Genomic DNA, 269,912 nt, shown 5'->3' on the forward strand with positions numbered 1-269,912 from the left:
AGTGCCCCAACACCCTAACCAGTGCCCCAACACACCAACCAGTGCCCCAACATCCCAACCAGTGCCCCAACACCCTAACCAGTGCCCCAACACACCAACCAGGGCCCCAACACCCCAACCAGTGCCCCAACACCCCAACTAGTGCCCCTACACCCCAACCTGTGCCCAATATCCCAACCAGTGTCCCAACATCCCAACCAGTGCCCCAAAACCCCAGCGAGTGCCCCAACACCCCAACCAGTGCCCCAACACCCTAACCAGTGCCCCATCACCCTAACCAGTGCCCCAACACCCCAACCAGTGCCCCAACACCCCAACCAGTGCCCCAACACCCTAACCCGTGCCCCATCACCCTAACCAGTGCCCCAACACCCCAACCAGTGCCCCAACACCCTAACCCGTGCCCCATCACCCTAACCAGTGCCCCAACACCCCAACCAGTGCCCCACCATCCCAACCAGTGCCCCAAAACCCCAACTAGTGCCCCTTCACCCCAACCTGTGCCCAATATCCCAACCAGTGTCCCAACATCCCAACCAGTGCCCCAAAACCCCAGCCAGTGCCCTAACACCCCAACCAGTGCCCAAACACCCTAACCAGTGTCCCAACATCCCAACCAGTGCCCCAACATCCCAACCAGTGTCCCAACACCCTAACCAGTGCCCCAACACCCCAACCAGTGCCCAAACACCCTAACCAGTGCCCAAACACCCTAACCAGTACCCCTAGACCCCAACCAGTGCCCCAACACCCCAACCAGTGCCAAACACCCTAACCAGTGCCCAAACACCCTAACCAGTGCCCCAAGACCCCAACCAGTGCCCCAACACCCCAACCAGTGCCCCAACACCCCAATCAGTGCCCCAACACCCCAACCAGTGCCAAACACCCTAACCAGTGCCCAAACACCCTAACCAGTGCCCCAAGACCCCAACCAGTGCCCCAACACCCCAACCAGTGCCCCAACACCCCAATCAGTACCCCAACACCCTAACCAGGGCCCAAACACCCTAACCAGTGCTCCAACACACCAACCAGGGCCCCAACACCCCAACCGGTGCCCCAACACCCTAACCGGTGCCCTACACCCCAACCGGTGCCCCTACACCCCAACCAGTGCCCCAAAACCCCAGCCAGTGCCCTAACACCCCAACCAGTGCCCCAACACCCTAACCAGTGCCCCAACACCCTAACCAGTGCCCCAACACCCCAACCAGTGCCCCAACACCCCAACCAGTGCCCCAACACCCTAACCCGTGCCCCATCACCCTAACCAGTGCCCCAACACCCCAACCAGTGCCCCAACACCCTAACCCATGCCCCATCACCCTAACCAGTGCCCCAACACCCCAACCAGTGCCCCACCATCCCAACCAGTGCCCCAAAACCCCAACTAGTGCCCCTAGACCCCAACCTGTGCCCAATATCCCAACCAGTTTCCCAACATCCCAACCAGTGCCCCAAAACCCCAGCCAGTGCCCTAACACCCCAACCAGTGCCCCAACACCCTAACCAGTGTCCCAACATCCCAACCAGTGCCCCAACATCCCAACCAGTGTCCCAACACCCTAACCAGTGCCCCAACATCCCGACCAGTGCCCCAACATCCCGACCAGTGCCCCAACACCCTAACCAGTGCCCCAACACACCAACCAGTGCCCCAACATCCCAACCAGTGCCCCAACACCCTAACCAGTGCCCCAACACACCAACCAGGGCCCCAACACCCCAACCAGTGCCCCAACACCCCAACTAGTGCCCCTACACCCCAACCTGTGCCCAATATCCCAACCAGTGTCCCAACATCCCAACCAGTGCCCCAACATCCCAACCAGTGCCCCAACACCCTAACCAGTGCCCCAACACACCAACCAGTGCCCCAACATCCCAACCAGTGCCCCAACACCCTAACCAGTGCCCCAACACACCAACCAGGGCCCCAACACCCCAACCAGTGCCCCAACACCCCAACTAGTGCCCCTACACCCCAACCTGTGCCCAATATCCCAACCAGTGTCCCAACATCCCAACCAGTGCCCCAAAACCCCAGCCAGTGCCCCAACACCCCAACCAGTGCCCCAACACCCTAACCAGTGCCCCATCACCCTAACCAGTGCCCCAACACCCCAACCAGTGCCCCAACACCCCAACCAGTGCCCCAACACCCTAACCCGTGCCCCATCACCCTAACCAGTGCCCCAATACACCAACCAGTGCCCCAACACCCTAACCCGTGCCCCATCACCCTAACCAGTGCCCCAACACCCCAACCAGTGCCCCACCATCCCAACCAGTGCCCCAAAACCCCAACTAGTGCCCCTTCACCCCAACCTGTGCCCAATATCCCAACCAGTGTCCCAACATCCCAACCAGTGCCCCAAAACCCCAGCCAGTGCCCTAACACTTCAACCAGTGCCCCAACACCCTAACCCATGCCCCATCACCCTAACCAGTGCCCCAACACCCCAACCAGTGCCCCACCATCCCAACCAGTGCCCCAAAACCCCAACTAGTGCCCCTAGACCCCAACCTGTGCCCAACATCCCAACCAGTGCCCCAAAACCCCAGCCAGTGCCCTAACACCCCAACCAGTGCCCCAACACCCTAACCAGTGTCCCAACATCCCAACCAGTGTCCCAACACCCTAACCAGTGCCCCAACATCCCAACCAGTGCCCCAACATCCCAACCAGTGCCCCAACACCCTAACCAGTGCCCCAACACACCAACCAGTGCCCCAACATCCCAACCAGTGCCCCAACACCCTAACCAGTGCCCCAACACACCAACCAGGGCCCCAACACCCCAACCAGGGCCCCAACACCCCAACCAGTGCCCCAACACCCCAACTAGTGCCCCTACACCCCAACCTGTGCCCAATATCCCAACCAGTGTCCCAACATCCCAACCAGTGCCCCAACATCCCAACCAGTGCCCCAACACCCTAACCAGTGCCCCAACACACCAACCAGTGCTCCAACATCCCAACCAGTGCCCCAACACCCTAACCAGTGCCCCAACACACCAACCAGGGCCCCAACACCCCAACCAGTGCCCCAACACCCCAACTAGTGCCCCTACACCCCAACCTGTGCCCAATATCCCAACCAGTGTCCCAACATCCCAACCAGTGCCCCAAAACCCCAGCCAGTGCCCCAACACCCCAACCAGTGCCCCAACACCCTAACCAGTGCCCCATCACCCTAACCAGTGCCCCAAAACCCCAACCAGTGCCCCAACACCCTAACCCGTGCCCCATCACCCTAACCAGTGCCCCAACACCCCAACCAGTGCCCCAACACCCTAACCCGTGCCCCATCACCCTAACCAGTGCCCCAACACCCCAAACAGTGCCCCACCATCCCAACCAGTGCCCCAAAACCCCAACTAGTGCCCCTTCACCCCAACCTGTGCCCAATATCCCAACCAGTGTCCCAACATCCCAACCAGTGCCCCAAAACCCCAGCCAGTGCCCTAACACCCCAACCAGTGCCCCAACACCCTAACCAGTGCCCAAACACCCTAACCAGTACCCCTAGACCTCAACCAGTGCCCCAACACCCCAACCAGTGCCAAACACCCTAACCAGTGCCCAAACACCCCAACCAGTGCCCCAAGACCCCAACCAGTGCCCCAACACCCCAACCAGTGCCCCAACACCCCAACCAGTGCCAAACACCCTAACCAGTGCCCAAACACCCTAACCAGTGCCCCAAGACCCCAACCAGTGCCCCAACACCCCAATCAGTGCCCCAACACCCTAACCAGGGCCCAAACACCCTAACCAGTGCTCCAACACACCAACCAGGGCCCCAACACCCCAACCGGTGCCCCAACACCCTAACCGGTGCCCTACACCCCAACCGGTGCCCCTACACCCCAACCAGTGCCCCAAAACCCCAGCCAGTGCCCTAACACCCCAACCATTGCCCCAACACCCTAACCAGTGCCCCAACACCCCAACCAGTGCCCCAACACCCTAACCCGTGCCCCATCACCCTAACCAGTGCCCCAACACCCCAACCAGTGCCCCAACACCCTAACCCATGCCCCATCACCCTAACCAGTGCCCCAACACCCCAACCAGTGCCCCACCATCCCAACCAGTGCCCCAAAACCCCAACTAGTGCCCCTACACCCCAACCTGTGCCCAATATCCCAACCAGTTTCCCAACATCCCAACCAGTGCCCCAAAACCCCAGCCAGTGGCCTAACACCCCAACCAGTGCCCCAACACCCTAACCAGTGTCCCAACATCCCAACCAGTGCCCCAACATCCCAACCAGTGTCCCAACACCCTAACCAGTGCCCCAACATCCCAACCAGTGCCCCAACATCCCAACCAGTGCCCCAACACCCTAACCAGTGCCCCAACACACCAACCAGTGCCCCAACATCCCAACCAGTGCCCCAACACCCTAACCAGTGCCCCAACACACCAACCAGGGCCCCAACACTCCAGCCAGTGCCCTAACACCCCAACCAGTGCCCCAACACCCTAACCAGTGCCCCAACACCCCAACCAGTGCCCCAACACCCTAACCCATGCCCCATCACCCTAACCAGTGCCCCAACACCCCAACCAGTGCCCCAACACCCTAACCCATGCCCCATCACCCTAACCAGTGCCCCAACACCCCAACCAGTGCCCCACCATCCCAACCAGTGCCCCAAAACCCCAACTAGTGCCCCTACACCCCAACCTGTGCCCAATATCCCAACCAGTTTCCCAACATCCCAACCAGTGCCCCAAAACCCCAGCCAGTGCCCTAACACCCCAACCAGTGCCGCAACACCCTAACCAGTGTCCCAACATCCCAACCAGTGCCCCAACATCCCAACCAGTGTCCCAACTCCCTAACCAGTGCCCCAACATCCCAACCAGTGCCCCAACATCCCAACCAGTGCCCCAACACCCTAACCAGTGCCCCAACACACCAACCAGTGCCCCAACATCCCAACCAGTGCCCCAACACCCTAACCAGTGCCCCAACACACCAACCAGGGCCCCAGCACCCCAACCAGGGCCCCAACACCCCAACTAGTGCCCCTACACCCCAACCTGTGCCCAATATCCCAACCAGTGTCCCAACATCCCAACCAGTGCCCCAACATCCCAACCAGTGCCCCAACACCCTAACCAGTGCCCCAACACACCAACCAGTGCCCCAACATCCCAACCAGTGCCCCAACACCCTAACCAGTGCCCCAACACACCAACCAGGGCCCCAACACCCCAACCAGTGCCCCAACACCCCAACTAGTGCCCCTACACCCCAACCTGTGCCCAATATCCCAACCAGTGTCCCAACATCCCAACCAGTGCCCCAAAACCCCAGCGAGTGCCCCAACACCCCAACCAGTGCCCCAACACCCTAACCAGTGCCCCATCACCCTAACCAGTGCCCCAACACCCCAACCAGTGCCCCAACACCCCAACCAGTGCCCCAACACCCTAACCCGTGCCCCATCACCCTAACCAGTGCCCCAACACCCCAACCAGTGCCCCAACACCCTAACCCGTGCCCCATCACCCTAACCAGTGCCCCAACACCCCAACCAGTGCCCCACCATCCCAACCAGTGCCCCAAAACCCCAACTAGTGCCCCTTCACCCCAACCTGTGCCCAATATCCCAACCAGTGTCCCAACATCCCAACCAGTGCCCCAAAACCCCAGCCAGTGCCCTAACACCCCAACCAGTGCCCAAACACCCTAACCAGTGTCCCAACATCCCAACCAGTGCCCCAACATCCCAACCAGTGTCCCAACACCCTAACCAGTGCCCCAACACCCCAACCAGTGCCCAAACACCCTAACCAGTGCCCAAACACCCTAACCAGTACCCCTAGACCCCAACCAGTGCCCCAACACCCCAACCAGTGCCAAACACCCTAACCAGTGCCCAAACACCCTAACCAGTGCCCCAAGACCCCAACCAGTGCCCCAACACCCCAACCAGTGCCAAACACCCTAACCAGTGCCCAAACACCCTAACCAGTGCCCCAAGACCCCAACCAGTGCCCCAACACCCCAACCAGTGCCCCAACACCCCAATCAGTACCCCAACACCCTAACCAGTGCCCAAACACCCTAACCAGTGCTCCAACACACCAACCAGGGCCCCAACACCCCAACCGGTGCCCCAACACCCTAACTGGTGCCCTACACCCCAACCGGTGCCCCTACACCCCAACCAGTGCCCCAAAACCCCAGCCAGTGCCCTAACACCCCAACCAGTGCCCCAACACCCTAACCAGTGCCCCAACACCCTAACCAGTGCCCCACCACCCCAACCAGTGCCCCAACACCCCAACCAGTGCCCCAACACCCTAACCCGTGCCCCATCACCCTAACCAGTGCCCCAACACCCCAACCAGTGCCCCAACACCCTAACCCATGCCCCATCACCCTAACCAGTGCCCCAACACCCCAATCAGTGCCCCACCATCCCAACCAGTGCCCCAAAACCCCAACTAGTGCCCCTAGACCCCAACCTGTGCCCAATATCCCAACCAGTTTCCCAACATCCCAACCAGTGCCCCAAAACCCCAGCCAGTGCCCTAACACCCCAACCAGTGCCCCAACACCCTAACCAGTGTCCCAACATCCCAACCAGTGCCCCAACATCCCAACCAGTGTCCCAACACCCTAACCAGTGCCCCAACATCCCGACCAGTGCCCCAACATCCCAACCAGTGCCCCAACACCCTAACCAGTGCCCCAACACACCAACCAGTGCCCTAACATCCCAACCAGTGCCCCAACACCCTAACCAGTGCCCCAACACACCAACCAGGGCCCCAACACCCCAACCAGTGCCCCAACACCCCAACTAGTGCCCCTACACCCCAACCTGTGCCCAATATCCCAACCAGTGTCCCAACATCCCAACCAGTGCCCCAACATCCCAACCAGTGCCCCAACACCCTAACCAGTGCCCCAACACACCAACCAGTGCCCCAACATCCCAACCAGTGCCCCAACACCCTAACCAGTGTCCCAACACACCAACCAGGGCCCCAACACCCCAACCAGTGCCCCAACACCCCAACTAGTGCCCCTACACCCCAACCTGTGCCCAATATCCCAACCAGTGTCCCAACATCCCAACCAGTGCCCCAAAACCCCAGCCAGTGCCCCAACACCCCAACCAGTGCCCCAACACCCTAACCAGTGCCCCATCACCCTAACCAGTGCCCCAACACCCCAACCAGTGCCCCAACACCCCAACCAGTGCCCCAACACCCTAACCCGTGCCCCATCACCCTAACCAGTGCCCCAACACACCAACCAGTGCCCCAACACCCTAACCCGTGCCCCATCACCCTAACCAGTGCCCCAACACCCCAACCAGTGCCCCACCATCCCAACCAGTGCCCCAAAACCCCAACTAGTGCCCCTTCACCCCAACCTGTGCCCAATATCCCAACCAGTGTCCCAACATCCCAACCAGTGCCCCAAAACCCCAGCCAGTGCCCTAACACCCCAACCAGTGCCCCAACACCCTAACCCATGCCCCATCACCCTAACCAGTGCCCCAACACCCCAACCAGTGCCCCACCATCCCAACCAGTGCCCCAAAACCCCAACTAGTGCCCCTAGACCCCAACCTGTGCCCAATATCCCAACCAGTTTCCCAACATCCCAACCAGTGCCCCAAAACCCCAGCCAGTGCCCTAACACCCCAACCAGTGCCCCAACACCCTAACCAGTGTCCCAACATCCCAACCAGTGCCCCAACATCCCAACCAGTGTCCCAACACCCTAACCAGTGCCCCAACATCCCAACCAGTGCCCCAACATCCCAACCAGTGCCCCAACACCCTAACCAGTGCCCCAACACACCAACCAGTGCCCCAACATCCCAACCAGTGCCCCAACACCCTAACCAGTGCCCCAACACACCAACCAGGGCCCCAACACCCCAACCAGGGCCCCAACACCCCAACCAGTGCCCCAACACCCCAACTAGTGCCCCTACACCCCAACCTGTGCCCAATATCCCAACCAGTGTCCCAACATCCCAACCAGTGCCCCAACATCCCAACCAGTGCCCCAACACCCTAACCAGTGCCCCAACACACCAACCAGTGCTCCAACATCCCAACCAGTGCCCCAACACCCTAACCAGTGCCCCAACACACCAACCAGGGCCCCAACACCCCAACCAGTGCCCCAACACCCCAACTAGTGCCCCTACACCCCAACCTGTGCCCAATATCCCAACCAGTGTCCCAACATCCCAACCAGTGCCCCAAAACCCCAGCCAGTGCCCCAACACCCCAACCAGTGCCCCAACACCCTAACCAGTGCCCCATCACCCTAACCAGTGCCCCAACACCCCAACCAGTGCCCCAACACCCTAACCCGTGCCCCATCACCCTAACCAGTGCCCCAACACCCCAACCAGTGCCCCAACACCCTAACCCGTGCCCCATCACCCTAACCAGTGCCCCAACACCCCAACCAGTGCCCCACCATCCCAACCAGTGCCCCAAAACCCCAACTAGTGCCCCTTCACCCCAACCTGTGCCCAATATCCCAACCAGTGTCCCAACATCCCAACCAGTGCCCCAAAACCCCAGCCAGTGCCCTAACACCCCAACCAGTGCCCCAACACCCTAACCAGTGTCCCAACATCCCAACCAGTGCCCTAACATCCCAACAAGTGTCCCAACACCCTAACCAGTGCCCCAACATCCCAACCAGTGCCCCAACATCCCAACCAGTGCCCCAACACCCTAACCAGTGCCCCAACACACCAACCAGTGCCCCACCATCCCAACCAGTGCCCCAACACCCTAACCAGTGCCCCAACACACCAACCAGGGCCCCAACACCCCAACCAGTGCCCCAACACCCCAACTAGTGCCCCTACACCCTAACCAGTGCCCCAACACACCAACCAGGGCCCCAACACCCCAACCAGTGCCCCAACTAGTGCCCCTACACCCTAACCTGTGCCCAATATCCCAACCAGTGTCCCAACATCCCAACCAGTGCCCCAGTAAACAACAAGTGAAGCAGCACTCCGTATGGGTAAAGTGAAGAAACTTTTTATTCCACCATGGATAAGGATGCAACGTTTCGTCTTGCTCTATGAAGACATTATCAAGCATAGTGAGTCAGTGATCAGCTGACTTAAATAGTCAGGTGAGATAATCACCGGCATATGTGACATCAGTTGTGTAAATACAAGATATACAAAAATACAAAAGATTTTAGTGCACCATAGTTACAATATTGTTTTGTCAAACATACATACAAGTGAACAGAATATATAAAATATTCAAAGCGTAGAATGTGTGCGTTACTATAGATACCGGCATGACGCTTAATTTAAAGGGAGGGCCGGGAACTTGTGTTAATGTCAACAAATATGTAACAATAAAGTGTCTTGTGCACCATCACCTTGTGCAACCCGTGCCCCATCACCCCAACCAGTGCCCCAACACCCCAACCAGTGCCCCAACACCCTAACCCGTGCCCCATCACCCTAACCAGTGCCCCAACACCCCAACCAGTGCCCCACCATCCCAACCAGTGCCCCAAAACCCCAACTAGTGCCCCTACACCCCAACTTGTGCCCAATATCCCAACCAGTTTCCCAACATCCCAACCAGTGCCCCAAAACCCCAGCCAGTGCCCTAACACCCCAACCAGTGCCCCAACACCCTAACCAGTGTCCCAACATCCCAACCAGTGCCCCAACATCCCAACCAGTGTCCCAACACCCTAACCAGTGCCCCAACATCCCAACCAGTGCCCCAACATCCCAACCAGTGCCCCAACACCCTAACCAGTGCCCCAACACACCAACCAGTGCCCCAACATCCCAACCAGTGCCCCAACACCCTAACCAGTGCCCCAACACACCAACCAGGGCCCCAACACCCCAACCAGTGCCCCAACACCCCAACTAGTGCCCCTACACCCCAACCTGTGCCCAATATCCCAACCAGTGTCCCAACATCCCAACCAGTGCCCCAAAACCCCAGCCAGTGCCCCAACACCCCAACCAGTGCCCCAACACCCTAACCAGTGCCCCATTACCCTAACCAGTGCCCCAACACCCCAACCAGTGCCCCAACACCCCAACCAGTGCCCCAACACCCTAACCCGTGCCCCATCACCCTAACCAGTGCCCCAACACCCCAACTAGTGCCCCTACACCCCAACCTGTGCCCAATATCCCAACCAGTGTCCCAACATCCCAACCAGTGCCCCAAAACCCCAGCCAGTGCCCCAACACCCCAACAATGCCCCAACACCCTAACCAGTGTCCCAACATCCAAACCAGTGCCCCAAAACACCAGCCAGTGCCCTAACACCCCAACCAGTGCCCTAAAACCCCAACCAGTGGTGACTTTGGAATGTTACGTTAGAAAATTTCTGTTAGGCCAAGTGTATGTGTAATCAGACCATTGTGTATGTTGTTAGTAGCAGCAGGACTGTGATATATGGATTTATATTCCAGGATTGTGTGTCCTCACACTGCTGTGCTCTGTGTTCCCTGCAATTAGCTGTTCCACAGATCTATTCACAACACAATGACATTGTGCAATCAAAGCCCCCCCGTACAGGGACAAAGTAACCAGTAACTAACCTACTTGCTGATGGTTTCCTTAAAAAAATAAATAAAACCTATAAGGCTGTAGCATCATGTCAGTAGAAATTGTCAGTAACTGAATTATTTTATATTTGGAGAAGGTGCTTTAGAGGTGCCCCCATCCCCGGGTGGTGAGTGATGGAGCGGAGTTATTACATCCTATGAAAATGAATGGGAAATTCTGTGAAAGGAGGGGGGGGGGGGGCGGAGGGGGTTCATGAATATTCATGGAGCAGCGGGATGGATCTCTCCGCCTGGATCTATATATAGCTGGATATTTATCAGTGTTACTGAGCCGAGTGCCACTGGATCATCCATCAACCTGTCCAGAACCGGAGCAGCCTCCATGTTAACATCTGTATCCGACATATTACCCGGAGATAACGAGTTACAGGGACAGCGCCATCAGGCTATGGGAAGAATCTTCTATCAGCTTCTGATCCAAATATACAATACATTAGACACCTCTTTACTTAAAGGGGCATTCTCAAAAGACAACATTTTAAAAATACTAATTTTGTATATTTTGGTTGTCCTTGGATACGACCATGAACTCAATCCAATGGTCGGACAGACCTTGTCTGGTCATATACCACTTCCTGGCCAGCAGCTACAGAGGAGATCAGCTTTACAGACAAGATAAACTCTTGATCTGATGGGAGGGGGGAAGAGCTGAGTGTTTGTTTGATTAGGTGAGGCAGCAGAGCTGAGTGTGCAAATGAATCTTATATTCTCATGACTCTGATCTGTCTCATCTCTCTATTTCTATGTGTCATATACTAGTAGAATCTTCAGAAGATAAATAAAAGTGTAGATAAACCCTGGACCCTGATAATCTAAGCACATTGTCAGCACACAGCATCTCATAGCACTAGAGGAATCATGAAGTGTCTGCTCAGCTAGTGCCGCCCACAGAACTCCACATCACAGAGTGATATGAGAAAAGCAGCAAAACAGAAAAAATTCCAAGTAAAATGTAAAAAATTATCTTTTCATGTTAACATCACTAGGGGAATAAGATCTGAGAACATTTTTTTCATGGGAAAACCCCTGTATAATACCTTCACACTTCCACTAGCCACAATATGGTGACAGCCATAGTACTGTACATCCTCATTATACATAATCATAGAGATGACCCCTGTCCTCTACACATTAGGGGTAACAACGGGGTCCGGTTTGGGGTCTGTATGTATTCCAAGGTGTTGTCTGTGGTAGGTATGTTATTATTTAGGAGCCTGGTCTGGGGTCTAAATTTATTTATGGAGTATATTGTGGGGCCTGATACATTTTAGCATAGAGAGTATGTTGTAGGGTCTGGGATCTGTTCTAGTGTCAGGTCTGATTTGTTTTAGGTTCTGGTCTGGGGTCTGATGCATCCTAGAATCTGTTTTGGGGTTATAATTTATTTAGAGGGTTTGTCTTGGGGTTTGACTTTATTTAGGGATCTGGACTGGAGACTGATTCATTTTAAAATCAGGTTTGGCGTCTGATTAATTTTAGGGGGGGGGGGTGAGTTTTGTTTAGGGGTCTGTCCTATGATCAGAATTTATTTAGGGGGTTGTTTTGGTATCTGATTAATTTTAAGATTTTGGTCTGGATTCTAAATTTCTTTAGGGGGTCTGGTATGTGGTTTCCTTTTATTGCCTTGACAGGGATATAAATATATTTTGAGGTTTGGTCAGGGGTCTAAATTTGGTCTGCGGCCTAGTCTAGGGTCTGATTAATTTGGGGGTATGGTCTGATGTCTGAATTTATATAGGGGTCCAATTTAACACAAGGGTTGATGTCATCTGCCATCTGAGAACGTCTACATCACGAGTGAGCAAAAGTTGGCATTTCAGCAAAAAGGTGTGACTAAGACTAATCTTCCTTCTCAGCTGTCCCTGCCTAATTGAACAGCCTCCCATAAACGGTAGGAGAAAACTGTTTGACGTTCCCTGCAACAAAGTGCAAACATGGACACAGATGGGACAATGCAAACACCAAAAAGAAGGAGACAATATACATGGGACAATAACCAAGAGGGCAATGTAGTTCTGAACAAAATAGATGGTCAAAAAGCAGGTAAAGGGTCAAAGAGTCCAAAATACAGAAGTCAAGATAAACCTCAGCAAGCTCCAAATAAGAGGGGAAACGGCAGGTAACCTTATATAAGATATCAGAGATACGGTCCAGAAGTCATCCATACAAGTCAGACCAGCAGGAGAGAAGTGTGAGTGGAGGAAGATTCTGTCTATCTCAGCTAACCGTTAGCAACCCAGAGCAGAATCCACAGGAGACAGTCAATTTAGGGGTCTGGTTGGAGGTTTGGCGTCTTATATGTTAATTTAAAGGGGTTCCAGTCAGGTGTTTGGATTTATATAAGTAATTGTGGGGTCTTGTACTTCCATGTGCTATTTTACCCCTATCCTCCTAAAGATGATGTCCTTGTAGCCCTCTGAGAGCAGATTCCCATAGGAACAAATGGAGAAGTGACTGCCAGGAATCCCTGGTTGTACATTGTGTTGTGATGAATTGTAACTCTCTCAGCTCTGCTACATCTGTATTACACCCTCTCCTTAGTGATCTCTCGCCCTGGGTAATGACTGTCTATAAAGGGACATTAACTCTATTAGTAGCGTCCTCCCCCGCAGGGATTAGATAACTGTGTGGCGGATTAACACTAGTGGCAGTAATGGGATGAGAGACGCCGCGTGACAGCTGCACCACATTATCCGTCAAGTCAATGAACTTATTAAACAACGGCTTTCTGGTGCAGTGTGTCAGTGCCAGAGGCTGAAGTGTGCAGACCCTTCACAAATGACATCATCAGGCTGAGGTGGTCACACGGCTGTCTATGTGGTCAGTGTATTCTCATCTCTGACATTAGGATGTACCAGGGACCCTTCATCCATGTGCGACCCACACAGAACGAGGAGGAGATGAGGACCAGAAATGTGAATGTTACCAAACAAATCATCCAAAATGAATTATATACACTGGATTATGTGGGGAACCAAAATCTGACCATACAGGGACACTAAGTAGATAGATAGGAAATAGATGATAGATATGTGTAATGGCCCGCAAGATGGTGCATTACGAACCAAACCAGTTCCAGTTGGCTCCCTGTCTAGTTAGCAGAGTGTGCACAGCTCTGTAGGCTAGGTCAGGTAATTTTAGCTATCGCCAATAGATGCATTCCTTAATCTAAGCTACCACCCAATGACAGCTGGTGTGTGATCTGCCTGTGTAAGAAGGGTTAATGTTCTCATTGTTGATGTTTAATGTAACATTATGTTATTCTTGCCTGCAACTGAGGCCAGTCATTGGTTGGTAAATCCAGTATGCCTTGCTAAAGTTTATATATGGAAGCCCCTTGCAAGGCTCTGGGTCTTTTCTGCTGAATCTCTCTATAAGTATGTATCCACAAGCCTGCAGAGACAACCTGCCTGTAGCTGCTGTCTCCCATCAGAGGGATACCCTCTGCCAGACCGGTGGCTCATGGTGCTACACTCCACAGAGCCTGCACCAGATTGCTGCCTAAGCTACTATACAGCCCCCAGCTACAGACCCAGGGCTATGATTTTTTTACCCAGACTTAAGATCCAGCCAACCAATACCTCATGGAAGACTGCAGGAAGGAACCTCTACCACAACCTGTTATCCACTGCTGTGTTTGGATTGTCTGCTGAATAAACTGTGAGTTTGTACATTATCCCTGTGTCCGCGTGTGATCCCAGGCTGCCACTAACATCACTGGCCTCCTTTTCACCATCTACTCTTGGATCCTACACTATAGGTTCGGTGGGGGTGCTGCAGGGAGAACTCTCCACTAGATTGCAGCCTCCCCAATCTTCTTGCTTCCTCTCATTGGTCCATCCCGGCTTAGAAGAGGACTGTTCATCTGGAGGAAGCCATCCATGACACGACATTATCTGCCCCCCACCCCGCCCCTAAGGTCAGACCCTGGCAGGTGGATGTTGCATATGCAATAGATAAATAGATGATAGATAATAGATATATGGATAACACAAAGTACAGTACAGAAGTAGTGAAATTACGGCGTTCCTCAAGTCAAGCCGAAACATTGCCTGCACAGCCTAACACTAGGGGGCAGCACCTGCTCATATCACATCTGCTGTCAGCGATCGCCCTCTTTGCACATTCTGTGTAATTCAGAATTGTATTTTTTGTCATTTTTTTATGACAGGTGAGGTGTGTGATTTTGGTAAAGATGTACATTATCAGTATTTAGTATACATTAAGCAACAAGGTGTAAGATGTTTGAAGTAAGTAAATTTCGGACCCCCTGACTCGCGGGGACCCTCCAGCGCACATTAGTTTCCCATCTTATTGTGTAAGGCAATGATGGGCGCTGGGCTGGAATGATATTTGTTAACATAACAAAACTTGTTGCACAGAAACTATAACATAACTAAACGTATTCGGCCAAGTTCACACTAACATTTTTGGTTATTTATAATGGCGCAGGCGGCAGCGCTATGTTCGCTATCACAAATAACAGATGTGGAACGGATGGGAGTCTTGTATACATGTAAGTCAGTGGGAACAGATGGGAACCTGAAGAGCTTCTGGGTAACGGAGTAGGAAACCACTAGCGGAGGTGTAACCTAAGTCATAAATGGGGACAATGCCAAAACCAATTTTTCTTACTACATAGATACAGCACTGGAACCAAGCTAAGTACCTAGATATGTTACCAGAACCAAGTCTTCTACATAAAAATCTTACGAGAGCCAATATCACTACATAGATACAGTACTGGAACCAAGCTTAGTACATAGATATGTAACCAGAACCAAGTCTTCTACATATAAATCTTACCAGAGCCAATATCACTACATAGATACAGCACTGGAACCAAGCTAAGTACATAGATATGTAACCAGAACCAAGTCTTCTACATAAAAATCTTACCAGAGCCAATATCACTACATAGATACAGCACTGGAACCAAGCTAAGTACCTAGATATGTTACCAGAACCAAGTCTTCTACATAAAAATCTTACCAGAGCCAATATCACTACATAGATACAGCACTGGAACCAAGCTAAGTACATAGATATGTTACCAGAACCAAGTCTAAAACATATGTTACCAGAGCCAACATTACTACATGGATAGAGAACTGGAATCATACTTAGTGTATGGATAAAAGACCAGAGCCAAGCAAAGCTACAGAGACAGCATCATCCTGCACCTGATTTATCAGCATGTTTGATGCTGGATGATAAATCTAATGTACAGTAAGTCGCCCTGATACAAGAAGATAACACAGCACAGGGGAGGTGCTGGTGATTTGTGAGCTCATGTGTAATTACAGAACTTACTGTAAATCTAATTACTCAAAGACGTCTTTGATCGGAGAAGTTTCTTTCATTTCCTTCTTCTGCCTTGCCGCCATGTCAGCTCCTTCCACCTATAACTTGTCTATGCAGATTTAGCAACACAAAAACTGCCTTCATCTCTTCCACCTTCTTATCAGAAACGTATTACTGTTCACTTGCTCCCTGAAAATCACTATTATATCACCGCATGAACCAATAAAATAATAGTACCCCCAAAGTAGGCAATATAGTAACATTGCACCTGCAGTAGACTACAGGGGGTGTAGAGGGTCTACAATGTAGAGAGCGGCCTGTACCACTGACTACAGGGGGTCTACAATGTAGAGAGCGGCCTGCACCACTGATTACAGGGGGTGTAGAGGGTCTACAATGTAGAGAGCGGCCTGTACCACTGATTACAGGGGGTCTACAATGTAGAGAGCGGCCTGTACCACTGATTACAGGGGGTGTAGAGGGTCTACAATGTAGAGAGCGGCCTGTACCACTGATTACAGGGGGTCTACAATGTAGAGAGCGGCCTGTACCACTGATTACAGGGGGTGTAGATGGTCTACAATGTAGAGAGTGGCCTGTACCACTGATTACAGGGGGTGTAGGGGGTCTACAATGTAGAGAGCGGCCTGTACCACTGACTACAGGGGGTGTAGAGGGTCTACAATGTAGAGAGCGGCCTGCACCACTGATTACAGGGGGTGTAGAGGGTCTACAATGTAGAGAGCGGCCTGTACCACTGATTACAGGGGGTCTACAATGTAGAGAGCGGCCTGTACCACTGATTACAGGGGGTGTAGAGTGTCTACAATGTAGAGAGCGGCCTGTACCACTGATTACAGGGGGTCTACAATGTAGAGAGCGGCCTGTACCACTGATTACAGGGGGTGTAGATGGTCTACAATGTAGAGAGTGGCCTGTACCACTGATTACAGGGGGTGTAGGGGGTCTACAATGTAGAGAGCGGCCTGTACCACTGACTACAGGGGGTGTAGAGGGTCTACAATGTAGAGAGCGGCCTGTACCACTGACTACAGGGGGTGTAGAGGGTCTACAATGTAGAGAGCGGCCTGTACCACTGACTACAGGGGGTGTAGAGGATCTACAATGTAGAGAGTGGCCTGTACTACTGATTACAGGGGGTGTATGGGGTCTACAATGTAGAGAGCGGCCTGTACCACCGACTACAGGGGGTGAAGGGGGTCTACAATGTAGAGAGCGGCCTGTACCACTGACTACAGGGGGTGTAGAGGGTCTACAATGTAGAGAGCGGCCTGTACCACTGACTACAGGGGGTGTAGAGGATCTACAATGTAGAGAGTGGCCTGTACTACTGATTACAGGGGGTGTATGGGGTCTACAATGTAGAGAGCGGCCTGTACCACCGACTACAGGGGGTGTAGAGGGTCTACAATGTAGAGAGCGGCCTGTACCACTGACTACAGGGGGTGAAGGGGGTCTACAATGTAGAGAGCGGCCTGTACCACTGATTACAGGGGGTGAAGGGGGTCTACAATGTAGAGAACGGCCTGTACCACTGATTACAAGGGGGTGAAGGGGGTCTACAATGTAGAGAGCGGCCGGTATCACTGACTACAGGGGGTGAAGGGGGTCTACAATGTAGAGAGCGACCTGTACCACTGATTACAGGGGGTGAAGGGGGTCTACAATGTAGAGAACGGTCTGTACCACTGATTACAAGGGGGTGAAGGGGGACTACAATGTAGAGAACGGCCTGTACCACTGATTACAAGGGGGTGAAGGGGGACTACAATGTAGAGAACGGCCTGTACCACTGATTACAAGGGGGTGAAGGGGGACTACAATGTAGAGAACGGCCTGTACCACTGATTACAAGGGGGTGAAGGGGGACTACAATGTAGAGTGACTACTCTGGGATTTTCTTGTATGAGCATAGTTTTCCTTTGCGGTGTTGCTGGATGACACAGATGGGGTCCGGGTGCCCCCCTTATATGTTGTACATTATTCAGCAGTAAACAGACGCCGGCCGGTCACCATTGATCTCTGCGGGGTCGGAGGAGCCGGTGTATTTATCGGCCTTTCTCAAATGTTAAGTAGAAGAAAGGAGCTTTACTGTGTAATGAGTCCATAGGAGGCCCTGGCTGCAGAGTAAAGGGATTCCTGCCCGGCGGGGCGCCCCCCTCTAGTGAATGGGATACATAAAGGCCACCACTTCATTCAGTCATTCTTAGAATTAACCCCATCACTGCTACAATTGATACTTGAATTATCAGCTCTGAGATTTCTTCCATGACCAGTGAGAAGGAGAGCGGGTGGAGTATGCAATCCTTAAAGGCATCTGTGCAGTCACAGCTCCTTAGGATAACATTAATAGTCAGGGGTGATCACATAGGGGGTCATTTACTAAGGGCCCGATTCGCGTTTTCCCGACGTGTTACCCGAATATTTCCGATTTGCGCCACTTGTACATGAATTGCCCCGGGTTTTTGGCGCACGCGATCGGATTGTGGCGCATCGGGGCCGGCATGCGCGCGACAGAAATCGGGGGGGCGTGGCCGAACGAAAACCCGACGTATTCGGAAAAACCGCCGCATTTAAAAACCGAAAATGTGTCGCTTGGGGAGCGCTCACCTTCACCTTCTATGGGATGGTGCATTCCGGGGCGTTAAGATTATTTTCGGCGCTGCAGCGCCACCTGGTGGACGGCGGAGGAACTACCATCTTAAATCCCAGCCGGACCCGAATCCTGTGCAGAGAACGCGCCGCTGGATCGCGAATGGGCCGGGTAAGTAAATGTGCCCCATAGTGTCTGCCTGCAGTCACCACTAGGGGGAGCTCAGCAGGTTACTGCAGACTGATCATACACTGGACTCAGTGATAACATAGCAGGCCCTAAGCTCCTGAGATTCATCCCAAAAATAGATTAATCATGTGATTTTGTCAGACAGTTGAACCACACACGACAATATCACGTCAATATTATTAGGTATTCTCCCTGAGCTGCGTATTATAACTTTGTATAAGTTTTAAGTAGCAGCAGGACTGTGAAATATGGATTCACATTCCAGGATTGTGCTGGGAACATGTCCTCACACAGTTGTATTCTGTGTTTTCAGTCAGTCAGTACTAGGTATTGTCTTTGGAGAGATGTTCAATTCTTCCTTTGTGTAAGTTGTTAGTAGCAGCAGAACTGTTAAATATGGATTCAAATTCCATAATTGTGCTGGGGACATGTCCTCACATAGCTGAACTCTGTGCTTTCCACAGTCAGTAATAGGTATTGTCTTTAGAGATACGTGTAATCATTCCTTTGTGTAGGTTGTTAGTAGCAGCAGAACTGTTAAATATGGATTCATATTCCAGGATTGTAGCTACTCCAAGTGGTCTCACACTTGCTCTTAGCTCTCTACTTTTAACTGCTAAATAGTCCCTACTCTATTTTCTGAGAAAAAGCTGTAGTAGATTTCTGGTGGATATTACAGCAGCCAATCAGAACAGAAGGAAAAGGGCTGGTGAACAGTACAGGGCAGAGAGCACAGCAGTGTGAGGAAATGGCCCCAGTGCACATGGAGAAGCTGTACTATAGAGTCATCTCTATAAGTCATCTCTATTATAAGTCATCTCTATAATAAGTCATCACTCTTCTAAGTCTATCACCCTCTCCACCCCCTCCCGCAGCACATCTCACCACCGCTGTATATGAGGCGGATGACACTTGATGGAGCGCTGTTGCTTACAGCAGGTGCTGCGTCTTCCCTGCGGAGTCACCCTGCAGATGTGATGCATGTGAGGACAGCTGCTCGGCTACCTGCTGCACATCGGTGATGGCTTCTGCAGGAGACAAAGAGGCAATTAAGAGACTCAGACAAATTACTGAGAGGGTCTCTGGGGGTCAGGTGGAGACCCTTCTTTATAAATGTGTATTCTTTATTGCTTCTCCTGGACAATATATGTTATTATCAGGGGTATTATTTGAACCCAATTTTTCATGTTATTTGGACACACAATATAAAAATGCTCCTACAAATTTATGTGACAATGGGCAGAGAAGAGTCAGTTTTTGCCTGAGGTGAGTCAAGTTTAAAGGCTGCTGGGGGAGAGTCATTTTAGACACCTCTATCTTCATTTCTATAGCAGCTGGTAACATACTTCTGGTGTTATGTTAAAGGTAAGAAAGATCTCCTCTTTAAAGGGAACCTACCACCACGAATCTACCTATAAAGGTAGATCGGGTGGTAGGTGGATGTAAGGGACGTGAGGATAGCTCTTTTTAGAGATAATCCTCACGTCCCCGCTAACTTTTGGGAAACTTTATTGACCTAATATGTAAATGTTGTTATGCGGCTACTGGGGCGTGGAGTAGCCGGCACGAGGCTACACAGCGCGGCTACTCCACGCCCCAGTAGCCACGTTACTCCTCCTACCCTGTTGCGTGCGGCGCGCAACTCCTCGTAGCTGCGCGCCCTCATCCGTCATGATGGCGTTCTGCGCATGCGCATGCAACAGGGTAGGAGGAGTAACGTGGCTACTGGGGCGTGGAGTAGTCGCACTGTGTAGCCTCGTGCCGGCTACTCCACGCCCCAGTAGCCGCATAACAAAATTTACATATTAGGTCAATAAAGTTTACCAAAAGTTAGCGGGGACGTGAGGATTAGCTCTAAAAAGAGCTATCCTCACGTCCCTTACATCCACCTACCACCCGATCTACCTTTATAGGTAGATTCGTGGTGGTAGGTTCTCTTTCAGACAACATAGCGTTGTGGTTCTGTGAGCTACAGAACTGAAGATACAGGATGGTAAATACATAGTGGGAAATGTGAGCTACAGATAAAGATCAGATCCCCACCTATTTCTTTAACTTACTTTTTTTCCAGCTCTGTAGCTTACAGAACCACTAGCATGTGATTTGAAAGATGAGATTCTTATCTTTAAAATGACATCGACAGGGCGTTTCTAGGTGCTACAGAACCAAAGAATGGATATCATGATTCTGGTATCAGGTTAAAGACAATAATCTAATTGTTCAAATCACATCATCTACAGAACAAGAGATACAGGCAACTAAACTAAAAGGCTTTGTAGGTTTACTTGCTGCTCACATTCCCAACTAAGATTGTACCTGTCCATATCTACCGTCCTGGAGCTCACAGAACCGAAAACCTGATGAAAAATTCTCCTCTTTAATTAGATACTAGAACCATTATTCTAGCTACTATTAAACATAAGACAGGGGCATCTGAAGTGAGCCTCTAAACTTGACTCATCTCAGGTAAAATATGACTCTTCTCTGCTCACTGTTAAGCGACATTATAGGAGGTTTTTTTCATAGATTTCAGAGGGAATTCTAGAAAGTACATTGTATTCCCTACACGACGGGGATGGTAGTAAGATCTTCTGACAGGTTCTCTTTACTTACTGTATCTTGGTATTATTTAGGCACTATATGATGCTATTTCTTGGGCTTATTGTGGAGGTATTTTTTAAGCACTGCATGGCACAGGCTGACCTTATTGTGTGTATTATTTCGGGATTAGATGGTGATATCATTGGGACACTATATGGAGGTATTAGCTGGTGACTGCATATATGGACATTCATTGCACACAATATTCATGATGCCATGTACTGTATATACAGTATTTTACATCAATGTGGCTGGTATATATGTGGCATCAGTTAGGGCCGCGCCCATGTAATTTCAGGACTTGGCTGGTCCCATGTAACACCCTCCTCATCCCTATCTGTTACTCCCAGGCAGCCTGTATGTAGCGGCTCCCCCTCCTCGGATCACTTTTAGCTGTGCTTGCAGCATGGAGCTGATATCATTATTACTGACATCTTCAGCCCAGTGCCAGATCCAGCTGTGAGAATAAGACGCTGTGACCACAGGACCCGCAGGCTGCCTCAAGGTATCTGTGCTTCATAGGGGGGATCACTGCTCATAACCTACAGGGCACTACATGCACCCTCTGTGAGTACAATATGGCACCATGGACAATGTATGGCACTAAGAGGGCACAAATAATAAGCCATCAGCAGTTGTGACATGCAGACTGCCTTTGTGTATGGTGTTAGTAGCAGCAGGACTGTGATATATAGATTTATTTTCCTGGATTGTACAGGGAGGGTATCCTCACACTGCTGCGCTCTGTGCTCTTTGCTGCTAGTGGTAGTTATGGTCCCTGGAAAGATGTGTAATCAGATCTTTGTGTATGTTGCTAGTGACAGCAGGAATGTGATATATGGATTTATAATCCTGGATTGTACTGGGAGGGTGCCCTCACACTGCTGTGCTCTCTGCAGCCACTGTCAGGTAATATCCCTGGAGAGATGTGTAATCATACCTCTGTTTATGTTGTTAGAAAGCTGGATTTATAATTCTGGATTGTGCACTGAGGGTGTGTCCTCACACTGCTGTGCTTTGTGCTCTCTGTAGCCAGTGTTGGGTATTGTCCCTGCAGATAGGTGTAATCATACCTTTTTGTATGTTGTTAGTAGCAGCAGGACTGCGATATATGGATTTATATTACTGGATTGTAATGAGGGTTGGCCTGACACTGCTGTGCTATGTGCTCTTTGCAGCCACTGTTAGGTAATATATCTGTAGAGATGTGTGATCAGACCTCTGTGTATGTTAGAAGCAGCAGGACTGTGATGTATGGATTTAGATTTATATTCCAGGATTGTAGCTTCTCCAAGTGCACTGGGAGGTGTCCTCACACTGCTGTGCTCTGTGCTCTCTGCAGCCAGTGTTAGGTATTCTCTATGGAGAGATGTGTAGCCATACCTTATGAATTTATATTCCAGGATTAAAGCTTCTCCAAGTATACTGGGCATGTGTCCTCACACTGCTGTGTTCTTAGTTCTCTGCACTGAGCAAATGCACAGCACTACATACACAGTGAGGGCTGTATTTAACCTGCAGCTTTTTCTCAGAGCAGAGGGGAGCAGCTCTTAGTCCTACAGGTACACCTTAGCAGCTGGTGACTGCTGTAGTGTTCCAACAGAAGCCTGCTAAAGCTCTTAGAGCAGAGGGGAGGGGCTCAGACATGATCAATGCAGAGAGTACAGAGCACAGCAGTGTGAGGATGAACCCGAGTACAAACCTGGAATATAAATCCATATATAACAATTCTGCTGCTACTAAGGTCTGTTTACATGTCTCTCCATGGACAATACCTAACACTGGTATAAAGAGCACAGCAGTGTGAGGACAAACCCCCCAAACAATTTTAAAATATAAATCCATATATCAGACTTCTGCTGCTTCTAACAACATACACAAAGGTCTGATTACACATCTCTCCAGGGAGAATACCTAACGCTGTCTGCGGAGAGCACAGAGCACAGCAGTGTGAGGAGAAGCTGTGTATATGAATACAGGTGCTGCCTGGTTCTCTCTGGGCGCTGCCAGGTGCCACATGGTGGTCACAGACTCCTGTGAAGGATACAAAGTATCAGTATTGTATGGATAATGACTAATAACCAGATAGGGGGTTGCCCTCATTTCGGGCCGTTCTCAGGATCCACATACAAAGGGCTGTCACTAATATCCGAGACACCTGGCACCTCTCACGCCATTGTGCATTCACACCGGGCGATGCCAATCTCGGAGGGTATAAGACGACCTCGCTCTCACTTCCTGCCAGGAGCCACTAAATTATTAACGGATAATTCCTGAATACAAAGGTCATTGTTCAGGATCGCGCCCGGGGTCACGGCGATGTTATTAGGTGTCATATAATCTCCTGCGATTGCTCATCCGCTCCGTCGCCCAGGCGGGAGGAACTCCGCAGAAAAAGCAACTTTCTGCTGTGATTAAAGATCTCAGACCTTGGATCTCATCTTCTCATATTGATCCTGGAAAGTGATACTGATACAGAGGTCACCCGAGGCCAAGGAAGGTCGTACAGGAGGCATCAGATTCAGGATGAATGCTACAGACAGTGCTGGTGCGGCACTATGGATGCCACTGTTATGGGGGCACTGTGTGGCTGGTATAGGAGCCCCATGGTTGTTATGGGGGCACTGTCTGGCTGGTATAGGAGCCCCATGGTTGTTATGGGGGCACTGTCTGGCTGGTATAGGAGCCACATGGTTGTTATGGGGGCACTGTCTGGCTGGTATAGGAGCCACATGGTTGTTATGGGGGCACTGTCTGGCTTGTATAGGAGCCCCTTGGTTGTTATGGGGGCACTGTCTGGCTTATATAGGAGCCCCATGGTTGTTATGGGGGCACTGTCTGGCTTGTATAGGAGCCCCTTGGTTGTTATGGGGGCACTGTCTGGCTTATATAGGAGCCACATGGTTGTTATGAGGGCACTGTCTGGCTTGTATAGGAGCCCCTTGGTTGTTATGGGGGCACTGTCTGGCTTATATAGGAGCCCCATGGTTGTTATGGGGGCACTGTCTGGCTTATATAGGAGCCCCATGGTTGTTATGGGGGCACTGTCTGGCTGTCTACAGTAATGGGGGAACTATGTCATTGCAATTGGGGCACTATGGATGTCATTTTATGGGAGTTATCTGGGTTATCTGGGAGTTATCGGGGCTCTATAGATGACTATTATGGGGGCACTATAGATTACTATCATGAGGGCGCTGTAGAGGACTTTAATATGGGGGCACTATAGATGACTTTATTATAGGGGCACTATAGATGACTGTTATGGAGACACTATAGATGACTATTATAGGAGCACTATACATGACTCTATTATGGGGGCACTATAGTTGACTCTATTATGGAGGCAGTATAGATGACTCTGTTATGAGGGCACTATAGATGACTTTATTATGGGGACACTATGGGGCAGATTTACTTACCCGGCCCATTCGCGATCCAGCGGCGCGTTCTCTGCACAGGATTCGGGTCCGGCTGGGATTTAAGAAGGTAGTTCCTCCGCCGTCCACCAGGTGGCGCTGCTGCGCTGAAAATAATCTTAACGCCCCGGAATGCACCATCCCATAGCAGGTGAAGGTGAGCGCTTCCCAAGCGACACATTTCGGTTTTTAAATGCGGCGGTTTTTCCGAATACGTCGGGTTTTCGTTCGGCCACGCCCCCCCGATTTCTGTCGCGCGCATACCGGCCCCGATGTGCCACAATCCGATCGCGTGCGCCAAAAACCCGGGGCAATTCATGTACAAGCGGCGCAAATCGGAAATATTCGGGTAACACGTCGGGAAAACGCGAATCGGGCCCTTAGTAAATGACCCCCTATATGTGATTCGATTATGGGGTGCTATAGGTGACTTTATGATGGGGCACTATACATGACTATTATGGTAGCACTATAGATGACTATTATGGGGGCACTACAGATGACTATTATGGGGCACAATCGATGACTGTTATGGGGCACTATAGATGACTATTATGGGGGCACTATAGATGACTATTATGGGGCACTATAGATGACTATTATGGGGGCACTGTAGATGACTATTATGGGGCACTGTAGATGACTATTATGGGGCACTATAGATGACTATTATGGGGGCACTATAGATGACTATTATGGGGGCACTATAGATGACTATTATAGGGCACTGTAGATGACTATTATAGGGCACTGTAGATGACTATTATGGGGGCACTATACATGACTATTATGGGGCACTATAGATGACTATTATAGGGCACTGTAGATGACTATTATAGGGCACTGTAGATTACTATTATGGGGGCACTATACATGACTATTATGGGGGCACTATAGATGACTATTATAGGGCACTGTAGATGACTATTATGGGGCACTATAGATGACTCTTATAGGGGCACTATAGATGACTATTATGGGGGCACTATACATGACTATTATGGGGCACTATAGATGACTATTATAGGGGACTGTAGATGACTATTATGGGGGCACTATAGATGACTCTTATAGGGGCACTATAGATGACTATTATGGGGGCACTATACATGACTATTATGGGGCACTATAGATGACTATTATAGGGCACTGTAGATGACTATTATGGGGCACTATAGATGACTCTTATAGGGGCACTATAGATGACTATTATGGGGGCACTATACATGACTATTATGGGGCACTATAGATGACTATTATAGGGCACTGTAGATGACTATTATGGGGGCACTATACATGACTATTATGGGGGCACTATAGATGACTATTATAGGGCACTGTAGATGACTATTATGGGGCACTATAGATGACTCTTATAGGGGCACTATAGATGACTATTATGGGGGCACTATACATGACTATTATGGGGCACTATAGATGACTATTATAGGGCACTGTAGATGACTATTATGGGGGCACTATAGATGACTCTTATAGGGGCACTATAGATGACTATTATGGGGGCACTATACATGACTATTATGGGGCACTATAGATGACTATTATAGGGCACTGTAGATGACTATTATGGGGGCACTATACATGACTATTATGGGGGCACTATAGATGACTATTATAGGGCACTGTAGATGACTATTATGGGGCACTATAGATGACTCTTATAGGGGCACTATAGATGACTATTATGGGGGCACTATACATGACTATTATGGGGCACTATAGATGACTATTATAGGGCACTGTAGATGACTATTATGGGGGCACTATAGATGACTCTTATAGGGGCACTATAGATGACTATTATGGGGGCACTATACATGACTATTATGGGGCACTATAGATGACTATTATGGGGGCACTATACATGACTATTATGGGGCACTATAGATGACTATTATAGGGCACTGTAGATTACTATTATGGGGCACTATAGATGACTATTATAGGGCACTGTAGATGACTATTATGGGGGCACTATAGATGACTATTATAGGGCACTGTAGATGACTATTATAGGGCACTGTAGATGACTATTATGGGGGCACTATAGATGATTATTATGGGGGCACTATACATGACTATTATGGGGCACTATAGATGACTATTATAGGGCACTATACATGACTATTATGGGGCACTATAGATGACTATTATAGGGCACTGTAGATGACTATTATGGGGCACTATAGATGACACTATTATTGGGCAATGTAAGTGACTCTCTTGGTATCAGACTGTCAGTGCTAGTGGTGAGATGGATTATTATAGGGGATGATTGTAGGATTTGTTACTGGGGCTGGTGAGATGCTCTGCAGGACCTCTGCTGCTCTGTGTCTATTTCCAGTCCTGCATTGTCTCTTCTTCCTTCCCGGTCCCTCCCGGCACTTATCCGGCCGGCTGATAGCATGATACCTTAATAGACGCTGTTGTTTGTGGTTATAACAGGAGGAGCGCAGCCAAAATCCTAATGATTAAACCAGGTCATCCATATTTAAGACCAGAGCAGCCTGAGGCAGATGATCGCTCTCGCCGCGCCTCTGCCGTCCTATTTATAGCGCGCTCTCCGCCAGCAGCGTTACATTGTGTCAGGCCTCTGCATCTGGGTTAATGCTTCTGGCCATGCATTAAAAAAACAGAGAAGGAATAAGCCAGGAATCGGATATTATGTATCAGGAGACGCCGGGGGGAACCTGCCTAATATTTATTATATTGAAGGGGTAAAGCATCTGAAATATTCATGGCAGATTCACAGAATATCATCAACCGGGGTCTCCAAATGCCGAGACTCATTCTAATATCTTCTACCGGAGATATTCCAGTTCCAAATATTCCAGTTCCAATATTCCGCAACCCCACAGGTCTGGCCGGGTGTAGAACTGCGCTATAGCTCATGGTGCAGGCTGTAGGTGGTGTAAGGTGGGAATGTAAGGCCTGGAATTGTGCCAGAGTCGTAACTACGAAAGACTGGGGCCCAATAGGAGACTTCTGAATGGGGCCCCCTTAAAGGAGTTGGCTATTCTTTTACATAAGTTGCCCTTCTGGATAATCCCTAAATATTCATCAAGTGATTCAGCACTACTTCTGTACTGTGTGCAGACCCTCCAAGCTTCTTTGTTTACATCTCTGAGCTCTGCTGAATGGGAGGAGATGTAGCAGGAGATTATGACTCACCTTGCTCCCTCCTCCTCCTCCCTTCTTTCTGTCTCTGTCAGTGAGGACGGACTATGAGAGGAGAGACACAGTGGGTGACACCATAACGACGTCCTGGAGCAATGATAGAGAGAATATGTATGCAGAGGGCAGCATGGTGAGAGCATAGAAAGGCTGAAGGAGGCAAAGACACACTGTACCTTAATGTGTACCATATGCCCTGGGCTGTACAAATATTATTTGGGGATTACACGGCTTGGACAGGTATTTAATAAGTGTGTGCGCTGGGATTGTGGCGCACGTGATCCTTTTGGCGGCGCAGGGGCGCCGACTTTCCTGCGACAAAGTTTAGGAGCGTGGACGTCAGATGATCCGACTGAGCGCGGGATTTAACATTCAAATTGTGTCACAAGACAATGCACTTACATGCACCAGGAAGAGGAAGGTGAACTCCAGCGCACCTGAGCGGGGAAGCGACACATGCAGGTTATCGGGCACACGATCTTAGTGAATCCCGGCACATCGCATTATACACGGACAATGGACTTTCTGTGAACTCCAGTGATCCTGTAAGTAAATGTGCCCCATTTTCTCTAGATCTCCCCAGCTTTTATCTTACTTGCACTGCAGCTCTTCTCATTCCAGGGGATCAGAAAAACAATTTGGATAAGAGACGGGCCCCCTGACACTGCTGGCCCCATAATAGCCGCTATGGCTGTTACTCCTGTACTGTACTCCTGTACTGTAACTACTAAAATACTGTTTCCTATGTACGGGAATATAACTACTATAATACTGCCCCCTATGTACAAGAATATAACTACTATAATACTGCCCCCTATGTACAAGAATATAACTACTATAATACTGCCCCCTATGTACAGGAATATAACTACTATAATATTGCCCCCTATGTACAAGAATATATCTACTATAATACTGCCCCCTATGTACAAGAATATAACTACTATAATACTGCCCCCTATGTACAGGAATATAACTACTATAATACTGCCACCTATGTACAAGAATATAACTACTATACTACTGCCCCCTATGTACAAGAATATAACTACTATAATACTGCCCCCTATGTACAAGAATATAACTACTATAATATTGCCCCCTATGTACAGGAATATGACTACTATAATACTGCCCCCTATGTACAAGAATATAACTACTATAATACTGCTTCAAATGTACAAGAATATAACTACTATAATACTGCCCCCTATGTACAAGAATATAACTACTATAATACTGCCCCCTATGTACAGGAATATAACTACTATAATACTGCCACCTATGTACAAGAATATAACTACTATACTACTGCCCCCTATGTACAAGAATATAACTACTATAATACTGCCCCCTATGTACAAGAATATAACTACTATAATATTGCCCCCTATGTACAGGAATATGACTACTATAATACTGCCCCCTATGTACAAGAATATAACTACTATAATACTGCTTCCTATGTACAAGAATATAACTACTATAATACTGCCCCCTATGTACAAGAATATAACTACTATAATACTGCCCCCTATGTACAAGAATATAACTACTATAATACTGCCCCCTATGTACAGGAATATAACTACTATACTACTGCCCCCTATGTACAAGAATATAACTACTATAATACAGCCCCCTATGTACAGGAATATAACTACTATAATACTGCCCCCTGTGTACAGGAATAAAACTACTATAATACTGCCCCCTATGTACAGGAATATAACTACTATAATACTGCCCCCTATGTACAAGAATATAACTACTATAATATTGTCCCCTATGTACAAGAATATAATTACTATAATACTGCCCCCTATGTACAGGAATATAACTACTGTAATACTGCTTCCTATGTACAAGAATATAACTACTATAATACTGCCCCCTATGTACAAGAATATAACTACTATAATACTGCTTCCTATGTACAAGAATATAACTACTATAATACTGCCCCCTATGTACAAGAATATAACTACTATAATACTGCTTCCTATGTACAAGAATATAACTACTATAATACTGCCCTCTATGTACAAGAATATAACTACTGTAATACTGCCCTCTATGTACAAGAATATAACTACTGTAATACTGCCCTCTATGTACAAGAATATAACTACTATAATACTGCCCCCTATGTACAAGAATATAACTACTATAATACTGCCCCCTATGTACAAGAATATAACTACTTTAATACTGCTTCCTATGTACAAGAATATAACTACTATAATACTGCTTCCTATGTACAAGAATATAACTACTATAATACTGCCCCCTATGTACAGGAATATAACTACTATAATACTGCCCCCTATGTACAAGAATATAACTACTATAATACTGCCCCCTATGTACAAGAATATAACTACTATAATACTGCCCCCTATGTACAGGAATATAACTACTATAATACTGCTACCTATGTACAGGAATATAACTACTATAATACTGCCCCCTATGTACAGGAATATAACTACTATAATACTGCCCCCTAGGTACAGGAATATAACTACTATAATACTGCCCCCTATGTACAAGAATATAACTACTATAATACTGCCCCCTATGTACAAGAATATAACTACTATAATACTGCCCCCTATGTACAAGAATATAACTACTATAATTCTGCTTCCTATGTACAAGAATATAACTACTATAATACTGCCCCCTATGTACAAGAATATAACTACTATAATACTGCCCCCTATGTACAAGAATATAACTACTATAATACTGCCCCCTATGTACAGGAATATAACTACTATAATACTGCCCCCTATGTACAAGAATATAATTACTATAATACTGCCCCCTATGTACAGGAATATAACTACTGTAATACTGCTTCCTATGTACAAGACTATAACTACTATAATACTGCCCCCTATGTACAAGAATATAACTACTGTAATATTGTCCCCTATGTACAAGAATATAATTACTATAATACTGCCCCCTATGTACAGGAATATAACTACTGTAATAATGCTTCCTATGTACAAGAATATAACTACTATAATACTGCCCCCTATGTACAAGAATATAACTACTATAATACTGCCCCCTATGTACAAGAATATAACTACTATAATACTACTTCCTATGTACAAGAATATAACTACTATAATACTGCCCCCTATGTACAAAAATATAACTACTATAATACTGCCCCCTATGTACAAGAATATAACTACTATAATACTGCTTCCTATGTACAAGAATATAACTACTATAATACTGCTTCCTATGTACAAGAAAATAACTACTATAATACTGCCCCCTATGTATAAGAATATAACTACTATAATACTGCTTCCTATGTACAAGAATATAACTACTATAATACTCCCCCCTATGTACAGGAATATAACTACTATAATACTCCCCCCTATGTACAAGAATATAACTACTATAATACTGCCCCCTATGTACAAGAATATAACTACTATAATACTGCTTCCTATGTACAAGAATATAACTACTATAATACTGCCCCTATGTACAGGAATATAACTACTATAATACTGCCCCCTATGTACAAGAATATAACTACTATAATACTACCCCCTATGTACAAGAATATAACTACTATAATACTGCCCCCTATGTACAGGAATATAACTACTATAATACTGCCCCCTATGTACAAGAATATAACTACTATAATACTGCCCCCTATGTACAAGAATATAACTACTATAATACTGCCCCCTATGTACAAGAATATAACTACTATAATACTGCCCCCTATGTACAGGAATATAACTACTATAATACTGCCCCCTATGTATAAGAATATAACTACCATAATACTGCCCCCTATGTACAAGAATATAACTACTATAATACTGCTTCCTATGTACAAGAATTTAACTACTATAATACTCCCCCCTATGTACAGGAATATAACTACTATAATACTGCTTCCTATGTACAAGAAAATAACTTTTATAATACTGCCCCCTATGTATAAGAATATAACTACTATAATACTGCCCCCTATGTACAAGAATATAACTACTATAATACTCCCCCCTATGTACAGGAATATAACTACTATAATACTGCCCCCTATGTACAAGAATATAACTACTATAATACTGCCCCCTATGTACAAGAATATAACTACTATAATACTCCCCCCTATGTACAAGAATATAACTACTATAATACTGCCCCCTATGTACAAGAATATAACTACTATAATACTGCCCCCTATGTACAAGAATATAACTACTATAATACTGCTTCCTATGTACAAGAATATAACTACTATAATACTGCCCCTATGTACAGGAATATAACTACTATAATACTGCCCCCTATGTACAAGAATATAACTACTATAATACTGCCCCCTATGTACAAGAATATAACTACTATAATACTGCCCCCTATGTACAGGAATATAACTACTATAATACTGCCCCCTATGTACAAGAATATAACTACTATAATACTGCTCCCTATGTACAAGAATATAACTACTATAATACTGCCCCCTATGTACAGGAATATAACTACTATAATACTGCCCCCTATGTACAGGAATATAACTACTATAATACTGCCCCCTATGTACAAGAATACAACTACTATAACACTGCCCCCTATGTACAAGAATATAACTACTATAATACTGCCCCCTATGTACAAGAATATAACTACTATAATACTGCCCCCTATGTACAGGAATATAACTACTATAATACTGCCCCCTATGTACAAGAATATAACTACTATAATACTGCTCCCTATGTACAAGAATATAACTACTATAATACTGCCCCCTATGTACAGGAATATAACTACTATAATACTTCCCTATTAGCACAGTCATTACATGCCACGTCCATGTGCGGTATTCCTGTAGTCGCGGCGCTGGTTGGCGGTATGTAGGTCATGATGCTCATCGTCTCCCACCACTTACTATTTCTATAATGTCTTGTTATGAAGCGTCTCGTTGTGCTGGGGGCTGTATGATGCTCCAGGCCTGTTCGTTATAGGGAGACTGATGTATAGGATTGGACTGTGTGGTAGGCGGAGGGCAGTATGGAGGCGATGGAAGATGACATTGTGCGGTATAAAGTGAAATGCTATAAATAAATATGTTGACAAGTTATTCCACGTCAATCACGGAGGCGTCACATGGACTTGCAATAATTTTTCAAAATTTCAAAATATAATCTCACTATCCATAATATTTCACATGTATAACTATGCTTTGTTTTCTCTAGTTACAACCAAAGCTGCGATCAAAAGTCTACAGTCACAATCAAAGCGGTATGTTCCTGAAATGAGTGTGCAGTTTGGCCCCATCCCTATATGACTGACTAGCTGGGCTCTGTAAGGGATCATAGGGCAGATTTTAGACTGAGGACTGTTGGCTCTTTGCTGCCCCCTATGGGCAGTGATATGGAACTGATGCTCTGTTATCTCTGGTCATGGTCATACTTTTACCAGTCTGATGGAGATGGAACGTGTTGTAGAAGATGTGGTTTTGTTGGGGTCAGGGATGATCTCTCCTCATCCGTACGGGATGACATAAGCCAGAACAATGGCGCGCACCCGGGCTAATGGGATTACTGTGCGGCCAGATGCTCCGCTAAATGAAATGAAAGAGCACTTCATTTCACTCATTCTGCCTCTGTGGCGGGAAGAGATACGTCCATTCCTCTGCAGTAAATCTCTCGCGCTTAAAAGCTTCACGGACCCCAGCGAAGACCGGAATAACCAGCCACCAGCTGATGTCTTGTCCTTAGCCGAGACCTCTGCCTTGAAGCCTGTCCTAAAACACAGTAGTTAAATCTCTGATACATTGCTCCAAACCCCCTGCAAAGTCATGGAATTAAATGATACAAATGTTGCTACCTTGTAATCACCACTAGGGGGAGCTCACAAGCTTAAGTTATACAAGTGTAGAAATCTACACAAACACACTGGGGCAGATTTATCAAAAGGGGTGAGAAGTTAGACAGTGAAGCAAAGTTGGGCTAGACCGTTGTATACTGCACCAGATTTATCACAGCGGGGAGGAAGAATCTGGCATAGATCAAGACTGTCTAGTCTCACGTTGAACTGTCTAATTTTTAGTGAATATGCCCCAAAGTGCCTGAAAACTTGAGCCTTAAGCCTGAAATGTGGCTTAACGTAGTTTTTTGGTGCAAAATACGTTAGGTTTCAGTCTTTAAAAGATGAATAGCTCAGCCCTAGTATGCAGAAGACTCCTGTGGTCCACCTAGTGGTGGTTACAGGTAACACAGTTTTTATCACTTCTCCAATTCGATCTGATAGTGTTGCACACTTACATAACAGTGTTATCTTCACGCGTTATGATTTTTTTAAAAAAAATTCCTAATGTTGTATATAATCGTTCATATTGCTATATATTCAATATTAAAGCATCAATTCCTCACGATTTTCTATATTTTTTTAGGAAGCTTCGTAGTTTACTACAAAGTGGTCATGTGATGTCACACGGGTGCACAGCTTGTTATATTCCTGGTCTTGTGATGGTAGAACAGGTGCACGGCTCGTTATATCCCTGGCCATGTGATGTCACACAGGTGCACATCTCGTTATATATCCCTGCTTATATGATGTCAAAATGGAGCGCGGCTATTTATATCCCTGGTCATGTGATGTCACACAGGTGCATGGCTAGTTATATCCTGGTCATGTAATGTCATACAGTTGCACAGCTTGTAATATTCCTGGTCATGTGATGTCATACAGGTGCATGGCTAGTTATATCCTGGTCATGGGATGTCATACATGTGCACAGCTTGTAATATTCCTGGTCATGTGATGTCATACAGGTGCACAGCTTGTAATATTCCTGGTCATGTGATGTCATACAGGTGCATGGCTAGTTATATCCTGGTCATGGGATGTCATACAGGTGCACAGCTTGTAATATTCCTTGTCATGTGATGTCACACAGGTGCATGGCTAGTTATATCCTGGTCATGGGATGTCATACAGGTGCACAGCTTGTAATATTCCTTGTCATGTGATGTCACACAGGTGCATGGCTAGTTATATCCTGGTCATGTGATGTCATACAGGTGCACAGCTTGTAATATCCCTGGTCATGTGATGTCATACAGGTGCACAGCTTGTAATATTCCTGGTCATGTGATGTCATACAGGTGCATGGCTAGTTATATCCCTTGTCATATTATTACATGTTATTAGGCGGGCGCTCTTGTGTTGCTTCAACAACTGTCTTTTCTTTGAAGAATTGTGACCGGGGCTTTAAATGCTATAGGGCGCAGGTACAATTCTTTGATTATGTATGTGCAGGGCGCCCCCCGAGACCCCCGACCAGCCTAAGATCAGTCATCCCACCGGGATTTGTCCTGATGGGTTACACGGCCAGTCCGCACCGTGATACATAGATGAGCTTGAGAAAAGCTCACTGTTTGGAGTCGAAACGTTGCTTTCGCTATAGAATAAAGTTCACCCAGTTATTTTTTCAGCTTGAATTACTGGTGTTCTGCTCATTTATTTGAATTTTTTAGATACGGTAGATAGAAAGAAAGATATGAGATATGAAATAGATAGATAGATAGATAGATAGATAGATATGAGATAGATAGATAGATAGATAGATAGATATGAGATAGATAGATAGATAGATAGATAGATAGATAGATAGATAGATTGGGGCAGATTTACTTACCCGGTCCGTTCGCGATCCAGCGGGGTGTTCTCTGCGCTGGATTCGGGTCCGGCCGGGATTCATCAAAGCAGTTCCTCCGACGTCCACCAGGTGGGTGGAATTTCGTGAAATTTTCGTGACACAATTTTTTTTTAAATGCAGAGGTTTTTCCGAATCCGTCGGGATTTCGTTCGGCCACGCCCCCCGATTTCCGTCGCGCGCATGCCGGTGCCGATGCACCACAATCCGATCGTGTGTGCCAAAAACCCGGAGCAATTCAGGTACAATCGGCGCAAGTCGGAAATATTCGGGTAACACGTCGGGAAAACGCGAATCGGGCCCTTAGTAAATGACCCCCATTGTTTCCATGTAGTCTCCTCAGAATATATATCTCTACCTCACATCTATCTTCAGGATGGATTTATTCAATGTACAGCGTTTCAGTTCACAAACTGGAACCGGAAAGCTTAAGAACGGTTCCAGTTACTGAACTGAATCGTAGCAGATGGAATAAATCCACCTTGTCTGTTTATTTTACTTCAGAGAACTGACAGTGTTACCTACTGGGGAGTGATAGAAAGAGATAGATAGATAGATAGATAGATAGATAGATAGATAGATAGATAGATAGATAGATATGAGATAGATAGATAGGAGATAGATAGATAGAAAGAAAGAGATAGATAGATTGAAAGAGATAGATAGATTTATAGATATGAGATAGATAGATAGATATGAGATAGATAGATAGATATGAGATAGATAGATAGATAGATAGATAGATAGATAGATAGGAGATAGATAGATAGAAAGAGATAGATAGATTGAAAGAGATAGATAGATAGATTTATAGATATGAGATAGATAGATAGATAGATAGATAGATAGATAGATAGATAGATAGATATGAGATAGATAGATAGATAGATAGATAGATATGAGATATATAGATAGATATGAGATAGATAGATAGATAGATAGATAGATAGATAGATATGAGATAGATATATAGATATATATGAGATAGATAGATAGATATGAGATAGAAACATAGATAGATAGATACATATGAGATAGATATGAGATAGATAGATAGATAGATAGATAGATACATATGAGATAGATAGATAGATAGATAGGAGATAGATATGAGATAGATAGATAGGAGATAGATAGATAGATAGATAGATAGATAGATAGATAGATAGATATGAGATAGATAGATACATATGAGATAGATAGATAGATAGATAGATAGGAGATAGATAGATAGATAGGAGATAGATATATATATATATATATATGAGATAGATAGATAGGAGATAGATAGATATATATATATATGAGATAGATAGATAGATAGATAGATATGAGATAGATAGATAGATAGATAGATAGGAGATAGATAGATAGATAGATAGATATGAGATAGATAGATAGATAGATACATATGAGATAGATAGATAGATAGATAGATAGATAGATAGATAGATATGAGATAGATAGATAGATACATATGAGATAGATAGATCTTCTCAGTTCAGCAGTGTAGAGAGGATATTTTGTTGCTCTTATATAAAGGGGTGTTCTCATTTCGGGAAATTAATGTTGTTGTTTGCATGATGAAAAATTATACATATTTCCAATATACTTTCTGTATCAATTCCTCACTGTTTTCTAGATCTGCTGTCTGCTATAGAGGCTGTCATTCTATAGAAAGCTTCTATGTTTACTTCCAGTGGACAGAAACCTGTGTGTGTGATGTCACACAGGTGCACGGCTCGTTATATCCCTGATTGTGTGATGTCACACAGGTGCACGGCTCGTTATATCCCTGATTGTGTGATGTCACACAGGTGCACGGCTCGTTATATCCCTGATTGTGTGATGTCACACAGGTGCACGGCTCGTTATATCCCTGATTGTGTGATGTCACACAGGTGCACGGCTCGTTATATCCCTGATTGTGTGATGTCACACAGGTGCACGGCTCGTTATATCCCTGATTGTATGATGTCACACAGGTGCACGGCTTGTTATATCCCTGATTGTATGATGTCACACAGGTGCACGGCTTGCTATATCCCTGATTGTATGATGTCACACAGGTGCACGGCTTGTTATATCCCAGGTTGTGTGATGTCACACAGGTGCACAGCTTGTTATATCCCAGGTTGTGTGATGTCATACAGGTGCACGGCTCGTTATATCCCTGATTGTGTGATGTCACACAGGTGCACGGCTTGTTATATCCCAGGTTGTGTGATGTCATACAGGTGCACGGCTCGTTATAGTGATGTCACACAGGTGCACGGCTTGTTATATCCCTGATTGTATGATGTCACACAGGTGCACGGCTTGCTATATCCCTGATTGTATGATGTCACACAGGTGCACGGCTTGTTATATCCCAGGTTGTGTGATGTCACACAGGTGCACAGCTTGTTATATCCCAGGTTGTGTGATGTCATACAGGTGCACGGCTCGTTATATCCCTGATTGTGTGATGTCACACAGGTGCACAGCTTGTTATATCCCAGGTTGTGTGATGTCATACAGGTGCACGGCTCGTTATATCCCTGATTGTGTGATGTCACACAGGTGCACAGCTTGTTAGTATCTCAGAGTAATCAGAGTAGTGTGTTATAACGAGCCGTGCAGTTGTGTCGCTATATTTGTCCACTGGAAATAAGCAATGAAGCTTTCTATAGATTGACAGCAAGCAGAGATCTAGAAAACTGTGAGGAATTGATGTATTGGAAAACTGTATAACTTTTCATTATACAAATGATAAAATTTATTTGCTGAAATGGGAATATCCCTTTAATGTTCTCAGTGTCTCGGAGTGGACGTCACTGATGGACAATTTCTACTCATCTGATGGATATTCGGAGCTGGATGTGATGCTGGCAGCCATGATATGACTGGAGGTCGGGGGGGACGCAGCATATTAATTAGTCTCCAGTATTAATGGTTCACAGAACACTGATTAATATAGAAGAGGTGTATCATAACTGGAGGATCAGACAGACAGCGGCTTCCTCCATTCTAACAACACATAGGGGGTCATTTACTAAGGGCCCGATTCGCGTTTTCCCGACGTGTTACCCGAATATTTCCGATTTGCGCCGATTGTACCTGAATTGCCCCGGGATTGTGGCGCACGCGATCGGATTGTGGCGCATCGGCGCCGGCATGCGCGCGACGGAAATCGGGGGCGTGGCCGAACGAAAACCCGACGGATTCGGAAAAACTGCCGCATTTAAAAACCGAAAAAGTGTCGCTTGCGAAGCGCTTACCTTCACCTGGTCCGAGGTGGTGCATTCCGGCGCGTTGAGATGACTTTCAGCGCAGCAGTGCCACCTGGTGGACGGCGGAGGAACTACATTCATAAATCCCGTCCGGACCCGAATCCTGTGCAGAGAACGCGCCGCTGGATCGCGAATGGACCGGGTAAGTAAATCTGCCCCATAATGCTCCTTTAAAGGGAACCTGTCAGTAGGTGCGACCATGGGACTCATTTAGCACCAGTTGCTGCCCTACACCTGCCCACTATTGCGTTATTGTACATCAGGTGCTGCCACTTGCCCGAATTTATCTGTTGGCTAAAGCCTCCTGATAGATCTGGCGGATACCGGGGGGCACAATCTCTTCATGTAATATATCGAATGATGGCTGCAGAGAGCACAGAGCACAGCAGTGTGAGGACACGTTCCTCAGTGCACTTGGAGAAGCTTCAATCCTGAACTATAAATCCATATATCACAGTCCTGCTGCTACTAACAACATACACAAAGGTCTGATTACAATTCTCACCAGGGACAATACCTGATACCTTTCCTTTAAAGGGATGATATCACCAGTAAAACTTATGTAATGAACAGACCTCAACCCCTGACTCCCCAATTTTGGCACAGCCTTTCCTTGAGATATCTTGACATTCTAGAACAAGCAGCATTTCTCATTTAGCTTCATCGTCCGATCTGTTTGTACACGTCCCCGTGCAGGTATGCAGATATTAGCATAAGGTATCATTAAAGGGGAATCCCAGAATTATAAACATAAAACACACTTTACTGACCTGCTTAAAGGGAACCTGCCCATTCCCTTAAACCATTAGCAATATGGTCCCTGAAAATAACATCACGTCCACATGAAACATCCTATCAAATATGGAGCATTTCAAACTGTCCATAAATAGATCTGCTGTATCTAAACTGCCAATTTAGAGGGATCCACCATATGTATCATTGAGCTGCTGTATCTAAGCTGCCAATCTAGAGATATTTAGCATTATATCTCTAGAAACCATTATAGAGCTATCTAAGAATATCTAAAAATTTTAGATATTTCTTCAATACATTGCTACTTATAGGGAAGAAGGTTATAAAGCATACTTCTTGGGATTTGAGCTCCCCCTAGTGGTGGTGTATAATCTGTATGTAGTGAGCTCCTTCTAGTGGTGGTGTATAATCTGTATGTAGTGAGCTCCTTCTAGTGGTGGTGTATAATATGTATGTAGTGAGCTCCCCCTAGTGGTGGTGTATAATCTGTATGTAGTGAGCTCCTCCTACGGGTGGCTGTATAATCTGTATGTAGTGAGCTCCTCCTAGTGGTGGCGTATAATCTGTATGTAGTGAGCTCCTCCTACGGGTGGCTGTATAATCTGTATGTAGTGAGCTCCCTCTAGTAGTGGCTGTATAATCTATATGTAGTGAGCTCTCCCTAGTGGTGGTGTATAATCTGTATGTAGTGAGCTCCCCCTAGTGGTGATGTATAATGTGCATGTAGTGAGCTCCCTCTAGTGGTGACTGTATAATCTGTATGTAGTGAGCTCCCCCTAGTGGTGGCTGTATAATCTGTATGTAGTGAGCTCCCCCTAGTGGTGGTGTATAATCTGTATGTAGTGAGCTCCCCCTAGTGGTGGTGTATAATCTGTATGTAGTGAGCTCCCTCTAGTGGTGACTGTATAATCTGTATGTAGTGAGCTCCTCCTAGTGGTAGCTGTATAATCTGTATGTAGTGTGCTCCTCCTAGTGGTGACTGTATAATCTGTATGTAGTGAGCTCCCCCTAGTGGTGGGTGTATAATCTGTATGTAGGGAGTTCCCCCTAGTGGTCGCTGTATAATCTGTATGTAGTGAGCTCCCTCTAGTAGTGGCTGTATAATCTGTATGTAGTGAGCTCCCTCTAGTAGTGGCTGTATAATCTGTATGGGAGGAGCAGCCCTAGTGTTGATTGTATAATCTGTATATAGAAAGCTCCCCCTAGTGGTGAATAAAGGTTGCAGATTATTTAATATTCTTACACCTTGGCTTCAAAGTAAGTGCTACATGAGTCGATGCCAGGTGGGAGGATGAGGATGTCTTTGCCATATTGATCATTGGTGATGGCACTTGAGTCACTTGTGGGGTCCATCACTTGCAGTGAATCAGTGCCTCCCCTATTATTGATTATATAATGCCCCTGTGATGGGCTCAGGGCCGCTATTCCCACTTGAATCAATGAATATAGACAATTTTCATCCATTAGTGAAGCTGAGTCACTCCAACAATGGATGTCACACATGAGATCAGCATTAGTGGTGCCGCACTGCAAGGTGTCGCGGGCTGATTAACAGAGCCGGGACTAAGGGGGGCGGCAAATAATCAGCAGCCGCCTTGGATGTGGGGGACACATGAGGCCATACACACTGTAAGAAGCAGTCACATTGTGCTTATAGGATCTCTGCCTAATCTACCATATAAGGTGTTTCCTACATGTGGATGGCAGCACAGAGGATTTTAGGAAAGGACTGCACCCCCGCAAAATACAACATCTTTTAGCATCTCTCCAAAGAGTGTTCACAGCAGCACAGAGGATTTTAGGAGTATTGAAGTTCACAAACTAGAGTTTATGTAGAATATTCAGAGTTGAATTGCGCAGCAGCACAGAGTATTTCAGGGGAGGGCAGTACATCTATTACAGGAGTACAGTGTATTTGTAGATGTCAGTGCTCACAGGGGCCTGGCTGCATATGCCTGGGAGGATGGTATGTAGTACACAGCAGCACAGAGTATTTCAGGGGAGGACACTACATCTATTACAGGAGTACAGTGTATTTGTGGATGTCAGTGCTCACAGGGCCCTGGCTGCATATGCCTGGGAGGATGGTATGTAGTGCACAGCAGCACAGAGTATTTCAGGGGAGGACACTACATCTATTACAGGAGTACAGTGTATTTGTGGATGTCAGTGCTCACAGGGCCCTGGCTGCATATGCCTGGGAGGATGGTATGTAGTACACAGCAGCACAGAGTATTTCAGGGGAGGGCAGTACATCTATTACAGGAGTACAGTGTATTTGTGGATGTCAGTGCTCACAGGGCCCTGGCTGCATATGCCTGGGAGGATGGTATGTAGTACACAGCAGCACAGAGTATTTCAGGGGAGGACACTACATCTATTACAGGAGTACAGTGTATTTGTAGATGTCAGTGCTCACAGGGCCCTGGCTGCATATGCCTGGGAGGATGGTATGTAGTACACAGCAGCACAGAGTATTTCAGGGGAGGGCAGTACATCTATTACAGGAGTACAGTGTATTTGTAGATGTCAGTGCTCACAGGGCCCTGGCTGCATATGCCTGGGAGGATGGTATGTAGTACTCAGCAGCACAGAGTATTTCAGGGGAGGGCAGTACATCTATTACAGGAGTTCAGTGTATTTGTGGATGTCAGTGCTCACAGGGCCCTGGCTGCATATGCCTGGGAGGATGGTATGTAGTACACAGCAGCACAGAGTATTTCAGGGGAGGACACTACATCTATTACAGGAGTACAGTGTATTTGTGGATGTCAGTGTTCACAGGGCCCTGGCTGCATATGCCTGGGAGGATGGTATGTAGTACACAGCAGCACAGAGTATTTCAGGGGAGGACACTACATCTATTACAGGAGTACAGTGTATTTGTAGATGTCAGTGCTCACAGGGCCCTGGCTGCATATGCCTGGGAGGATGGTATGTAGTACACAGCAGCACAGAGTATTTCAGGAGAAGACAGTGTAAAGATAGTTTACAGGCTGAGAGTTACATATGGAGAAAACAGGATCTTCAAGCAGCGCAGAGTATTTCAGGATGGGGTTTGTAGAGTATTTCTCCCCATGTTTTATCTATGTCTCCATTATTCATCTTCCAGCAGCGCAGAGTATTTCAGGATGGGGTTTGTAGAGTATTTCTCCCATGTTTTATCTATGTCTCCATTATTCATCTTCCAGCAGTGCAGAGTATTTCAAGAGTTGATTGTGCATTATTTCTCCCATGTTTTGTCTGTGTCTCCAGTATTCATCTTCCAGCAGCGCAGAGTATTTCAGGAGGGGGACGTGCAGTATTTCTCCTATGTTTTATCGGTGTCTCCAGTATTCATCTTCCAGCAGCGCAGAGTATTTCAGGAGGGGGTGTGCATTATTTCTCCCATGTTTTATCTATGTCTCCAGTACTCATCTTCCAGCAGCGCAGAGTATTTCAGGAGGGGGATGTGCAGTATTTCTCCCATGTTACATCCATGTCTCCAGTATCCATCTTCCAGCAGCGCAGAGTATTTCAGGAGATTAATGTTTTATCTATGTCTCCAGTTTTCATCTTCAGATTTGTCTTGCGGAGCGGTGTATTATGGGAGGATTGTCTTTGTGCTAGCGGGTACCATATGCCAGCGCACCCTCTCAGGAGACATTATGTGTGTAATGAGTTTACAATACAATGCTCCACTGGAAATAGTGCCGCCCCGAGCCATGGTCTCCGCACAGGGGCCCCTCATATATTGAGCTCATCAATCAGCGGGAGGTGTTTCATATCATTGAGCTTTATAATAACAAGCAATGGCGCCAATCTATAGGAGCGGGAGGCACTACAAGTACCAGAAAGCCCAATAATAAGGCTGGTCTGTACATACCTACTGTGTGCCCATGAGGGTAACATCTACGTATGGTTCTTTCTTGTAGGTTGGTTTTATTTAACGGATATCTACCACCAGGATAAAGGTTTGTAAACCAAGCATACTTACATGTTGGTGTGCGTCCCCTCTGGCAGGATCTGCTCTTCCTTTACCTTCTAATGCCCTTGTTTGCACAAGAAAATTCAAAAAATGTATGCAAACGAGCCAGTGGGGCTCCAAGCTACATAGCTGTTAATTAAGTCCGAACCCTCAGGCTCATTTGCATAATTTTGAAAAATCATGATTTTTGTAAAATCAAGGGCATAAGAAGCTAAAAGAAGAGCAGATCCTGCCAGAGGGGGCACACGCCAGTATGTAAGTGTGCTCAGTTTACAATCCTTCATCCTGCTGATAGCTTTCCTAATCTTTTTGTATTATCTTTGCACTGTATGTTGGCGTTATTAATAAGCACTACATAGTGGTATCATCTGAGCACTGTATGTTGTTATTATTTATAAGCACTACATAGTGGTATAATCTGAGCACTGTATGTTGTTATTATTTATAAGCACTACATAGTGGTATAATCTGAGCACTGTATGTTGTTATTATTTATAAGCACTACATAGTGGTATAATCTGAGCACTGTATGTTGTTATTATTTATAAGCACTACATAGTGGTATAATCTGAGTACTGTATGTTGTTATTATTTATAAGCACTACATAATGGTATAATCAGAGCACTGTATGTTGTTATTATTTATAAGCACTACATAGTGGTATAATCTGAGCACTGTATGTTGTTATTATTTATAAGCACTACATAGTGGTATAATCTGAGCACTGTATGTTGTTATTATTTATAAGCACTACATAGTGGTATATAATCTGAGCACTCTATGTTGTTATTATTTATAAGCACTACATAGTGGTATAATCTGAGCACTGTATGTTTTTATTATTTATAAGCACTACATAGTGGTATAATCTGAGCACTGTATGTTGTTATTATTTATAAGCACTACATAGTGGTATTATCTGAGCACTGTATGTTGATGTTATTTGAGCACTATACAGGTGTATTATTAATAAGCACTATATAGTGTTATTATCCGAGTACTGCATGCTGGTTGTATTAAGGTAATATATGTAATTTCAGTATCATTATATATGGTACTGTATAGAAGAATTATTTGGGAAATGCTGTATGAGAGACAATTGAGCTAATGATAGGTACCACACACAGCCCCACCCAGTATAAGACCAACCCTGGCGCTATTATGGCACTGCTATGGTGCTGTTCTAGCATGGTCATGGTGCAGTGGTTGGCATTATGTGGGCATAGGTTACATTGACATAACATTTTGACATTTTTGGCCTGCAAGTGATGGGCAGACAACGACTGTAGCAAATTTTTACCATTTTACAGATGTAAGGACTGATTTTTTATTTTCACGGTCTGCTTGCTGCAGGTGTGGATGAGGCAGCAGCCTTGATGTTAGTATCAGGTCACACACCTCCCGCATCAGTATCTGTGTCTGCGCAACAATGTTGGCGGTAAACGTTGCGTTCAGAACATTCACGTCACGATTGTTCCTCCGTTCGTAGGAAGGATCAGATTTCCCAGAAGACAATGGGGATTATATAGAACATTTTTGGCAGCTTGAAGTGAAAACACGGCCATTGTATCATCACGCCGCACTCCAAGGTCACCACATCAAGGTCACCATACACAGCGCCAGCCTGAGATCATCTATGCCATATTACCAGGGGTGTGATCATATATATGCAATCCTATTCATGTTAACCCTTTCCCTCGCTTCCTAGGACCAATCGCAATATATTTTTATACCTGTCCCTCATCATGACAATCGGTAGAGACCTTATAAGTCTATACTCAGTGGTGCAACTATAGGGGTCGCAGTGGTTGTAATTTTGATTGGGCCTATATACCAAAATCCTCCCCCCTGTTTTCCACATATGTCCCCCTCCCCTGTCTAGAGATCATTAACCTTTATACTTGTCACAATACTTTGGATTTGAGTAGCGGGATATTGGTTTGCTGTGTGCTCCGTGAAATTTTCAGGCCAAAACGCGCCCTTTCCGCCATTGCCCATGACATAGCCAAAACCCCTTTACCCGCAAAATGGAGATTTTACCCAATTCTCAGCACTACTTTTGCAGAAGAAGTCACTAGATGTAACTGGAGAGTAATTATGTCTCACTGTATACAAGTGACATCTATTTTATGCATATATATAGAGCTTAGCTGCTGTACATTGTGTATGTATTATACATAGAGCTGAGCTGCTGTATCTAAGCTGCCATTTAAAAGATATGTCCTATACATAGAACTGAAATGAAACTATACACATATCAACCATACACAGAGCTAATATGCTGTATCTAAGCTGCCATTATTGAGTTATCTACCATATATAGAGCTGAGCTGCCATTATAGATGTATGGGGCACTTTTATTATAGGCTAACGCTAATTGCGACAGTATATGACAGTGCCTCCGACCCAGCCGGCGGCAGCATGGTGACGAGGTGCACTTCTACGCCATGTCTAACCCGGTGTAGAATTGAGCAATAGACAGCAGTGGGCAGGTGAGTGGCAGGAATGCCCCATGCCACCCCAAACCACCACCAAACCGGCGTAGATGGTCCGGGAAATTGCTGGCGCCAGAAATTGAGATTAAATCACGGCTTGTACACCTGTTTTTATGCGCACAAGTTGGGATAAATTTTACCTTATCTGTGATATAAAGAGCTGAGCTGCTGTATCTAAGCTGCCATTATAGATGCAATTATCATGCATGCTGAGAGGCTGTATCTAAGCTCTCATTGTATAGAGGTATCAGCTATACGAAGCTGCTTTATCTAAGATACAGAAGTTACAGATACAGAAGTATCTATCATATATTGACCTGAACTACTGTATCTAAGCCCTCATATCTGTGATATAAAGATGTGAGTTTCTGTATCTAAGCTGCCATTATAGATGCAATTACAATACAGAGTGGCTGTATTTAAGCTGCCATGCAAGGAAACATCTCATATGTATGTTGTATGTATGTTATGGGAATACTGTAGAAGGTTTACTTGTCAAATTTAGGGACGGACACTGGTACCCCCTGACTTTTTTTGAGTGGCGTCCTTCTGTAAACCACACCCATTTTAGGGTGTATCACACCCTTTTCCTGACATGGGCACTCAACTTTTCGTGGACATTTTCAAACATTAATATTTAATGGCAAAATGGCAGCTGCTGGCGTCTTTCATTATGCTTTATTTGGATTGTGTACATTATAGGCCGAGATTAACTTTGTAGTCCATAGCGACCAATCAGAGGTCAGCTTTCATTTTGCCAGACTACTTTGAGCAGTGAAAGCTTCTCTGTGATTGGTTGCTATAAGCTACGGAGCCCATGTTACTGTTTTGATAAATTAAGCCCTGTAGACAAGTTCTCAATCCCATAAAGAACGCTACCAGAATCCTGAACAACAAAAATCTTTCAGTAATGCTGAATTTTCAGACGAGAGACATAAATTATAGTATAACTAGTCTGATTTATAACTCCCAAGTCATATGGCCGCCCTTACTTCTCCCATGTTGTCAACCAAATTTTCCAGAATCCATACTCTATGACTGGGGAGATTTGATATTTGGAAGTCTACAAAGTCCAGGAGGTGGAGCTTTTAAAGTCCAAGGGGTGGTGCTTTTAGAGTCATTCTGAATCAGTCTAACAGAATGCCTTGGCCTGCACCAAACTTATTTAAAGGTGTCCTGAGGTTGAAAACCATATCTGCTTTCTTCGAAAAACAGCGCCACACCCGACCATGGCTTGTGCCGGTATTCCGGCTCAGTTGTATAGAAATGAATAGAGCTTAGTTGGTGGAGTTTTCTGAATGTTTTTCAAGCTACAGACAATCCCTTTAAACATGGATGATCCAGGGATGGGCTCAGGTTATAAACATAAATGGAGGTTAAAGATGAACTTCTGGCCTTGCAAAATTAACATGCGTTTCCTGAATAAAGAAAAAGTTAACTTTTATGTAAATTAGCATTTTGGTGCACAGTGGGCGTGACCATGGGGTTCAGTGCACCCTCAGGAGAGGAGTGGCTAGCAGCTAGTTAATCATGGATGATTATGAGGTGCTGGGCATGGGTGGGTGCACTGCACCTCGTGGCCACGCCCATGTAACACCCATTTTTATCTGCATATTATTATGCTGGGAGTTGTAGTCTCACAGGTTGGAGACTAATGTAGTAGGAATGTTGGCAGGTGTGCCCGGTGCTGGATGCCCAGGCAGATAATGCTGGAGTATTTATATAGAGGGCCAGGGTAGAATAAGGATTTCATTTAAGGGCAGTGACAGTATCCAGAAAGGTGACTGTCCCTTTAATGAGCAGGCGTGTCTGTAACGGCGGTGAGTGCCCCTTTAAGAGCCGGGGAGGGGGCGTGTCTTCGGTGACTGAGTGACGGGGGCGGAGCCTGAGTGCTGAGTGCAAGGAGCGGATCACACGGGGCTCGGAGCTCTGCCCTCCGCACACACCCGGACACCCGGAGCGGGCACCACCGGCCGCTGGACCCCTGCACAGGTAAGTAGGAGCCCCCGCACCTGCATGGGGACACCTGGCAGTTCCTCTGGAGCACCACCCCAGTACACGGGATTACAGGTGCCGGCATGTCTCAGCTCATTCTGGGATTCCTGATACTTGTAGTTCACCAGGGATAGCACCCAGTGCAGGGAGACTACAAGTACCAGCACGTCTTATCTGATTCTAGGCTTCATAGTTCTTTTAGTTACCCAGGAGGTGCACCCAGTATAGGGACTACAAGTACCAGCATGTCTCTGCTCATTCTCTGATTTCTGATACTTGTAGTTCACCAGGAAGACCATCTCAGTACAGGGGACTACAAGTACCAGCATGCCTCTGCTCATTCTGGGATTCCCTGTACTTGTAGTTCACCAGGAAGACCATCTCAGTACTGGGGACTACAAGTACCAGCATGCCTCTGCTCATTCTGGGATTCCCTGTACTTGTAGTTCACCAGGAAGACCATCTCAGTACAGGGGACTACAAGTACCAGCATGCCTCTGCTCATTCTGGGATTCCCTGTACTTGTAGTTCACCAGGAAGACCATCTCAGTACAGGGGACTACAAGTACCAGCATGCCTCTGCTCATTCTAGGATTCCTTGTACTTGTAGTTCACCAGGAATAGCACTCAGTACAGGGACTACAAGTACCAGCATGTCTCTGCTCATTCTATGATTCCTTGTACTTGTAGTTCACCAGGAAGACCATCTCAGTACAGGGGACTACAAGTACCAGCATGCCTCTGCTCATTCTGGGATTCCCTGTACTTGTAGTTCACCTTGAAGACCATCTCAGTACAGGGGACTACAAGTACCAGCATGCCTCTGCTCATTCTGGGATTCCCTGTACTTGTAGTTCACCAGGAAGACCATCTCAGTACAGGGGACTACAAGTACCAGCATGTCTCTGCTCATTCTGGGATTCCCTGTACTTGTAGTTCACCTTGAAGACCATCTCAGTACAGGGGACTACAAGTACCAAAATGCCTCTGCTCATTCTAGGTTCCCTGTTACCTGTATTTTGCTACAAGGTTCATACAAGTCCCGTGATGTCTCATCAGATTCTAGGTTTCCTGTTCTTCAGGAGGAACAATCCCATTGGCAGGGGACTACAGATACCAGCATGCCTCACCTGATTCTAGGCTTCCTGTACTTGTAGTTCTATAGAGGGACTCTGGCAGTGAAGGGGGACTACACGCATCACAATGTATCATCTTATTCTAGGTGTCCTTGTTGTTCTCCAGGAGGATAATCTTTTAGCAGGGGGACTACAAATGCCAGCATGCCTCATCTGATTCTAGGCATCCCTGTACTTCATAAGGACTATACCAGTGCAGTGGGACTACTAGTACCAGCATGTCTAATTTTAATTCTGATCTTCTGGTACAAGTAGTTCTCCATGGATGGCTATCCCAGTGCACAGGAGGACCACAAGTACCAGCATGTCTCAACTCATTCTGTGCATCCTTGTACTTGTAGTTCTTCAGGAGGGCAATCCCTGTACGGTACGGCTATAAGTACCAGCATGTCTCATTCGGTTCTATAATTCTTTGTACTTGTTTTTCCGGGATGACCCAGTACAAGAGTACTACAAGTACCAGCATGGCTCATGTGACTCATGGCTTCCTGCTACCTGTAGTTTTTCACAAGGACTACTACTCCCAGTATGCTTCATTTGGCTATTTTGGCTTGTAGGTTAAGGATATGAACCAAAAGTGTCAGCAAGCCTCATAGCTGCCTGGGCATGCTGATACTTGTAGTCCCACCACTAGGTCAGTATTTTCTGGTACTTGTAGTATGGTGTTTTTAGGTTTTCCTTATAGAATGGCACAAGAGAAGTTGCCAGCCAGTTGGCATAGTGAAAGTCACCATAGGGCGCCAGTCAGATCAGAACACACAGGACCATCACTCTTATGGATTTTCTGGTACTTGTAGTTCTTCTGCAAAGCTTAAGTAGTGAGTACTTGGATTCTGGTACTTGTGGTTCTCCAGGGAGAGGGCACAGGGGGGTCACTGCTTGACATTATTCAGATTCAGGGCTGTAACTTGATTTTTTTGTTATAGTTGTTTACCTTTTAGTTTTATTTACCTCTGCTTGTTGTCAGTGAATATAAACATTGTTTACAATCAGTGAATACATTGTGACAAACCCTGAGCTGTGAAGTATATTACATCTAACTATTGATGTTTACATCAGGTAATGCCGTGCATTGTGCCCGGGCACGGAGGGTGGCGGCTCTGTCATCCTATAACTCGGATATCCACTGTCACCGCTGGGTATTTGGATCAGTGTTGTGTAATATGTTGAGAGATGCCAATGGTGATGTGCCAGTCCTGGAGCCTGCAGGCTTTGTTACCTGGCAGAGCTCCCTCCTCCTTAGTGCCAGGGCTGTGCCGAGGGCATATGGCGCCTTACGTTTATTTATAGCTTGCTGTGTGCATTTCATTCACCGGAGACCATTGTTTTGGGGATTGGCGATCCACGTGCGCTGCAGGATTATCTGTTTCTAAAAATGGAAACTGCCAGGGAGAATTTAAGGTGACGCTGCAGAGCTGTGTGCCAGGATGATGCCCGGAGCTTGCTTGTGCCTGCGGATGTTTGTTACTGTCCCTCATGGAGGGGATCCCTTTAATAATAACCCTATTAGGTTATACCTGATATCTGTCACTGAGAAAAGCAGCTATACCCTTACCCAGCTTACCCAGCATTACCCAGGGGGCAGTATGGTGGTGAATGTAAGTTGAATTGCAGTTCAGGAGCCTGGCAAAGCTTTGTGACCGTCTGTATGGCTACATCAAATTGTCACATATGTAATCCTATATGGAATGTCTATAGAAATGTGGAGTAGGGCAACGTATGTCAGCTGACTTGCCATTCAGGAGCATGAGAAAGCTGGGTCACAGTCTATGGCCAGACTTCCTAATGTATTATGCATGGTGGTTGGTGTACTGCACTGCTGAAGCATTTGGTGTTTGAATATAAGCTAATGTGCCATTCAGGAGCCTGGGAAAGCTTTCCTGGAATCCCATTTGCACACTCAACAGAAATGCAGAAGCTGATATTGTTAATAAGTTGTGTTGAAATTCTGGAGCTTGGGAAAGCTGTGTGGCATTCATTATGGCTGTATGTCTATATTAAGCATCCAGCCATGTGGTCTATATGGACTGTATGTAGCACTGTTGGAGCATTTGGTGTATGTGTATATAAAGTTGCCATTCAGCAGCCTGGGAGAGCTGTGTGGTAACCTGTATGGCTATTGCCCTATGGAGGAGCATGATTTATATGGCTGTATATGTAGGTTAACTTGCCATTCAGGAGCCTGGGGAAGATGTGTGATGAGCTATATCATAGCTCACTAGTTGTTACCCAGCTTTATGGACAGTTTGCAGCGATGTAGGAGCCATTGACATATGGCTGTGAATAAGGTGACTTGCCATTCAGGATGTTGGGAATGCTGGATGACAACCTGTATGTACATAGATCATAAATAAGTTATCACCCAGCTTTCCTAGAACACTTCCTATGGACAGGAAGGTTAAGAATCATATTATAACTTGTCACCCAACTTTCCAGAAGTCCAGAATAGCAATGTCTACAGGTGTAGAGAAAGTCTTACTGACTGATTCGCCTTTTAGGAATCTGGAAAAGCTGAGTGACGACTCTTATCATGATAATTAGCTTGGTTTCCCAGAAAGAAAGAAAACTAATGTAGGATTAAGGGTATAGACACCTATTCTGTCATGTGACTGCTTCTGACAAATCACAGGGAGGCACTGTATCCCGCTCTGACATAAGTAGGACATAGTGGTCGGTCTACGGTTTGCTGCTGGCGCAGGTAATTAAAGGGCATGTCCATTCATAGGGACCTGATTTTGTCCTCCACAGAGTCAATGACTAAGCCCTGTAGTCAGAAGGTGGGGTGCACTGAATTTCCCCTGCAGGGGTGCATATTCCCCTTTAAGTGGATTCCTTTTGGGTGTAAATGTCACCTTGGGGGCGTGTATTTTTAAAGGTACAGTCCCTACGTGCGCCTTTTAAAGGCTGCAAATTCCAGACCATAGCGCACTGGGGTGAGGTGCTCGGGGCAATGATATCATCTTTTTGGAAGGAGCCATAGCTGGGGAGAAGAGAATATCCTGACATCTTCCTGTAGAGGTGTCAGTCTTTACCGCACCTCGGGAATTCTATTCACAATTTAGGAATGGACCCAGTAAGGAATGATATGATACATTGTATAACATAATCCATGTGATCAGCGACAAAGATGCGGCTGTACTGGAGCTTTAAAGCTGCCTAATATCCCGCTCTTCCTCTTGGAATTTTTCCTTAATATTGAGGCGCTCCGCCACTTCAGCAGCCGCAGGAGGAGGACGAGGAGGAGGTGTGAAATCTGGCGAAAAATAAAAACAGAATTGCGCACGGAATTTGGAATGTATTAAACATGTGACTTCTCCATCGGGGGAGAGCTTAGTGCAGCTACTAAAAGTGTGAAGCCGTGTGGGAGGGGGCGCTATTCCCCTCCCTCCTTCCCCTGGGAATGGTCTGCCCCTTTAAATATAAGGAGCTCTTTTAAAGGGACAGATCCTAAGATATCCACTTAACCCCCTTCTGTATTGTCTTATTGGGAACTGCAGAGGGAGGGAAGTTGGGGTGACAACCAAATCCAGTATATTGCTATCACTCAGCTTTCCCAGGTACAGATAAACAGCAGAGTAGGAATATTTATTGCATCATGACACAATATCACCTGTAAATCTATGATGAAACTACCACTCCCATCGTGTTCTGACAGCCACATGGTGATCTACGTAGGGACACTTCTCCAGCTGCGCTGAGTCTGCCATGCTGGGAGTTGTAGTTTCACATCAGCCGGAGAACTCCCGCTATTGGAATCCGACATTGGAGCAGGGGAAGGAAAGTGTGATTCACAGGAGCCATGACAAAGTCTTCCAGGGAAACGATGAGTGTTGCTGCCTGAAAACATGAGATCATATAGTAGGCTTACTAGCAGTCCCATGTAAAAGATGCAGGGCAATTTAGATGAGACCCCCCCATCTTAGACCCCATTTAGATGAGACACCCCCCCCCCCCCCCCAGAACAGAATATAAGCAAACACTTAACCCCACCAGATCCGACGCCTAAACCCATCCACACCTCCAGACCGGACCTAAACTGATTCCGACCTCCGGGTCAGAGTTCAAATGTCACCAAAAGTCTTCATAATGAAATGTTTTAAATGTTCTTTTCTTTACACGTCAAGACCTGTGCTTGCTGTCAGTTCATAGTCTCCCTCTGTGTATTAGCCTTTCTATATTGAGGTCTGGGCTGGCTGAGGGTGGGTGTGTTTAGTGTTGGGGGTCCTGGCGGTCATGTTTGCGTTGCCTCTGTGTCATCTATTTGATTATCTCCTACGTATCCCTCGCCCGCTGTTTGTGTAACGCGGTGACACATGTAGGATGCGCAGCGGCTGTGGAGGCGTTTAACTCCTTTCTTCTGTCTGCAGTTGTGAAGGGGAAAGGTTTGCCCTGTAATGATAAGTATAACCCCCTGAGCAAACCCCTAACCAGATGAGACCCTTACCCTTGTTCTAATTCCCAGATGAGACCCCTAACTCAATTCTTACCCCCAGATCAGAGCCAAACTTCTGACCCCTCAATTTCCCCAACTTCAATTCCGACTCCAGCTCCACCAGAATGGTCACCGACTTTGGCTCCACAGTCCTGGAGTGCTGAAATAGATGCAGCCATACCTTCCCAGTGCCTTAGTCCTCTGATCTGAAGTGGACAAGGTTCATTACTGAGCATGTACATAAAGTGCAACTCACATTCATCCTAACTAAAAGACAAGAGGGTGCACAACCAGTGGTTGATCGGCCACATACAGCCTGTGAAGCCATGAGTGGGGTGAGTGCAGCTGAGAAGCCCTCACTGCTCCCATGTCCTCTCCTGACACTGGTTGTATGCATTGGACACTGAGCAGAGCTGCCCTATGAGCAGGAGAGGACGCAGGAGAGGTAAGTACTTGTCAACGGTACTGTACTGCTCCTGGGTCCCCTGAGTCCTGATTCTGCCGCATACAACCAGCGGGACACGGAGCAGAACAGCGCATGGAGGACAAGATCAGCCAGGAGAAGATTTATTAATTTTTTTAATCTGCTCTGGGGGACTCAAGTATTAATAGTTTTCCGCTCTGGGAGTCTTCAGTATTAGTCCACTTTGGGGTCTCTCCAATATTATTGTTATTTGCTTTATGGTCTCCAGTTTTGTCTGCTCTAAGGTCTCCAGTGTTATTACTGGCTGCTCTGAATGCACTATTTGGTTTCTGGGGTGGTATTAAGTGCTGTGCTGTAGGGTTGGTGCATCTTTGAAGTTGAGGTGTGTAGTCCGTCCACTCGCTGATTCTGACTCCACAGCCCGGATTCCAATGCTCAGAGCAGATCCCCAAACCACTTTTTGTAACCCAGGAGAGAACTCCCAAACCACATTTTGAGCTCCCATGTGATATTAGCCTCATGTGGATCCCCAAGTTTGACCCCTAACCTTATCAAGTCCTGCACTAAAATTTGTCAACTACTTTTTAACAGAAGTTGGGGAAAATGGGCATGGCTATGAAAAATTCCCCAAAATAGTGGCAGATCCCTTCAGAGCCCCCCACTGGAGTAAAAGAGCAGTACAATCTCATAAAGTCCAAAAGATGTGGCAGATCCCGTGTGCCGTGGCAATATGTGATAAAATCCTCTTGTTTTGGGCTTGTTGTGTAGTTGCATTTTTATTATTTTTATTTTTTTTAGCTTTTTTTTTTTTTGTATTTGCACATTTGGCAGCAGGTTCCTAATCGTCGTGTTGAGGATGGCAGGACCCGTGCCGCACTGCGTGTCGGTTTCCAGCCTGCGGGTTCGTGTTTGCGCGGCGGCTCGTGTACACAATCCCCCTGAGAGGCCCTTAATGAGGCGTCGCCCGGGTGTAATCTGCAGCTTAAGCTTTTCTAAAGAGCGCATCAATAAAAGTGTTTAGCGGGGATTGATCTGCATATCCCGTGGATACCCAAGATCACGCCGCCACCTCCGCACTCTCCTCAAGGTTGAAAAGTTCAGGGGAGCCACATCCTGACACCCCCAGACTCCTGCAGAGATTGTAATTGACTATCGCTTAATCACAGAAGCCTGGGGACCCCTGTATCACTTAAAGGATTGTTTCATCTTAAATATCTCTGTACACAGATGTCTTCACCATCACATTATTTACACAGAATCTGTAGCTTTTTGTGAAAATTTACCCAAAAACATGAATTATAGTGTAGTCAAATCCAAAACCATCCTGCTTTTCAGCAGATTGCTTCGTTCACACTGGGCGTGGCTTCTGAATAGTTTAGACCACTAAGAGGCGGGGCCAATCCTTGTATATAGATACAATTGTATCCATTCTAGACAATACTCTGTGAGCTCAACACAGATCTCTCTGCTAGTTTGCTACAATGTATCAGTCTACTGTTCAGGCTGTTCAGCTCATATAACGTTTTCTGCACTAGACTCTTGACCCCATAGATAGGAATGAATGATAAATCTTGCGCACCACAAACAGCTGAGGCTTTGTTACAGATGCATCCTACCTGTGATTGTATCCATCAGGACTCCAGACTGATACTTTTTATTCTGATGATCTGTTTAGCTCACCGAATACTGTCTGGACTTTATACAACTGTAACAAACCCTCAGCTGTGAGAAGTTTGAGGCATATAATTCCAGTAATGATTATTTGCTATATGATATTTGATGATTATCTGTGATCTCCATAAGCCGTGCTCCTTCATATCCTGTTCAGGGATCTGGCTGGGCGCTCTAACCACTCGTGATCCCCAGGTTACCCGGAAACTGCTGCTTGTAAAATGTGAGCTCTTTGGCCCGATGCCCGATCCCAGCTGTTTCCTTGGGAAATGCAGGAGACGAGGTGAACTCTGCTACAAGTCAGCGATTCCTGATTGTTTTAGCGTTTTTCTTGGCAGCAGGGTACAGTGGGAGTAGGGGGGAGGGGTAGGTAGATATATGACCTTATAATAGATGGTATTGTATGTGGGTCAGGGTTTGCGGAAAGCTGGGTGGTGACATCTGTAGGTGCTGTATTGCAAATTTTTAGGATTGTTCCAGATACTTTGAGCGGTGTAGATGTATATGTGATGATGATACTGGAGTAGGTGATTTGCAAGGTAAATATCAAGGTGTGAGGAGTAATGGCGGAGGTATGGAGGCGGCCTTGCCTGTCTGGTTTGCATATGGGATGTCATCGAGACGCTGGGATTTCCTACAGCTTACCAGTAGCGGATCATAGTGGAAGCAATTAGTGACATCACTGATTTAAAGGGTGACTCCAGATGCGGATCATATTTACCCAAATTATGGGAGAAACATCCCAAATTTAATCAATAGAGTAGTTTTTTTTTTTAAATGACATATTTGGCTGAATTTGTTTATTTTTCAGGAAAACTTCCCTGGAGCGGATATATAATATATCATTACACTGAGGGAGGGTCTCTCATGCTCTTACCAGGAGATTGTAATCTGCACCTACCCATCTTGCGTTTGAGGTTCTGCAGCAACTCTGCCGGTGTATTTATTGCAGGGATGTGTATGTATATACACATATATGCAGATTTCAATTTTTTTGGGAACGTGTCTTCTCTAGTCACATCTAAAGCTGGTATTTGGATTCTGCATTGTGGGATCTTAAAGGACAGAGTCCCATTTGATTGGTCGCTTATCTCACTAAGAAGTGAATGTCTATCACTATGGGAAGGAGAATTTTAAAGCAGCTTTGGGTGTGATTGGAGTTGTAGTGCAATACTGTGATGAAAATTACTTTTCTTCTCCATTCACATCTAAACCAGCATTTCAGAATTCCCTTAAAGTTCCATTTCCTAAGAGTTGGCAGGACATGAGTCTTATTTATGAAGTCCTCTTCTCCATTCACATCCAAAGCTGCAATGGACAGTTGTAAGAGTGTACCATCTATTGAAATATAATAGCAGAGAAACTGAGAAATTTGAAAGCAGCTTTGACTGTCATTGGAGTAGAAGCCACCAATATTATACAGAATTGGTACTGTGTCACAAATGATTACAAGTAAAAAAAATTAAGAATTTTTACAGTTTTTTGAAAGGGGAAATGGCTAGAAAATTTCCATTCCCTACAAGCTGGCAGGACATGAGTCTTGTTTATGAAGTCATCTTCTCCATTCACATCCAAAGCTGGAGTGGACAGTACATTAAGGAGTCTTGTAAGTGATCTATTGAAAATGGCGGGGTTAAGCATAGAAACTCAGAAAGATTTGAAAGCAGCTTTGGCTGTGATTGGAGTAGAAGCCCCAAATATTACACAGAATTGGTACTGTGTCACAAATGATTAAAAAAGAAATAAATAAAGATTTTACAGATCTTTGAAAGGAGAATTGGCTGGAAAAATCTTAAGAATAATATTGAAGTGGCAGATAGGGGCATACAGCTGCGAGCAGCGGCCCCAGGAGTCACATGACCTCCCCTCCTCTTAATCACTTCAGCAATGGCGCTTTCCTCTTCTGTAATTAGAGGCTTCAGACGCTTCCGCCTGGAACATTTCATTTTCTGTCAGATGATTATTCCGTCTCGCATTGTCCCGCGTAAGACGCGTTTCGTTCCTGCACAAAGACCCGGAATAATTGACTCTGGCGGAAGATAGCGCAGTTTGTTTTGAAGCAGCAGTCCATCATTGCTCGCCTCGGTTAATTACATTTTCCTCTAATGGCTTCCTATAAAGACAATGGAGGAGATTTACAGAAGTTAGTATCGGATAGCATGTTTTATAAAAATGAAAGCCACAATCTGGTTGCTATGCACATCTAGTGCACTTCTCCCATGTTTCCTTAGCAACCAATCACAGCACTGCTTAAATGATTGCAGACCAGTTGGAGATTTGAACGTTAAGCTGTGATTGGTTGATTTCACTTGAATAGAGATTGTATGAGGCCTAATGTGTGGTTTGGGAATTATCTGGGTTTGGAAAAGCTGGGTGGCTTCCAGTATGATGAGATTTATCAGTATGTTTTCCCAGTGGCCTTAATGGCACTTTTGCTCTGCTATGGAACAGTACATCATGACACTGTTACATCACTTAAAAATGGCCGTTTGGGAACTTGGAAAAGCTAGGTGACAAATATGTTATAGAAAATGATGGTCGTTATGTTGGTGGTTCAGCTTTCCAAGGGTCGTGATTGGCAAATTTTCCTGGCTATGCAATGCTTCATCCTCACACTGCTTACGTAATTGGGCATAATGGCTGTTCAGGAGCCTGGACAAGTTAGGTGAAATGGAGCTGATTTGGGAAAGTTGGTCCAGCTTTCTATGGCCACATTCACACATTCTGGTTGAATTGCATTTTGGAACAGGGAAGGGCTTGGCCCGATCCCATATAAGTTTTTAGTGAAACGCATGCGAATGGTAACAAACACAGCATATTTTGTATTGTTTACATGTGCTGCGTGTTATCAATCGCATGAATTTTACTTGAAACGCAAATGGAATCAGGCCAAGCTTCTCCCCGTTCCGGCTGGATTGCATTCAGAAATGCAATCCAGAACGTGTGACCGCAGCCTTAAACTGGCGTTTTGAATCCGTTTAAAAAACGCATGCACTTTTTGAAAACTCATGTGTTTTCGACCAGTTTTCCTAATTTCTTACGGTAATTTAAACCGATCACAAACAGATGCGTTTTCAAAAACGCATGCGTTTTTTGACGGACTGCTTCAAAACGGGCCAAGAACAGGTTCAAAACGCCACGTGTGACCGCCGCCTGAGGGGCTTGAAAAGCAAATCTGTTCTTGAATGGAACCTTAATCTAGTTTTAAGAAAGCTGGATGCAGAGTATTACAATCCAACATATTTATCATCTGGCTTTCCTGGGCACCTGAATGGAAAATCTGCCAAAATGCAGAGCACTAGGCTACTCCATGGGTAACTGTAGTGGATGGCCATATTTTCCCAGCTTTCCTGTGATTTATAGCATATTTGTTTAAGGACGTTTCTCTGAGAAATTTAGAAAAGTTCTGTCAGATACCAGCATTTAGGTTTCCTATTTGGTAGTCGGCATTGCTCTCCAAGTGTTGTGACACTACAACTACCAGCATGCCCTTAGTACCTCACATTAGCAGGGCATGGAGGTGAAGTGTTGCAGGTTAGTAACCAGAAGGAGGCAGATGTTAACTGGATATGAGTGGGTTAATAGACAGCAGCCGTGGCGTTATAAGAAGTGTCAGAGCGGTGGTGGCGGTAATGCTGCGGCATTAAGAAGCCATTATTAGTGTTGTTATTTGCGGGGCTGATGATGATGAGTGCTCGCCGGGGAATGGAAAATCTTATCTGTTCATGATAATTGAAAATAATATAATATATGAGAGTCTAAGGAGATGTTACACGCGACTTCTAAGAGAAGTGACTCCAGGTCAGCTGCATTGTCTGTAAGAATGTGAGATAATCGGATGATGAGAGTTCTGCTCTGGACTTGCTTGTGCTTTACACTGCAGCCCTGCTCTATTAAGACACACCTATAACATAGCTGTGATGTCTATTAGAGTCTACAGTAATCTCATTATTGGCTTATTTAGCTGTATCGTTCTGTCCACTGCAGCTGTGCTCTGTTCCGACTCCTCACACTGCTGTGTTCTGTGTTCTCTGAAGCCAGTGTTAGTCCCTGGAGAGATGTGTAATCGTATCTCTCTGTATTTTGCTAGTTGCAGATGAACCGTGATATATGGATTTATACTCGAGGATTGTAACTTCTCCAAGTGTACTGGGAGTGTGTCCTCACACTGCTGTGCTCTCTGCACTTTGAACAGAACTGCTCCACGGCACCCCTTCTGTCGTGAGTGACAGGTTTAGAAGGCCTGTGGATGAATACTATACCATTCACTCAGAAATTCTGGAATATAAATCCATATTTCACAGTCCTGCTTCTCAAGGACTTCACAAAGGTCTCATTACACATCTCTCCAGGCACAATACATCACACAGGCTTCAGAGAGAACTAAGCACAGCAGTGTGAGGACATGCCTTCATTAGAATATAAATCCACATGTCACAGTCCTGCTGCTACTAACAACACACACAGAGGTATATTTACATATCTCTCCAGGGATAATACCCAACATTGGTTAAACCGGCTGATAAATCAGGGGGTCACTATCTGTTTGTAGTATGCAGGTATATATATATTGCAGTCAGTAGTGTTTGCTCTCAGTGATGATGAGAAGACGCCGGGCACCGCTGCAGATCCTCTCTTCACCCTTTGGCGCAGCCTCTATGATAATATTTACTCTTTGGGTGCAGCCGGTCGTCTTGCCGGCCGCAGAGCTGATGTTTGTGGCGGCTGTGAGGACAGAGCATGTGACGCTGTGGAACGCAGTCGCTTCTGGATTTGTGGTGCAGCTGCTTGTGTAGTGAGTGGTGCGTATGTTCCCGGCCTGGGTGGTCCCCACCACTTCATGTAGTGGAAAAACCAGGCTCTTTTATTTCAGCACATTCCATGGAGGAGAACGTCTCCAGACGGAGAGCGACCTGCCGCCTGCACTCTGCTTACATACGATGTAACAATGAGCAGCTCATAACACAGCTAATCCCTGGTGCTCATCATCATAAACAGAGTACCCAGATTTCTCAGGCCCCTGAATGGCAAACCTGGTGAAATGGGAGCAGAGGATGTGTAGCGGGGTGGATCAGTAGAATCTTGGACCTCTCTCCAAATCTGGTGGTCACTGCTGACCCGCACTCTTGTTTCCAGATCGGTTGCCCCTCCCAAATAGGAGACCTCCCAAACTAATTAGACCTTCTTTGGACTACCCTCTTACAAATGTGGTGGATTTGAGCCCCCTTTCCAAATTTAGTGGGCAACATTGTCCCATGTTGGAAAATTGTATAACTTTTCATTATACAATCATTATTAATTATTTGCTGAAACATCATCCCCTTAAGGACTCCCCAGCTCCTCTCCCCACCCAAATTGATGGTTACTTATTTCCGGGTTCCCAATGGTCACAATATTATTTCTCTATTACTACCTGCTCTACAATCTCCCCCAATCCCGTGGTCTCTAGCTCACTGTTGTTCCCCTCTCCCTTTAATCCTGCGGCCACTGTTGTACCCCTCTCCCTTTAATCCCGCGGCCACTGTTGTACCCCTCTCCCTTTAATCCCGCGGCCATTGTTGTACCCCTCTCCCTTTAATCCCGCGGCCACTGTTGTACCCCTCTCCCTTTAATACTGCGGCCACTGTTGTACCCCTCTCCCTTTAATCCTGCGGCCACTGTTGTACCCCTCTCCCTTTAATCCTGCGGCCACTGTTGTACCCCTCTCCCTTTAATCCCGCGGCCACTGTTGTACCCCTCTCTCTTTAATCCCGCGGCCACTGTTGTACCGCTCTCCCTTTAATCCTGCGGCCACGGTTGTACCCCTCTCTCTTTAATCCCGCGGCCACTGTTGTAACGCTCTCCCTTTAATCTCGCGGCCACTGTTGTACCCCTCTCTCTTTAATCCCGCGGCCACTGTTGTACCGCTCTCCCTTTAATCCTGCGGCCACGGTTGTACCCCTCTCTCTTTAATCCCGCGGCCACTGTTGTACCCCACACCCTTTAATCCCGCGGCCACTGTTGTACCCCTCTCCCTTTAATCCCGCGGCCATTGTTGTACCCCTCTCCCTTTAATCTCGCGGCCACGGTTGTACCCCACACCCTTTAATCCCGCGGCCACTGTTGTACCCCTCTCCCTTTAATCCCGCGGCCATTGTTGTACCCCTCTCCCTTTAATCCCGCGGCCACTGTTGTACCCCTCTCCCTTTAATCCCGCGGCCACTGTTGTACCCCTCTCCCTTTAATCCTGCGGCCACTGTTGTACCCCTCTCCCTTTAATCCTGCAGCCACTGTTGTACCCCTCTCCCTTTAATCCCGCGGCCACTGTTGTACCCCTCTCTCTTTAATCCCGCGGCCACTGTTGTACCGCTCTCCCTTTAATCCTGCGGCCACGGTTGTACCCCACTCTCTTTAATCCCGCGGCCACTGTTGTAACGCTCTCCCTTTAATCTCGCGGCCACTGTTGTACCCCTCTCTCTTTAATCCCGCGGCCACTGTTGTACCGCTCTCCCTTTAATCCTGCGGCCACGGTTGTACCCCTCTCCCTTTAATCCCGCGGCCACTGTCGTACCGCTCTCCCTTTAATCCCGCGGCCACGGTTGTACCCCTCTCTCTTTAATCCCGCGGCCACTGTTGTAACGCTCTCCCTTTAATCTCGCGGCCACTGTTGTACCCCACACCCTTTAATCCCAGGGCTACTGTTGAACTGGTCTTTCTGTGGCCAATAAATGCGTTCATAGTCTTACTGGGATATCCTCCCCATGATGTACATTCCTGCCCTGACCCCAGTGGTGGTGTGGAGGGGGATCATCTTTTCCCTCTGCCCCCCAGTGTATGTATAAGTACATAGGGGGAGAAGATGGGATGCACCCATCCGCCTCCCGCCCCGGGAATCTATTCACCATCTGATTCAATCATCGGATGCATCCAGCACAAAGCTGCTGCGTAAGCTGCACGGGTCCGCGGCTGGGGCGAGCGAGGACGCGGGGGGAGGACAGTGATTGAAGGATAATTAGATTTGAAATTGCATTTGGAAATGGAATCTGTAAATAGCGGATATTGTGCGACCCTCCGACTGCACGGACACGTGGGAATATTACACAGGAAATGGAAATTCACAGATTTTTGTTTTATTTTTCGTCCTGACGGCGCATTGTCATGTAAATACCGGCGGCGGCAGAAGCTGAAATGGGTTTTTTTTTTTTTTTTTTTTAAAAAGGTAATTTCTGAAAGATCTGAGACTACAGCTGCACCCGATGTATGAGCCCTGGTGGAAACCATCAGTATGCTGCTACTAAACATAGAGGTAGCACTTGGGTGCTCTGCTGTGGGCGTCAGTGGCGCTAAAGTTTTATTGTACAAGTTTGACAAATCTTCCACCAATCACAAGATCAGATCCCTTGTACCTTCCTCTAAATAGAGGGAAACAAATTTCCTTGTTCTATAATTAGATGTTGCGCAATTTTCTAGTAGATTTTGTTGCAAGATCACTGCTTGCCTTCAGTGAATGAGAACACTTTTGTAACCCTATGCTCAGTTGAGAAGTGGAGACCATTGTATCAGTCTAGAAAATGCTCTGTGAGCTACACAGCCAGGACTCCACACTGATACATTGAAACAAACCAGCGGAAAGATTGTATCCACTTCTCAGCTGAGAGCAGGAGTACAGGTTTTGTTCCTGTGTTTCAGTCTGGAGTCCAGGCTGAGTAGCTCACAGAGCATTGTCTAGACCGGATACAATTCTATCCCTAGACTACAAACTCTGTACTTAACTAGTCATAGTCTCAGCTGAGAAGTGGAGACAATTGTATCCAGTCTAAACAATGTGGTGGCTTAGTGGTTAGTATTATAGCCTTGCAGTGCTGGGGACCTGGGTTCAAGTCCCAGGGTCAACATCATACAAAGAGTTTGTATGTTCTCTCCGGTTTCCTCCCACACTCCAAAACATACTAGTAGGTTGATTAGGTTGTGAGCCCCATTGGGGACAGGGTCCGATTTTGGCAAACTGTGCAGCACTGCATAATCTGTGTGCCCTATATAAATATTGGAGTTATTATTATTATTAGAAAATGCTCTGTGAGCTTAACAGAACAGCAGCTTTATAAATATTTTCTTTAGTTTGTTTCAGTTTGGAGTCCAGGCTGTGTAGCTCACAGAGCATTGTCTAGACTGTATACAATTGTCTCCACTTCTCAGCTGAGAGCAGGATTAGCTATGTGCTTGGTTTGCAACCTTTGGATATAATTGTATCCAGTCTAGATAATGCTCTGTGAGCTAAATACGACATCAGCAGCTGCAAACACCACTTTGCTACAATGTATCAGTCTGTAGTCAAGGCTGTGTAGCTCACAGAGTATTGTCTAGACTGGATACAGTCTGCAAACCATGTACTTATCTAGTCCTGCTCTCAGCTGAGAAGTGGAGACAATTGTATCCAGTCTAGACAATGCTCTGTGAGCTACACAGCCTGGACTCCACACTGATACATTGTAACAATGGCTGCACACTATAAACACTAAAGAAAAATGGGAATAAATCTAGTTTCTGAGCAGTTTACACCTCATTTTGTACATTTTGCACAGATTTTTCTCCCTCCCCTCCCCCTACTCTGCTCTTTTCATTGTACTGAATAAATTCCGCTGATTTTAGTTTTCCGGGAAAAACGTTATTAAAATGTACCCTTTTATTGATCTTGAGGTCAGAGCGACCTGCAGAGATTTTTTTCCCGTGTTCTCTCTCTGTTCCCGCGTACATACAGGAGACCCTATCACCTAAGCGCTCGACGCAAAATGTATTGTAAAACGTCGGCCGCGGTTCTGACATTTTGCTTTACTTTTTGCTTGGAGAATGTCTGAACAGCGATTAAAGGGAAGGAAATTTTCCGTACAATGGAAAGCGGCGGAGCGGGAATAATCAACGCTCGGCTGAGACGGCAGAACGAGGCTGGGAGCGACTCATTGGGTTCATGTGGACCCCCAGCCCTCCCCACATACAGTACTGTGCTCCCCGGCACATGGCTTTATGTTACATATTATCACATACATGAGCCTCTTAGTGGATCTGTCTGGTGCTTCCCTATGGAGATACATTGTGGTATTAGGTTTTGGTGGTTTTAATACCAAAACTATTGCTGCACTCTGGAAAATGTAACATGGGGTTCATGTGAACACAACTATTTCCCATTAGGGAACCTGTCAGCAGCCGTGACCATGCAGACTGCAGATATTGGGGCGTGCGCCCGATATCCTGCATGTGTCGCTTCCCCGCTCAGGTCCGCGGGGGTTTACCTTCTTCTTCCCAATGCATGTAAGCGCTTAGATTGCGACACAAAGTGAAATGTTAAATCCAGCGGTTTGTCTATATCCGTTGGATCGTCCGACGGACCGCCCACCGATTTCTGTCACATGAAAGCCGGCGCGATCCCAGAAAAGTCGGAAACCCGCCGAAAATGCGGCCGCGGGACCTGTAGTAAATAAGCCCCATTGTTTTGCATTGTCCCTAAAGAGGTGTGTATTCAGACCTTTGTGTGTGTTGTATATGGATTTGTATTCCAGGATTGTACTGGGGCGTGTCCTTACACTGCTGTGCTCTGTGCCTGCCAGCGTTATGTATTGTCCCTAGAGATGTGTGTAATCATACCTTTGTGTGTGTTGTTATTAGCAGCAGGACTGTGGTATATGGATTTATATTCCAGGATTGTCCTCACACTGCTGTGCTCTGTGCAGCCAGTGTTATGCATTGTCCTCGGAGAGATGGGTTTTTATAGATACCTTTATGTGTGTTGATGGTAGCAGCATGTTTGTACAGGGACATGTCCTCACACTGCTGTGCTCTGTGCTGTTTGCAGGCAGTGTAGTGAACTGTTCCTGGACAGTCCATGGAGAGATATGTAATCATACATGTGTTTATGTTGTTAGGAGCAACAGGACTGTGAAATATGGATTAGTATTCCAGGATTGTACTGGGGGCATGTCCTCACACTGCTGTGCTCTTTATGTTGAAATGCTCAATGGCCCCTCCCCACTCTCAGTAATTTGGGAAATAAAGCAGTCAGAACAGAGGAGGGTACAAGTGTGGTACAGTTAAATTCGGGTCACTAAGAGAATTAGGACAAGCACCCCTCTCCCTGATGCACTCGGATAGGCTAAGCGGGAGACCAAATCTGTCCTGCTATGGACTAGTAAAAGGGGCCGGGTCTTAAAGGGGTTGTTTATGTCTGTTAAAGAATTGGCTGGAGTAAAGATGCAATACCACACATTACCACAGACTGAAGGGGCGCTGTTTCTCTAAGAAAGCAGCCATGCTTGTCTTTTCTCATTCTGCAGCCGGGTCAGTAGTGATAGACTCTTCATACTATGCCCTGATGAGGTGTGAATGCTGGGAGTTGTAGTTAGATGCTGTTGGATGCTACAGGTGGAGCAGCTGCAGTATTTAATGCTTTAGGACAGGACTGGGATTGTGCAGTAGAGCGGCAGCGCTGCGCCTGTATGACATGCAGTAACCGTTCTCCGGGGACGCCGCTCCTCCACTTACATGACTGCGGACGGGATGACATACCGCCATTAGGCCGTGGATTAGTGACACATCCAACCACCAGGGAACGCCAGCGCAGATGGAGCGTACAAACGTGTTTTCCAGTTCACCTCCGTTCTCTGCGGCTGACTACCGGAGACACGGAGCAGGTCCCACTGCTTTCATTCCCCCTTTATATATGTCACCTATACCATAGGTGCTGATGTCATAGAGGTAATTTGATAATATTATAATATTGTCAGCGCCTTAAGGGAATATTAAGATTTTAAAGGGGTTGTCCAGGATTTGAAAAAAAGTGGCTGTTTTCTTCCATAAACAGCGCCACACCTGATCATGGGTAGTGAGTGGTATTGCAGTTCAGCTACATTTATTTCTATAGAGTGGACCTGCAATACCGCTCACTGCCCATTGTCAGGTGTGGCGCTGTTTAGGGAAGGAATTGGCCGTGATTTTCAGACGCCTGACAACCCCTTTTATTTGCATCGCTGTTGGATGGCTGAATGTAAAGTAGTGGCTGATCATGGGGCCCAGTCCTGACCTTTTGAATAGTGAAACCCCTGTTTAAAGGGGTTGTCCAGTCATATCTAGTGCCACATCAATTTTTTTTCCTGTCCACAGGATGGATTGATGGAGGATTTAGTGGTCGGACCGGCTGCCCCATTCGTTAAAGGGGCTCTTTGGAGGTTTAAAAACATGGTCGCTTTCTACAAAAAATAGCGCCATACCTGACTGTGGGTAGTGTGTGGTATTGCAGTAAAGCTTAATCTCTATACACATGAGCTGCAATACTGGTACAAACCAGGGTCAGGTGTGGCGCAGTTTTATGAAGTTAGCAGCCATGTTCAACCTCTGGACAACCCCTTTAAGACTGTGGAATTTAGAATTGTAACTACTTATTGTTGAACTAGAGTTGCGTTTACGTTCCGTCTTGATGTAAACATGGTAAATGCGATATAAATGTGATGTCGATGCAATTTTAACAGTGTTAACACTTTGTAAACACTATGTAAATACAATGGAAAGGGAAGGAGGAGGATTAACAATTCTAAATTCCACATGTGAACGCAGCCTTGTCCAGATATTAAAAAACATGTCTGCTTTGTTTTAAAAACAGCTCCACCACTGTCTATAGGTAGTGCGTGGTATTGCAACCAAGCTCCGTTCATCTATATACAGTTGAGTTGCAATACCCACACCAGCCACGGTCAGGTGTGGCGCTGTTTTTGGCAGAAAGCTGCCATTTTTTTTTTTTTTTTTTACTTTTTGTTAATTCAGGTCCAGCTATTATATCTCTCACTGGTCAGCGGGTTTTGGCTGGACAACCCCTTTAAGAGTCATGTAGGGGAGGCTGTACATCAGTGGGACTTGCTGTGATGGTGTCTCCCTTGGGTGCACGTCATGGTGCCATCAGGTCCCTTGTGTATCGGGGCACGTTGCAGCACGTCGCCCATGACACAATGTGATAATTGGGTGCAGGGCTCTTTAAGTTTTGTCCGTCTCCCCTGTGAGCGGCCATGTACAGTAAAATGAGATGCAAAACACGGGAATCAGGAAATATTTGTCCGGTTATGTATTACGCATAACAAGCGGCACCGCCTAAGGAGACGGCATGGAAAATGTACGGAAGAGAAACATGTGACACTGGGAAACCCTCCGCCCGCCCGGACCACGGAGCCGCTATAGATAATTCTATGGGGGAGATTAATCATCACGTTTCTGAGGTAAAAATGTTCTAGTTGCCCATGGAAACCAATCAGAGCTCAGCTTTCATTTTATAAACAGCTGTGGGAAAGTGAAAGCTGAGCTCTGGTTGGTCGCCATAGAGAGACCCATGATAAATCTCCCCCATGTGTGTATATGTGTGTGTTTGTGTATATACAAGCCCTGTATGAGTACTACAACTCCCAGCATGCATTAATGCCCTTAAAAAGCAGAGGACATCCATATACTTTGTCCATAATAATTAACCGTTTAGTATGGTCATTCACCATGCAGGTATGATGACCATACCAAACAAGAACTACAACTCCCAGCAGAGTTGTAGCTAGGGGTGCAACATTAAAACTGTTTTAAGTAGGCGCCGACCCAGGGTGACCTATATTGCCACAATACAGGGACCATCTAGTGGTATATACAGGCACTGTATAGGAAGGATTCGGTGACTAGGTCTCAGTGACTGTAGTTGGTCACATCCAGCACAGACCACTATGTCCCCCCCGATACCTCCCAAGATATACAGACAGTCCCCAGGTTACATACAAGGTTCTGCAGGTTTGTTCTTAAGTTGAATTTGTATGTAAGTTATAACTGTATATTTTATAATTATAGCTCCAGGCAACATTTTTTGGTCTCTGTGACTATTGGACTTTAAAAATGTTGGATTGTGATAAGAACCAGGATTAACAATAAATCTTCATTACAGACACCTGTGATAACTGTTATAGCTGATTATTGTAGCCTAGGGCTAAAGTACAGTAAATTACCAATATCCAGAGGGCCGTTTGTAACTAGGGGTCGTCTGTAAGTCGGGTGTTCTTAAGAAGGGGACTGCCTGTATCCCTAAAAGTAGAATTTCACCTGTTCCAACCACTCCTGAAATACAAACCTCAGAAGTAATTGAGGTGTGAACTGGACCTAACTCAGCTCCTCAGTAATTCCTCCTGGGAATGTGTAACAACAGGCTGTTACCATGAACTTTGTGACACCCATATTACCTGACAATCTGTCAAGTGATCTGGTAGGAGCTGCCTGAATAACATCTTTCTTACTGAACCTGTTTATTCTTTGGTAAAAATGACATGAATGTATAAATCTCCCCACTGATCCGGACTGAATTCCTCGTCGGTTTGTGTGCGGTCCGGATCGGATCCTTTTTGTCCTTTTCCTTTTTTTTTTTTTTTTCTTTTTTACTTACAATTTAGAAAGTAAATGGAAGCCCTTCTGTTTCCCCCAGCCTCCATACACTTTGCTGACATGAAAGGGTCTCCGTGCTTCCATTATATATAATGAAAAATTAACACGGCCGGCATTATATATTCTGTTCTATATAACGGAGACATGAGGGGAGCCTACCGTGCTAACAAAGTGTACAGGAGCTTCTATTTATTATCAATAATTATCCATGTTCTACAGAAACACTCATGCACATGCAGTATAGAGATCCTTATGTACATACAGTATACAGAAAAACTCATGCACATACAGTATACAGACCCTTATGTACATACAGTATACAGAAACACTCATGCACATACAGTATACAGACCCTTATGTACAAACAGTATACAGAAACACTTGTGCGTATACAGATCCTTATGTACATACAGTATACAGAAACACTTGTGCGTATACAGATCCTTATGTACATACAGTATACAGAAACACCTCTGTGTATACAGACCCTTATGTACATAGAGTATACAGAAACACTTCTGTGTATACAGACCCTTATGTACATACAGTATAGAGAAATACTCCTGCACATACAGTATACAGAAACACTCATGCATAAATATGCTTACACTCATGCACATCCAGTATACAGACCCTTTTGTACATACAGTATACAGAAACACTTGTGCGTATACAGACCCTTGTGTACATACAGTATACAGAAACACTGATGCATAAATATGCTTACACTCATGCACGTACAGTATACAGCCCCTTATGTACATGGAGTATACAGGAACACTCATGCACAAATATGCTTACTCATGCACATACAGTATACAGCCCCACATACAGTATACAGAAACACTCATGCACATACAGTATACAGACATTTTTTACATTGCATTTTAAAATGCTATGCAACAGCTGACATTTGCCTAATTACATTCATAGTATCATAGTATATAAGGCTGGAAGGAGACGCAAGTCCATCAAGTCCAACCTTTAAGAATTAAATAAATGTTTTATCCCCATAACCCGTGATATTTTTTCTCTCCAGAAAGTCATCCAGGCCTCTCTTGAACATGTACATAGAGTCCGCCATAACAACCTCCTGTGGCAGAGAGTTCCATAGTCTCACTGCTCTTACAGTAAAGAACCCTTGTCTATGGTGATGGTAGAACCTCCTCTCCTCTAGCTGTAGAGGATGCCCCCTGTCTATGGTGATGGTAGAACCTCTTCTCCTCTAGGTGTAGAGGATGCCCCCTGTCTATGGTGATGGTAAAATCGCCTCTCCTCTAGGTGTAGAGGATGCCCCCTGTCTATGGTGATGGTAGAACCTCCTCTCCTCTAGCTGTAGAGGATGCCCCCTGTCTATGATGATGGTAGAACCTCCTCTCCTCTAGGTGTAGAGGATGCCCCCTGTCTATGATGATGGTAGAGCCGCCTCTCCTCTAGGTGTAGAGGATGCCCCCTGTCTATGGTGATGGTAGAACTGCCTCTCCTCTAGGTGTAGAGGATGCCCCCTGTCTATGGTGATGGTAGAACCTCCTCTCCTCTAGGTGTAGAGGATGCCCCTGTCTATGGTGATGATAGAACCTCCTCTCCTCTAGGTGTAGAGGATGCCCCCTGTCTATGGTGATGGTAGAACCTCCTCTCCTCTAGGTGAAGAGGATGCCCCTGTCTATGGTGATGATAGAACCTCCTCTCCTCTAGGTGTAGAGGATGCCCCCTGTCTATGGTGATGGTAGAACCACCTCTCCTCTAGGTGTAGAGGATGCCCCCTGTCTATGGTGATGGTAGAACCTCCTCTCCTCTAGGTGTAGAGGATGCCCCCTGTCTATGGTGATGGTAGAACCTCCACTCCTCTAGGTGTAGAGGATGTCCCCTGTCTATGGTGATGGTAGAACCTCCTCTCCTCTAGCTGTAGAGGATGCCCCCTGTCTATGGTGATGGTAGAACCTCCTCTCTTCTAGGTGTAGAGGATGCCTCCTGTCTATGGTGATGATAGAACCTCCTCTCCTCTAGGTGTAGAGGATGCCCCCTGTCTATGGTGATGGTAGAACCTCCTCTCTTCTAGGTGTAGAGGATGCCTCCTGTCTATGGTGATGGTAGAACCTCCACTCCTCTAGGTGTAGAGGATGCCCCCTGTCTATGGTGATGGTAGAACCTCCTCTCTTCTAGGTGTAGAGGATGCCTCCTGTCTATGGTGATGATAGAACCTCCTCTCCTCTAGGTGTAGAGGATGCCCCCTGTCTATGGTGATGGTAGAACCTCCTCTCTTCTAGGTGTAGAGGATGCCCCTGTCTATGGTGATGGTAGAACCTCCTCTCCTCTAGGTGTAGAGGATGCCCCCTGTCTATGGTGATGGTAGAACCTCCTCTCTTCTAGGTGTAGAGGATGCCCCCTGTCTATGGTGATGGTAGAACCTCCTCTCCTCTAGGTGCAGAGGATGCCTCCTGTCTATGGTGATGGTAGAACCACCTCTCCTCTAGGTGTAGAGGATGCCCCCTGTCTATGGTGATGGTAGAACCCCCTCTCCTCTAGGTGTAGAGGATGCCTCCTGTCTATGGTGATGGTAGAACCCCCTCTCCTCTAGGTGTAGAGGATGCCCCTGTCTATGGTGATGGTAGAACCTCCTCTCCTCTAGGTGTAGAGGATGCCCCCTGTCTATGGTGATGGTAGAACCCCCTCTCCTCTAGGTGTAGAGGATGCCTCCTGTCTATGGTGATGGTAGAACCCCCTCTCCTCTAGGTGTAGAGGATGCCCCTGTCTATGGTGATGGTAGAACCTCCTCTCCTCTAGGTGTAGAGGATGCCCCCTGTCTATGGTGATGGTAGAACCTCCTCTCCTCTAGGTGTAGAGGATGCCCCTGTCTATGGTGATGATAGAACCTCCTCTCCTCTAGGTGTAGAGGATGCCCCCTGTCTATGATGATGGTAGAACCTCCTCTCCTCTAGGTGTAGAGGATGCCCCCTGTCTATGGTGATGGTAGAACCTCCTCTCCTCTAGGTGTAGAGGATGCCCCCTGTCTATGGTGATGGTAGAACCACCTCTCCTCTAGGTGTAGAGGATGCCCCCTGTCTATGGTGATGGTAGAACCACCTCTCCTCTAGGTGTAGAGGATGCCCCCTGTCTATGGTGATGGTAGAACCACCTCTCCTCTAGGTGTAGAGGATGCCTCCTGTCTATGGTGATGGTAGAACCCCCTCTCCTCTAGGTGTAGAGGATGCCCCTGTCTATGGTGATGGTAGAACCTCCTCTCCTCTAGGTGTAGAGGATGCCCCCTGTCTATGGTGATGGTAGAACCTCCTCTCCTCTAGGTGTAGAGGATGCCCCTGTCTATGGTGATGATAGAACCTCCTCTCCTCTAGGTGTAGAGGATGCCCCCTGTCTATGATGATGGTAGAACCTCCTCTCCTCTAGGTGTAGAGGATGCCCCCTGTCTATGGTGATGGTAGAACCTCCTCTCCTCTAGGTGTAGAGGATGCCCCCTGTCTATGGTGATGGTAGAACCACCTCTCCTCTAGGTGTAGAGGATGCCCCCTGTCTATGGTGATGGTAGAACCGCCTCTTCTCTAGGTGTAGAGGATGCCCCCTGTCTATGGTGATGGTAGAACCTCCTCTCCTCTAGGTGTAGAGGATGCCCCCTGTCTATGGTGATGGTAGAACCACCTCTCCTCTAGGTGTAGAGGATGCCCCCTGTCTATGGTGATGGTAGAACCACCTCTCCTCTAGGTGTAGAGGATGCCCCCTGTCTATGGTGATGGTAGAACCTCCTCTCCTCTAGGTGTAGAGGATGCCCCCTGTATATGGTGATGGTAGAACCTCCACTCCTCTAGGTGTAGAGGATGCCCCCTGTCTATGGTGATGGTAGAACCTCCTCTCTTCTAGGTGTAGAGGATGCCTCCTGTCTATGGTGATGATAGAACCTCCTCTCCTCTAGGTGTAGAGGATGCCTCCTGTCTATGGTGATGGTAGAACCTCCACTCCTCTAGGTGTAGAGGATGCCCCCTGTCTATGGTGATGGTAGAACCTCCTCTCTTCTAGGTGTAGAGGATGCCTCCTGTCTATGGTGATGATAGAACCTCCTCTCCTCTAGGTGTAGAGGATGCCCCCTGTCTATGGTGATGGTAGAACCTCCTCTCTTCTAGGTGTAGAGGATGCCCCCTGTCTATGGTGATGGTAGAACCTCCTCTCCTCTAGGTGTAGAGGATGCCTCCTGTCTATGGTGATGGTAGAACCTCCTCTCCTCTAGGTGTAGAGGATGCCTCCTGTCTATGGTGATGGTAGAATCGCCTCTCCTCTAGGTGCAGAGGATGCCTCCTGTCTATGGTGATGGTAGAACCCCCTCTCCTCTAGGTGTAGAGGATGCCCCCTGTATATGGTGATGGTAGAACCTCCTCTCCTCTAGGTGTAGAGGATGCCCCCTGTATATGGTGATGGTAGAACCTCCTCTCCTCTAGGTGTAGAGGATGCCCCCTGTCTATGGTGATGATGGAACCACCTCTCCTCTAGGTGTAGAGGATGCCTCCTGTCTATGGTGATGGTAGATCCTCCTCTCCTCTAGGTGTAGAGGATGCCCCCTGTCTATGGTGATGGTAGAACCTCCTCTCCTCTAGGTGTAGAGGATGCCCCCTGTCTATGGTGATGGTAGAACCACCTCTCCTCTAGGTGTAGAGGATGCCCCCTGTCTATGGTGGTGGTAGAACCTCCTCTCCTCTAGGCGCAGAGGATGCCCCCTTGTCCTGGTCACAGGCCTAGGTATAAAAAGATCTTTGGAGAGATCCTTGTACTGTCCGTTCAGGTATTTGTACATTGTAATGAGGTCTCCCCTCAGTCGTCTTTTTTCTAAACTGAATAATCCCAAATTTTTTAATCTGTCAGTGTATTCTAGTTCCCCCATTCCCCTAATAATCCTGGTTGCTCTCCTCTGCACCCGTTCCAGCTTTACTATATCCTTTTTATACACTGGTGCCCAAAACTGTACACAATATTCCATGTGTGGTCTGACCAGGGATTTGTATAAGGGCAGAACTATGTCTTTATCATGAGAATCTATTCCTCTCTTGATACATCCCATTATTTTATTTGCTTTAGCAGCAGCCGCCTGGCTCTGGTCACTAAAATTAAGTTTACCATCCACCAATACCCCCAAGTCCTTTTCAGCTCCAGTTTTACTAAGTAATTGACTGTTTAGAACATAATTATACTTTTTGTTTCCATGGCCCAAGTGCATAACTTTACATTTATCTACATTAAACCTCATCAACCATTTCTCTGCCCATCCCTCAAGCTTCCACAAATCCCTCTGTAATGCTAAACTATCGACCTCAGTATTTATTACTTTACACAGCTTAGTATCATCTGCAAATATTGAAACTTGACTGTGTAAACCCACTACAAGGTCATTAATAAAAATATTAAATAGAAGTGGCCCCAATACTGACCCCTGTGGCCTCCACTGGTAACATCAACCCAATCTGAGAATGTGCCATTAATGACCACCCTCTGTTTTCTATCACTAAGCCAATTACTTACCCAGATACACAGATTTTCTCTTATTCCCAGCAGTCTCATTTTATATACCAACCTTTTATGTGGCATTGCTGTTTACATTTCCATTGAAGTTTTGTTAACATTCTGTTAACAGTGCGTTTGCAAAGTAATTGCGCAAATCTCCTCTTCTCCTCTGTTCTACTGCGTTTCGGAACGTAATGTAAACGTCATGTGTGAACGCGGCCGGAGGGCTATCTGCCTGATTGTCGTGCGGAAAATACAAGTGCAAATCCTCAGCACTCGGTAGTTTCCACGTTGAAAATAACGCAGTTCCCCGTTCTGTCACACATGTGACTGTGAATATGTTAACCAGCACAAAATCTAAGTGGAAAATGTATCAATCTGTCTACAGCAGAATACTGGGTAATTTATATCTGAAATGCCGTGCGCCACATTTATTCCGAGTTTTTAGGCAATTTTTCTGCCCAGTCCAAAAAGAATCGCATTCATTGCTTAAAAAGCTGTGTGAAAGAAAATTTAATATTGTGGCGCAGCCAATTAGACCAACTAATATGAGGTCCAAAGTACAACTCCCCAGTCTGAGAGTGCGGTCACACGGTACGTTTTTCCTTTTTATCATACGCTTGGTTGGTTTGAATCCGTTTTTCTTAATTTCTGGAAGTGTAAGCAGCTGGGAAAAGGTTAACACCGCAGCTTACACTTCCAGGAAGGGAGGAAAACAGATTCAAACCAGCCAAATGCACGGCAGAGATGCAAAATCGCATGTGTTTTAAAACACGTTTATAAAAACGCACCATGTGGACCAGGTTGTTCATCCGGCATCAGACACCGGGATGAGGCCGAGGACATTTTCCTAATTTTATTGCTGTTAACATTTACGTATATATAAAACGTTAACATCATATTAACACTGCGCATTGTAAACTAAGATGTTTACATCAATGTAATTAGGCCAATCTACTCAGCTGTTGTGTTGCTCTTCAAAACGCAGTGTAAACGCCAGGTGTGAACGCAGCCTCAGGGGACGCATTTCGGATTGCGTCTTTAAACGGAGCGGTTCTTGGTCTGATCTAATATGCTGTTGCACTGAAACGCAGGCAGGGCATTACGAGTGCCATGGGTTGTACATGTTGCGCATTTCCGATTTTCAAGTGTTTGCGTTTAAACTCATCCTGCGTTTAGGAGAAGTTCCTCCTCAAATGTTATTGAAACACTGTGTGTGAACGCGGTCTAAGAGCTTACAAGACTTTAAAGGTTAACTAGGACTAAAGCGATCATCCCTCTGATAGGGGCCCATATTGGGCGTCACCCAGCTTTCCCAGAGCCAGAAGAGACTGCTGGATGCAGTGAGATCTCTATCCCTGATGGAACGACAAACCTGTTTCTCCTCTATTCCAGTCGGCGCTGTAAAGTACGAGTCACGTGCGTCTCAAGGACATCTCGGTGGCGGTCTCACGACAGAGCGCAGTATTGATTGAGAGGTTGTAGAGGGCACGAGAAGAAGCAGCGCGACACAGCATGGTCCTGGTCCTGTGTACGTTGCATATGTCTGCACACCCCGTGTACTAATAGGAAGGCAACACTCATCTGTTATACCTTATATTTCATATCAGACGTAAGACAGTCTCCCATAATGTAGCAGATTATGGGATTTGTGGTTTTTATATGGTTAAATAATTGCACTGATTGCAGTGTAAAGTATGAGGGACACACAGAGCAGTGATATGGACCATTCATGAGGATTTCTGACTGGCGCCCCCTATGGACATAGCAGCTAAGAGAGTCAGTAGGAGGAAGGTCAGAGGGCGGTCAGGGAGCTGGATAACTTTCTCCAGGGCCAATACATAACGCTGTCTGCAGAGAGCACAGAACACACCAGTGTGAGGAAACGACCCTAGTGCACTTGGAGAAGCTCTAATCCGGGAATAGAAGTGCATGCATCACAGCCCTGCTGCTACTAACAACATACACGAAGGTCTGATTTGCACATCTCTCCAGGGACAATAAATAGCACTGTATGCAGAGAGAAAAGAACACAGCAGTGTGAGGAAACCACCGCAGTGCACTTGGTGAAGCTGCAACCCAGGAATAGAAATCCATACATCACAGTCCTGCTGCTACTAACAAGATACACAAAGGTCTGATTTACACATCTCTCCAGGGACAATAAATAACACTATCTGCAGAGAGCACAGCAGTGTGAGGACATGCAACCACTACAATCCTGGTATATAAATCCATATTTCACAGTTCTGTTGCTACTAACAACATACCCAAAGGTCTGATTACAAATCTCTCCAGGGACAATAGTACTAACACATTCCTCCTAAGGTTCTGTGTGTTCCCCTCTTGCTATATACCTGTGTATTGCACAGTCCAGGCCCGGCACATACGTCACGGATAATACTGTGTGTATCACTGAGAGGCTTATCCCAATCATTGTAATTCCACTTATGTAACATAGAGACATAACACTGCTGTTATAGGGCGCTAAGGTGCGCTCACCCAGCTTTTCACACACCCTGAATGATTAATATATCTGCTGCAAATTCCCTGGGGGTGTTAAAGCTTTCACTTTCTAGTCCTGAACCAGGAAGCACAGGATGAACAGCAACATGGTGACCAGTATGTAAAGGGCCACTTGTGGTGGGTCTTAAAAGCCCTATTAGCCGCTGTCCTTGTAAGACGTCTCCCTGCAGACCCCCATATCCTGAATAGCTGCTTCTTATCTATTGATTTTAAATGTCTTGTGGGACTTTCAATCGGGTCTGATCAATACGAGAATCGCGTCGGCCCTAATGATGGAAACACAACTCTGTGATCAGGAAGTTCTGACATTTATTTAAAGTGTCATTAAGAATCCATTCATGTATTTACAGAGGGCGCAGGCTGGCCTTCTAATATCTCCCATAAAATATATATCATCTTCATTTATCCTGTATGTAATGCAGATTATCCCCGACCTCTCCAATGTATAGAGGTCACACAACTGGGTCACCAGCAGAGAGCAGAAGTGTTATAGGCTGATATCAGCCCCATGTGTCATAGGGCAGCGCCAGGAACATATTACCCACTATTACAATACTGTCCCCTATATAGAAAAATATTTATAATACTGCCCCCTATGTACAAGAATATATCTACTATAATACTGCCCCCTATGTACAGGAAAATAACTACTATAATACTGCCCCCTATGTACAAGAATATAACTACTATAATACTGCCCCCTATGTACAAGAATATAACTACTATAATACTGCCCCCTATGTACAAGAATATAACTACTATAATACTGCCCCCTATGTACAAGAATATAACTACTATAATACTGCCCCCTATGTACAAGAATATAACTACTATAATACTGCCCCCTATGTACAAGAATATAACTACTATAATACTGCCCCCAATGTACAAGAATATAACTACTATAATACTGCCCCCTATGTACAAGAATATAACTACTATAATACTGCCCCCTATGTACAAGAATATAACTACTATAATACTGCCCCCTATGTACAAGAATATAACTACTATAATACTGCCCCCTATGTACAAGAATATAACTACTATAATACTGCCCCCTATGTACAAGAATATAACTACTATAATACTGCCCCCTATGTACAAGAATATAACTACTATAATACTGCCCCCTATGTACAAGAATATAACTACTATAATACTGCCCCCTATGTACAAGAATATAACTACTATAATACTGCCCCCTATGTACAGGAATATAACTACTATAATACTGCCCCCTATGTACAAGAATATAACTACAGGCAGTCCCCGGGTTACGTACAAGATAGGGTCTGGAGGTTTGTTCTTAAGTTAAATTTGTATGTAAGTCGAAACTGTATATTTTATAATTATAGATCCAGACAAAAAAACCTTTGGCCCCAGTGACAATTGGAGTTTAAACATTTTTTGCTGTAATGGGACCGAGGATTATCAATAAAGCTTCATTACAGACACCTTACAGCTGATTTTTGCAATCTGACACTATAGTAAAGCATTCAGAAAGCTTCACCAGAGGTCAGAGGGGTCTGTCTGTAACCAAGGGTTGTCTGTAAGTCGGGTGTCCTTAAGTAGGGGACCGCCTGTACTATAATACTGCCCCCTATGTACAAGAATATAACTACTATAATACTGCCCCCTATGTACAAGAATATAACTACTATAATACTACCCCCTATGTACAAGAATATAACTACTATAATACTACCCCCTATGTGCAAGAATATAACTACTATAATACTACCCCCTATGTACAAGAATATAACTACTATAATACTGCCCCCTATGTACAAGAATATAACTACTATAATACTGCCCCCTATGTACAAGAATATAACTACTATAATACTACCCCCTATGTACAAGAATATAACTACTATAATACTACCCCCTATGTACAAGAATATAACTACTATAATACTGCCCCCTATGTACAAGAATATAACTACTATAATACTACCCCCTATGTACAAGAATATAACTACTATAATACTGCCCCTATGTACAAGAATATAACTACTATAATACTGCCCCTATGTACAAGAATATAACTACTATAATACTGCCCCCTATGTACAGGAATATAACTACTATAATACTGCCCCTTATGTACAAGAATATAACTACTATAATACTGCCCCCTATGTACAAGAATATAACTACTATAATACTGCCCCCTATGTACAAGAATATAACTACTATAATACTACCCCCTATGTACAAGAATATAACTACTATAATACTGCCCCTATGTACAAGAATATAACTACTATAATACTGCCCCTATGTACAAGAATATAACTACTATAATACTGCCCCCTATGTACAAGACTATAACTACTATAATACTGCTCCTATGTACAGGAATATAACTACTATAATACTGGAGTATAATCTTGGAGTAGATGTGCAGTGTTAGATGACTCTTGTGTTCCTTATACTCACTGATTTCTCAGTAAAATAATCACATCCTGGTATCTGCAGTTGCAATGAAGCCAATTAAATAAAAGTAAATGTGTTTGTGTTTTTGTGGAGGGAAAGGTCATTACATTGATGCAGAGTCATTAGGAAGACCCCCGACACACACAGGAACCCAATGAACAGGAGCTAAATCATGCTTTAATTATTTACATTAATCAATGAAGCGACACAAGAATCTCACCATCTCCTCACAGGTTTCTAAGGTCAAATCTCCTGAGACGCAAGAGGATGGAAGATTACACAAAGTATTATAATACATCCCATCATCCGGAGGAGAATTTACCTTGTATCACAATGTGATACAGGCAGTTATATTCTTGTACATAGGGGGCAGTATCATAGTAGTTATATTCTTGTACATAGGGGGCAGTATTATAGTAGTTATATCCCTGTACATAGGAGGCAGTATTATAGTAGTTATATTCTTGTACATAGGGGGCAGTATTATAGTAGTTATATTCTTGTACATAGGGGGCAGTATCATAGTAGTTATATTCTTGTACATAGGGGGCAGTATTATAGTAGTTATAGTCTTGTACATAGGGGGCAGTATTATAGTAGTTATAGTCTTGTACATAGGGGGCAGTATTATAGTAGTTATATTCTTGTACATAGGGGGCAGTATTATAGTAGTTATATTCTTGTACATAGGTGGCAGTATTATAGTAGTTATATTCTTGTACATAGGGGGCAGTATTATAGTAGTTATATTCTTGTACATAGGTGGCAGTATTATAGTAGTTATATTCTTGTACATAGGGGGCAGTATTATAGTAGTTATATTCTTGTACATAGGGGGCAGTATTATAGTAGTTATATTCTTGTACATAGGAGGCAGTATTATAGTAGTTATATTCTTGTACATAGGGGGCAGTATTATAGCAGTTATGTTCCTGTACATAGGGGCAGTATTATAGTAGTAATATTCCTGTACATAAGGGGCAGTATTATAGTAGTTATATTCTTGTACATAGGGGGGCAGTATTATAGTAGTTATATTCTTGTACATAGGGGGCAGTATTATAGTAGTTATATTCTTGTACATAGGGGGCAGTATTATAGTAGTTATATTCTTGTACATAGAGGGCAGTATTATAGCAGTTATGTTCTTGTACATAGGGGCAGTATTATAGTAGTAATATTCCTGTACATAGGGTGCAGTATTATAGTAGTTATATTCTTGTACATAGGGGGCAGTATTATAGTAGTTATATTCTTGTACATAAGGGGCAGTATTATAGTAGTTATATTCCTGTACATACGGGGCAGTATTATAGTAGTTATATTCTTGTACATAGGAGGCAGTATTATAGTAGTTATATTCTTGTACATAGGGGGCAGTATTATAGTAGTTATATTCTTGTACATAGGGACAGTATTATAGTAGTTATATTCTTGTACATAGGGGCAGTATTATAGTAGTTATATTCCTGTACATAGGGGGCAGTATTATAGTAGTTATATTCTTGTACATAGGGGGCAGTATTATAGTAGTTATATTCTTGTACATAGGGGGCAGTATTATAGTAGTTATATTCTTGTACATAGGGGGCAGTATTATAGTAGTTATATTCTTGTACATAGGGGGCAGTATTATAGTAGTTATATTCTTGTACAATGGTTACAGAGTTTTTTTTTATTGCAGTTCTTTTTAATTTCTGATCATTTGCTTTTATATTTGATGAATTCTATGTCCTCTGCTCTGTGTGTGATCAGGTTTCTGTATATATTGTAGTGATATATATATACATATATATATCTGTTGTGCTGTTATGTGACTATGTTGGGAGCATTGCTGGTATATGAGCTGCTGTGGATCTTTATATTATGGTGCTAGGTTCGTTTCTGTGATGCTGTTCCATATCTCATAGCACATTTTGGGTAATATCAGGATATTTTTCTTTTATGTGAACATTTGGATGGATGAACAGATTGAACTTAATGATGAGAAAAAAAATTAAAACGCGTTGAGCCAATTTGTCAGCAGATTAATTGGCACATTAGTCGTCGGCTTCCACGGCTGCTGACAGGCGCTTCTGGCGGAGCAGATTTCCTGCGGCTTAAAGGCGTCTGCGGCACCAATGTTTTCCTCTCTCAAATATCAGTTACACCCTTAATCCGGTATTCTCAGTATATCTTAAAGGGATGATCCACCTGCCATGGATAACTGGATCTGCATTGTTTTCTGGTTCTGTTCCTCAGTTATTCTTCTTGGGAATTTATTTTTTAAAATATCTGAGTTCTTCCAGGTTGAGATCTGTCACTTATCAGTCTTTGGTGTCAGTGCTGGATGGGACACGACTTTCTGCGAGTTTAATAGCAACACAATTGTGGTATATGTGTATTCCAGGAGGAATAAAAGAGGACCGGAAGAGAGATCCTACAATATTCCCCATTGTTATACAGACACATGAGGAAAGGTTGGATGTCTTCATCAAAGAAGAAAGCGGTTCCTTTAAGACGTTACTATGTAACCAGTTAACTTTCCCTGTCCCAGGTTGGATACAATGTTGCATTGTTTTCCTTTGTGTAATTTGCTGGGTCGAAACTGGACTCTCGATAGATTGGGTAACGCTGGTTCCTGGCCGAGTATCTCCTATATTGTGCAATGACATATCGGATTTCCATTGGGGGGGTGGATATAAGTGATAACACGCTGCATTCCAGGCAGGTTTATCAGGAAGCGATGGATGATGGGGGCAGTAGTCCTTGCCCTGGCATTCCTCGCCCTGCCTATGTTTGGCTATGTTATGTAATATCCCAGTCATGTTACTAAATGGCTGTAAATCCCACGCCTGCCCCCTCCCCCCATGCCCTTACATCTGCCAGGACCAGCTTGGTACAGATGATATAGTCTCATGGATTATGGGAGCGAACGGCTTCTCTTCTGAGTGGTTTTATCTTCTTGTGTAATGCCGGCAGCATGGAGCCACACAGGCCGGGAGGATAGAGGATGTGTCCCGGCTGCTAGCCCAACGCCAGTGAGTATGACCCTGGCCAGCGCTCAGCATGGCATTGTTATTATACCCTCATTATCACCGGCCTTTCTTCTATGCCGGCTTTTACCTAAAAGACTAATCTCATGTTGGTTTTGATTTCACAAAATTTGAAGAGTGACCCTAGTTATGACTCATAGTACCAACACCTCAGCTGTATTCATTACATACACAAGTATAGAAGCAGATATATGTTTGAAATGTCTTTCTCCAATTGTGGAATATGTGTCCTATGCACAAAAATAGTTAAAAATGTTAAACTACTGCCCCCCATGTACAATAATATAACTACTATAATACTACTGCCCCCCATGTACAAGAATATAACTACTATAATACTGCCCCCTATGTACAGGAATATAACTACTATAATACTGCCCCCTATGTACAAGAATATAACTACTATAATACTGCCCCCTATGTACAAGAATAGAACTACTATAATACTACCCCCTATGTACAGGAATATAACTACTATAATACTGCCCCCTATGTACAAGAATATAACTACTATAATACTGCCCACTATGTACAAGAATATAACTACTATAATACTGCCCCCCTATGTACAAGAATATAACTACTATAATACTGCCCCCTATGTACAGGAATAGAACTACTATAATACTACCCCCTATGTACAGGAATAGAACTACTATAATACTGCCCCCTATGTACAAGAATATAACTACTATAATACTGCCCACTATGTACAAGAATATAACTACTATAATACTGCCCCCCTATGTACAGGAATATAACTACTATAATACTGCCCCCCTATGTACAGGAATATAACTACTATAATACTGCTCCCTATGTACAAGAATATAACTACTATAATACTGCCCCCTATGTACAAGAATATAACTACTATAATACTGCCCCCCTATGTACAAGAATATAACTACTATAATACTGCCCCCCTATGTACAAGAATATAACTACTATAATACTGCCCCCTATGTACAAGAATAGAACTACTATAATACTGCCCCCTATGTACAAGAATATAACTACTATAATACTGCCCACTATGTACAAGAATATAACTACTGTAATACTGCCCCCTATGTACAGGAATATAACTACTATAATACTGCCCCCTATGTACAAGAATATAACTACTATAATACTACCCCCTATGTACAAGAATATAACTACTATAATACTGCCCCCTATGTACAAGAATAGAACTACTATAATACTACCCCCTATGTACAAGAATATAACTACTATAATACTGCCCCCTATGTACAAGAATATAACTACTATAATACTGCCCCCTATGTACAAGAATATAACTACTATAATACTGCCCCCTATGTACAAGAATATAACTACTATAATACTGCCCCCTATGTACAAGAATATAACTACTATAATACTGCCCCCTATGTACAAGAATATAACTACTATAATACTGCCCCCTATGTACAAGAATATAACTACTATAATACTGCCCCCTATGTACAAGAATATAACTACTATAATACTGCCCCCTATGTACAAGAATATAACTACTATAATACTGCCTCCTATGTACAAGAATATAACTACAGGCAGTCCCCGGGTTACATACAAGATAGGGTCTGGAGGTTTGTTCTTAAGTTGAATTTGTATGTAAGTCGAAACTGTATATTTTATAATGGAAGTTCTAGACAATTTTTTTTCTTTTGCCCCAGTGACAATTGGAGTTTCAAAATTTTTGGTGTAATTGGACCAAGAATTATCAATAAAGCTTCATTACAGACACCTTACAGCTGATCATTGCAATCTCGGACTATAGTAAAGCATCCAGAGAGCTTCACCAGAGGTCACATGGGGCAGAGGGGTCCGTCTGTAACTATGGGTTGTCTGTAAGTCGGGTGTCCTTAAGTAGGGGACCGCCTGTACTATAATACTGCCCCCTATGACATCAGTAGCTGATGTGTGTTGTATATAATTACATCACCACATTAGTTGTGGATCAGTAGATGTGATTAGATTACTTGGTATAACACGAGACAGTAGTCGTCTTCCTTCTCTGCACATACGACCTCATTTACCGTATATACTCGGGTATAAGCCGACCCGAGTATAAGCCGAGACCCCTAATTTTACCACAAAATACTGGGAAAACCTATTGACTCGAGTATAAGCCGAGGGTGGGAAATGCATTGGTCACAGCCTCCCCAGTATATAGCCAGCCAGCCCCTGCCCCAGTGTATATAGCCAGCCAGCCCCTGCCCCAGTGTATATAGCCAGCCAGCCCCTGCCCCAGTGTATATAGCCAGCCAGCCCCTGCCCCAGTGTATATAGCCAGCCAGCCCCTGCCCCAGTGTATATAGCCAGCCAGCCCTTGCCCCAGTGTATATAGCCTGCCGCCACTGCCGGACAGATCGCACAGAAGATATACAGGGGTCGCCGGAAAGGTGAGTTTAGATATATTTATTTTTTTTGACTCGAGTATAAGCCGAGTTTGGGTTTTTCAGCACATTTTTTGTGCTGAAAAACTAGGCTTATACTCGAGTATATAAGGTATATAGAAATAACTTTGTTTAAATAGGGGGAAAGGGTTCATACAGACCCTCACTGTAAAATCTACAATGAGAATATTCCGGATGTGTCCGTGTGATTGTATCCAGTGATCCCTTCATTGCTGTGTATTATGCTTGTATAGTAGCCATTGGGCGGTATTATCTGTCATTGCTGTGCATCAGTGGAGCTTCCCTGTGTCCATCACTTCTTCAGTTTTTTTTTTTTTTCACCCTTTTAAAGGGAATGTTTGATGTGAAGGTCTCGGAAGCCTTTAAATCTTTCTGGGTGTTTTGGTTTAGAGTAGGGTGAACGTTCTCATAGCAATGCGGTCAAGGAGATTGCAAATCTGACCTTGAATTCCAAAACTGCACAGAAGTGTCAGGACGCGCCCCCTATTTTACATGCACAATCCTGGAATATAAGTCCATATATCACAGTCCTGCTGCTACTAATAACAACATACACAAAGGTCTGATTACACATCTATCTAGGTAAATTATAGATAACGCTTGTGAGACACAGCAATGGTGCACTCCCCGGGGCTACAATCCCCGAATATAAATCAATATTCACAGCCCTGCTGCTACTACTAACATACCTGAAAGGTATAATTACACATTTCTTCAGGGAAAATACATTACACTGGCTGGAGAGGGGTTAGAGCACAGCAGTGTGAGGACACTTCCCTAGTGTAATCCTAGAATTTAAATCCATATATCACAGTCCTGCTGCTACTACTAACAACATGCCGAAAGGTATAATTACTCATTCCTCCAGGGACAATACATAACACTGGCTGCAGAGTGTTCAGAGCACAGCAGTGTGAGGACACTTCCCCCATTGCAATTGAAACAGCTTCAATCCTGGAATGTAAATCCATATATCACAGTCCTGCTGCTACTAACAACATACACAAAGGTCTGATTACACATCTCTCCAGGTACAATACATAACTCTGGCTGCAGTATGCGTGCTTACACCTGCTGACAGGTTCCCTTAATTGATTTGTGAATGTTTAGCAGATAATTCATTTCCTCTGAGCCCTTGGGCACCTCTGCCCCCACTCAGCTTTCCATAAACCGCCCTGTTTATGTGTCTTACTATATCCACAATAATGAGTAACAGTGGACGTGTAATTAGTAGTCTATTAACTGGTCAATAAATCTATGTGGCGCCCCCTCCCCCCTGTCATTACATGTAAGGAGAGAGGATGAGCAGCCATGATGGGGGGGGGGGGGGGGGATACTTGCTGCTCTCTCCGGGGAAGGAGGGGAAGGTCTTGCACAATTCCTATTGTCGGGGTGGTCACCGGTGGTCCGTATGAGGAAGTCAGGTCCTCAGGGCCTCGGCCGCCAGGAGAGGCGGTATCGGGGCCTCGGCCCGCCAGGAGAGGCGGTATCGGGGCCTCGGCCCGCCAGGAGAGGCGCTATCGGGGCCTCGCCCGCCAGGAGAGGCGGTATCGGGGCCTCGGCCCGCCAGGAGAGGCGGTATCGGGGCCTCGGCCCGCCAGGAGAGGCGGTATCGGGGCCTCGGCCCGCCAGGAGAGGCGGTATCGGGGCCTCGGCCCGCCAGGAGAGGCGGTATCGGGGCCTCGGCCGCCAGGAGGGGCAGTATCGGGGCCTCGGCCCGCCAGGAGGGGCGGTATCGGGGCCTCGGCCCGCCAGGAGGGGCGGTATCGGGGCCTCGGCCCGCCAGGAGAGGCGGTATCGGGGCCTCGGCCCGCCAGGAGAGGCGGTATCGGGGCCTCGGCCCGCCAGGAGGGGCGGTATCGGGGCCTCGGCCCGCCAGGAGAGGCGGTATCGGGGCCTCGGTCCGCCAGGAGAGGCGGTATCGGGGCCTCGGTCCGCCAGGAGGGGCGGTATCGGGGCCTCGGTCCGCCAGGAGGGGCGGTATCGGGGCCTCGGCCCGCCAGGAGGGGCGGTATCGGGGCCTCGGCCCGCCAGGAGGGGCGGTATCGGGGCCTCGCCGTGGGATATGGGTATTTCGTTACAGTGTAGCAGTTTTCATTCTTTGTGGAGATCTTTAGATTTGGAGAGCGGATGATTGATGTGCGCAGGGATCAGTATCACACCGCTCGCCCCTCACCTCTGGCCTGTAGTATTCCTGAGCCAGTACTGAAGTTCTGGCACCATCTATTGTGCTGCCGCTGGTGTCACTTCTCATCTTGTCACTTGGTATTTACAAAGCTTCTCTTATAACATTGTGCACGGCCTGGAGTGGTGCATTCCCAGAATTTGTTGGGAAATTCCAATCATCCTTAAAAGAAACCTGTCAGCAGGTGTGACCATACAGACTGCAGCTGTATTGTCCCTGGAAAGAGGCATAATCATATCTTTTTATGTATGTTGTTAGTAGCAGCAGGACTGTGAAAATATGGATTTATATTCCAGGATTATACTGGGGGATATCCTCACACTGCTGTGCTCTGTGCAGCCAGTGTTATGTATTGTCACAGAAGATGTGTAATCAGACCATTTTGTATGTTGTTAGTAGCAGCAGGACTGTGAAATCTGGATTTAAATTTCAGGATTGCAGCTTCTCTGTGTGCATCGGGGTTGTGTCCTCACACTGCTGTGCTTTCTGTAGCCAGCTACTCCACAGCCCTTCCTTCTGAGTGACAATTTTAAGGCATTTTTTAAAAAATTGTTTTTAGTTTTTCTTACTAGTCATGTGACTTCTCTTCTCATCACCAGGAGGAGCTGGCCCCGATGGACATTTAGTAGCCGCCTGCTGAACTGCTGGAGAGAGTATGGTAAAGCACCAGCCGCTGCAGTACTACGAGCCGCAGTTATGTTTGTCATGCCTGACCGGAATTTACGGCTGCCGATGGAAACGGTATCAGCGGTCACATGATGACACCACCAAGGTAAGGAGCAGCTATAGGAATATTTATTATTTCCTCCTCTTCTTCTGTGCACATCATTAGGTATTGTCCCTGGAGAGATGTGTTAAGTTTTTAGTAACAGCAGGACTGTGAAATAGCGATTAATATTCCAGGATTGTACTGGGGTCATGTGCTCACACTGCTGTGCTCTGTACTCTGTGCGGATAATAGGTATTGTCCCTGAGGAGCTGTGTAATCATACCTTCGTGAATGCTTTTAGTAACAGCAGGACTGTGATGTATAGAGTAATATTCCAGGATTGTACGGAGTCTATGTTCTCACACTGCTGTGCTCTGTACTCTCTGCAGATAAAGTTAGATTTTGTCCCTGAATAGATGTGTATTCATCAAAGCTATGCTGTTAGTAGCATCAGGACTATGAAATGTGGAATCGTATTCCAAAGCTGTGCTCTGAGTTCATTACAGGGAGATCAGAGCACAGCAGTGTGAGGACATGCCCCCCCCCCCCCCCCACACACACACTTGGAGAAGCTACAATCCTGAAAAATCCATATTTCACCATTTTGCTGCCACTAAAACATATAAAACATATATTCATATTCTCTTCAACACTGTCCGAAAAGAGCTGGGAGCACAGCAGTGTGAGGGCACCGCCCCACTTAACTTGAAGAAACTACCATCCTGGAATATAAATCCATATATCACAGTCCTGCTGCTACTACAACAACATACACACAAAGATATGATTACACATCTCTCCTGGGACAACTTTGGGTGCAGACGCCTGCTGACAGGTTCCCTTTAACATGGTTGTCCTGATATATTATACAGCACCATCCATTTATCGACACCCAGCTTTCCCAGACTCCTTATTGACATTATAAAGGTGTATATTGGTATGAGAACATAAGACCTGGCACTGTATAAATAGATAAGTGTGCTGTTCAGGGGTACGGAAAAGCGGGAACATCCCTGTAATAGAAGTCCCTATTGATCATTACCCAGCATTCTCGGGAGCGGCTGAATGGATCTTTTATGGACTCTTGGAGTTTTTTATTTACTGGTAGGTTTTATTGACTGATAGGCGGGGGGGGGGGGGCGCTGTGTATGGCATCTATCAGCGCAGCATATGGTACCCGCCTCCTATTGGCTGCACGCGCTGCTGAGCCCGGCTGTTCCCTCCAGCTGCTCCCTCCAGAAATCTCCATCTTCTTGTTTTATTTTTCATTTTTATTCCCTTTTTTTTTTTTTAAATATATTTTCCTTGTTTTTGTCTTGAGCTGTGAGCAGTTCTGTATCCGCGCTGCCCCATTGTCCATCCCCTCTGACCTCCGACCTTCTAGGAAGTTGTATCGTTACTTAGAGGTCGTCCTAGTTCTGTGTGTAGCGCTGTAATTCTCCATTCCACCACCTCCACAGGGGGGCGATGGTGATGTCACATGTCAGCCCCTAGTATATTCTACAGATTACTAACTAACCCGACAGATAATGGGGCTTATTTACCAAGGGTCCGCGGACGCACTTTCGTCAGATTTTTTGACGTTTTAGGGATTTGCGCGGCCGGGACAGGTATTTAATTGGGGATTGTGGAGCAGCTGCTCTGGCTTCCGTTCGACAGAAATCGGGGGGGGGGACCGCAGGACGATCCGATGGATTCGGACTGAGCGTGGGATTTAACTTTCAAATTGTGTCACAAGCCCAGCACTTACATGCACCAGGAAGAAGATGGTGAACTCCGGCGGACCTGAGCGGGGAAGCGACACATGCATGATATCGGGCGCAGGATCTTAGTGAATCGCGGCACAGCGCATGATCAGCGGACAGTGCACTTTCAGGGAACGCATCAGGATGGGTAAGTAACTGTGCCCCTGTGTGTTCAACAGCAAGATCTGTTCATAAACTCCTCACAGTCTCCGGAATCACTGAGTCTATTTCACTGAGCTCTGATACCTACATCTACAGATAACTTCCTGTACTATACTCCAGAGCTGCACTCACTATTCTGCTGCTGGTGCAGTTACTGTGTATATACATGACATTACTTATCCTGTACTGATCCTGAGTTACATCCTGTATTATACTCCAGAGCTGCACTCACTATTCTGCTGCTGGTGCAGTCACTGTGTATATACATGACACTACTTATCCTGTACTGATCCTGAGTTACATCCTGTATTATACCCCAGAGCTGCACTCACTATTCTGCTGCTGGTACAGTCACTGTGTACATACATGACATTACTTATCCTGTACTGATCCTGAGTTACATCCTGTATTATACTCCAGAGCTGCACTCACTATTCTGCTGCTGGTGCAGTCACTGTGTACATACATGACATTACTTATCCTGTACTGATCCTGAGTTACATCCTGTATTATACTCCAGAGCTGCACTCACTATTCTGCTGCTGGTGCAGTCACTGTGTACATACATGACATTACTTATCCTGTACTGATCCTGAGTTACATCCTGTATTATACCCCAGAGCTGCACTCACTATTCTGCTGCTGGTGCAGTCACTGTGTACATACATGACATTACTTATCCTGTACTGATCCTGACTTACATCCTGTATTATACACCAGAGCTGCACTCACTATTCTGCTGGTGGAGTCACTGTGTGTGTACATTCCCTGGAGATTGGATCTCACCTCCTGTTTATTCCTGTGAGTGAAACATAAGTAGATATAAAGTATCTGTAGGTAACCTGACCGTGTGTCGGCTCTGGGGTAGCTCTGGGTCTCGTGCTCTGGGTTGTGGCGGATGATTTCCCTGCGGGCGCTCGGGATAATGAACACATTACAATTCTGCAGGTTCATCACTTTTATGACATCTGATAGTCCTGTACAGACACGCTGCATCCCAGCATCGAGGAAAACCTGGCAGCTAAATATAGCCCCGGCGTCCTCCGTAGTCACCAGGCGGCAGTGCCACGCCATGCCGTGCATCACCTGATGAGCGGGTGCCGAGGATCTGGTTCCATCTCTAGGAAGCCGCTATCCTATTACCACTCAGGAGGGACTGCTATGGCTGCTCATTAACACAGGCTCTTACTGTAATTTACCCGCAGTAAATGCAGTTTCCATAAAGGGAACCTTTCAGCAGGTGTGACTATGTATACTGCAGTGTTAAATATTGGTCCTGGAGAGATGTGTAATCAGACCTTTTGTGTATCATGTTGTTAGTAGCAGCAGGACTGTGATATATGGATTTATATTGCGGGTGCTCTCTGCCGTCAGTGTTGGGTATTGTCCCTAGAGCAGGGGTGCACTTGCCATGAGGCAAGTTGAGAAACTCTCCTCAGGTGGCAGCGTCTCGCGGTGGACTATGGGGGCGGCATCATACAGGCTCGGCCTATTCATTTGTGACTGCCCTGACTGCTCCGTCCCCGGCTGCCAGGCCCGCCTCTACTGCCCATGGCTGCCTCTCCCTGGAGAGATATGTAATCAGACCTTTTGTGTATGTAGTAGTAGCAGCAGGACTGTGATAAATGGATTTATATTGTGGGATTGTCCAGTGGGAATGTCCTCAGACTGCTGTGCTTTCTGCCGTCAGTGTTGGGTATTGTCCCTGGAGAGATGTGTCATCAGACCTTTTGTGTGTGTTGTTAGTAGCAGCAGGACTGTGATATGTGGAGCGTGTCCTCACACATATTAGGTGATGGAGATGGGTTAAGTCCAGCTTACTCCTCCCTCTCTCTGCATGTAACATGCTCACTACACTCTCCCGCTTTATCACTTTCTCTTCGCCTCCAGATTAGCTTCATCTTCTTGATCTCATATGTTCGGGGGTCCGGAGCTCCTCCACTCTGCATTTATTAGGCCTCTGAGCACAATCCTTTTTTGAGCTTGGTGCTTCCTGTCCACATAATCCCCTCTGAGTGCCCGCTCTGTGCCCACAATCACTTTGGATCCCAGTCAATGCACACACGTTCCAGCAATCAGCATTTTAACCTTTAAACCTTTCTCCAGAGCTGTGAGATACAGGAACCCTTACTCACCTCCCCCTGATAGACAATTGTCTGACTCCTCAGGGGCGGCAATTTGCAGTAGGGAGGGGCTGTTAAGCAATGAGGTCCTAAAGCTGTATGCAAATGACCTGTGAAATGTCCAATGAAGCATTAGCATATTCAAGCTGTCCAGCTTATTGATGAGTGGGAGGTACAGCCACACCCCCAGTGCTTGACTGACCGCTGCTCCATGTAATGGCTGCTCCATGTGCTTGCTGGTGGCCACGCCTCCTGTAGCCAGTGTGTGTGTATAGGAGAGATACAGCAGCTCCAGGCAGCCATGTTACAGCAGAACATGTCAGATTCATGTGTAGCTGATGTCTGTGTCTCTCACCTGTATATTAGGAGGATGCAGCCTGTGTGTGTGTGTATAGGAGAGATACAGCAGCTCCAGGCAGCCATGTTACAGCAGAACATGTCAGATTCATGTGTAGCTGATGTCTGTGTCTCTCACCTGTATATTAGGATGCAGCATGTGTGTGCATGTGTGTGTGTATAGGAGAGATACAGCAGCTCCAGGCAGCCATGTTATAGCAGAACATGTCAGGTACTTGTGTAGCTGATGTCTGTGTCTCTCACCTGTATATTAGGAGGATGCAGCATGTCAGCAGATGCAGCACACACACTAGCCATGCTTTACTATACATTACACACAGACATGAGCAGGGGGAGGAGAGGGGAGGGGTAACAGCAGTGACATCACTGCCTCTGACCATGTGACCAGCCTCATTTACATGATAAAGAATATATGATTTTATAATGATTAATGTATGAAATAACTAGATAAAGGCTGGGATGGGATCCTTGTGAGCTGCTCCAACAGGTAGTAGTGACAGGACTAGTGACAGATACCTGATGACAGGTGTCCTTTAAGAGAAGAGTGGAGGAAGAATTCTGTTGCTGTAGATTGGACTGCATGTATATTATGTATTCCCTCCAAAGCTGCATTCACAATTCTGCTTTTTTACAGTTTAAGGCTACATGCACACTGCCGTGGCCCGCCGCACCGTAGCACGGCGGGCACACGGCAGCGCGGGGAGAGGAGGAGGTGAGCGCCGCTAACCCCTTCCCCTCTCCATAGAAACATATGGGCCAAGGCGCCGTAATACGGGAAAAGATAGGACATGTCCTATCTTTTCCCGGGCTACGGAGCGCTACGGTGCCGCTCCTGTACCATGCCGTGAGCTCATAAAGTGTATGGGGGAACGTATACCGGCCGTATATACGTCCCCCATACATGTGTGTGAATTAGACTACAGGACCCTTTATGACTCTATGGGGCAGATTTATCAAGCTGTCTGAAAGTCAGAATATTTCTAGTTGCCCATGGCAACCAATCACAGCTCAGCTTTCATTTCATTAGTGCTCATGAATATTTTAAAGGGATGCTGTCATTGGTTGCCATGGGCAACTAGAAATATTCTGACTTTCAGACAGCTTGATAAATCTGCCCCTATATGTTATCACCTTACAGAAGTCGCATGTCCTAAGCCTAGGAGTAGTAAAGAGACTTGCAGAGTTGTGAGCGCAGCTCTGGAATATAGAATACAGTGGGGATGGAAAGTATTCAGACCCCTTTACATTTTTCACTCTTTGATTGATTGCAGCCTATTGGTAAGATCAAAACTCTGCACCCAAAAAAATAAATAATGGAGATATTTTTGCTAATTTTCAAGTTTTTTACATCTGTTATTGGGGATCCTCTGCCTCTTCTTTTCAGATCTTCCCCAGTTTCTCAGGTTGAATGGTGGACGGATTTTCATGTCTCTCCAGGTGCTCAGTTTGGCACACTGTATGCGGCTTTCATATGTCTTGCAGTGAGGAGAGGCTTCCAGACTCTGCCATAAAGCCCCGACTACTAGAGGCTGCAGTGATAGGTGACTCCCATCTCCCTGCTGCACCTCTGGAGCTCAGCCACAAGGATGTTGGGGATCACCTTTACCTCTCACCAAGGCTCTTCTCCCATAATTACTTAGCTTGTCTGGACGGCCAGGTCGAGGAAGAGTTGTGGTCGTCCAAAACTTCTCTGAGCTCCTTGGGCAGTTCCTTAGACCTCATGATTCTCATGTGGTCTGACATGCACTGTGAGCTGTGAGGTCTTATATAGATAGATGTGTGCCTTTCCTAATCAAGTCCAATGAGTTTAATTAAACACAGCTGGACTCCAATGGCGGAGTAGAACCATCTCAAGGAGGATCAGAAGGAAATGGAATATAAGCATATAAGTTTTACATATGAGTGTCACAGCACTGAATACTTACGATCATGTGATATTTCAATATTTACTTAATAACTTGGCAAAAATATCTAGATTTTGTTTTTTTTCTCTCAAGATGGGGGCAGAGCGTATATTAATGATCGAATAAAAGAACGTTTTTGATCTCGCCCCAGTGAAAAATGTAAAGGGGTCTGAATACTTTCCGTACCCACTGTAGGATGACTTGTCTAAGGTCCTGACCTCCTGTCTGTAAAGCTCACGGTGCCTCTTTGTACTTAACGTGCCGTGGACTAACAGATTGTGCAGAGGTATTATCTGCAAATAAATCCCAGCGTTCTGCGGCCGGAGGAAAGGCTGTACATATTTATATACAAGGACACCTGTAATAGATGACGCATCTAACTGCACACAATTTATTATATTACCCCCCCCCCCCCCCTCCTTCCCAAACACGCGGCCTCCGAGGAGAGATTCACCGCTGCACTGAGGTTACTATGGAGCAGAATCGGCAACTTTCATTCCTGCAGTCTTATAAATCATAGATAACTGAATCCTAAAACCCACACACTGCGCCTCCGAGGTCTTCATGGTGCCAGGAGGGGAGATGCACAGTATGGAGAGGGGCTGATATTTCTCCTCTCTGTACTGGCTTATTAAAGGGAAACCATCAGCAGGTATGTTCATGCAGAGTATAGACAGCGTTATATATAGTCCCTGGAGAGACATGGAATCAGCCCTTTGTTTATGTTGTTAGTTGCAGCAGAACTATGAAATAGGGAGTCATATCCAGGAATGTGTCTTCTCCAAGTGCAGTGGGGCTGTCTCCTCACCCTGCTGTGCTCTGCTGTATCTGCAGCCTGTGATAAGTATTGTCCCTGGAGAGAGGTGTAATCATTCATTGTGTAATTGGTTAGTAGCAGCAGGACTGTAATATACAGAATTATATTTTAGGATTGTAGCTGGACATGTCCTATATTTTGCTATGTCATGGTGCCTGCCCTGCGCTCATCCCTCCGCCTCTCCAGCGCTCGCACACTGCGCCAAAACGAGGGGCTGGCCCGGGCAGTAAAAAAATTTAATAAACCGCGCTACCTCCTCCACTCAGTCGGGTAGTGGACCCCTGTGATGAAGTTGCGTCGCAGCACATGATAAATGCTGATGTGCTTGCGCAGCGCCATCACCTAGGCATTGGCTGTACTTACACCCCTGATGGCCACCCAAACCACCCACTATTTTCTATGTGCAAATGAGTTTATTAGGACCAGTAGGGCTTAGTGAGAGGTTACAGCGCCACCCCTTCTCTATTGACCGTGTCTGGTATTACAGTTTCAGTACCGTACACTACCTTGGACATTGTGTTGCCGTTTCTAATCTCACAACCCACTTTAAAGTAAAAGGGAACAGTCCTCGTCACATAATGTGACTCCAGAGGCGCGAGAGTTCACCTTTTAGACGTGGAGTCTTGTAAATGTCAGACCGATCCGCTGATTGTGCCCGGCTGTTATTTACAGCACCAGAGCTCATCACTTCACTGCAGATTAGATTGCGCGGCACAATTGGTTTCTCCTGCACTTGCCAAATGATCCTTCACAGGCGACGCGTTACCTGCATCTGCAAAATCCTGCATGTACCAGTAATAAACATTGATTAGAGCAAAGGTCGGGTCTGCCGGCAAGTGTTTTTTGGGAGGTCTGCCAGAGTCTGGAGGAGAACCTGACTGGCATCTGTATCTGGAGCTTAGTTCTCCTATATAATACTGCCCCCTATGTACAAGAATATAACTACTATAATACTGCCCCCTATGTACAGAATATAACTACTATAATACTGCCCCCTATGTACAAGAATATAACTACTATAATACTGCCTCCTATGTACAAGAATATAACTACTATAATACTGCCCCCTATGTACAAGAATATAACTACTATAATACTGCCCCCTATGTACAAGAATATAACTACTATAATACTGCCCCCTATGTACAAGAATATAACTACTATAATACTGACCCCTATGTACAAGAATATAACTACTATAATACTGCCCCCTATGTACAGGAATATAACTACTATAATACTGCCCCTATGTACAGGAATATAACTACTATAATACTGCCCCTATGTACAAGAATATAACTGTTATAATACTGCCCCCTATGTACAAGAATATAACTACTATAATACTGCCCCCTATGTACAGGAATATAACTACTATAATACTGCCACCTATGTACAAGAATATAACTACTATAATACTGCCACCTATGTACAGGAATATAACTACTATAATACTACCCCCTATGTACAAGAATATAACTGCTATAATACTGCCCCCTATGTACAGAAATATAACTACTATAATACTGCCCCCTATGTACAAGAATATAACTACTATAATACTGCCCCCTATGTACAAGAAAATAACTACTATAATACTGCCCCTATGTACAGGAATATAACTACTATAATACTGCCCCTATGTACAGGAATATAACTACTATAATACTGCCCCCTATGTACAGGAATATAACTACTATAATACAGCCCCCTATGTACAAGAATATAACTACTATAATACTGCCCCCTATGTACAAGAATATAACTACTATAATACTGCCCCCTATGTACAGGAATATAACTACTATAATACTGCCACCTATGTACAAGAATATAACTACTATAATACTGCCACCTATGTACAGGAATATAACTACTATAATACTACCCCCTATGTACAAGAATATAACTGCTATAATACTGCCCCCTATGTACAGAAATATAACTACTATAATACTGCCCCCTATGTACAAGAATATAACTACTATAATACTGCCCCCTATGTACAAGAAAATAACTACTATAATACTGCCCCTATGTACAGGAATATAACTACTATAATACTGCCCCTATGTACAGGAATATAACTACTATAATACTGCCCCCTATGTACAGGAATATAACTACTATAATACAGCCCCCTATGTACAAGAATATAACTACTATAATACTGCCCCCTATGTACAAGAATATAACTACTATAATACTGCCCCCTATGTACAGGAATATAACTACAATAATACTGCCCCCCTATGTACAAGAATATAACTACTATAATACTGCCCCCTATGTACAAGAATATAACTACTATAATACTGCTCCCTATGTACAGGAATATAACTACTATAATACTGCTCCCTATGTACAAGAATATAACTACTATAATACTGCCCCCTATGTACAAGAATATAACTACTATAATACTGCCCCCTATGTACAAGAATATAACTACTATAATACTGCCCCCTATGTACAAGAATATAACTACTATAATACTGCTCTCCATGTACAAGAATATAACTACTATAATACTGCCCCTATGTACAAGAATATAACTACTATAATACTGCCCCTATGTACAAGTATATAACTACTATAATACTGCTCTCCATGTACAAGCATATAACTACTATAATACTGCCCCTATGTACAAGAATATAACTACTATAATACTGCCCCCTATGTACAAGAATATAACTACTATAATCCTGCCTCCTATGTACAAGAATATAACTACTATAATACTGCCCCCTATGTACAAGAATATAACTACTATAATACTGCCCCCTATGTACAAGTATATAACTGCTATAATACTGCCCCCTATGTACAAGTATATAACTGCTATAATACTGCCCCCTATGTACAAGAATATAACTAGTATAATACTGCCCCCTATGTACAAGAATATAACTACTATAATACTGCCCCCCTATGTACAAGAATATAACTACTATAATACTGCCCCTATGTACAAGAATATAACTACTATAATACTGCCCCCTATGTACAGGAATATATCTACTATAATACTGCCCCCTATGTACAAGAATATAACTAGTATAATACTGCTCCCTATGTACAGGAATATAACTACTATAATACTGCTCCTCTACACCGTTGTAGAGTGATATATTGGGTTGCTTGTAGCGGTGTTATATATGATTGTGTGGTGACTTCTGGAGGTTTATACATCAGTCTGAGAGATTTCGTTGTCTCGTTTATCAGGAGATAACGTCAAATCCTCTTAGATTCCTCTCTGCAGTGGGGGTCAGTATTGGAGCTTCTCCGGCTGTCGCTCTCCTGGTAAATAGGGATTTCACATCCACCCGCTGCCATCTGTCATCATCCATATCATCCGCTTTGTGATAAATCTATAAATAATTGTACACGATTGTTCTTCGGGCATCTGAAGAATCTACCTGGAGAATGTGGCTCGTTCCTAATGTGTTGACATCAGATATTTTTTGGTAGGAATAAGAAAACCTCAGGTCCTGAGTATTTAGGCTCCTTGTCCTGTACAATGGTGGGTGATCTCTGGTGGTCTTTTACTATATTTGAACCCCAGGTCATGTTTCTACTCTGATACTACAAACCTGCTATTCTGTATTCTTACCACCATCATGTCTTGGATTGGCCTTGACCTCAGACTGTCCTAACCCACTCCCATTGGATTATCCCTCCTGCTGTCTGCCCTGACCCTGACCTGGGCAAGAGGTAGCGACCTTATTTCTCAATAATGATGTTCAGCCAGGTCCTTGCAAAGGGGTCAAAGGGTGAAAGCCGCCTTGGTAATTTGGGTAACCCCCTTGGGGACCACTTAAATGCTGAACCATCCTTATGTACATTCGGGGTGCATACAGGCAGTACACAGGATGGGTTAATAGAGTAAATGTAGATCTGAGTGATCTTGTGTTATGGAGGTCATCACATCGCACCCCCACAGCCGCCCAACACGTGAGGTGGAAGTCGATGGCGGGAGGTCCGACCTTCCTGGCCGCACTCTGCTGTGCTGTCTCCTCTCATGTGCTTTGATCACAGTGAGAAATATGAAGCCCCGAGCACAATAATAATCAGAGGATTTCCTGAGCCCAATCCAGAGGACGAGGGAACAGGAGAGGCACAGGAAGGAGGAAAAGTCTGGAATGTTATCACTGATGTACAATCTACCACAGAACATAGTGCATAGGGGGCAGTATTATAGTAGTTATATTCTTGTACATAGGGGGCAGTATTATAGTAGTTATATTCTTGTACATAGGGGGCAGTATTATAGTAGTTATATTCTTGTACATAGGGGGCAGTATTATAGTAGTTATATTCTTGTACATAGGGAGCAGTATTATAGTAGTTATATTCTTGTACATAGGGGGCAGTATTATAGTAGTTATATTCTTGTACATAGGGGGCAGTATTATAGTAGTTATATTCCTGTACATAGGGGGCAGTATTATAGTAGTTATATTCCTGTACATAGGGGGCAGTATTATAGTAGTTATATTCCTGTACATAGGGGCAGTATTATAGTAGTTATATTCTTGTACATAGGGGGCAGTATTATAGTAGTTATATTCTTGTACATAGGGGGCAGTATTATAGTAGTTATATTCTTGTACATAGGGGCAGTATTATAGCAGTTATATTCTTGTACATAGGGGGCAGTATTATAGTAGTTATATTCTTGTACATAGGGAGCAGTATTATAGTAGTTATATTCTTGTACATAGGGAGCAGTATTATAGTAGTTATATTCCTGTACATAAGGGCAGTATTATAGTAGTTATATTCTTGTACATAGGGGGCAGTATTATAGTAGTTATATTCTTGAACATAGGGGGTAGTATTATAGTAGTTACATTCTTGTACATAGGGGGGCAGTATTATAGTAGTTATATCCTTGTACATATGGGGGAGTATTATAGTAGTTATATTCTTGTACATAGGGGGCAGTATTATAGTAGTTATAGTCTTGTACATAGGGGGCAGTATTATAGTAGTTATATTCTTGTACATAGGGAGCAGTATTATAGTAGTTATATTCTTGTACATAGGGGGCAGTATTATAGTAGTTATATTCTTGTACATAGGGGCAGTATTATAGTAGTTATATTCTTGTACATAGGGGCAGTATTATAGTAGTTATATTCCTGTACATAGGGGGCAGTATTATAGTAGTTATATTCTTGTACATAGGGGGCAGTATTATAGTAGTTATATTCTTGTACATAGGGGGCAGTATTATAGTAGTTATATTCCTGTACATAGGGGGCAGTATTATAGTAGTTATTTTCTTGTACATAGGAGCAGTATTATAGTAGTTATATTCCTGTACATAGGGGGCAGTATTATAGTAGTTATTTTCTTGTACATAGGGGCAGTATTATAGTAGTTATATTCCTGTACATAGGGGGCAGTATTATAGTAGTAATATTCTTGTACATAGGGGGCAGTATTATAGTAGTTATATTCTTGTACATAGGGGCAGTATTATAGTAGTTATATTCCTGTACATAGGGGGCAGTATTATAGTAGTTATATTCCTGTACATAGGGGGCAGTATTATAGTAGTTATATTCTTGTACATAGGGGGCAGTATTATAGTAGTTATATTCTTGTACATAGGGGGCAGTATTATAGTAGTTATATTCTTGTACATAGGGGGCAGTATTATAGTAGTTATATTCTTGTACATAGGGGGCAGTATTATAGTAGTTATATTCTTGTACATAGGGGGCAGTATTATAGTAGTTATATTCTTGTACATAGGGGGCAGTATTATAGTAGTTATATTCTTGTACATAGGGGGCAGTATTATAGTAGTTATATTCCTGTACATAGGGGGCAGTATTATAGTAGTTATATTCTTGTACATAGGGAGCAGTATTATAGTAGTTATATTCTTGTACATAGGGGGTAGTATTATAGTAGTTATATTCTTGTACATAGGGGGCAGTATTATAGTAGTTATATTCTTGTACATAGGGAGCAGTATTATAGTAGTTATATTCTTGTACATAGGGGGCAGTATTATAGTAGTTATATTCTTGTACATAGGGGGCAGTATTATAGTAGTTATATTCTTGTACATGGGGGCAGTATTATAGTAGTTATATTCCTGTACATAGGGGGCAGCATTATAGTAGTTATATTCTTGTACATAGGGGGCAGTATTATAGTAGTTATATTCTTGTACATAGGGGGCAGTATTATAGTAGTTATATTCTTGTACATAGGGGGCAGCATTATAGTAGTTATATTCTTGTACATGGGGGCAGCATTATAGTAGTTATATTCCTGTACATAGGGGACAATATTATAGTAGTTATATTCTTGTACATAGGGGGCAGTATTATAGTAGTTATATCCTTGTACATAGGGGGCAGTATTATAGTAGTTATATTCTTGTACATGGGGGGCAGTATTATAGTAGTTATATTCTTGTACATAGGGGGCAGTATTATAGTAGTTATATTCTTGTACATGGGGGGCAGTATTATATTAGTTATATTCCTGTACATGGGGGGCAGTATTATAGTAGTTATATTCCTGTACATAGGGGACAATATTATAGTAGTTATATTCTTGTACATAGGGGCAGTATTATAGTAGTTATATCCTTGTACATAGTGGGCAGTATTATAGTAGTTATATTCTTGTACATAGGGGGCAGTATTATAGTAGTTATATTCTTGTACATAGGGGGCAGTATTATAGTAGTTATATTCCTGTACATAGGGGACAATATTATAGTAGTTATATTCTTGTACATAGGGGGCAGTATTATAGTAGTTATATCCTTGTACATAGTGGGCAGTATTATAGTAGTTATATTCCTGTACATAGGGGGCAGTATTATAGTAGTTATATTCTTGTACATAGGGGGCAGTATTATAGTAGTTATATTCTTGTACATAGGGGGCAGTATTATAGTAGTTATATTCTTGTACATAGGGGGCAGCATTATAGTAGTTATATTCTTGTACATGGGGGCAGCATTATAGTAGTTATATTCCTGTACATAGGGGACAATATTATAGTAGTTATATTCTTGTACATAGGGGGCAGTATTATAGTAGTTATATCCTTGTACATAGGGGGCAGTATTATAGTAGTTATATTCTTGTACATAGGGGGCAGTATTATAGTAGTTATATTCTTGTACATGGGGGGCAGTATTATAGTAGTTATATTCTTGTACATGGGGGGCAGTATTATAGTAGTTATATTCCTGTACATGGGGGGCAGTATTATAGTAGTTATATTCCTGTACATGGGGGGCAGTATTATAGTAGTTATATTCCTGTACATAGGGGACAGTATTATAGTAGTTATATTCTTGTACATAGGGGCAGTATTATAGTAGTTATATCCTTGTACATAGTGGGCAGTATTATAGTAGTTATATTCTTGTACATAGGGGGCAGTATTATAGTAGTTATATTCTTGTACATAGGGGGCAGTATTATAGTAGTTATATTCTTGTACATAGGGGGCAATATTATAGTAGTTATATTCTTGTACATAGGGGCAGTATTATAGTAGTTATATTCTTGTACATAGGGGGCAGTATTATAGTAGTTATATTCTTGTACATAGGGGGCAATATTATAGTAGTTATATTCTTGTACATAGGGGGCAGTATTATAGTAGTTATATTCTTGTACATCGGGGGCAGTATTATAGTAGTTATATTCTTGTACATAGGGGGCAGTATTATAGTAGTTATATTCCTGTACATAGGGAGCAGTGTTATAGTAGTTATATTCTTGTACATAGGGGGCAGTATTATAGTAGTTATATTCTTGTACATAGGGGGTAGCATTATAGTAGTTATATTCCTGTACATAGGGGGCAGTATTATAGTAGTTATATTCTTGTACATAGGGGGCAGTATTATAGTAGTTATATTCTTGTACATAGGGGGCAGTATTATAGTAGTTATATTCCTGTACATAGGGGACAATATTATAGTAGTTATATTCTTGTACATAGGGGGCAGTATTATAGTAGTTATATCCTTGTACATAGTGGGCACAACAGAACATAGGTGCAGTGATGGTGCAGTAAAGTTCCTTGATGCTTCAGTATCGGAGAAAAACACAGTATTTTAGGTCTGTGTAATGAATATTTATATTATATCCTATAACTTCCCTAATTTCAGATGTTCTTCCCCTCCTAGCTGAACCATAATCACAATGTTTTTCCCTTCTCCCTGTATGACGGGGGGGGGGGGGGGGGGCAGAGTATATAAAGCCTTATGTAGATATATTTAGTGGTCATGAATATGTATCCCTCTGTATAAATCCTTCTGTTCCTCCAGTGATTCTGTTTCCTCGGCCAATAAGAGATTTTCCATTAGGGAAATTCTGAGTCACATAATTGGTCTGTGAACAGCGGATTAACATGCGGTGACACATCAGAACATGACAAGTACTGAGCGCGTGCGGATCCGGGGGTTACCAGCCCCCGACACGTGAAGCCGCACACTCTACATTATCGCTGTGTTCTCCTCCCTCGCTCCTTCTCTCTGTCACTTTCATTCTCTTACTCTTTGCTTTTTTTTGTTTCCCAATTTGTTTTTCTCTTTTCTTCCCAATTCTCATTTTCCATACGGATTTTCTTTACTTCTTTTACTATCGTTTACCTTCCTTTCTTTCTTCTTTTCCTTCTTATATTCTTATGCCTTTTCTGCTTTTTTATCCTTTCCTCTTCCTTTCTTCTGCCTTTTTTCCTTCTTTTGTTTCATTCCATCCTTCTTTCCTTCTTTTTATTTCCCTTCATCTCTTTCAGTCCATTCTTTCGTCTCTAACTCTTTTTTTTCCCCCCAGTTTTCTTTTGATTTTTTTTTCTAATTTTCTTCTTTCATACCTTCACCTTTTTCATTACCTCTTATTTGTTTTCCTTTTTCCCATTTTCATCCTTCTGTATCTTTTTTCCCCTTCCTTTCTTCTTTTTTCTTTCACCTTTTCTTTCTTTTTTCCTTCCTTTCCTTTCCTTCTCTTTTTTCCTTTCCTTCTTTTCTCTTCTCTTGTTTCCTTCCCTTTCCTTCTCTTCTCTTCTCTTCTCTTGTTTCCTTCCCTTCCCTTCTCTTCTCTTGTTTCCTTCCCTTCCCTTCCCTTCTCTTGTTTCCTTCCCTTCCCTTCTCTTGTTTCCTTCTCTTCTCTTGTTTCCTTCCCTTCTCTTGTTTCCTTCCCTTCTCTTGTTTCCTTCCCTTCTCTTGTTTCCTTCCCTTCTCTTCTCTTGTTTCCTTCCCTTCTCTTCTCTTGTTTCCTTCCCTTCTCTTCTCTTGTTTCCTTTCATTCCCTTCTCTTGTTTCCTTCCCTTCTCTTGTTTCCTTCCCTTCTCTTCTTCCCTTCCCTTCTCTTCTCTTGTTTCCTTCCCTTCCCTTCTCTTCTCTTGTTTCCTTCCCTTCCCTTCTTTCCTTCCCTTCTCTTCTCTTGTTTCCTTTCCTTCCCTTCTCTTGTTTCCTTCCCTTCTCTTCTTCCCTTCCCTACCCTTCTCTTGTTTCCTTCCCTTCTCTTCTCTTGTTTCCTTTCCTTCCCTTCTCTTGTTTCCTTCCCTTCTCTTCTCTTGTTTCCTTCCCTTCCCTTCTCTTCTCTTGTTTCCTTCCCTTCCCTTCTTTCCTTCCCTTCTCTTCTCTTCTCTTGTTTCCTTTCCTTCCCTTCTCTTGTTTCCTTCCCTTCTCTTCTTCCCTTCCCTACCCTTCTCTTGTTTCCTTTCCTTTCCTTCCCTTCTCTTCTCTTGTTTCCTTTCCTTCCCTTCTCTTCTCTTGTTTCCTTTCCTTCCCTTCTCTTCTCTTGTTTCCTTTCCTTCCCTTCTCTTCTCTTGTTTCCTTTCCTTCCCTTCTCTTCTCTTGTTTCCTTCCCTTCTCTTGTTTCCTTCCCTTCCTCTTCGTCCTGTGCTTTTTCTCTGTCTCCTATTTTCATTTCATCCTTTTTCTCTTCCTTTCCCTTCCTTCTCTCTCCTTTTCTGCCTTTTCTCTCACTGTCCTCCTTTTTGTTCACCTCCATTTTTCTATTTCTCTTTCTTTCCCTTCTATCGCGTTACCTTTCCTTCCCACCTTGTATTGTGCATCTCTATTCAAAGTTGCATCCGTGCACTTCAGTGCGTGTCCCCAGGAGCTGGCAATCGACTTCCCCAATAACACTTACTGGGGGTCAATCTCATATCCGGTGCATGAACTTTGAGGAAAGATGGAGGGGTAAGATTGCAGTGATGGAGATTTACCCTGTGGACCCGGGTTGTTCCTGAAAGTGGCGCATATAATGCACAGAATCCTCATGCGTGGGACACGTGTAATGACCATAGTCTTCATCACTTCAGGATTCAGAAGAGAAAAGCTAAAATAAATAGTCACCAGTTTTTTGTCGTCCCCCTCCTGGCAGTTCTGCGCTTGTGAGGATTTTGCCTGGTGTTGGACGCCCTCCCGCTCCATCTTTCTGTGTAAACAGCGGCCGCACAATCTGATCTCGGGCCCAGTAATAATTAATTGGTTTTCCGTGTAACGCGTTACCAGATCCTCGCAGCGCCAGAGATACAGAGCGGCGATTAGCATTTCATTAGGGCCACACGTTCTTGTGTCATCTTCGTTGGGAATCACATTTGTGTCCTGAAGGGACATTTATAGTTATTTAACTTGTCAATCTACGGTACTCATCTTTTTCCCTTAAAGGAGAACTTCAGGGATCAGTGTATGATGAGGAGTATTACACCCTTCCCCTACTTCTTCACGTAACCTGGAGGAAGGGATTGTGCCCAAGCCATCCTTAAAGGAAATCTACAATCACATTATATCAAGATAAATCCTTAAAACTTACTCATAGATCCAGGCACCGTGACTGTGCTAATCTCCTTATATTTGTCATCCATGACCTCCTTCCTTCTAAAATCAACTTTATGATAATGATAATGAGTCTGGTGGCGTCACCATAGCCCCTCCATGCTGTAGATTCACTGGCCGTTACTTCCCTGATGTAATCTAACAGCAGCAGAGGGGGAGGGAGAGACAGTGTAATAGCCTTTGATGCTACAGCACTGAGGGGCTCTGGTAACACCCCCAGAACCTAAGTTTATTATTTGTTTCCAGAAGGAAAGAGGCCATGGATAACAAATATAAGAAGATTACCACAGTCATGTTGCCTGGAGTAAGTCCCTGGTTTACCATGCTTGAATTTCACTGTGCATTATAGAGGGATCAACCCAGGATGTCACCTTTCTTACTCTTACCTGACGTTGGTTGGGGACAGGGGTGTTAAAAAAAAATAAATTCTGCCACTTTTGAAGACTCTCCTATGGCTCTCCGGTAGTTGTCTGTGGATGACGCTTTCAACGTCTTGTTGCTGTCATGTTTCATCTCCTCCTTCTCAGTCCTGGATGTCCCAGCGGTCACTCGCACTTCTGCTGCAGTGATGCAACTTATTTTCAAGGCAATGAAGATCAATCTCCCAGTTCTTGTAATGTGATGGTTTGACCTCAGCTGCGAGGTGTCAGTGGCCAGGACTAGACTGTGTGATTAGTAGTCCTTGCCGTGAAACCTTGCTTCATCTTCAGTAATGGAGAACTGGTGGAACCATTGCGGGAGCCCCTGCGCCTCTGCTTTTGGTCACCCGCTCACCTGACGTTTCCTCCTTTTTCCGGTGTCGTCGCCCCCTTTCTTCTCCCTCCCCACCACCAGTCCCCTTCATTTTCCCGTTCCACCGCCGTTTCCCTTCATTTTCCTGCTCCGCCGCTGGCCCCCTTTCTTCTCCCGCTCCGCCGCCGGCCCCCTTTCGTCTCCCGCTCCTCCGCCGCCGGCCCCCTTTCTTCTCCCGCTCCGCCGCCCCCTCCCCTTTCTTCTCCCGCTCCGCCGCCCCCTCCCCTTTCTTCTCCCGCTCCGCCGCCCCCGCCCCTTTCTTCTCCCGCTCCGCCGCCCCCGCCCCTTTCGTCTCCCGCTCCTCCGCCGGTCCCCTTTCGTCTCCCGCTCCTGGTCCCCTTTCTTCTCCCGCTCCGCCGCCGGCCCCCTTTCTTCTCCCGCTCCGCCACCGACCCCCTTTCTTCTCCTGCTCCGCCGCCGGCCCCCTTTCTTCTCCCGCTCCGCCGCCGGCCCCCTTTCGTCTCCCGCTCCGCCGCCGGCCCCCTTTTGTCTCCCGCTCCTCCGCTGCTGGTCCCCTTTTGTCTCCCGCTCCTCCGCTGCTGGTCCCCTTTCGTCATTTTATGTTTTCTTCATCATTTTCCATATTATCGTTCTTTATTATGATCGTTATTTTCATCTATTTTTCATCACGTTCTTCCCCACCACCAGTCCCCTTCATTTTCCCGTTCCACCGCCGTTTCCCTTCATTTTCCTGCTCCGCCGCCCCCTCCCCTTTCTTCTCCCGCTCCTCCGCCGGTCCCCTTTCGTCTCCCGCTCCTCCGCTGCTGGTCCCCTTTCGTCTCCCGCTCCTCCGCTGCTGGTCCCCTTTCGTCTCCCGCTCCGCCGCCGGCCCCCTTTCTTCTCCCGCTCCGCCGCCCCCTCCCCTTTCTTCTCCCGCTCCACCGCCGTTTCCCTTAATTTTCCTGCTCCGCCGCCGGCCCCCTTTCTTCTCCCGCTCCGCCGCCGGCCCCCTTTCGTCTCCCGCTCCTCCGCCGCCGGCCCCCTTTCTTCTCCCGCTCCGCCGCCCCCTCCCCTTTCTTCTCCCGCTCCGCCGCCCCCTCCCCTTTCTTCTCCCGCTCCGCCGCCCCCTCCCCTTTCTTCTCCCGCTCCGCCGCCCCCGCCCCTTTCTTCTCCCGCTCCTCCGCCGGTCCCCTTTCGTCTCCCGCTCCTGGTCCCCTTTCTTCTCCCGCTCCGCCGCCGGCCCCCTTTCTTCTCCCGCTCCGCCGCCGACCCCCTTTCTTCTCCCGCTCCGCCGCCGGCCCCCTTTCGTCTCCCGCTCCGCCGCCGGCCCCCTTTCGTCTCCCGCTCCGCCGCCGGCCCCCTTTTGTCTCCCGCTCCTCCGCTGCTGGTCCCCTTTCGTCATTTTATGTTTTCTTCATCATTTTCCATATTGTCGTTCTTTATTATGATCGTTATTTTCATCTATTTTTCATCACGTTCTTCCCCACCACCAGTCCCCTTCATTTTCCCGTTCCACCGCCGTTTCCCTTCATTTTCCTGCTCCGCCGCCCCCTCCCCTTTCTTCTCCCGCTCCTCCGCCGGTCCCCTTTCGTCTCCCGCTCCTCCGCTGCTGGTCCCCTTTCGTCTCCCGCTCCTCCGCTGCTGGTCCCCTTTCGTCTCCCGCTCCGCCGCCCCCTCCCCTTTCTTCTCCCGCTCCGCCGCCCCCTCCCCTTTCTTCTCCCGCTCCTCCGCCGGTCCCCTTTTGTCTCCCGCTCCTCCGCTGCTGGTCCCCTTTCTTCTCCCGCTCCGCCGCCGGCCCCCTTTCTTCTCCCGCTCCGCCGCCCCCTCCCCTTTCTTCTCCCGCTCCGCCGCTCCCCTCCCCTTTCTTCTCCCGCTCCTCCGCCGGCCCCCTTTCGTCTCCCGCTCCTCCGCTGCTGGTCCCCTTTCGTCATTTTATGTTTTCTTCATCATTTTCCATATTATCGTTCTTTATTATGATCGTTATTTTCATCTATTTTTCATCACGTTCTTCCTTTTCATCTGCTATCCTTCATTTTTCAGTTCTTCCTTCTTCTCTCCGCAGTTTTTTTCTTTCCTTTCTCATCTCCAGTCTCTCATCCGCAGCGGCTGTAATTTTAAACAAACTTATTGAATGGATAATCATGGAAAAAGTTCTACATTCCATTTCCAGAGAAATTTTGAGCAGCCTGGTGACTAATGTATATACTCAGTACAGATATATGGCCGCCATCTGTTGTCGCACATTCGTAATGACAATTATGGATCATTTGCATTACACGTGAGTAGCGGAACACAGTTATAGCCTATAGATGAATCTTTCATCCGGCCTCCGTTCACTTCTCCCTTAAAAGAAAGCAATTTGCATTTGCAATTTCCAGCATCTCGTCAGCTAAATGACAGTTTTCGGCCTCCGGAGGTAGCGGCGGCGCTATGCATACGGTTGGCGCCACGTTGAGATTTGATGTGTTTTATTTACATATCACAATAACCAAAGTTGATAAGAATAATAATTATCACTAATCGCAATTATGGTTGTACACGGATCCTGGTGGGCTGGTGGTCGAACACTGGACGGGAAAACTTCAGTAAGCAGCCGGCATATATTATTCATAATAATAATGCTGGGAGTTGTAGTCACCTTTTTGTACCCCTCCAGAAGTCCATTGTTCATAATCTCTTGTTAAACGGCTTATAATGGCATCCTGGGTGTGCTGGGACTTGTAGTCCTCCTCTGATCACCTGCCATACAGTGCAGTGAACTGAGTTTTTCTAGTGACTAGTCATTAAATCCTAATCGATGTTTCCTGCCAGGTCATTATTGTAAAGAAACTTGCAGAATTTGCTCCATTTCCTTGGTAATGTATTATTGATTCCGCTGCGGCCCCCACTTTTCCTCTCTTCATAGCGAGAAGATCCTGTGACTGTAGAGTCTTCTATCACCACGATGGGAAGATAATGTTCCTCCATGTAGTAAGAAGTGTCCACATCTCATGTAACATCACAGACCCTACTGTCCACTACTACAAGGTTATGTCTCCTATTTCAGAGGCTTGCCCTAGATTTCTCCTTTAGACGACATAGAATATATCACTTTCACCTGTATTGTCATCATTTACTTCTTCCCGGAATGATACTGAAATAGTTTGTTTGTTTTTATGTATAATGACCAGCCCAAAATTAAAAGACATACAAGATAGTATAAAGAAATGCAGCCTCATCTACAATAATACTCCCCCCCCCCCCCTACAAGAATATAACTATAATCATACTGACCCTATGTACAAGAATATAACTATAATCATACTGACCCTATGTACAAGAATATAACTACTATAATACTGCCTCCTATGTACAGGAATATAACTACTATAATACTACCCCCTATGTACAAGAATATAACTACTATAATACTGCCTCCTATGTACAAGGATATAACTACAATAATACCGCCCCCTATGTACAGGAATATAACTACTATAATACCTCCCCCTATGTACAAGAATATAACTACTATAATACTGCCCCCTATGTACAAGAATATAACTACTATAATACTGCCCCCTATGTACAAGAATATAACTACAATAATACCGCCCCCTATGTACAAGAATATAACTACAATAATACCGCCCCCTATGTACAGGAATATAACTACTATAATACTGCCCCCTATGTACAAGAATATAACTACTATAATACTGCCCCCTATGTACAAGAATATAACTACTATAATACTGCTCCCTATGTACAAGAATATAACTACTATAATACAGCCCCCTATGTACAAGAATATAACTACTATAATACTGCTCCTATGTACAAGAATATACCTACTATAATACTGCCCCCTATGTACAAGAATATAACTACTATAATACTGCCCCCTATGTGCAAGAATATAACTACTATAATACTGACCCCTATGTACAAGAATATAACTACTATAATACTGACCCCTATGTACAAGAATATAACTACTATAATACTGTCCCCTATGTACAGGAGTATAGCTACTATAATACTGCCCCCTATGTACAGGAATATAACTACTATAATACTGCCCCCTATGTACAGGAGTATAACTACTATAATACTTCCCCCCTATGTACAGGAATATAACTACTATAATACTGCCCCCTATGTACAGGAGTATAACTACTATAATACTTCCCCCCTATGTACAAGAATATAACTACTATAATACTGCTCCCTATGTACAAGAATATAACTACTATAATACTGACCCCTATGTACAGGAATATAACTACTATAATACTGCTCCCTATGTACAAGAATATAACTACTATAATACTGCCCCCTATGTACAAGAATATAACTACTATAATACTGCCCCCTATGTACAAGAATATAACTACTATAATACTGCCCCCTATGTACAAGAATATAACTACTATAATACTGCCCCCTATGTACAAGAATATAACTACTATAATACTGCCCCCTGTGTACAAGAATATAACTACTATAATACTGCCCCCTATGTACAAGAATATCACTACTATAATACTGCCCCCTATGTACAAGAATATAACTACTATAATACTGCCCCCTATGTACAAGAATATCACTACTATAATACTGCCCCCTATGTACAAGACTATAACTACTATAATACTGCCCCCTATGTACAAGAATATAACTACTATAATACTGCCCCCTGTGTACAAGAATATAACTACTATAATACTTCCCCCCTATGTACAAGAATATAACTACTATAATACTGCCCCCTATGTACAAGAATATAACTACTATAATACTGCCCCCTATGTACAAGAATATAACTACTATAATACTGCCCCCTGTGTACAAGAATATAACTACTATAATACTGCCCCCTATGTAAAAGAATATAACTACTATAATACTGCCCCCTATGTACAAGAATATAACTACTATATTACTGCCCCCTATGTACAAGAATATAACTACTATAATACTGCCCCCTATGTACAAGAATATAACTACTATAATACTGCCCCCTATGTACAAGAATATAACTACTATAATACTGCCCCCTGTGTACAAGAATATAACTACTATAATACTGCCCCCTATGTAAAAGAATATAACTACTATAATACTGCCCCCTATGTACAAGAATATAACTACTATAATACTGCCCCCTATGTACAGGAATATAACTACTATAATACTGCCCCCTATGTACAGGAATATAACTACTATAATAATTTCACCCCTATGTACAAGAATATAACTACTATAATACTTCCCCCTATGTACAAGAATATAACTACTATAATACTGACCCCTATGTACAGGAATATAACTACTATAATACTGCCCCCTATGTACAAGAATATAACTACTATAATACTGCCCCCTATGTACAAGAATATAACTACTATAATACTGCCCCCTATGTACAAGAATATAACTACTATAATACTGCCCCCTATGTACAAGAATATAACTACTATAATACTGCCCCCTATGTACAAGAATATAACTACTATAATACTGCCCCCTATGTACAAGAATATAACTACTATAATACTTCCCCCCCTATGTACAAGAATATAACTACTATAATACTGCCCCCTATGTACAAGAATATAACTACTATAATACTGCCCCTTATGTACAAGAATATAACTACTATAATACTGACCCCTATGTACAAGAATATAACTACTATAATACTTCCCCCCTATGTACAAGAATATAACTACTATAATACTGCCCCCTATGTACAAGAATATAACTACTATAATACTGCCCCCTATGTACAAGAATATAACTACTATAATACTGCCCCCTATGTACAAGAATATAACTACTATAATACTGCCCCCTATGTACAAGAATATAACTACTATAATACTGCCCCCTATGTACAAGAATATAACTACTATAATACTGCCCCCTATGTACAAGAATATAACTACTATAATACTGCCCCTATGTACAAGAATATAACTACTATAATACTGCCCCCTATGTACAAGAATATAACTACTATAATACTACCCCCTATGTACAAGAATATAACTACTATAATAGTGCCCCCTATCTACAAGAATATAACTACTATAATATTGCCCCTATGTACAAGAATATAACTACTATAATACTGACCCTATGTACAAGAATATAACTACTATAATACTGCCCCCTATGTACAAGAATATAACTACTATAATACTGCCCCCTATGTACAAGAATATAACTACTATAATACTGCTCCCTATGTACAAGAATATAACTACTATAATACTGCCCCCTATGTACAAGAATATAACTACTATAATACTGCCCCCTATGTACAAGAATATAACTACTATAATAGTGCCCCCTATCTACAAGAATATAACTACTATAATACTGCTCCCTATGTACAAGAATATAACTACTATAATACTGCTCCCTATGTACAAGAATATAACTACTATAATACTGCCCCCTATGTACAAGAATATAACTACTATAATACTGCTCCCTATGTACAAGAATATAACTACTATAATACTGCTCCCTATGTACAAGAATATAACTACTATAATACTGCCCCCTATGTACAAGAATATAACTACTATAATACTGCTCCCTATGTACAAGAATATAACTACTATAATACTGCCCCCTATGTACAAGAATATAACTACTATAATACTGCTCCCTATGTACACGAATATAACTACTATAATACTGCCCCCTATGTACAAGAATATAACTACTATAATACTGCCCCTATGTACAAGAATATAACTACTATAATACTGCCCCCTATGTACAGGAATATAACTACTATAATACTGCCCCTATGTACAAGAATATAACTACTATAATACTGCTCCTATATACAGGAATATAACTACTATAATACTGCCCACTATGTACAAGAATATAACTACTATAATACTGCTCCTATATACAGGAATATAACTGCTATAATACTGCCCCCTATGTACAGGAATATAACTACTATAATACTGCCCCTTATGTACAGGAATATAACTACTATAATACTGCCTCCTATGTACAGGAATATAACTACTATAATACTGTCCCTATGTTCAAGAATATAACTACTATAATACTGCCCCCTATGTACAAGAATATAACTACTATAATACTGTCTCCTATGTACAAGAATATAACTACTATAATACTGCCCCCTATGTACAAGAATATAACTACTATAATACTGCCCCCTATGTACAAGAATATAACTACTATAATACTGCCCCCTATGTACAGGAATATAACTACTATAATACTGCCCCCTATGTACAAGAATATAACTACTATAATACTGCCCCCTATGTACAGGAATATAACTACTATAATACTGCCCCTATGTACAAGAATATAACTACTATAATACTGCTCCTATATACAGGAATATAACTACTATAATACTGCCCACTATGTACAAGAATATAACTACTATAATACTGCTCCTATATACAGGAATATAACTGCTATAATACTGCCTCCTATGTACAGGAATATAACTACTATAATACTGTCCCTATGTACAGGAATATAACTACTATAATACTGCCCCCTATGTTCAAGAATATAACTACTATAATACTGCCCCCTATGTACAAGAATATAACTACTATAATACTGCCCCCTATGTACAAGAATATAACTACTATAATACTGTCTCCTATGTACAAGAATATAACTACTATAATACTGCCCCCTATGTACAAGAATATAACTACTATAATACTGCCCCCTATGTACAAGAATATAACTACTATAATACTGCCCCCTATGTACAGGAATATAACTACTATAATACTGCCCCCTATGTACAAGAATATAACTACTATAATACTGCCCCCTATGTACAAGAATATAACTACTATAATACTGCCCCCTATGTACAAGAATATAACTACTATAATACTGCCCCCTATGTACAAGAATATAACTACTATAATACTGCTCCCTATGTATTTCCATTTCTCCGCAGCAGTATGTCTTGTAGTGCTATACTTTGTATATGTGGGGGGTAGTTAGATGTTGGGGTGCTCTCTATACGTTGTAGTGATTAGTTGATGCTCAGCATTTCTCCTCTGCAGTATTAGTGTAGCTGTTGTTCCCGGGATGTGTGTGGTTATAGCGCACACTGGGCTCTGCTATGCTCATTACCGGTGCAGGATAACAATCACCCGCTGCTTATTAAAAGGTCAGTAAATACTAAACACTTAGCGCCGGCTCGAAAAATGAGTATTTTGGTACTCGTATCCTTAACGACGCTGCTTACACTGACACCCGGATAGAAGCTGCTGTGTCATTACAGGGGTGGCCTACAATAAGAGAAACATGGCTGCTTATTCTGCAACAAACCGCGCCTCCCCTGCTAACAGGTTGCCTGAGGAATTGCAGCTTAGATTAGTTTAAAGTAAACTTTTATCAAAATCCATCATGATAAATTAGGGGACACTTATTATCCATGGCCTCCTTCCTAAAATTAACTGATTATGCTAATGTGTATGAAGGGCTCCTGGGGGGTGTTACCGTTAGCTTCACAGGCAGTTATACTGTGCAGGTGCACTTCCACCTTCCCAGTGGGTGAGATTACATCAGGCAAAGAGAGTAAGGGGAACAGTGTAACAGCCTGTGAAGCTACTGCATGGAGGGTCCCTGGTAACGCCTCCCTTATTAGCTTAATTTTAAAAGTTGATTTTAGATTGGAAGGAGGCCATGGATAACAAATATAAGAAGATTACCACAGTCACGGTTACTTGGATCTAAGAGGAATTAAATTAGTCATGTAGGTGGAGCTACCTAAAGACATGGGTAAGTTGATAACTTATACTATCATCTATTAGATTCCAATTCTTTCTTCCAGTAGCCACCACTAGAGGGAGCTGATCACCTACGGACTTGTATTAGCAGATTAGTTTGCTCCCCCTATTGGTCAGAGCAGGATTTCAGCACATGCAGGGAAGCTGGAGCTCAGGTGGAGCTGTCCCATGTCCTGAAGTTTCCCGATCCGTGCTCGTCGGCCATCTTTCCCTGGGATACGCTGTGGAGTTGAGCAGAAGTGACAGGCACATCTGTAATCTCTCCATGGGAAGCGCTGAGCGGGATAATTACCGGCATGTGCGGGTCTGTCGGAAGGATGACTATAATTCGGAGGGTTTTCCGCAGAGCTGCCGCTCGCTGGCTACATGTGCCGTGATTAGATATTCATTGGACTGCGGGGACTCGGCATCTGCTGTGGGATTGCGGGGAGGGGGTGACATTTAGTCATCTGGGCGCCCGCACTTGTCACCACGCGCTTCCGGAGATTGGCAAATGTTCCAAGTATTTTACTGTAAATCCCCGAGGATTATTCTAAGTGATGGGAGATCCTGCTGTGCAGAAACCTTCGGATACCGCTGCAAGATATCAGGTCGTAGCCTCTATATCACTGAAAGGGAAACTGTCAGCAGTCTGGACCATACAATACTAGAGATGGTGATGGGCAGATGATAGTAACCATATCATCCAGGGCCAGACCTGGCAGCCGGTGCCTTAGTGTAAGACATATTGTAGATGGACACTCTGCATGGCACTGTATAATATCCGCAACTGCCAGAGTACATGGAAACCGTCAGCAGGTGTGAGCGGACAGACTGCACCCTAGTGTATGATGCTGGTAGCAGCAGGACAGACTGCACCCTAGTGTATGATGTTGGTAGCAGCAGGACAGACTGCACCCTAGTGTATGATGTTGGTAGCAGCAGGACAGACTGCACCCTAGTGTATGATGCTGGTAGCAGCAGGACAGACTGCACCCTAGTGTATGATGCTGGTAGCAGCAGGACAGACTGCACCCTAGTGTATGATGTTGGTAGCAGCAGGACAGACTGCACCCTAGTGTATGATGTTGGTAGCAGCAGGACAGACTGCACCCTAGTGTATGATGTTGGTAGCAGCAGGACAGACTGCACCCTAGTGTATGATGTTGGTAGCAGCAGGACAGACTGCACCCTAGTGTATGATGTTGGTAGCAGCAGGACAGACTGCACCCTAGTGTATGATGTTGGTAGCAGCAGGACAGACTGCACCCTAGTGTATGATGTTGGTAGCAGCAGGACAGACTGCACCCTAGTGTATGATGTTGGTAGCAGCAGGACAGACTGCACCCTAGTGTATGATGTTGGTAGCAGCAGGACAGACTGCACCCTAGTGTATGATGTTGGTAGCAGCAGGACAGACTGCACCCTAGTGTATGATGTTGGTAGCAGCAGGACAGACTGCACCCTAGTGTATGATGTTGGTAGCAGCAGGACAGACTGCACCCTAGTGTATGATGTTGGTAGCAGCAGGACAGACTGCACCCTAGTGTATGATGTTGGTAGCAGCAGGACAGACTGCACCCTAGTGTATGATGTTGGTAGCAGCAGGACAGACTGCACCCTAGTGTATGATGTTGGTAGCAGCAGGACAGACTGCACCCTAGTGTATGATGTTGGTAGCAGCAGGACAGACTGCACCCTAGTGTATGATGTTGGTAGCAGCAGGACAGACTGCACCCTAGTGTATGATGTTGGTAGCAGCAGGACAGACTGCACCCTAGTGTATGATGTTGGTAGCAGCAGGACAGACTGCACCCTAGTGTATGATGTTGGTAGCAGCAGGACAGACTGCACCCTAGTGTATGATGTTGGTAGCAGCAGGACAGACTGCACCCTAGTGTATGATGTTGGTAGCAGCAGGACAGACTGCACCCTAGTGTATGATGTTGGTAGCAGCAGGACAGACTGCACCCTAGTGTATGATGCTGGTAGCAGCAGGACAGACTGCACCCTAGTGTATGATGCTGGTAGCAGCAGGACAGACTGCACCCTAGTGTATGATGCTGGTAGCAGCAGGACAGACTGCACCCTAGTGTATGATGCTGGTAGCAGCAGGACAGACTGCACCCTAGTGTATGATGTTGGTAGCAGCAGGACAGACTGCACCCTAGTGTATGATGCTGGTAGCAGCAGGACAGACTGCACCCTAGTGTATGATGTTGGTAGCAGCAGGACAGACTGCACCCTAGTGTATGATGTTGGTAGCAGCAGGACAGACTGCACCCTAGTGTATGATGTTGGTAGCAGCAGGACAGACTGCACCCTAGTGTATGATGCTGGTAGCAGCAGGACAGACTGCACCCTAGTGTATGATGCTGGTAGCAGCAGGACAGACTGCACCCTAGTGTATGATGCTGGTAGCAGCAGGACAGACTGCACCCTAGTGTTTGATGTTGGTAGCAGCAGGACAGACTGCACCCTAGTGTATGATGTTGGTAGCAGCAGGACAGACTGCACCCTAGTGTATGATGTTGGTAGCAGCAGGACTGTGATTTACATTCCAGAATTGTAATTTCTATCCGTATATCACAGTTCTGCTTCTACTAACAACATACACAAAGGTCTAATTACACATCTCTCCAGGGATAATACCTAACACTGGCTGCAGAGAGCACAGAGTACAGCAGAAATAACAATCCTGGAATTGAAATTCATATGAGTGGGGGAAGGGGTCCTCACACTGCTGTGCTCTGTGCTCTCTGCAGCCAGTTGTGGGTATTTCCCTGGAGAGGTTTGTAATCATACCTTTGTGTATGTTGTTGGTAGCAGCAGGACTGTGGATTTATAATCCAAGATTGTAACTTGTGGGTGTGGGTCCTCACACTGCTGTGCTCCCTGCAGCCAGTGTTATGTATTGTCCCTGGAGATGTGTAAGCATACCTTTTGAATATGTAGCAGCGGGACAGAGATAGATGAATGCATATAACAGGATTGTAACTTCGATGGGGGAGTGGGTCCTCACACTGCTGTGCTTTGTGATCTCTGCAGCTATTATTTGATATTGTCCCTGTAGGTGTGTAATCATTCCTTTGTGCATGCTGTTAGTAGCAGCAGGACTGTGATTTATAGATTTATAATTCAGGATCGTAACTTATGGGTGGTGTGGGTCCTCACACTGCTGTGCTCCCTGCAGCCTGAATGTATATTATAGGATTGTAACTTCGATGGGGGGAGGGGGTCCTCACACTGCTGTGCTTTGTGATCTCTGCAGCCACTGTTAGGTATTGTCCCTGTAGATGTGTTATCATTCCTTTGTGTATGCTGTTAGTAGCAGCAGGACTGTGACCACTTATATTCCTGGATTATAGTTTTTCCAGTGTGTCCTCACACATCTGTGCTCTGTGTATTGTTCTGAGCCTGTGCTTGGAGTATAATCCTTGTAGTAGACTCCTCTACCCCTAGTACCCACTACAGACCGTTCACACCTCTCTCCCAGTTCCCTGCATTACCACCCCCCGCCACTAGTTGGTGCATCCCATTTCCCCGGTTATTGCAGCAGGACCTTTTTCTTCTCAGTATTTAGTGCAGGACCTTTATAGTTTCTGATTAGTCAAGTGTTGATGCTACTAGTACTGGAAGCTCTTCTCAGTCACATCAAAGATACGTTACTAGTCACCTGCTTGACTCGGGTCGGATTACCCCACCAGTACCGTTACATTTGGACTTTGTCCACCCCTGTCATGTAACCGCCAGCGATCATCCTTCACCTTGACTGCAATCCTATACATCAGGCTGTAAGACGACTGGCAGGAGCAGGAGCTGCTTTGTCTTAATTGGAGAAGTATAAGCCACACCCCTTGAATAAGCCACGCCTTCTGTGGAAATAATAGTGTAACCCCAAGGACTATAGGCTCTTAGCTTCTTCTTGGCGGAGGAGGGAGTGTTACACAGAGCGATTACTTCCTCTAAGAAGCCTTGAAATCTTTGCAGCACTTACAAGTGTAATCCAAGTGAGCAGTCACAAAGCGGCTTTAGTCCTCCGGATCGGTGCCAGGAGCGTTCTGTCCAGCAGCTGGAGCCCGCAGGGGGCTGTGTGGTCTGGGCTGCGTCCCAACCCCAGGATCAGCGCCCACTTCTCACCCAGGAATCCTTCTCACAGCACAGGGTTTGTTACAATTGAATCCAGTCTTAATTGCTCTGCTCTGGGTCCTCCTCCGCTGCTATGTAGCTTTAGTGCTGATTAAAGGGGGGTAACCAGGGAGGTCTCTTAGACAGTTTGGTTATGTGAGGATAGAGATTGTCCTGACGGCACATGACCAGGGCAGATTTCAGATACTCGATATATTCACTGACAGCAAGCAGTTTTATTGTATACAAATTGTTAGAAAGTTGCAAAACTCCTCACACATTATAATAATGACTCATTTCTTTAATAAACCAAGAGCGCAGAGGATGAGGATCTTCACATGGGATTGTAGACGTCTCCCGGATCTGAGATAATTTTTCCTTCATTAGTGTAAAAGAACTTAAGAGACTCCAGCAGGAGGATGAGAGAACCCGAACACCCCCACCGCCTAATAACGTGACGTTACCTAATGAGCCCCTGAAGTATTTCCTACACAGACATGTCTGATTCCTAATGAGAGACGTGACCGGGATCTGCGCTGATATCATCGTCTGACACATCCAGGAGCTGCTAAGTGCAGGAGGCGGAAGGAGAGAGGGAACAAGTGATGGGAGAAGTCGTGTACTACAGTACCAGGGGGCGCTATAATAACAGAATCATGGATCAACTAGTATACAGGCGGTCCCCTACTTAAGGACACCCGACTTACAGACAACCCATAGTTACAGACGGACCCCTCTGCCCACTGTGACCTCTGATGAAGCTCTCTGGATGCTTTACTATAGTCCCAGACTGCAATGATCAGCTGTAGGGTGTCTGTAATGAAGCTTTATTGATAATTCTTGGTCCAATTACAGCAAAAATTTTGAAACTCCAATTGTCACTGGGGCAAAAGAAAAAAATTGTCTAGAACTTCAATTATAAAATATACAGTTTCGACTTGCATACAAATTCAACTTAAGAACAAACCTCTGGACCCTATCTTGTATGTAACCCCTGGACTACCTGTATATTGTGGTATTATACTGCCCCCTATGTACAGAAATATAGAACTACTATAATACTGGCCCCTATGTACAAGAATATAACTACTATAATACTGCCCCCTATGTACAAGAATATAACTACTATAATACTGCCCCTATGTACAAGAATATAACTACTATAATACTGCCCCCTATGTACAAGAATATAACTACTATAATACTGCCCCCCTATGTACAAGAATATAACTACTATAATACTGCCCCCTATGTACAAGAATATAACTACTATAATACTGCCCCCTATGTACAAAAATATAACTACTATAATACTGCCCCCTATGTACAAGAATATAACTACTATAATACTGTCCCCTATGTACAGGAATATAACTACTATAATACTGCCCCCTATGTACAAGAATATAACTACTATAATACTGCCCCCTATGTACAAGAATATAACTACTATAATACTGCCCCCTATGTACAGGAATATAACTACTATAATACTGCCCCCTATGCACAAGACTATAACTACTATAATACTGCCCCTATGCACAAGACTATAACTACTATAATACTGCCCCCTATGTACAGGAATATAACTACTATAATACTGCCCCCTATGTACAAGAATATAACTACTATAATACTGTCCCCTATGTACAGGAATATAACTACTATAATACTGTCCCCTATGTACAGGAATATAACTACTATAATACTGTCCAGTGGCGTAACTAGGAGAGGCTGGGCCCCATAGCAGATTTCTGCATGGGGCCCCCCCTTCCCCATAAAAAATATATATACATATCACATAAATATACGCACATTTATATACTAATACACACTTAAAGTACAACACTCATACACTCTTGTGCATATACACACACACACATATATACACTCATACATACATTAGATACGAACATGCACGTACAGTATAAGCACATCATATACACACACATTCTGTATAGCACATATACATTATAAACACAGATTTATCAGACGCTAGCGCTCTTGCACTATTTATCGGCCATGCATCCCTCCCCCTTGTCGTGCGGGATACATCAAGAGGCTTAGTCCTCTTGAATTATTCGGCGGGTGATGTGGCTTTTATGCCCCCTCCAAGCAATGTGGCATATTCACAATTTTAATCGCAAATTCTTGCACTGCGCAAGAATTTGTGATGTCACTGCTTTTATGCCAGAAAATTGGCATAGAAGCTGTGATAAATCTCCCCCATATAGTGTATATATATAATATATTATTATAATATATACTTATAATTCATATAAGATATGTAGTATATTCAAAGCATATATATATATACACTTGCATACAATAGAAACACACCATATACACACATACTGCATACACATACATATAGCACTGACATCATACACACACACATACATATAGTATATACACCCCATACATCATATATACACACAGATATACAGCATATACAGAAACATATACAGTGTATACACATCATACACACATACATATAGTATATACACGCCATGCATCATATAAACACACATATACAGCATATACAGAAACATATACAGTGTATACACATCATACACACATACATATAGTGTATATACACGCCATGCATCATATAAACACACATATACAGCATATACAGAAACATATACAGTGTATACACATCATACACACATACATATAGTATATACACACCATACATCATATATACACAGATATACAGCATATACAGAAACATATACAGTGTATACACATCATACACACATACATATAGTATATACACGCCATGCATCATATAAACACACATATACAGCATATACAGAAACATATACAGTGTATACACATCATACACACATACATATAGTATATACACGCCATGCATCATATAAACACACATATACAGCATATACAGAAACATATACAGTGTATACACATCATACACACATACATATAGTATATACACGCCATGCATCATATAAACACACATATACAGCGTATGAAGAAATACATACAGTATATACACATCATACACACATACATATAGTATATACACACTATACAGCATATACATAAACACACACATATATATACTTACCAGAAGATGTATCCTCGCTCCTTGTGCTCAGGATCTTTCTTCTCCTCGGGCCTAGTCCGTCTGCTCTTCAGTCCCCGGGATGGGCCTGTGCTGCACACTATGTGCCTGGGGCTTCTGCCATTCCCCCGAGGTCCCGGTGGCTCGCAGGCGCTGTATGCAGAACAGAAAGCGCGGCAGGGAGCAACCCAGACCTCACTGCTTCTGTGTGAACACTGGCCGGGGACATATCCGGCGGGTCCCGTACCCTGGGGAGGAGCGGCGGCTGTGTGAACTCCAGTGTACGGACCGCCGGACCTGTGTGCCTCCTCTGCTGCTCCCCGCTGTCAAATGTATGTGGCCCGAGAGGGGAACATCAGGCTAGAGGTGGCGCAAAACCCTAACCACACTACCTTCTCTTCTCTTCGGTGGAATCCCTGAAGTGAATTTGCGCTACAGTCGGCTCGGTAGCGCGGGCCCCCCTAGACCTCGTGGGCCCCGTAGCAGCTGCTACGGCTGTAGTTACGCCACTGATACTGCCCCCTATGTACAAGACTATAACTACTATAATACGGCTCTGCATAGGTAGTTATGTTACCACGTAGCTCGTGCTTTGGTCAGGATGTGATTAGTAGCCTCCTGTATTATGACTGGTTGTGTATACATGCGGTGAGTAGACTCCTGTGTATATCTCTAGTACTGAGGTGATGACTTGCATCTTGTCTCTACTGCATGTGCTGTCACCCAGCTTTCCCGCACTCTGATATCAGGCTGGATGGAGGCGGATATTCTATTTCTGGGATAATCAGAGGTTGTGGTAGTCGTGCGATCCGTTCAGTCTCTGGACGGCTCGGGAGGCGGCCGCTGCTGCGCTTCGCTGGTTTCTTGACAGCCTTCCCCGCGCAGCGTCTTCTCCAGCGTCAGCGCTGTCAAGGTGAACGTCCTCCATATAGACATTCATGCCTTTCCGGAAAGTAAGACACCTCGCCCTACAGCGAGAACTCGTCTATGAATACAGAGCAGCGTCGGCTACCCAGAATCCTCACCATATAGGCAGAATAGGACACGGCACCTATAACGTGCACATATTACCGCCATCTAGTGCTGATATAATACCACCGCTCTGTACCCCAATTAAACATTGCCTCTAAAATATCAGGTTATTTTATAGTGTAATATAACACAAAATATAGTGGCACACTAATACGGTGCTAGTCAGTATAAATAGTACCGCCATCCAGTGCTGTTATAATGTCAACAGTCATTACATAACATAGATTGGCTCAAAAATATAAAAAGTGCTAGAATAACAGAAAGGCATTTCTAGTACATATAGAGCCTACAACAGTGCTATACAGTGTAAATAATACTGCTATATAGTGTCACTATATAACACCAGTGCTATGGAAGTTGTAGAAAAATTGACCTAAACATGTCAGGTCACTAGTAGTGTCACCTAATAGCGGTGTCATGATAGCACTACAATATTTAATACTTTGTAAATAAAACCGCCATACTGTGCCGATATAATATCACCACTGGAAGAAGAACAAAAATATGACCCTATTGTTAGGGTCGCCTAATAGCCGTGTGTTATGACATTATCACCTTTTGTAGTACTCACAAAAGTACCGCCATACAGTGTCCATGTAATACCACCGCTAAGTATTTTATGGCTCATAAATATCAGGCTACTATTTATGCTACATAATAGCAATGCTGTGATATGTAGTGCCACTGCAGTGTAGATAGTACCGCCATACCGTGCCCTTAGTGGCAGCCAAAGTAAATTGGTTTAAAAATTTCTACTCACTAAATGCACCTAAAAAAGTGTAAATAACACCGTCATATGGTGCAGAGATAAAATCGCCAATCAGTGAAATACATACGGTATGAAAGGTAAGTATTTTCTATGGGTTTCTGTATAGAGGAGCACATGTCTTAGGTCTCCTATAGGTGACAGATGAGTTGATGTTACTCAATCCTTTTCCTTACCCGCGAAATGCGTCTACGACCTGATTTTATCCCGGTGAAATTTCCTGTTTCGCTATTTCTGGATCCGGTCATAAATCCTTGGTGGACGTTATTTTTCAGCTAAATTTTGACCTCCTAAAATTAGATGGGTTTGGGAGGGGCTGCAGGGTGACTCCATGATGTTATCTGCCATTGTGGAAGTGAATTTCTTCAGGAGTATTATTCAGAAAGTATTGAAATCTATTTATACTGCCAGTGGGACATGAGCTATGTTCTCTTATGTCTTATAGAAAACTTAGTCCCATCTGCTGCGGTAGCTGTAGTGCAGGCCATATGGAATGACAATCCTTGTTTCCCTGACTTCTGTATGGAAATGATCCTCTAGTTACACTACCATGGGGTAGTGGGACAATATCTCTCAATTTGGACTTTTATAGAAAACTTAGTCCCATCTGCTGCGGTAGCTGTAGTGCAGGCCATATGGAATGACAATCCTTGTTTCCCTGACTTCTGTATGGAAATGATCCTCTATTTACACTACCATGGGGTAGTGGGACAATATCTCTCAATTTGGACTTTTATAGAAAACTTAGTCAACACTGCTGTGAGAGCTGTTGCTTAGGCCATATTGGTTATCAACCCAGCTTTCTCAGACTGTGTGGAGATTATTTTCTAGTTGTATTGACATGAGGAATCAGGGGAATTGTCTCCTCTTATAGAAAACTTTATTATATCTGCTGCGGGAATTGTAGTGCAGGCCATATTGGTTATCTACTCTGCTTTACCAGGTCCTCTAAATATGCTGCCATTGGGGAAAAAGGACTATATTTCAAAATTAGGACCTTGATAGAAAATTACGTTACAACTGCTGCAGGAGCTGTAGCGGAGGCCATATGGGTTGTCAATCCAACGTTCCTAAACTCTATTGTGGGATTGATTCTCTTGTTTATAGCTCCCTGGGGAAACTGTGTCATAATCGGGACTTTTATAAAACACCTAGTGAGATCTGCTGCGGTACATGCAATGGGGACATTACACAGGCTTATTAGGATAATTTTGCGATTCAAAAGCATATTCGAAAACTTATATTTTTACAAAAATTGTAAAAAATTTTTTTTTTTTTAAAGAAGATGTGTTGGGGGTTCCTGTCACATCCTTCATGTTATGTCTTGTACCTCCTCTTCTTTTGCAGCTGCCATAAAGAATACTCTCCCTGCTGTCATTTTGACTCCTGTATTTTGCAGCAGGCATAAAGCACCCTCTTCTTGCTTTCATGTGACTCCTGTTCTTTGCAGCAGCCATAAAGCGCACCCCCTGCTGTCATTTGTAGCTGCCATAAAGTGCATAACCCTCCCTGCTGTCACATGACTCCTGTTCTTTGCAGCAGCCATAAAGCACCCACTCCTTGCTGTCACATGATTGCCATAAAGTGCCCTCTCTTTACTGCACTCATAACACAGTGAAGATTTTGTACACAAAGATATGGAATGGGTTCCCCTTTAAACGCTGTCATGTGACCCTGGAGGTCGGGGTTGCACACGGTTATTTAGAAGGCTCAGCCTTGGCTTCTTATCTAAATGGCTTCCCCGTCCAATCACAGATGAATATCTCCCATCACAGGACGGGGACAGAACGTGAAGTCCGGATCCCAGGAATATTCCACATTCCGCTCTCAGACTAATGGCGGATCACATGACCCTGATGTTACCAAAATATTTGGCTCTTACAACATGCGGAGCTGATAGAGCAGAGGAGCTCGTGACATTGTGTTAGTAGAAATGGGGAATAATTCAAGTGCAAAGTAAAGAAGACCAAGCCGTGCTCTTAATTGTTAAGTTTATTATGCTAATGAGTTGATGCAGACGGTCCCACTTGACTGTAAAGAACTTTAAAGGACACCTGTCATCAGGTCTGTGTCACTATTTCTGTCACCTCTACCTGTTGGCGCAGCTCCCAAGGATCCATCCCAGCCTTTATCTAGTTATTTCATACATTAATCATTGTAAAATCATCTATTCTTTATTATGTAAATGAGGCTGGTCACATGGTCAGAGGCAGTGATGTCACCCCTGTCACCCCTCCCCTCTCCTCCCCCTGCTCATGTCTGTGTGTAATGTATAGTAAAGCATTGCTAGTGTGAGTGCTGCATCTGCTGACATGCTGCATCCTCCTAATACACAGGTGAGAGACACAGACATCAGCTACACATGAATCTGACATGTTCTGCTGTAACATGGCTGCCTGGAGCTGCTGTATCTCTCCTATACACACACACTGGCTGCAGGAGGTGTGGCCACCAGCAAGCACATGGAGCAGCCATTACATGGAGCAGCTGTCAGTCAAGCACTGGGGGTGTGGCTGTGCCTCCCACTCATCAATAAGTTGGACAGCTTGAATATGCTAATGACTCATTGGACAATTCACAGGTCATTTGCATACAGCTTTAGGACCTCATTGCTTAGGTTTACAGGCATGTAGAGGGATAATGAAGGGATAGAGGCAATGCTCTCTAATGGCAGTTTATGAAAATCTATTTAGTTTAGGGGGTTATTTTGCCTGACGGGTTCTCTGGACATCCCCTTTAATGAACTTGTCCTCATCTCATGTGATTTCCTCTTTCTGTCCGCAGTGGGAGCTGCTATGGTTCATGATCCTCACCTTCACCTTCTTCCTCACACTTACCTGGTTTTATTTCTGGTGGGAAGTTCACAACGACTACAATGAGTTCAACTGGTGAGTATCTGCTGTGCGTCCTGCTCCCTCCACCCACTCATAGAGAAAGCTTGTGAGTCCTGCTCCCTCCACCCACTCATAGAAAAAGCCTGTGAGTCCTGCTTCCTCCACCCACTCATAGAAAAAGCCTGTGAGTCCTGCTACATCCACCCACTCATATAGAAAGCCTGTGAGTCCTGCTACATCCACCCACTCATATAGAAAGCCTGTGAGTCCCGCTACATCCGCCCACTCATATAGAAAGCTTGTGAGTCCTGCTACATCCACCCACTCATATAGAAAGCTTGTGAGACCTGCTTCCTCCACCCACTCATATAGAAAGCCTGTGAGTCCTGCTACATCCACCCACTCATATAGAAATCCTGTGAGTCCAGCTACATCCACCCACTCATATAGAAAGCCTGTGAGTCCCGCTACATCCGCCCACTCATATGGAAAACCTGTGAGTCCTGCTACATCTTGCCACACATATAGAAAGCCTGTGAGTCCTGCTACATCCACCCACTCATAGAGAAAGCCTATGAGTCCTGCTACATCCACCCACTCATAGAGAGAGCCTGGGAGTCCTGCTACATCCACCCACTCATATAGAGAGCCTGGGAGTCCCGCTACATCTGCCCACTCATATGGAAAACCTGTGAGTCCTGCTACATCTTGCCACACATATAGAAAGCCTATGAGTCCTGCTACATCCACCCACTCATAGAGAAAGCCTATGAGTCCTGCTACATCCACCCACTCATAGAGAGAGCCTGGGAGTCCTGCTCCCTCCACCCACTCATAGAGAAAGCCTGTGAGTCCTGCTCCCTCCACCCACTCATAGAGAAAGCCTGTGAGTCCTGCTGTAAGCATTGAGCAATGTGCATTGTTACAAATCCACTTAAAGGGTTAAAGTGAAGTGACAGAATGACTGGAATTAGACCAGGATACTGGGGGATCATCACTTTCCAGGTCTTTTCTGTCTTCACTTTGATCTATGGAGAAGTAGAGGGGTCAGAGTGCGGCCCTCGGACTAAATCCAGTGCAGCCGTAGTGACCTTCAGGGGATTTAAAGGGATTTCTCTCTGTGCTCTGTGTGTCTGAGCAGCAGGTATAACACTGCACATCATATCCAGGGGCTGAGCAGGTCTACAATTATAGTCTTTCATAGCTGGGGGCTCTGTTGTATTGCTGGCTGTGTAATACACGTAGACAGAAGTGGTGACATGTGGTACTGCACAGTGTTGTTTTTGTCTGCTGTGTGAACTCTGCCTTACCAGATAGGAGTTATTTTTAGGTCCTAGATATTTTTATTGCAGGCCACAGAGCACCTGATAACTGAGCCAGCTGCAGTGCCTATAGACCAGCGCCCCCTACAGGGTACAGAGCACCTGATAACTGAGCCACCTGCAGTGCCTATAGACCAGCGCCCCCTACAGGCCACAGAGCACCTGATAACTGAGCCACCTGCAGTGCCTATAGACCAGCGCCCCCTACAGGGTACAGAGCACCTGATAACTGAGCCACCTGCAGTGCCTATAGACCAGCGCCCCCTACAGGGCACAGAGCACCTGATAACTGAGCCAGCTGCAGTGCCTATAGACCAGCGCCCCCTACAGGGCACAGAGCAGATAACTGAGCCAGCTGCAGTGCCTATAGACCAGCGCCCCCTACAGGGTACAGAGCACCTGATAACTGAGCCAGCTGCAGTGCCTATAGACCAGCGCCCCCTACAGGGTACAGAGCACCTGATCACTGAGCCAGCTGCAGTGCCTATAGACCAGCGCCCCCTACAGGGCACAGAGCACCTGATAACTGAGCCAGCTGCAGTGCCTATAGACCAGCGCCCCCTACAGGGCACAGAGCACCTGATAACTGAGCCAGCTGCAGTGCCTATAGACCAGCGCCCCCTACAGGGCACAGAGCACCTGATAACTGAGCCAGCTGCAGTGCCTATAGATCAGCGCCCCCTACAGGGTACAGAGCACCTGATCACTGAGCCAGCTGCAGTGCCTATAGACCAGCGCCCCCTACAGGGCACAGAGCACCTGATCACTGAGCCAGCTGCAGTGCCTATAGACCAGCGCCCCCTACAGGGCACAGAGCACCTCATAACTGAGTCAGCTGCAGTGCCTATAGACCAGCGCCCCCTACAGGGCACAGAGCACCTGATAACTGAGCCAGCTGCAGTGCCTATAGACCAGCGCCCCCTACAGGGCACAGAGAACCTGATCACTGAGCCAGCTACAGTGCCTATAGACCAGCGCCCCCTACAGGGCACAGAGCACCTAATAACTGAGCCAGCTGCAGTGCCTATAGACCAGCGCCCCCTACAGGGCACAGAGCACCTGATAACTGAGCCAGCTGCAGTGCCTATAGACCAGCGCCCCCTACAGGGCACAGAGCACCTGATAACTGAGCCAGCTAAAGTGCCTATAGACCAGCGCCCCCTACAGGGTACAGAGCACCTGATAACTGAGCCACCTGCAGTGCCTATAGACCAGCGCCCCCTACAGGGCACAGAGCACCTGATAACTGAGCCACCTGCAGTGCCTATAGACCAGCGCCCCCTACAGGGTACAGAGCACCTGATAACTGAGCCAGCTGCAGTGCCTATAGACCAGCGCCCCCTACAGGGTACAGAGCACCTGATCACTGAGCCAGCTGCAGTGCCTATAGACCAGCGCCCCCTACAGGGCACAGAGCACCTGATAACTGAGCCAGCTGCAGTGCCTATAGACCAGCGCCCCCTACAGGGCACAGAGCACCTGATAACTGAGCCAGCTGCAGTGCCTATAGACCAGCGCCCCCTACAGGGCACAGAGCACCTGATAACTGAGCCAGCTGCAGTGCCTATAGATCAGCGCCCCCTACAGGGTACAGAGCACCTGATCACTGAGCCAGCTGCAGTGCCTATAGACCAGCGCCCCCTACAGGGCACAGAGCACCTGATCACTGAGCCAGCTGCAGTGCCTATAGACCAGCGCCCCCTACAGGGCACAGAGCACCTCATAACTGAGTCAGCTGCAGTGCCTATAGACCAGCGCCCCCTACAGGGCACAGAGCACCTGATAACTGAGCCAGCTGCAGTGCCTATAGACCAGCGCCCCCTACAGGGCACAGAGAACCTGATCACTGAGCCAGCTACAGTGCCTATAGACCAGCGCCCCCTACAGGGCACAGAGCACCTAATAACTGAGCCAGCTGCAGTGCCTATAGACCAGCGCCCCCTACAGGGCACAGAGCACCTGATAACTGAGCCAGCTGCAGTGCCTATAGACCAGCGCCCCCTACAGGGCACAGAGCACCTGTTAACTAAGCCAGCTAAAGTGCCTATAGACCAGCGCCCCCTACAGGGCACAGAGCACCTGATAACTGAGCCAGCTGCAGTGCCTATAGATCAGCGCCCCCTACAGGGTACAGAGCACCTGATCACTGAGCCAGCTGCAGTGCCTATAGACCAGCGCCCCCTACAGGTCACAGAGCACCTGATCACTGAGCCAGCTGCAGTGCCTATAGACCAGCGCCCCCTACAGGGCACAGAGCACCTAATAACTGAGCCAGCTGCAGTGCCTATAGACCAGCGCCCCCTACAGGGCACAGAGCACCTGATAACTGAGCCAGCTGCAGTGCCTATAGACCAGCGCCCCCTACAGGGCACAGAGCACCTGATAACTGAGCCAGCTGCAGTGCCTATAAACCAGCGCCCCCTACAGGGCACAGAGCACCTGATAACTGAGCCAGCTGCAGTGCCTATAGATCAGCGCCCCCTACAGGGTACAGAGCACCTGATCACTGAGCCAGCTGCAGTGCCTATAGACCAGCGCCCCCTACAGGGCACAGAGCACCTGATCACTGAGCCAGCTGCAGTGCCTATAGACCAGCGCCCCCTACAGGGCACAGAGCACCTGATAACTGAGCCAGCTGCAGTGCCTATAGACCAGCGCCCCCTACAGGGCACAGAGCACCTGATAACTGAGCCAGCTGCAGTGCCTATAGACCAGCGCCCCCTACAGGGCACAGAGCACCTGATAACTGAGCCAGCTGCAGTGCCTATAGATCAGCGCCCCCTACAGGGTACAGAGCACCTGATCACTGAGCCAGCTGCAGTGCCTATAGACCAGCGCCCCCTACAGGGCACAGAGCACCTGATCACTGAGCCAGCTGCAGTGCCTATAGACCAGCGCCCCCTACAGGGCACAGAGCACCTCATAACTGAGTCAGCTGCAGTGCCTATAGACCAGCGCCCCCTACAGGGCACAGAGCACCTGATAACTGAGCCAGCTGCAGTGCCTATAGACCAGCGCCCCCTACAGGGCACAGAGAACCTGATAACTGAGCCAGCTGCAGTGCCTATAGACCAGCGCCCCCTACAGGGCACAGAGAACCTGATCACTGAGCCAGCTGCAGTGCCTTTAGACCAGCGCCCCCTACAGGGTACAGAGCACCTGATAACTGAGCCAGCTGCAGTGCCTATAGACCAGCGCCCCTACAGGGCACAGAGCACCTGATAACTGAGCCAGCTGCAGTGCCTATAGACCAGCGCCCCCTACAAGGCACAGAGCACCTGATAACTGAGCCAGCTGCAGTGCCTATAGATCAGCGCCCCCTACAGGGTACAGAGCACCTGATAACTGAGCCAGCTGCAGTGCCTATAGACCAGCGCCCCCTACAGGGCACAGAGCACCTGATAACTGAGCCAGCTGCACTGCCTATAGACCAGCGCCCCCTACAGGGCACAGAGAACCTGATCACTGAGCCAGCTGCAGTGCCTATAGACCAGCGCCCCCTACAGGGCACAGAGCACCTGATAACTGAGCCAGCTGCAGTGCCTATAGACCAGCGCCCCCTACAGGGTACAGAGCACCTGATAACTGAGCCAGCTGCAGTGCCTATAGACCAGCGCCCCCTACAGGGCACAGAGCACCTGATAACTGAGCCAGCTGCAGTGCCTATAGACCAGCGCCCCCTACAGGGCACAGAGCACCTGATAACTGAGCCAGCTGCAGTGCCTATAGACCAGCGCCCCCTACAGGGCACAGAGCACCTGATAACTGAGCCAGCTGCAGTGCCTATAGATCAGCGCCCCCTACAGGGTACAGAGCACCTGATCACTGAGCCAGCTGCAGTGCCTATAGACCAGCGCCCCCTACAGGGCACAGAGCACCTGATCACTGAGCCAGCTGCAGTGCCTATAGACCAGCGCCCCCTACAGGGCACAGAGCACCTCATAACTGAGTCAGCTGCAGTGCCTATAGACCAGCGCCCCCTACAGGGCACAGAGCACCTGATAACTGAGCCAGCTGCAGTGCCTATAGACCAGCGCCCCCTACAGGGCACAGAGAACCTGATCACTGAGCCAGCTACAGTGCCTATAGACCACCGCCCCCTACAGGGCACAGAGCACCTAATAACTGAGCCAGCTGCAGTGCCTATAGACCAGCGCCCCCTACAGGGCACAGAGCACCTGATAACTGAGCCAGCTGCAGTGCCTATAGACCAGCGCCCCCTACAGGGCACAGAGCACCTGATAACTGAGCCAGCTAAAGTGCCTATAGACCAGCGCCCCCTACAGGGCACAGAGCACCTGATAACTGAGCCAGCTGCAGTGCCTATAGATCAGCGCCCCCTACAGGGTACAGAGCACCTGATCACTGAGCCAGCTGCAGTGCCTATAGACCAGCGCCCCCTACAGGGCACAGAGCACCTGATCACTGAGCCAGCTGCAGTGCCTATAGACCAGCGCCCCCTACAGGGCACAGAGCACCTAATAACTGAGCCAGCTGCAGTGCCTATAGACCAGCGCCCCCTACAGGGCACAGAGCACCTGATAACTGAGCCAGCTGCAGTGCCTATAGACCAGCGCCCCCTACAGGGCACAGAGCACCTGATAACTGAGCCAGCTGCAGTGCCTATAGACCAGCGCCCCCTACAGGGCACAGAGCACCTGATAACTGAGCCAGCTGCAGTGCCTATAGATCAGCGCCCCCTACAGGGTACAGAGCACCTGATCACTGAGCCAGCTGCAGTGCCTATAGACCAGCGCCCCCTACAGGGCACAGAGCACCTGATCACTGAGCCAGTTGCAGTGCCTATAGACCAGCGCCCCCTACAGGGCACAGAGCACCTGATAACTGAGCCAGCTGCAGTGCCTATAGACCAGCGCCCCCTACAGGGCACAGAGCACCTGATAACTGAGCCAGCTGCAGTGCCTATAGACCAGCGCCCCCTACAGGGCACAGAGCACCTGATAACTGAGCCAGCTGCAGTGCCTATAGATCAGCGCCCCCTACAGGGTACAGAGCACCTGATCACTGAGCCAGCTGCAGTGCCTATAGACCAGCGCCCCCTACAGGGCACAGAGCACCTGATCACTGAGCCAGCTGCAGTGCCTATAGACCAGCGCCCCCTACAGGGCACAGAGCACCTCATAACTGAGTCAGCTGCAGTGCCTATAGACCAGCGCCCCCTACAGGGCACAGAGCACCTGATAACTGAGCCAGCTGCAGTGCCTATAGACCAGCGCCCCCTACAGGGCACAGAGAACCTGATAACTGAGCCAGCTGCAGTGCCTATAGACCAGCGCCCCCTACAGGGCACAGAGAACCTGATCACTGAGCCAGCTACAGTGCCTTTAGACCAGCGCCCCCTACAGGGTACAGAGCACCTGATAACTGAGCCAGCTGCAGTGCCTATAGACCAGCGCCCCTACAGGGCACAGAGCACCTGATAACTGAGCCAGCTGCAGTGCCTATAGACCAGCGCCCCCTACAGGGCACAGGGCACCTGATAACTGAGCCAGCTGCAGTGCCTATAGATCAGCGCCCCCTACAGGGTACAGAGCACCTGATAACTGAGCCAGCTGCAGTGCCTATAGACCAGCGCCCCCTACAGGGCACAGAGCACCTGATAACTGAGCCAGCTGCACTGCCTATAGACCAGCGCCCCCTACAGGGCACAGAGAACCTGATCACTGAGCCAGCTGCACTGCCTATAGACCAGCGCCCCCTACAGGGCACAGAGCACCTGATAACTGAGCCAGCTGCAGTGCCTATAGACCAGCGCCCCCTACAGGGTACAGAGCACCTGATAACTGAGCCAACTGCAGTGCCTATAGACCAGCGCCCCCTACAGGGTACAGAGCACCTGATAACTGAGCCAGCTGCAGTGCCTATAGACCAGCGCCCCCTACAGGGCACAGAGCACCTGATAACTGAGCCAGCTGCAGTGCCTATAGACCAGCGCCCCCTACAGGGCACAGAGCACCTGATAACTGAGCCAGCTGCAGTGCCTATAGACCAGCGCCCCCTACAGGGCACAGAGCACCTGATAACTGAGCCAGCTGCAGTGCCTATAGACCAGCGCCCCCTACAGGGCACAGAGCACCTGATAACTGAGCCAGCTGCAGTGCCTATAGACCAGCGCCCCCTACAGGGCACAGAGCACCTGATCACTGAGCCAGCTGCAGTGCCTATAGACCAGCGCCCCCTACAGAGCACAGAGCACCTGATAACTGACCCAGCTGCAGTGCCTATAGACCAGCGCCCCCTACAGGGTACAGAGCACCTGATAACTGAGCCAGCTGCAGTGCCTATAGACCAGCGCCCCCTACAGGGCACAGAGCACCTGATCACTGAGCCAGCTGCAGTGCCTATAGACCAGCGCCCCCTACAGGGCACAGAGCACCTGATAACTGAGCCAGCTGCAGTGCCTATAGACCAGCGCCCCCTACAGGGCACAGAGCACCTGATAACTGAGCCAGCTGCAGTGCCTATAGACCAGCGCCCCCTACAGGGCACAGAGCACCTGATCACTGAGCCAGCTGCAGTGCCTATAGACCAGCGCCCCCTACAGGGCACAGAGCACCTGATAACTGAGCCACCTGCAGTGCCTATAGACCAGCGCCCCCTACAGGGCACAGAGCACCTGATAACTGAGCCAGCTGCAGTGCCTATAGACCAGCGCCCCCTACAGGGCACAGAGCACCTGATCACTGAGCCAGCTGCAGTGCCTATAGACCAGCGCCCCCTACAGGGCACAGAGCACCTGATAACTGAGCCAGCTGCAGTGCCTATAGACCAGCGCCCCCTACAGGGCACAGAGCACCTGATAACTGAGCCAGCTGCAGTGCCTATAGACCAGCGCCCCCTACAGGGCACAGAGCACCTGATAACTGAGCCAGCTGCAGTGCCTATAGACCAGCGCCCCCTACAGGGCACAGAGCACCTGATAACTGAGCCAGCTGCAGTGCCTATAGACCAGCGCCCCCTACAGGGCACAGAGCACCTGATCACTGAGCCAGCTGCAGTGCCTATAGACCAGCGCCCCCTACAGGGCACAGAGCACCTGATAACTGAGCCAGTTGCATTGCCTATAGACCAGCGCCCCCTACAGGGCACAGAGCACCTGATAACTGAGCCAGCTGCAGTGCCTATAGACCAGCGCCCCCTACAGGGCACAGAGCACCTGATCACTGAGCCAGCTGCAGTGCCTATAGACCAGCGCCCCCTACAGGGCACAGAGCACCTGATCACTGAGCCAGCTGCAGTGCCTATAGACCAGCGCCCCCTACAGGGCACAGAGCACCTCATAACTGAGCCAGCTGCAGTGCCTATAGACCAGCGCCCCCTACAGGGCACAGAGCACCTGATCACTGAGTCAGCTGCAGTGCCTATAGACCAGCGCCCCCTACAGGGCACTCGTCATTCACGTCTCACTTCCACAGACTGTGCAAATGGGTCACTAGAGGCAGAAGGAGGAATTACACAAATACAGAAGAGCGGACACATATACACGGGGAATGTGGCTGCAGTGTAGTGTAGGGGATAAGCTACAGGGAGGGCTTTATATTCTACTATTCACATTGCTTTTTAATATAAAAAAAGATCTTTAAAGGCAGCAAGAGAAAGCTTGTGAGTCCTGCTACATCCACCCACTCGTATAGAAAGCTTGTGAGTCCTGCTACATCCACCCACTCGTATAGAATGCCTGTGAGTCCCGCTACATCCACCCACTCATATAGAAAGCTTGTGAGTCCTGCTACATCCACCCACTCATATAGAAAGCTTGTGAGTCCTGCTTCCTCCACCCACTCATATAGAAAGCTTGTGAGTCCTGCTTCCTCCACCCACTCATATAGAAAGCTTGTGAGTCCTGCTACATCCACCCACTCGTATAGAAAGCCTGTGAGTCCTGCTACATCCACCCACTCATATAGAAAGCCTGTGAGTCCTGCTACATCCACCCACTCATATAGAAAGCTTGTGAGTCCTGCTTCCTCCACCCACTCATATAGAAAGCTTGTGAGTCCTGCTACATCCACCCACTCGTATAGAAAGCCTGTGAGTCCTGCTACATCCACCCACTCGTATAGAAAGCTTGTGAGTCCCGCTACATCCACTCACTCGTATAGAAAGCTTGTGAGTCCTGCTACATCCACCCACTTGTATAGAAAGCCTGTGAGTCCTGTTATATCCACCCACTCATAGAGAAAGCCTGTGAGTCCTGTTATATCCACCCACTCATATAGAAAGCCTGTGAGTCCTGCTACATCCACCCACTTGTATAGAAAGCCTGTGAGTCCTGCTACATCCACCCACTCATAGAGAAAGCCTGTGAGTCCTGTTACATCCACCCACTCATATAGAAAGCCTGTGAGTCCTGCTACATCCACCCACTCATATAGAAAGCCTGTGAGTCCTGCTACATCCACCCACTCATATAGAAAGCCTGTGGGTTCTGCTATCTCCTCCAACTCATAGAGAAAGCCTGTGATTCCTGCTACATCCACCCACTCATATAGAAAGCCTGTGGGTTCTGCTATCTCCTCCAACTCATAGAGAAAGCCTGTGATTCCTGCTACATCCACCCACTCATAGAGAAAGACTGTGAGTCCTACCTCCTCCTGGTCATCTGTATACAGTAGATGCGAGTGTATATATAGGTACCTGACTACTTCTCCATGTATTGCAGGTTTTTATATAACAGAACGGGACAATGGAGTGACTGGTCCATTCCAATCCTGGTCTCTACTGCTGCGGGGTTCACTTACATTACAGCACTCTTGGTAAGTTTTTTTGTCAAGGCTCAAGAGCTTGAATTTACTCCAGAGCTGCATTCACCATTCTGCTTGATCCTTGGTCACATGGGATGGCGTCACATGTAGTATTTCTGTGATAAATTAGATAAAAATACGGTTTAGAAGACACTACAATGCAGTCAATCGATACAATGCAATCATCTGATTTTTGAGTGAATAGAATCCTTAATGCAGCTTTGGATGTGACTGGAGTAAACACTATCCTTTTTAAGAGCTGCACTCCTCCTGCTGGGGTACTCCGGTACTACACTCCGGTAATTACTCTGTATTAGGCCATCACACGATTATTTCAGGGCGATCCATCAGATGTGATCATAAATATTCATCAGATAATGACTCCTCAGACGCGGCCACTTAGCGTCGCCCTCCAGGGTCACACGAAGGGCGAGATTTACAGAACATTACTAATACAACACAAGAGGTTCTACATAATGAGCTCCAGAGCAGGGGAGGGGGGTTGTGCTTCAAAGGTTGAGAGGAGAACAGCACTCCTATAGGTTGTATAGGGTATTACACACTATAGTGTCAAACACTGCCCCAGCAGGTAACAAGTGGTACTGCATCCTTCATAAGAAAACAGTGGAGTTCAAAACATTGTGGGTTTCAGGGGTCCCTGATGAAAATGAAGTAACAGAACCTAATGGAGACCTTTATTCCTCCAGCACTCCTAGTGGATAACCAGGGTACTACACTCTGTTCATTGAGCACAGTGCCCCCAGAGGTGACAGGATGGCATGCATTATTACATCCTCTAGAATTTCATAGATAACACAGCACACCTACAGGTAGTTCAGGGTACTACACTCTATTAGCACTGGTCCAATGCCATCACCTGGGGGTCTCCGTTGAAGGGGCCATTCACTATATAACAGCGGGTTGACGGTTGTAAATGTCGCGGAGCTGGAGACGCGTGACAATGTGTAATGATTATTGGGGCAGGAAGATTCTGTAATTCCTCCTGTGAGAGAATCCTGCAGTCAGTCTCTTCCTGGTCTGTTGTGGTTGATACCAGAGAGCAATAGATTGCATGCTGATGCCTTGGCTAACACTGCGTCTTGCCTTGCAGATACTGGCACTATGTCACATAGCTGTGGGACAGCAGCTGAACTTACACTGGCTTCACAAGGTACAGCATTGTATTCCCAAAATCTGCTGATGCTGCAGAAACAAAACCTTCATATATGATTGCTGGGGGGCTGAGAAGGGGCTGCAGGACTCATTGGTGCATCGTATACCATGCACAGCGCCATATATTTAGTAGTGGCTCTGCCTGGTACTACAGCTCAGACTTCAATGGAAATAAGCTGCAGAGCGTTGCACTACCAGACACCACCACTATAAGATGTATAAGGGCGGCACGGTGGCTGAGTGAGTAGCACTACTTCCTTGCAGCACTGGGGTCCTGGGTTCGAATCCCACCCAGGTCAACATCTGCAAAGAGTTTGTATGTTCTCTCCGTGTTTGCGTGGGTTTCCTCCGGGTACTCCGGTTTCCTCCCACACTTCAAAACATACTGTTAGGTTGTTTAGATTGTGAGCCCCTTGGGGACAGGGACCAATTTGATATGCTTGTGCAGCGCTGCGTAATCTGTGTGCGCTATATAAATAAAGAATTATTATATTATTATTATGGTGCTATGGACTCTCCAATCAGCTGGGACAATTCCTAAGGGAGACATTGATATCCTCTTAATCGGGGCAGATTTGAGGCTTCTATCCAAGATGCCAGTCTGTCTGTCCGTTGTTTGGGAAGAGTTAATAAAGTTACGTCATTTCAAAAACATGTTTCTCGTCCGTTTTTTCCATCGCGCAGGGATGTCTCGCCATTGTACTGATCGCCACGGTGGTAGCCATGACCTCCATAGAGCAAATGTGGGACGAAGAATGGGAAGTCCTAATAATCTCCTTCCAGGTAACTCCTCTTACTTACAGCCCCTTGTATAAAAAATTGTTACTTTTTATCTGTTTATTAATTGACAAGGGGGTGGAGCTACTCGTTCTCCATTACAAAAGTAGAATATAAGGCAAAAATAACTACTAACTACATGACTCCCATGGACAGATACATTGTCTCATTTGTGGTTTGTATCTTTATTGTATTTGTGGTCATTTTGTACCTCTTTTCTCTTCCGTTACCTTGTGTCTTGTAGGCGACCGCGCCATTCTTGCACATAGGGGCTCTGGTCGCCATCACTCTGCTCTCCTGGATCATTGCAGGACAGTTTGCAAGATCAGAAAAAGCCAGTGAGTCTCCCCTATATCAGATCGACTTGTAAAGTGATGATTTACTCCAGTCACACCCAAAGCTGCACCGACCCTTTACAGCCATGGTATCTCCTAATGCAATGCAACTGGTTTTAGATTATATTTTGTAATACTAATTATTACTGAACTCAGCAAGACAGAGCCCGCTCAGTACATATGAGATGTAATGAGCAATTTTTTTGCTTGAGTACTGCTTTGGATGTGACTGGAGTATACAGGAAATTTGCCATCAGAATCCATCATGATAAACCAGGGACATTACTCATAGATCCAGGCACCGGGACTGCATTAATCTTCTTACATTTGTTATCCACGGCCTCCGTCCTTCTAAAATCAACTTTTACAATTATGCTAATGAGTCAGCAATACCAGAGCCCATCCATGCTGCTACATTGTCTCCCACTTAACCCCTTCTCCCCCTGCCTGATGTAATCTCATTCAGAGGAAGGGGAAAGTGCTCCTTGCACAGTGTAACAGCCTTTGAAGCTACGTCACGGAGGGGGTGTGGTAACACCTCCAGGAGCTGCCCAGGCTCATTAGCATAATTTTAAAGGTAGATTTTAGAAATGAAGGAGGCCATGGATAACAAATAGAAGAAGAATACCACAGTCACGGTGCCTGGATCTAGAAGTGTCCCTGGTTTATTACAATGAATTTTGATGATAGATTTCTTTTAAGAGGGTTTTAGGCAAACTAAGGTCTTAAAGGGAAATCGGAAGTATTTTCCTGTATTTTTAACATCGCACTACTTAGGGGGAGCTCTTTCCTGACAGATTTTTACAACTCGTTAGTACATGTAGACATCCACATGCAGTGAGCTCCCCCTAGTGGTGGCACAGGAAGACATGATTCGGCTATCATTGGCTATGTGAGCAGTGGATTTGGAGCCGTGTGTGATCTTTAACCCCCGACTCTCTCCCCAGTTTTCCAGGTTTGCTTAATCCTGGCGTACCTGGCCGTAGTCATTGCACTGTACCTCGTCCCGATGACCATTTCCTCGCCTTGTATCATGGAGAGGGATCTGCTGGGACACAAACCATCCATCATTGGCCATCGAGGCGCACCTATGGTAAGACCATTAATAATAATAAATTATGAACACAAAGGGTTAATAGTAGCGAGACACAAGCAAGGAAGCAAAACTGATAATCCAGCACCAATAATAATGAGAGTTCTTGGTGATCCAGTGTTATGTTAGGTCTGGTTCCTTAGGGGTCCAGTCTTATCCCTGGTGGTCCAGTGTTGTGACACAAGACTTCATCTAGCCCAGGTATCATCCCTGGTGGTCTACTGGTGCAGTGACTAATCCACCCGTGGTCGTCCAGTGTTGTGGTCAAAGGTGTATTTCAGCCCTTGTCTCATCCCTGGTGGTCCAGTGTTGTAGCAAAGACTTGATCCAGGCCTGGTCTTTTCCCGGGTGGTCCAGTGGTGTGGTCAAAGGCCTGATCTTGCCCTGGTCTTCTCCCTGGTGGTCCAGGGGTGTATGATACAAGGCCTGATCCAACCCTGGTCTCATCCCTGGTGGTCCAGTGGTGTGGAACAAGACTTGATCCAATCCTGGTGGTCCAGTGTTGTGGTCAAAGGCCTTATTCAGCCCTTGTCTTATCCCTGGTGGTCCAGTGGTGTGTGTTACAAGGCCTGATCCAGCCCTGGTGTCATCCCTGGTGGGCAAGTGTTGTGGTCAAAGGCCTGATCCAGGTCCGGTCTTTTCCCTGGTGATCCAGTGTTGTGGCAACGACTTGATCCAGGCCTGGTCTTTTCCCTGGTGGTCCAGAAGTGTGGTACAAGACCCGATCTAATGCAGGGTGATTCCACGGTTGATATAATTGTGTGCCCCCTCCCTCTGTTCTGTCTTTCAGCTTGCCCCAGAAAACACTTTAATGTCTTTTAGAAAGGCGCTGGAGCAGCGGACGTCGGGGGTGCAGGCCGATGTCATGGTAAGGTAAGGACGGACACTTACTGCTACCTACCCCATACATCCACTTCATCCATTTATTCTCCTCTAGTCACCTCCAAATATGTATTCAAACACCTTAGTATCTACCAGCACCTCCTCCGCTCTGTGCCGATGCAGCAGTCATGATGGCGCCACCTCTCACATGTCATATTGTACCCACCACGTGCATCGCACCAGGTTCACTTCTACATAGACTGCCTCACCATTGTCAAGATCTCTGCTAGCTGTCAGTGATTGGAAACCCTCTTCTCACTGCAGTGACTTGCACACTTAGTGCAAAATCTGTATCAGTGCCCCCAGTACCCATATTACTGGGGTCCGGTGAGGGGCCCGAGCTGTCCATTAGACTCTATACCTTCTCCACATTCCTCTATTGTAATAGTGTCATGCTGCCCCCTGCTGGCCATAGCGGGTGACACAAAAAAAAATAGTTTCTCTTGACAATCCACCGGATTTTGTCCAATGAATGGAAGCCCAGAAGTGCTGCAGGGGATACCCGGTATCTTGCTGATGGATTGGATGATATTGTATCTACAGTTATGATGGAATTCCCTTCATCATGCACGATGACACGCTGAGGAGAACCACCAACATCCATCAGGTGTTCCCCGAGCTGTCCACACAACTGTCCACCATGTTCAACTGGACCGACCTCGAGAGGCTGAATGCTGGAGAGTGGTTTATCAAGGTAAATGATCCATAATATCCATCTATCTATCTATCTATCTATCTATCTATCTCATATCTATCTATCTCATATCTATCTATCTATCTATCCATCTATCTATCTATCTATCTATCTATCTATCTCATATCTATCTATCTCATATCTATCTATCTATCTCATATCTATCTATCTATCTCATATCTATCTATCTATCTGTCTATATCATATCTATCTATCTATCTATCTATCTCCTATCTATCTATCTCATATCTATCTATCTATCTCCTATCTATCTATCTATCTCCTATCTATCTATCTATCTCCTATCTATCTATCTCATATCTATCTATCTATCTCATATCTATCTATCTATCTCCTATCTATCTATCTCATATCTATCTATCTATCTATCTATCTCATATCTATCTATCTATCTATCTATCTATCTCCTATCTATCTATCTATCTATCTATCTATCTATCTATCTATCTCCTATCTATCTATCTATCTCCTATCTATCCATCTCATATCTATCTATCTATCTATCTATCTATCTCATATCTATCTATCTATCTCATATCTATCTCATATCTATCTATCTATCTATCTATCTATCTCCTATCTATCTATCTATCTATCTATCTATCTATCTATCTATCTATCTCCTATCTATCTATCTATCTATCTATCTTCTATCTATCTATCTATCTATCTCCTATCTATCTATCTATCTATCTATCTCCTATCTATCTATCTATCTATCTATCTCATATCTATCTATCTATATATCTCATATCTATCTATCTATCTTGTATCTATCTCCTATCTATCTATTTATCTTGTATCTATCTCCTATCTATCTATTTTCTTAGTAAATATGTGTGTGTTTGCTACTGACATGATATTCTCAGCAAATATCATTAACAACTCATGCAATCCACACGGGCCAAGTAAGCACCATAGAAGTCCATAAATTATGTATAATAATGAGATGTGACACACGATAAGTATTGAAAACGTGAAAAAAAGGGAAGTAAAATAGCCATGGGAAGTCATGACACCTGCTGAAAGCTGTCAGTAATTAGAAGGCAATTCTGATACCTAGTGATACATAATGGGGCTCATTTACGGTACTTACCCGGTCCCATTGTGATCCCGCTGCGCGGTGTCCGACGAGGATTCGGGTCTGCCAGGATTCACTAAGGTTGTGCGCCCGATATCCAGCCGGTGTCGCTGCTGCGCTGAGGTCCGCCGGAGTTCACCTCCTTGTTCCTGGTGCATGTAAGCGCTGATCTTGCGACACAAATTCTTTTTTTAAGTTCCACGGTTTTTCCGAATCCGTTTGGTTGTCCAACGACCACGCCTCCCAATTTCTGTCGCGTGAAAGCCGGCGCAGATGCGCCAAAATCCCTGCGCAAAACGGAAATATTCTGGGAAACCCGACGAAAGTGTGGCGTTCTGACCCTTAGTAAATCAGCCCCAATATCTGCTGGTGGAAGTGACGGCCTCTACCAAGGAGCCGCACAAGAAACCTCTGATGATGGGTAAAACATGTATCTGTCTCCCAACCTTCACTACCTTATTGTTACAACTTACTGATGGCGTTGGCTACGCAAGTGGTCAGCCACAAGTGGAAGGAACATTATTTCACCATAATCCGGCCACGACCTGGTGCTCTCTGCAGGATTGCACACACAGAAGTGAATGGAGGTATTAGAAGAGCCCAGGACCGGCTGTGGAGAGACCCAGAAGGACCTGGGATCAGCAGATATGCAATGTCCTCACCCTCCATGGCCTGTAGGCACAAGTATATATGGACTTCTATAATGTGATTTGCCAGGATGCATCGGAGGGTTGTTACTGACAATAGCTCCGCTACAAAGAGATTTACTTGTAGAACTACTGACATGCTCAATACGTACTACATCTGCTGTATATATCATCCAAGGATCTGCATATGACACCATCTTGTGGGGAGTTGTAGTCCTGCAAATTTCTTTTTCCACTTTTTTGATGACCTCTTCTATTACACTGCTCAGAAAAATATAGGGAACACAATGTAACCCCCAGTCTATCATCCTGTCCGGTTATTAATCATCACTGATTGCAAATTTAATTTCTCCTCCTGTTGTGCAAATGGAAAAGGCAACAGGTAGAGCTTACAGAGACAACTCCTATAAAGGAGCGGTTCTGTACGTGGTGACCACAGACCATTCCTCTGTTCTCCTCTTGAGCTTTAGTTTTGGTCACTTTTGCATTTTGTCACACTCTTCCCTAGAGGTAACGTGAGGCAGTGTCTAAAACCCAACAAAGTTGTTCTGGTAATGCTGCAAAGTTACAAAATCAATTTGTAAACTTACTTGATGTGAGTCCAATGATATTGAGTTCAACGAGGCCCTGAATATTCAGTGACAGGTCTCACTGCTAGGGCATGCTGCTGTATGGAACATGGAGAGAGAGCTCTGTTAAATCATTGGGTACTTAACGTCATGTGGAAGGATGACATCATCTAAGGTCCTGTTACATCTACAACGTCTACCTCATGTATGTATGTATGTATTGAAATCACAGCAGCCTCCATGGAGGATGGGGAGGAGTAGAACTCCATGGAGGCTGCAGTGATTTCATGTGATCAGATACATACATGGGGTACATGTGATGACATGTTACCTTTAATAAAAATCTTGAAGGAGATACCTCCTTAAAACATCAGGAGAATACTGGGCCTCATCAGGAGCATGCCCAGGTGTTGTAGGGAGGTCATACAGGCACATGGAGGCTGCACACAATACTGAGCCTCATCAGGAGCATGCCCAGGTGTTGTAGGGAGGTCATACAGGCACATGGAGGCTGCACACAATACTGAGCCTCATCAGGAGCATGCCCAGGTGTTGTAGGGAGGTCATACAGGCACATGGAGGCTGCACACAATACTGAGCCTCATCAGGAGCATGCCCAGGTGTTGTAGGGAGGTCATACAGGCACATGGAGGCTGCACACAATACTGAGCCTCATCAGGAGCATGCCCAGGTGTTGTAGGGAGGTCATACAGGCACATGGAGGCTGCACACAATACTGAGCCTCATCAGGAGCATGCCCAGGTATTGTAGGGAGGTCATACAGGCATGTGGAGGCCACACATACTGAGCCTCATCAGGAGCATGTTCGTGCATTGTAGGGAGGTCATACAGGCACATGGAGGCCACACACAATTCTGAGCCTCATCAGGAGCATGCCTGGGTGTTGTAGGGAGGTCATACAGGCACATGGAGGCTGCACACAATTCTGATCCTCATCGGGAGCATGCCCAGGTATTGTAGGGAGGTCATACAGGCACGGGGAGGATACACACAATACTGAGCCTCATCAGGAGCATGCCCAGGCATTGTAGGGAGGTCATACAGGCACGTGGAGGCTGCACACAATACTGATCCTCATCAGAAGAATGCACAGGTGTTGTAGGGAGGTCATACAGGCACGTGGAGGTTACTCACAATACTGATCCTCATCAGAAGAATGCACAGGTGTTGTAGGGAGGTCATACAGGCACGTGGAGGCTGCACACAATACTGGGCCTCATTCCCTTGTCTTGAGCCGTTTTCACTGAAGTTGGATCGGCAACTCTAAGATTTCATTCCTTGAGATGTAGGGTGTGGGATTCCTTTGATCAGTGTATATTGGATTGTGCCCTATGGTTCCATTAGTGACGGTGTCGACCCTTCTCTATCCCTGGAGATGTCCTCACAAGTGACTTCTCTGTGATTCTTCTCTCTGAGTGCAGACGGACCCTTTCTGGACGGTCGGCTCGCTCTCCCCTCAGGACATGACGGAGGCCGAGAACCAGTCCATATGTAAACTGAGCGACCTCCTGGAGGTGGTGAGAGATCACAACGCATCTGTTCTACTGAGAATCCATCGCCTTCCCACCCAGCATCCTCACTACGACAACTACATCAACATCACTGTCAACACCATTCTACAGTCAGGACTACCCCAGGAGCAGGTGAGTGCCCCGGCCACCTACCTCACACTCCTCTCATGGACCATATTATGCCAGGATAATGTCCTGCCTGTATGGAAGATACATCTACATATAAATGTCACTGTGTACATACAAGACTCATCCTGTACTAATACTACAGAGTTGCACTCACTATTCTGCTGCTGGTGCAGTCACTGTGTACATACATGACATTACTTATCCTGTACTGATCCTGAGTTACCTCCAGTATTATACCCCAGAGCTGCACTCACTATTCTGCTGCTGGTGCAGTCACTGTGTACATACATGACATTACTTATCCTGTACTGATCCTGAGTTACCTCCAGTATTATACCCCAGAGCTGCACTCACTATTCTGCTGCTGGTGCAGTCACTGTGTACATACATGACATTACTTATCCTGTACTGATCCTGAGTTACATCCTGTATTATACCCCAGAGCTGCACTCACTATTCTGCTGCTGGTGCAGTCACTGTGTACATACATGACATTACTTATCCTGTACTGATCCTGAGTTACATCCTGTATTATACCCCAGAGCTGCACTCACTATTCTGCTGCTGGTGCAATCACTGTGTACATACATGACATTACTTATCCTGTACTGATCCTGAGTTACCTCCAGTATTATACCCCAGAGCTGCACTCACTATTCTGCTGCTGGTGCAGTCACTGTGTACATACATGACATCACTAATCCTGTACTGATCCTGAGTTACATCCTGTATTATACCCCAGAGCTGCACTCACTATTCTGCTGCTGGTGCAGTCACTGTGTACATACATGACATTACTTATCCTGTACTGATCCTGAGTTACATCCTGTATTATACCCCAGAGCTGCACTCACTATTCTGCTGCTGGTGCAATCACTGTGTACATACATGACATTACTTATCCTGTACTGATCCTGAGTTACCTCCAGTATTATACCCCAGAGCTGCACTCACTATTCTGCTGCTGGTGCAGTCACTGTGTACATACATGACATTACTTATCCTGTACTGATCCTGAGTTACATCCTGTATTATACCCCAGAGCTGCACTCACTATTCTGCTGCTGGTGCAGTCACTGTGTACATACATGACATTACTTATCCTGTACTGATCCTGAGTTACATCCTGTATTATACCCCAGAGCTGCTCTCACTATTCTGCTGCTGGTGCAGTCACTGTGTACATACATGACATTACTTATCCTGTACTGATCCTGAGTTACATCCTGTATTATACTCCAGAGCTGCACTCACTATTCTGCTGCTGGTGCAGTCACTGTGTACATACATGACATTACTTATCCTGTACTGATCCTGAGTTACATCCTGTATTATACCCCAGAGCTGCACTCACTATTCTGCTGCTGGTGCAGTCACTGTGTACATACATGACATTACTTATCCTGTACTGATCCTGAGTTACATCCTGTATTATACTCCAGAGCTGCACTCACTATTCTGCTGCTGGTGCAGTCACTGTGTACATACATGACATTACTTATCCTGTACTGATCCTGAGTTACATCCTGTATTATACTCCAGAGCTGCACTCACTATTCTGCTGCTGGTGCAGTCACTGTGTACATACATGGCATTACTTATCCTGTACTGATCCTGAGTTACATCCTGTATTATACTCCAGAGCTGCACTCACTATTCTGCTGCTGGTGCAGTCACTGTGTACATACATGACATTACTTATCCTGTACTGATCCTGAGTTACATCCTGTATTATACTCCAGAGCTGCACTCACTATTCTGCTGCTGGTGCAGTCACTGTGTACATACATGACATTACTTATCCTGTACTGATCCTGAGTTACATCCTGTATTATACACCAGAGCTGCTCTCACTATTCTGCTGCTGGTGCAGTCACTGTGTACATACATGACATTACTTATCCTGTACTGATCCTGAGTTACATCCTGTATTATACTCCAGAGCTGCACTCACTATTCTGCTGCTGGTGCAGTCACTGTGTACATACATGGCATTACTTATCCTGTACTGATCCTGAGTTACATCCTGTATTATACTCCAGAGCTGCACTCACTATTCTGCTGGTGCAGTCACTGTGTACATACATGACATTACTTATCCTGTACTGATCCTGAGTTACATCCTGTATTATACTCCAGAGCTGCACTCACTATTCTGCTGCTGGTGCAGTCACTGTGTACATACATGGCATTACTTATCCTGTACTGATCCTGAGTTACATCCTATATTATACTCCAGAGCTGCACTTACTATTCTGCTGGTGCAGTCACTGTGTACATACATGACATTACTTATCCTGTACTGATCCTGAGTTACATCCTGTATTATACTCCAGAGCTGCACTCACTATTCTGCTGGTGCAGTCACTGTGTACATACATGACATTACTTATCCTGTACTGATCCTGAGTTACATCCTGTATTATACTCCAGAGCTGCACTCACTATTCTGCTGCTGGTGCAGTCACTGTGTACATACATGGCATTACTTATCCTGTACTGATCCTGAGTTACATCCTGTATTATACTCCAGAGCTGCACTCACTATTCTGCTGGTGCAGTCACTGTGTACATACATGACATTACTTATCCTGTACTGATCCTGAGTTACATCCTGTATTATACTCCAGAGCTGCACTCACTATTCTGCTGCTGGTGCAGTCACTGTGTACATACATGGCATTACTTATCCTGTACTGATCCTGAGTTACATCCTGTATTATACTCCAGAGCTGCACTCACTATTCTGCTGGTGCAGTCACTGTGTACATACATGACATTACTTATCCTGTACTGATCCTGAGTTACATCCTGTATTATACTCCAGAGCTGCACGCACTATTCTGCTGGTGCAGTCACTGTGTACATACATGACATTACTTATCCTGTACTGATCCTGAGTTACATCCTATATTATACCCCATAGCTGCACTCACTATTCTGCTGCTGGTGCAGTCACTGTGTACATACATGACATTACTTATCCTGTACTGATCCTGAGTTACATCCTGTATTATACCCCAGAGCTGCACTCACTATTCTGCTACTGGTGCAGTCACTGTGTACATACATGACATTACTTATCCTGTACTGATCCTGAGTTACATCCTGTATTATACCCCAGAGCTGCACTCACTATTCTGCTGCTGGTACAGTCACTGTGTACATACATGGCATTACTTATCCTGTACTGATCCTGAGTTACATCCTGTATTATACCCCAGAGCTGCACTCACTATTCTGCTGCTGGTGCAGTCACTGTGTACATACATGACATTACTCATCCTGTACTGATCCTGAGTTACATCCTGTATTATACTCCAGAGCTGCACTCACTATTCTGCTGGTGCAGTCACTGTGTACATACATGACATTACTTATCCTGTACTGATCCTGAGTTACATCCTGTATTATACTCCAGAGCTGCACTCACTATTCTGCTGCTGGTACAGTCACTGTGTACATACATGACATTACTTATCCTGTACTGATCCTGAGTTACATCCTGTATTATACCCCAGAGCTGCACTCACTATTCTGCTGCTGGTGCAGTCACTGTGTACATACATGACATTACTTATCCTGTACTGATCCTGAGTTACATCCTGTATTATACCCCAGAGCTGCACTCACTATTCTGCTGCTGGCGGTGCAGTCACTGTGTACATACATGAAATTACATACATTCTTTTCTATAGGTGATTTGGCTTTCGGATCATGAGAGATCCTTCGTGCGGCAGCTGGCTCCAGATTTTCGTCAGGCTTCCAACATCAAGCGAGACCCTAAAGTCCTGAAGGACAGAGACATCACCTTCATCAACCTGAGGTACACGGAGGTCAACCAGGAAGACATCAGGTAAGCGTCTGGGTGTATGAGTATAATGGATACATATAGTATTGTGTGTGTGTGTTACATTGTATCGGTCTGGTTTCCTCTCCGCAGGGAGTACAGTCACCAGAACCTGACCCTGAACACTTACACGGTGAATGAGCCCTGGTTGTTCTCGGTCCTGTGGTGCGCGGGCGTGGAGTCCGTCACATCTGACTCGTCACACATCCTCAGTAAGGTGCCTTTCCCCAGCTGGTTACTGGTAAGATCCTCAATATTCACTGGATTTATTGGACCCCCACCTTCCCCCTCTCACTGAGGTTCAGTCCCCTCTGGTCAGTCAGCTGCAGTGTAAAGCATGGGGGAGAGGATTACCTTACACTCCCATAGACAGAGCAGAGATGCAGTGTAAAGTATGGCGTAGAGGAGGGGGCTGCTATCCTGACCCCCGCTAAGCCCCCCTATTTCTGTGTATGTTTCAGCCTCCAGATGAATACTCGCTCATATGGATCACATCGGATATCATATCATTCACTGTAATTATAGGAGTGTTTGTCCTGCAGAAGTAAGTGACCCCTCGTTTCCTCATTGTTCTCTATGTACATGAGATTTCCGTATGTGGTTTAGAGACGATAAATCACTGAGATGAGTCATCTTAAAGGGGAACTCCAGGTGGAATTGATGATCAGTCCCAAGGAAGGAGGCGGAGCTTGATTGTGACGCTATTGTCATGCTCCTCCCCCTTGGCCATAACACTGACCATAAGTTTTATGTAGTGTGTCCCTATGACCACACAGAACTGCAGGCAGTATCAGAAGGGCTCCTGTCATCAGTAGGAATTTCTGACCATCCCTTTAAGAAGCGGCCCTGCAGAGATGTGCGATCTGACCTGTGTGTACTGCTGTGCTCTGTGCTCTCTGCAGCCAGTGTTTGGTATTATCCCTGCAGAGATGTGTAATCAGACCTTTATGTATGTTGTTAGTAGCAGCAGGACTGTGATATATGGATTTATATTCCAGGATGGAAGTTCCCTGGGGGCGGAGCTGCTGCATTGCCCCTCCTCTCAGCTCTGAGTGAATGCAGTAGCATCTTGGGTGAATCTTACTACAGCTTTTACACAAAGCTGCTCAATACGGAGAGCTCAGGGCACAGCAGTGTGAGGACACACTCTCAGTGTACTTGGAAAAGCTACAATCTTGTAATATAAATCCATATTTCACAGTCCTGCTGCTACTAACAACATACAATCTGTTACAATCTGATTACACATCCCTCCAGGGATAATAACTAACACTGGCTGCAGAGAGTACAGAGCACAGCAGTGTGAGGACACGCCCTCAGTGCACTTGTTGAAGCGACAATCCTAGAATATAAGTTTCTAGTAGGAAGTGTTTTGGCCCTTTGGAGGTCTTATCCTTCTATTTGCAGGAGGACCCGGTGGTCTCCACAGACTTTGGTGAAACCATTTTCTGGGATTTTTCAGTTTATCTAGTGGCTCCTTGTATCTTTAGGGATTGGTGTGGGGTAGGTGGGGGGTCTTGTTGCATGGCCCTGACAATGACCCCTTATATAATGGGGCCTATATATATCATATATATATATATGGTCAGACTCCACATGCGAATCTTTAGTTGTATTAGCTGGGGTGTGACAGCAGGGGGCGCTGTTAGTAGATGACTGGTTTCTGAGACAGAGGTTTGGGATGTTGAAGGAAATGGTGAGAGGCAGAGTCACTCCCCGCGCAGAGTGTACCCCCAAATCCAGAGTAATGACACCTCCTCCAGGGCGGGTTCTCACCGATCCTCCGGATAATTGTCCAATCACTGCAGACGGCTGGGAATAGCACTGTGGAACGCCGCCAATCTCCTCCCTACAAGACTCCTGTTATGTATTAAATCCAGGGCACGAGATAATTTTTAGGTAGGTTTTTTTTTTGCCCCAGGCTGTACCATTCATCACCACTGGGTGGCAGCAAACACCACTGTAACCGTGATTGCTTTTTTTTCCCCAGATCTTCTCTAGTCACACCCAGAGCTGCATACTGTTGCATCCCATGGCTGCACCCTGGTTGCTCTATTTATTTATTTTAGAATCCAAAATAAGGACAATGCTGAATGCAGCTTTGGATGTGAACGGAGAAGGAGACTATTGTGTCATTGTAGGAGATCAGGAGAACGGAGATGTTACTGGCATGTTCCTTATATAGAGAGCCTATAGTTTCTATACGTATAGGATGCAAGGAGGGGTTGACCTTCAGAACCAGCAATGGGCTCCGCTTGTTCTGGTTTTATCCTCACTCCCGGTATCCCCTGCTTGTTCAGTGTCTGCGCACATCCTGAGCTAGTTGCCGTCTTGGAAAGGCAGAAGCAGAGCGGTGTTATTATAGGAGCTCTAGTGAGTGCAGCTCATGGTGTGACTAGAGGAGAAGACACCGGGGCGAGTGCAAGGTATCTACCCGTAATGGGGTGTAATGTGGGCACCAAAAAACATAACAGTTGTCTGTTATTTGGTTTTATTGGAGATGAGCTGCAATACCAGACACGACCAGAGAGAAGAGGGGGGCGCTGTTTAAGGCAATATTAATATTGAGGGATATACATGTCACATGGAGCATTTACATTTAGTATCCAATATGGCTGCCATCCAGCGCCGAGTGTATATAGCGTGACCAGTTGACTCCTCCCCCTTTGCACTTCAGAACATCTATTGCAATGACTATTCTGATTTGTGTCCAGTGTGTGTACTTCTGATGATGGCCGCCCGCTCTTATGACTAACATTTGCTTTCTTGCCGTGTTTTACTTTCATAACTTCTCTGCATGTTCCTCTCTCTGCTGCATCCTGGCATCTCACAGCTATCACATAATCAGGTAACTGCCGCCCCGATCCTCAGTCCACCTCTGTCTGTCCCGCTCCGTCCTGGCGCAAGCGCGGGAAGCCCCTGGGCCGCTCTAACACGGATGTTCTAGATGCCGCCATGTAGTAACAGAGAATGTAGTGTTCTTAAAGGGAATGTGTCATGAGTCTGGGTGCTCCCTACAAACCTCACCCTGCGCTCACGGTATGAAAGTGCCGGCTCCTCTAGAACTATGGATATAAGAAAGTCATTCCATGGAATTTTATAGTCTGGATGGGTCCATCTTGAAACGCAGGGGGTTCACCATAAACCACAAAAACGAATCGTATATTTGGTGCCAATGTATCCATCTCCATATTGAGCATACTGGAGATCCTATCATATTGATATTTTCCTTATTTAATCGCTCTCTCTCTATAAAAGAATATTTTCGTACATGAAAAGCAAATTACCAAACCTTCTGCTTTTATAGAAGTGGTCACACCTGCTGATGATCAATGAATCAAGGGAATTTACTTACCGTAGCAGCACTGGGAGATGTGAGATTTGTTCTGTTCTGTCTATGACGCCCATTGCTGCCCATAATAAATTTTTTATTTTTTTTTTAAACACTTAAGTGAAATATTATATGTAACTTTCAGAGAATTCCAAAAAAGTCTTGTATCACTTGAGACAGGGGTGATCAAAATAGATATGGTGTCCTTAACCTGCTCCGGCTCCGAGTTCCCACGTGGTGGCAGAGTCCTAGGCACTGACTTGGGATCATGGCCACTGAGACTGCACTTCCTCTACATCACAAATAAGTGCCGTCACCTGAGGAGGCCTCTGATTGGCTGAAATCGGTACATTGGTTTTTTTTTTTACTTTGCGTTTTTCAATATTCCTGAATTAGGAAATGAAACGGGAGGGTAAGTAGCGGTAAGGAGCTGTTTATTCAAATTGATCATCGGTCAGTGTGACCACCTCTATAAAAACAGAAGTTTTAGTAGTTGTTTCTGTATAGAGATATGGAGAAAGATAAAAAAAAGGAACATAAGAGTAAAGATTTATCTACACCTCAATGTGTCTTTTAGGTGACAAGTTTTTTGTTTTTTCTATAACTTAACCCTTGTTGAGCTTTGCTTTTTCCCTCTGGCTCCGCCCTGCCAGCACATCCGTCGTCCTTTTTCTGTAAATTCATCCTCATGGCACAATCCCTTTAAATGAAATTTATGGGGTTTTTTGGCCCTTTCCTAATCGTTACAATATGGCGACCTGCAGCGAGTCCTATGAGATTCCCACTACTGCTACAAATTTTTGAGTCCACGTTTGGTAAATTTTTGCGACATGGTATATGTATGGACGGCTCCCCATACATTAGCCACACATGACGCAAATCTCGCTTTTTTAAAGGTTTTTAGCGACTTTTATACCGGATTTTATTTTTTGAGTGGAGACCCGTCCTTCATTAAACGCAGTGTAACGGCCTGGAGGAAGGTCTTTTGTTTTCAAGACATTTTTGAAACTTTTTGTTTTATAAACTTCCTGAAAAATTCTTGGCACCACATTAGAGTTTTTTTTTTTTTTTGGGGGGGGGGGCAGGTTTTTCTGTTTTCCACCCATTTTCTAAAATGCGTTGTCTCATTTCTGGACTTCAATCTTTTGGCTCTGTGTTATGACACCGCTCAAAAATCCATCACTACTGCTCCTCCGACCTGTCCGAATATCGCGTGTGTCATCGTGTGTTGTCCTGTATCTTCCTGTATATCGTAGCTTTAAGCTTTTCGTTAGACCATTAGGAACCCTTGCAGACACTAGAGATCCTGATGTTAGTAGAATGAGGACCAAAGGCTTCGTAGGGTGTTACCAGGGCCCTTCCATGCTGTAGCTTCACAGGCTGTTAAACTGCCTCCCCCTGCTCCCTCTGCACTTCCACCTTCCCTATGCCTGATGTAATCTCAGATAGTAGGAAGAGGGGAGTGCTTCTGCCTATTAAGCTACAACACAGAGAGACTCTGGTAATGCCCACCAGTAGCCCCTAAGGATTAAAAAGCATAATTATACAAGTTGATTTTTAGAAGCAAGGAGGCCATGCATAACAGATATAAAAAGGTCACTAAAGACAGGTTCCAGAAGCCCATCACACCTGCAGTGCAAATCTGCCTTTCTGCTTTCTCTAAGCGTACGCACTACAATATAATTGAGTGTTATAACTTTCTAGCGTTGCTACCTGACAGCATCCTCTGTGTAGTCCTTGGGGTTGGGCTTTGGTTTGGATGCATTTCAAAAAAACAACATGTGACTTGTGCTGCAGACTGCTCAGCTCTTGGCCCCCACCTTTGTGCTCCTGTACAGCTCCCCCCTCCCCCACTTATGTCATCTCAACAGGCTGTGAGCTCTGTGAAGGAACAGGAGGGTGGAGCTGCACAGGAGCACAAAGGTGGTGGCTGAGAGCTCAGGACAGATGGACAGATAGAGATCACATGATTTTTTGAACAGGAATGTCTGACTGATAAGGTAAAAAGCGGATCTGTTTTGAGAATGTGCCTTTTTATTTTTTACTGTGCAGTAATGACCTTTTGTAATGCTTAGTTTCCCCTGTGGGGGCGCTGCAGGTTCCCACAGATCATGAATGATCGCTGAAGGTCACACTGTGTGGCTATCTGGGTATAAAGAGACCCATCTAATGAGTAGGGATTGTCCACATTGGAGATACACGCGTGTCCCACTCTAATTGGGCTTCTTGGATGGTTTAGGACCCGGTGGTGATTACCCCCCTCCCACCCCCCTGAGAGGCCCAATATCCAGGATGAGTCCTTATCCCAGAGCTGTGATGATGTTTGGGTGCATGGCTTCCAGGCTGTCTCTTCTGTCTCTTGGCTTGGACCTGACCCCTCCGTAGTCCTCGGTATTGTGTGTAGGACCTTGTTCACACCCTGGTCATCAATATTTGGGTGAATTTCTGTCACATGGTGGTGCCGTGACGCCTGGCGGGGGGCTCCATGGCTCCTGCGTCATGTACACATCATATAACACACATGGCTCCTGTTCTGGATGTGACCTCAGGGTTGTGCACGTCACCTGGATGACCCCACCGCCACCCGGTCCCTCCATTCCCTTCACTTCCCCTCTGTTCCCCTCCCAATGTCCAGCCATACTCCTGCACCCCTCATGCACCTGGCATGTCCAGTCGTGATGCTCTATGGATGCAGATGATGCACCTGTGTGCTGTTCCTTTAAGCCCCCGTGTCCTTCCTGAAGGTGATGTGTGACTTTGGCCTCTGACCCCGAGACCCAGGTCCTTCTGCTTGTCGTGTAGTCTTCCCCTGTGTCATGGAGGTGGGAGCACTGGGTGACGGCTTCTCCTCTGTTGCAGGTGGCGACTGGGCAGCATCAGAACCTATAACCCGGAGCAGATAATGCTGAGCGCCGCAGTGCGGAGGACAAGCCGGGATGTCCGCATCATGAAGGAAAAACTCATATTTTCAGGTGAATTATGGGGGGAAAGACTCACAGGCTTTCTCTATGAGTGGGAGGAGGGAGCAGGACTCACAGGCTTTCTCTATAAGTTTGGGGCAGGACTCAGGCTTTCTCTATGAGTGGGAGGAGGAAACAGGACTCACATGCTTTTTCTATCAGTGGGTGGAGGGAGCAGGACTCACAGGCTTTCTCTATGAGTGGGTGGAGGGAGCAGGACTCACAGGCTTTCTCTATGAGTTGGAGGAGGGAGCAGGACTCACAGGCTTTCTCTGAGTGGGAGGAGGAAGCAGGACTCACAGGCTTTCTCTATGAGTATGGGGCAGGACTCACAGGCTTTCTCTATGAGTGGGAGGAGGGAGCAGGACTCACAGGCTTTCTCTATAAGTTTGGGGCAGGACTCAGGCTTTCTCTATGAGTGGGAGGAGGAAACAGGACTCACATGCTTTTTCTATCAGTGGGTGGAGGGAGCAGGACTCACAGGCTTTCTCTATGAGTTGGAGGAGGGAGCAGGACTCACAGGCTTTCTCTGAGTGGGAGGAGGAAGCAGGACTCACAGGCTTTCTCTATGAGTGTGGGGCAGGACTCACAGGCTTTCTCTATGAGTGGGTGGAGGGAGCAGGACTCACAGGGGGTCATTTACTAAGGGCCCGATTCGCGGTTTCCCAACGTGTTACCTGAATATTTCTGATTTCCCCTGTATTGCCCCGGGATTTTGGGGCACGCGATGGGATTGTGGCGCATCGGCGCTGGCATGCATGCGACGGAAATCGGGGGGCGTGGCCGAACGAAAACCCGACGGATTCAGAAAAACCGCCGCATTTAAAAAAAGAAATGTGTCGCTCGGGACGCGCTTACCTTCACTTGGTCCAGCTCGGTGTATTCCGGCGCGTTCAGATGCTTTTCGGCGCCACCTGGTGGACTGCGGAGGAACTACCTTGATGAATCCCGGCCGAACCCGAATCCAGCGCAGAGAACGCGCCGCTGGATCGCGAACGGACCAGGTAAGTAAATCTGCCCCACAGGCTTCTCTATGAGTGGGAGGAGGAAGCAGGACTCACAGGCTTCTCTATGAGTGGGAGGAGGGAAGCAGGACTCACAGGCTTCTCTATGAGTGGGTGGAGGGAGCAGGACTCACAGGCTTTCTCTATGAGTGGGTGGAGGAAGCAGGACTCACGGGCTTTCTCTATGAGTGGGAGGAGGAAGCAGGACTCACAGGCTTTCTCTATGAGTGGGTGGAGGAAGCAGGACTCACGGGCTTTCTCTATGAGTTGGTGGGGGGGGGGGGAGCAGGACTCAGAGTTCCCATCATCCTCACATATCTCTTTCCTCTCCCTCAGAGATTAATAACAGTATGGACACCCCTGAGGAGCTGTCGCTTTACTCTGAAAACCGCTACGATGGTTTCTCTAACGACGTCATTACGCCAACCACAGACTCGAAACCCAACAGCAGCCAGAGAATCGAGGAGACCTGACACAACGATCCCCGACTCATCCATCCATTTATACAGTGACATCCACAGAAGACCCTTCATCCTCCTCCTCCTCGTGTTACGGGACTACTTTATGCCAGGATATTGTTTATTTTTGCAGATATTTTTTTTTCTTTAGTTTTCGTTGTATAATCCGGACTGTGAGGTTGTAAATATGTAGAAAATAATTTCATTCCCTTTTTTTTTTTTTTTTTTTCCGTCATTTTTGTGTATTTTTTTTGTTCCTTTTTAATTTTTTTTTTCCAATTTAAGCCGAGAAAATGTTGAACAAAGTTTGATGGCGTCTGTTCCGTTCTTACGATAATCGTTAGAATCATATAGGTAGGGAAAGTACGTGATCTTCTCAGTGTGGGGGTCAGCGCAGGACAGATTCTGACTGCTATAGCATACACTGCCCCTCCAGGCTGCACAGACTTGTCATAAGCCCCTCCTACTCAGGCAGTAGGAGACGATTGCTGATATCATTCAACACTCAAACAATTTAGAGGCAAGTTTTGATCAGGATAGTACGGGGGTCACGTGTGCTTCGTCTCCTCCTTCTCCTACAGTGAAAACATAACTAAATTTTGACTTTAAGTTCCTCCTTTCAGCAATATTAATTTAGCTTTAATTTAATTGATATAATTATCCCTATGTTACCCGGCCACAAGGTACCAAGGATCCTACACTACATGTAATAACACTACAACTCCCAGCATCCTGGGATCGGCTGATGACATCACAGGATCCCCCCAAAATTATGTGTTTCAATCTCTGATGACCACTAAATTGCTATTTACAAAAATTTTTGGATTTCACCACCAATTCCTTAAGGAGACCCCTGTAGTGACATCACACACCGACTCAAAAGTGTTCACTGGGACTGTACAAATAAAGTTTGTTTTTTTTTTTATCGGAAAAGGGCGGAGGTTACGCTCTTGTTATTCATCAACACCTGTAATTTGGCCCCAAATTTTGGATACTCTGTATCTTCAAAAGAGGCGCAGCGCCCACTTTGTAGACTCCTTTGTCTATGTGTCCTTGTCACATGACCATTTTAAGGGTGTAAGGACAAATCGAAATACTTCCAAAAAACGTAAATGTTTTATGGGGTGTGGTTTATTTAAAGAGGGTGTGGCTAAAGTTTCAACAAAATTCTGGTGCAAAATTGATGACGGTCGGTAAAACTTCCTCCGGAGCTGCGTCAGATTTATCATCCAGCTCCAGTCTCGTGATTTGGTGAACAATCTATTTCCACTGCTTATAGACACAATAAATCTGCCCCTCTGTCTTATACCCCCTGAAGGGGCGGAGCCTGAAACTGGAAATTGAGGATTGTAAGAATGTATCATATTCCGCCCTCGTGGACCCTGCTCCAGGAATAACACTGTATTCGTCATACATGGAGTGCTCCTTGAAGTCTATACGGCCAAGTATGGAGATGGATCAAACCTGAAGCGCGGGGTACAGAAAGAGCTGAGGCTCAATTGCAGAAATAATAATTGAAAAAATCTTCTCCTTTATTATTTGCCAAAACTTTTACAGCAAAGAGACCAAGAATTGGATTTTTGTTAAGACTTGATCCAGCAGGGAGAGACCTGGAGGTCCATCTAGATTTATTTATTATGTTTTTTAGCTTGTGACTCCTCCACATTGTCTGGTTCACTGGAAAGTCCCCTGGATATGGGAAAGCCCGCACTGGTATAATAAGGGTTAAAGGCTGCAGACCCCAAGTGACCCCTGTAACTTTTTCCCACCGTCCTTTGGATCAGTATTTCTCCTGGTGACCTCTGTGCTGCGGCTGGAGATCCTGGACATGTTACTCTAATCTGACCAAGAATAAAGGATTTTGTATGTTTTCCTACCAGAGATGTCTCCTCCTTCTTGTACTTCACAGTTTCTACTACAAACCAGGGACCATCCGTATTGGCCGCCCAAATGATCCACCAGGAGGCGCCTTCTCACATTGCTCCATGGCCTTTCTATCATAGCCAGCAGTGGTCAGGGGTCAGCATGGGCACTCTGACCCCTCTGTGACTACATCCCCCCATACACAGGGAGCTGCCATGTCCTGTGTGTCCTGACACCTTTCTATCATAGCCAGCAGTGGTCAGAGGTCAGCATGGGCGCTCTGACCTCTCTGTGACTACACCCCCCATACACAGCGAGCTGCCATGTCCTGTGTGTCCTGACACCTTTCTATCATAGCCAGCAGTGGTCAGGGGTCAGCATGGGTGCTCTGACCCCTCTGTGACTACATCCCCCATACACAGCGAGCTGCCATGTCCTGTGTGTCCTGACACCTTTCTATCATAGCCAGCAGTGGTCAGAGGTCAGCATGGGCGCTCTGACCTCTCTGTGACTACACCCCCCATACACAGCGAGCTGCCATGTCCTGTGTCCTGACACCTTTCTATCATAGCCAGCAGTGGTCTGGGGTCAGTATGGGTGCTCTGACCCCTCTGTGACTACACCCCCCATACACAGGGAGCTGCCATGTCCTGTGTGTCCTGACACCTTTCTATCATAGCCAGCAGTGGTCTGGGGTCAGTATGGGTGCTCTGACCCCTCTGTGACTACACCCCCCATACACAGCGAGCTGCCATGTCCTGTGTGTCCTGACACCTTTCTATCATAGCCAGCAGTGGTCAGGGGTCAGCATGGGTGCTCTGACCCCTCTGTGACTACACCCCCATACACAGCGAGCTGCCATGTCCTGTGTGTCCTGACACCTTTCTATCATAGCCAGCAGTGGTCAGGGGTCAGCATGGGTGCTCTGACCCCTCTGTGACTACACCCCCATACACAGCGAGCTGCCATGTCCTGTGTGTCCTGACACCTTTCTATCATAGCCAGCAGTGGTCAGGGGTCAGCATGGGTGCTCTGACCCCTCTGTGACTACACCCCCATACACAGCGAGCTGCCATGTCCTGTGTGTCCTGACCCCTTTCTATCATAGCCAGCAGGGGTCAGCATGGGTGCTCTGACCCCTCTGTGACTACATCCCCATACACAGCGAGCTGCCATGTCCTGTGTGTCCTGACATCTTTCTATCATAGCCAGCAGTGGTCAGGGGTCAGCATGGGCGCTCAGACCCCTCTGTGACTACACCCCCCATACACAGCGAGCTGCCATGTCCTGTGTGTCCTGACACCTTTCTATTATAGCCAGCAGTGGTCAGGGGTCAGCATGGGCGCTCTGACCCCTCTGTGACTACACCCCCCATACACAGCGAGCTGCCATGTCCTGTGTCCTGACACCTTTCTATTATAGCCAGCAGTGGTCAGGGGTCAGCATGGGTACTCTGACCCCTCTGTGACTACATCCCCCATACACAGCGAGCTGCCATGTCCTGTGTCCTGACACCTTTCTATCATAGCCAGCAGTGGTCAGGGGTCAGCATGGGTGCTCTGACCCCTCTGTGACTACACCCCCCATACACAGGGAGCTGCCATGTCCTGTGTGTCCTGACACCTTTCTATCATAGCCAGCAGTGGTCAGGGGTCAGCATGGGCGCTCTGACCTCTCTGTGACTACACCCCCCATACACAGCGAGCTGCCATGTCCTGTGTGTCCTGACACCTTTCTATCATAGCCAGCAGTGGTCAGGGGTCAGCATGGGTGCTCTGACCCCTCTGTGACTACATCCCCATACACAGCGAGCTGCCATGTCCTGTGTGTCCTGACATCTTTCTATCATAGCCAGCAGTGGTCAGGGGTCAGCATGGGCGCTCAGACCCCTCTGTGACTACATCCCCCATACACAGCATGCTGCCATGTCCTGTGTCCTGACACCTTTCTATCATAGCCAACAGTGGTCAGGGGTCAGCATGGGTGCTCTGACCCCTCTGTGACTACACCCCCCATACACAGGGAGCTGCCATGTCCTGTGTGTCCTGACACCTTTCTATCATAGCCAGCAGTGGTCAGGGGTCAGCATGGGTGCTCTGACCCCTCTGTGACTACATCCCCATACACAGCGAGCTGCCATGTCCTGTGTGTCCTGACATCTTTCTATCATAGCCAGCAGTGGTCAGGGGTCAGCATGGGCGCTCAGACCCCTCTGTGACTACATCCCCCATACACAGCGAGCTGCCATGTCCGGTGTGTCCTGACATCTTTCTATCATAGCCAGCAGTGGTCAGAGGTCAGCATGGGTGCTCTGTCCTCTCTGTGACTACACCCACCATACACAGCGAGCTGCCATGTCCTGTGTGTCCTGACACCTTTCTATCATAGCCAGCAGTGGTCAGGGGTCAGCATGGGTGCTCTGACCCCTCTGTGACTACACCCCCCATACACAGCGAGCTGCCATGTCCAGTGTGTCCTGACACCTTTCTATCATAGCCAGCAGTGGTCAGGGGTCAGCATGGGTGCTCTGACCCCTCTGTGACTACACCCCCATACACAGCGAGCTGCCATGTCCTGTGTGTCCTGACATCTTTCTATCATAGCCAGCAGTGGTCAGGGGTCAGCATGGGCGCTCTGACCCCTCTGTGACTACACCCCCCATACACAGCGAGCTGCCATGTCCTGTGTGTCCTGACACCTTTCTATCATAGCCAGCAGTGGTCAGGGGTCAGCATGGGTGCTCTGACCCCTCTGTGACTACACCCCCCATACACAGCGAGCTGCCATGTCCTGTGTGTCCTGACACCTTTCTATCATAGCCAGCAGTGGTCAGGGGTCAGCATGGGCGCTCTGACCTCTCTGTGACTACAGCCCCCATACATAGAGAGCTGCCATGTCCTGTGTGTCCTGACACCTTTCTATCATAGCCAGCAGGGGTCAGGGGTCAGCATGGGTGCTCTGACCCCTCTGTGACTACACCCACCATACACAGCGAGCTGCCATGTCCTGTGTGTCCTGACACCTTTCTATCATAGCCAGCAGAGGTCAGGGGTCAGCATGGGCGCTCTGACCTCTCTGTGACTACATCCCCCATACACAGCGAGCTGCCATGTCCTGTGTGTCCTGACACCTTTCTATCATAGCCAGCAGTGGTCAGGGGTCAGCATGGGCACTCTGAACCCTCTGTGACTACACCCCCATATACAGCGAGCTGCCATGTCCTGTGTGTCCTGACACCTTTCTATCATAGCCAGCAGAGGTCAGGGGTCAGCATGGGTGCTCTGACCCCTCTGTGACTACATCTCCCATACATAGAGAGCTGCCATGTCCTGTGTGTCCTGACACCTTTCTATCATAGCCAGCAGTGGTCAGGGGTCAGCATGGGCGCTCTGACCCCTCTGTGACTACACCCCCCATACACAGCGAGCTGCCATGTCCTGTGTCCTGACACCTTTCTATCATAGCCAGCAGTGGTCAGGGGTCAGCATGGGCGCTCTGACCCCTCTGTGACTACACCCCCATACACAGCGAGCTGCCATGTCCTGTGTGTCCTGACACCTTTCTATCATAGCCAGCAGTGGTCAGGGGTCAGCATGGAGGCTCTGACCCCTCTGTGACTACACCCCCTATACACAGCGAGCTGCCATGTCCTGTGTGTCCTGACACCTTTCTATCATATCCAGCAGTGGTCAGGGGTCAGCATGGGCGCTCTGACCCTTCTGTTACTACACCCCCCATACACAGCGAGCTGCCATGTCCTGTGTGTCCTGACACCTTTCTATCATAGCCAGCAGTGGTCAGGGGTCAGCATGGGCGCTCTGACCTCTCTGTGACTACATCCCCCATACACAGCGAGCTGCCATGTCCTGTGTGTCCTGACACCTTTCTATCATAGCCAGCAGTGGTCAGCATGGGCGCTCTGACCTCTCTGTGACTACACCCCCATACACAGTGAGCTGCCATGTCCTGTGTGTCCTGACACCTTTCTATCATAGCCAGCAGTGGTCAGGGGTCAGCATGGGCGCTCTGACCCCTCTGTGACTACACCCCACCCCCACCCCCCCACCCCATACACAGCGAGCTGCCATGTCCTGTGTGTCCTGACACCTTTCTATCATAACCAGCAGTGGTCTGGGGTCAGCATGGGCGCTCTGACCCCTCTGTGACTAATATACACCATACATATTGCTCAATTACTGGCATGGAAACTACGATCCCTATTGTCTGTCCACTGATATAGTGGAATTGAGAAACTTTATTCTCTGCTTCAAAGAAAATCCATAATGATAAATGAGGGACCCTCATAGGTCCAGGCACCGTGACTGTGGTAATATTCTTATATTTGTTATCCATGGCCTCCTGCCTTCTATGAGCCTGAAGGGCTCTGGGGGTGTTTCCAGAGCCCCTCTGTGCTGCAGTGTCACAGCCTGTTACAATAAGTAGATCATGTCTCACCAAACCCTGCTATCTCCCTCTTCCTGTGTTATCTAGCAGCCGAATGAAGTGCAGGAGGGTGGAGACATGCTCTGCTCATTGTAGCAGCCCGTGAAGCTACAACACTGATGGGTTCTGGTAAGTTATGATGGATCGTGATGAGAGATTTCCTTTTTGCCTTTATGGTGCCTTTTATATTCACACATTAAAAATAACTGTTTCTAAACATTTCACAAAAAAAAATTTGCTAAAATTCGAATATTTTCCATTAAATTAGCTATTTTTTCCAATCCTGCCAGTAATAGCAATGGCTGCGGAGTTACCGGAAGTTGTCTACCTCACAGCTGCTTCATTTCCAGCGAGATAAGATTAACTCCGCCCCCTGACGTTGATTGGTTAAACACACATAGCACTGAGTTATGGGGTTTAATAGTCTATATCATTGTATGGCTCTAGGTGTCTTCAGTGCAGGAGGCAGCGGTCATGTTATTGTGGAATATGTTTACTTTAGTTCTGCTCTGCATACAGGTTACTGACGCTGCTCTGTCTATACTATGATGTCTCCCAGACAGATCACGTCTCACCCCGATACGTCACAGTTATATGGCAGATGGAAATTGAGGCGCCATTTTCTTGTAGCCCCCAGCGCTGCTGGCAGAATAACAGAGATGACAGGCAGTGTCTGATCATGTGATGGACTCTCCCATAATCCTGTGCGGTTCCCTATGTGTTTCAGTGATGTGAGATGGTGACAGGAGCAGCGGATGAGGTGACAGATGTCTTATAGTTACTGTACTTTATTATTTCATCTCTTGTATGAGAATTGGAATTGAATGGAGGTGTTGCCCATAGCAACCAATCAGAGTGCCGCTTTCATTTTGTACACTGCGGTGCAGAAGTGACAGCTGGGATCTGGTTGCTACGCACAACGCCATTATTTCAGATTTATTAATGGTTGTCATTGCGGGGACCCAAAATATATGTGATTTATTGTCAGTATAGGGGTTGTCTGAGGTCACATATGGAGGATGTAGGCGACACCTGCCCATCCTCTCCAAGAGCGCAAAGTCTCTTGTCCGTATCTTGTCCGTCTCCTTCTCTCCCGCCCAGTCACTCGTTTATCGTCCTCTCCCACTCCGTCTTGCATCTGTCTCCTTCTCTTCCGCTCTGTCTCTCGTCCGTCGCCTTCTCTTCCGCCCGTCTCTCTTCCGTCGCCCTCTCTTCCGCCCGTCTCTTTCTCTACTACCCCATCTCTCGTCTATGGCCCTCTCCCTCTGCATCTTGCGTCCGTCTCCTTCTCTTACATCGCCTTATCTCCGGCTCTGTCTCTCGTCCGTTGCCCTCTCTTCCATCTCGTCCATTGCCTTCTCTTCTTGTCTGTTACCCTCTCTTCTGCTCCTTGTCTTTGTTATATCCATCATCTTCTGTGAACATCTGTGTGTATATACTTTAGGAATGCTTCTTTCATCCTGCTTACAACCTTACCCTACTTCATTTTCATTGTCTTCCTCCACTTCTTCACATATTAACCATGCATAACCCTTCCAACCACTTAGGATGGCCAACCTACCACACTATTCTTGGTCCCTTATCTTGTGAACATGGGGGCCCAGTGGTGTTCAGCAGTTTATTGCTTATTCTAGGGAGCAACATTCAATCTTTGGACATACAGATCACGTCACACACACTTGATTGGTTTTCTATACGCAGTTCTGGGATTGCCCTGTCCGAGGTTTCCTCCATGGTCGGTGTCCACCACAGGATCCTGCCCGGATGAGCTGAGGATGAAGACTGACAATGGGGAGATAAAGCAGAGGATATTAAAGGTCACTCTAGCGATTATCTATCTGCTGACCGGAGAGGTGAGAGATTTGGAATCTAGGTCAAATGACGTGATGTTGGGAAATCACTGGTGCAACTTTCCCGGTTTCACATTCATTAGGATTATGGACCTGTGAAGAAGAACATTAACCCTGTGACACCCAGCAGCACCCCTCATGTATCATCCAGACAGAGCAGGATTCGTAACCCCAGAGCGTTGCCTGATGATACAGGAGAAGCGCCATGAGAAGAGGATCCTAGACCTCACCAAGAAGATCATCGAGCTACTGACCTCGGAGGTGAGGAATGGTGGTCCATATGCAGAGGAATAACATGTCTGGGCAGCGATGATCCTCTAGTTGTATGTGTTAGGTTCCTGTGCGCTCTCAGGGCGGCGCTGTTTATCTCTCGGTGGAGGAGTGGGAGTATATAGAAGGACACAAGGATCTGTACGAAGACCTAGTGATGGAGATTCAGCCACCCTTCCCATCACCAGGTAAGAGAAGCAACTAGATACATATGTCCTGTGATACATCCTAAATGTACAATATACAGTGTTGTCCTGTGCCCCCTACAGATGGCTCCAGCAGGAAATACACATTAGAGGGACGTTCCCTATTGGACAATCTTACAGAGGAAAGTCACAGCGCCCCCCAGGATGAGCAGGTAGATTGAAAGATTCCTATTAATCCTCTTATAATATACACTCATAGTCTTCTGTCATCAGTCCCTCCCTGTGTGTCCTATTGAAAGAATTGAGTGACCCCTCTATTGACTGCGTTTGCAATGTATAGTATGGCTCAGATCCCATTCATATAAATGGGCTGTCACCCAGTATGGACGTTGGGAACATTGCTCAGCAGTGGCCCTAGAAGTAGAACTCCGCACCTCTATCACCTGCCAGTCTCTGAACAGTCCCTTTAAATAATGATATTACTGAGTGATTTTGTAAGAAATTCTTCTGAGGTCCGTTCAGTATGACGTGACTACGTGTGCTATGCTCTACCTAGGAGGGGACCTTAAGAATTATCAAAGTTGAACTGGATGATGTGGAAGAAGAGCAGAATAAGCGGGAGACCCCCGCACATATCAGTCCAGGTGAGCCATCACTTCTATATATCCTAGGCCCATGACATTCGAAGGCTGCACAAGATGAAATGGTGTTTGGGGTTCCGGTCAAGGGTGGGATCATCCCACTGTCTAGCTGTAATCATCTGGACCTATTATTAGAGTGACTATTGAGTCGATGACCGTCTCTTACAGGTGGGTCGAGGAAAAGAAAGATGTCAAAGAGACATCCCAGAGCGGAGCGTACGCAGGAGCCTGCAGAGGTAAGTGACCGCATCGCGCAGGACGGACAGCTAGATTGCCAGATTTTACAGATTTTGTTCACTGTACAGGCAAACTGGGAAAAAATTCCGAATGTGTTAGGTCCAAATAACACCTCCACTTTTTTTAAAACATATTTTATTAGTTTTCCATATACCAAACAAAGTTAACAAAGACAATCGGCGTATACTTCACATAACAAAGTAGGTACAGCGCGAGTTAGTGCAGATACAAAGATCACATTAGGTCCCATGAACTCTTCCCACAACACCTCCACTTTATTCATTGTGTCGATACAATCACAGATACCAAATTGTATATATTTAAATGTGGACATTTTCATTAAAATACTTTGGGGATTGTAGAAGCTTTTGATAACTTTTTATTTGTTGCAAAGTGGCGTTATTTCCTATTACAGGGTTTTTTACTATTATTATATCTGCACCCCTAGGGTACTTCAACCCTAGGGGGTCTGATCACTCCTACAATAGACTGCAATACCACTGTTATGCAGTATTTTGTGTAACACAGTCTCGAACAGACTGTAATATACATATGCTTATGACAGCTATGGGAGCCTTTAACATGCAATGACATCACAGTGCGACACTGACTGGCATTAAAACATGAAACAATGTTACGGTAGGTGCATCTGTGGGGATTGACCGAGTGTGGCCGTTACTGACAGGTCTCAGATGTCTAATTCGGCTGACACCCGGAGCGTACAGAGAGGGCGGAGCCTGAGAACCGTCAGGAAGTGCTAAAAGGGCGTTACAATCTTTTTTTAGTGTTCGGATAGGCGATTCAAATCGGGGGCAACAACTTAGACCCCCACTGATCAGCCGAATGAGATCAATAAAAAATGATCCCATAATATCCCTATAATGGTCACAGTAAGGACCTCCAGTCCTTCCACTGGTCTTATCACTTACACATATTGTTCTACGTCCAGGAGGGAAGTTTAAGAATTATCAAAGTTGAAGTGATGGAGACAGAGATGTGGAGGGACGAGCCGCGGACTCCGGAGACTCGGACAGATTTCGGCTCAGGTGAGTGATACTCTGAGTGTTCTCCAGTGTGTGTCCTCACCTTTATAATACAGAACCACTTACCTCTCCCTATCTTCCAGGTCCGGCGTCGTCCAGTTTGGATACAGTATTTCCATGCACCGACTGTGGGAAATGTTTCAGCCATAAATCAAAGCTCAGCAGACACAAAAGGACCCACACGGACGAGACCCCGTTCTCATGTTCTGACTGCGGGAAGTGCTTCAAACACAAGACCTCGCTGGTGGACCATCAGAGGGTCCACACGGGGGAGAAGCCCTTCTCCTGCTCTTACTGCGGACAGAGATTTGCCCATCGCTCCATTGTTATAGACCACGAGCGGACTCACACGGGCTTCAAGCCTTTCTCCTGCTCGTTTTGCGGCCAGAGCTTCACCATGAGGTCCACCTATGTTAACCACCTGAGGATCCACACCGGGGAGAAGCCGTTCTCCTGCTCAGATTGTGAGAAATGTTTTACTCAGAAATCCGCACTGGACAAACATCGCTTCCTCCACACCGGGGAAAGGCCCTTCTCATGCACCGAGTGCGGGAAGAGCTTCTCGAGGAGATCACTTCTGGTAGAACATGAGAGGACTCACACGGGCGAACGCCCATTCTCGTGCTCCGAATGTGGTAAATCCTTTGCCCATAAATCCACCCTTTCTGCACATAAGATCAGTCACTCGGGGCTGAAGATGTTCTCCTGTTCGCACTGCAACAAGTCCTTCACCACCAAGAAAGGTCTTGTAAGACACTGGCAGATTCATGCAGGGGACAAGTAATTATGAGGAGTCCTGTGGTTGGGTGAGATCCTACAATGTTGTGTGTCCTGATCTCCAGCTTCCCATCCTGTTATCCTGAACATTCACAGAGCCCAAGCGCATCCAGAAACCTATAACCTAAGATGGTCACACCCTTTACCTGGGCAAGGATCCCTCACAACTCTTACTCCTCCGAGGATGGCAAGATTTGTCCTCAACAGGATGAAGCATCTCTTTGGAGTGAAGAACCAAGCCAAATTGCAGAAGGTTAAAGGGGTTGGCCACTTTACTGCATGCTTTTTGTAAGGTGTGTGGTAAAGAAGTAAAGTGGCCAACCCCTTTAAAGCAGCCTCTGCCCAGAGCAGGTGAAGGGGACAGGTATATGGCTTACAGATTCGCTGCAGAAGGCACGGGCCAGGTTAGGAAAGAGCCATAGTTGGGGCACAATGGAGGGCGCCATAATGTATGGTGAGATTTTGTTTTAAAGATTTTAAGGGTTTTCCCAATATTCAATTAAAATTGAAGTCACTCACAGTCATTGCGTATATATATATATATATATATATATATATATATGACAGGGTACGTGATGTCGGCACTTTTGATCCAGCAGAACTTTATTAATAAACACAGTTTATTATGTCTGACATCAGGATGTTAGTTCTGTGTGTATTATCCAGTCCGAGTCTGGCCCTCTGTAAGATCTTCCTGGAAGTCCATCCGATAACACTTACTGTGCAGGGGAATGCTGGGATTGATGTCAGAGGATGTGGGGCAGGATTAAGTCTCCCAATTCTTAAAGGGACACTCCAGTCACAGCTAATTCATTGAATAACACATGGTGCAGGTCCTGAAGGGAGGAGCAGGACTCATTTTCATAGTATTCCTAGAACCTGGACTCCTCCCTCCAGGCCCCGCACAAGGTATAATCTAATGACTGGACGGTTCCTTTAAGGACAGGTGTAGAAGGAGAATGAACTGGATGAAATAAACCCAGACGGACAATGTGTCACCTACTCAGAACATGACGCAGGACAAATATTTCTGCAGAAATTTCCCCCCTGAACCCAATGGTCACTAATCGACGTCACATCTTTGAATGACACAATCTGGTGAAACCAGACGGGACGGATTTAGGGACATAAAACCTGAAATTTCTTGTTTTCTACACAGTCCGTTGACACGTTAGAAATAAGTTGGTCAAACATGTTGAATGTGTGTCCTGTAATGTGTGTATGAGGGTCTCCACATGTCAGGGAAGAGAAGGATCAGGCAGGTGGGTGTCAGCATGACCCATCCTGGGTGGGGAAAAGCTGCAAGAAGTGTGCACACGTATGGGGAGATGGTATTCCCATGTATACAGCCACATGCCATATCCCCTACATGCTAAATCCTCTCCTCGCAATATGCAGGGTGACCACCTGACACAAAGAAATCAAAGGACCACAGGACAAACTAGCTCTGCGCACCAATGATTTGTAGAGGGCGGTCTGTATATAACAGAGACATGGCCCCTTTAAAAGCCCGATCCCGAACACTTTCGACCGTCGGTTCTGAGCAGGGATAGCAATCAGCACCTGTTCCCCCATCTTGGGGAACACTGTTGGGGTGACAGTACTGCATAAGCTGTCATCCATTCATTTGGTAATCAAGACACCGTGCTGGGGTTAATGACAACTGTGTAATCCATACATTATATCAGCAACTTGCAACATGTGTAACAGGCAGATTCCTAGACCCTCTAAAGAGACCGGTGGTAAACCAGTTGCTAAATTGCAGAGGATGGAGAGGTAAGTAGCTGCCACTCTTATCCTGCTGTTGTGGAGTGGTTGGATCGCACTTTCAGATCATCTCAAGTGGTATCTGAGCCGGGCAGCCAGGATGCGGTAGCTTTACTTGGCACGGTCCAGGAAAAAGGCTCCGGGACCTGACCGAGCCTCAAACTGGCTCTTTGTTACGCTTCTCCTTCTGCCAGACAAGTAATGGCTGCTGACAACTTTTCTACTTCAAATCCAGGGTAGCCTGATGACTGGAAGGATAGGTCCGCTGCGTGCTAATTTAGCACTTGGGAACTGGTGCATTCATGGTCAGTGCCATGAGGCTGTTTAGGGTGACGTGTGTGACTACCAGACTTCTGAGGATATTGTTGTCACATGTGGGAGTAAGGGCAAAAGGTGACCTCAAGGTTGAGGTTAGCAGCAATGGCCAGGGTAGACCCCCTGCTAAACCAGTGCCCACCTATCACCACATAGATAGCACTGCAAGAGGTCATAAGAGCAGCTCCAGGCAGTCATCAAGTGTTGGAGACAACAACTGTGGGAATTTTTCATCAACTCAGCGGATGTCCCTATTGTGGCGAGGTGAGGCCACGGTGCTGACATTGATATCACGGCCCTGCATCAACATCATGTGGCCCGGAAAAACCATGGCAAGAACATTGCCGGTTCATTGCCAGAGGCAGAAGGTGCTGCACCTATCCACAGGGTCAGACCTGCTGTGTGCTTCAAAAACAAATGAAAACCTGCCTGTCCTCTCATCAACTCATGATCAGGACCGCGGTCAACGGGCGGAACATCCTGACTGCGCTGCGTCTATAGGGGTGACCCATGCCCCCTACATGGTACAAGTGTTTGATCTTGTTGCAATACGGTTCCTGAAGCCTCCACCCAATTGTAGAAATCTTGAAAACATCCAAGAAACTGAATGCCGAGGGATAGGGCTACTCCCCTGTGCAAACATTTGCCGAGCCTCTTTGAGGAGACCAGGACTACGGGATGAATGATGCCCTTGGGCTCCCCCAGTTCCTGGAGAAGACGCTGATAAACCTGACCGACCACAGGACATCCCGTGGAGATGGCTCGGTGAATGCTGTCCTGCTAGTATAGTGTCACACATAGTAACCATTTGGCAGAGGACAACTCCTTGATCACCACCATGTTAGGCCCTGAAGCAAAATGGGAACCTTTTTTACATCTTCGAAGAGGAATGACAAAATCACTGTGGAGACATTCTTACTAGACAGGTGGTGTCCGCCCATGTTCACCATCGCCCATCCTCACGCAGGCCTTTCCATGAGCTACTGTCCCATCTGCTGTTGGGGTGGATTGTCAGGATCAGCGTCGGCTCCATTGGCAACGGAAGCAAATCGAGTCTCCAGTTACTGATTCTTGCTTGTTCCTTCACTTGCTGATAAAGGAAACCAGCGAGACATGAAGCAGAACCTGAACCAGCAGGAGACTGGCGTAGCTGGAATGTGTCACATCTCATTCTAGATCCAAGATGCCCTTATGAGCAGCCAGACTGGAACTGTGGGGGCAACTTACTGAGTTTGCCCAAAACAGGTGATAGGTGTGGCGCCAGCACCAGATTTTCCTCCATATGGTTTTGCCATATTCTGTGGCCACACAGTTTTTCATACTTCAATAAACAGAGCTGTGCGAGGGGTCAATTTTTGCAGAACATGTTGACGTTTTCATCAACACCATTTGGGGACTGTGCAACCTTTTTAAGTGTTGCGAAATGGCAAAAAAGTTGCGATTCAGACATGTGTTCTCAATCTTGGGAACCCTTGAGAAATATCCAACATGTTTACGATTTAAAAACTTTTTTTTACTATTATTCCATGCCCCATAGGGTACTTTAACCTAAAGGGGTCTGATTGCTTATTTAATATATTGCATCTATCACAGCGACTGTGATAATGTCATGGGGTACACCCACCAGCATTTAAACATGGTGGAGCCCATGAGTTGCCCTGTTAGGTGCTGCAGCTGACACCTGCCTGATTATCGAGAGGTTACTGCTGTACAGAGTGTATATTGCTACAGCAGTAAGGACCTGGTCATAGCAGCTTTTTTTAACACGCGAATTTGAGAAATTGGCTCCTCTCTAAACACGGCCATAAAACACAAGCAGTGACTAAGGGCTCACAGTCTCCCCTTACCCAGGTACTTACCTGTGTGCTTCATAGCGACACGTGGCAGGACCCACAACAGGCAGAAGGGAAAAGTTTAGGAACTTTGTAATAACTTTATAGATAATTAGGAAAAGCTTCAACGCAGCCGCTGCTGTCAGATTTAATTAGAAGGATAAAAGCCGAATCCCCTCTGTACCCCTGTATCACAGAGCAACGAGACGTCACTGATTGGATCCACCGCAGACACAGAGGGGTCACTAACACAGAGGGGTCACTAACACAGAGGGGTCACTAACACAGAGGGGTCACTAACACAGAGGGGTCACTAACACAGAGGGGTCACTAACACAGAGGGGTCACTAACACAGAGGGGTCACTAACACAGAGGGGTCACTAACACAGAGGGGTCACTAACACAGAGGGGTCACTAACACAGAGGGGTCACTAACAGTGTAATCACAAGTAGTGAAGGTCCAGTAACTGCTGAGAGTCCGAGGATTAGTGACACACAGCCCGCACCCCCCCCATGTCCTCCTCCTCCTCCTCCTCACACAGCCCGCACCCCCCCCCCATGTCCTCCTCCTCCTCCTCACACAGCCCGCACCCCCCCATGTCCTCCTCCTCCTCCTCACACAGCCCGCACCCCCCCCCCCATGTCCTCCTCCTCCTCCTCACACAGCCCGCACCCCCCCATGTCCTCCTCCTCCACAGCCCGCACCCCCCCCATGTCCTCCTCCTCACACAGCCCGCACCCCCCTGTCCTCCTCCTCCTCCACAGCCCGCACCCCCCCATGTCCTCCTCCTCAGCCCGCACCCCCCTGTCCTCCTCCTCCTCCACAGCCCGCACCCCCCCATGTCCTCCTCCTCCACAGCCCGCACCCCCCCATGTCCTCCTCCTCCACAGCCCGCACCCCCCCATGTCCTCCTCCTCCACAGCCCGCACCCCCCCATGTCCTCCTCCTCCACAGCCCGCTCCCCCCCTGTCGTCCTCCTCCTCACACAGCCCGCTCCCCCCCTGTCGTCCTCCTCCTCACACAGCCCGCACCCCCCCATGTCCTCCTCCTCCTCACACAGCCCGCACCCCCCCTGTCCTCCTCCTCACACAGCCCGCACCCCCCCATGTCCTCCTCCTCCACAGCCCGCACCCCCCTGTCCTCCTCCTCCTCCACAGCCCGCACCCCCCCATGTCCTCCTCCTCCACAGCCCGCACCCCCCCATGTCCTCCTCCTCCACAGCCCGCACCCCCCCATGTCCTCCTCCTCACACAGCCCGCACCCCCCCATGTCCTCCTCCTCACACAGCCCGCTCCCCCCCTGTCCTCCTCCTCCTCACACAGCCCGCACCCCCCCTGTCCTCCTCCTCACACAGCCCGCACCCCCCCTGTCCTCCTCCTCCACAGCCCGCGCCCCCCCATGTCCTCCTCCTCCTCACACAGCCCGCGCCCCCCCATGTCCTCCTCCTCCTCACACAGCCCGCGCCCCCCCATGTCCTCCTCCTCCTCACACAGCCCGCGCCCCCCCATGTCCTCCTCCTCCTCACACAGCCCGCACCCCCATGTCCTCCTCCTCCTCACACAGCCCGCGCCCCCCCATGTCCTCCTCACACAGCCCACACCCCCCCATGTCCTCCTCCTCACACAGCCCGCACCCCCCCATGTCCTCCTCCTCACACAGCCCGCACCCCCCCATGTCCTCCTCCTCACACAGCCCGCGCCCCCATGTCCTCCTCCTCACACAGCCCGCACCCTCATGTCCTCCTCCTCCTCACACAGCCCGCGCCCCCCCATGTCCTCCTCCTCACACAGCCCACACCCCCCCATGTCCTCCTCCTCACACAGCCCGCGCCCCCATGTCCTCCTCCTCACACAGCCCACACCCCCCCATGTCCTCCTCCTCACACAGCCCGCACCCCCCCTGTCCTCCTCCTCACACAGCCCGCACCCCATGTCCTCCTCCTCACACAGCCCGCACCCCCATGTCCTCCTCCTCACACAGCCCGCGCCCCCATGTCCTCCTCCTCACACAGCCCGCACCCCCCCATGTCCTCCTCCTCACACAGCCCGCACCCCCCCATGTCCTCCTCCTCACACAGCCCGCACCCCCCCATGTCCTCCTCCTCACACAGCCCGCACCCCCATGTCCTCCTCCTCACACAGCCCGCACCCTCATGTCCTCCTCCTCCTCACACAGCCCGCACCCCCCCATGTCCTCCTCCTCACACAGCCCGCGCCCCCATGTCCTCCTCCTCACACAGCCCGCACCCTCATGTCCTCCTCCTCCTCACACAGCCCGCGCCCCCATGTCCTCCTCCTCACACAGCCCGCAACCCCATGTCCTCCTCCTCACACAGCCCGCACCCCCATGTCCTCCTCCCCCTCACACAGCCCGCACCCCCATGTCCTCCTCCTCACACAGCCCGCACCCCCCCATGTCCTCCTCCTCACACAGCCCGCACCCCCATGTCCTCCTCCTCCTCACACAGCCCGCACCCCCATGTCCTCCTCCCCCTCACACAGCCCGCACCCCCCCCCATGTCCTCCTCCTCACACAGCCCGCACCCCCATGTCCTCCTCCTCCTCACACAGCCCGCACCCCCATGTCCTCCTCCTCCTCACACAGCCCGCGCCCCCATGTCCTCCTCCTCACACAGCCCACACCCCCATGTCCTCCTCCTCCTCACACAGCCCGCACCCCCATGTCCTCCTCCTCACACAGCCCACACCCCCATGACCTCCTCCTCCTCACACAGCCCGCACCCCCATGTCCTCCTCCTCCTCACACAGCCCGCACGTTGCAGTCTTGTTCCTCCTACCAGGGGGCTGGACATTTGGTGATGACATCATTGAAGGTCCCTTATGCCCAAAGACGATTGAATACACCGGACTTCTATAGTGTGTGTGGTCACGTGGCTATGACGTCATGGAAGGTCCTATGTCCCTGTAGTGAATAGAAGCCACCACCACTGGACGCATCTTGTTTACAGAACGATCACGTGATCATAACAGCACGAACGGTCCTATAGCTTTTGCTCTTCACATCACATGATCGTGACGTCATCTGGGGGTCCTGCTGGAATCATCCTCTCCCCCTCCTCCTCGTTGTGCGGTCCTGGATGTGTTTGGGTTAATAGTTGTGGAGCTGAGAGCCTCCTGCGGTAACGCATCTACTACTACTCCCCTCATCCTCCTCAGGATGATGACTATTATCTTCTATGTCAGATCTCTGTGTGATTCATGTTGATGTGATTCTTATTGTGTTTCAGCTTCTCTATTGTCATCCCTGAGGTCTTCTCATGGTCAGTGTCCACCACAAGAACCCCAGCATGACCCATCAGCCACAGATGACGCCTGATGGTGATGAGGTGACCCGCCGGATACTAGACATCACCCTGGAGATCATCTACCTGCTGACCGGAGAGGTGAGAGGGCACGGGGTCACATGGCGGAGCTTATCGCTATTACTAAACCCTGATTGGGAGAGCAGAAGAGGAGGATTCTGGGAAAAGGGAACACTTATCGCTATTACTAAATCCCCAATGGGAGAGCAGAAGCTGAGATTTCTGGGAAACAGGTCACATGACATCCCTTACCACTGTTAATAAGACCTGGATTGTGCTCCTTCTACCCTGAAAGGACAAAGTGCCAATCAAATTGAAGGAGTAAGACAAGGAGAAGAGTTTTGCTTCTGTGACTGTCATGGCTCCTGCGACACAGAAGCCATAATCATGTCTGCCGAGCATAGTGGCTAATGGGCCTAGTGTCGGTGTAAAACTAATAGATACAATACACAGCAGTACAGTTGTACAGGCGGTCCCCTACTTAAGAACACTCGACTTACATACGACCCCTAGTTACAAACGGATCTCTGGATGTTGGTAATTTATTGTACTTTAGTCCTAGGCCACAATAATCAGCTGTAACAGTTATCACAGGCATCTGTAATGAAGATTTATTATTAATCCTTATGACAACCCAACATTTTTAAAATCCAATTGTCACAGGGACCAAAAAAGTTCTGGCTGGGATTACAATGATAAAATATACAGTTCCGACTTACATACAAATTCAACTTAAGAACAAACCTACAGACCCTATCTTGTATGTAACCCGGGGACTGCCTGTATTGCAGTCTATAATATTAGCAATTGACTGGTTGCATCTGTAAGTTTCCTAGTAGGACATTAAAAATTAAAAAAAAGTAAAAAAAAAAAGTCTTATAAAATTATGCTAATGGGGTTGTTTCCAGAACCCCTCCATGCCGAAGCTTTACTGTTACACTGTGCAAGAACACATCCCCCCCTCCCACTGTGTGAGATTACATCAAGCAAAGGGAGGGGGCAGTGCTGAGGCAGCAGTGGGAGAAGTGACAATGTAACAGCCTGTGAAGCTTCAGCATGTAGAGGTGCTGGTAACGCCCCCAAGAGCCCTTTTGGCTCATTAGCATGATTTAAATCCACAGCCAGGATGAAGGATTGTAAACAAAGTACACTTACATACTGATATGCACCCCCTCTAGTGAGATCCACCCTTCTTTTAGCTTTTTATGCCCTAAAACTAAAAATGATGCAAATGAGCCAGAGGGGCTCCAGGCTCATTTAACATCTATGGAACCCAGGGCCACTCAGACTCATTTGCATAATTTTTTTAGCTTTTGTTTTGTGAAAACAAGGGCATAAGAAGATAAAGGAAGAGTAGATCCTGCCAGAGGGGGCGCACGCCAGTATGTCAGTGTGCTTGGTTTACAATCCTTCATCCTGGTGGTAGATGATTTTAGAAGGAAGAAGTCCATTGATACCAGATAGAAGAAGATGACCACAGTCGCGGTGCCTGGATCTAGGAGTAAGTGTCCCTGGTTTATCATGATGGATTTTCATAGTAGATTTCCTTTAAAAGAATAACTGCTGCTATAGTCATTTCATTCTTCCCCGAAGGAGTTAAAGTTTAATCATAACTTTAAAGATTTTTTATCTCATAACAATGTCCTTCTTACTTTCTGTCTCATTATTAGGTTTATGGACCAATAATAAAATCCATCCAGCATGAAGAACAGAGCAAGACAAAGACCCCCACAGCTGCCCCTCCACCAAGCTCCATGAGAAGCCAGAAGAAGATGATCCTGGATCTCACCAACAGTATCATTGAGCTGCTGACCGACGAGGTGAGGAATGTGAGTCACCATCCGAACAACTCAGGATATGTCATGTCATATATGTGCAGCAGAATAGTGAGTGCAGCCCTGGTGTATAATACAGGATGTAACTCAGGATCAGTACAGGATAAGTAATGTCATGTATGTACACAGTGACTGCACCAGCAGCAGAATAGTGAGTGCAGCTCTGGGGTATAACACAGGATGTAACTCAGGATCAGTACAGGATAAGTAATGTCATGTATGCACACAGTGACTGCACCAGCAGCAGAATAGTGAGTGCAGCTCTGGAGTATAATACAGGATGTAACTCAGGATCAGTACAGGATAAGTAATGTCATGTATGTACACAGTGACTGCACCAGCAGCAGAATAGTGAGTGCAGCTCTGGGGTATAATACAGGATGTAACTCAGGATCAGTACAGGATAAGTAATGTCATGTATGTACACAGTGACTGCACCAGCAGAATAGTGAGTGCAGCCCCGGGGTATAATACAGGATGTAACTCAGGATCAGTACAGGATAAGTAATGTCATGTATGTACACAGTGACTGCACCAGCAGCAGAATAGTGAGTGCAGCTCTGGAGTATAATACAGCATGTAACTCAGGATCAGTACAGGATAAGTAATGTCATGTATGTACAGTGACTGCACCAGCAGCAGAATAGTGAGTGCAGCTCTGGGGTATAATACAGGATGTAACTCAGGATCAGTACGGGATAAGTAATGTCATGTATGTACACAGTGACTGCACCAGAAGAATAGTGACTGCAGCTCTGGGGTATAATACAGGATGTAACTCAGGAACAGTACAGGATAAGTAATGTCATGTATGTACACAGTGACTACACCAGCAGCAGAATAGTGAGTGCAGCTCTGGGGTATAATACAGGATGTAACTCAGGATCAGTACAGGATAAGTAATGTCATGTATGTACAGTGACTGCACCAGCAGCAGAATAGTGAGTGCAGCTCTGGAGTATAATACAGGATGTAACTCAGGATCAGTACAGGATAAGTAATGTCATGTATGTACACAGTGACTACACCAGCAGCAGAATAGTGAGTGCAGCTCTGGGGTATAATACAGGATGTAACTCAGGATCAGTACAGGATAAGTAATGTCATGTATGTACAGTGACTGCACCAGCAGCAGAATAGTGAGTGCAGCTCTGGAGTATAATACAGGATGTAACTCAGGATCAGTACAGGATAAGTAATGTCATGTATGTACACAGTGACTGCACCAGAAGAATAGTGACTGCAGCTCTGGGGTATAATACAGGATGTAACTCAGGAACAGTACAGGATAAGTAATGTCATGTATGTACACAGTGACTGCACCAGCAGCAGAATAGTGAGTGCAGCTCTGGAGTATAATACAGGATGTAACTCAGGATCAGTACAGGATAAGTAATGTCATGTATGTACACAGTGACTGCACCAGCAGCAGAATAGTGAGTGCAGCTCTGGAGTATAATACAGGCTGTAACTCAGGATCAGTACAGGATAAGTAATGTAATGTATGTACACAGTGACTGCACCAGCAGCAGAATAGTGAGTGCAGCTCTGGGGTATAATACAGGATGCAACTCAGGATCAGTACAGGATAAGTAATGTCATGTATGTACACAGTGACTGCACCAGCAGCAGAATAGTGAGTGCAGCTCTGGGGTATAATACAGGATGTAATTTAGGGTGAAGATCTGTATTAATGTGTGTGTCAGGTTCATGTTCGGTGTCAGGATGTTGATGTCTATCTCTCAAAGGAGGAGTCACAGTATTTTGAAGGACACAAGGACATGTATGGGGACGTCGTGAATGCGAGTCATATGACTGCGCCCCTCACCTCACCAGGTAAGAGATACAACCAGATGTAATGTGATAAATCCTATATATACAATGTATAATGTCGCCTTCTCTCCCCTTCAGATGAATCCAGTGAGAAAAACCAGTCCGAGAGAAGTTCCTCACCAGACAATGCTCAGGAGTCCACAGAGGAAAGTCCCAGCCGCCCCCACGATGATCAGGTACATGGGGGGGTGGGGGGCGTTCTGTGGCTGTCTGGACGCTTTGGGACAAGCTGGGGTAAGTGGGTAAGTTACCCCTGTATCTGTTGTCCTAATAACTTTTCTGTGTTAAGGATGGAAGCATTAAAGTGATCAAAGTGGAAGTGGATGAGGTGGAGATGTCGGAGAATCATCCGAGCAATGAGGAGGTCACTACGTGCGTCTATCCAGGTGAGGGATGACCTCTACGTATACGGAGTTACCCTGGGTCACATAGAAACTGCACGTATGACCTTGTAGGGGTCTTTCTGCTCTGAACACAGACATTTTTGGTAATATGCAATTGGGTGCACTATGGGTGTGGCCATGACTGGCATGGCGCGCTATGGGTGTGGCCATGACTGGCATGGCGCGCTATGGGTGTGGCCGGGACTAGCATGGCACGCTATGGGTGTGGCTGGGACTAGCATGGCGCGCTATGGGTATGGCCGTGAATGGCATGCCACGCTATGGGTATGGCCGTGACTAGCATGGCGCGCTATGGGTGTGGCCGTGACTAGTATGGCGCGCTATGGGTGTGGCTGGGACTAGCATGGCGCGCTATGGGTGTGGCTGGGACTAGCATGGCGCGCTATGGGTGCGGCTGGGACTAGCATGGCGCGCTATGGGTGTGGCCGGGACTAGCATGGCGCGCTATGGGTGTGGCTGGGACTAGCATGGCGTGATATGGGTGTGGCTGGGACTAGCATGGCACGCTATGGGTGTGGCTGGGACTAGCATGGCGCGCTATGGGTGTGGCCGGGACTAGCATGGCGCGCTATGGGTGTGGCCGGGACTAGTATGGCACGCTATGGGTGTGGCCGGGACTAGCATGGCACGCTATGGGTGTGGCCGGGACTAGCATGGCACGCTATGGGTGTGGCCGGGACTAGCATGGCGCGCTATGGGTGTGGCCGGGACTAGCATGGCGCGCTATGGGTGTGGCCGGGACTAGTATGGCACGCTATGGGTGTGGCCGGGACTAGCATGGCACGCTATGGGTGTGGCCGGGACTAGCATGGCGCGCTATGGGTGTGGCCGGGACTAGTATGGTGCGCTATGGGTGTGGCCGGGACTAGCATGGCGCGCTATGGGTGTGGCCGGGACTAGCATGGCACGCTATGGGTGTGGCTGGAACTAGCATGGCGCGCTATGGGTGCGGCTGGGACTAGCATGGCGCGCTATGGGTGTGGCCGGGACTAGCATGGCGCGCTATGGGTGTGGCCGGGACTAGCATGGCACGCTATGGGTGTGGCTGGAACTAGCATGGCGCTCTATGGGTGTGGCCGTGAATGGCATGCCACGCTATGGGTATGGCCGTGACTAGCATGGCGCGCTATGGGTGTGGCTGGGACTAGCATGGCGCGCTATGGGTGTGGCTGGGACTAGCATGGCGCGCTATGGGTGTGGCTGGGACTAGCATGGCGCGCTATGGGTGTGGCCGGGACTAGCATGGCGCGCTATGGGTGTGGCCGGGACTAGCATGGCGCGCTATGGGTGTGGCCGGGACTAGCATGGCGCGCTATGGGTGTGGCCGGGACTAGCATGGCGCGCTATGGGTGTGGCCGGGACTAGCATGGCGCGCTATGGGTGTGGCCGGGACTAGCATGGCGCGCTATGGGTGTGGCCGGGACTAGCATGGCACGCTATGGGTGTGGCTGGAACTAGCATGGCGCTCTATGGGTGTGGCCGTGAATGGCATGCCACGCTATGGGTATGGCCGTGACTAGCATGGCGCGCTATGGGTGTGGCCGTGACTAGCATGGCGCGCTATGGGTGTGGCCATGACTAGCATGGCGCGCTATGGGTATGGCCGTGACTGGCATGGCGTGCTATGGGTGTGGCCGTGACTGGCATGGCGCGCTATGGGTCACAAAGTCTGTTCATCCTCGTGCATATGAAGTACTGTACATGCAGCCCTCTGAGGACATGCACTCTCTGCAGCTTAGCACCTCCCTGTCCCATCTCCTTTTACAGCTGAAGAAGCAAAGAGAAACTCGCCAAAGAGACGACCCCGAGCGAACAAACCCCAGAAGCCTAAGAAAGAAACCGAATCCCGGGATTATCTGGTAGGAGGGGAGCATGGTTCTATATCCATATATTGATCACATTTTTTTGGAATGAACATTTACTAGTCCATACATTTATATAAAAGTGTAATACCCCACAGGGCAGGAAGGGGTTAAAGCTGAGATTTTATAACCTGAGGTATAAGGGACTCCAGGATGTGATGACCTAACCTATGACCTTTGCTCTATGTAGGACAGAAACTTGAAAATTATTAAAGTAGAAACTGATGAGCCGGACGAGTGCCAGATCACTAGATTTATCTATCCAGGTGAGTGCTTCCTCCGGGGGGAGGGGGCCCAGATAGAAAGGGAACCTATCAGCAGATTTGACCCCACTTTCAGCTCCCTCAGGTACCTCTCACCAGTTTACCTATTAAAAAAATCTCCTACAAAATCATGGGACAATGAGCAGACAAAAGTCATAGTTTAACTCAGATGGGTCAAGTTTAGAGGCTGCAAGGGGAGCGTCACTTAAAGGAACACTACAGCCAAGGCTAATTAATTGAATAACACATGGTGCAGGGCCTGAAAGGGAGGAGCAGGACTCATTTTCATTGTATTTCTAGAACCTTCTCCCTTCAGGCCGCGCACAAGGAATGGAGTGTTCCTTTAAGTCAGTTCTATAGCACCCAGAAACATACTGCTGGTGTCATATTAAAGAGAAGAATCTCATCTTTCATATACCATCAAGCTTGTGGTTCTGAGATCTACAGAACCGCAGATACAGGCAGTATTAAAAAAGGCGGGAATATTTTCCTCTGTAGATCAAACAACAACAAGCCTCAAGTGATCTGGAAGGTAAGGATCCCAAAGATAGGGGCTTCTGTAGTGACTCCCCTTCAGCCTCTTAACTTGACTCACCTCAAGCAAAGAATGACTCTCCTTTGCTCATTTTCACATGGCTTTGGAGGAGATTTTTTTTGTCACCTAAAAGAAGGAATCTAATAGGACGTTTCATGCCCTCCCTGAGGCGGCTGGGAGTTTAATGGGGTCAAATCTGGTTACAGGTTCCCTTTTAAGGTCCGATTGAATATTTGTCTAACAGTCTTTGCTAAGTTTTTTTTTCACGAGTTGTATGGAGGGTCAAAATCAACAAGACGCTGGAGACATTGAGGACCGTATATACAGTATAGACACTCATTGAGGGAGATTTATCAGAAGTCTCTTAGAGCAGAACTGCTCTAGTTGCCCATGGCAACCAATCAGAGTTCAGCTTTTATTTTCCCACAGCTGTTTATAAAATTACAGCTGCGCTCTGATTGGTTTCCATAGGCAACTAGAAGAGTTTTACCTCAGAAACTTGATGATAAATCTCCCTCATTATCTGCGTCCTCTACAGATTCGTCCCCTAAGAAAAGCAGACGAGGGAGACCTAAGAGAATGGATGATCGACGGGTACCTGCAGGAAACAGCCACGGCGCTCCACAGAATAATCAGGTACATGGGGTGGTGTGTGTTCTGTCATCGTAGCCGGATTCTGATTTAAAGAATCCATCATGATAATCCCGGACACTTACTCATAGATCCAGGCACCAAGACTCTGGTAATCACTTTATATTTGTTATCCATGGCCTCCTTACTACTATGCTAATGAGTCTGAAGGGCTCTGAGGGTTGTTATCAGAGCTCGCTGTATCTTCACAGGCTGTTACACTGTGCAGGAGCACTTCCCCCTCCCAACTGTGTAGCAGCCTGTGAAGCTACAGCACGGAGGGGTCTGATAATGCCTCTCTCGGAGCCCTTCTGGCTCAATAGTATCATTTTAGTAGTTGATTTTAGAAGGAAGGAGGCCATGGAAAATATATATAAGAAGATCATCACAGTCACAGCGCCTGAATCTGTGAGTAATGTCCCTGGTTTATCCATCATGGATTTTGATGGTAGATTTTCCCTCCCTTGTCCTGAATATCCCTGACTAGGGGACAGAATCCAGGATGTAAATTTTTGTTTTATTTCTCTCTTTTTTTTTAGGTTGAAAGTTTAAGAATTATCAAAGTAGATACGGATCAGTTGGAAGCGTCTAAGCAGCGGAAACCGAGGAAATCCACAAATGAAACCCCAGGTGAGTGTGAACACAGACCGAGAGGTCATGGGGAAGGAAGGGACTATGCGATCATTGTCTGTAGGGAACAGGATTGTTTGGAATTTTGGGGTGTAGGGTTGTTCCCCTGTCGTGCACGGTAAGCTGGCCTGGGCCAGGCATGCATGTGCATTGGCAACTTGAGTAGAATAACTGCCCACTATCAAAATTGTATGGATTCTGCACATGTCGCGGATTATCCTTAAATCAAATACTTTTCTTTTTTTTGTGTGTGTGTTTTCAATTTAGATTTGTTTAATTTGTAGTTCATTTTGGATGCAATTTTTTCCCTAGATCTGATGTCATTTCGATCAAAAATCTGCATCAAATCCGCATCATAGTGTGGCTTGGATGCAGATTTGATGCAGGTTTTCCCTCTCCCATAGACTTCAGCGTAAAAATTTTTCTACATTGAGCAACAATTTCTGCGTGGAAAAACCTGCATCCTCTACATTACTTTTACCATATCGCATTCACTTTAATGCTACTCTATTAGACATGTGGATTTTCCACGACAAAATCCACATGGAATTAATTATAATAATCTTTATTTATATAGCACCATCATATTCTGCGGCACTGTACAAATCATAGGGAATTCGCAATGTGTGTGGATAGCCTTAAAGGAACACTCCATTCACAGCTGATTTGAATTGTACCTTGTTTCATATAAAAGATGGAGATCTAAGTTTTCAGATGCTGTCAGGCTTGTGGTCCTATGACATACAGATCTGGAGATAGAGGCAGTTAAAGACATATTTGGGAAGGCAGAGCACAGAAAAACTCCTGCCTGTTCTGTAGATCATAGAACCTCAAGCCAGCTGTGTTCTGAAAGATCAGATTCTTATCTTTAATATGACACCAGGTGCATGTTTCTGGGTGCTATAGAACTCTAGGTTCTAGGAATACATTGAAAATGAGTCCTGCCCCTCCCGTGTGGCCCCCAATGAATTGGCTATGATTGAGGGCTTCCTTTAACCTTTTGCAGTTGCCCCCCTCCCACCATGTCTCCATTTTAAACCTCAAAATGCACTACAAATGACTCTCCATTCTCTCTCCTTGTCTCACAGCGGCGTCCAAAACCATTTATAGTAATATATATTCATGTGCGGATTGCGGGAAAGGGTTCCCCTTTAAATCTAAGCTGATTCGGCACAGCAGGATCCACACCGGGGAAGCCCCCTATGCCTGTGCTATCTGCGGGAAGTGCTTCAAACACAAGACCTCGTTGGTGGACCACCAGAGGATCCACACCGGAGAGAGACCCTTCGCCTGCTCCTACTGCGGCCAGAGATTCGCCCATCGCTCCACAGCCCTGGACCACGAGCGGACTCACACGGGCACCAAGCCCTTCAACTGCTCCGAATGTGGCCAGAACTTCACCATGAGGTCCACGTACGTCAACCACATGAGGCTGCACACGGGGGAGAAGCCCTTCTCCTGCTCCGACTGCGGGAAATCCTTTGCACAGAAATCTGCCCACGACAAGCACCGCTTCCTTCACACCGGACAGAAGCCGTTCTCGTGCGCCGAGTGCGCGAAGACTTTTGCGAGTCGGTTCCTTCTGGCAGAACATGAACGGACTCACACGGGGGAGAGGCCCTTCGTATGTTCCGAATGCGGCAAATCGTTTTCCCACCGGTCAACCCTCACCACGCACAAGATGACCCACACCGGGCTGAAGATGTTCTCCTGCTCCGAGTGTGACAAGTCCTTCACCACCAAAAAAGCTCTGGCAAGACATTGGCCTTCCCATGGGATCCCAAAAAAATGTCCTTCCCAACAGCCCTCATCATAGGAAGACTAAATCCAAGACGGCGCCACATTTGTGCACAGCTTGTTTGTGGTATTTCACTTAAGGTTAAGGCTTAGCTGCAATTCCTCACATAACCACAGCACAAGTTTGGTGCTGTTTTTTTTTTTTTTTTTTTTAAATAAAGCCGCCATATTGCTTCATTACTAAGCCGGGGAGTGTAGCGGCCATATTGGATCTCGGACACTCAGAGCCTCCCTCGTTGATGGACTGGGTCTCAGTCAGACATCGAGTATATGTCTGGATATGTACTGTAGAGAGGGAGGAACTTGTTCTGGTAGATGAAGCTGAGAACATGAAAATGAATGCAAATTATGAGGTTTTTTTTATCATGCAGAAATGTGTAAGTTTTATTATTCTGTAATTTGATGCATTATTATTGGAAATCTACCATCAAAACCAGGGACATTGCTCACAAAAACCTTCAAGCTTTAAGTTTAAGGGCTGTTACACTGTGCAGGAACACTTCCCCTCCCTTCATCCTTTAAAAATAAACTACTGAGCCTGAAGGGATCCTGGGGGTGTTACCAGTGCCCATCCATGCTGTAGCTTCACAAGCTGTAACACTGTCTCAGCACTTCCTCCTCCCTCTGTATGATGCAGTCTCACACAGTGGGAGGGGGAAGTGCTCCTGCACAGTGTAACAGCCTGTGAAGCTAAAGCACAAAGGGGCTCTGGAAACACTGGTTCATTAGCGTAATTATAATGATTACATTTTAAAAGGAAGGATAGCAAATATAATAAAATTGCCGCAGTCACGGTGCCTGATTTATCATGATGAAATATTTCCTTTAACTTGCAGGAAAATGTATAAGGGGTGTGTATATTTTTGCAAGCATTTTACATTCTCTTTCAATAATGTCTTAGCATGAACAAAAAAAATGTACTTTGTAAATGGGCTTTACCAAAAATATTTCCTCTTTACAGCTCCTTTGTTCAGGTTTATGTTTCCATGGGAACAGACTACAAACAAACCCTGTGTAGTCTGATCCTGTATTCTGTCTACATCCTTCTATCTTCTACTGTTGGTGGGTTATCAATCCAAGGGGGAAAAGCAGGACTACAGGATTTGACTACATCAAGGTTTATCAGTCCCTGTATTGCAAGATTTTCTTAACTAACTAAAAAGATTGTTTTTAATTTCAATGATTATGGAGGCGGCCATCTATCCTGAGTTCTAGTAACAGCATTTAGGGATATGCTTTACAGCAGCCTCATGGCTATAGAGGTCATTGTACAGGGAGGGGGAGGAGATAAGCTGTGACATCATCTATTGTCAGTAGTGATGTAATGATGGGTCAGTGTTATCTATATAGAGGTCATTGTACAGGGAGGGGGGAGGAGATAAGCTGTGACATCATCTATTGTCAGTAGTGATGTAATGATGGGTCAGTGTTATCTATATAGAGGTCATTGTACAGGGAGGGGGAGGAGATAAGCTGTGACATCATCTATTGTCAGTAGTGATGTAATGATGGGTCAGTGTTATCTATATAGAGGTCCTTGTACAGGAGGGGGAGGAGATAAGCTGTGACATCATCTATTGTCAGTAGTGATGTAATGATGGGTCAGTGTTATCTATATAGAGGTCATTGTACAAGGAGGAGGAGATAAGCTGTGACATCATCTATTGTCAGTAGTGATGTAATGATGGGTCAGTGTTATCTATATAGAGGTCATTGTACAGGGAGGGGGAGGAGATAAGCTGTGACATCATCTATTGTCAGTAGTGATGTGATGATGGGTCAGTGTTATCTATATAGAGGTCATCGTACAGGGAGGGGGGAGATAAGCTGTGACATCATCTATTGTCAGTAGTAATGTGATGACGGGTCAGTGGTATCTATATAGAGGTCATTGTACAGGGAGGGGGGAGATAAGCTGTGACATCATCTATTGTCAGTAGTGATGTAATGATGGGTCAGTGTTATCTATATAGAGGTCATTGTACAGGGAGGGGGGAGATAAGCTGTGACATCATCTATTGTCAGTAGTGATGTAATGATGGGTCAGTGTTATCTATATAGAGGTCCTTGTACAGGAGGGGGAGGAGATAAGCTGTGACATCATCTATTGTCAGTAGTGATGTAATGATGGGTCAGTGTTATCTATATAGAGGTCCTTGTACAGGAGGGGGAGGAGATAAGCTGTGACATCATCTATTGTCAGTAGTGATGTAATGATGGGTCAGTGTTATCTATATAGAGGTCATCGTACAGGGAGGGGGAGGAGATAAGCTGTGACATCATCTATTGTCAGTAGTGATGTAATGATGGGTCAGTGGTATCTATATAGAGGTCATTGTACAGGGAGGGGGAGGAGATAAGCTGTGACATCATCTATTGTCAGTAGTGATGTAATGATGGGTCAGTGTTATCTATATAGAGGTCATTGTACAGGGAGGGGGAGGAGATAAGCTGTGACATCATCTATTGTCAGTAGTGATGTAATGACAGGTCAGTGTTATCTATATAGAGGTCATTGTACAGGGAGGGGGAGGAGATAAGCTGTGACATCATCTATTGTCAGTAGTGATGTAATGATGGGTCAGTGTTATCTATATAGAGGTCATTGTACAAGGAGAGGGAGGAGATAAGCTGTGACATCATCTATTGTCAGTAGTGATGTAATGATGGGTCAGTGTTATCTATATAGAGGTCATTGTACAGGGAGGAGGAGGAGATAAGCCGTGACATCATCTATTGTCAGTAGTGATGTAATGATGGGTCAGTGTTATCTATATAGAGGTCATTGTACAGGAAGGGGGGAGGAGATAAGCTGTGACATCATCTACTGTCAGTAGTGATGTAATGATGGGTCAGTGTTATCTATATAGAGGTCATCGTACAGGGAGGGGGAGGAGATAAGCTGTGACATCATCTATCGTCAGTAGTGATGTAATGATGGGTCAGTGTTATCTATATAGAGGTCATCGTACAGGGAGGGGGGAGATAAGCTGTGACATCATCTATTGTCAGTAGTGATGTAATGATGGGTCAGTGTTATCTATATAGAGGTCATTGTACAGGGAGAGGGAGGAGATAAGCTGTGACATCATCTATTGTCAGTAGTGATGTAATGATGGGTCAGTGTTATCTATATAGAGGTCATCGTACAGGGAGGGGGAGGAGATAAGCTGTGACATCATCTATTGTCAGTGTGATGTAATGATGTTATCTTCTATTGTGATATAAGTGAGGCAATTGCTGCAAAGAAAACTCACACAGAATAAGTAAGTATCAGTCTATTATACAATAAATATAGATAGTGACCCGATAAAAATGTGAGACCTTCCCTTTTAACCATAGAGGTACATAAATGTGCATAGGAGCTGTGTACACAGAACGGAAGAGACTTTTACTGGAGCCTTTGTGCAGTGTTTTATTGTTGTATTTTAAATGCTTTTAAAATATAAATGTTTGCAAAAATATACAAACCCTTTAAGGTGTTGTCCCACAGCAGCCTTGTCTCCTACATTTCTAGTAATAATGATAAGAAGAGTGAACGGTGACTATTATTCTTTACATATAGTCCACTTCGTGCACAACCTTAACACTAAAGACAGTGATCTAGCGAATTTACACTTTTTTTTTTTAATAAAAATAAATCTTTATTAATATCAATACCAAATAATACTTGACGGCCGTTAACTACAAGCCCCATAATACCTTGCATGTACCTCCTGATTGGTGCTAGCACAATTCTCTCATTGCTGTGTGCAATCTCTTTCCACCAACAATATATAATTATCCAATGAGAGGTAACAGTTAGGGGAGCTTACTTTTTGTGTGGGACAACCCCTTTAAGTCAACCATAGTGCTGCTGGGGAGGGTGGGGCAGACCTGACACACTGGGGCAGATTTACTTACCCGGTCCATTCGCGATCCAGCAGCGCGTTCTCTGCGGTGGATTCGGGTCCGGCCGGGATTCACTAAGGTAGTTCCTCCGACGCCCACCGGGTGGCGCTGCTGCGCTGTAGTTCCCCGGAATGCACTGATCTTCACCAAGCCGGACCGAGTGAAGGTAAGCGCGAGTTCCGCAACACTTTTTTTTTTTTTAAATGCGGCGTTTTTTCCGAATCCGTCGGGTTTTAGTTCGGCCACGCCCCCCGATTTCCATCGCGTGCATGCCAGCGCCGATGCGCCACAATCCGATCGCATGCGCCAAAATCCCGGGGCAATTCAGGGAAAATCAGCGCAAATCGGAAATATTCGGGTAACACGTCGGGAAAACGTGAATCGGGCCCTTAGTAAATGACCCCCACTGTCTAATGAGACTACGGTCTCCTGGAGCTGGACCCTCATTGTAGATGGGTCCTCAGGTGACTGGGGACGTCTTGTTATTAAAGTGATGTGGTTGTAAGTTTATTCTTGTGCCTTTTCATTGTTTGTGTTTTTAAATCCACAACTCCTTAATTTTTCTGTGTAATGGAGCTTTATGAGGACTTGGTTTCTGTGTAACAAACTGTAATTCCCGGTGTCTGTATTTCATATTCCTTGCAGTGTACTGTGAAGCTGGAAAAACATTCCAAATGCATTGAATTTTTAGAAAAAAAACACATTTTACACCATAGTGGGTAGTATTTTCCTTTATATTTTGATAGCTTGGGACATGGCAATACCTACAATGTATGTGATTATTATTTTTTTTTAATCTATTTATTTTTATATCAGTTTTAGAAAAAAGGGGGTGATTTGAATTTTTAGGTTATAAAAACAAAAACAAATTTTTAACTTGAAAAAAAAAATTAAAAATTTTAACCGTATTTTTAGACCCACTAGGGCACTTTAACCCTAGGGAGTCTGAGTGTGGGTGCTACTGTAGGTTATTTAAAGAGTTCTTAGGCCATTAGCCAGTTTTCAAACATCTTTAAGGGCATAATGGTATGTCACGTCGTTATGGTGATAAATAAATGATCAACGAAAATCATCATGAATATCCCATGGACTATCAAAGTAAAAAATCTAATTTCAAACTTATTTAACTTTAGTGGAAATGGCTCAAAACAAGAAAATGAGTCTCAGTAGTGTGTGTGGCCTCCATGTGCCTGTATGACCTCCCTACAACACCTCGGCATGCTCCTGATGAGGCTCAGTAGTGTGTGCAGCCTCCATGTGCCTGTATGACCTCCCTACAATGCCTCGCCATGCTCCTGATGAGGCTCAGTATTGTGTGTGGCCACCACATGCCTGTATGACCTCCCTACAACACCTCTGCATGCTCCTGATGAGGCTCAGTAGTGTGTGCAGCCTCCATGTGCCTGTATGACCTCCCTACAATACCTGGGCATGCTCCTGATGAGGCTCAGAATTGTGTATGGCCTCCATGTGCCTGTATGACCTCCCTACAACACCTCTGCATGCTCCTGATGAGGCTCAGTAGTGTGTGCAGCCTCCATGTGCCTGTATGACCTCCCTACAATACCTGGGCATGCTCCTGATTAGGATCAGTATTGTGTGTGGCCACCACATGCCTGTATGACCTCCCTACAACACCTCTGCATGCTCCTGATGAGGCTCAGTAGTGTGTGCAGCCTCCATGTGCCTGTATGACCTCCCTACAATGCCTCGCCATGCTCCTGATGAGGCTCAGTATTGTGTGTGGCCACCACATGCCTGTATGACCTCCCTACAACAACGCCTCTGCATGCTCCTGATGAGGCTCAGTAGTGTGTGCAGCCTCCATGTGCCTGTATGACCTCCCTACAACACCCAGGCATGCTCCTGATGAGGCTCAGTAGTGTGTGCAGCCTCCATGTGCCTGTATGACCTCCCTACAATACCTGGGCATGCTCCTGATGAGGCTCAGTAGTGTGTGTGGCTTCCATGTGCCTGTATAACCTCCCTACATTGCCTGGGCCTGCTGATAGGGCTCAGTATTGTGTGGCCTGCAGGACTTCAATACAATACCCGGTCATGCTCCTGATGAGGTTCAGTAGTTTGTGCAGCCTCCACGTGCCTGTATGACCTCCCTACAACACCTGGGCATGCTCCTGATGAGGTTCAGTAGTTTGTGCGGCCTCCTCGTGCCTGTATGACCTCCCTACAACACCTGGGCATGCTCCTGATGAGGCTTACTACGGTGCGTTGCCTCCCCGTACCTGTACAGTGTGTGGGTATGCTCCTGGTAAAACTAAGAAGTGTGTGACGTGTACATGTGCCTCCACCACGTGCCTGTATACCTTACAATGCCTGTGCATGCTCCTGTTGAGGTTTAGAAGTATGTGTGGCCTCCCCGTACATGTATGACCTCCCTACAACACCTGGGCGTGCTCCTGATGTGGCTCAGTAGTTTGTATGGCCTCCATGTGCCTGTATGACCTTACTACAATGCCTAGGCATGCTCTTGAAGAGGCTCAGTAGTCTGTGTGGCCTCCCACGTGACTGTATGACCTCCCTACAATGCTTCGGCATGCCCCGCATGAGTTGAGTTTCAGTAGTGTGTCTGACCACCATGTGCCTGTATGTCCTCCCTACAATGCTTGGACATGCTCCTGATGAGGTTCAGTAGTGTGTGACCTCCCTACACTGCCCAGGCATACTACTGATGAGGACTGGAAGTAGGTATAGCCTCCACATGCCTGTATGTCCTCCGTACAATGCTTGGACATGCTCCTGATGAGGTTCAGTAGTGTGTGACCTCTACATGACTGTATGACCTCCTTACACTGCCGGGGCATACTACTGATGAGGATTGGTAGTAGGTATAGCTTCCACCTGCCTGTATGACCTCTGTACAATGCCTGGGCATGCTCCTGATGTTCTCCTGTGGGATCTCCTACCATACCCGTATTAAAGCATCAGTCATCTCGTGGACAGTCTGTCGTGCAATGTGGCTTTGGTGGATGGAACGAGATGCGCTTGATTGGATTCAGGTCTGGGGAACGGGCAGACCAGTCCATTGCATCAATAGGGGATATTTATCAGGGCTTCTGCAGCCAGCGAATTTACCCATGTTTATTTCTACGCCAAGACCCCCGCCGCATACATCAAGTGACCGGAGCCTCTTGTATCTGGCTGTGCCGGAGCAGCAGCGGGGCTATCATACTGCCGGCGTATGCCAATATCTATCACCTTGGTGCCGTTCCCTCTGTGTTCTTGAGCCGTGTTTGCCATTCTTACCCTATCACGTGCTGTGAAGATACAGGAATGCTGCACTTGTCAATGTTACTTTAAGAAACCTACCAAACCAGGAAATATCGTGGCACATTTCCTTGAAAAACAATGTTTACAGTAAATTGGGAAAGCGGAAGTATACAGGTTATGTGGAGGTGTATACAGGTCATGTGGAGGTGTATTCAGGTCATGTGGAGGTGTATACAGGTCATGTGGAGGTGGGTACAGGTCATGTGGAGGTGTGTACAGGTCATGTGGAGGTGTATACAGGTCATGTGGAGGTGTATACAGGTCATGTGGAGGTGGGTACAAGTCATGTGGAGGTGTATTCAGGTCATGCGGAGGTGTATACAGGTCATGCGGAGGTGTATACAGGTCATGCGGAGGTGTATTCAGGTCATGCGGAGGTGTATTCAGGTCATGCGGAGGTGTATACAGGTCATGCGGAGGTGTATTCAGGTCATGCGGAGGTGTATACAGGTCATGCGGAGGTGTATACAGGTCATGCGGAGGTGTATTCAGGTCATGCGGAGGTGTATACAGGTCATGCGGAGGTGTATACAGGTTATGTGTATACAGGTCATGCGGAGGTGTATACAGGTCATGCGGAGGTGTATACAGGTCATGCGGAGGTGTATACAGGTCATGCGGAGGTGTATACAGGTCATGTGGAGGTGTACACAGGTCATGCGGAGGTGTACACAGGTCATGCGGAGGTGTATACAGGTCATGCGGAGGTGTATTCAGGTCATGCGGAGGTGTATTCAGGTCATGCGGAGGTGTATACAGGTCATGCGGAGGTGTATACAGGTTATGTGTATACAGGTCATGCGGAGGTGTATACAGGTCATGCGGAGGTGTATACAGGTCATGCGGAGGTGTATACAGGTCATGTGGAGGTGTACACAGGTCATTGGGAGGTGTATACAGGTCATGTGGAGGTGTATACAGGTCATGCGGAGGTGTATACAGGTCATGCGGAGGTGTATTCAGGTCATGCGGAGGTGTATTCAGGTCATGCGGAGGTGTATACAGGTCATGCGGAGGTGTATTCAGGTCATGCGGAGGTGTATACAGGTCATGCGGAGGTGTATACAGGTCATGCGGAGGTGTATACAGGTCATGCGGAGGTGTATTCAGGTCATGCGGAGGTGTATTCAGGTCATGCGGAGGTGTATACAGGTCATGCGGAGGTGTATACAGGTTATGTGTATACAGGTCATGCGGAGGTGTATACAGGTCATGCGGAGGTGTATACAGGTCATGCGGAGGTGTATTCAGGTCATGCGGAGGTGTATACAGGTCATGTAGAGGTGTATACAGGTCATGCGGAGGTGTATACAGGTCATGCGGAGGTGTATACAGGTCATGCGGAGGTGTATACAGGTCATGCGGAGGTGTATACAGGTTATGTGTATACAGGTCATGTAGAGGTGTATACAGGTCATGTGGAGGTGTATACAGGTCATGCGGAGGTGTATACAGGTCATGCGGAGGTGTATACAGGTCATGCGGAGGTGTATACAGGTCATGCGGAGGTGTATACAGGTTATGTGTATACAGGTCATGCGGAGGTGTATACAGGTCATGTGGAGGTGTATACAGGTCATGCGGAGGTGTATACAGGTCATGCGGAGGTGTATACAGGTTATGTGTATACAGGTCATGCGGAGGTGTATACAGGTCATGTGGAGGTGTATACAGGTCATGCGGAGGTGTGTACAGGTCATGCGGAGGTGTGTACAGGTCATGTGGAGGTGTATACAGGTCATGCAGAGGTGTGTACAGGTCATGCGGAGGTGTATGCAGGTCATGTGGAGGTGTATACAGGTCATGTGGAGGTGTATACAGGTCATGCGGAGGTGTATACAGGTCATGCGGAGGTGTACACAGGTCATGCAGAGGTGTATACAGGTCATGTGAAGGTGTATACAAGTTATGTGTATACAGGTTAGACTGGGGTGCGCTGGTTGTATGGTGATGTGCTGGATGTGTGTGAGGTTATATGGCGGTAGATTGGTTATATGGCGGTAGATTGGTTATATGGCGGTAGATTGGTTATATGGCGGGGTATGGGGCTATTTGGAGTTTGCAGCTCATGTAGTCAGACATGAATTGCTGAAGAGAAGAAGCCAAAGGGTTAATCCAGCAGCGGCGAGCACTGGTCTATGTTCGGTGCACATCCTCCTAATAGCTGACAGCAGCCTCGGCCCCTATAGAGGATATATGTGACACACGTACACAGCACTCAGGCTGTACCTCCAGATGGTGCGTGTTACTGGAGACCCCCAGCCCGGGGGAGAGGTCTCATCTGGATGTGACATGATTAATATCTGTATCTGTGGAGGGGCTTCTATACTACCTCATATTCTGTTCTTTCTACTGATTAGACCCCATCCAGCCTTTCTGATAAAAGACCCCCGCTACCTAGACCCCCTCAAGCCTCCAGGCAAGAAGTCTCAGCAAGGGGAATGGAGGTGAAAAACCTTAGGGTGCTGTCCTGGCAAGATGCACCAGAGGGAACCCCTCCATCCATCGGCAGGGTGAAGTGCCGGGGTGCACAGGAGACAGACCCCCACCCATCCGAAGACTGGGGTGCACAGGAGACAGACCCCCACCCATCCGAAGACTGGGGTGCACAGGAGACAGACCCCCACCCATCCGAAGACTGGGGTGCACAGGAGACAGACCCCCACCCATCCGAAGACTGGGGTGCACAGGAGACAGACCCCCACCCATCCAAAGACTGGGGTGCACAGGAGACAGACCCCCACCCATCCGAAGACTGGGGTGCACAGGAGACAGACCCCCACCCATCCGAAGACTGGGGTGCACAGGAGACAGACCCCCACCCATCCGAAGACTGGGGTGCACAGGATATTATTATATTATATTATTTGCCTTATTAAAGACAGAATTTCTTCCAATGTCCCTAAATTGTTTTATTATTTGGTGCATTAAAACTTTGGGAATATAATTATTATGAGATATGAAGTAGTGGTCATAAGCAATAATTGAGGGGTGTGGTCTATGCAAATGTGGTAAATGATTTCTCTCCGTAATGTAAGTAGGAAGGTGCGTGATGAATCCATATGAAGCTGCACAACCCCCTTCTATTATTAGTCTATAGTCTGTGCCTATAGATTATCCTCATAGACTGTGCCTATAGATTGTGCCTATAGATTATCCTCATAGACTGTGCCCATAGATTGTGCCTATAGATTATCCTCATAGACGGTACCTATAGATTGTGCCTATAGACTATCCTCATAGATGGTGCCTATAGATTGTCCCTATAGATTATCCTCATAGACAGTGCCAGTGATCACACAGAAGATAACATTGTGGCCGCTATCTGTTCCTGGAGATCTTCCAGGTCTCTGTCAGTTCCAGTAAGGATTTTATAGGGACCGATTTCCTTTGTAAAAGGTTTCATCAGTCCCCGGGGAGGGGGGAGGTCTTGGGCCCCTGCACACAGCTGGGACCAGAGGAGGAAGCAAGAAAGATGTAGTTCTGTGTAGTGACAGCGACTCCCTCCTCCACCCCCTATACACAATGTATATATAAGGAGGGGCACAGCGCAGAGGGAGCATCACAGAGAATGGAGCTGCCGCCTCCTCCAGTCTGCAGGTAACATGTGTGTAATGTGTGTAGTGTATGTGCAGTGTCTGCTGTCTACACATATGTGCAGGTAATGTGTGTAGTGTATGTGCAGTGTCTGCTGTGTACACATATGTGCAGGTAATGTGTGTAGTGTATGTGCAGTGTCTGCTGTGTACACATATGTGCAGATAACATGTGTGTAATGTGTGTAGTGTATGTGCAGTGTCTGCTGTGTACACATATGTGCAGGTAATGTGTGTAGTGTATGTGCAGTGTCTGCTGTGTACACATATGTGCAGGTAATGTGTGTAGTGTATGTGCAGTGTCTGCTGTGTACACATATGTGCAGATAACATGTGTGTAATGTGTGTAGTGTATGTGCAGTGTCTGCTGTGTACACATATGTGCAGATAACATGTGTGTAATGTGTGTAGTGTATGTGCAGTGTCTGCTGTGTACACATATGTGCAGGTAACATGTGTGTAATGTGGGTAATGTATGTGTAGTGCCTGCTGTATATACAGATGTGCAGGTTACATGTGTGTAATGTGTGTGTAGTGTCTGCTGTATATACAGATGTGCAGGTTACATGTGTGTAATGTGTGTGTAGTGTCTGCTGTATATACAGATGTGCAGGTTACATGTGTGTAATGTGTGTAGTGTCTGCTGTATATACAGATGTGCAGGTTACATGTGTGTAATGTGTGTAGTGTCTGCTGTATATACAGATGTGCAGGTTACATGTGTGTAATGTGTGTAGTGCCTGCTGTATATACAGATGTGCAGGTTCTGCTGCACTTACTGTTATGATGTAGTACATACAAGTTCTTCAACAAGTGACAGATATACAGGGTCCTCTATAGATGGCAATGTACAGGTGACATATATACAGGGTCCTCTATAGATGGCAATGTACAAGTGACATATATACAGGGTCCTCTATAGATGGCAATGTACAGGTGACATATATACAGGGTCCTCTATAGATGGCAATGTACAGGTGACATATATACAGGGTCCTCTATAGATGGCAATGTACAGGTGACATATATACTGGGTCCTCTATAGATGGCAATGTACAAGTGACATATATACTGGGTCCTCTATAGATGGCAATGTACAGGTGACATATATACAGGGTCCTCTATAGATGGCAATGTACAAGTGACATATATACAGGGTCCTCTATAGATGGCAATGTACAGGTGACATATATACAGGGTCCTCTATTGATGGCAATGTACAGGTGACATATATACAGGGTCCTCTATAGATGGCAATGTACAGGTGACATATATACAGGGTCCTCTATAGATGGCAATGTACAGGTGACATATATACTGGGTCCTCTATAGATGGCAATGTACAAGTGACATATATACTGGGTCCTCTATAGATGGCAATGTACAAGTGACATATATACAGGGTCCTCTATAGATGGCAATGTACAGGTGACATATATACAGGGTCCTCTATAGATGTTAATGTACAGATGAGGAGTGTAATAATATCACATTATGTAAAGTACAACTATGGGGACTAGTTTCTCGGATGAGATGCTGATCTCTACTAGGGAACAATGGAGATCAGCCTTGTGGGTTTAGATGAATATACTAGCATTATAGGATAGACTGGATGGAGCTTTATTCAACCTTTTCCCTGCTCTATTCTTATTTATCTAAGCTGAGGATTAACCTTTGCCCCTAAGGTCATCACCCAGCTTTCCTAGACTGCTGAATAGAGTGATATGCAGTCAGTAGTGGATTATAATCCAAGCCTTCTAGGGGGCCCGTGGCCACCCAAACCACCCACCAAACTTCATGATGAGAAGGACCTTTACCCATAAAATCCTCATACATTTGTTCCTGCTCTCAATACACATGTACATAGGAGCTTTCAAGGTCCTAAAACCGCAGAAGGGACACATCCTCCTTTCTCCAAGAAGCTGATTCTAGTACCAGATGTAGGAAGTGATTCCAGACTTGTAGGGGGGATAATATTCATACAGCCCAGGGCACGTTGGTGGTCTTAATCCGCCCCTGTATGCAGTTTCAGCCATGCCGTCTCCCTCATACTGTGGTGGGACAAGTCCTTAAACCTACAGCATGGACCCACAAGTCTACACGGAAAGCTCAACCTATAAGGAAGAGGAAACGGACACAAAAATGGTTGGATTTTTCACATTTTGTTTCTGGCAAAATAAGCGTCGCCAGATGCTCTAGACCGCCGCTTATCTAGACATTCCATCATAATATTCAGGTAGAGAGATTCTATCATGTTCCATGTTCCTCTTAAATAATACAGACCCCAGATCGAGGACCCCAAAACAGCTTACACAGACTCACACGTCTTCTCTGTAGATCTTATACATTTCACTTTCTGGCTTGAGAACCTGACATGTGACCCTATATGGTCCTTCACTAACTTGTGTAGAGATCATACTCTTACTGTATTCCGTTATCTTATAGAAGGCCCCTCGAGGGGTCAACCAATGGAAACATGGAGCACGAGAAGCAGAGGAGACCATGTGATGGATCCTGTCATGCCAACTGGATCCTACAGAGCCTAAATCAGGACAGAGAGAACGGATTATTCACAGACATAACCCTTAGAGTCGATGGTCGGAGCTTCTTCTGCCACAAAGTCATTCTGTCTTCCAAAAGTTCCTACTTCAAAGCCATGTTTACCAACGGCCTGAGGGAGAGTAGTGACAAGGTGGTGGACCTTCATGAGATCTCCTCTCTAGTTATGGGACTTGTCTTGGACTTCATGTATGACGGGATGATTTCTATACAAGAAGACAATGTGGAGGACATCTTGCAGGCTTCGGATCTTCTCCACATCTGCAGCCTTCGAGATGAATGTGTGAGGTTTCTTGATGGTCAACTAGAGCCTTCCAATTGTGTAGGCATCATGAAGTTTGCGGACATGTTCTCCATCTGTTCCTTGTCGGAGAAGAGTAAGAAGCTGCTGATGGAAGGTTTCGAGGAGGTCTCCTGCCATGAGGAGTTTCAAAAGTTGAGTAAGGAGGAACTGATTGAGTACCTGTCCAATGACGAGCTAGTGGTGAGTAAGGAAGAAGTGGTCTATGAAGCCGTCATGAGGTGGGTGAAGGACAAGGAAGACCATGGAAGAGAAGCTCTGAAAGATCTACTGCAACATGTGAGGTTTCCTTTGTTGGACCCGATTTATTTTCTTGAGAAGGTGGAAATGGACAAGACCATCCAAGAACATCCTGAGTGTTTTCCTCTACTTCACGAAGCTCGCATTTATCATATTCTTGGAGACACAGTGAACTCTTGTAGAGCAAGACCAAGAAGGTAATGATCCTATCTAACGCTGCAGGGGAGAGCTGTGTAATCATACCTATGTGTATGTTGTTAGTAGCAGCAGGACTGTGAAATATGGATTTATATTTCAGGGTTGTACTGAGGGTGTGTCCTCACACTGCTGTGCTCTGTGCTCTCCGCAGCCGTTTTAGATATTGTTCCTGGAGAGATGTGTAATCAAACCTTTATAATGGATTTATATTCCAGGATTGTAATGGGGGTGTTGTTGTGCTCTTAGCTCTTTGAATTGTTTCCCCCCTCTCCCCTATTATATTCATGGATTGCAGCTTCTTCTAGTATTCTTGGGGTGTGTCCTTACACTGCTGTGCTCTGTGCTCTCTGCAGCCATCTCTCTGGAGAGATGTGTACCTTTGTGTGTGTTGTTAGTAGCAGCAGAGCTGTGAAAAACATATTTATATTCCAGGATTGTATCTTCTCCAAGTGCACTGGAGGTGTGTCCTCACACTGCGGTGCTCTGTGCTCTCTGCAGCCAGTGTTAGGTATTGTCTCTGGAGAGATGTGTACCTTTGTGTGTGTTGTTAATAGCAGCAGGACTGTGATATATGGATTTATATTCCAGGATTGTATCTTCTCCAAGTGTACTGGAGGTGTGTCCTCACACTGCTGTGCTCTGTGCAGTCAGATTTATATTTCAGAATTGTAAGTTTTGGTTGCCTGTCCTCACAGTGCTGTGCTCTCTACTGTTTACCAGGTCCTCTACTATGCAGCAAGTGACTGCTGTAACTTTTTTAGTTTAAAGCAGAGAGCTAAGAGCACAGCAGTGTGAGAATATGTCCCTATAAGCTACATGCTCATTTTTCTCACTTCTGAGACTTCATACAACCTTCACACTGCTATGGGGTCCACTTTAGATGATTCTCTTGTTATTGAGGGGGGTCTCCTATGATTGTTAATAGGGGGGTCTCTATCTGTTTTTATGGGGGCACAGGCTAGACTATAGTGAGATTGGGACTATATTGAAATAAATGGTGTCCTCCTAGGTTCATGGACACGTCTGAGCTCATTATTGTTATCGGCGGCCGCAACAGTAAAGAAAAGCTGAAGTTATCGTACATAGACAGCTACGAGGTGCGGAGCGGGCAGAGCGTGGCGCTCACCATGTTCCCCGGATACCCCAAGACTGGCATGGCCGCCTGCACACTGAAGAATAACATATACATTTCTGGTAAGAAGCTGGAATTATAGATTTTGTAGGTTACCGAATGTACTAATGCATCATGTAATACTATCATCTTCATGTAACGTTTCCTACTTCTCACAGCTGAGGGTTTGCTACAATGATATCCAGTCTAGTACAGTGATACAAACATAGGATCATCAGTTCCAATCTCTCCGCTCTACTGACAGTTTGTTACAATGTATCAGTGCAGTAAGATATGTTATTCTCAAGTCAAGACTGGGTGCAATTGTAACAAACCCTCAGCGGTGAGAAATATTGTATCTGTGGGAGCACATTCTCTGGTAGATAGCAGAAATCTTGGGGAATGGAAAGGAATAATTTCTTTTTTTTTTGTAACTTACATTTTATTCGTTTTTACATTACAATAATACAATGCACATAGGTATGATTCATGAATATGAATCAGTACGAGAAGGTACAATGGTTAAAGGGATATTCTGACAGTATCGTTGGATTGGCGATACATTTTGGATCAGTAGGGACTGATATGGAGTACCCCTTTAAGAATTTTTTTGACCTATATGAATGTTCTGTCCCTTTAACTCAGAATTGTATACAATGTATCATCTTATTGTACTGTATCCATTGTATCATCTGTAAGGCGGAGTCTCATGTCTTCTAATTCCCTCCTCCAGGGGGCGACAGGAGCCGCGATGTCTGGATGCTCAATGTTCAGATAAACAACTGGGTAAAGATGGCGTCAATGTACACCAAGAGGTGGTGGCACGGCATGGTCACCTCAAAGGGTCAGGTACGTCCAATGACAATTGGCTTTATCAATCGTCCTATGCCGGAATACTATAAACTTTTCCAAAAATTGGAGAATTTCTTTAGGTGTTGCTCTATTTGAGCTCTTTTCTAAAAAGTGGGTGGAGTTTTGTAGGCACCCGATTGGGCGGAGCCTAAATTCGGATGCAGCGTTGGATGTGACAGGGGTATATGTTGTTTCTGATATAATGACACATAATCATTGATTGTTTTGGGGGGTTGTTTTTTGCAGATCTATGCTGTCGGTGGTTTTGATGGGGTGAATAAGTTGTCTACGGTGGAGCGATACAACTCCTTCACCAATACCTGGTCCCCGGTGACCCCCATGTTGGAAGCCGTGAGCTCGGCCGCTGTGGTCTCCTGTATGAACAAGCTGTATGTCATCGGAGGAGCAGTGAATTATGGGAACACAGATAAGGTATAGCGGAGGCTATAGAAACCTATAGGGGGTCATTTACTAAGGGCCCGGGCATTTTTCCGTTTTGTGCCGATTTTCCCTGTATTGCCCCGGGTTTTTGGTGCACGCGATCGGATTGTGGCGCATCGGCTCTGGCATGTACGCAACGGAAATTGGGGGGCGTGGCCGAACGAAAACCAGAAAAACCGCTGCATTTATAAAAAAAAAAAAAGCGTTGCGGGACATGCGCTTACCTTCACCAAGTATAGGATCATGCACTGCGGTGGGCCTCGGCGGACTTCAGTGCAGCAGCGACACCTGGTGGACGTAGGAGGAACTGCCTTAGTGAATCGCCGGAAGACCCGAATCCACCGCAGAGAACGCGCCGCTGGATCGTGAATGGACCGGGTAAGTAAATCTGCCCCATAGTGTTATGTACAGAGGAGTCACATACTACTTATGTATATGATCTGTGTTACTACTTATCTGAAGGGGTCGGGCTAAGTCAACCCCTGGTGTTCACCCTTTAACCTCCCTTAGTGATAAGTACTTTGTTGCAGGGAATCACCAGGTTGCTACCTCTTGGAATATACATGTAGAACAGAGCTGAAAGCAGAGGTGATACTATGTATGGGGACACCTTTGCAGGACACTATTGCTCAGGCAACTTTCCCTGGGGAAGGTGCCTGAGCTAATGAAGTGGAATTGGTGCTCCAGTAGTCACAGCCACTCCCCCAGTGCACCTGAACTCTACTGGGTTTATTGTATCTCCTGCTAGTAGCTGGAATGTTAATTCTACATAATTTTCCTCCAGGTCCAGTGTTACAATCCGGAGGCGGATAGATGGACATATGTTTCTTCGGCTCCTTTCTCCAAGGACGGTATCAGCGGAGTTTCAGTAGATGGGACAATTTATATCGTCGGGGGACTAATGAGCGCCATCTACAGCTACAGACCGAGCTCAGACACGTGGAGCCACGAGGCGGCGCTGCCAGGACCTCTGGTGAGGATTGGCGTCACGTGCAGGATTATAGTGGGGGCAGGTGCTGAACCCTCAGGGGTCTGATTACTCATACAACTGTATTGCACAATATCGGTTCTGGTTCTGCTTCCCAATTTGTAATAGGGATCTTAACATGAGAGGCTCCTGATTTTAATGAAAACGAATTATCCACGCCTAAACTTCACCTTCCTTCTGGAGGTCCAGGGGGTGCACCGATCTCTGGCAGGTGTCTTCTGTATGTTAAATCAGACACCCACCTTGTATAGAAAGGGTTCAGCAATAGAGCAAAACTTTTTGATTTTACAGCTCTTGTGCTAACTCTTGTGTCTCCATGGTAACAGACTACAAACAAAATATTGTGTAGTCTGATCCTGTAGTCATCTATTAACCTTCTGCCCTTTTCTTTCTTGATGGTTTCTGGGTAGTAAAAACTCCATAAAATCGGACTAAATCTAGTCTGGGGGGGAGGCATAGGAGCTGCATACACAAAACGGGCAACTTTGATTTTCTTCTTTAAACCTTTCAATCTATTCCCATCTAGGAGTTTTGCGGCGTGACGGTCTGTGAAGGAAAGTTGTACATAACGGGAGGAAGAGGAGGAGACGTAACAGACAAGTGTTTAGCGTTCGATCCCAAATCCAAGACGTTTTCGGAAGCTCGCCCTTTGCTCCGCCCCACCAGTCACCACAGCTGCGTCACCGTGCTGCAGAAGACGAGGAGATGACCCGATGACTAGAAGCAGAGGGTTTGGAGCTGTGTATCAGGACTGTGAAGAATCTTCGGTGCTGCCTTTAGTAGACAGTGTTGAGTTTTAGGAGTTTTTTTCAAAAATAATATGTCGTCCTTTTTGGATTCTATTGATAAATTATTTGATTTGCAATATTCACATTATGTTAACACATTTCTGTGTGAAGTAAATTTATTATATTTACACCAGTTTAATCTGAAAAGAAATGCTTGTATTTTCATATTGATGCAGATTAGATTCTCTGTGCACTGGGGGCGGGGCTATGTCTGCTGGTGCACATGTCTTTCCACGTTCTTATTTTCATGGGAGATGTCAATCATTCTGTAAAGGGATAGAGCTGTGTATTGCTCTAAAACAGAATATAAGTGCACTGTGCAGCGTAGCCCCGCCTCTAGTGCACTTAGAAGCTAATTTGCATAAAGATAATAAACAATAAGATAAAAATTGGAAAAAATAATACCGCCTTACAGTGCACATAATGGTTCTATGATGTTTTCAGCCCTTAATTGGGGTCAGTCTTATGGGCATGTTGTGGTGGTAACCCCTCTGATTATGCTATCAAAGAACCCTGGGCAGGAGGTGGCGTGGGGTCTCCCAGGGGTGCCAGAGTGATGGGCGAGGCAGAGCCGCACTAGCTCTTTACCATATATGTGACTGTGGAAATCTTCTTGTATTTGATATCCTTCTTTCTAAAATCAACTTTTATAATTATGCTAATGAGCTACTGGGGTGGTTCCCACAACCCCTCTGTGTTCCCCCACTCTGCTGATCTCAAAGGAGTAAATGTTTGAAGGGGTTTGTCCAGGAGATATGTCCACTTTACTCTAAAAACAGCCCAAGTAACCCCCCGCTCCCTCAGCTCCGAACCTCCCAGGACCATAAAAGAAATATATATGTGTGTTTGTATATATATATATATATATATATATGCATGTGCTGAATGAGTGTTTATGTATATTATGTGTATGGTGTGTGTATATTTGCTGTATATACTGTTTGTATATGTGTATACTGTATATGCTGTATATATATGCAGTATTTATGATATTTATCAGAGCTTATCTGTTGTACTACATGGCGATACGCTGTATGCATTTTGTACTAAATGGTGATATGCTGTATGCATTTTATACTACATGGCGGCACGCTGTATGCATGTTTTACTGCATGGCTGTACGCTGTATGCATTTTATACTACATGGCAGTACGCTGTATGCATTTTATACTACATGGCAGTACGCTGTATGCATTTTATACTACATTGCTCTACGCTGTATGCATTTTATACTACATGGCGGTACACTATGCATTTTATATTACATAGTGGCACGCTGTATGCATTTTATATTACATGGCAGTACGCTGTAAGCATTTTTTACTACATGGCGGTGCGCTATATGCATTTTCTACTACATGGCGGTACACTGTATGCATTTTATACTACATGGCGGTATGCTGTATGCATTTTTAACTACATGGCGGTACACTGTATGCATTTTTTACTACATGACGGTGCGCTATTTGCATTTTTTACTACATGGCGGTACATGGTATGCATTTTATACTACATGGCGGTACACTATGTATTTTATATTACATAGTGGTACACTGTATGCATTTTATACTACATGGCAGTACGCTCTATGCATTTTATACTACATGGCGGCACGCTGTATGCATTTTATACTACATGGCGGCACTCTGTATGCATTTTATACTACATGGAGGTACGCTGTATGCATTTTATACTACATGGCGCAGCCTTATGCATTTTATACTACATGGCGGCCCACTGTATGCATTTTACACGGCATGGTGGTACTTTATACTACATGGCAGTACGCTGCATGAATTTTATACTACATGGCAGTACGCTGTATGAATTTTATACTACATGGCTGTCTGTGCGGTGCATGAGGCAGAGAGAAGCAGGCCATTTTCGGGTAGAAAAAGGTGCAGGAGCAATATTCATGAAGTCTATGACCACAAGGTGCAGAGCAGACATCAAGCGAGTCACCTGCAGGTTTAAGAAGGTGCGGAGAGCAGCCTTCATGAGGTCTATGACTGTGCAGGTGCATGATCAGTAAAATCAGAGGAAAAAACACAGCGCATCAAAGGTACAATGATAACATCAGTATCGGGTACAGTAAAGGTGTTATTGGCATCAATATGAGTGCGCAGCGTATCCTGCGAGCCGGAGTAGGGACTACACCGGCATGTCGAATGGAGAGGTAGAAAGAAAAAAGCAGGATTCTGGGCCGCGCTTCTCAATAAAATAACTTGTTTATTTCAGAGGACAATAAAACATTGGACTACGCGTTTCGGAGCGAATTGCTCCCTTCTTCAGGGAGACAGTATAAAGTTAATATTATCTGTGAGGTGCAGCAGCTCCTGTGTGCAGCAAATTCTCCCTGTAACCTGCCGGCTAAGAATCTGGAGGGGGGCACAATTCAGAGGGCTGTATCTCTGGCTCTGTGTCACCTAGAATCTCAATTATATTTTCGTATGAAAGAAGAGAGTCTCCTCTTTTATGTGAAACTAAACTTGTGTTTCTAGGTCTCAGGGAACTGTTAAATTGACGTCTGGAGTGAATATTTCCAAATTCATGCCACCTAGAAACACAATTTTAGATTCATTTGGAAGAAGAGATTCTCCTCTTTCATGGGGCCCTAGACAAATGCCCAGTTTGCCACCCTCCAACGCCGGCCCTGGTCATAGCACTGATAGAGGAGGAAGCAAGAGGAAGAGGAAGCTACCTACCCTGATCTGTGTGACTCTGTCTATAAGAGGAAAGCTGAGAACCTGAGTGAAGCATCTTTTTACTGGTGCACCTGTGCTTGGTCTTGCGACACAATTTGAAAGTTAATCCCTCACTCTGTACGAATTAGTCGGATCGTCCATTGGCATGTCCCCCAATTTGTGTGGCATGGACAGCGCCACAATCGTATCGTGTGCGACACAATCGGATGCAGACACTTGCTAAGTACCTTTGCAAGCTGTATAATCCCTGAAAAAGGTGCACAGTCCAATGAAAGTGAGCAGCACGACCCTTAGTAAATGAGCCCCTTGTTAGTACAGATGTGCACTGGGCCTTACATGGTATATTACTAGGATTTGCTGTCACTCTATGTCTAGTAAGGATCTAACATCTGAGAGAACAAGGGAAGATCCACATTGGACTATAAAATCAGTAGCATTTTACAGTACAAACATGAATGATCTATGTAGAAATTGTGCAGCAGAATATGTTTTATGTCTGCAGATAATGTGTATTAGGGTGTTTTGTGGCAGATGGGGTGCGTATTATAAAGTCCTGCAGCAGCAGAGGTGTGTATTATGAAATTCTACGGCAGATGAGGTGTGTTTTATGATGTTCTGCAGCAGCTGAGTTGTATATTATGATAATATCTAGCAGCTGGGGTGTGTATTATGATAATATGCGGCAGCTAAGGTGTGTTTTATTATGTTCTGCAGCAGCTGAGGTTTGTATTATGATGTTCTGCAGCAGCTGAGGTGTGTATTATGATGTTCTGCAGCAGGTGAGGTGTGTATTATGATGTTCTGCAGCAGCTGAGGTGTGTATTATGATAATATGCGGCAGCTAAGGTGTGTATTATGATGTTCTGCAGCAGCTGAGGTGTGTATTATGATGTTCTGCAGCAGGTGAGGTGTGTATTATGATGTTCTGCATCAGCTGAGGTGTGTATTATGATGTTCCGCAGCAGCTGAGTTGTGTATTATGAGCTTCTGTAGAAGCTTTTTTGTGTATTAAGCAAATTTTGAGATTTTCTCTATTGGACTCATGACCTAGAATCTGCCCTGCATACAATAAGAACCTTATCATACTGACAAACCGCTCTGACCCGGTCGCCCCATTGTTTTCGCATCCTGTACGTTATTTTGTGTATATCTTGACTTCTCAGAATGGGACTGATAATACAGACACAAACATGTGGGTGCAGGATATGTGGGTCTAATGTGGGTCTTCCCCCTCCTCCAGGTATGTCGTTCCTCCTCTGCAGGTAAATACTTCTCTGTGTTACTGACATTACTTTCTATGTGTCAGTCAGATGTCAGACTGTATCGTATGATCTGAAGGTGAACAGGCAGGAAAAGGCGAATACTGCAGCGGAGGCATGGAGCAGCTCCCCCCATCAGTCGCTACTGTACAGTCATGGCCATAAGTTTTGGGAATGACACAAATCTTATATTGTCACATGATCTGTTGCCCTCTGGTTTGTCAGATGTGTTTATCACATACAGAAATACAAGTGCAATCATATTATGAGTAACAAAAGCTTTTATGGACAGTGAGAAGGAGTTACTGCAGCGAGTCAGTATCTGCAGTGTTGCCCCTTCTTCTTCAGGACCTCTGCAATTCTCCCTGGCAGCTCTCAATCACCTTCTGGACCAGATCCTGACTGATAGCCATCCATTCCTGCACAATCACTGCTGCATTGTGTCACAATTTGTTGGTTTTTGTTTGTCCACCCGTCGCTTGATGATTGACCACAAGTTCTCAATGGGATTAAGATTTGGGAAGTTTCCAGGCCACGGACCCAAAAGCTCTGTGTTTTGTTCCCTGAGCCATTTAGTTCTCCCCTTTGCTTTATGGCAGGTGCTCCATCATGCTGGAAAAGGCATTGCTCATCACCAAACTGCTCCTGAAGGGTTGGGAGAAGTTGCTCTTGGAGGACATTCTGGACCATTCTTTATTCATGGATGAGTTTTTAGGCAAGACTGTGAGAGAGCCGATTCCCTTGGCTGAGAAGCCGCCCCACACATGAATGGGTGCAGGAGGCTTTACAGGTGGCATGAGACAAGACTGGTGGGATCGCTCACCTTGTCTTCTCCGGACAAGCTGTTTTCCAGATGTTCCAAACAATCTGAAAGGGGATTCATCAGAGGAAATGACTTTCCCCCAGTCCTCAGCAGTCCACTCCCTGTACCTTCTGCAGAATATCAGTCTGTCCCTGATGTTTTTTCTGGAGAGAAGTGGCTTCTTTGCTTCCCTCCTGCACACCAGGCCTTGCTCCAAGAGTCTCCACAGTCTCACAGTGCGTGCAGATGCCTCACACCCTGCTGCCATTCCTGAGCAAGCTCTGCACTGCTGGGAGCCCCATCCCCAAGCTGAAACACTTTTAAGAGACGGTCCTGGCGCTTGCTGGTCCTTCTTGGGCCTTTTTGGCAACAATGGAACCCAGTGGCGTAACAAGGAGAGGCAGGGCCCCATAGCAGACTTCTGAAGGGGACCCACTGCCGGCTTTAAAATATACAAATATTACACATTACACTGTTACACACATATAGGGCATATACACATCACCTATACAGACATACAGCTTATATACACATATAACATACTGTATTTATACACACCATACACCATATACACATCACATATACACATAAACAATATATATATACCACAATGTGCAGCATAATATGTATATAATGGTGCACATTCTTCATTCTTTAGTGTCAGGTCGGATGACGGGGCCCCCTGACACTGTGGGCCCCATAGCGGTCCTCCCTGAACTCCTTGATGATGCGATAGATTGGTGACTGAGGTGCAATCTTTCTAGCTGCGATACTCTTCCCTGTTAGGCCAGTTTTGTGCAGTGAAATGATGACTGCACGTGTTTCTTTAGAGATAACCATGGTTAACAGAAGAGAAACAATGATCAGGCTCCTTTTAACCCCTTAACGCTCTGCGCTGTAGCTCTACGGCGCAGAGGTATAAGGAGTGTATGAAGAGGGCTCACGGGCTGAGTCCTCTTCATACAAAGGTGGGGTTTTTTGCATTTTGGCTATTAACCCTGTCATTGCCGCCGGCAAAGTCGCTGGCGGCGGTTAAAAGACGGCGGCGCGCGGGCGCTGCCATCTTTTTTACGATCGCCGCGCCCCTGAACGTCATCGGGGGGGCGGCGATCGGTTGCCATGGTAGCCTCGGGTCTTCTTTTGACACGAGGCTACATGGCTTCTGGAGATTCGTTACAAAGAGCCAGTGGCTCATTATAATGAATGTGCTGCAAAAATGCCATATATTGCAATACAGAAGTATTATACAGAAGTATTGCAGTATATGGTAGGAGCGATCTGACCATCTAGGGTTAATGTACCCTAGATGGTCTAAGAAATAGTGGGAAAAAAAAAGAAAAAAAAAGTTTAAAAAATAAAAAAAAATTAATAAAATATTAAAAATTCTAATCACCCCCCTTTCCCTAGAACTGATATAAAACATAATAAACAGTAAAAATCACAAACACATTAGGTATCGCCGCGTCCCAAAATGCCCGATCTATCAAAATATAAAAACGGTTACGGCGGCGGTGACCTCCGAGGCGGGAAATGGCACCCAAATGTCCGAAATGCGACTTTTACACCTTTTTACATCACAAAAAAAAATGAAATAAAAAATGATCAAAATGTCGCACAGACCTCAAAACGGTAGCAATGAAAACGTCGCCTCATTTCGGAAAATTTTTTTTTTCTTTTTTGTACACATTCGTTTAATTTTTGAAAATGTATTAAAACACAATAAAACCTATATAAATTGGGTATCACCGCGATCACACCGAACCAAAGAATAAAGCTGAGCTGTTATTTTGAGTGCAGAGTCAAAGTCGAAAAAACGGAGCCCACAAGAACGTGTTTTTTTTAAAATGTTTTCACATTTGGAATTTTTTTTCAGCTTCGTAGTACACGGCATGTTAAAATAAATAACATTACGGGAAAGTAAAATTTGTTACGCACAAAATAAGCCCTCACACAGGTCTGTACACGTAAAAATGAAAAAGTTATGGATTTTTGAAGTTGGAGAGCGAGAAATGAGCCGAAAAACCCTGCGTCCTTAAGGGGTTAAAGTGTCCAGTGGTGTGATTCTTACTGAGGGCGCGGTCACACGTTGCGCTTTGGTTCCGTTTTCATTGCGTTTTAAAACGCATTACAACAGCTGAGGAGAGGAGATTTGCCTAATTACATTACTATTTACATTTGTTACCGCTTTGTTAACGCAAACGTTAACAGTAATGTAATTAGGAAAATCTCCTCTCCTCAGCTGTTGTAATGCGTTTTAAAACGGAATGGAAATGGAACCAAAGCGCAATGTGTGAACGCGCGCCCTCAGGGTGCGGTCACTCGTCGCGTTTAATGCATGCGTTTAAAAACGCATTGGAATAGCTAAAGAGTGATTTGCCTAATTAACCGGTTAAGGACCGGGCCCTTTCCTGTTTTTTCATGTCCATTTTTCACTCCCCACCTTCAAAAATCTATAACTTTTTTATTTTTACACGTAAAGAGCTGTGTGACGGCTTGTTTTCTGCGTAACAAATTGCACTTCATAATGATGGTATTAAATATTCCATGCCATGTACTCGGAAGCGGGAAAAAAATTCCAAATGCAATGAAAATGGTGAAAAAACGCATTTGCGCCATTTTCTTGTGGGCTGGGATATTACGTCTTTCACTGAGCGCCCCAAATGACAGGTCTACTTTATTCTTTGGGTCGGTACGATTAAGGGGATACCAAATTTGTATAGGTTTTATAATGTTTTCATACATTTACAAAAATTAAAACCTCCTGTACAAAAATAATTTTTTTGATTTTGCCAACTTCTGGCGCTAATAACTTTTTTATACTTTGGTGTACGGAGCTGTGGGTGGTGTCATTTTTGGCGAAATTTGATAATATTTTCAATGATATCATTTTTAGGACTGTGCGACCTTTTGATCACTTTTTATAGATTTTTTTAGATTTTTCAAAATGGCAAAAAAAGTGCCATTTTCGACTTTGGGCGCTATTTTCCGTTACGGGGTTAAACGCTTTGAAAAACCGTTATCATATTTTGATAGATCGGGCATTTTCGGACGCGTCGATACCTCATGTGTTTATGATTTTTACTGTTTATTTATATTTATGTCAGTTCTAGGGAAAGGGGGGTGATTTGAAATTTTAGGTTTTTTTATTATAATTTTTTTTTTTTAAACTTTTTTTTATTTTTATTTATACTATTTTTCAGACTCCCTGGGGTACTTTAACCCTAGGTTGTCTGATCGATCCTATCATATACTGCCATACTACAATATGGCAGTATATGGGGATTTTCTTCCTCATTCATTACAATGTGCTATCAGCACATTGTAATGAAGGGGTTAAAACGAAATAGCCTCGGGTCTTCGGAAGACCCGAGGCTACCATGGAGACGGATCGCCGCCCCCCGATGACGTCACGGGGAGCGGCGATCCCAGGTAAGATGGCGGCGCCCATGCGCCGCTATCTGTTTGAGGCTGCCGGCAGCTTTGCCGGCAGCCCACGCTGTGAGAACACCCGCGATCGGTGCTAGCAATATGCAGCAAAGACTTACCGGCTATGGAGAGGGCTCAGCCCGTGAGCCCTCTCCATGCAGCGCGACGCGACCGCCGCCATGAATACACGGCGGGCGGTCGCGAACCGGTTAAACAGCTGTTAACACTTGCGCTTACAAAATGAAAATGCTAAAGCTTGCGTTAACGCATGCGCTAACATTGCGTTAACAAATGCATGCGTTTACCTCGATGTTAACACATGCGTTAACAATGCATTAGCGGTTGCGTTTTGTAAACACACGTGTTAACAGCTGTTAAATTAAGCAAATCACTCTTCAGTTATTGCAATGCGTTTTTAAAAGCATGCGTTAAACGTGACGTACCCGCACCCTTAACCCCTAAGGGTGAAGACACGTGGCATTTTTAGGCCGTTTTTGGCCCGTTTTTAGTTAGTGCGTTTTCACATCGTTAAAAGCGCATGTGTTTGACCAATTATTTGACCAGTTTTTTAACGCATGCGTTTTTAACAATGTGAAAACGCACTAACTAAAAACGGCCCAAAAACGGCCTAAAAACGCCACGTGTGTCTTCACCCTTAAAGGGGTTGTCCGAGTTTTAAAAAAATATATATATATGTGGCCGGGAGCGGGCTGCCTAAAATAATAAAGCTGTACTTACCTTCCGGTGCCCTCCGGTATCCAGCGCTGCTGTCGCTCCGGTCCGGGCGCCATGTAAACAAACATGGCCGCCAGAGCAGCGCTGCATTCAGCTTCCGGCCGGCCGTGGCCAGGTACGCCTATCCGTCCCTATACACAGCATTGTGTATGGGGGCTGGAAGGTTGTCGGGTCCGGCCGGAAGCTGAATGCAGCGCTGTTCCGACGGCCATGTTTGTTTACATGGCGCCCGGACCGGAGCGACAGCAGCGCTGGATACGGGAGGGCACCGGAAGGTAAGTACAGCTTTATTATTTTAGGCAGCCCGCTCCCGGCCACATATATATTTTTTTTCAAAACTCGGACAACCCCTTTAACGACTTGGCCTTTTGTAGTTTTTTTCACTTCCATTTTTCACTCACCACCTTCGAAAATCTGTAACTTTTTTATTTTTCCATGTACAGAGCTGTGTGACGGCTTATTTTCTGCGTAACAAATTGCACTTCAAAGTGACGGTATTTAATATTCCATGGCGCGTACTGGGAAGCGGGAAAAAAATTCCAAATGCAGTGAAAATGGTGAAAAAACACGTTTGCAATGTATTCTTGTGGGCTTGGATTTTACAGCTTTCACTATGCGCCCCAAATGACATGTCTACTTTATTCTTTGGGTCGGTGCTATCATGGGGATACCAAATTTGTGGCGTTTTCATTGCTATAATTTTTGGGACTGTGCGACCTTTTGATCACTTTTTATTAATTTTTTTTATATTTTTCAAAATGGCAAAAAAATTCAACTTTCGAGTTTGGGCGCTATTTTCCGTTACGGGGTTAAACGCAGTGAAAAATGTTATTATATTTTGATAGATCGGGCATTTTCGGACGCGGCGATACCTAATGTGTTTATGATTTTTACTGTTTATTTATATTTATGTCAGTTCTAGGGAAAGGGGGGTGATTTGAATTTTTAGATTTTTTTTTTTTTTAAACTTTTTTTTATTTTTACTTCTACTATTTTTCAGACTCCCTGGGGTATTTTAACCCTAGGTTGTCTGTACGATCCTACCATATACTGCCATACTACAGTATATGGGGATTTTACTGCCCATGCATTACAATGTGCAATTAGCACATTGTAATGAATTGGTTAAAACGAAGTAGCCCAGCGCTCATGCGCTGCCGTCTTTTTGAAGTCGCGGCAGCATTGCCAGTGGCGATCGAGGTGAAAACACCCGCGATTGGTGTAGCACCGATCGCGGGTGTTTTCACCTCGATCGCCACTGGCAATGCTGCCGCGACTTCAAAAAGACGGCAGCGCATGAGCGCTGGGCTACTTCGTTTTAACCAATTCATTACAATGTGCTAATTGCACATTGTAATGCATGGGCAGTAAAATCCCCATATACTGTAGTATGGCAGTATATGGTAGGATCGTACAGACAACCTAATATGCAGCAAAGACTTACCAGCTATAAAGAGGGCTCAGCCCTACTAGTACGGCGCGCGTCGGGAAGGGGTTAATCATGACAGATTGATCTCCAGCCCTGTCCTCATCATCACCCACACCTGTGTTACTGGAGACATCACTGACACCATGTTAGCTGCTCCTTTTAAGGCGCCTGCAATGAAGTTGAAGGCCGTGGTCACACGTACCGCTAGGCGTCCGTTCATAACGCGACGCTAGCGCACAGGGGGAGGTCCTCGGCCCGAACGCGATCGGCTTAACAATCGCATGCGTTTCTCTGGAAACGCATGTGCGTTGGGGCCGAGGACCTCCCCCTGTGCACTAGCGTCGCGTTATGACGGACGCTTAGCGGTATGTGTGAAATATTGACTTTGCAATGAATTGCTGTTAAGCTGATCTCTCTTTATAACATTCTGGAGTATATACAAAATGCCATTATAAAACCTGACGCAGGAGACTTTGTAAACATTAACATTTGTGTCATTCTCAAAACTTTGGGCATGACTGTAGCCTAGAATTGGATCCGGCATGAAGATGGGGGTTAAAGTTGCCTGATACATTGTAACAAACCAAAACTATCCGGTCTGGAAGATCATAAAGCATCAGTTTTATTCTCATTCCTCATAGTTTGTTACAATGTATCAGTCTGGAGTACAGTCCGTCTAAGCCCGTAAAAGAATTAAGATACTGGATACATAGTAACAAACCTTCAGCTATAAGAAGTATTAGTCCTATATGAGTTTCCAATAACCAAATATAAAAAAGTTTCCGTATTCTGCAGAAGATGATGCTGAAGGTGGAACTATCCGGCTGGGGCGGCAGTAGTTTCTCTGGATATGATTCAAGTGGTCCTGATACATTGTAACAAATTAAGAAAATCTCTCCTGGAATATCATAATGGGGGAATATTTCCGATTTGCGCAGATTTTCCCTGATTTGCCGCGGGTTTTTGGCGCACGCGATCGGATTGTGGCGCATCGGCGCCGGCATGCACGCGACGGAAATCGGGGGGGCGGGCGTGGCGGAACGAAAACCCTACGGATTCGGAGAAACCGCCGTATTTTTTTAAAAAAAGTGTCGCTCAACACGCGCTTACCTTCACTCGGCCCGGCTTGGTGAACTCCAGTGCATTCAGTGCAGCAGAGACACCTGGTGGACATCGGAGGAACTGCCTTAGTGAATCGCCAGAAGTCCCGAATCCACCGCAGAGAACGCGCCGCTGGATCACGAATGGACCGGGTAAGTAAATCTGCCCCAATGTATTGTTCTTTTACCCTTAAAATGTTTACCTCTGTCCCGAGTTTGTTACAATATATCAGAACATTGAGCACATTTACTTACCCGTCACGAGGATTCGGAGCTGCCCCGATTCATTAAGATTGTGCGTCCAATTTCCTGCATGCGTCGCTTCCCCGCTCAGGTCCGCTGGAGTTCACCTTCTTCTCCCCGGTGCTTGTAAGTGCATGCCTTGCGACACAATTTTGAATGTTAAATCCCGCGTGGTTCGTGGACCCATAGTAAATGAGCCCTAATCTGTCTACGCTGAAGAGCGGTCTGGACTGAATACACAGTCACAAATATTCAGCTTTGTGAAGTTTTAGATCCGTGTGACTTTTCAGCATTTGACTTTTAACAAAAATGTTCCTGTTCGCTGACAGTAAGCAGAAATCTTAAAAACAGTTTGGATTTGAAACATACTAAGGGCCCGATTCGCGTTTTCCTGGCGTGTTACCCGAATATTTCTGATTTGCGCAGATTTTCCATGAATTGCCCCGGGTTTTTGGCGCACGCAGTCGGATTGTGGCGCATCGGCCTGGCATGCACGCAACGGAAATCGGGGGGGGGGGGGGGGGGGCCGTGGCCGAACGAAAACCCGACGGATTCGGAAAAACCGCCGCATTTAAAATCAAAAATTGGTCGCACGGGCCATACTCACACCAGGAAGAGATCTGTGAACTCCGATGCAACTCGGCGGACCTCGGCGCAGCAGCGACACCTGGTGGACATCGGGCGCAGGACCTTCATGAATCGCCGGAAGACCCGAACGCTCGTCCGAGAAGCCGCCGCTTGAACGCGAATGGACCGGGTAAGTAAATGTGCCCCATAGTGGCTTATTTACTAAGGGTCCCGCGGCTGCATTTTCGTTGGGTTTCCCGAATTTTCGGCCAACGCGCCGGGGATTGTGTTGCACACGATCGTTGTGTATTTGTATAGTGCCGGCTTTCATGCGACACAAATCGGGGGAGGAGGAGGGCGTCGGACGATCTTTCAGATTCGGACTATGCGCAGGATTTAACAATTCAATTTGTGTCAGAAGCCATGCCATACACCAGGAGGAAAATAATGAACTCCAGCAGACCTGATGGGGGAAGCGACTCATGCAGGAAATCGGGCGCACGATCTTCATGAATCGCGACAGATGGGCATTCCGGCAGACATTCCGAATCGGGGATTGCGCAGGGACCGGATAAGTAAATGTGCCCCAAAGATCTGATCAGTGGGAGTCGTGTGTCTATAGGTGGAGACCCCAGACCCTTTGCTATTAGCATGGAGGACACAGCACTGACCTGCAGGGGGCGCTCTACAGAAATGTAGCTGTTGGTTTGATGGATGCAGGGGGCGTTACAAGGAATCAGAATCCATCTGTGAGGCCAGATCACTGATGTCATTATTTTAATATATTTTTCCAGTGAATGTAATAAAACCTGATGAGTCAGCATCGCTCAGACTTTTACACGACTTTGTCACCTGATAGGATAAAAGATTTCTCTATAAAAATGTAGAAATTACACGAAGGCATGTTCTCTGCCAAATCTGTTACCTGCTCGGTTCACACGTCACGTTCTGCTCATTGCAATTAATTTTTGGCTTTTGAATTTTTTTTTAATTACAGTCATTTTTGCTGCATCGTTTTTTCCTATATAACATTTTTTTACATCTGTTTTTAATTTTTTTTAATTAAATATATCTTTTTTTATCATTTTTTTTTTTTTAATCTCACATTTTTGATAACATGCGATAAAACTTTATTAATCCCAAAGAGGAAATTGTAGTGTTACAACAGCCCAACAACAACAAATATACAAAAATACTACACAAAATCTCTACTGTACAATATTTAACACAGATATGAAATAAAAAAAAATAATAATAAAAAAAATAACAGAAAACAGTATTCGAATGTCTCCATTTTGATTAAAAATGAATTGAAGAGGGATCAAACATGCAAAGAAAAAATCTGCTTGTCCCACAACAAATCATATCATACACAAGTCCACACAGTGGAGTATGGCGTAAGTATGATGTAGTAGAGGAAAATTTTTTGCACAATTTTTTTTTGTAAAAACACAGTGACTGTGGTATATTCTTATATTTATTATCCATGGCCTCCTTCCTTCTAAAACTAACTTTTATAATTATGCTGGCAGGCTATATACTCCAGGGGCTGGCAGGCTACATACTATAGGGGCTGGCAGGCTATACACTACAGGGGGCTGGCAGGCTATATTCTACAGGGGGCTGGCAGGCTATATACTACAGGGGGCTGGGCAGGCTATACACTACAGGGGGCTGGCAGGCTATACACTACAGGGGGCTGGCAGGCTATACACTACAGGGGGCTGGGCAGGCTATATACTACAGGGGGCTGGCAGGCTATACACTACAGGGGGCTGGCAGGCTATATACTACAGGGGGCTGGGCAGGCTATACACTACAGGGGGCTGGCAGGCTATACACTACAGGGGGCTGGGCAGGCTATACACTACAGGGGGCTGGCAGGCTATACACTACAGGGGGCTGGCAGGCTATATACTACAGGGGGTTGGCAGGCTATATACTACAGGGGGCTGGCAGGCTATATGCTACAGAGACTGGCAGGCTATATACTACAGGGGCTGGCAGGCTGTACACTCAGGGGCTGGCAGGCTATATACTACAGGGGGCTGGCAGGCTATATACTACAGGGGCTGGCAGGCTATATGCTACAGGGGCCTGGCAGGCTATATACTATAGGGGGCTGGTAGGCTATATACTACAGGGTGCTGGCAGGCTATACACTACAGGGGCTGGCAGGCTATACACTACAGGGGGCTGGCAGGCTATATACTACAGGGGGTTGGCAGGCTATATGCTACAGGGGCTGGCAGGCTATACACTACAGGGGCTGGCAGGCTATACACTACAGGGGCTGGCAGGCTATATACTAAAGGGACTGGCAGGCTATACACTACAGGGGCTGGCAGGCTATATACTACAGGGTGCTGGCAGGCTATATACTACAAGGGTGGGCAGGCTATATACTAGATGGGGCTGGCAGGCTATATACTACAGGGGGCTGGCAGGCTATACACTACAGGGGGCTGGGCAGGCTATATACTACAGGGGGCTGGCAGGCTATATGCTACGAGGGGCTGGCAGGCTGTATACTACAGTGGCTGGAAGGCTATATACTACAGGGGCTGGCAAGCTGTATGCTAGAGGGGGCTGGGAGGCTATATACTACAGGGGCTGGCAGGCTATATACTACAGGGGACTGGTAAGCTGTATACTACAAGGGTGGGCAGGCTATACACACAGGGGGCTGGCAGGCTATACACTACAGGGGACTGGTAAGCTGTATACTACAAGGGTGGGCAGGCTATACACACAGGGGGCTGGCAGGCTGTATACTACAAAGGTGGGCAGGCTGTATACTACAAGGGTAGGCAGGCTATATACTAGAGGGGCTGGCACTCTAATATACTACAGGGGTTAGCAGGATATGTAATACAGGGGGCTGTCTGGCTATATACTACAGGGGGGCTGGCAGGCTATATACTACAGGGGCTGGCAGGCTATATACTACAGGGGCTGGCAGGCTATATACTACTGGTGGCTGGCACTCTATATACTACAGGGGTTAGCAGGATATATAATACAGAGGGCTGTCTGGCTATATACTACAAGGGGCTGGCAGGCTATATACTACAGGGGGCTAACAGGCTATACACTACAGGGGCTGGCAGGCTATATACTACAGGGGCTGGCACTCTTTATACTAAAGGGGTTAGCAGGATATATAATACAGGGGCTGGCAGGCTATACACTACAGGGGCTGGCAGGCTATATACTACAGGGGCTGGCACTCTTTATACTACAGGGGCTGTCAGGATATATACTACAGGGGGGTTGGCAGGCTATATACTACAGGGGTTGGCAGGGTATATGCTACAGGGGCTGGCAGGCTATACACTACAGGGGCTGGCAGGCTATACACTACAGGGGGCTGGTAGGCTATATACTACAGGGGGGCTGGCAAGCTATACACTACAGGGGGCTGGCAGGCTATACACTACAGGGGCTGGCAGGCTATACACTACAGGGGCTGGCAGGCTATACACTACAGGGGACTGGCAGGCTGTATACTACAGGGGGCTAGCAGGCTATATACTACAGGGGGCTGTCTGGCTTATACTCGAGCCAATAGGTTTTTCCAGTTTTTTGTGTTAAAATTAGGGGCCTCGACTTATATTCTGCTAGGCTTATACCCGAGTATATACAGTATTTTTGCTGCGCAACTAGTGTGGTGTTTAGTCGCAAAACCGGCTCAAAAAGATTAGGACACTATGAAAAGGCGCAAAACTAACAGAAAAAACAAGTCATACATCTGGCCCAATACATATGTCAAATCTATCAGGAAAAAAAAATCTCCAAATGCTTCCGATAAAAATAAATAAAAAGATTGTAAAGTTGTCCAAATGAAAAGGTATCCTTTTTTTAATGCAGGAGCTGTGATCATGCCCAAAGCCCATCAGAAAATGGAGCAACTGTGTTTTTTTTTGCCAATTCTACTACATCTGTAATTTTTTTGTCCTGCTTCCTTGTACATGGCATGGAATATGAAAATACAGTTTGTCCTGTAGATATCAAGCCCTCATACAGCTATGTACACAAAAACATCTAAAAGATATGGCTTGTGGAACAATAATGCAAAAAAACACTAAAAAAAACCTGGTCTGAAAGGGGTAAAACACAAAACCCATCCTCAACAAAGGATGATATGACCACGCGTCACTCTGCATCTCCCATCTCATCAACCACAACTGCGTCAAAAAAATTTTCACGTATAATATTTTTCCCTTATATAATTGGGGATAGTCACATCTCACCTCCTCCCCCCCTGTACAGCGACCTCAATAGAGGTCACCGAGCACGCCCACACCCTCGTAGGGGGGCGTTACCACGAGGCAGAAATATTCATGAACTGATGACCCTGTTTTCACGCAAAGGTGATAAAAACTTCTGGGGCTCAGATGTTGCCTCGAAAATTCCATAAAACCTTTCACCGCAAAGATTTTTCACTGAGATTAGAGACCTTACAGGAAACACAAACGACAGATAAAGAAGAATAAATAAGACTATTACGAGTTCTGTCATTTGGATTTGTTTATTTGATGTTATTACATTAATTTATATTTATTGCCATTTTTTGCATTTTGGTTTCATTCTGTGATGTGTGTAGTATTTTTTCTATTGTATTTTTTATAGTTTTTTTCTTTTATTTATTCTTTCTCTCTTTGTCTATATATTATGCATAGGCCTTTCATGTTTTACATGTGGGGGCAGCAGCCTCCATCATTATCCTTCCCAAGGCCAAATTATAGTGAATTGATCAATGCAAAAGAAGCCACACCCCTTAGAATAAGCCCCACCCACCATCTTGTTTGCAGGTGGAATAAAGTTTTTTTTTTATGGCCAACAATTGCCATTGGGGCGATTTGGAAATTCTCCCCTTTGTGTCATCACAAACATTCCTTTTGCTTAATTTAAAGAGAACCCGTCATGCAAAATAACCCCCCTAAACTAAATATATTTTCAGAAACTGCCATTAGAGAGCATTGCCTCTATCCCTTCATTGTCCCTCTACATGCCTGTAAACCTAAGCAATGAGGTCCTAAAGCTGTATGCAAATGACCTGTGAAATGTCCAATGAAGCATTAGCATATTCAAGCTGTCCACTCTATTCATGAGTGGGAGGCACAGCCACACCCCCAGTGCATGACTGACAGCCTGTATAATGATGTGAGGCTGTATAATGATGTGCTTCCTGGTGCTGGCGCCCCCTGCAGCCTGTGTGTGCATGTGTGTGTATAGGAGAGATACAGCAGCTCCAGGCAGCCATGTTACAGCAGAACATGTCAGATTCATGTGTAGCTGATGTCTGTGTCTCACACCTGTATATTAGGAGGATGCAGCCTGTGTGTGCATGTGTGTGTGTATAGGAGAGATACAGCAGCTCCAGGCAGCCATGTTACAGCAGAACATGTCAGATTCCTGTGTAGCTGATGTCTGTGTCTCCCACCTGTATATTAGGAGGATGCAGCCTATGTGTGCATGTGTGTGTGTTTAGGAGAGATACAGCAGCTTCAGGCAGCCATGTTACAGCAGAACATGTCAGATTCATGTGTAGCTGATGTCTGTGTCTCTCACCTGTATATTAGGAGGATGCAGCCTGTGTGTGTGTGCATGTGTGTGTGTATAGGAGAGATACAGCAGCTCCAGGCAGCCATGTTACAGCAGAACATGTCAGATTCATGTGTAGCTGATGTCTGTGTCTCTCATCTGTGTATTAGGAGGATGCAGCATGTCAGCAGATGCAGCACACACACCAGCCATGCTTTACTATACATTACACACAGACATGAGCAGGGGGAGGAGAGGGGAGGGGGAACAGGGGTGACATCACTGCCTCTGACCATGTGACCAGCCTCATTTACATGATAAAGAATAGATGATTTTACAATGAATAATGTATGAAATAACTAGATAAAGGCTGGGATGGGATCTTTGTGAGCTGCTCCAACAGGTAGAGGTGACAGGACAAATGACACAGATCTGATGACAGGTGTCCTTTAAGTTGGAAGAAGTTTTCATTACAGTCACTGAGATATTGACTGACGCTTCCTGTTCTGTTGAGATCACTTTTCAGGAATCATCTCATTTTTGTCAAAGGCAGGACGGCAATGACAGGTATCTTAAATATAATGGGGTCGGTGATGTCACGGATCAGCATTCCTCCCCCTCCCTGCACAATGACCCCAGCAAGGTCACAGAGCATGCCCACAACACAAGTCCAGAATACTGGTACCCCTAGACAATATGACTACCGTAAAGCAAATCTGTGAATGTTGTAAAACCTAGAACTCAGTACAGATTATATTGAGGTCAATGAGGTACAAATCCCCCTTCAGTGAGCTCCCCCTAGTGGTAGCTATAGGTAGCCATTATCCTATCATCTATTATTGCATTGCAGAGGACTTGGAGCTCGGTATCAGAAATATAAAGCTACTATAGAAATATATGAAGAAATTAATCAGCACAACCAAATGTATTACAAATATTACAGAAATTTTGCTTACACTGTAACTGTACAGAGAATATCCTGCGGCTCCAGGTGTTATTCTAGCCAGGGAGTGCAGCAGGTATATCACCGTTAACCCCTTCAGCATGTTCGTACAAGCAATATTAACCCCCTATATTCCCCCTAGTCATAGATCCCTATATGTCTTTGACTTCCCAGGGTGCATTGCTGTATGTGTTAACTACTAGTGCAGACATCCTGAGCTCGGAGAAGTTTTGCAGAAGTGGAATGTTTCTGTCTTACGCTGCATTAATCTTGTCTTGGAGAAAAATATGTTTTTCTACAGATGTGGAGCACGCGCTGATACACTGCAAAACACATCCAGAGGAGACGAGAAATCCAGGGCACAAAACACCACTTACAGGGTATGTATACCTTTGCAATCCATGTCAACGCTGTCCCCAATTGAAATGGCTGATAACTGAGGGTAATAGATGTTATCCCCCCTGTACAGTCTCCTCTCCTCAGGATGAAATGGCTGATAACAGAGAGTAATAGATTCTATCCCCCTGTAGAGTCTCCTCTGCCCAGGATAGAATGGCTGATAACAGAGAGTAATAGATTGTACCCCCCTGTACAGTTTCCTCTCCCCGGCATGAAATGACTGATAACAGAGAGTAATAGATTGTATCCCCCTGTACAGTCTCCTCTCCCCAGGATGTAATGGCTGATAACAGAGAGTAATAGATTGTATCCCCCTGTACAGTCTCCTCTCCCCAGGATGGAATGGCTGATAACAGAGAGTAATAGGTTGTATCCCCTGTACAGTCTCCTCTCTCCAGGATGTAATGGCTGATAACAGAGAGTAATAGATTGTATCCCCCTGTACAGTCTCCTCTCCCCAGGATGTAATGGCTGATAACAGAGAGTAATAGATTGTATCCCCCCTGTACAGTCTCCTCTCCCCTGGATGAAATGGCTGATAACAGAGAGTAATAGATTGTATCCCCCTGTACAGTCTCCTCTCCCCAGGATGAAATGGCTGATAACAGAGAGTAATAGATTGTATCCCCCTGTACAGTCACCTCTCCCCAGGATGAAATGGCTGATAACAGAGAGTAATAGATTGTATCCCCCTGTACAGTCACCTCTCCCCAGGATGTAATGGCTGATAACAGAGAGTAATAGATTGTATCCCCCTGTACAGTCACCTCTCCCCAGGATGAAATGGCTGATAACAGAGAGTAATAGAGTGTATCCCCCTGTACAGTCTCCTCTCCCCAGGATGTAATGGCTGATAACAGAGAGTAATAGATTGTATCCCCTGTACAGTCTCCTCTCCCCAGGATGTAATGGCTGATAACAGAGAGTAATAGATTGTATCCCCCTGTACAGTCACCTCTCCCCGGGATGTAATGGCTGATAACAGAGAGTAATAGATTCTATCCCCCTGTAGAGTCTCCTCTCCCCAGGATGGAATGGCCGATAACAGAGAGAAATAGATTCTATCCCCCTGTAGAGTCTCCTCTGCCCAGGATGTAATGGCTGATAATAGAGAGTAATAGATTGTATCCCCCTGTACAGTCTCCTCTCCCCAGGATGTAATGGCTGATAACAGAGAGTAATAGATTGTACCCCCCTGTACAGTTTCCTCTCCCCGGCATGAAATGACTGATAACAGAGAGTAATAGAGTGTATCTCCACTGTACAGTCTCGTCTCCCCAGGATGAAATGGCTGATAACAGAGAGTAATAGATTGTATCCCCCTGTACAGTCTCCTCTCCCCAGGATGAAATGGCTGATAACAGAGAGTAATAGATTGTATCCCCCTGTACAGTCTCCTCTCCCCAGGATGAAATGGCTGATAACAGAGAGTAATAGATTGTATCCCCCCCTGTACAGTCTCCTCTCCCCAGGATGGAATGGCTGATAACAGAGAGTAATAGATTGTATCCCCCCTGTACAGTCTCCTCTCCCCAGGATGTAATGGCTGATAACAGAGAGTAATAGATTGTATCCCCCCTGTACAGTCTCCTCTCCCCAGGATGTAATGGCTGATAACAGAGAGTAATAGATTGTATCCCCCCTGTACAGTCTCCTCTCCCCGGGGTGTAATGGCTGATAACAGAGAGTAATAGGTTGTATCCCCTGTACAGTCTCCTCTCCCCAGGATGAAATGGCTGATAACAGAGAGTAATAGATTGTATCCCCCTGTACAGTCTCCTCTCTCCAGGATGAAATGGCTGATAACAGAGAGTAATAGATTGTATCCCCCTGTACAGTCTCCTCTCCCCAGGATGAAATGGCTGATAACAGAGAGTAATAGAGTGTATTCCCCTATACAGTCTCCTCTCCCCAGGATGGAATGGCTGATAACAGAGAGTAATAGGTTGTATCCCCTGTACAGTCTCCTCTCTCCAGGATGTAATGGCTGATAACAGAGAGTAATAGATTGTATCCCCTGTACAGTCTCCTCTCTCCAGGATGAAATGGCTGATAACAGAGAGTAATAGATTGTATCCTCCTGTACAGTCTCCTCTGCCCAGGATGGAATGGCTGATAACAGAGAGTAATAGATTGTATCCCCCCTGTACAGTCTCCTCTCCCCAGGATGTAATGGCTGATAACAGAGAGTAATAGATTGTACCCCCCTGTACAGTTTCCTCTCCCCGGCATGAAATGACTGATAACAGAGAGTAATAGAGTGTATCTCCACTGTACAGTCTCTTCTCCCCAGGATGAAATGGCTGATAACAGAGAGTAATAGATTGTATCCCCCTGTACAGTCTCCTCTCCCCAGGATGAAATGGCTGATAACAGAGAGTAATAGATTGTATCCCCCTGTACAGTCACCTCTCCCCAGGATGGAATGGCTGATAACAGAGAGTAATAGATTGTATCCCCTGTACAGTCTCCTCTCCCCAGGATGAAATGGCTGATAACAGAGAGTAATAGATTGTATCCCCCCTGTACAGTCTCCTCTCCCCAGGATGTAATGGCTGATAACAGAGAGTAATAGATTGTATCCCCCTGTACAGTCTCCTCTCCCCAGGATGTAATGGCTGATAACAGAGAGTAATAGATTGTATCCCCCCCTGTACAGTCTCCTCTCCCCAGGATGAAAGGGCTGATAACGGAGAGTAATAGATTGTATCCCCCTGTACAGTCTCCTCTCCCCGGGATGTAATGGCTGATAACAGAGAGTAATAGATTGTATCCCCCCTGTACAGTCTCCTCTCCCCGGGGTGTAATGGCTGATAACAGAGAGTAATAGATTGTATCCCCCCTGTACAGTCACCTCTCCCCAGGATGTAATGGCTGATAACAGAGAGTAATAGATTGTATCCCCCCTGTACAGTCACCTCTCCCCAGGATGAAAGGGCTGATAACAGAGAGTAATAGATTGTATCCCCCTGTACAGTCTCCTCTCCCCAGGATGTAATGGCTGATAACAGAGAGTAATAGATTGTATCCCCCCTGTACAGTCACCTCTCCCCGGGGTGTAATGGCTGATAACAGAGAGTAATAGGTTGTATCCCCTGTACAGTCTCCTCTCCCCAGGATGGAATGGCTGATAACAGAGAGTAATAGATTGTATCCACTGTACAGTCTCGTCTCCCCAGGATGTAATGGCTGATAACAGAGAGTAATAGATTGTATCCCCCTGTACAGTCTCCTCTCCCCAGGATGTAATGGCTGATAACAGAGAGTAATAGATTGTATCCACTGTACAGTCTCCTCTCCCCAGGATGTAATGGCTGATAACAGAGAGTAATACATTGTTTCCCCCCTGTACAGTCTCCTCTCCCCAGGATGTAATGGCTGATAACAGAGAGTAATAGATTGTATCCCCTGTACAGTCTCCTCTCTCCAGGATGAAATGGCTGATAACAGAGAGTAATAGGTTGTATCCCCTGTACAGTCTCCTCTCTCCGGGATGGAATGGCTGATAACAGAGAGTAATAGATTGTATCCCCCTGTACAGTCTCCTCTCTCCAGGATGTAATGGCTGATAACAGAGAGTAATAGATTGTATCCCCCCCTGTACAGTTTCCTCTCCCCAGGATGTAATGGCTGATAACAGAGAGTAATAGATTGTATCCCGCTGTACAGTCACCTCTCCCCAGGATGTAATGGCTGATAACAGAGAGTAATAGCTTGTATCCCCCTGTACAGTCTCCTCTCCCCAGGATGTAACGGCTGATAACAGAGAGTAGTAGATTGTATCCCCTGTACAGTCTCCTCTCTCCAGGATGTAATGGCTGATAACAGAGAGTAATAGATTGTATCCCCTGTACAGTCTCCTCTCCCCAGGATGTAATGGCTGATAACAGAGAGTAATAGATTGTATCCCCCTGTACAGTCTCCTCTCCCCGGGATGAAATGGCTGATAACAGAGAGTAATAGATTGTATCCCCCCTGTACAGTCTCCTCTCCCCAGGATGTAATGGCTGATAACAGAGAGTAATAGATTGTATCCCACCTGTACAGTCTCCTCTCCCCAGGATGTAATGGCTGATAACAGAGAGTAATAGATTGTATCCCCCTGTACAGTCTCCTCTCCCCGGGATGAAATGGCTGATAACAGAGAGTAATAGATTGTATCCCCCCTGTACAGTCTCCTCTCCCCAGGATGTAATGGCTGATAACAGAGAGTAATAGGTTGTATCCCCTGTACAGTCTCCTCTCTCCAGGATGAAATGGCTGATAACAGAGAGTAATAGAGTGTATCCCCTTGTACAGTTTCCTCTCACTAGGATGGAATGGCTGATAACAGAGAGTAATACATTGTTTCCCCCCTGTACAATCACCGCCCCCCAGGATGAAATGGCTGATAACAGAGAGTAATAGATTGTATCCCCCCTGTACAGTCTCCTCTCCCCAGGATGTAATGGCTGATAACAGAGAGTAATAGATTGTATCCCCCTGTACAGTCTCCTCTCCCCGGGATGAAATGGCTGATAACAGAGAGTAATAGAGTGTATCCCCCCTGTACAGTCTCCTCTCCCCAGGATGTAATGGCTGATAACAGAGAGTAATAGGTTGTATCCCCCTGTACAGTCTCCTCTCTCCAGGATGAAATGGCTGATAACAGAGAGTAATAGATTGTATCCCCCTGTACAGTCTCCTCTCCCCAGGATGTAATGGCTGATAACAGAGAGTAATAGATTGTATCCCCCCCTGTACAGTCTCCTCTCCCCAGGATGTAATGGCTGATAACAGAGAGTAATAGATTGTATCCCACCTGTATAGTCTCCTCTCCCCAGGATGAAATGGCTGATAACAGAGAGTAATAGATTGTATCCCCCCTCTCCCCGGGATGTAATGGCTGATAACAGAGAGTAATAGATTGTATCCCCTGTACAGTCTCCTCTCCCCAGGATGAAATGGCTGATAACAGAGAGTAATAGATTGTATCCCCCTGTACAGTCACCTCTCCCCAGGATGAAATGGCTGATAACAGAGAGTAATAGATTGTATCCCCCTGTACAGTCTCCTCTCCCCAGGATGTAATGGCTGATAACAGAGAGTAATAGATTGTATCCCCCTGTACAGTCTCCTCTCCCCAGGATGAAATGGCTGATAACAGAGAGTAATAGATTGTATCCCCCTGTACAGTCTCCTCTCCCCAGGATGTAATGGCTGATAACAGAGAGTAATAGATTGTATCCTCCTGTACAGTCTCCTCTCCCAGGGATGTAATGGCTGATAACAGAGAGTAATAGATTGTATCCCTTCTGTACAGTCTCCTCTCCCCAGGATGTAATGGCTGATAACAGAGAGTAATAGATTGTATCCCCTGTACAGTCTCCTCTCTCCAGGATGTAATGGCTGATAAAAGAGAGTAATAGGTTGTATCCCCTGTACAGTCTCCTCTCTCCAGGATGAAATGGCTGATAACAGAGAGTAATAGATTGTATCCCCCTGTACAGTCTCCTCTCTCCAGGATGAAATGGCTGATAACAGAGAGTAATAGAGTGTATCCCCTTGTACAGTTTCCTCTCACTAGGATGGAATGGCTGATAACAGAGAGTAATAGATTGTATCCCCCTGTACAGTCTCCTCTCTCCAGGATGAAATGGCTGATAACAGAGAGTAATAGAGTGTATCCCCTTGTACAGTTTCCTCTCACTAGGATGGAATGGCTGATAACAGAGAGTAATAGATTGTATCCCCCCTGTACAGTCTCCTCTCCCCAGGATGTAATGGCTGATAACAGAGAGTAATAGATTGTATCCCCCTGTACAGTCTCCTCTCCCCAGGATGAAATGGCTGATAACAGAGAATAATAGATTGTATCCCCCTGTACAGTCTCCTCTCCCCAGGATGTAATGGCTGATAACAGAGAGTAATAGATTGTATCCTCCTGTACAGTCTCCTCTCCCCGGGATGTAATGGCTGATAACAGAGAGTAATAGATTGTATCCTCCTGTACAGTCTCCTCTCCCCAGGATGTAATGGCTGATAACAGAGAGTAATAGATTGTATCCCCCTGTACAGTCTCCTCTCCCCAGGATGAAATGGCTGATAACAGAGAGTAATAGGTTGTATCCCCTGTACAGTCTCCTCTCTCCAGGATGAAATGGCTGATAACAGAGAGTAATAGATTGTATCCCCCTGTACAGTCTCCTCTCTCCAGGATGAAATGGCTGATAACAGAGAGTAATAGAGTGTATCCCCTTGTACAGTTTCCTCTCACTAGGATGGAATGGCTGATAACAGAGAGTAATAGAGTGTATCCCCTTGTACAGTTTCCTTTCACTAGGATGGAATGGCTGATAACAGAGAGTAATACATTGTTTCCCCCCTGTACAATCACCGCCCCCCAGGATGAAATGGCTGATAACAGAGAGTAATAGATTGTATCCCCCCTGTACAGTCTCCTCTCCCCAGGATGAAAGGGCTGATAACAGAGAGTAATAGATTGTATCCCCCCTGTACAGTCACCTCTCCCCAGGATGAAAGGGCTGATAACAGAGAGTAATAGATTGTATCCCCCTGTACAGTCTCCTCTCCCCGGGGTGTAATGGCTGATAACAGAGAGTAATAGATTGTATCCCCCTGTACAGTCTCCTCTCCCCAGGATGAAATGGCTGATAACAGAGAGTAATAGGTTGTATCCCCTGTACAGTCTCCTCTCTCCAGGATGAAATGGCTGATAACAGAGAGTAATAGATTGTATCCCCCTGTACAGTCTCCTCTCTCCAGGATGAAATGGCTGATAACAGAGAGTAATAGATTGTATCCCCCTGTACAGTCTCCTCTCCCCAGGATGGAATGGCTGATAACAGAGAGTAATAGAGTGTACCCCCCTGTACAGTCACCTCTCCCCAGGATGTAATGGCTGATAACAGAGAGTAATAGATTGTATCCCCTTGTACAGTTTCCTCTCACTAGGATGGAATGGCTGATAACAGAGAGTAATAGATTGTATCCCCCTGTACAGTCTCCTCTCCCCAGGATGTAATGGCTGATAACAGAGAGTAATAGATTGTATCCCCCTGTACAGTCTCCTCTCCCCAGGATGTAATGGCTGATAACAGAGAGTAATAGGTTGTATCCCCTGTACAGTCTCCTCTCTCCAGGATGAAATGGCTGATAACAGAGAGTAATAGATTGTATCCCCCTGTACAGTCTCCTCTCCCCGGGATGAAATGGCTGATAACAGAGAGTAATAGATTGTATCCCCCCTGTACAGTCTCCTCTCCCCAGGATGTAATGGCTGATAACAGAGAGTAATAGATTGTATCCCCTGTACAGTCTCCTCTCTCCAGGATGAAATGGCTGATAACAGAGAGTAATAGAGTGTATCCCCTTGTACAGTTTCCTCTCACTAGGATGGAATGGCTGATAACAGAGAGTAATACATTGTTTCCCCCCTGTACAATCACCGCCCCCCAGTATGAAATGGCTGATAACAGAGGCCAATAGATTGTATTGCACAGTAAATGATCAGTCCCGTGTTACAGCCGGCTGGTGGCGCCCCCTGTATGTAGATGAGTGTGTGATCCCTGGGGGGGTCTGGCGGAGCCCCCTGTCCTTTGTATGGAGCAGTCTCCTCCTCCTCTGTACAGCTGGGACCTGCAGAGCATCTCTCCCGGCTCAGGAGAAAGCGGCTGCAGCGCCTGTCACACCTCCTGTCTGTACACACCGGAGCCCGGAGCTGGGGGGCACAGGGGGGACAGCTGCCCCGGACCATGCCCAGCACCCACAGCGCCCCCACCAGGTGATGGCAGACGCCTTTGTCTCAGACAGATGATTGTGTCTCCTCCAGTGACTGCAACCCCCTGCTCCGACTACACCTGGTATATACTGTGTGTATATATATGTGTGTATTGTCTACATGTATGTGTGTGTACTGTGTATATATGTGTGTGTACTGTGTGAATGTGTGTATTGTCTACATGTGTGTGTGTACTGTGTGTATATATTTGTATACTGTATATATATGTGTGTGTACTGTGTGTATATTTGTGTGTATTTTCTACATGTATGTGTGTGTATATTGTGTGTATATGTATAGTGCTGTATATACTGTATAATGCAGCTGTTTACATGTGTATAATTGTGTGTTACACTGCAGACATGTATAGATTGTTTATGTTAGTGTGTATACTGTATACATATGTATATATGCTGTATAGATGTGCTTACAGTGTATAGATGTGTACAATGTTTGTGTATATACCGCAGACATATGTGTATACTGTGTGTATATGGTATAACAGCCGTCATCTCCCCCCACACAGGAATAATATCAGAGGAGACAGGGGATCCCCAGTGCTATAGGGGGGGAATCACTGACATACAGAGGTGTGTGATACTGTGTCTTGGGGGTGTATCTAATCCTATCATGGGGGATACTGTCTCTTGGGGGTGTATCTAATCCTATCCTGTGTGATAATGTCTCCCGGGAGTGTATCTAATCCTGGCATGTGTGATACCGTCTGCTGACGGTGTCCTGTGTGATACTGCCTGCTGAGCTGTGTATCTAATCCTATCCTGTGTGATACTGTCTGCTGAGCTGTGTATCTAATCCTATCATGTGTGATACTGGCTGCTGAGCTGTGTATCTAATCCTATCCTGTGTGATACTGACTGCTGAGCTGTGTATCTAATCCTATCCTGTGTGATACTGTCTGCTGAGCTGTGTATCTAATCCTATCATGTGTGATACTGGCTGCTGAGCTGTGTATCTAATCCTGTCCTGTGTGATACTGACTGCTGAGCTGTGTATCTAATCCTATCCTGTGTGATACTGTCTGCTGAGCTGTGTATCTAATCCCATCCTGTGTGATACTGTCTGCTGAGCTGTGTATCTAATCCTGTTATGTGTAATACTGGCTGCTGAGCTGTGCATCTAATCCCATCCTGTGTGATACTGTCTGCTGAGCTGTATCTAATCCTATCCTGTGTGATACAGTCTGCTGAGCTATGTATCTAATCCTATCCTGTGTGATACTGCCGTATGAGCTGTGTATCTAATCCTATCCTGTGTGATACTGTCTGCTGAGCTGTGTATCTAATCCTATCCTGTGTGATACTGTGCTGAGCTGTGCATCTAATCGTATCCTGTGTGATACTGTCTGCTGAGCTGTGTATCTAATCCTATCCTATGTGATACTGTCTGCTGAGCTGTGTATCTAATCCTATCCTGTGTGATACTGTCTGCTGAGCTGTGTATCTAATCCTATCCTGTGTGATACTGTCTGCTGAGTTGTATATCTAATCCTCTCCCGTGTGATACTGTCTGCTGAGCTGTGTATCTAATCCCATCCTGTGTGATACTGGCTGCTGAGCTGTGTATCTAATCCTCTCATGTTTCATGTGTGATACCGTCTACTCCTTCTGGGCAGTTTATGTATCTAAGCCTGTCTAGTATAATATTGTGGACTGAGCTGTGTGTTTAATCCTATAATATGTGATACTGTCTGCTGAGCTGTGTATCTAATCCTCTCCTGTGTGATACTGGCTGCTGAGCTGTGTATCTAATCCTATCCTGTGTGATACTGTCTGCTGAGCTGTGTATCCAATCCTCTCCTGTGTGATACTGTCTGCTGAGCTGTGTATCTAATCCTCTCCTGTGTGATACTGGCTGCTGAGCTGTGTATCTAATCCTATCCTGTGTGATACGGTCTGCTGAGCTGTGTATCTAATCCTATCCTGTGTGATACTGTCTGCTGAGCTGTGTATCTAATCCTATCCTGTGTGATACTGTCTGAGCTGTGTATCTAATCCCATCCTGTGTGATACTGTCTGAGCTGTGTATCTAATCCTATCCTGTGTGATACTGTCTGAGCTGTGTATCTAATCCTATGCTGTGTGATACTGTCTGCTGAGCTGTGTATCTAATCCTATCCTGTGTGATACTGTCTGAGCTGTGTATCTAATCCTATCCTGTGTGATACTGTCTGAGCTGTGTATCTAATCCTATCCTGTGTGATACTGTCTGCTGAGCTGTGTATCTAATCCTATCCTGTGTGATACTGTCTGAGCTGTGTATCTAATCCTATCCTGTGTGATACAGTCTGCTGAGCTGTGTATCTAATCCTATCCTGTGTGATACTGCCTGCTGAGCTGTGTATCCACTCCTCTCCTGTGTGATACTGTCTGCTGAGCTGTGTATCTAATCCTATCCTGTGTGATACTGTCTGAGCTGTGTATCTAATCCTATCCTGTGTGATACTGTCTGAGCTGTGTATCTAATCCTATCCTGTGTGATACTGTCTGCTGAGCTGTGTATCTAATCATATCCTGTGTGATACTGTCTGCTGAGCTGTGTATCTAATCCTATCCTGTGTGATACTGCCTGCTGAGCTGTGTATCCACTCCTCTCCTGTGTGATACTGTCTGCTGAGCTGTGTATCTAATCCTATCCTGTGTGATACTGTCTGAGCTGTGTATCTAATCCTATCCTGTGTGATACTGTCTGAGCTGTGTATCTAATCCTATCCTGTGTGATAATCCCTTTTACTCTGACCCTGGATCTGCGGATTATAAAACGTGTCCTGATGCCAATAGACATAATTGGAGACAGTCAGTAAGTTTGTTGACCCCATAACTTTACATGACAAGCTCTATAGACGATTATCCACATGTATACTCCGTTCTGCTACATCATCTGTATGTGACTACATAAGTCTGTACAGCCCAGAATGTCTCCACGCGGCCTCGGAATACTGTAGGTCTTACCTTTACATGAACTCTCCGCCTCAGCTACATTTATAACCCCCTCTTGGCGGCGGCGGCCACACTGCGTTTCGTTTCAAACATCCAACTTCCCTTTTGGCCATTTTCCCATCAAAATCATAAACCACATGTGTCTGAGCGGCGCGGTGTGTGTGACAGATCCTATTGTTCCATATGACTGTCTGTACCCTGTAATGTAATATTATACTTGTATATGTCCCCTATGATTTGTACAGCGCTACGGAATATGATGGCGCTATATAAATACAGATAATTATTATTAATGACCAGTGTCCCTCCAAAGATCTTCTATTGGGTTCACGCATGGGTGGGATCCAAGTCCGCCCCGTTGCACCATAAAAAAAAATCCCACCTAATCTAATAAACAATTACAATAATTAAAATGCACTTAATATTAACCCCTTGCCGCACCACAAACGTTCCCCGATATCATGGTGCGCCATCGACTGTGTAAAGAGTGATTAGATCAATAGGACAATCCCCCTATACTGCAAAACAATGGTGTATGTTAGGATCAATCAGACCCCCTAGGGTTTAAGTACCATAGGGGCTCCAAAAATAATGTAGAAAAATGTAAGCAAAAAATAATAACAAAAAAAAAAATTAATAAATTCGTAAAAGTTCATATCATCCCCCTTTCCTTAAAACTGGTATCAAAATAAAGAAATGAAATCCTGAACATGTTAGGTATCGCCAAAATTTCCCCGATCTATTAAAAGTATAAAAACGGTTATTCCGTAACGGAAAATAGCCCCCAAATGTCAGAATCGCCACTTTTTTGCCAATTTTGCAACACATTTCATTTAAAGTGATTGAAAGCTCTTTCCGTTCCCAAATTGGTATCGATGAAAACGTCAGCTCATCCCGCAAAAAACAACACCTCACTCAGCTCCGTACACCGAAGTATGAAAAAGTAATAAGCCCCAGAATAGGGCTTTGGCACACTGTAGCCAAAAGTCACATTGCACCCACACAGTAGCCAAAAGTCACATTGCACCCACACAGTAGCCAAAAGTCACATTGCACCCACACAGGAGCAAAAAGTCACATTGCACCCACACAGGAGCCAAAAGTCACATTGCACCCACACAGGAGCCAAAAGTCACATTTCACCCACACAGGAGCCAAAAGTCACATTGCACCCACACTGTAGCCAAAAGTCACATTGCACCCACACAGTAGCCAATAGTCACATTGCCCTCACAAAGAGACACAGTTCCAGCTCCCAGTAGTCAATAGTCACAGTGCCTGCCCCCAGTAGTCACAGTGCCTGCCAACAGTAGTCACAGTGCCTGCCATTAGTGGTCATAGTGCTTTCCAACAGTAGTCACAGTCCTTGTCCCCAGAAGTCATAGTACTGCCCCAGTAGCCAGTAGTCCTAGTGCTGCCCCCAGTAGCCAGCATAACTATGTTCTGTAGCCAGTAGCCCTAGTGGTGCCCCCAGTAGCCTGTAGTCCTAGGTGCTGCCCCCAGTAGCCAGCAGCCCTAGGTGCTTCCCCCAGTAGCCGGTAGTCCTAGGTGCTGCCCCAGGAGCAAGTAGTTCTAGACGCTGCCCCCAGTAGCCAGTAGTCCTAGGTGCTGCCCCTAGCCAGTAGTGTTAGGTGCTGCCCCCAGTAGTCAGTTGTCCTATACGCTGCCCAGTAGCCTATAGTCCTTGTGCTGCCCCAGCAGCAAGTAGTCCTAGTGCTGCCCTCAGTAGTCAGTAGTCCTAAACGCTGCTCCCAGTAGTCCTAGGTGCTACCCCTAGCCAGTAGTGTTAGGTGCTGCCCCCAGTAGTCAGTTGTCCTATACGCTGCCCAGTAGCCTATAGTCCTTGTGCTGCCCCAGCAGCAAGTAGTCCTAGTGCTGCCCTCAGTAGTCAGTAGTCCTATACGCTGCCCAGTAGCCTATAGTCCTTGTGCTGCCCCAGTAGCCAGTAGTGTTAGGTGCTACCCCCAGTAGTCAGTTGTCCTATACGCTGCCCAGTAGCCTATAGTCCTTGTGCTGCCCCAGTAGCCAGTAGTCCTAGGTGCTGCCTCAGTAGCCAGTAGTCCTAGACGCTGTCCCCAGTAGCCAATTGTCCTGGACACCAGTAGTCCTAGTGCTTCCCACAGTAGTCCTAGTGCTGTCCCCAGTAGTCAGTAGTCCTATGTGTTTCCCAAAGTAGCCAGTAATCCTAGTGCTGCCCCCAGTAGTCCTAGTGTTGCCTAATGCTGATGGGGGAAGTGCTGAGGGATCCCTGGGGAGGGGGAACAGTGTAACAGCCTGAGAATCTACAACAAGGAGGAGCTCTGGTAAAAGCCCTAGAGCACTTCTAGCTCATTAGCATAATATTACAATTTGATTTTAGAATGAACGAGGCCATGGATAAGAAATATAAGAAGATTTTTATGAGATGTTAAAATTAACCCTTTATTGCTTTAAAACAAAACATAATGCAAATTAACCATTTTAGTACTCCTGCTCATGAGGGAATATATAAATGACCGATTTTACTTTTCTACCTCACCAAGGAATTTAACCCTCTCATTACCCTAAATCATCAATGGAAGAAAAAAGTACCATTCAGTACCAAAAGGTTTTCAGAATATTGAATTATCGCATTTTCATTCTATTTAGTTAGGAATCATCAAAAATCAATTGTTTTTTGACAGATTGATCAGTATTCATCCGTGACATCATATATGGATGAGAATGTCGCACTGTTCTGGTCCTGTCCTCCTCACTTATTCCAGGGGTGCAATGTCCTCCGCCTCCTAATCCCCCATTATATGTACTCAGCCGCCGCCGTCTTCTATTACAGATCCTTTTTGTTCGCCTCCAGCTGTAATTTTAACAGTGGCCATTACACTGGCAATGAGCAGCGGTGCCCCCCTCTATGGGCCCCTGATTGTTCTGCCGTAATTAACACTTACAGACGTGACAGGGGATTGTGGGTAGGAGCAGCTGAGTGTGAAATGATAACATCAGCCGCACTGAAATCATGTGTCCATGCATCGCATCACTAACCCTGTGTATATTTCTGTATGTTACTGTATACTGCATTCTGTGTATTCATCATCATAACAGCACAATGGTTAGAGGGAACCTGTCAGCAGGTGTGATCATAGACTGCAGCCAGTGTAATATATTGTCCCTGGAGAGATGTGTAATCATACCACTGTGTATGTTTTTAGTAGCAGCAGGACTGTGATATATGGATTTAAATTCCAGGATTGCGGGTGTGTCCTCCCACTGCTGTGCTCTGTGCTCTCTGCAGCCAGTATAATTTAATGAGCCATTTGCAGTTCCACTGGAGAGATGTGTAATCATACCACTGTGTATGTTGTTAGTAGCTGCAGGGCTGCGAAATATGGATTTATATTGCAGGATTGTACTGGGGATGTGTCCTCACACTGCTGTGCTCTTAGCTTGTTTTGCCCACTATTCTACCTTTGTGTATGTTGTTAGTAGCTGCCCCAGTAGCCAGTAGTCCTAGTGCTGACAGGGGGACGTGCTGAGGCATCCCGGGGAAGGGGGAGCAGTGTAACAGCCTGTGAATCTGCAACACAGAGGGGCCCTGGTAAAACCCCTAGAGCACTTCTGGCTGATTAGCATAATATTAAAATTTGATTTTAGAATGAGGGAGGCTATGGATAAGAAATATATTCCAGGATTGTACTGGGGATGTGTCCTCACACTGCTGTGCTCTTAGCTCTGAGGATTGTTTTGCCCCCTATTCTACCTTTGTGTAAGTTGTTAGCAGCAGTAGGAATATGAACTATGGATTTATATTCCAAGATTGTACAGAAGGCATGTCGTCACACTGCTGTGCTCTGTTCTCTCTACATTAAACGTCGTTTCACATCCCCTTTCCTCTGTTTTGAGTAATAGCTATACCAGACTTCTAGATAACTACTTCAGCAGTCACTCAGAGCAGAGGGAAAGGGCTGTGGAACAGTTCAGAGCACAGATCTGTGAGGACACCATACTGTACAATCCCGGAATGTGATATTTCACAGTTCTGTTGCTACTAACAACATACACAAAGGTCTGAATACACGTCTCTCCAGGGACAATACCTAACACTGGATGCAGTCTCATGGTCACACCATGGAGACATATTGCTTAGGGTTTCCATCACATTTGGATCAAAGGGGTCCTTCTTGTAGGACCACCACTGTCATTCTGAAAGCTTGTCCATTCTAGCAATATAAAGCTATAACTATAAGTCTCAGTGAAATCTATGAAGATTGTTAAAGATGAATCTTCCCTTTAAGAATACAGATTAAGTTGAAAAACAACTAAATGGGGCAGATTTACTTACCCGGTCCAATCGCAATCCAGCGGCGCGTTCTCTGCGGTGGATTCGGGTCTTCCGGCGATTTACTAAGGCAATTCCTCCGACGTCCACCAGGTGGCGCTGCAGCGCTGAATGCACTCGAATCCGTCAGGTTTTCATACGCCTACGCCCCCCGATTTCCGTCTCGTGCGCCAAAATCCAGAGGAAAATCAGGGAAAATCGGCGCAAAACTGAAAAATTCGGGTAACACGTCATGAAAACGCGAATCGGGCCCTTAGTAGATGACCCCCAATGTGTTTGACACTGCTGAAGTTCCCCAAAACAGAATTTCCATTATGAGCTTCTATCTAGTAATGTCTGTGTTTTTGAATCCAGGATCTGAAAGTTATTAGATGAAGACATGGAATACAAGACCTACGGCCTCGAAAACTCAATTCAAGAGCCAAGGACAACGAAATCTCACCCAGGTTCTTGTGGCGGATCCTGTCATGCCAAGGAGATTCTACAGAACTTAAACATTTACAGACAAAGTGGAATTTTTACAGACGTGGTCCTTCTAATTGAAGACCAGATGTTCCCTTGCCATCGAGGGGTCTTGTCGGCCAATAGTTCTTACTTCCGAGCCATGTTTGGTGGGAAACTCAAAGAGAGCAATCTCAGCGTAGTGAAAATTGAGAAGATCTCTGCTCGAATTATGGGAGTTCTTCTGGATTTTATGTATGGTGGGAGTCCACAGATAGAAGAGGACAATGTGGAGGACATCTTGCAGGCTTCGGATCTTCTTCACATCTGCAGTCTTCGGGATGAGTGTGTGAAGTTTCTTGACAGTCAGCTAGACCCTTCCAATTGTGTAGGCATCATGAAGTTTGCGGACATGTTCTCCATCACTTCATTGTCTGAGAAGAGTAAGAAGCTGATGTTAGAAGGCTTCGAGGAGGTCTCCTGCCATGAGGAGTTCTTAGAGTTGACTAAGGAGGAACTGATTGAATATTTGTCCAATGATGACCTGGTGGTGACCAAGGAAGAAATTGTCTATGAAGCCGTCATGAGGTGGGTAGAGGAAAATAAAAGCAAAGGAAGAGAAGCTCTGAGGGACCTTCTGGAACATGTAAGGTTACCACTGATGGATCCGGCTTATTTTCTGGAGAAGGTGGAAATGAATAATACCATACAAGAACATCCTGAGTGCTTCTCTCTTCTTCATGAAGCCCGGAGATATCTTATATTGGGAAATCCACTAAATTCCCTCAGAGTGAGACCAAGAAGGTAAGAAAAATTTAGCTTTAGCCATTTATCCCTAGCTTTGGGAAAATCTAACATTTCTGGTTGGATGATCTTATTGTTTGATTATACCACTTCCAGGCTGCAAGGTCTCTTAGAGTAACAAAGAGTGCCAGCCACACAGTGCACCCCTATACTGCCAGCCACACAGTGCACCCCTACACTGCCAGTCACACAGTGCACCCCTACACTGCCAGCCACACAGTGCACCCCTACACTGCCAGTCACACAGTGCACCCCTACACTGCCAGTCACACAGTGCACCCCTATACTGCCAGCCACACAGTGCACCCCTACACTGCCAGTCACACAATGCCCCGTGTGGTGTCAGACACTGACATGTCAGTGGCTGCCAAATAGTATTTTCTTTTGGATTCAGCCGCACAGTACTTCGTATTATTGTCAGGTTCCCTTTGTTATAAGTTCTAGCAACACAGTGCTCCATATTATTGTCAGCCACACAGTGCTCCCGATTATTGTTGTCCACACAGTGATCCTGATTATTGTTGTCCACACAGTGCTCCTGATTATTGTTGTCCACACAGTGCTCATGATTATTGTTGGCCACACAGTGCTCCTGATTATTGTTGTCCACACAGTGCTCCTGATTATTTTGGCCACACAGTGCTCCCGATCGATGTCAGCCACACAGTGCTCCTGATTATTGTTGGCCACATGGTGCTCCCGATTAATGTCAGCCACACAGTGCTCCTGATTATTGTTGGTCACACAGTACTCCTGATTATTGTTTGCCACACAGTGCTCCTGATTATTGTTTGCCACACAGTGCTCCTGATTATTGTTGGTCACGCAGTGCTCCTGATTATTGTTGGTCACACAGTCCTCCTAAGTATTGTTGGTCACACAGTGCTCCTGATAATTGTTGGTCACACAGTCCTCCTAAGTATTGTTGGTCACACAGTGCTGCTGATAATTGTTGGTCACACAGTGCTCCTGATTATTGTTTGCCACACAGTGCTCCTGATTATTGTTGGTCACATAGTGCTCCTGATTATTGTTGGCCACACAGTGCTCCTGATTATTGTTGGTCACACAGTCCTCCTAAGTATTGTTGGCCACACAGTGCTCCTGATTATTGTTGGCCACACAGTGCTCCTGATTATTGTTGGTCACACAGTCCTCCTAAGTATTGTTGGTCACACAGAGCTCCTAATTATTGTTGGTCACACAGTGCTCCTGATAATTGTTGGTCACACAGTCCTCCTAAGTATTGTTGGTCACACAGTGCTCCTAATTATTATTGGTCAAACAGTGCTCCTAATTATTGTTGGTCACACAGTGCTCCTGATTATTGTTGGTCACACAGTCCTCCTAAGTATTGTTGGTCACACAGTGCTCCTAATTATTATTGGTCACACAGTGCTCCTGATTATTGTTGGTCACACAGTGCTCCTGATTATTGTTGGCCACACAGTGCTCCCGATTATTGTTTGCCACACAGTGCTCCTGATTATTGTTGGCCACACAGTGCTCCTGATTATTGTTGGTCACACAGTGCTCCTGATTATTGTTAGCCACACAGTGCTCCTGACTATTGTTGGCCACACAGTGCTCCTGATTATTGTTGGCCACACAGTGCTCCTAATTATTGTTGGCCACACAGTGCTCCTGATATTTGTTGGTCACACAGTCCTCCTAAGTATTGTTGGTCACACAGTGCTCCTAATTATTGTTGGTCACACAGTGCTCCTGATTATTGTTGGTCACACAGTGCTCCTAATTATTGTTGGCCACACAGTGCTCCTGATTATTGTTGGCCACACAGTGCTCCTGATTATTGTTGGTCACACAGTGCTCCTGATTATTGTTGGCCACACAGTGCTCCTGATTATTGTTGGCCACACAGTGCTCCTGATTATTGTTGGTCACACAGTGCTCCTGATTATTGTTGGTCACACAGTGCTCCTGATTATTGTTGGTCACACAGTGCTTCTGATTATTTTGGCCACACAGTGCTCCCGATCGATGTCAGCCACACAGTGCTCCCGATTATTGTTGGCCACACGGTGCTCCCAATTAATGTCAGCCACACAGTGCTCCTGATTATTGTTGGTCACACAGTGCTCCTGATTATTGTTGGTCACACAGTGCTCCTGATAATTGTTGGTCACACAGTGCTCCTGATTATTGTTGGTCACACAGTGCTCCTGATAATTGTTGGTCACACAGTCCTCCTAAGTCTTGTCGGTCACAAAGTGCTCCTAATTATTATTGGTCACACAGTCCTCCTAAGTATTGTTGGTCACACAGTGCTCCTGATTATTGTTGGTCACACAGTGCTCCTGATTATTGTTGGCCACACAGTGCTCCTGATTATTGTTGGTCACACAGTGCTCCTGATTATTGTTGGCCACACAGTGCTCCTGATTATTGTTGGTCACACAGTCCTCCTAAGTATTGTTGGCCACACAGTGCTCCTGATTATTGTTGGCCACACAGTGCTTCTGATTATTGTTGGCCACACAGTGCTCCTGATAATTGTTGGTCACACAGTCCTCCTAAGTATTGTTGATCACACAGTGCTCCTAATTTTTGTTGGTCACACAGTGCTCCTAATTATTGTTGGTCACACAGTGCTCCTAATTATTGTTGGCCACACAGTGCTCCTGATTATTGTCATACACACAGCACTCCTGATTGTCAGCCACACAGTGCTCCTTATTAGATCCAGCCACACAGTCTTAGAAATTCCAGAGACACAGTGCTCCCGTTTATTGTCATCCTCACAGTGTTTCCTGTGCGTTAACTATTAAATGCCACAATATCGTATATTATATGATACTACATTGCCCTGCACTTTGGCATAATACACCACTATTTGGTAGTTATATTATCTAGAGGATGGGGATATTATATGGTTTTAGAATGGGTGAAGATATAGCAGTATCAATTTATTCCAAATATTTATTTATTTTATTCTCAGAATATGTTTTTTTTTTTAATTATTTTTTTCTTATCTTTATCATACTATTGTTATCTTGTATTTTCTTTGTACCATATGCTTCATTACACATACAGCTACTGACAGGTGCCAGTAAGTCTCAGCACCTAGAGATAAGTATGTAGATTTCCTTCCATTGTTCTTCACCACTTCCTCATTGTTGTTACTTATAAGACTTATTGTTACCTTTAAGACATCAATGAGTACATTTCTATCATTTCTGATGTTATCTTTGTCATAACTCGCTGCAGGTTCATGAATTTGTCGGAAGCCATAGTTATCATTGGCGGTTGTGATAAAAAGGGGCTCCTAAAACTGCCCTTTACAGAATGTTACCACCCAAAGAGCGGGCAGTGGACGACTCTTTCCAGCATGCCCGGGTACACCAAGTCCGAGTTTGCTGCCACAACACTAAAGAATAACATCTATATCTCAGGTAATGGACATCTGGGATATTCGGTCCTTATATTGGATCTCAACCATGACCTTAGTCTTTCCCTCTGGGACTATTGTAACATTTCTTAGACATTGTATCCCCTATTTCTATGATATATGTATATGTTATTATTGATTACTTTTGTACCTCCAGGTGGTCATATTAACAGCAGTGATGTATGGATGTTCAGCACTCAGCTAAATTCCTGGATCAAGGTCGCTCCGCTGAGTAAGGGTCGCTGGAGGCATAAGATGGCCATCCTTAATGGAGAGGTATCAGTCAGGGTCTTATTAATACTCCTCTTAGTCACATAAATGGCGGAATGTCTAAAAATTATCACCCAAAATATGTCCTGATCTACTACGGCTCACACTGATGTAGAGTTTGTTGCAATGTATCTGAACTCTATTGTAGAATGACCCTATTGTAGCAGGACTCTGTCGTAGCAGGACTGTGTATTAGAAGGACTCTATTGTATAAGGACTCTATGGTAGCAGGACCCTTTTTGCAGCAGGACTCTGTTGTAGCAGAACTCTGTTGTAACAGGACTCTATTGTAGCAGGACTTTATTGTAGTGGGACTCTGTTGTAGCAGGACTCTGTTGTAATGGGGCTCCTTTTTATAAGGACTCTATTGTAGAAGGACTTTATTGTAGCAAGACTCTGTTGTAGGAAGACTCTGTTGTAGCGGGACTCTATTGTAGCGGGACTCTGTTGTAGCAGGACTCTATTGTAGGAGGACTCTATTGTAGCGGAACTCTGTTGTAGCAGGACTCTGTTGTAGCAGGACTCTATTGTAGCGGAACTCTGTTGTAGCAGGACTCTGTTGTAGCGGGACTCTGTTGTAGCGGGACTCTGTTGTAGCGGGACTCTGTTGTAGCGGGACTCTGTTGTAGCGGGACTCTGTTGTAGCGGGACTCTGTTGTAGCGGGACTCTGTTGTAGCGGGACTCTGCTGTAGCAGGACTCTGTTGTAGCGGGACTCTGTTGTAGCGGGACTCTGTTGTAGCGGGACTCTGCTGTAGCAGGACTCTGCTGTAGCGGGACTCTGTTGTAGCGGGACTCTGTTGTAGCGGGACTCTGTTGTAGCGGGACTCTGTTGTAGCGGGACTCTGTTGTAGTGGGACTCTGTTTTAGCAGGATTCTGTTGTAGTGGGACTCTGTTTTAGCAGGACTCTGTTGTAGAGGGACCTGTTGTAGCGGGACTCTGTTTTAGCAGGACTCTGTTGTAGAGGGACCTGTTGTAGCGGGACTCTGGTTTATGAGGACTCTATTGCAGCAGGACTCTATTGCAGCAGGACTCTATTGCAGCAGGACTCTATTGCAGCAGGACTCTGTTGTAGGAGGACTCTGTTGTAGCAGGACTCTATTGTAGCAGGACTCTATTGCAGCGGGACTGTATTGTTGGAGGACTCTGTTGTAGTGGGACTCTATTGTAGCAGGACTTTGTCGTAGCAGGACTCTGTTGTAGCAGGACTCTGGTTTATGAGGACTCTATTGTAGCAGGACTCTATTGCAGCGGGATTCTATTGCAGCGGGACTCTGTTGCAGCAGGACTCTATTGTAGCAGGACTCTATTGCAGCGGGACTCTGTTGTAGCGGGACTCTGTTGTAGCGGGACTCTGTTGTAGCGGGACTCTATCGTAGCAGGACTCTATTGCAGCAGGACTCTATTGCAGCAGGACTCTGTTGTAGGAAGACTCTGCTGTAGCAGGACTCTATTGTAGGAGGACTCTGTTGTAGCGGGACTCTGTTGTAGCGGGACTCTGTTGTAGCGGGACTCTGCTGTAGCGGGACTCTGTTGTAGCGGGACTCTGTTGTAGCGGGACTCTGTTGTAGCAGGACTCTGTTGTAGCGGGACTCTATTGTAGCGGGACTCTGTTGTAGCGGGACTCTGTTGTAGCGGGACTCTATCGTAGCAGGACTCTATTGCAGCAGGACTCTATTGCAGCAGGACTCTGTTGTAGGAGGACTCTGCTGTAGCAGGACTCTATTGTAGGAGGACTCTGTTGTAGCGGGACTCTGTTGTAGCGGGACTCTGTTGTAGCGGGACTCTGTTGTAGCGGGACTCTGTTGTAGCGGGACTCTGTTGTAGCGGGACTCTGTTGTAGCGGGACTCTGTTGTAGCGGGGCTCTTTTGTAGCGGGGCTCTTTTGTAGCGGGACTCTATTGTAGCGGGACTCTGTTGTAGCAGGACTCTGTTGTAGCAGGACTCTGTTGTAGAGGGACCCTGTTGTAGCAGGACTCTGGTTTATGAGGACTCTATTGTAGCAGGACTCTGTTGTAATAGGACTTTGTTGTAACAGGACTCTATTGTAACAAGACTCTATTGTAGCAGGACTCTATTGTAGCAGGACTTTATTGTAGTGGGACTCTATTGTAGCAGGACTCTATTGTAGGAGGAGTCTGTTGTAGCAGGACTCTTATTGTAGCAGGACTCTGTTGTAACAGGACTCTGTTGTAACAGGACTCTGTTGTAGCAGGACTCTGTTGTAGCAGGACTCTGTTGTAGCAGGACTTTATTGTAGCGGGACTCTGTTGTAGGAGGACTCTGTTGTAGGGGGACTCTGTTGTAGCAGGACTCTGTTGTAGCAGGACTCTGTTGTAGCCGGACTCTATTGTAGCAGGACTCTATTGTAGCAGGACTCTGGTTTATGAGGACTCTGGTTTATGAGGACTCTATTGTAGACGGACTCTGTTGTAGCGGGACTCTGTTGTAGCGGGACTCTGTTGTAGCGGGACTCTGTTGTAGCGGGACTCTGTTGTAGCGGGACTCTGTTGTAGCGGGACTCTGTTGTAGCGGGACTCTGTTGTAGCGGGACTCTGTTGTAGCGGGACTCTATTGTAGCAGGACTCTGTTGCAGCAGGACTATGTTGTAGGAGGACTCTGCTGTAGCAGGACTCTATTGTAGGAGGACTCTGTTGTAGCAGGACTCTATTGTAGCAGGACTTTATTGTAATGGGACTCTGTTGTAGCAGGACTCTGTTGTAGTGGCGCTCTTTTTTATAAGGACTCTATTGTAGGAGGAGTCTGTTGTAGCAGGACTCTTGTTGTTGCAGGACTCTTGTTGTAGCGGGACTCTTGTTGTAGGGGGACTCTGTTGTAGGGGGACTCTGTTGTAGCGGGACTCTTGTTGTAGCGGGACTCTTGTTGTAGCGGGACTCTATTGTAGCAGGACTCTGTTGTAGCAGGACTCTGTTGTAGCCGGACTCTGTTGTAGCCGGACTCTGTTGTAGCCGGACTCTGTTGTAGCCGGACTCTGTTGTAGCCGGACTCTGTTGTAGCAGGACTCTGTTGTAGGAGGACTCTGTTGTAGCAAGACTCTGTTGTAGCAGGACTCTGTTGTAGCCGGACTCTGTTGTAGCAGGACTCTGTTGTAGGAGGACTCTGTTGTAGGAGGACTCTGTTGTAGCAGGACTCTGTTGTAGGAGGACTCTGTTGTAGCAGGACTCTGTTGTAGCAAGACTCTGTTGTAGCCGGACTCTGTTGTAGCCGGACTCTGTTGTAGCAGGACTCTGTTGTAGCAGGACTGTTGTAGCGGGACTCTATTGTAGCAGGACTCTGGTTTATGCGGACTCTATTGTAGCATATTTCACAGACTGAATGCACCCATCTGGAGCTAACCAAATATTTAGTCTCTGAATTCCAACTTAGAGTTCTTCCGTTTAAAGAAAGCAAGCAGAGATCTTCAAAATGTTTGGGAATTTTAACCTACAGTATAAGAGAAATCTAATAAGTAACGACCACATATGTTCTCCAGATCTACGCTGTCGGTGGCTTTGATGGGGTGAAGAGGTTGTCTACGGTGGATAGATACAACTCCTTCACCAACACCTGGTCCCCGGTGACCCCCATGTTGGAGGCCGTGAGCTCGGCCGCCGTTGTCTCCTGCATGAACAAGCTGTATGTCATCGGAGGAGCAGTGGAGGATTATGGGAACACAGATAAGGTATAGGACTTTGTTTCCAATGTGTTATATTCTGTAGGTGGTGGAGGTAGTCATTACCGTCAGGTCCTAACTCCTTACAAGCCACAGAAAGCAGTTGTATCATTAAAATGTAACACGATGGGGGCAGTAGTGGGGCATTTTATAATAGACAATACTATGGTCTTGCGGTTTGGATCTAATTCCTCAATATTAACCCATTCAGGTGCAGTGTTATGACCCTGAGGCTGACACATGGACGTATAAGACCCCATCACCGTTCTCCCAGAGATGCATTAATGCCGTGGAGCTGGACGGTCTGGTGTATGTGGTCGGGGGTCTCCTCAGCACAATCTTCTGTTACAACCCTAAGACAGATGTATGGAGTGAAGTGGCCTGTCTGCCCGGAGCGCTGGTGAGTATCATATGTGGAGGGTGACCTCAATTCCCAGACCCCATACTACCTAACCATAACATGGCGCCCCCTATAGAATACTAGATAAAAGTGTTTACTGTTACTCCATAAATTTGTTCCTACTCTTTTACCTAATGGTATTTTACCCAAAAGCTTCCCCAACATTTGAAAAAGTCACAGATCATGTTGTATCTGTAAATGTTATAATGATAAGCGATCAGATAGCGGTAGAGGAGGATAAACCAGCTCGGTGTTACTGATACAATGTCACCAGACACTTCCTGATTCCTCCTCCATCTGTCTGCATTCCACACACGGAACATTACAATTCTGAAATCCATTTAATTTATAATTCCTGAAACTGTGAAAAGTATGAGATCAATAGAAACCCACTTTAGGCTCCAGGCTCCTTATTTCCCACAAGACCCCTCTCTCTTTCCAACACTTTTCTATTACCTCCTCCAGACCCTTCTGTCTTCCTCCCCCAGACCTCGCTGTCCTCCATCTTCAGCCTACAATATCCTCCTCCTTCACCAGACTCTCTGTCCTCCATCCTCTGTCCTCCTCTCCTCCAGACCCCTCTGTCCTCCTCCAGTCTCCTCTATACTCCTCCTCCTCCAGGCTCCTCTGTCCTCCTCTATACTCCTCCTTCTCCAGACTCCTCTGCCTTCCTCTTCCAGACCACTCTGTCCTCCTCCAGACTCCTCTGTCCTCCTTCTCCAGACTCCTCTGCCTTCCTCTTCCAGACCACTCTGTCCTCCTCCAGACTCCTCTGTCCTCCTCCTCCACCAGACCCCTCTGTCCTCCTCTCCTCCAGACCCCTCTATCCTCCTCCTCCACTAGATGCATCTGTCCTCCTCCGCCTCCTCTAGACTCCTCTGTCCTCCTTCTCCAGACTCCTCTGTCCTCCTTCTCCAGACTAATCTGTCCTCCTTCTCCAGACTCCTCTGTCCTCCTCCTCCACCAGACCCCTCTATCTTCCTCCTCCACTAGATGCATCTGTCCCCGTCCTCCTCCTCCTCCAGACCCTTTTGTCCTCTTCCTCCAGACCCCTCTGTCCTCCTCCTCCAGACCCCTCTGTCCTCCTCCTCCAGACCCCTCTGTCCTCCTCCAGACCCCTCTGTCCTCCTCCTCCAGACCCCTCTGTCCTCCTCCTCCAGACTCCTCTGTCCTCCTCCTCCAGACTCCTCTGTCCTCCTCCTCCAGACCCCTCTGTCCTCCTCCTCCACCAGACTCCTCTGTCCTCCTCTCCTCCAGACTCCTCTGTCCTCCTCCTCCAGACTCCTCTGTCCTCCTCCTCCAGACCCCTCTGTCCTCCACCAGACCCCTCTGTCCTCCTCCTCCACCAGACTCCTCTGTCCTCCTCCACCAGACCCCTCTGTCCTCCTCTCCTCCAGACCCCTCTGTCCTCCTCCTCCAGACCCATCTGTCCTCCTCCTCCTCCAGACCCCTCTGTTCTCCTCCTCCACTAGATGCATATGTCCTCCTCCTCCTCCAGGCCCCTCTGTCCTCCTCCTCCTCCACACCCTTTTGTCCTCCTCTCCTCCAGACCCCTCTGTCCTCCTCCTCCTCCTCCAGACCCCTCTGTCCTCCTCCTCCAGACCCCTCTGTCCTCCTCCTCCTCCAGACCCCTCTGTCCTCCTCCTCCTCCTCCAGACCCCTCTGTCCTCCTCCTCCAGACCCCTCTGTCCTCCTCCTCCAGACTCCTCTGTCCTCCTCCTCCAGACCCCTCTGTCCTCCTCCTCCACCAGACCCCTCTGTCCTCCTCCTCCAGACTCCTCTGTCCTCCTCCTCCTCCAGACCCCTTTGTCCTCCTCTCCTCCAGACCCCTCTGTCCTCCTCCTCCAGACCCCTCTGTCTTCCTCCTCCTCCAGACCCCTCTGTCCTCCTCTCCTCCAGACCCCTCTATCTTCCTCCTCCACTAGATGCATCTGTCCCCGTCCTCCTCCTCCTCCAGACCCCTCTGTCCTCTTCCTCCAGACCCCTCTGTCCTCCTCCTCCAGACCCCTCTGTCCTCCTCCTCCAGACCCCTCTGTCCTCCTCCTCCAGACCCCTCTGTCCTCCTCCTCCAGACCCCTCTGTCCTCCTCCTCCAGACCCCTCTGTCCTCCTCCTCCACCAGACTCCTCTGTCCTCCTCCACCAGACTCCTCTGTCCTCCTCTCCTCCAGACCCCTCTGTCCTCCTCCTCCAGACTCCTCTGTCCTCCTCCTCCAGACCCCTCTGTCCTCCACCAGACCCCTCTGTCCTCCTCCTCCAGACTCCTCTGTCCTCCTCCTCCTCCAGACTCCTCTGTCCTCCTCCTCCTCCAGACCCCTCTGTCCTCCTCCTCCTCCAGACCCCTCTGTCCTCCTCCTCCACCAGACTCCTCTGTCCTCCTCCACCAGACCCCTCTGTCCTCCTCTCCTCCAGACCCCTCTGTCCTCCTCCTCCAGACCCATCTGTCCTCCTCCTCCTCCTCCTCCAGACCCCTCTGTTCTCCTCCTCCACTAGATGCATATGTCCTCCTCCTCCTCCAGGCCCCTCTGTCCTCCTCCTCCTCCACACCCTTTTGTCCTCCTCTCCTCCAGACCCCTCTGTCCTCCTCCTCCTCCAGACCCCTCTGTCCTCCTCCTCCAGACCCCTCTGTCCTCCTCCTCCAGACCCCTCTGTCCTCCTCCAGACCCCTCTGTCCTCCTCCTCCAGACTCCTCTGTCCTCCTCCTCCAGACCCCTCTGTCCTCCTCCTCCACCAGACCCCTCTGTCCTCCTCCTCCAGACCCCTCTGTCCTCCTCCTCCAGACTCCTCTGTCCTCCTCCTCCAGACCCCTCTGTCCTCCTCCTCCACCAGACCCCTCTGTCCTCTCCTCCTCCAGACCCCTCTGTCCTCCTCCTCCAGACTCCTCTGTCCTCCTCCTCCAGACCCCTCTGTCCTCTCCTCCTCCAGACCCCTCTGTCCTCCTCCTCCAGACCCCTCTGTCTTCCTCCTCCTCCAGACCCCTCTGTCCTCCTCCACTAGATGCATCTGTCCTCCTCCTCCTCCTCCAGGCCCCTCTGTCCTCCTCCTCCACTAGATGCATCTGTCCTCCTCCTCCAGGCCCCTCTGTCCTCCTCTCCTCCAGACCCCTCTGTCCTCCTCCTCCTCCAGACCCATCTGTCCTCCTCCTCCTCCTCCAGACTCCTCTGTCCTCCTCCTCCTCCAGACCCCTCTGTCCTCCTCCTCCAGACCCCTCTGTCCTCCTCCTCCAGACCCCTCTGTCCTCCTCCTCCTCCAGACCCATTTGTCCTCCTCCTCCAGACCCCTCTGTGCTCTCTTCCAGACCCCTCTGTCCTCCTCCTCCTCCAGACTCCTCTATCCTCCTCCTCCAGACCCCTCTGTCCTCCTCCTCCTCCAGACCCCTCTGTCCTCCTCTTCTCCAGACCCCTCTGTCCTCCTCCTCCAGACCCCTCTGTCCTCCTCCTCCTCCAGACCCCTCTGTCCTCCTCTTCTCCAGACCCCTCCATCCTCCTCCTCCTCCAGACCCCTCTGTCCTCCTCCTCCACTAGATGCATCTGTCCTCCTCCTCCTCCTCCTCCAGGCCCCTCTGTCCTCCTCCTCCAGGCCCCTCTGTCCTCTTCCTCCTCCACACCCTTCTGTCCTCCTCTCCTCCAGACCCCTCTGTCCTCCTCCAGACCCCTCTGTCCTCCTCCTCCAGACCCCTCTGTCCTCCTCCAGACCCCTCTGTGCTCTCTTCCAGACCCCTCTGTCCTCCTCCAGACCCCTCTGTCCTCCTCCTCCTCCAGACTCCTCTATCCTCCTCCTCCACACCCTTCTGTCCTCCTATCCTCCAGACCCCTCTGTCCTCCTCCTCCTCCAGACCCCTCTGCCCTCCTCCTCCAGACCCCTCTGTCCTCCTCCTCCTCCAGACTCCTCTGCCCTCCTCTCCTCCAGACCCCTCTGTCCCCCTCCTCCAGACTCCTCTGTCCTCCTCCTCCAGACTCCTCTGTCCTCCTCCTCCAGACCCCTCTGTCCCCCTCCTCCAGACTCCTCTGTCCTCCTCTCCTCCAGACCCATTTGTCCTCCTCCTCCAGACCCCTCTGTCCTCCTCCTCCAGACTCCTCTGTCCTCCTCTTCCTCCAGACCCCACTGTCCTCCTCTCCTCCAGACCCCTCTGTCCTCCTCTTCCTCCAGACCCCTCTGTCTTCCTCTCATCCAGACCCCTCTGTCCTCATCCCCCTGACCCCTCTGTCCTCCTCCCCCAGACCCCTCTGTCTTCCTCTCCTCCAGACCCCTCTGTCCTCCTCCTCCTCCAGACCCCTCTGTCCTCCTCCTCCAGACCCCTCTGTCCTCCTCCTCCTCCAGACCCCTCTGTCCTCCTCCTCCTCCAGATTCCTCTGTCCTCCTCCTCCTCCAGACCCCTCTGTCCTCCTCCTCCTCCAGACCCCTCTGTCCTCCTCCTCCTCCAGACCCCTCTGTCCTCCTCCTCCTCCAGACTCCTCTGTCCTCCTCAAGACTCTTCTGTCCTCCTCTCCTCCAGACCCCTCTGTCCTCCTCCTCCCCCTGACCCCTCTGTCCTCCTCCTCCCCCTGACCCCTCTGTCCTCCTCCCCCTGACCCCTCTGTCCTCCTCCTCCAGACCCCTCTGTCCTCCTCTCCTCCAGACTCCTCTGTCCTCCTCTCCTCCAGACCCCTCTGTCCTCCTCCTCCTCCAGACCCCTCTGTCCTCCTCTCCTCCAGACCCCTCTATCCTCCTCCTCCACTAGATGCATCTGTCCTCCTCCGCCTCCTCTAGACTCCTCTGTCCTCCTTCTCCAGACTCCTCTGTCCTCCTTCTCCAGACTAATCTGTCCTCCTCCTCCAGACCCCTCTGTCCTACTCCTCCAGACTCCTCTGTCCTCCTCTTCCTCCAGACCCCACTGTCCTCCTCTCCTCCAGACCCCTCTGTCCTCCTCCTCCTCCAGATTCCTCTGTCTTCCTCTCATCCAGACCCCTCTGTCCTCATCCCCCTGACCCCTCTGTCCTCCTCCCCCAGACCCCTCTGTCTTCCTCTCCTCCAGACCCCTCTGTCCTCCTCCTCCTCCAGATTCCTCTGTCCTCCTCTTCCTCCAGACCCCTCTGTCCTCCTCTTCCTCCAGACTCCTCTGTCCTCTCCTCCTCCAGACTCCTCTGTCCTCCTCTTCCTCCAGACCCCTATGTCTTCCTCCTCCCCCTGACCCCTCTGTCCTCCTCCTCCAGACCCCTCTGTCCTCTTCCTCCTCCAGACCCTTCTGTCCTCCTCTCCTCCAGACCCCTCTGTCCTCCTCCTCCAGACCCCTCTGTGCTCTCATCCAGACCCCTCTGTCCTCCTCCAGACCCCTCTGTCCTCCTCCTCCTCCAGACTCCTCTATCCTCCTCCTCCACACCCTTCTGTCCTCCTATCCTCCAGACCCCTCTGTCCTCCTCCTCCTCCAGACCCCTCTGTCCTCTCCTCCTCCAGACTCCTCTGTCCTCCTCCTCCTCCAGACCCCTCTGTCCTCCTCTCCTCCAGACCCCTCTGTCCTCCTCCTCCGGACCCCTCTGTCCTCCTCCTCCTCCAGACCCCTCTGTCCTCCTCCTCCAGACCCCTCTGTCCTCCTCCTCCTCCAGACCCCTCTGTCCTCCTCCTCCAGACCCCTCTGTCCCCCTCCTCCAGACTCCTCTGTCCTCCTCTCCTCCAGACCCATTTGTCCTCCTCCTCCAGACCCCTCTGTCCTCCTCCTCCAGACTCCTCTGTCCTCCTCCTCCAGACTCCTCTGTCCTCCTCTCCTCCAGACCCATTTGTCCTCCTCCTCCAGACCCCTCTGTCCTCCTCCTCCAGACTCCTCTGTCCTCCTCTTCCTCCAGACCCCACTGTCCTCCTCCTCCAGACCCCTCTGTCCTCCTCCCCCTGACCCCTCTGTCCTCCTCCCCCAGACCCCTCTGTCTTCCTCTCCTCCAGACCCCTCTGTCCTCCTCCTTCTCCAGACCCCTCTGTCCTCCTCCCCCTGACCCCTCTGTCCTCCTCCCCCAGACCCCTCTGTCTTCCTCTCCTCCAGACCCCTCTGTCCTCCTCTCCTCCAGACCCCTCTGTCCTCCTCCTCCTCCAGACTCCTCTGTCCTCCTCAAGACTCTTCTGTCCTCCTCTCCTCCAGACCCCTCTGTCCTCCTCCTCCCCCTGACCCCTCTGTCCTCCTCCTCCCCCTGACCCCTCTGTCCTCCTCCCCCTGACCCCTCTGTCCTCCTCCCCCTGACCCCTCTGTCCTCCTCCTCCAGACCCCTCTGTCCTCCTCCTCCAGACTCCTCTGTCCTCCTCTCCTCCAGACCCCTCTGTCCTCCTCCTCCTCCTCCAGACCCCTCTGTCCTCCTCCTCCCCCTGACCCCTCTGTCCTCCTCCCCCTGACCCCTCTGTCCTCCTCCTCCAGACCCCTCGGTCCTCCTCCTCCAGACTCCTCTGTCCTCCTCTCCTCCAGACCCCTCTGTCCTCCTCCTCCTCCAGACCCCTCTGTCCTCCTCCTCCTCCAGACCCCTCTGTCCTCCTCCTCCAGACCCCTATGTCCTCCTCCTCCTCCAGACCCCTCTGTCCTCCTCCTCCCCCAGACCCCTCTGTCCTCCTCCTCCAGACCCCTCTGTCCTCCTCCTCCAGACCCCTATGTCCTCCTCCTCCTCCAGACCCCTCTGTCCTCCTCCTCCTCCAGACCCCTCTGTCCTCCTCCTCCAGACCCCTATGTCCTCCTCCTCCTCCAGACCCCTCTGTCCTCCTCCTCCCCCAGACCCCTCTGTCCTCCTCCTCCAGACCCCTCTGTCCTCCTCCTCCAGACCCCTATGTCCTCCTCCTCCTCAAGACTCCTCTGTCCTCCTCCTCCAGACCCCTCTGTCCTCCTCCTCCAGACACCTCTGTCCTCCTCCTCCTCCAGACTCCTCTGTCCTCCTCCCCCTGACCCCTCTGTCCTCCTCCTCCAGACCCCTCTGTCCTTCTCCTCCAGACTCCTCTGTCCTCCTCCTCCAGACTCCTCTGTCCTCCTCCTCCACTAGATGCATCTGTCCTCCTCCTCCTCCTCCTCCAGGCCCCTCTGTCCTCGTCCTCCTCCTCCAGGCCCCTCTGTCCTCTTCCTCCTCCACACCCTTCTGTCCTCCTCTCCTCCAGACCCCTCTGTCCTCCTCCAGACCCCTCTGTCCTCCTCCTCCAGACCCCTCTGTCCTCCTCCTCCAGACTCCTCTGTCCTCCTCCTCCAGACTCCTCTGTCCTCCTCCTCCACCAGACCCCTCTGTCCTCCTCCAGACCACTTTTGTTTCTGGACATGACGTACCTGACATTATCATGTCTGTCTGCAGGAGAGCTGTGGTGTGACGGTCTGTGGAGGTAAAATGTACATATTGGGTGGAAGAGATGAAAATGGCGAAGGAACGGAAAATGCTTTCGTATTCGACCCCAAAACTGGAATTGTAGCTGCGGAGCCGCCCCTGCAGCGCTGCACCAGCTATCATGGCTGCGTCACCATCTTGCACCGAACGTAATTTCTGTTCACTATAAGATACGGAACTTTATTTAATAATTTTTTTGGTAATTTTCTGAAACTGTGAATAATTTTATGTTGCTGCGTCTTCAGGGCAGCGCATTGCGTGGAGTTTTATATATTGTGTCTTGTCTTGTAGCCTGTAGTTTCATCATATGTTGTACATGTGGGGAATACTAGAAATCTATGTCACAACCACTATGAGACAACCACTGATATACATGAGCCCAATCACTCAACTGTGTCACTACTGAAAGTGCCAGGGCACCTAACAGAGTGCCAGCCAAAGTGTGTCCCCAAGAGTGCCAAAGTTCTCCCATACACACTGCCAGCCATAGAGTGCCAACATATCCTACAGATACACTGCCAGCCATAGAGTGCCAACATATCCTACAGATACACTGCCAGCCATAGAGTGCCAGCATATACTACAGATATACTGCCAGCCATAGAAAGTGCCATTATTACCAGTGCCAGAGTGCCCTCACAAGAGAGGGTCATCATTACCAGTGCCCCTACCAGAGAGTGCCATCATTACCAGTACCCCATCAGAGAGTACTATCATTACCAGTGCCCCATTAGAGAGTGCCATCATTACCAGTATTCCCATCAGAGAGTGCCACCATTACCAGTGCCCCAGAGAGTGCCATCATTACCAGCGCTCCCATCAGAGAGTGCCATCATTACCAGTGCACCATCAGAGATTGCCACCATTACCAGTGCACCATCAGAGAGTGCCATCATTACCAGTGCACCATCAGAGAGTGCCATCATTACCAGTGCCCCCATCAGAGAGTGCCATCATTACCAGTGCTCCCATCAGAGAGTGCCATCATTACCAGTGCCCCATCAGAGAGTGCCATCATTACCAGTGCTCCCATCAGAGAGTGCCATCATTACCAGTGCCCCATCAGAGAGTACCATCATTACCAGTGCCCCATCAGAGAGTGCCATCATTACCACTGCTCCCATTAGAAAGTGCCATCATTTCCAGTGCCCCATCAGAGAGTGCCATCATTACCAGTGCCCCATCAGAGAGTGCCATCACTACCACTGCTCCCATTAGAAAGTGCCATCATTTCCAGTGCCCCATCAGAGAGTGCCATCATTAACAGTGCCCCATCAGAGAGTGCCATCATTAACAGTGCCCCATCAGAGAGTGCCATCATTACCAGTGCCCCATCAGAGAGTGCCATCATTACCAGTGCCCCAGAGAGTGCCATCATTACCAGTGCTCCCATCAGAGAATGCCATCATTACCAGTGCCCCATCAGAGAGTGCCATCATTAACAGTGCCCCATCAGAGAGTGCCATCATTACCAGTGCCCCATCAGAGAGTGCCATCATTACCAGTGCCCCAGAGAGTGCCATCATTACCAGTGCTCCCATCAGAGAGTGCCATCATTACCAGTGCTCCATCAGAGAGTGCCATCATTACCAGTGCCCCAGAGAGTGCCATCATTACCAGTGCTCCCATCAGAGAGTGCCATCATTACCAGTGCTCCATCAGAGAGTTCCATCATTACCAGCGCTCCCATCAGAGAGTGCCATCATTACCAGAGTTCCCATCAGAGAGTGTCATCATTACCAGTGCCCCATGAGAGAGTGCCATCATTACCAGTGCCCCATCAGAAAGTGCCATCACTACCATTGCCCCCACCAGAGAGTGCCATCATTACCAGCGCTCCCATCAGAGAGTGCCATCATTACCAGTGCCCCATCAGAGAGTGCCATCATTACCAGTGCCCCCACCAGAGAGTGCCATCATTACCAGTGCTCCCATCAGAGAGTGCCATCATTACCAGTGCCCCATCAGAGAGTGCGCCATCACTACCAGTGCCCCCACCAGAGAGTGCCATCATTACCAGCGCTCCCATCAGAGAGTACCATCATTACCGGTGCCCCATCAGAGAGTGCCATCATTACCAGTGCTCCCATCAGAGAGTGCCATCACTACCAGTGCCCCATCAGAGAGTGCCATCATTACCAGTGCCCCATCAGAGAGTGCCATCATTACCAGAGTTCCCATCAGAGAGTGTCATCATTACCAGTGCCCCATCAGAGAGTGCCATCATTACCAGTGCCCCATCAGAGAGTGCCATCATTACCAGTGCCCCATCAGAGAGTGCCATCATTACCAGTGCCCCCACCAGAGAGTACCATCATTACCAGTGCCCCCATCAGAGAGTGCCATAATTACCAGTGCCCCCATCAGAGAGTGCCATAATTACCAGTGCCCCCACCAGAGAGTGTCATCATTACCAGTGCCCCACCAGAGAATGCCATAATTACCAGTGCCCCATCAGAGAGGCCCCTCTGTCCTCTTCCTCCTCCACACCCTTCTGTCCTCCTCTCCTCCAGACCCCTCTGTCCTCCTCCAGACCCCTCTGTCCTCCTCCTCCAGACCCCTCTGTCCTCCTCCTCCAGACTCCTCTGTCCTCCTCCTCCAGACTCCTCTGTCCTCCTCCTCCACCAGACCCCTCTGTCCTCCTCCAGACCACTTTTGTTTCTGGACATGACGTACCTGACATTATCATGTCTGTCTGCAGGAGAGCTGTGGTGTGACGGTCTGTGGAGGTAAAATGTACATATTGGGTGGAAGAGATGAAAATGGCGAAGGAACGGAAAATGCTTTCGTATTCGACCCCAAAACTGGAATTGTAGCTGCGGAGCCGCCCCTGCAGCGCTGCACCAGCTATCATGGCTGCGTCACCATCTTGCACCGAACGTAATTTCTGTTCACTATAAGATACGGAACTTTATTTAATAATTTTTTTGGTAATTTTCTGAAACTGTGAATAATTTTATGTTGCTGCGTCTTCAGGGCAGCGCATTGCGTGGAGTTTTATATATTGTGTCTTGTCTTGTAGCCTGTAGTTTCATCATATGTTGTACATGTGGGGAATACTAGAAATCTATGTCACAACCACTATGAGACAACCACTGATATACATGAGCCCAATCACTCAACTGTGTCACTACTGAAAGTGCCAGGGCACCTAACAGAGTGCCAGCCAAAGTGTGTCCCCAAGAGTGCCAAAGTTCTCCCATACACACTGCCAGCCATAGAGTGCCAACATATCCTACAGATACACTGCCAGCCATAGAGTGCCAACATATCCTACAGATACACTGCCAGCCATAGAGTGCCAGCATATACTACAGATATACTGCCAGCCATAGAAAGTGCCATTATTACCAGTGCCAGAGTGCCCTCACAAGAGAGGGTCATCATTACCAGTGCCCCTACCAGAGAGTGCCATCATTACCAGTACCCCATCAGAGAGTACTATCATTACCAGTGCCCCATTAGAGAGTGCCATCATTACCAGTATTCCCATCAGAGAGTGCCACCATTACCAGTGCCCCAGAGAGTGCCATCATTACCAGCGCTCCCATCAGAGAGTGCCATCATTACCAGTGCACCATCAGAGATTGCCACCATTACCAGTGCACCATCAGAGAGTGCCATCATTACCAGTGCACCATCAGAGAGTGCCATCATTACCAGTGCCCCCATCAGAGAGTGCCATCATTACCAGTGCCCCATCAGAGAGTGCCATCATTACCAGTGCCCCATCAGAGAGTGCCATCATTACCAGTGCCCCCACCAGAGAGTACCATCATTACCAGTGCCCCATCAGAGAGTGCCATAATTACCAGTGCCCCCATCAGAGAGTGCCATAATTACCAGTGCCCCCACCAGAGAGTGTCATCATTACCAGTGCCCCACCAGAGAATGCCATAATTACCAGTGCCCCATCAGAGAGTGCCATCATTACCAGTACCCCCATGAAGGAGTGCCATCATTACCAGTGCCCCATCAGAGAGTGCCATAATTACCAGTGCCCCATCAGAGAGTGCCATCATTACCAGTGCCCCCACCAGAGAGTGCCATCATTACCAGTGCACCATCAGAGAGTGACATCATTAACAGTGCCCCACCAGAGAGTGCCATCATTACCAGTGCTCCCATCAGAGAGTGCCATCATTACCAGTGCTCCCATCAGAGAGTGCCATCATTACCAGTGCTCCCATCAGAAAGTGCCATCATTACCAGTGCTCCCATCAGAGAGTGCCATCATTACCAGTGCCCCATCAGAGAGTGCCATCATTACCAGTGCTCCCATCAGAGAGTGCCACCATTACCAGTACTCTCATCAGTGACTCCTCCCATTCACAGATCTGACACCTTGGTTCCAGATTTATGGAATATAATATGATACATGACTAGTTCCGCAGTGTTCCCACAAATTTCATATTCAAAATCCCTGCTGACTGTCAGTGAATGGGAATGTACTTGGCTGAAAATGACTACAGATCTCATATACCTCACAAGTTTATCAAGTCTAGAGAATCCACTGCTGTGCTTTGTTCTCTTTGAAGCCTGTATTAGGTATTGTCACTGGAAATATGTGTAATTATTCATTTGGGTATGTTAGTAGCAGCAGGACTGTGATATATAGATCTATATTCCAGGCCTGTAGCTTCTCCAAGGGTGATGGGATGTGTCCTCACACTGCTGTGCTCTCTTTCTGCTCCAGCTCTTACTCAGAGCACCTGAAGAGGGGTTGTGGACCAGCTCAATGCAGAGAGCTAAGAGCACAGCAGTGTGAGAAACATTCCCACACAGGTTGTTACCTTCAAAACATTTGGAGAAGATTTTCAAGTCACTGACAGCAAGCACATTTCCCCAAAATGGTGAATAATCTATAGAAATAGAAAATCTATTTGACAAAGCTGCAGAACTTGTCATAATAGAGAAATTTGTCAGATACACTTAAAGGGCTCCCTGGTAACAGGGTGATGTGTAGGGGTCCCCAAATCAAGAACTTGTGATTGTGGAAAGGCCCTTTAAGAGGTTCTGGTCAAGTGACATTTGCATTTTTGCATTTATTTACTATTTTCTTACATTTTCTACATCCGCATATTTCTCTCCATTATGGATGTGGGCTTAAGGACCTTGTGCCGAATCTAAGCCCGTTGATGGCAGGAACATGGGGCGTCTGTACTGATATTGATAAAGAGCACATTTCTAAGATGTATCGGATGATTACATGGACAGTATCCGGGTCTGAGGGCTGATAGTGTTTCTTATAGATAAACCTATTTATATATTTATGTCCCTGCTCATCACTATATGCACTTATTCTATGGGGAACATTTATTATCAAGTGTCTGAGGTAAAACTGTTCTAGTTGCCCATGGAAACCAATCAGAGATCAGCTTTCATTTTATAAACAGCTGTGGGAAAATGAAAGCTGAGCTCTGATTGGTTGTCATGGGAAACTGGAACAGTTCTGTTCTAAGAGACTTAGGATAAATCTCCCCCAATGTGTTTTCTATGGATTTTATGTGTTTTGTGACCTTAGTAATAAATTCTGAGAAAAACTACTTGTATATCTGTGCTTTACTTATCGTGTAACTTCTGTGTGACTCTAATAACGATGATACAGTATCACACAGGAGAGGATTAGATACACAGCTCAGCAGACTGTATCACACAGGATAGGATTAGATACAGCGCTCAGTAGACTGTATCACACAGGATATGATTAGATACAAAGCATGGCAGACAGTATCACACAGGAAAGGATTAGATACAAAGTGCAGCAGACAGTATCACACAGGATAGGATTAGATACAAAGAGCAGCAGACAGTATCACACAGGATAGGATTAGATACACAGCTCAGCAGGCAGTATCACACAGGATAGGATTAGATACACAGCTCAGCAGACAGTATCACTTAGGATAGGATTAGATAAACAGCTCAGCAGACAGTATCACACAGGATAGGATTAGATACACATTTTAGCAGATATTATCACACAGGATAGGATTAGATACACAGCTCAGCAGACAGTATCACACAGGATAGGATTAGATACACATTTTAGCAGATATTATCACACAGGATAGGATTAGATACAGAGCTCAGCAGACAGTATCACACAGGATAGCATTAGATACACAGCTCAGCAAACAGTATCACACAGGATACGATTAGATACACAGCTCAGTAGGTAGTATCACACAGTGTAGGATTAGATACACAGCTCAGCAGGCAGTATCACACAGGATAGGATTAGATACACAGCTCAGCAGACAGTATCACACAGGATATGATTAGATACACAGCTCAGTAGACAGTATCACACAGGATAGGATTAGATACAAAGCTCAGCAGACAGTATCACACAGGATAGGATTAGATACACAGCTCAGCAGGCAGTATCACACATTATAGGATTAGATACACAGCTCAGCAGACAGTATCACACAGGATAGGATTAGATACACAGCTCAGCAGGCAGTATCACACATTATAGGATTAGATACACAGCTCAGCAGACAGTATCACACAGGATAGGATTAGATACACAGCTCAGCAGGCAGTATCACACATTATAGGATTAGATACACAGCTCAGCAGACAGTATCACACAGGATAGGATTAGATACACAGCTCAGCAGACAGTATCACACAGGATAGGATTAGATACACAGCTCAGCAGACAGTATCACACAGGATAGGATTAGATACACAGCTCAGCAGACAGTATCACACAGGATAGGATTAGATACACAGCTCAGCAGACAGTATCAAACATGATAGGATTAGATACAGAGATCAGCAGAACGTATCACACAGGAGAGGACTAGATACACAGCTCAGCCAGCAGACAGTATCACACAGGATAGGATTAGATATACAGCTCAGCAGACAGTATCACACATGATAAGATTAGATACACAGCTCAGCAGACTGTATCACACAGGATAGGCTTAGATACACAGCTAAGCAGACAGTATCACACATAACAGGAGTCGTTACACAGCTCAGCAGACAGTATCACACATGATAACATTAGATACACAGCTCAGCAGACTGTATCACACAGGATAGGCTTAGATACACAGCTCAGCAGACAGTATCACACATGATAGGAGTCGTTACACAGCTCAGCAGACAGTATCACACATGATAAGATTAGATACACAGCTCAGCAGACTGTATCACACAGGATAGGCTTAGATACACAGCTCAGCATACAGTATCACACATTGCATGATTAGATACACAGCTCAGCAGACCGTTTCACACATAACAGGATTAGATACACAGCTCAGCTGTATCACATGTAACATGATTAGATACACAGATCAGCTGTATCCCACATCACAGGATTAGATACACCGCTCATCTGTATCCCACATCACAGGATTAGATACACAGCTCAGCAGACAGTATCACACATCACAGGATTAGATACACAGCTCAGCTGTATCCAACATCACAGGATTAGATACACAGCTCAGCTGTATCCCACATCACAGGATTAGATACACAGCTCAGCTGTATCACACATCACATTTTTTGATCGCTGTAGTTATTGATGTGGTGAATCAGCTGCAGTGTTTGCGCCATCTAGTGGTGAAGTGGGTAACTGCAGCAGTGTCCTCTGTAAGTGGAGGCAGCTGGAACATTCTGTACACGGAGAAGCTCTTCTCTCCTATTGATGTCTGATGATGATGAATTTTTTGTTCTCTGTTATGTTATTATTTTTCTGCTCATTGATTTCTTTTCATTTTGATGTTTTTCTCTGCCGGTTGCTTGGCAACTCACAATCGAATGTTCTTTAGCACAAAACACTTGAAATAAGGAAAGAGCTCTGCTAGATACATGACCAACACAAGGAGCATGGCAGCTCTTCATAGCTCAAGTGGTTACCAACATAAATAAACCCTAATCAATGGGGGTGGGCAGTGTTCTCCTTACAGAATTAGATTTTAATCATCATTAAAGGGATCAATCAGGGATCAATATGTGACCATATAGATTAAAGCCAGTTTTATTTATTGTCCCGGAAAAGGTGTGTAATCATACATTTGTGTGTTTTGTTAGTAGCAGCAGGACTGTGAAATGTGGATTTATGTTTCAGGATAGTAGACTCTTCACGTGTACTTGAGGAAGGGGGGTGTCCTAACACTGCTGTGCTCTCTGTACACAGTGCTGTTCATTGTCCCTGCAGAGACGGGGCTCTGCTGTGCCCATTTCATTAAAAGGTGTCTCTGCTGGGAATATTTATCTAAAGGGGGGCTCTGCTGTAGACATTTCATTAATGGGGGGGGGGGCCCTACTTTTCATTTTAATTTCATTAATGGGGGCCCAACCATTTCATTAAAGGGGGCCCTGCAGTTGACATTACCTCTTTTACCACTCTAGACCTCTTTAATACACTAAGCTTTCATTGAAACGCCTACACCTGATAATGGTGACAGAATAGTATTTCCACTGGGCTACAGGATGAGATTCATCATCCCTTTATTTACTGTAAGTGATGGGATCCAGTGTTGTGTTGTGCCTTCAGTACCAGGGATAGCTCCAATGTGATAACGCAGGGTGAATATACACTGGGCATGTACTAAAAGGGACTAAACGCTGGACCAACAGTCTTCTATATACTATCCATCTATATATCTCATATCCATCTATATATCTCATATCCATCTATATATCTCATATCTATTTATCTATCTATTATCTATCTATCTATCTATCTATCTATCTATCTATCTATCTCATATCCATCTATCTCCTATCTATCTATCTTATAACTTCTCTATGTTCTCTATTGCTGACTTGAACACAAGGCTTTATTTACAAGCACAGATGTAGAATCAGATGTAGATATTATCCAGAATCTGCAAGATACAATGACTCATCTGCATTGGGAACTGAGGACATAGATAATATTGTTTGTGAAATATCTTCCCCGGAAACATGGACTGAAATTACATAAATGTATTATCTTTGAGTAATGATAATACAGATTCATCTTGTACTTAAAGGGGAAGTCCTCATATCTTATATTAATACTATACTGAATTTATATAAAATATCTCATATTTTTTTTTATCTATTTCTTTATCTATGTGATTCCTACAGCGTGTCAGCAGATTATTCCATCTCTCTCTTCTGTTTATCTCTGCCTGCTCTTATCTACTTATTTGTTCCTTCTCCCCATCTCTTTTTTCATCTTATTGTTTTTCCTTATTGTTTTCCCCTCACTTCTTATTTCTTTCCCGTCTCACCTCCTCTCATCTTTCTCCTTCCTTTGCCCCCTCCTTCTTTTCTCTTTCTACCATGCTGCTTTCCTTCTTTCCCCCTTTCTCATCCCCCCTTTCTATCCTCTCTTTTTCATTCCACGTTGCCCCCTGCCTCCATCTGGTAGGACCTGGGCTGCTTCCAAAAGTCCTCAGACAATAAGAGAAGTTGCAACAGAGACATAAAGCAAAGTTTTGAGAATTTAGAACTGTGAGTTGGAATTATCTCTATGTGTGTCCCTGGGCTCGTCATATTTACCATTATTGGCCACCTCTGTACCATCAGCCTGGGGCTGTTACCATCAGAGTGCCCCAGGGGATCCTTACAGCTCTGCGTCACCCATATTACAGAGTCCTCCTGTCAGCCCTGATGGGTGTGGGAAGATAAACATCAGGCAGAAGAGAGCCCATGTGACTACCCAGCTGACACAACTTTTAGAAAGACACCACTCCAATCCTGGGCTATAACCTCCTAGTCCCAGTTGGGTCCTGGAAGGCACATTGGGGCTCATTTACTAAGGGTACGCGAAAAGCGATTCTGTCGGGTTTCCCGAATATTTCCTTTTTGCGCCGAATTGCCCCGGCTTTTTGGCGCACGTGATCGGATTTTGGCCCATCGGCGCCGGCTTGCATGTGACAGAAATGGGGGGGCGGGCCGACGGATTCGGACAAACTAGTACTAGTACGGCGCGCGCCGGGTCCCGGTGCATGGAGAGGGCTCGCGGGCCGAGCCCTCTCCATAGCCGGCAAGTCTTTGCTGCATATTGCAGCAAAGGCTTACCGGTAGCACCGATCGCGGGTGCTTTCACGGCCATCGCCGCCGGCAATGCTGCCGGAGGCTCCAAAAAGATGGCGCCGCCATCTTGCCGCGCATCGCCGCTCCCCGATGACGTCACAGGGAGCGGTGATCCGTTGCCATGACAGCTTCGGGTCTCAGGAAGGCCCGAAGCTGTCTCGTTTTAACCCATTCATTACAATGTGCTATTAGCACATTGTAATGAATGAGGAGTAAAATCCCCATATACTGCCATATTGCAGTATGGCAGTATATGGTAGGATCGATCAGACAACCTAGGGTTAAAGTACCCCAGGGAGTCTGAAAAATAGTAAAAGTAAAAGTAAAGAAAAGTTTAAAAAAAAAAAATTATAATAAAAAAACCTAAAAATTCAAATCACCCCCCTTTCCCTAGAACTGATATTAATATTAATAAACAGTAAAAATCATAAACACATTAGGTATCACCGCGTCTGAAAATGTTCGATCTATCAAAATATAACAACGGTTTTTCACTGCGTTTAACCCCGTAACGGAAAATAGCGTCCAAAGTCAAAAATGAAATTTTTTTGCCATTTTGGAAAATATAAAAAAATTAATAAAAAGTGATCAAAAGGTCGCACAGTCCTAAAAATGATAGCAATGAAAACGCCATCAAAAGTTGCAAAAAATGACACCACCCACAGCTCCGTACACCAAAGTATGAAAAAGTTATTGCCGCCAGAAGATGGCAAAATAAAAAAAAACATTTTGTACAGGAGGTTTTAATTTTTTTAAATGTATGAAAACATTATAAAACCTATACAAATTTGGTATCCATGTAATCGTAGCAACCCAAAGAATAAAGTAGACATGTCATTTGGGGCGCACAGTGAAAGCTGTAAAATCCAAGCCCACAAGAAAATGTTGCAAATGTGTTTTTTCACCATTTTAACTGCATTTGGAATTTTTTTCCCGCTTCCCAGTACGCGCCATGGAAAATTAAATACTGTCACTACGAAGTGCAATTTGTTACGCAGAAAATAAGCCATAACAGAGCTCTTTTTGTGGATTTTGGCCCATCGGCGCCGGCTTGCATGTGACAGAAATGGGGGGGCGGGCCGACGGATTCGGACAAACTAGTACTAGTACGGCGCGCGCCGGGTCCCGGTGCATGGAGAGGGCTCGCGGGCCGAGCCCTCTCCATAGCCGGCAAGTCTTTGCTGCATATTGCAGCAAAGGCTTACCGGTAGCACCGATCGCGGGTGCTTTCACGGCCATCGCCGCCGGCAATGCTGCCGGAGGCTCCAAAAAGATGGCGCCGCCATCTTGCCGCGCATCGCCGCTCCCCGATGACGTCACAGGGAGCGGTGATCCGTTGCCATGACAGCTTCGGGTCTCAGGAAGGCCCGAAGCTGTCTCGTTTTAACCCATTCATTACAATGTGCTATTAGCACATTGTAATGAATGAGGAGTAAAATCCCCATATACTGCCATATTGCAGTATGGCAGTATATGGTAGGATCGATCAGACAACCTAGGGTTAAAGTACCCCAGGGAGTCTGAAAAATAGTAAAAGTAAAAGTAAAGAAAAGTTTTAAAAAAAAAAAATTATAATAAAAAAACCTAAAAATTCAAATCACCCCCCTTTCCCTAGAACTGATATTAATATTAATAAACAGTAAAAATCATAAACACATTAGGTATCACCGCGTCTGAAAATGTTCGATCTATCAAAATATAACAACGGTTTTTCACTGCGTTTAACCCCGTAACGGAAAATAGCGTCCAAAGTCAAAAATGAAATTTTTTTGCCATTTTGGAAAATATAAAAAAATTAATAAAAAGTGATCAAAAGGTCGCACAGTCCTAAAAATGATAGCAATGAAAACGCCATCAAAAGTTGCAAAAAATGACACCACCCACAGCTCCGTACACCAAAGTATGAAAAAGTTATTGCCGCCAGAAGATGGCAAAATAAAAAAAAACATTTTGTACAGGAGGTTTTAATTTTTTTAAATGTATGAAAACATTATAAAACCTATACAAATTTGGTATCCATGTAATCGTAGCAACCCAAAGAATAAAGTAGACATGTCATTTGGGGCGCACAGTGAAAGCTGTAAAATCCAAGCCCACAAGAAAATGTTGCAAATGTGTTTTTTCACCATTTTAACTGCATTTGGAATTTTTTTCCCGCTTCCCAGTACGCGCCATGGAAAATTAAATACTGTCACTACGAAGTGCAATTTGTTACGCAGAAAATAAGCCATAACAGAGCTCTTTTTGTGGAAAAATAAAAAACGTATAGATTTTTGAAGGTGGGGAGTGAAAAATGGAAGTGAAAAAACTAAAAAAGGCCAAGTCGTTAAGGGGTTAAAAACGAAATTGTGTCGCAAGATCAAGCACTTCCATGCACCGAGAAAATGAAGGTGAACTCCGGCGGACCTCAGCGGGGAAGCAACACATGCAGGATCTCGGGCGCACGATCTTAGTGAAAAGCGGCAGACCTGAATCCTCGTCGGACAACGCAGTAAGTAAATCTGCCCCATTGTGTATCAAATCCCCCCTTATTCTTTCCTTCTCTTTTCCCTCCTCCTCCCCACCTTTTATATTTTTGCCTTTTTCATATCCCCCTTCTTTTGTCTCCTTACCCTCCGCTTATAGGGAATCAACCAGTTCGGGGACAAGATATCCGGTGCTCCGGGCTGCTAATTATGCACGCCCTCGTCACCTCCCTCTCCCACGCCTCTCACATGACGTCATCTCCCTCTCCCATGCTCGGATCATGGGAGAGGGAGATGCGGGGGTGTCAGAGGTGCGGAGTGCCGGACATCTTGTCCTCTCTCAGTTGCTAATTATAAGTTTGTATTCTAGGTGATCCTGGCGTGTCAAGACTAGTGACGGACAGCCCTGGGATCAAGGTGAAGAGGCGCAGTGGTGACCATTATTACGTTTTTTATGTTTTTGAACTGGTTGATTTCCTTCAAATTTTTTAATTTCATTCTCCTTTTCTTTCCCCTCTGTCTTTTCTTTCCCCTTTATGATTAATGAATTCAAACATTATGGGTTTGGGTCCCTAGATTTCATGAAGTTTGGGTACGGTTCACCTTCCACGGTAACACCTGTGATCACATGTGTTACCCTTTAAATGCTGCAGGCACGCCACCATTTCCTGGGGCCGGTGGCATTAAATGGGTTAACCGAACACCGAAAATTCTTGCAAAGGTCCAGGTTTGGAGACCTGAGTATTGTGGTTCAGTTCTGCTGATAATTAAAGAAAAGAAAAATGAAATAGGGGAAAGAAAAATAGAAGTAAAGGGAAAAAAGAGGCTTTGCTGGTGACATTTTTTCATCCCTCTCTTCCTCCCTCTTCATTTATTTCTCATCCTTCCTTTTCATTTCTCTTTCTTCCTCTTCATTTCTTTCTCTTCCTTTTCATTTATTTTTTTTTCTTCCTCTTCTTTTCTTTCTGTTCCTCTTCATTTCTTTCTCTTCCTCACCTCTTGATTTCTCTTCCTTCCCCTCCTCTTCATTTCTCTTTCTGCCTCTTCATTTATTTCTCTTCCTCTCTTTTTCATTTCTCTTCCTTCCTCTTCATTTCCTTCTCTTCCTCTCTTCATTCCATTCTCTTCCTCTCCTCTTCATTTCTCTTTCTTCCTCTTCATTTCTTTCTCTTTGTTCCGCTTCATTGCTTTCTCTTCCTTCCTCTTCATTGCTTTCTCTTTCTCTTCCTCTTCATTTCTTTCTCTTCCTCTCCTTTTCATTTCTCTTCCTTCCTCTTCATTTCATTCTCTTCCTCTCTTCATTCCACTCTCTTCCTCTCCTCTTCATTTCTCTTCCTTCCTCTTCATTTCTTTCTCTTCCTCTCCTCTTTTTCTTATCTCTTGCTTCTCTTTTTCTTCTCCTTTCTTTCCGTCTCCCATTCTTCCTCTGTTTCTCTCCTTTTCCCTACATCTTCCTCTTTCTTATTCCCATCTCCATGTTTTTCTTCTTCCTTCTTCTTCTTCCCTTGCTGTCTCTGCCCTTCTCTATATCAGGGGTGACGACTCTTATGATTTCTCCCCCTTCCCTCCACATCTTACAGATGGATCCTATGATCTGTGATTCTTACAATGTGACCCTCATCCACTGCTAATTATGGAGCAGATGTGGCGTCAGCCCTCAATCAGGTCAGATGGCGGCGGCTCCCTTGTGGCGTTATACGGATTATGTATCGCCATAAAATACTGTAATATGGCTGCCATACAAAAATCAATAGACTGCGGCTCACACAGTATGATGGTGGTTGTATGCAGCCTGTACAGTCTGCTCACACTAGTAACGTTGTCATCTCTTTTATCTAATATGGGCAATTTTCTGGGACAAATTTATCAAATTACCAATACCCACCAATAAGAACACAGCTTTCACTTTTACTCTGATCAATGTGAATTTCTCCTGACTTGGCAATGCACAGTTCAACCAATCAGCTGCTATAAGAAAGGTAATCATACTGCCGCATTAATGGGGCACATTTATTTAACCGTTCCCATCACGATCCCCGCCGTGCGTTGTCCGACGAGGATTCTGGTCTGCCACGATTCACTAAGATCGTGTGTCCTATTTTCTGCATGTGTCACTTCCCCACTGAGGTCCGCCGGAGTTCACCTTCATCTTCCCGGTGCATGTGAGTGCTGATCTTGCGTCACAATTTGCTTTTTAAATTCTGCGGTTTGTCCGAATCAGTCTGGTTGTCCGGCACCGATGCAACACACGTGCGCCAAAAACCCAGGGCAATTCAGGGCAGAACGGAAAAAAATTGCAAACCCAATG

The 269,912-nt window shown here is 46.4% G+C and overlaps 5 protein-coding genes across 19 annotated transcripts; all 5 read left to right on the plus strand.

The window, feature by feature from the left end:
* The first annotated feature begins 21,829 nt into the window (after window positions 1-21,829).
* Window positions 21,830-159,894, plus strand: GDPD5 (glycerophosphodiester phosphodiesterase domain containing 5). Of its 5 annotated transcripts, none has more exons than XM_072133893.1 (17): window positions 21,830-21,847; window positions 87,966-88,138; window positions 127,343-127,446; window positions 137,398-137,491; window positions 138,591-138,650; window positions 139,337-139,435; window positions 139,674-139,767; window positions 140,712-140,857; window positions 141,648-141,730; window positions 142,283-142,433; window positions 146,194-146,415; window positions 150,111-150,268; window positions 150,356-150,503; window positions 150,724-150,806; window positions 153,096-153,110; window positions 156,453-156,565; window positions 157,894-159,894. In XM_072133893.1, the coding sequence occupies exons 2-17, from the start codon at window positions 88,022-88,024 to the stop codon at window positions 158,028-158,030; spliced, it is 1,824 nt and encodes a 607-aa protein (XP_071989994.1). In that variant the 5' UTR covers window positions 21,830-21,847; window positions 87,966-88,021; the 3' UTR covers window positions 158,031-159,894. The 5 variants fall into 5 exon arrangements, 4 of the variants coding, with proteins under 4 accessions (XP_071989994.1, XP_071989992.1, XP_071989995.1 ...); XM_072133891.1 differs by lacking the exon at window positions 21,830-21,847 and adding an exon at window positions 48,019-48,156; XM_072133892.1 differs by lacking the exon at window positions 21,830-21,847 and adding an exon at window positions 82,585-82,737.
* Window positions 159,895-164,840: 4,946 nt separating this feature from the next.
* Window positions 164,841-169,918, plus strand: LOC140117322 (gastrula zinc finger protein XlCGF66.1-like). 2 transcript variants are annotated; one of them, XM_072133908.1, is made up of 9 exons: window positions 164,841-165,081; window positions 166,023-166,174; window positions 166,255-166,432; window positions 166,524-166,629; window positions 166,711-166,799; window positions 167,144-167,231; window positions 167,397-167,464; window positions 168,415-168,511; window positions 168,592-169,918. In XM_072133908.1, exons 3-9 carry the CDS (start codon window positions 166,310-166,312, stop codon window positions 169,290-169,292), a joined length of 1,272 nt encoding a protein of 423 aa, XP_071990009.1. In that variant the 5' UTR covers window positions 164,841-165,081; window positions 166,023-166,174; window positions 166,255-166,309; the 3' UTR covers window positions 169,293-169,918. The 2 variants fall into 2 exon arrangements, with proteins under 2 accessions (XP_071990009.1, XP_071990008.1); XM_072133907.1 differs by having other exon boundaries at window positions 164,844-165,081; window positions 166,506-166,629.
* Window positions 169,919-176,102: 6,184 nt separating this feature from the next.
* LOC140117321 (uncharacterized) lies at window positions 176,103-196,310 on the plus strand. 7 transcript variants are annotated; one of them, XR_011853003.1, is made up of 12 exons: window positions 176,104-176,340; window positions 176,449-176,604; window positions 178,194-178,352; window positions 180,107-180,194; window positions 180,270-180,367; window positions 180,481-180,577; window positions 182,363-182,454; window positions 182,648-182,723; window positions 183,794-183,891; window positions 184,425-184,515; window positions 185,604-187,664; window positions 187,756-191,137. XR_011853003.1 is itself a non-coding variant. In XM_072133902.1 (11 exons), exons 2-11 carry the CDS (start codon window positions 176,479-176,481, stop codon window positions 186,329-186,331), a joined length of 1,650 nt encoding a protein of 549 aa, XP_071990003.1. In that variant the 5' UTR covers window positions 176,103-176,340; window positions 176,449-176,478; the 3' UTR covers window positions 186,332-191,137. The 7 variants fall into 7 exon arrangements, 6 of the variants coding, with proteins under 6 accessions (XP_071990003.1, XP_071990002.1, XP_071990005.1 ...); XM_072133902.1 differs by having other exon boundaries at window positions 176,103-176,340; window positions 180,110-180,194; window positions 185,604-191,137; XM_072133901.1 differs by having other exon boundaries at window positions 185,604-191,137.
* Window positions 196,311-196,760: 450 nt separating this feature from the next.
* On the plus strand, window positions 196,761-204,698 carry LOC140117320 (kelch-like protein 35). Its single transcript, XM_072133900.1, has 7 exons — window positions 196,761-197,091; window positions 199,533-200,384; window positions 201,395-201,579; window positions 202,230-202,345; window positions 202,595-202,780; window positions 203,574-203,762; window positions 204,304-204,698. The coding sequence occupies exons 1-7, from the start codon at window positions 197,063-197,065 to the stop codon at window positions 204,484-204,486; spliced, it is 1,740 nt and encodes a 579-aa protein (XP_071990001.1). The 5' UTR covers window positions 196,761-197,062; the 3' UTR covers window positions 204,487-204,698.
* Window positions 204,699-223,464: 18,766 nt separating this feature from the next.
* KLHL35 (kelch like family member 35) lies at window positions 223,465-260,626 on the plus strand. Of its 4 annotated transcripts, none has more exons than XM_072133897.1 (8): window positions 223,465-223,701; window positions 239,124-240,014; window positions 243,243-243,427; window positions 243,581-243,699; window positions 247,187-247,375; window positions 247,578-247,766; window positions 255,051-255,229; window positions 257,782-260,626. In XM_072133897.1, exons 2-8 carry the CDS (start codon window positions 239,149-239,151, stop codon window positions 257,795-257,797), a joined length of 1,743 nt encoding a protein of 580 aa, XP_071989998.1. In that variant the 5' UTR covers window positions 223,465-223,701; window positions 239,124-239,148; the 3' UTR covers window positions 257,798-260,626. The 4 variants fall into 4 exon arrangements, with proteins under 4 accessions (XP_071989998.1, XP_071989996.1, XP_071989997.1 ...); XM_072133895.1 differs by lacking the exon at window positions 223,465-223,701 and adding an exon at window positions 231,300-231,582; XM_072133896.1 differs by lacking the exon at window positions 223,465-223,701 and adding an exon at window positions 231,300-231,503.
* Window positions 260,627-269,912: the final 9,286 nt, after the last annotated feature.

The sequence above is a fragment of the Engystomops pustulosus genome, chromosome 2 (genome assembly GCF_040894005.1).
Source record: "Engystomops pustulosus chromosome 2, aEngPut4.maternal, whole genome shotgun sequence".
In the NCBI taxonomy this organism is placed as follows: Eukaryota; Metazoa; Chordata; class Amphibia; order Anura; family Leptodactylidae; genus Engystomops; species Engystomops pustulosus.

Coding starts and splice junctions, on each gene's coding strand:
- GDPD5 (XM_072133893.1), top strand. CDS start 88,022: ATGGTAAAGCACCAGCCGCTGCAGTACTACGAGCCGCAGTTATGTTTG. Junction 88,139..127,342: donor CACATGATGACACCACCAAG/GTAAGGAGCAGC, acceptor TTCTGTCCGCAG/TGGGAGCTGCTATGGTTCAT. Junction 138,651..139,336: donor ACTTACACTGGCTTCACAAG/GTACAGCATTGT, acceptor TCCATCGCGCAG/GGATGTCTCGCCATTGTACT.
- LOC140117322 (XM_072133907.1), top strand. CDS start 166,310: ATGTATCATCCAGACAGAGCAGGATTCGTAACCCCAGAGCGTTGCCTG. Junction 166,433..166,505: donor TCGAGCTACTGACCTCGGAG/GTGAGGAATGGT, acceptor TGTATGTGTTAG/GTTCCTGTGCGCTCTCAGGG. Junction 167,465..168,414: donor GTACGCAGGAGCCTGCAGAG/GTAAGTGACCGC, acceptor TTCTACGTCCAG/GAGGGAAGTTTAAGAATTAT.
- LOC140117321 (XM_072133901.1), top strand. CDS start 176,479: ATGGTCAGTGTCCACCACAAGAACCCCAGCATGACCCATCAGCCACAG. Junction 178,353..180,106: donor TGACCGACGAGGTGAGGAAT/GTGAGTCACCAT, acceptor TATCTCTCAAAG/GAGGAGTCACAGTATTTTGA. Junction 183,892..184,424: donor GCGCTCCACAGAATAATCAG/GTACATGGGGTG, acceptor CTTTTTTTTTAG/GTTGAAAGTTTAAGAATTAT.
- LOC140117320 (XM_072133900.1), top strand. CDS start 197,063: ATGGAGCTGCCGCCTCCTCCAGTCTGCAG. Junction 197,092..199,532: donor CCGCCTCCTCCAGTCTGCAG/GTAACATGTGTG, acceptor GTTATCTTATAG/AAGGCCCCTCGAGGGGTCAA. Junction 203,763..204,303: donor CGGCGCTGCCAGGACCTCTG/GTGAGGATTGGC, acceptor ATTCCCATCTAG/GAGTTTTGCGGCGTGACGGT.
- KLHL35 (XM_072133897.1), top strand. CDS start 239,149: ATGGAATACAAGACCTACGGCCTCGAAAACTCAATTCAAGAGCCAAGG. Junction 240,015..243,242: donor CTCAGAGTGAGACCAAGAAG/GTAAGAAAAATT, acceptor AACTCGCTGCAG/GTTCATGAATTTGTCGGAAG. Junction 243,428..243,580: donor GAATAACATCTATATCTCAG/GTAATGGACATC, acceptor TTGTACCTCCAG/GTGGTCATATTAACAGCAGT.